Source organism: Oenanthe melanoleuca, chromosome 5 (genome assembly GCF_029582105.1).
Source record: "Oenanthe melanoleuca isolate GR-GAL-2019-014 chromosome 5, OMel1.0, whole genome shotgun sequence".
Lineage (NCBI taxonomy): Eukaryota > Metazoa > Chordata > Aves > Passeriformes > Muscicapidae > Oenanthe > Oenanthe melanoleuca.
In genome coordinates this window covers 17,835,595-18,094,128 of record NC_079339.1, presented here as the reverse complement: position 1 = coordinate 18,094,128, position 258,534 = coordinate 17,835,595, and the positions used below count along the sequence as shown (strand labels likewise).

The 258,534-nt window shown below is 45.4% G+C and overlaps 4 protein-coding genes and 1 non-coding gene across 13 annotated transcripts; 2 read left to right on the top strand and 3 right to left on the bottom strand.

Annotated features, from left to right (window-relative positions):
* Positions 1-19,969: 19,969 nt before the first annotated feature.
* On the bottom strand, positions 19,970-33,148 carry RNH1 (ribonuclease/angiogenin inhibitor 1). 3 transcript variants are annotated; one of them, XM_056493469.1, is made up of 10 exons: positions 32,947-33,148; positions 29,343-29,448; positions 27,527-27,697; positions 25,448-25,618; positions 24,641-24,811; positions 23,694-23,864; positions 23,038-23,208; positions 21,894-22,064; positions 20,980-21,150; positions 19,970-20,763 (listed from the first exon to the last, which is right to left on the bottom strand). In XM_056493469.1, the coding sequence occupies exons 2-10, from the start codon at positions 29,426-29,428 to the stop codon at positions 20,676-20,678; spliced, it is 1,371 nt and encodes a 456-aa protein (XP_056349444.1). In that variant the 5' UTR covers positions 29,429-29,448; positions 32,947-33,148; the 3' UTR covers positions 19,970-20,675. The 3 variants fall into 3 exon arrangements, with proteins under 3 accessions (XP_056349444.1, XP_056349445.1, XP_056349443.1); XM_056493470.1 differs by lacking the exon at positions 32,947-33,148 and adding an exon at positions 31,122-31,190; XM_056493468.1 differs by lacking the exon at positions 32,947-33,148 and adding an exon at positions 31,042-31,060.
* A 5,082-nt stretch (positions 33,149-38,230) lies between these two features.
* Positions 38,231-38,303, bottom strand: TRNAA-AGC (transfer RNA alanine (anticodon AGC)). The gene has a single exon. It is a non-coding gene; the product is annotated as a tRNA-Ala (tRNA).
* Positions 38,304-38,396: 93 nt separating this feature from the next.
* LOC130253411 (USP6 N-terminal-like protein) lies at positions 38,397-113,658 on the top strand. 3 transcript variants are annotated; one of them, XR_008840557.1, is made up of 17 exons: positions 38,416-38,480; positions 50,570-50,651; positions 82,255-82,528; positions 87,524-87,597; positions 88,111-88,196; positions 89,026-89,065; positions 89,798-89,878; positions 97,594-97,701; positions 100,735-100,844; positions 101,110-101,158; positions 102,219-102,339; positions 103,232-103,326; positions 104,825-104,890; positions 106,264-106,363; positions 107,538-107,690; positions 107,881-109,447; positions 113,579-113,658. XR_008840557.1 is itself a non-coding variant. In XM_056491974.1 (16 exons), exons 4-16 carry the CDS (start codon positions 87,532-87,534, stop codon positions 109,158-109,160), a joined length of 2,355 nt encoding a protein of 784 aa, XP_056347949.1. In that variant the 5' UTR covers positions 38,397-38,480; positions 50,570-50,651; positions 82,255-82,528; positions 87,524-87,531; the 3' UTR covers positions 109,161-112,314. The 3 variants fall into 3 exon arrangements, 2 of the variants coding, with proteins under 2 accessions (XP_056347949.1, XP_056347950.1); XM_056491974.1 differs by lacking the exon at positions 113,579-113,658 and having other exon boundaries at positions 38,397-38,480; positions 107,881-112,314; XM_056491975.1 differs by lacking the exons at positions 38,416-38,480; positions 50,570-50,651; positions 113,579-113,658 and adding an exon at positions 72,400-72,482 and having other exon boundaries at positions 107,881-112,314.
* On the bottom strand, positions 113,322-159,345 carry HRAS (HRas proto-oncogene, GTPase). 2 transcript variants are annotated; one of them, XM_056491981.1, is made up of 7 exons: positions 158,968-159,345; positions 138,683-138,750; positions 129,854-130,007; positions 125,149-125,327; positions 122,788-122,947; positions 121,945-122,069; positions 113,322-119,900 (listed from the first exon to the last, which is right to left on the bottom strand). In XM_056491981.1, exons 3-6 carry the CDS (start codon positions 129,962-129,964, stop codon positions 121,950-121,952), a joined length of 570 nt encoding a protein of 189 aa, XP_056347956.1. In that variant the 5' UTR covers positions 129,965-130,007; positions 138,683-138,750; positions 158,968-159,345; the 3' UTR covers positions 113,322-119,900; positions 121,945-121,949. The 2 variants fall into 2 exon arrangements, with proteins under 2 accessions (XP_056347956.1, XP_056347955.1); XM_056491980.1 differs by lacking the exon at positions 138,683-138,750.
* A 170-nt stretch (positions 159,346-159,515) lies between these two features.
* Positions 159,516-237,283, top strand: LRRC56 (leucine rich repeat containing 56). Of its 4 annotated transcripts, XM_056491978.1 has the most exons (17): positions 159,516-160,112; positions 161,143-161,221; positions 162,674-162,875; positions 177,158-177,563; positions 178,798-178,936; positions 187,917-188,032; positions 197,515-197,602; positions 204,283-204,343; positions 220,679-220,775; positions 221,166-221,363; positions 225,177-225,354; positions 227,590-227,649; positions 228,992-229,056; positions 230,161-230,291; positions 230,983-231,104; positions 233,437-233,797; positions 234,522-237,283. In XM_056491978.1, the coding sequence occupies exons 5-17, from the start codon at positions 178,903-178,905 to the stop codon at positions 234,712-234,714; spliced, it is 1,704 nt and encodes a 567-aa protein (XP_056347953.1). In that variant the 5' UTR covers positions 159,516-160,112; positions 161,143-161,221; positions 162,674-162,875; positions 177,158-177,563; positions 178,798-178,902; the 3' UTR covers positions 234,715-237,283. The 4 variants fall into 4 exon arrangements, with proteins under 4 accessions (XP_056347953.1, XP_056347952.1, XP_056347951.1 ...); XM_056491977.1 differs by lacking the exons at positions 159,516-160,112; positions 161,143-161,221; positions 162,674-162,875 and having other exon boundaries at positions 177,555-177,602; positions 227,446-227,649; positions 234,522-236,928; XM_056491976.1 differs by lacking the exons at positions 159,516-160,112; positions 161,143-161,221; positions 162,674-162,875 and having other exon boundaries at positions 177,555-177,602; positions 178,795-178,936; positions 227,446-227,649; positions 234,522-236,928.
* Positions 237,284-258,534: the final 21,251 nt, after the last annotated feature.

Below are 258,534 nucleotides of genomic sequence, written 5' to 3'. Positions count from 1 at the left end.
TCTACTGTTCCATTTAATAAAAAGAAGATAAAGTAAGAACTAGAAAGTCATACTTAAGCAGAGGTTTCCATGGCTGAATGCTCCAGCTGTGTTGTATGTGAAACCATACTTTGTGTCACAATTTGCATTCTCACTTCCCAAGAAAGTAAAGACAAAAAAAACAGGAAGGAATGGAAAAGAAAGACAAAACTGAAGAGGCTGTAAATAGCAATTTTGAAATGCCCTTGTTGCACAAGTCACTAGTTTTCACTGGGCATCCTCAGGGCCTTGCTCTGCCAAGGCCCCTCCAGGGCACTGTGAGTTGATGCTCTGCACCAGAGCAAGGTGCCAGCACGGAAGTGTGCATCTTCCAGGGAAAGGGCTTCCCAGTCTGGAGATGCTGCTTCTGCTTTTGCCTGGCTGCTTCATGGCTTGCAGCCTCCCAGGCTGTGAGCTTGACACTGTGCCAAGAGCTGCCAACAGAGGAGAGTGGCTTCAAATGAACCTGGAATGCTGGAGTGGGGATGTCCATCCAGCAAAGGTCCTCCAGGCAGGAATGACCTGAGGCAGGGGATGCCAGCATCCTCACTGTCTTCAGACACCCAAACTAGGCCTCTTGCTTCCACTTACTGCTTGACGTAAGAATGCAGCATTCCAGAGCACTAACAAAACTGCAGACTGCCACTGAAATATTTATGTACTGCAAAGCATTTCTGTCTCAGATGTCGACTTCCTGGTAATGTTTCACTTTTATCTTCACCTGTGGGAGAGACGCAGGCTTTCAGAATTCAGCTGTAAATCAAGTCTCTGGATACAGCTTTTTCAGTTGGACTCTTCCAGTATGGGTTTGCATCAGACACAATTTAGCACTCCTGCCTTTGGCATAACAAGCAGGTTCACAGTACCTTGAGGACCTTATGTTCTTTTCCTGTCAAGTCTTGGACTCCTCATGTCAAGTCTAAGTCATCACTGCAGTGGACTAGAAATCTTGGCAGGGATCTGACCAAATCTCTAAGGTCCTGTTCTCATAGAATATTTTGCTCCAAGACTAACCTTACCTCCAGTACTTGTGTGTCACAGGTTGCTTCAGTGATAGTGTAAGGCTGGCATTGTGCATCTACTGAACAAGCTTTGTTTTGGAAAGCTGCTGGTATTGCATCACTGTGTGGGCTCTGGCATAACTGGACACTCTGTGAGAGTACAAGCTTGCTGACCTCTGAGAAGTGTAACAGGACAATGTGTTTGGCTCGAGAAACGTGTAAAATTGCAAAGACACTGGGCAGGAGATGCAGGAAATTTGGCTTCAAAAGCTCATCCCCACTGGGTCAAACAGGAGATGATCCTGTGGATCTTGGTATGCTGCCAGATGAAGCAGCAGTAGGTGATAATTCTTAAAGAAGCTACTTTAAAAGCTCTAAGGATGTTCACCAGAACCTGACAACCTGACCTGAGGGAGCAGGACTCAGGGTCTAGTGGAGCTCAGTGGATCTTCCTACTTGGTTAATCCTCTTCTTGTAACTGCAGTTCAGTGTGTCAACAGCTTATTTATGCATTTTTTTTCCCAGAAATTGCAACATAACTTTGCCTCTTCTGACTCTGATCCTTCCCTAGGGGAAGCTTTAGTCATAAGCCTCTCCTACAGTTCCCAGTGGCTTTCAGGTCACTGGCGGTGAATTCACTGGTCTTCCCTGCATCCTTCCTGAAGAAACAGGACCAGGCAGTTGATGTAAAGGCCAACTGCCCTTTGTGTAGGATTTCTAAAATGATAATACAGAAGATGAGGATGTCACTCAGAAAGGGAAAGGTTATTTTAACAGTGCTTGCTCCTCAAATCCTAGCTAAATTACAGATTTCTCGGCTTAACTGTCACCTGCCATCAATAAAGAGCAGAAGACTGGTCATTGCCCTTGCCATCAATGCATCCATATTTTAATTACATCAAGATTTCTGTGAACAGTGCAAGCACTGATGAGTTACTGAAAAGCCATTCAGCCCTGTCTCCTCTTTCTAGGACAAAGTTATTTGGATGCTGCATTAAAGTATAGGGAAAAGCACAAACTCTGTCAACATATGATAAAAGAGAACATTTTTGGCCCAGTAACCCAAATCTGTTTTTCCTTCAGCTCTCATGTGCCTGGTGATGGCTGCAAACTTTGCTTTTTCTTTTACCGTGCCAGTTTTCCCCTCCAGCTGCTGGAAACCCTGGGAACTTTCAGTTGATGGGACCACTTTGTTTACAGAGCTGGCTTGACATGTCCTGTGTACACACAGACATTAAAAAAACCCGACTCTCTCTTTCCAGGCCATTCAGTACCTGGATGTTTTTTACAGCAACTGATTTGGCTTCAGTGTTTGAAAGCAAATACTGTGTTTGTGGAGCGAGTGTGACTGACTGGAGTCAGAGCGTTTGTGGGGCAGCTGACAAAGATGCTGGGCTGACAAAGGGAGGCCATTAGCCCCTGGGGCAGCTTCCTTGCAAGGGAAACCACCAGCAGACTTCTGCGCCTCCAGCTCTCACTGGCTCCCCTGTCCTCAGCCTTAAGAAAGTCAAAGCAAACTCTGCCTTCCAAGGTCACACCTTGGGTTTCACTTGTTTCACACAGAGCAGCTTCCCTGCACTCACGCAAGGCTATCGGAATGTATGACTACATTACAAAAACAAACACTAAAACAAAAGCCCCCACCAACAAATTAGCTAAGGGATGCCTTGATTAAAAACTTTGTGAGTTTTTGTGAGCCTAGTTGCTCCTTTTGGAATTGACCTAAACTCTCCCCCCTGCATGCTAGAGGGCAGATCTGAAAACCACTGAACTCGAGAAGAGCTCAGCAATATCTGGATGCCTTTGATTAAAACGGATGATAAGAGGAATCCAGGGGAGAGACCTCTTTTTAAGCTGTAAAGAGACCAAACTAAAGTCCTCCTGGGATGTATATCAGAGTTCAGTCCTGTGCTTGCTGCAGATCAGTAACTGGAGGGAACATCTTCAGTCGATGTAAGCAATAATGCACCATGGGCCCTGCTCAGTGCCCTCCCAGGCACTGCAGCTGGGATGTTTCCTGATGGCCCTTAACGAGATCTCCAGCTAAACCCCTGCTCTGTAAATTGTGCGGTTTATGGTTAATGATTAAGATGTTCTTCTGGGAGCCGTGACTCTGCTTGGAGGCACTGGTTTGTTCATTAACACACATTTAGAAACACGTGTCAAGGACATTCCCCAGAAGGCACACGTTTAGTGTGGTTTTGACCCAAAAACACAAGTCTCTACTTCTCTTAGGGAAGGAATTGTTTCACTTCCAGTGAGTGAGAATAACAAGTTTTCAGATTGCATGCTGAGAGTATTTTCCCAAATTCCCACAATGTATCACTTAGGAAAACAGCTCAGTACAACATAGATCTATGGAAGAGATGAGGCTGGGGAGAGGGACATCTCCAAAATGTCATCCCTGAACACTTCTGATTCCCCATGCAGAAAGCCTTTTAAAAAAGGCAGAAAGGTACCATTTCCCTATAAAACAACCTGGAGACTGGGATGATAGGGCCTAATCTTAAGTAAACAAACCATTGCATGAATCAGGAAACAGTCTGGGGCACCAGCACTGTAGTTATTTCTAAAAATTTCTGTTTCTAAACCCTGTGTGCACACAGGAAGTGCTGCAGTCTCTACCACCTGAATTCATTCCAGGACTCCTCTTATTTATAGTTTTCAGTGCTCATTGAAAAGCGAGCATTTCCAACTGTCAGTCTTGCTTTACTAAAATTAAAAAAAAAAAAAAAAAAAAAAAAAACAACAACTGTTTAATTACTGCCCTTGAAAATAAGGATGCAAGAAAAATCTGCAGGTTTTTTTTTGAGTGAGAGTAAGGAAAATTCAACATACAGTCAGATGCCCAAACATGCTACTCTTGTGAGGCTTGAGTTTTCTAGGATGTACTCAAATTTCATGAGAAATTAGGCGCCCTTATGATGTTAGATGCGGTCTTTAACTTCTGGGGCACCAAAAAACACTCAACAGATTTAATTTTTTTCTCTCACCCTTGCCCAGCTGTCTTTGGATGGCAAACCTTCCCTGTAGGAGCAGAGCTGGCTCCAGGAGAGGGTAACAGGAGGTTTACTCCCAAAGCTCTTTGGGCCATGGTCTGAGTGAAACAGTGTTTTTATCTCTCTTCAAAAAGTAACAGTGCTTGGCCAGATCCCTGGCACATGAAGAAGACTTCTCTCTGCAGTCTCAGCTGGCTCACCATAGCATTTCCTCCTTTTGCTTACATTGCTTCTTCCTCTCCCCACCTCAGCCCCCACACATGTCTTTTTTCCAGTCTAGTTTTTTCCTGCCACGTTGTTGTCCCCATCGGGACCACAGCAAGATATTGCTTGAGCCAGAAGCTAAATGGTGTGTGCATTCCATCCAGGAATTCCTTCCCTTTGGGCAGAGGATGTGTTGCACTTGTTGTCCCAGCTCCACCGTGCTTGCTGCAGCCAGGCAGTGCCAGCAGGGGTGTCTGGAGGGGTGGGTGCTGGACTTTCCCTGCATCAGCAGAGAGAGGAAGCAGCCGGGAGTGAGTGTGAGATCTTTGCATCTGCTGGGGCAGAAAGCCAGGCTCAGCTCACTGGGGATGCTCACAGTGGGGCACTCGTGGGTTCTCAGCAAGGAAAAGCTGAGCCTTGGCTCTCCACAGTTTTGACACGGGCAGGTGTGCAGGGAGACAGGGCTACAGACAACGTGGGCCAAACACACTGCCTTTGATCCCTGTGCCAAATCCCAGAGGCATAAGGAACTCAGACTTCTGTTTCTCCAACCTTTTATCTTCCCGCCACTTTCCCAACCTCCTGAGTTTTTTAAAAAAACCCTTACTTTAACCCAAGATTGGAAACATTATGCTACTACCAGGTAGCACCTTTCATCTTCTCCTTTCTGCTCCAGCCACAGGGTGGTTGGATAAAATGGTTTCCTAGCAGGATCTTTGGTGAGAAATTGTTTGTAGGGAGATCAGCTGCACTCCCACATGGCGTAAAGCCTCTGCCCACAGCTAATGAGCAATACCAGGGCTCTACAGGTTTAAATTATCTTCCTTCTTTTTAACAAGCTTTCTAGGTGAGTTCAATCAATGTGCCCTTATCTCTAGCATGAAGTAATACTCACCTCCCAGCTAATTTGTAGGAAAAGGTAAATCAGTCATGAAGCCTCCTAGCTTCAGTGATGAGAGCCCTGGAAAAGGAGGTAAGTGCTGTGTGGGGAAGCAGATGCTTATCTAGAGCAAAGCAGACCTTGGAGGCTGCTGGGTCAGGCTGCTGCTCTGTTCTCCAGGGGAACCGACTGCTCCTCCTTTGAAAGGTTGTTGTCTTGGTGATGCTGCCGTAGGCCCTGCAAGAGCTGACACAGTGACACAGACCTGACACCTGGCCCCCTGCCAGTTCCCTGCAGTTTGTTTTTTTAAACACTTATTTGCATTTTGTTTCTGTGAGGTAAAGACAGGGAGAAGGAAGCACAAATTCTGCCTGCTGGCTGGTACAACGCCCTGCTTTGCTTGTCTGGGTGAGGCCGTGGGCTGCCAGCACCTGATGGGTCTGATGGGACTGGGTGAGGACCATATGGCAGTGGTGTGACATCACATGAGGGAGCAGACACAGAGCTGTCCCAAGCACACACTACTTCTGTCCTGGCAAGCACAGAAAGAATCTTAAAACACACAGAGAAGCTCCCAGAGGGGTCATATCCTCATGAACAGTGTGTGAGTGGTGAATGAGGGGACACAGCTGCACGGGGGCAGGCACAGCTAGGGGTGTTTCCTGACTCCCTGTTTTTGACCTCTCACTGCATGTGATGGCTTACTCTTGTCTGGGACTCCAGTTTGAGTGGGAGATGTGACCCAGCATCAGGCCCTGTGTGTTAAAGGCAAAGTTTGGCATTTCTGGAGGAGTAGAGTGGTGTATTCATAGGAAATATTTCTGAAGGAATATTGGTGCAGCTGGGAACGGTTGGCATGGACAGCAGCTTCTGTCCAAGGTCATCAGGAACACTCCTGATGAGAGATTGTTCTTATCAGGACTGCTTTGGCTAGGTTGGATTAGGAACAATCACATGCTTGTTATTTCCAGAGACGATGCATTGCTGGTTTTCCCAGCAGCAGCCACTAGAAGGCAGGGATGGTGGGGGAAGGCTGGGAACAGGCAAGCGGGCTGTTTCACCTCACCAGCAAACACCACTATACCATCACTGTCATGATGCTCATCCAGGAGGGTTAGAATCATCCTGGATTTGATTTTTCAAGACAACAGCAAGGGAGAAACAGCATCCAGACCTGGTTTGGTCCTCAGGAGGTTTTACATGCTCCTGAAGATGCCCACCCCTGCCAGGGAGTATAGCTGAGGGTACACAGGCAGGCAAGCAGGGAAAGTCTCAGCATTTTCAACTCCTTTCCATGACAGCCCATCAGAAACTGGGATTTTGAAAGATCCCCACTCCCACTCCAGCAGCTGCCACTATCCCCAAGACAGCTGCACAGGCCAGGAGGAGAGGACCCCAGCAGGGCACAAGGCAGGGAGCTGCCAGCCTGGCTGCTGCAGGCAGGGGAGAGAGGACTCACATTTGGGAGAGATTTTGGGTGGCTTTTGTTTACCCAAAGGGCCCATGTGGGGCATGAGAAGCACAGTCAGGAATGATTTTAGGGTCACGGTGGAAGAGCTGCCAAAGGCCCAGCAGTACATAGAGCATGGGGATGGTGGGGAGATGCCTGGGCTTGATGCACTACTCAAGATTCTGGGAGGTCCCTTTTGTCTCTCCCTTTCAGCCAAGTAGACACGTCTGGAGAGCAGAACTTGCACTGCACAATGGCTGGGCTGGCAGGGATGGGGAGAGCCAGGGCTCCACTCCCTCCCTTGCCATGGAAAGCAGGTGCTTAGGGAGGAGGAGGGAGGGAAGGGTGGATATGGGAGGTTTGCCAGGCACCAAAGCAGCTGGGAGATCCTGGGGAGGAGACATGTGGCACGTGTGGGCAGATTAACAAGCTGAGCCGATCAAAGGCTGCTCAATCCTACATCCATGTGCCAGGGCTGGCTGCCAGCACCTCTGAAATGATTTTTCCTGGCCAGCAGCTGAAGGAAGGTGCTGTTCAATGCAGCAAATCCATAATTTTGTTTCTACCAGCCAAGCCTTGTCTGAAGACTCTCCTGGCTGGGACCAAGTCTTGGATGCCAGAGCTCTCAAAGTGTTCAGTGACACATCCTGGCTACCTTCAGAGTTCCCTGGATGGCAGCATAGCACAGGACACTGTGGCTTAGGGAACTTGCTGAACTGCTTTGATCCCAAAATTTGTCTCCAGAGATGAATCTCAGATTTGCCATGGTCTGAGGAAATCTAACATGAATGTAGAACAAAAGGGATCTAAGAACTTTGGTGTTCAGGTGTGCTTGAACTGGACATATTGCTTTAAGTCCACTTACATGGTGTTTTGCCAGGGTTACATAAACATTAAATAGAGAAGGTCCCTTCAGGCCTGTTTTTAACAGAAAAGGAAAGTGTGTGACACTTTTGCCCCTCAGGTAACTACAGGAGCTCAAGGTGAGAAATCCCCCTTCCCCAGCCCCTCCCTCCCAGCCATTTGTAGAGGAGAGCTTGTTTTCATTGCAATGCATGAAGTCTGTGGAGAGAAACCCTGGTGATGCTGGGGGCTTCTGCTGTACTTGCACTGGGCTCTCAGGGCCAGACCCTGGCAGCTGTGCATTGAGTTCATGCAGATCTGCTGCTACCTGCATGAAAGCCTGGCACTACAAAGCCAAGCTTGGACAATGAAGCACAAACCCTGGAAAACACAAGGAAATCCCAGGTAATTAGGGCCTCTTGCTGAAGCCACCCAGACCAAAGGGAAAAGCCTTCACATCTCTATTCTGTGCTGCTTTCAGACAGTTCCCAGACCCTGTGTGTTTCCTGGGACTCTCCAGTGAATCACCAAAACTTTTTTGCTTCTTCAGTAGGGCATTCTGCTTTATAATCCCAAGAACACCATTGCCTGTAGTTACTACAGATAGGCAGGAGAAGCTGTGTAAGGACTTGAGCCTGCAGCTCACTGTCAGAGCCACCGCAGGCACCCCCAAACCAGCTAAACATGGCTAACAGCCAGGACAGGCAATTGTACAGGAATGAACCTCCAATTCATGTTAATAGCTCCAAACCTAAAATTGCCAGAGGCTAATTATGGAAGCTTTGAGACCTTGAGGAGTAAAATTATCTTAATAGGTTAACTGTATAAACACACTGACTCATTATATGGAGGGTGGAACAAGTGTCCTGAGCAGTGTGCTCACTTGTATGCCAGAAGCTGGCTTCTTCTCCACATCTTTGCCTTGAGATAGGGAAATCTGCATAAGGAACAAAGTTATGGCTCTGCAGTTTGATAGTACTTCGCTCCACTGATATTTTCCTGGTAGATTTTGCAGAGCTATTTGCCTATCTGTCTGTACTTCTGCCCAAATTTATTTAAATATTTTTTATAGACACATAATAATATATATTTATATAGAAAAACTATGTATTTAGTTATAAGTCTCTTATTTCTTCCTCAACTCAGCATCCCCTGGCTGCATGTGGAATCATACCTGTTGTCCACTCATGTGAAGGCAGCACAGCACCAGACCTGGTGTACTTCAAGTGAAATCTAACATAATGTATTTGGGAGAGAAAAATTCTCCACTGGAAGTGAGCAAGTGGTTATCCTGGGGTGATTCATGATGATAATCTCTTCCATGATGCTCCGCTTTGTGCCCCAACCTGGCTGTCGTATCTTTAAGGCCGAGGGCAGCCTTCGGCACTTTGCCGGGCTTTTCCTAAACCTCATCCCCAGACAGGTGCGGTGCAGTCTGCTTTTGCTTGGCTACCTTAGTTTTGTTAGCCCAGGCAAGAAGTTTTTCCCTTCCGTGGCCTTGGAGAAGCTGCAGCGGAAACCCTTCAGCTATCCTTGAGGTGAACAGCGCGGCTTGTTAGTCCGACACTAGAGAAACGGGACGTGTGGGAGCGGGGCCGCTCCGCTCCGGCCCCACACCTCGGGAAGCCGAGCCGGGGGGAGAAAGGAAACCAAGAGGCTCCAGCCCAGCTGCTTCCTCTGCCGTGGAGAGGAGGGTGACGCCAGAGGGTCACCAGGCTTTCATTTATTGCCCGAAGTGCTGCCTGAAGCTCCTGTTTGTTTGGGGTCTTCTCCTGAGGGAGGCGCCGCCGCCATCTTGTACCGCGCGTCACATCGCGGGTGAGGTTTTCCCTGCTTTTTAGGGTTTTGTTCCAGTGTGTGTGTGGGGGAAGATCTGACAGTTCAATATCTAGTATTTATTTACTTTTTTTCCCCCTTACTTTGTGGGCATTCTTATTGTTAATAAAGTGTTGCGGTTTTTTTTCCCCCACTGTCATCCATTAGTATTAATTTCCTATTGGTGGAAAGGGATTGTTGGAACCTTTTAGAGAGACGACTCATTCCAGAGTGACTTCTCCTAAACTTGTCTCTAAATTGAGACAGTGACACATCCTCAAAGAGGCAGAGAAAGCCTCTGCCCCAGAGTGGCAGTCAGGGTGACAGGAATCAGTGCTGCTGCTGCTGTGTGTGGACAGCTTTGGACTTTGAAAATGGTCATGGATGAAAGGAGGAAGACCCCAAAGGCAACCAAATTGTGTTTGGCTTCTGCAGGAAGGGGTGGACAGAGGATGACAAAAAGAGTTCTTACTTTCTCTTTTCTCCGTGCAGCTCTAAAATCCTGTTTACCTGGAGAGCATCCACTGCCCAGAAGCCAACCTCCTGCAAGCAGCCCTGAGCTGTCACCCACTGCCATGGCCCTGCCTGGGCTTTGCACCTTGGACAGCTGGACACTGGGCCCTGGGGACACCTCAGCTCAACTCAATTCCAGAGAGCTGGGCACTGGGCTCTGGGGACACCTCAGCTCAATTCCAGAGAGCTGGACACTCTGGGGACACTTTATCCAAGCTCACTCACCTCCTCCAGCCTGCAGCCTTCCTCTGCTCTTCCTCCTCCAAGCCTCCTTCTTCCTGCCTGCACAGGACCCAGGAGCCAGGCCTGTGCTGCCACCCAAAGACATTCTGTAGAGCATGCAAATAAGGAACTGTGCAAAGATGGGGATGGCTCTAGGGTCACCTATTTCAGCTCAGCACCTCTCACTCCCTCCCCTTTTCTGCTGGCCTCCTTTCACTTGGTTTCCACACCAACTATCACCTTACTCTTTTATTTTTGTGGTACTCTATGCAAAACCCATCCATGCATTTAACAGATTTCTTGAGAGGTGAAACCTCACATGCCTTGTGACTAGGGCATAGTGGCAGGGTTTTTAAGCAGCACCACTAAGAAAAAATACTAAACAAAGGAAGACTGGCATTTCAACCTACACCTGCCTGCAGGCAAGTCAGAGGATGGTTCTTTTATGAGGGAATCTGCCACTTTGAAAGCCTGGGAAATCAGTCACAAGACAGGCTGGGAGTATAGGAAATGATAAATTGGTCTCTCTTATCACATCATGACAGTGAAACAGGTGAAAGGAAATTTTAAGCTCTGAAAATCTATTTTTCTTTAATTTATTTCCCTCTGTGACATGCAATGAGCATGCCCCAGAAACTCCCAAGGGCAAAAAATACATCAAGATTCAGAGAAAGGCTAAATAGATGTGGACAGCAAGAATATCAGGATTCATTAGAATTAATGGCAGTAAAAATGTCATCAGGTATATTAAACTCCTTGCTTCAGGGTGCAGAAAACATTTGAGCCATTAGATCCAGCCTGTGAAGAAGGGTGGGGAGGCAGATCCAGGTTCAGCCCTCCCTGAGGATCCATCACAGGTTCCTGCAGCAGGAGGATGATATGAGGTAGGCAGATGCCTGGTGTGTCTCAACTGGTGTTCCCTTGGACATGGAGACAGGGCAGGGTCCCACAGCTGTGATCACCTTGGTGCTGCCAGGTTCTTGCCCTGCTGGTGCTGGGTGCTGGGAGCAGCATCTTTCCCTGGAGAAATTGCTTCTGCATGGAGGTCAGAGATGAGATATGGCCCTTGTGCCTGCAGCACAGAGAGGTGCTCAGTTTGGGGATGGCTGTACTGCCATGGAAATCCTCTGGTATCTCAGAGTGGAGAGGTGGAGCATACATTCCCATTACCAACCTGTTCTGTACAAGCACAGTAGGGCTCACACGAAGACAGTTTCACTTCAATATCCCCAAGTCTCTTTCATTCTTTCTGTAACAAATTCAGAAGTCCTAATGAGCCTGGCAGGCTACTAGGAAAAAAAATAGTGACGGCTTTCTTAGGTGCCAGAGAGGATCTCAATACAAATTCAAGCTCACAGCTACACTTCTTCTATGTGATTAGACAAATCAATCAATCTATCTTTTAGTGTCTTTTTATCTTCTAATTGTGCATTTATATGGTACACAGCTGAGCTCATTCAAGGAATGCTACTTGCCTTTAGGGCCTGTGTTCATGTGTTTCCATTTACAGTCATAGGCTTTTGGGGAAGTCAGGATTGGGCTCTTATGCTAGCAAAGGGGCCCATGTCAAGAAGGGAAATTCAGGTGCTTTCTTTCAGTGGTATCACTCTAAAACCCCTTCTGCTATGGTTCCACCCAGCTAATGACCTAGTGCTCTTGTACATCAAGCAGCATTAAATCACCTTTCTCAGACTGCCTTGAGCAGGCAGTGTGGAGGCCATGACCTTCTGACCTTGCTGAGTCCTGCCCTTCCTCCGTGTAAGGTGGAGGACTGGGAATGATGGAATCCCCTTTCACAAGGGCACATCCTCTGCCAGCTGCCCACACTTGCTCCATGGTGGCTTGGGACTGTCACTGCATGTGCTCACACATGGCTTCAGCCCTCAGTCCCCTCTTTGTATCCCCCTCCACAGCTGTTTCTGCAGCATGCAGCCCTTTCCCAAATCCAGACCAAGCTCCCTGGGTTTCTGCTTGGTACCCCAGGAAAACTTAGTAGCCAAATCAAAGGGGCTTTGAAATAATGTGCGACTGAACACTTGTCAAGGAACATGATACCCGTAGGAACAAGTGGGAACTGCCATTTAGTTTCAGAGCTTCAAGCCATCTAGTCCAGCAGGGCTTTTAGGAACAGCAATTGCTCCAAAATTGCCAGCAATTGCTGGCTGCTTCTGCAAGGAGCAAACATGCCTAAGACCAGAGAAGGATTTTGTGGCCCCAGGAAAGCCATCAATCCTTGGCTGGTTACACCCCTAGCTAACAGCTGGAGAGCTGGTACAGCTCTGCAGTACCAGTTGTCTTTATCCTGCTGGGGTGCAACTCCAGATTTCTGGGTGACCCCCTTCCCTCTACCTTCAGCTGAGCTCCTGGGCGTTATGGACTAATGTGGAAAGGGGTTCAAAGTACAAAGCCTTCAGTTGCATGCACTTTCTTACTGCCAGCCCATGGTGTCTGCACATTGTGTACAAGGAGTAGTTGGTTGAAAAATGAAACACACATTTTAGGGAGATCAGTTCCCCTGCACTACATCAATAATGCAGAGCCCTCTGATTGCTGATGGCAGTTTTGGGGTTTGTGTTGCAAAGGGCCAGCCCCTCATCTGGCTGTACCATGAGACCTGGTGACTGCCTCACTCTGTTCCTCAGAGGCATAAGGGGAGTCATCTCCAGAAGCCACTACACATTTCTTCTCTGTGCAAGGCACCCTTCTTTATGGCTACTGAGCTCATACCCTGTCTCACTTCCCACTTCAGGGTGCTTTTCTCTATCTTAGCATCCTGCAGGGAGCAGAGTGATCCCAAAGGTCTGCTGTAGTTCTTCACCACCCATTTTTGCCCTCCTGGTTGAGGTCCTTGATCCTGTTGAAGGAGGAGATGAAGCAGGAGCGTGGCTTGTTCAGCTCAGTTTGCAACAACTCCAACTAAGGAAAATGAAGACAAGAGGAAAGGAGAGGTATGTATCTTTTATAGTCTGGTCGTGTTGAACTTCTCTCCTGTTCCTACAGTGGTACTAAGGAAAAAAGGTATGTTTAGACCTGGTGCCTTTGCAGTAGAGCCAGGGGGCCCATGAGGGGTTGTGTGGTATGGTCAGGACCCCTGGCATAACATGAGCATCTAGTCCTGGTTCAGGCAGTGAGAAGAAAGAGCTGGAAAGAGCATGGCCTTGCTCCAGAGCTGTGTGTTAGGCTGGACAGTGAATGAAATGCACAGCCCAGCCTGTGCTGTAAGAGGGAGAGCAAGCATAGGCTGCTTCCCTCAGCCCTGGTCATGCAGGACAGGCTTTTTCAGATTTTAACCCCCCTCTTGCCATGCTTTTCTTTCTGTCCTTGTCTCTTAATCAGAGGAGCAGCTGCAAGCCTCTAATAGCTTCTAATAGTTTGTTCTGAGCAGCTGTTTGTGGTATTTTGGTGCTGCCTCCTCTCTCCTGTTGCTGAGCTGGCTATTTCCCCTCTGCAGAGCTGCCTGAGCTTTCTCCTCCCCAGTGAGCTGTGGGCAGCTGCAGGAAGGTCACTGGGAACTTGAGGAATTAGTTTTACTGGAAACCATATCCAGTAACCAAGACATGGGCTGGAGTGGAGAAAGAAACTGGATCCATTTTGGTCATAGGGGAAGAAAAAAGTGTGGGAAAGGTTTGCAATTGCTTTTTATCAGTGAAAATTTAAGAGATGGATAAAGGAAAAGGAAGTAAATTAAAACTACTCATCAGGTGAGAGGAAAGATTTTGCAACAGTTTGCCCAGGAACTCATCTGCCGGTGTTTTCACTTCTCTTAGTCTCTTCAAAAGCTCTGAAGCTCCCCTAAATGCACAAGGAAACAAACCAAGGTCCTGTCCCACACTGTGGTACCTCTCCACCATGTTTTGCTTAAATCCCAAAGAGCTCATCTCCCCACTTCCCTGTTGTGCATCTCTGTGACTGGTCTAGTCCTGACCCTGGTGCACACATGGGAATAGCTGGAGTGAAAAACCAAGATTTTCTGTTACTTGGATATAAATGGGCTTGCAATGTTGCATTTAAAATATCTTGTGTTGTGTGTTGCTCCATTCTGTTCTAGGTTATTCTATTCTATTTTTCATCTCTAGTATTTTTGAACTCAGTTGCACATGTGGTGCACACCTGGGAAGAACTTCTGCTGGAGTGAAAAAGGAATATTTTCTATTTCTGTGTTATAAATGGAATGTAGGAAGGGCTTATGTTTGAGGGAAAGAGCATGATTTGATATTACTTGGATAGAAATGGAAGTGAAATGTTGTGTAGAAAGTATATTGTCTTGTGTTCTTCTCTCTTGAGAATGTATTCCAAAAAAGGCCTGACATTTGACTGTGTGCCAAATAAAATGGGAACTTTTGGGTTGTGATAGGGCAGTTTAGTAAAGGAAAAAAAAGGAAACAAAAGTTTTCTTGTACATAAGTAAAGGGAAACATTCATCTCTAATTCCCATCAGTGAGGATGCTCTGGAAGGCAAACACTGTAGAATAACAAATGCCCCCCCATTCCTTCTCCTTTCCTTAGCTTTTATATCTGAGCTGATGTCATATATAGTATGGAATATCCCTTTGGTTGCTTTGGGTCAGCTGGCCTGGATGTGTGCCCTTCCGGAACCTTGCTCACTCCCAGTCCCACCATGGGGGAGAAGGAATGTCACAGGGACAGCGCTGCTCCACAGTAGCCAAAATACAGCTGTGTTATCAACACTCTCCCAGCCCCCATAGCCTCTTTCATCTTCTGGTAGCTCATATGGTGGTGCTTCTCGGGCACAAGTCTCCTTTTCAGGCACTGTTCCAAAATCTCTGCCTTCTGGCAGTTTATGATCTCTTCTAGGACTCCTAGGAAATAGGGTTTTCCCATTCGGGCTCGTTGTGTAACCAATGCTACCCACTTACTCCATCTAGCGCTGGTTATGGGATGTGTTGGGGATGTTTCCTTGGAACATCCAGTGTAGGACAGGCAGCTGTGGTGCCAAAAGGAGAAGATTCTGTCCCAGCAACTCCCGAGGTGGCTTGAACTCCCTCATAGGCTGCTAGTTTCTCTTTTCCAGTGGGAGTATAGTGGGCTTCTTGTCCGGATAACTCCAGCTCCAAAACCCTACTGGTTGACCTTGGGTTTCTGCCGAGGTCCTTTGCCAGAGGCTCCAGGTGAGCCCCTGTTCCCCAGCTGCAGTGTAGGGTGTATTTTGCCCATCTCCACAGCAGACATTCATTCCAAGCAAACTCATTAACTCACTGCCATTCACCAAAGAGAAATCACTCAGCAAAGCAGGAGCCAATATTGGTGAAGCCAGGTCAGAGCAGGGCATACATGGGAAAGGAGCAAGATGGAGAGGCTGCTGCTTCATTAACTCCAGCAAAACTCCGGAGGGCTGGTGTTTTGGGTGCCTGCTTGGAAAATCCAGCTGTCAGAGTCACGATGAGAGCTGCTCCATACCTGCTCCCTTGCAGGTCCTGGGAGAGGCCCAGCAGGCACCAGGTAGGTCATGAAGGAAAAGGCTGGGGAGGAGACTCTTGAGGAGGTTGCAGAATAGTAATTCTAACCCCTTGCTGGACTTGGTGACACCAATCCATATTGACTTGTGAAGTCCTTCCATCGCTGCAAGCCCTTCATGGGCACAGCATAAATGAATGGGCCAGGAGTATGTGTTTGCCACCTGCTTTTGCTATGCAGTTTTAAATCTACTTTCTCTGTCCAAAGGAGTAGGATTTTTTTTTTTTTTTAACAAACATATCCTGTAGGAGCTTGAATACTCTTTAATCTTTGCACACACCTCTGGAGCTGGATGCATAGTCTCAGATGTGCCAAAGCCATCCCATACCCTTTCAGTTCTGCCAGGCCTAAAATCCAAGAACCTAGAAAGGCTTGAAATACTTAGCAGCAACAAGCCATCTGAAGAGCAGGAGTGATTCTCTCTTTCAGAAGATGGTGCTAAATTACATGAAGATTATAGGACCAAGAACTCTGAAGGGAGATGGGAAAGGATGTAGAACACCATCCTCCAATGCTTTCCTTCCTCCCTCACCTGGTTTTCACTCCTTATCCCACCCAGCTTTTGATGAACTTCTCTGAGAAGTCTCAGATCTGTCCCATTTTCTCTCTCCAGCCTGGGAAGCTCTGCTTGCTTTCTCTCCAGTGATCCAAATCCAGCCAGATTTCCTCCCCAGAGCATTCATTAGGTGACTCTAAGCCATGTTGGTGGGATTACAGCTATCTTTGATCCTGCTGTAGTTAGGAGACAGGGTTGTATGCTGTGTAGTGTGTCTAATTTAGATTTGCTTTGCATCCTGTGGCGCAGAGCAGGGAATGGATCCCCTGGGAGTCTGATGTGTAGAAAGCAACAAGTCCCCACTGGAGTCAGGGATGAGCAAAACAGTCTTCCCTTTTCGTGGGAAGTGCAAATTCTTTGGTTCTTTATATTCCGATTATCTCTGAGTGCAGTCTCATGCCCTGGTTTGCAGTTATAGCATGTCAGAGATGAGCTGACACCTCTAACCTGGCTATGAGGAGCTGGTTCCACTGAGCTGCACCCAGAAGTTATGGAGGCAGGCAGCACTTCCCAGAAAATCCCAATTTGGGCTGCAGAGCACTTCTGTACCCAGGAGCAAAGAGGTGCTTTAATCATCTGCCAAGCGTAATCGGGGTCTGAAATAAGTGTTTCTGTGACGGGTAGACAAGGCAGAAGCAAAACAGAGGGGATGTAAAGAAGGTGGGGTGGGCAGTGCTAGGTCTGTGTGTGCTGTCCCGATGGCACCAGGCTGTTCCTGGCATGTGCTAATCACCGGTGAAGCAGGAAACAGGGAGCAGCAGAGGAGGATTTGCATGAGCTGCATGTAGGGTGCCTGTGCAAGTGACAGCTGTGCTGGTACTTTATTTCCCTCTGCAGATATTATGGGCTGCTGTGCACCACCCTGAGGGCAGCACAGCCTGGCTTAGGACTTTTTCTGAGTGTTTGCTCTGGAACATCTTCAAGGGCTTGAGGAAGTGCCAACAATTCACCTCTCCCACTGCATACCTGCCTCTAATTGCAAACTAGATAGGCTCTGACACGATATTGGCCAATTAAAGTTTCCATCCCCCCCAGCCACAGCCACACGGTCCTGCATCCCACATGCCACCGATTTGCCCTCTAGCTTGGAAAGGCTTATGATCTGTGCAGTCATCTGACCCAGCACACTTTCTTCCTCCGGCTGGGGGCTGCGTTTCCTCTGATAGTGGATGCTTTAGCTGAGAGAGGCCAGACTAACCTCACATATTCATCAACCTGCCAATTTGCAAGTCCTTGCCAAGCTGGGAGTTCACTGGACTGGCTGGCATTTCTGGTGTGAGTGCCAGAGGAGTGGGCATCACTCAGTAAGGAGGGGGCTGTGATGCTGTTCCCCAGGAGGAGAAATGTCCATGGTTCATTTGCAGCTGTGAGGAGGGGAATGGGTAAATTAGATCAAAATTCTTCTTACGTTATGGGGAGAGGGACTTTCCTGCCTAGTGGTTATTTAGGTTTTTTTCCCATGTTTTTTCCCCTTTAGTAGAAGATGAAATAGAGGTGTGGTGGAGGAAGGGGTGACTGATGAAATCAGCACACAAAAAGGAGGAAAATATTGTAAATGATAGTTGAAAATCACAATGATCTGTGTGAAAGAGGAATTCAGGCAAGAAATAAGTCCCTTTTAGACTGTTTCAGTAGAGGTTTGGGAGTGACTCAGATGGCAAGCAGTTTTCAAAGCAGGGAGCTGTGTGTGGTTAACTTTTCCAACACAGTGGGCTTGATTTCCCCTTTCAGATTTAACTGGAGCACTGTAATTGCTGATAACATCACTATCATTTGAAGCTGGGGCCTTGTTGTGCTGGGACTCCTTTCCAAAAAGCCCAGGCACCAAGACAGCAGTCAGGAATACCAGGGCAGCCATGACTTGATATTCCAAAGCAAGTAGGAGATTTGGTTGTGGTATAAACTGTGAGGACAGTAGTATTTGTTTAACTGCTTCTGGCAATGTTAACTGAAACACTGTGACCTCCCAACTCAAGATCATATGCTGTGATGAATAAAAAATTAGATTTATTGTAGAATCTGAAACTACTAGCAGAAACCTGCAGTTTTACTGCACCCTAAACCACTGTTGCTGTTACTGCAGTTCAAAATACAGACCTGTTTTCTCTGAATTGAAGACCTCTGAGGCATGTCTTTTAAAGTTCTAGTATTTGCTTAAAGTGAAAGTCATACTTGTATTTCTTAATCTTCTGTTTTGGCTGCATAATTTTGTCCTTAAGCTTCATTATATGAGGTGAAACTCAGCCCTTGCTGGTAGAAAGTCAGTGCTTGCAAACCACTGTATCAAGGGGGTCCAGGCATTTGCCCTGAGAACCAGGATGTGACTGCAATGTCCCAGGAACTGCTGAGTTCTCCAGCTGTGATCTTGGTATGAGTAAGGCTTTGCTTGCCAGCCCACTACCTAGTCCACATGAAAGGTTTGTGACTCAGTTCCTGACTACTTTAGCTTAAAATGCCGCCTACCCACACATCTAAAATGCAGAAGCAAATTCCTATCTTTGAGATCTCTCAAGTTCATGGTTGTGATAAGCTTTGTCGGGGGAGTGAGCTGGACCAACAAACAGATGAATAAAAACAAATGAGGTTTTAGGAATAGAAATCCTTGCTTAAGTCTTGTTCATGAATACAATTGTCTCTTGTTAAAGTTGCTTGCTTCTGGATCCTGGGATTTCTACCTGCATTTTAGAGCCAAGCACAGGACTTGTTGTCCTAAAGTCTGAGTGCACAGATTCATCCTCATCCTAGGGGAACTGAAGAGCTTTGCCAGGCTGGCCTGGCCTGAGATGCCCTGAACTCATGAGGAGGCAAAATATGGCTCTTGTGGTTTTCCTTGCTGTGGCTGGCAGCTGGACACATGGCATTTGCTGGGGAGACTTTTCCAAATTCTGTCTGCGTTCTTGGAGGAAATACAAAGCCACTCTGGGATCAAAGGCAAGCATGGACTTCACCCCTGGTGGGAGCAGACTGTCCCAGGCTGAATGCCCCCAGTGGAGGCAGACCCTTCCCAATCTGCCTGTGGGGGAGGAAGAGCAGGCTTTTTCCAGGCATTGCAAGCTGCAGTGTGAGAGAAGAGTGCCCCCCCTCGGGTAGCCAGGATGGGAAAATCTACTTCTAATACTGTTTGCTGTTTTCAGAGGGCTGTTTTTACACCCTCCCAGATGCCTGATTTTTCTGGCCCTCTAAACATCTCTTTACCCTCTGAAGCCCTGTCTTCTCCCCCAGCATGAAATTAATCTGGGCATCTGTGCATGCCAAATTTAGGAGAGACCATGAACTGAAAAGCCTGTTTACCGAGTCCCTTAGAATGGGTAAGTTTTTATTGATGGAGAAGACCAAAGCAAAAAGGAGTGGGTTTTTAGCATTCTGGGCAGCTATGAGAGACATGCCTTGAGGAAAGAACCAAATCCTATCCTTCACACCCACCTGAAGACACAACTAAGCTATTTCTCAGGCCCCTTTTTAGGTTTGTGAAGGCTAAGTAGGAACTCCTTAGGTCAAGTCTTCTAGGACAAAGAAAAGCCATTTGTGGCCTCTATGGGATGAGTGTGAGCAGCAAAAAGCAAAGCCTGGAGAACACCTTTACCTTGGGTGCCACACAGAATTTGCCAGTGAAGGAAATACAAAGTGACCACTCCAGGAAGACATGTTGGGGAATGGGATTTTTTTTGGCATTCATCCTGCAAAGCCAGCCAAGGACAATGATAGGCTTGTCTTCTATATTTTTAAAGCTATATGCATTCTTTTGTGGTTTAGGTGTGCAGAAGCTGCATTTTCTGTTGGAAAAATGGTTTGTTACAACTCTGGCCTTGAAACACCAGCGTCCCCTAAAAATTAAAATTTCTTCTAGGCTTGTTTGTTACCTAAATCCTTGACTAAAATCTTCTCCTGGCATGTTTCAGCTAGGGACTTACCAAAATCAAACAAGTAAAACAAGGTGTTATTAGTATTTCAGTTAGATATTAGTATTTCAGTTCACAAATAACTAGATTGCTCTTAAAGGAGAAATATACAGATATATTTTATTTTTATAAGTAGAAAAATTAAGTATAAAGTTCCTGTAGAACTACTCTTTGCCAGATCAAACATATCAATCATTTAATCATTTCCCATACTAGCAGAAATGCACATAGAATCTTTTGTTTGTATGAAAATCGCTTTTCAAAGGACATGAATTTTGACATTACACAGATGAACAGCTGCTCATTTCTTTTTTCTCTAGTGCCTTGGCCACCACTGCTTTTCCAATAACTCTTTTAGGGAAAGACAGGGGAGAGCTCAGTTTAAAATTAAAAACATTTAGGTTTCTTTGAAAGCCTTCCCCAGAGACCTATCAAAAGCACCACCCAGTAACAATACAGTGGGTAGTTCTCTTGCCTTGGGAAAGGAGCTCTCTTTAAAGCCCAACTAATTCATTAGAAGGGATTATAGGATTAAAGAGCTCCTAAAGGCTAGAGACCCACTTCTACAAGACAGTAATTGTTTATTTCAAGGATAGTGATGCTGCAGCTTTCATGAGTCTCAGAGTTAGTACATCCAGAGACGCAGAAAAGGTCGATCAGCTCCCCAGACACCCACTCAGGGAATCCACAAATGGTTTTGGTACAAGAATATTCCCTATTAAGTTAATTAGTTTTACGTATGAAAAGTTCAGATTAAGAAGAGGACGCTGCTTTGACGTTGTTCTGCAGGCAGTCACCACTCATGAAATGATCTTCACTTCAGGCTTAGACTCTTCCAGGGCTCTCAGTTCATCATCCACTTCAGAACTCCACAAAATGTCATACAAACTACACCAAAACAAAAAGGCAAATGAGATTTAGTGAGCATCCTCCTGTTAAGGGAAGAGAAAGGTGCACAACTGGCCAGCATGGGAAGGTCATGTGCCAGGAAGGGCCTCATCTGGCTTTGAGAGCAGCCAGAAATTGGCTTTACAGCCCAGTATCCCCTTACTCCCTCACCAGCACCAGCCTCCCATCCCTGCCAGGGCTACCACCATCTCTCACATTAACTGCTGCATGTTGCAGCTGGGCTTCCTCAAGGCTTCACAGATCTTCCTGATGCCTTCGTCATCCAGAGGGTTGTAGCTCAGGTCCAGCTCGGTGAGGCACTGCTTGGTGGCCATGACGGTGGCAAGGGTGGCACAGCAGCCTGCTGTCAGATCACAGTTACCCAGCCTGCAGGGAGAGGAGGGAGAGGCCAGTGCAGTGAGCCCTGGCTCCAGGAAACACTGCCCACACCTAGGCAGCAGCTGTGGACATCCCCAGCATGGACCAGAGATCCCTGCGAAAATGGCAACTCCGAGACATCAGCAGGGGCTGGCCTGTGGTCTTGGCACAGAGATGGCTGCCCTCATGGTGACTGCTGAACACCTCAGAGGCCTCCCTAAAGTATTACAGTGTGTGGCTATGGGCACAGAAGGAACCCAGTGAAGTTATTCCAAATTTCACCATCATGCATCATCTTCTCTTATTACTACACTTGAGACTTGCAACCACCTCTCTAAAGAAGACAACTGAGGCCTCTCAGTTGATGACCAAGTAGTTTTAAGTGCTCAAAAGACATATCTTTCTGGGACAGACTTGCAAGTCTTACTGATGTCTCCTGTGACCTATCTGCTCCACTCGCTCACTGTGAATTTGGGCATCAGAGCACAGCTCTAGCTTCTGTCCAACAGCATGGAGAGAACAAGCACAGGGCCCTGAGCATCACACAGCCCACAGCTGAGCCCATCTGGGAAAGGAACAGGCTCATGGGGAAGGCAAATCCCACCCAGGGCTGGAGGTGACGCTCTAGCTGGCTCCACTCCAGTGAGGCTGGACCCCTACTTGTGCTGGCACCCAAAAGGACCATGGAAGTAGAAGACAAAGGGTGAATTCAGACAGCAAGAGAGAAGTTGACTACTGAGAGTGCACCTTACCATAGGGACTGGATGTTGCAGTTGGGGTGCATCAGCCCTTCACACAGGAGCTCCACACCTGTGTCTCCCAGCTTGTTCTCACCTATGTGCAGTACTTTCAGGTGCTTGTTGGTGCTGAGAGCAGAGCTGACAGCCTTGCAGCAAGCAGTGGTGAGCCCACACTCCCTAACCCTGCAAGGCAAAAGTGACATGAGATCTATGTGGGACATCTAGAGACTATCAGGCACCATTCACTTCTTTACATTTACTTAACAGGAGCCCAGACAGTGGGAATAGAGAAACCAGAGCTTTCCTGCAATCACTGTACTGCTCTCAATGCCTGTCTGCTTAGTCCTTTCTGGGCAGTACCTCTCCCACTCTTTATGTGGGATGTCTGTCTTGGAATGTGCACCTAGGAAAGGCACCTGCCCAAAAAGCACAGGAACAAAGAAGGATGAAGTGTGCTGCTCTAACAGTCACTGTTGGCTCCACTGTGCACTCCTGAGGCACCCCATTAACTTCCAGGCCACCAGGGCAGGGGAAGAACCCAGCTAGGGGCAGGAGCTGAATCTGCAGTGTATGAAAATTCAAGTTTTAAGTGAAAGAACAAATTTCTTCTCCCAGCCACCAGAACAGCCCAACCTAAAATGTAATACAGTCAACAGGACAGGATGCTGAGAAATGTTTAATGTCACTAGTGCTTTCTTTTGTCTCATCAGTGAGAGAGTTTAGCTCCAGTGGAGAACCTGAGATATCTGATCACAGCACTCATTTTGCTATTCCATCAGGCCTTTCAAACTTTAAAAGTCTCCTAATTGCCACTGTGTTGCAGTTCCATTATGTTGTTGATAAAACAATTAATTAGAAGCTCTGCAAGTGATGCTTGGTCTCCCTTTGCTTATAACAGGATAACTGTGATAACTGTGACTGATGGGGCACATCCTCAAAGTGTCTACGAGTTTAGAAATACAAATCCTTTTAAAGTCTTTAAGTCTAGAAAAGCCCTTTTTAACTCTACAAATCCTTTCAGTAACAACCAGCAGGAGTTGCTTATAGAACCATTGCAACTGAGAATCTATCTGGGTGGGCATTATTTCACTTACATCTTTCTTCACTGAGGCCTCCAAAGAAGGCAGTGGGTATGTGAAACTTGACAGCAGCTCACCATAGCTCCTGAAGTTTAGATCTGGGATCCTTGAGTGCCTGACACAGCATTTCCATCCCTGAATCTCTCAGGTTATTGTCTATCAGACTGATCTCTGTGAGGGTCTCCTTTGTACTGATGAGTCTGGAGAGATCTTTACAGCTAGCACTTGTGAGATCACAGTCCCATAACCTGCAGGGAAGAACAAAATGTTGTTTTCTCCCAAGAATGACTTAGATTAGAAAACAGAGTCCTGTGTTAGTATTCTGAATTTCTGGTTACATTGTCTCATTTTCTTATATAGTTTCATACATCATACCACACAGCATCCTCCTTTCCTTACTTTCCACTTTCTGCACCAAAAGCTCTGCTTTGTAACACACAAAAAAAGAAACAGAAATATGCAATTCTAGTAGACAGATAACTCAACTGGAAATCAAGGTAATGCCATTTGAAACTTCCATTTGCCCTCTCCCCAGAATTTGATCTAAGCAATTTCAGCGTGGCCCTACTTCTTCATGGTGTTCTCCACCCAGTTTTTGGGAAATTACTGATTTGCAGCTGAGACACTTTTTTGACTGTAAAGGTAAATGAGAAACTTTCCACTTAGGAGCAAACCAGCAGCACAACCTAAACAGCTCAGAAAGAGTATATAAGAAACCTCTGCCCACTCTTACCACAGCTTCTGGATTTTGCAGCTAGGATGCATCATTCCCTGGCACAGCAGAGCCAAACCGGAGTCCCCAATCTTGTTGTCCCCCACAGAAAGATCCATCAGAGATGACTTGTTCCTGAGAACAGCACTAATCTCCATACAGCTATCACTGGTTATGCCACAGTTCTCCAGGCTGCAGGAAAAAGCACAGTTGGAGTTGCTGCTGCAGACCCACTGTGTTAGATTCACCCCAGTACCCCAGTTTAGACTGAGAAGGGTCTGTGGGCTGGTTCCTTGCTGCAAACCAGTGCAGCTCAGCCAGGGACTGCTACATCCTACAGGGTTAAGAGAAGATACAGGTGTTCAAGGCGGGTCTCTGGGTAAGGCACTGCTCCTGCGTTTCATGAGGCTGCAGGGCACTTTGAACCAGCCATTCATATGCATTAATGCAAGGATTGTTCTTGCCAAACTTCCCCTTTTTATCAGTCATCCTTTTTAAGGGGAACTTTTGGCAGCATCAGACAGTGAGTCCCTGCTGAGCCAACCCCTGCTGAACCTCAGGGGCAAGATAAAATGAATTGTGTATTCCCAGAAAGCCCTTCATGGGCTCTCCCAGAAATGAGGCCAAACCCAGCACCTTTGTTTTGTAGCAAAAAAAGGGCTCTGAATAAGTATACTCAACAGGCTGGTAATTCCAGTTTAAGAACTGGAGCCACTGAGGGTGATTGCTCCTCGGCTCTGAGACACAGGTAAGCAGTCTCCCTCAGTAAGTAGTGGCTTAACCTGGAGTGCCAGAAACTCCAAAACTGAAAGCCCCAGATATTTGTGTGCAGTTTCCAGTTACATAAATCTGAGCCAGCAAAAAATCTGGCCTGCATTTTAAGCATTCCTGACGACAATTTTTCCTGTCCTGTGGATGGTGTGACTAGCAGCAGCACTAGCTGCCATTGGAGACCAGCTCTTCCTTACTGTAGTAGCTCTAGGTTGCAGCTTGCCTCCACCAGGCCCCGGCACAGCTGCTTTACAGCTGTATCTCCCAGCGTGTTGTTGCTCAGGCTGAGCTCCTTCAGGGTGGGCTTGCTTTGCAGAGCAGCATTGAGAGCTTCCACAATATCAGCTGTGAGTTCACAGTACTCTAGCCTGCAAGAAGAAAAGAAATCCAGGCAAAAAGACAGCCCTCCTCACACATCCTGCTACCACAAGAATCAGCTGAGCCTGGTGCATGTTAGCCAGGGCAGAAGACATGCCAATGTGAGTTGAGATCAGGCAATGCATAAAACCAAAGATTACTGTAAGAGTTTTTAACAGCATCTCTCTGTTCATTTCAGGAAGCATTAATTCTTAAACTAGATCCCAGGGGGCCTCCATTAACCCAGTGCACAGGCAGCTTGGAGCCCAGAGCTGAGCTCTGCACTGCAACACCATCATGAGCCTCAACTCTGCGCTTGCCTGGGGGGAGCTGTGGGCTGCAAATACACCCAGGTCCTGCTCAGTCATGAAACAAAGACCAAGGGCAGCAAACCTGATGTTTCCTGGGCATCTGAGAAGTCCTGCATTTACAGCCACCATGGCCAGGAGGGCTAACTCCTGGCCTATAAAGCCTATGGGAACAGACACCTGACTCTTCCAAACCCATAAGACCAACCAGCATGAACAAGCATGACGATTTCAGGTAAACAAGAACAAATCCACACCTGGCAACAAAACTCCTGCTTGTCTCAAGGGAAAGGCAAGCATGGCCTGTCTGATGATCAAAAAAGCCCAGTGACTACTTACTGCAGCTTCTGCAGCTTACAGCTGGGGTTCATAATCCCTTGGCACAGCACCTTCACTCCAGCAGTTCCCAGTTTGTTATCCCCTACGTGCAGCTCTGTCAGGGTCGGCTGGGCACTGAGGACAGAGCGCAGGGTCTCACAGCTGGCACTTGTCAGATTGCAGTTTTGCAGCCTGCAGGAGAGAGGCAACAGGGGTGAGGGAAATGCACTCCTAGAATTACAGAGGCTCTTCTCAGAGAGGTTTATCTGCCAAGGTTGGAATATGGAAAGGACACCACAGGTCTGATTGTGCATTACCCTCTAGGAAGTGGTTTGTCCAAGTTAGTACCATTATTTTACAGGTGTGCCATATTTTATCAATTACACCTGTGCCACAAACAATAGCTCCCATGCTTCCTTCAGTGTAATCACTCATACAGTATCTCCACCAGAATAAGGATTCACCCTACAACTGTTTTATAGAAGTGGTTTAAATATCAAGAGGCTGACCTCAGGGATAAAGCAAAGGCATCTTACAATTTCTTGCCCCTTCTAGAAAAGTGATCCAGAGTAGGCAGAAGTTAAAATCTCATAGAACCATGGATATAATTTAGTTTAATGGTATAGTACAAGAAGGATCTATGATGTTGATCCTTCAGCACTCAGGCTTGGAGAAGTAGCATAGGAACTGTGCTAGTATTGCTATGGGGTGTTTATAGAGTTATTGGATAAGACTTTAGAGCAATGGAGAGATGATGTGCAGGGAAGTTTGACTTGGGTTTGGTTGCTCTTTTATTTCCTCTTATTCCTCTTATTTATTCCTCTTTATATTCCTCTTCCTTTTATTTCCTTTTTATTTGGCTTCTCTTTTATTTAAGGCAACTTGCCAGAACCCCAAAAAACCCCAATTTTATTTTTACAGAATGAAAAAACACTAATCTAGGCTGTTACTTGAGCATGTGGAGAAGTCTGAAGCCTAGGGCAAACTCTCTGAAAATTACTTAAGTCTTCCAGTAGAGAGTACCACAGTTACTCCTTGAAGGCCCATCAGAGAGCTGCAGTTTCATCAGCTTCACAGTCAACCTTCTTCCTATTTGCCTGAGTCCTCATTGCAGGGGGCACAGGAACTTTAATATCTTATCTAAATGGCAAATGATTTTTACCAGGTAGTGTCCTGAGGATCCCAGATTCCCCTTAGGAGCTGGAGGACTCCTGCACCTGCAGAAGAGATGCTGGACAGAGAAGACATCTCTTTGAGGGCTTCTGAGGAACAGAGGCAGCAGCCACTGGCTCTGACTAAAGCTCCTGCACCAGGGTTGCTGAGGGAAGCCCACTAATGCTATAATGTGGTGGGTGCCTCTATACAATGCCTCTCAGAGCCAGGAACTCTCCAGTTTGCTGCGTGCCAAGGATTGCTGAATAATCATGGATCCTGGGCTGGCACCCCTGCTCCACAAGGCTCAACCCCAAAGGCTTCTGATGTGAGTCCTTCACTGAATTTGAGGGGAATTTTCCACAGGTGAGCACCTTGTACATACTCCTTTAGGTTTGTGTGCTTGTGAGTGGGAATCTGCTATTGCAAATGGACTGTGACTGTTGCTGTCCTAGATTATTAAGTACTTTAGATATGTAAGTAAGTTAGGCCTGTGAATTACTGTTGCATTATAGTAAATTCTATTTGAATCTTTGTTAAATTGTTTAACTCAAGCTATTAACCATGTGCTGTTAAGTTTAAGTGCTGTTAAAACTTTTAAGCCTAAAGTGTTGGTGTAGTCCAGGACTCAGTTTAGCAAGGATTCCAAACCTTAGAATTCAAAAGGACTGTCTTCTTTATTCACCCTTTCCTGTCCTGACCCTTCCCCCTTCTTGCAGCCTCCATGTAAATAATTCTTCAGTTGACACTGCTTATTGACTTTAGATTTTTGTTTGCTTTTTCTGTATGTGCTTTAACCATCTAGTAAGTAGTAGAGTGAACCTTGTCAACAAACTCTTGTACTTTCACTTTTATATTAAACCTGCCTTTGCTAGTGGTTCTTTAAGAGACCTCAAAACACTCATTTGTGACTGCATTCCAAGAGCAAGACAATCAGAGGTGCTTTACCATAACTTCTGCAGGCTACAGCTTGGTGTCAGCAACCCTTTACAAAGGTATTCAACACCTGCATCTCCTAGCTCATTGTTGTTCAGTTTCAGCTCTGTGAGGGATGGATTTGTATTGATGATGGAAGAGAGATCCTCGCAGTTACTGCTGGAGAGATTGCAATCATCCAACCTGAAAGACAAGGAGAAAAGGAGCACTTTAGTCCACAGAGTTTCTCAGTTCTCCCTGGCAGGAAGACTGTTCATGAAAGCAGAGTGGGCAATGTCCCTGCAGCTCCTGGGATGCCTCCATAAGTATGTGCAGGACCTGCTGGGTGTTGCATGGCCAAACCAAGGTGTGCTCTGGGCTGCACCACAGGATGGGCTGGATGGCAGCTTCCCAAGACTTGCTCCTTCTCTATGCCACACAGAAGAGAGCACAAGTCATCCCCCTACAGCTGGAGGAAGCAGGAAGCACCTTCATTTAAACAGTGACAGTGACACACGACCTGCCAGCTTACAGGCTGTCAGACTGGTTCTGCACTGAGAACAGCCCAGCTGGGTTTGTAGCTGGCCCCAGAGACACTCATCAGCAGGTTGGTGTCCTGCAGATGAGTCATGCGGGTTTGTTATCTCCTTTCAGCAGAAATCTCAGCACACAAACCCTGAGTTTGCAGTTTGGCAGCAGCTTCTCCCACTGGACATGGGCATTCTTCTAGGTGCTACTAAATTGATGGGGATGAATTGGATTGAAAGGAGAGCCAAGGAAAGGATCAGGAGCTCATGACAGCCAGGAAGGTATAGACACAGAGCAAAAGGAAGGTGTCACAAAGAACCATACAGCCTCAGGCACAGTCACAGCCAGGAGTGCCAAGAGTTGCCTGGTCATTTCTCCTTAGACAACAGTATGGAAACTGAGGCTCTGTGAGGGTTCTCCTTCCCTCCCACAGCAAAAGACATGACTTCCAATGTCATGAAATGTCATGTTCAACATTGATGGAACAATCCCTGCAGCAGTCACCCTCATCCATTGCCTCTGGAGCAGCCCAGTCAGCAGCCCAGGAGACAACCATCCCACTGCCTTCTGCCACCCAAGGCAGGCCTTGGGAAGTCAAGTCCAAGCCCATGAAGCTTTGCCTGCAGAAGGCTCCTTTGCAAAACAAAAGCAAGTTGCCCTCACCGGGTCCGATGCCCTCTGAGGCACTGCTGGCATGAAGTGGCCCATCCTCTCCAGCCCCAGCCGGATGATGCCATCCCATGAAGTGTGAATTCCCGACCAGAGGGGAAAGATTGCAAGAGCAACTCCTCTGGGCCCTGTCCTACACCTTACACCCCAGGAGATGGTTCCCTCCTAGTATTTGCTCAACAAACAAGGCTGGTACTTCTGAAGGTCAAGTGAAGAATTAAAAGCTGATGGCACACAGCTTGTACCTGACTACTGAAGCCAAAATCACTTGACACCATCAAGCCTGCAACCCAAAGAGTGTGCAACCTAATAAGCACAGCAAGGTATCTTCCTCCTCTTGAGAGATAAAGGCAGAATAACCAAAACAGTGATCAAATATTTAAATCACATTACTTAGCTGAGCCCTATGGCACACCAAGAAACAGGGCAACATTACTTCATACCAAGAATATTTATCTGTAGTTGAAAATGCTTTGCAAGAGGTGGGGGTTTATCCCCCTTTTAAATTAACTTTCTGGATGAAAAAAGGCAGACTCATTCATGTTGCCATGCAATTTGTAAGTCCCAGGTCAAACAGTTCTGAAGATGAAAAGCACAGGAGAGAAATGCAACAGTTCTTAGTCAAAAGAGATGATACACAACTAGTTACTACCTGATGGATTTGCAGGATTTCATTGTAGTTAGAAGTTCAGCCCATCTAGATGGGCTCATCTCTTCACACTGGATGTCAAGTTCCATTTTGACAGTTGAGATAAGATCTGAAAATTAAAACAAAATAAAACCACATTTTAAAAAAAAATTGATTGAGAAGCAATGATGTTCTTCAATCCCCCCAGCTCTCAGCCATGAGTCATACTGTGCAAACAGGACAGATTGTAATTTTCCAAAACCTGCAAACACCAGTATAAGGCCAGGAGAGTTGGAATGGTTTTGTCTGGGACTTGGGAAGGCCTTCCTCTGAGAGGAAAAAAGCACAGGAATCCTGAAGAGATATGGCAAAAGTCTGTTATCTGAAGGCTGCTTGTGTGAGAAAAAGACATTCTCCTTCCACCTCCAAGGGAGCTGTATGGGGCACTGGTGCTACTCACGATTGCACTGCTGAGCCACACAGACACCAAGTTCCACCAGCGTGGCACACCTGAGCCACTGTGGAACCTGCATTTAAAATTGTGGTATTTTTGAGATAACTTGGGTGAATGAGGAAGATGAGCACGAGAACTGCCTGGGCTCAAATTAAAAATCCTGGTGGACATGTGTCTGCATGTGAGAAGTGGAACTTGCGTGCATGGGAGAAGCGTTCCTCCACAATTCGATATCCAAGCAAATCCAAGTACAGAGAACCTGGTAAGCAGGAATTTTTTTTGCATGTTTGTTTTTTGGGGTGGTTTGTTTTTTGTTTTTCGGGGTGTTTTTTTTTTTGTTCTGCAGTCAAACTGCATTTCTGAAGTGATGTAAACACAACACTGTGCAGAACAGCTCCAGATAAACGTGCACAAAACCATGCCAAAGCCAGCAGTTGAGCTACTGAGCAGGTTTAGTCTACAAGGAATGGGGTTAAAGGCAGCGCTGTAGTAGGTGACAAAACGCAGCCCTGGTCTCCTGGTTTGGCCAGCATGACTCAGGCTACGGAGCATTTATAAAAGAAATAATCCCTGAGCTATCCTATCGGAACGTGAGCTGCAGGCAGCCACCGTCTCCCCTCATCCCAACCCCTTGTGCCGCCGTAGCATCACGGGGACCCCGAAGTCGCTATCTTCGCGGTCCCAGCTCGGAGCCGGCGCTCCCGTGCGGTCGCACCCACAACAGACGGCGGCGCCCACGCGGGAGTGGCCGCGCCCAGCGTGGGGCGGGCTCGGGGAGCGCGGCGGAACCGGGACACGGCGGCACCGGGACGCGGCGGCAATCGGGACACGGCGGCACTCGGGAACGCGGCGGCACCGGGACACGGCGGCACTCGGGGAGCGAGGCGCCAGAGGCACCGTCAGCTCCCCGACGCGCTCGGCCTCTGCCCTGCCCTTCCCGACGCCAGCGCTGCCGGGAATCCCGGCCCACGCCTCCGTGGGACGGCACCACATCCCCACGTGTCGCGGGGTGATGCGGATCGGAGCCAGCGGCGACACGCCAGGGGACAGCGGCAGCCGGACTGTCACAGCCCTCCCCGCGGCGCTCGGCACTCTCCCGTTCTACCCCCGCCCGGATGGAGAAAGCGTTCTCCCCCCAGCCCCGAGTTCTGCGCTCTCCCGCCCGGGTCCCGCGCAGCGGCCCGCTCCTGTCCCGGGGCACAGCCGCCACCGCTGCCGCCCTGCCCGGTCCCCCCGCCCCGGCGCTCACCGCCCCGCTGCCTCCCGCACCGCAGGCAGCGCTTTTCCCTCCCGGGCTTTCCTCCTTCCCCGCTCCCCCGGCCCGGCCCGGCTCGGCTCCCCGCTCCTACCGCCGCGCCGCCACCGCGCAGCTGCCGCCGGCTCCGGCCCGGCTCCGCCTCGTATCGCGGCGGGGAGGAGCAGGATCTGTCCCTCCTCCCCTTTTTCCCTTTCTTCCCCCTTTTCCTCTTTCGCTCCCTTTTTCTTCCTCTTTTCCTTCCGTTTTTCCCCCTCTCCCTTTTTTCCGGTCCTCTCTGACACTTAACGCCCTTTCCCCCTCTCTTTCATGTCTTTCCTGACTTCTCCCTGCTTCTCTCTCTTCTGACCTTCTTTCCCCTTTCCCCACTTTTCCTTTCTTTCTTTCCCCGTCCACTCTCCTTTATGTTTTCTTAATATCTCCTTCCTTTTTCCTCACTTCCTTCTTTTTTCTTTTTCCCTTTTCACTTTCTACTTTCCTCTATTTCATGTGCTTCCCCCTTCTCTTTCTTCCCTTTTTTCCTCCTCTTTCCCCCCATTTTCTCCTTCCTTCCTTCCTTCCTTCCTTCCTTCCTTCCTTCCTTCCTTCCTTCCTTCCTTCCTTCCTTCCTTCCTTCCTTCCTTCCTTCCTTCCTTCCTTCCTTCCTTCCTTCCTTCCTTCCTTCCTTCCTTCCTTCCTTCCTTCCTTCCTTCTCTTTTGTTCCTTTTTTCTGCCTTATTTTTTTTTCTATCTCTCCTCTTACTCTATGTCTTCCCTCTTTTTCATCTTCTCACCAACTTCTCTATTTTCATCCTCTTTTTCTCCCTTTCCTTTTATTCCTATCTCCCGTTGCCCTTTTTTTTCCCCATCCACCCTGATCTCCCTGCTGTTCTCTTCCCCTGAGCAGAAGCCCTGAGATACGCAGGAAGCAAGACAGGAGAAGGAGAAATCCCTATAATGAAGGGATGTGCAAAGGGTGGGAGTATCAAATGTAAAATGAAGTGGTGTCCCAACCGGCTGGGAGGGCAACCTCTGCTGTGTGCCGGGATCTGGAGCAAGCTGGGAATGCATGCAGATGACCCAGGCCAGAGGCACCATGGCAAGGTCTCGGCCAGGGGAGACAGGACTTCCCCAGAGAGCTCCGAACTAGGAATTGTTTGAACTGGAAACAACAAAAATATCCTCAGTGCTCTCCCTGACTTCCAGCTCCCAGACAACTGGGCACAGGGGCCAGCTTGGAGGGCCTGGGATGTCCCTGCTCCCCATCCCTGTCACCACAACGCGTCTTCTCTCATATCTGTGTCCCTCGCTAGCTCAACACGTTGAGCAGAGCTGCCCCTCGCTGGCACAAAGGCCTCTCTCTGAGCTCTTTGGAACGGAGCTGTGACAGCAGTGGAGGATGGGCGCCTCGGGCTGTGCTGCTGCCAGGCCTGTGGCCCTCCCGGGCTCTCCGCGGGTGCCACTGCCCCACCCGACCCCAGTGGCCAGTGCCTGTCCCGCACATCCCTCCCGAGGCGGGGCGAGGGTGGCAGCGCTTGGTCAGGGCTGGAAGGCATTCGTCATCCCTTGGCTCGCTTCCCCCTCCGCCTGCCGGCTACTCCCTGTCTCCCTCCCTATTGTTTCCCGGTAGTTTTAGCCCCGGTAAAAGCTCATTCAGATTTTCACAAGACAGAACGAAGAAAGGGTTTGAAGTGCCAAGAGGCACTAGGCAGCACTCCGACTTGCCTTTCTCCCTCCGCCCTCAACATCTCAGCATCTCCCCCAGTTTTATCTTCCTACAAACACCCTCTTCCTATAACCCTGGCTCACACAACAGCTCAGCTAAGCACAACCATCTACTCCCTACAAAGCACGGCTTTAAAATGGTTCCGTGCTCCTCCCCGGACAGCAGAGGGAAAGTTTCGGGAGTTTCAGAGGCTGCTTTTGCCGCTGGTACGTACCTCGCTGCTGTCGGTGCCGTGCGGGAGCGAGGGGGCAGAGCCGGCGCCTTCCTGCCGCCGTTACCACGCAACCTCTGCTGTCGTACACATGGTGCCGGCCAGAGGGAGGGAAACGCTTTTGGGCTCTGACGGCTTTTTTCCTCCCGTGGCAGCTCTTCAGGGCCTTGCGGAGCAAGCACTGCGCACACGGTTGTGTCTGGCTTGTGACGAGGCAAATGTTATAAAAAGCCCCTGATGACGACAGAGGCAGCTTTAACTTCTCACAGCGGATCATGTGGCCACTTGCAGTGGTTTAGCCCAGAGCAAGGGAGTAGTTGCCACTGAAGGATCCGTCCAAAAATTAGGCCACCACAGTGTTACAGTGTGAATAGAGATGATGGAGTTTGCGTAGTTTCTTTGTTTTCTGGGCAAGCCTGTCCTGCCGGGCTTAGGAACAATGCTGAGCACTTTACTGCCTACCTGTCACCTCACCTGGGGGTTCTGCATCCCACCTCCCAGCAGGGCTAGAGCACAGGCAGCCCCCTGCTTCTGCACAAGCTGAATGCTCACACTGCCTGGAAAGGTCCCTTGGGCACAGCCCTGGTCGTCTCTCCCTAAAACTGCCCCTCAGCAGCAAGCACTTCCTTCTCCCAAATTCTCAGTGGCTCTTCTCCTTCTCAAGGAAAACCCTGCCGTCACTCAAGCTGCATTGCACAATAGTTGTGGGTTGAAGTAACCTGCTTTCTTCCCCCATTCTTAATGGTGTGAAGATGAATTAATGTTTCAATACCCTGCAAATGATCCAGTAGCAGAAGGACAGATCTGTTTTTCCCCCCTGTGGCTGCAGATGCTGACAGAGATGATGGTGGAATGATGGCCTGGGAAACAGAGCCTTTGTTGAGCCACAGGACAAATACTAGAAGTTCCCTCCAGCTGCTTTTATTATCCTTCTCCTGGAGGAGATGGGAGCCAATCACCAGGAGAGCTCAATGAGCTAAAACCCACTTTCCTCAGTGCCCATAAGAGAGTTGAAAGCCAGAGAATTCACGTCTTCCCTATTCCCTCTCAGGAAAACAAGGTCATCCACACAAAGAATTTGCTAGAACAGTCCTTGTGCTTCTGGGACTGACCTGAAACCTCCTAAAGCAGAGGCAAGAGCTTGGGGATGGCCCAAGCTTCTGGCTTTGGGGTTTGTTAGGATGCTCCCTGACAGGCAAATGGAGGAGAATGCAGTGTCTGGTGAAGGATATCTCTGCCCTTCTTGCTTGGCATGGTGCTTTCAGGAAGACCGCTAGTGTTAGGAAGAAAGTTAATGCTGGCAAGAGATGCCTGTCATTCAGCAACAGCAAAGGTGTCATTTCCTATCCAGCCAATGCTGGCATCTCTCAGCTCTTGGTTCCCACTTCGCTGCACTTATCAGGAGTCTCTAAAGGACAAAGTCTAGTGTTTGTTAGAGTTTCAGAGAGGTTTATGTCACGTGGACCTTCTGTAGACCTCCTGCCCTGGGAAAGCACCCAATACACTCTGGTCTGTGTTGGTGAAATATTAGATATACAGGGCAAATAGCCATGCCAAAAGGTTATGTTCTTCTGTCTTCCTGTCAACCCTTTGGCTGCCCTCACTGTGGGGAAAACAAAAGGCATCTCTGAAAAAATCTATTGCCCTTTCCCCAGCAAGCAGGACTCTGCTCATTGAGATACCCACAAGACCCGAGGAAATAATACAAAATGGGGCTGAGAAAACCAATAGCAAACACTAGTGAGAAATACCTGTGTATGTCTTGCCACAGAAACAGTGGAAGACTCTTGACATGCAAGGCATGTCCATTTGGTTATTTCTACAGACTCAGGCTGATTCTTTGAGGATCCTTAAAGTTTGGCAGTGACATCTGCCCTGTGTTCCCTTCTTTATCACAGTTTTCCATTATCCTTTCTGAGTTTGTTCAAATTTATCTCCTTCTTTTGTAGTTCCTCTCCCTCTTTTGGTCTTTGTAGCTGGGAGGGAGAGCATGGTGATGCCCATCTGCTGTCTTTGTGCGCAGCTGGCAAGAAGGCATGAAGTGCAGGTCTTGTATCCTGGGATATGAGGAAGTTGAGATATGTATCTGCATGTAAGATTACTTTATTTTAAAGCTAAATTTATGCACATAACCCTAGAACAAACTTACAAAAGAATACTTAAAGCCATTAGTGCAAACTGAAAACAATAGACTTCTAAGAGTAGTAACAGATCTTTTTCTAATTTGACTGATACCTACCAGAAAATTCATTCCATAAATTCAGCTGTGGAGATCAAAACAGCAAGTTGTAAGCATGTTCCCAGCTCCATTTGTTGCAGTGAGGGATTTGTTTATATCCTACTTGATCCATTGCTGGAAGCCATTTGTTCCTTGAACTTGTGTGCGAACTTGAAGTGAGGCTTTGTAGGGCGAGGAAATGCAAAACGTGGGTCATTCCTGAAGAGTCAGTGGGCTGGTTAAGCACTGGGGAGCAAAGTATCTGTGGAGCTCGAGTGGCTTAACTGGTGCCTCAGCAGCTAAAAAAAAAATTAAAAGAAAAACAAAAGGAGGTCCATAAACAGATGCTGGCAGCAAGCTGGTGGTGAGGTGGCTGAGCAAGGTTTGGGTTTTCAGCAAATACAGGCAATTGCTTACCCTGACTTGCATGCATGTGTACACACATATGGATATATTCCATACTGTGGCAGCTCATTATAGATTCCCACAAGAAAACCATTAGGGAGGAAATTCTTGTTGTTCTGATGTGGTTGCCTTGTTCTTGTAAAAGAAAATCTTTTGTTTCCATTTTGCTCTGGTTTTGTGTTTGGGTGGAGTGGAAAGCATTATAATGAAATAGTGCTGTGAGTGTATGTGTAATACTTTATCCCTATGGATAAAGACTTTCACAGTGGGTCCAGTGAAAATGGAGCCAGCCCCAAGAAAACGGAGCCTTCCAGATAAGTTCATCAACCAACACACCTGCAGAAAAAGCACGGTCGGAGGAATTTTTCTCACATCTCTGCTTTTTTGTCATCTTCTGCCTCAGCCTGCAGCAGTGTTTGCCTGCCCATCTGCAGAGGGCGATGCAGCATCAGTTTGACCAGACTCACGGTCCTCTGGTTTTCTCTCATCCTGAAGTTGCTCTTGGTCTCCAAATCATTGCAGGGTTTGAGGGCTGAGATAGGGCCACAGCTAGAGGGGAAAATGAGAGGACCAGACCAGAAACACAGGTGTACTTCACAACACAGTCTCTTCATGCCAGCTGTGTAGCAGCTGATGAAATAGGAGACTGCAGTGGATTTCACTTTCCTGTTAAATCCTGCTGCACAGGAAGACGTGAATAATTTGCTGAAACTTTGAAGGCCACTGTAGGGACAACTGGTTATTTCATGAGTTTGTACAGGACTCAGAAGTGTGAGTTTAAATGAGCTTTAAAAGGCAAGAATGAAATCTTGAAGCTAAGAGAACCCCAACAACCATACATTCATCTGTTTTTCAGACTTCAATTTGCATGTTACCATTGCCTTTTTGGAGAAAGGAATAGTAGATGTCCTCTGCCAGTAGAGGCATCTCCCTCTAGTCTCCATGAGAGTACCCATGAGAATTCGTGGGTGTTTGTGCCCAGAAAAATCACTTTGTATCTTAGAGTCGTGAAGGTTGGAAAAGACTTCCAAATGATCATGTCCACCCGTTAGCCCAGCATCACTGTGTTCATCACTAAGCCATGGCCCAGGCTGTCACATCCACATGCCTTTTGAACATTTCCAGGGGTGGTGATTCCAACACTTACTTGGGCAGCCCATTCCAATGCCTGACTATCCCGTCAGAGAATTTTTTCTTACTATCCAATCTAAATCTCATGTGACACAACTTGAGGCCATTTCCACTCATCCTGTAACTTGTCACCTGTGTCTTCTGTGAGAAGAGACCCCCTCACCTCACTAAAACCCCTTTTAGGTAGTTGTACACAGGGATGGGGTCTCTCCTGAGCTTCCTTTTCTCCAGGCTAAAGAACTCCAGTTCCCTCAGCTGCTCCCCATAAGGCTTGTACCATAAAAAATCCACTGCATCCTCTCTTTAATCCAGTTCTTCCTTCGACTATCAGAATTAATTTGCTGCAAAGGTTGGGGGTTGAGATATTTTGCAGTTTACTCAGGTATGGGCTGGGACCTGTGAGCAGTTTGAAATTTCCTTCTTTGTCATTGAAATTTGCCAGAAAGGTCATTTCCTAGTGCATGTAACTGAGGAAAGTGCTAACAATTATTTTCCTCCATTGATTCCCAGTTTAGTTTGCGGCAGGGATGGAAATGCCAGCTGAGTGTAATCCTGTGAGGTTGTTTTTTTTTTCCATAATACACCACCAGTTTTTTAAAACTGTTTCTATTTTTTAAAAAGCTCTTGGTTATTCCTTGTGGCTTGTTGCAATAGAATAGGACCAGAATGTGAAGTACTTGCTTGAACTTTGCACCTGAATAAATTCTGGGAGCAAAGTCTTGACCTTTTTTTTAATAAATGGCACCTACATGAATGACTCCTTGAGGTGTTTTGATTCCTTCTTAAATTTACAGAAGGCAAACAAGTGTTTTGGCTCTACCAGAGGCCTCCAGGTGAAGGGATCTGTAAATGCGTTCCTGCTCTTGGGTGGGATGAGAAAAGGAGGCTGTGGCCAGAGCTGTGTGGGAAGAACTGGATGCAGTGGGTGCTGCTCTCTGCTGTGGCCTTGGCCAGTGTTCAATATGGAAACAAAAGACCCTCTTGCATTGGCAGGAATACCCAGACACTGTTCTGCCTTTAGCACATAGGGAAACATGTCTATGTAGCTGTACTGGGAGCAGCTGAGGTCGCTCGCTCTGCTGAGCCTGGAGGAGACTGAGGGGAGATGTCTGCAGTTACAGCTTCCTTGTGAGGGGAAGGGGCAGGCACTGATCTCTCTCTCTGGGGAGCAGTGACAGGACCCAAGGGAATGGCCTGAAGTTGTGACAGGGCATGTTTAGGTTAGTTATTTGAAAAAGGTTCTTCACCCAAAGGGTGGCTGGGCACTGGAACAGGCTCCCCAGGGAAGGGTCACAGCCTGACAGAGTGAAAGTGCTCAGACAATGCTCTTGGGCACGCTGTGGACTCTTAGGGCGTCCTGTGCAGGGCCGAGAGTTGGACTCGATGAGCCTGGTAGGCCCCTTCCAACTCGGCACGTTCTGTGGTCTTTCCAAATGCCAAAGAAGTAAATAAAAACGTAAGGAATTTTAAAACGTAGAGCCAGTAACGAGGGGAGCAGGCTGCAGGCTGACAGCAGAGAGCAGGAAAAGTAGCTGGAGAATGCGGGCATCGATCCCGCTACCTCTCGCATGCTAAGCGAGCGCTCTACCATTTGAGCTAATTCCCCGCCTTACTTTTTGGTCTTCCCAGAGCCACCATATTCACTTCTCGCGAGACGCCGTGCGCTGCCGGCCGTTACACGTCCTGTTCGGTGCTCCCAGTGCGCCTGCGCGGCAGCGCGACGGCCGGGGCTCGGCAGCGGGCCGGGCTGGGCGCGCGCCGGGAGAGGAGGATGCGCCCCGCGGTGAGACCTGGAGCGGGAACGGGGCGGGAATGGGAACTGGAGCGGGGATGGGGCGGGAATGGGGATGAGATGGGAATGGGAATGGTGGGGGCTGCGAAGGGCTGTGTGCTTGGGGGGCAGGATGCATGCGGCTCTGTGTGTGTGTGTGTGTGTGTGTGGGGCGGCGGTGCGTGTGGCGGTCGGAGCAGGGGCTGGAGCACCGGCACAGGCTCTGCCAGCGGCCTGGGCTGCGCCTTGGAGTCCTGCTGGGACTGCATTGAGGTCAAAACAGAACGAAACAACCGAACAAAAAAACCCCTCACAAAATCTCGAGCCCCTCCCCAGCTGATGAAGGGCGCGGAGCTGCCCGGATGACCCCGGTTACCGTTCGGGGCGGCTTCGCCCGGCCGGAGCCCCTCACGGCCCTGGGGGCACAGAGCCCGCAGCACCCCCTGCGCCCCGCGGGATCGCGGTGGCACTCGGCCTGGCTGGGCAGCTCCCGGTACCTGCTGCCATCCGGGCTGGCACATCCGGGCTGGGTCCCTGCGCCTGGCTGGGGCAGCTGGGATGCCCAAGCGCCTGGATGAGCAAACCTGCTGCGGGCAGTCGGTTCTCTCCGCCTTGCCTTGCAATGTCTCCTTTGAAAACAACAACCACAGAAGTGAAATCTGGCACCGTGGTGAATCGCGAGGTCTTTTTCTTCAAGAAATGGTTCCGTTTGCTCTTGTGCTCCAGCTGGAGTAGAGTTAAAGGCAACAATTTCCCTGCTGGACAAGGAAGGCGGTGCTGGCTCTGGAGCAGGGAACTTCAGGTGCCTGTCGCAATGGCAGATGGGGTCAGTGCTGGAGTCTTCTGGGGAACTGCGTTGACCAGATGGGATTTTGGTGCCTGTTTTAGATGAGGGAAAAGGGGATGCCCTCAATGAAGGGGTGCATAGCAAAGCAGATGAGAGCATTGGGTCATTTCTCTGTGAGCTGTTGAAGAAGACGAAAGTATTAGTGGGCTAATGTTTAATTAAAGTTGTGTTCAGCAGTTGTGATATCCAGGACTCAGTTAAAAACCTGTCATTCTGGTAAATATCTTGCCTTGTGCTCAGTCACTTTTCTTCCCCTCTGATGTCCTTGAGTGAGACAAGACAAAACCCAAAATGTATTGATGGCCAGTGTAAAATACTTTCTGAACCAAGGCGATTACAAAATAACCTTGTTGTATAACCTCGGTGGTGGCTGCTTAACACCTAGCTGTGGGGAGAGCAGCAGAGTCCTGGGCTGAGCTGGCCAGGCTGCAGGCAGTGATCCAAGTCACTGCAATTCACTGAGCCAGCAGGGAATCTGGTGAGAGTGATGGAGCCTGCTGTGGCTTTTGCTCCGTCCAGTTCCTGGGTGCTTTGCACTTTGCTTTCCTGCAGTACTTTTCTACTTCTACCTTGGCTGTGTTCAAGCCGTCGTTCTGTTGGATTCAAAACCATTCTCTGCTCAATTTTACACCCTCTTGAGGGATTTGCCTTAGTTCTGCCTGTGATATACAAGTTACTTTTTTTGGATGCATTTGCTGAGCTATCCTCCTCCAGACTATGAATTTCTGATTAAATACTCCTATATATCTACAGCATTGCAAGTGAAATAGGTGCAAAACATTATTTATTTATTTTACTTGACAGGTTTTGGGCTCTGTGAGTGGGGTCTGCTTCTTGCAGAGTTTGCTTAATAGGTTCTCTGATTAAATTTTATTGCAATACATGGAATTTTAAATTTACTCCTCTTTTGTTCTTTTTGATGTGTTTCATCTTACTTTAAAGGGCCTGTTAAGCATGACCTCAGAGCTCTTCAGAAGCTCTCCTGTCTCTCGTTGATCGTTTTCATGGTTGTGAGCTTCCTTCTATGTGTTTTTCTTTTTCTTTTTTTTTTTTTTTTTTTTTTTTTTTTTTGTCAGAGAGAAGATTGGCCAACAAGCATGTTCTGAAAGACATGTTTATCTTTAAGAAAAAGCCTAACAGCGACCAAACAAGCAGACAGCCGCACCCATCCAGCAGTATGATTTCTTATCTTGGAGCTTGACTCATAATTTTGATGGCTCCTTACCCTTTTTGGTTTTTTAAAAAGAAAGTAGTTTTTGTAGCTATACCCCTGGGTGCCACACTGCAGAGCATTGCACTTGTGTTATTGTTTTTCTTCTCATGTCCTCCTGTCTCTTTTACATTACCCTGAGCTGCAGAACCCCTCAATCTTACCCCAGGCTTCTTTTCCTTTTTTTCTTTACTTTTTTTTTTCTTTTTTCTGTATGGAGAAAACTAGGAGATGCTTGAGAGTCTCTCCAGCTGAGGAATCTCACCTTCAATTCACGGGACAGCATTTCACCAGCGTGGCTTTGCTAAGTATCAAGCTGACTGTGGAGTTGGAAAATATGTTTCAGGCTGTGTTTTGCATAGATGCTGTCAGATGTGAGGTTTCACCGCCTGGGTGTTATGTGTGTTTTTCCTGTCACGGGGCAGTCTGCCTCTGAATCGTGTTGCTGGGAGCTCCTGGCAGAGCAGATACAGGGGGAAGAGAAGCCTGTCTTCAGCCTTGCTTCGTCAACCTCAGCCACAGCCCTCCCTCATTTGTGCCTTGTTTGGCTTAATAACAGGGTTGTACAGCAGCTTTTCCCACAGCAAAACCGCTTTTCTTCTTTTCTTTAGAATTAAAATCGCAGCAAAGAATCTGTGTTAAGGTGGATTTTGAAACTCAAAACTTGTCAGTCCTTCACAGTTATGCTGGAGTAATTCCTGTGCGTTCCTCTCCTTCATTTTAATTACAGGAGAGAGTAATTCAGCTCCCACAGCTCAAGCTGTTGGAAGGACATGTCTGTGCTCTGCAAATAAACTTTGTGCTTACTTTCTCCTTTCTATCTTCCACTTGCCCTGGCAGAGCTGTACTCCTGAACAGTGGTAGGCAAGTATTGTTCAGGTTTTGGTGGATCTCTGTTTTCTCCTTGTGCTCCATTCATGCTGAGATTAAAGAAGTTGCCTTGCAGGTGACTGGGAATATACTAAAGAAGCCTACAGCTGCTCTGTGTAAAGAACAGCCCCCACAGATGCTGAAGTTGCAGAGCTATCCGTGCAGCTTTGTGGAATGGTTGCTTTCTGCATCCCCTTTGGCTTTCGGCAGCCTGGGACATCCCCGTTGTCCATTTCACTGGGTAGTGCAGGGGTTCTTTAAGGGGCTGGTTCATGCCACTCTGCAGATTGCTCAGCATGGCACTGCAAGAGCTGCTGTGTGGTGGAAGGCAGATTTCTAGAATATGCAAGATATTCCTGAGTGCCAAGGGTAGCAATCTCGGTTGGTTTGGTACCATACACCTCCCCGTTTGAAGTAGCAGTGGGTATTTCTGAAGCAAGTATTCAGACTGGAGTGCTTGCTCTGATTTTCAAGGTGGCTGGTGCTCTCCCTAGCTGTGGGTTTGCTGAAGGTATTTGTACCCTCAGCTTAAGGTATTTGTAGAGGGACCGGTGAAGATTGTTCGCCCTAAGTGTTTGCTTGAGTGCCAGCCACGCTTGCCGGCTCCGCGTCCTGCCAGGTTGCTGCTGCGCGTGCCATCCCCCTCTGCACTGCAGAAGAGCTAAATCGGGGTTGGGAGAAAGCTGGCAAGAAGCCTGGATGTTCCTAGAAAGATATTGATTGCCCTGGACAGTTCGGGGTTGTTCCTTTTGTTTCCCTGGCTCTCGTCATGGGGTCGGGCTCGTTCGGGCGGCAGCTCGCTGGAGGATGGAGGAACAGTGCCGGCTTTGCGGGCTGAGGCTGGAGTGGAGCCATCCCAGACCGCCTCTCTCAAGTGTTAAGTCTGAAGCAGCCTGCCTGGTAATTCCATTAATGAGAGCCTAGTGCCAGAGAGATAAATGTAATTCCATGGTAAAGCTAACGCTCAGGCTCAAACGGAGAGGATTTGCTGGTTCTCCTGGGTGCACTGCTCTGAGTAATATACTCCAGTATTACCCACAGATGATGTTTAAAGTCTACATGTCACTGCAAAGACTGGGCAGTGATAAAAAAATCTGTTGCTAAATCTTCATGTGAGGAAATCCTTAGCTCCAGAGCTAAGCTGTCTCTTTGCATTGAGTTTTACAGGGAATAAAAGTTTCCTGCTTAACTTCTGACATGAAGGATGGCACCATGCTAAGCAGCCAGCTGATCCAGGAGACAGCTTGCATAGGCTATGGCCAGAAAGAGCTCTCTGTGTATAATCAATGCAGATCAGAAATTACACACCCTGTGTGTGTCACACCACAAAGCTTGCAAGCACCTCAGAGCCAGTCTCCACAATTGCAAGTAGCACAAGCTTTTCTACATTTTTGGTGATGAGGTCCATGCTTTAATTCAGATCTTATGGTTCTGGCTAGCTGTTTTCTCAGTTTGTTTTCTTTTTGAAATATTTTTTTTCTGATTTCTCACTTTTCTTAGTTTGATTTGCAGTTGTATAATACCTTTGTGGCACCATCACCAAGTCTTGTGTTGGAAAGGAATGGTTAATTGGGATATTTTTAGCTCTCCTGGTGGCTTGGATCCTGGAAATCAAATGCAGGGGCCAGCACCTTTCAAGTTTCTGCAGAAGAGCTTCCTGTGCCACAAGCAGCAGCTGGGCAGTTGTGTCAGGCAGGGTGAGAGATCACAGTGCCAGTGAGATCCAGTGCTGTGGTACCCCAAAGTTCAAGCAAACAAATCACTTGCCTCATCTTTTGGAGCTCAGTGAAGGATTTTCCTTGTCATCAGTCCAAGGTGGGGGAGAAAAAGTTCAATGAAGAAGAAGCAGGGGCTGGGGATGCTCAGCCCTTTGTGTGTCCTCATCACTCCAGCTTTGCCTAAGTGTCCATCAATATACATCTGATCTCCTTAGTTAGGACTCAGGTCCCTGCTGGTGTCCTGGCAGCAGAGCTAAAGCTAAAGGTGGCTTGCTCAAAATGCTGGTTTGTTGGTGCATTCAGCAGCTTGCGAGTGCCTCCAGCTGTAAGAGGTGTGGGGGAGAGTGGATCGTTGAGCAAAGTGAGGTGCATGCTTTGCTGGTAACCTAGCAGCAGCTGGGACAGCCAGCCTGAGTCTGCAACCTGCTCCTGCATCTCTTATTCTCTTTGCAGCAGACATGCCTGCCTTCTTCATGCACATACTGTGGGCCAATGCACTCACCAGAAATCAGGATCAAAAACAGATTGTCTTGATTTAAATCTTCTGCCTCCTCTTGCCTTCAGTTTTGTTCATTAATCAGTGAGGGTCATGCTTGTGAGAGCCACATCTGCCACTCACCACCACGGTGGCAGGATGTTGGGGTGATACAGTATCAGTCAGAGCTACTGCAATTGCTTTTTTAAAAAAAATTCTCCTGTTTGCATCATAGCTGACTACAGAATTTTTAGCTTAGTAGTGTGGTTTTCTCACCCCAAGTTAAAATTTTTGAGTGTCTCCTTTCCTTCTTTTAAAGCTCTGACATCTGATTTGGGCTTGAGTGGAGCAAGGGTGCACTGATAGTGAGCTATGTGTCTTGTCAAAATTTTCTATATAGAATAGATGAAAGAACAGTTAGGAAAATGATCTGTATATTTAGAAATTCAGTTTATTGAAAAGCTGTGGTGCCTTGTTCTTACAGTATCTCTTCTCCCTCCCCCTTCAGTTCCATGAGTCAAAAGTGACCATGTGAGTATTGATATAAGGTTGTGGGGGGTTTATGAGGAAGGATGTAATGTGTTTGTTCCTCTGGTGGTAACAAAGTGGGTCAGAAGTGTTCCCTGTGCTGCATATGATGCTAACCAGATAAAATTACTGAAACTAGTTCAAAGTCTCACTATTTGCTGTGTTGGACTTGCTGTATAAGTGTCACTGGGAAACCTCTGTCTGACCTGCAAGGCATTGATTTGTTTGATGGCTCTTGTGGCTGAGGTGCACAGTTAAGCCAACTTGATGCTGCCACAGTCTAAGTGGCCTGGCAGTGAATTTTCTTCTTTGCCAATGTATTTTTGAGCCACAGCTGTGTTTCCATCAGGTTTGCTGCAGAGCTGACCAGGCTGAGGGTAGCTGTGGGGGACAGATATCCACCACTTGGGTCCCGTGGATAAAGGGCTGGTAGGGCCATCACTTGACCTCCCAGAGATGCTCTAAATGTCTGGAGTCTGAGCAGAGCCTGGTACATTGTTCTTCTGCCTGCCTTGAGCTCATGGTGTAAATCCCACAGCAGGTTTGGCACGGGTGACCTGATGGCTGTGCTTTGATACCTCTGTATGTTGAAGAGATCTGGCTGGAGTTTGCTCAGGGTCTCCCATGCTGTCAGAGAAAGATGCCATGAGGTGCAGCAGTTGGAACTTGAAGTTGAATTTGGAGTGAGAAGGGGGCATATGTAACATATAGCTGAGAAAACCAATAAGATCTTAACCACTGAAGGGGCTGAACTTGTTTCCAGCTACGTGATTAGTCACCTCCTGAAGTAGGGTGCTGTAATCCTGCTTCTGTGGAAAAAATTGCACCATACATGTGTCAATACAAGGGGTGGACTCAGCTCAGCAAGTGTGTGTGTGCTTTCAGGCTTGGTCTATAAATCCCTTCAGCTATTCTGGCCCTCTACAGACATGTGAGAACTCAGAGAGCCTTCTTTCCTGCAGTGTTGCCCTTGCCATGCTTTTAACATCCAAAGGTCTGGATGGAAATTGTTGTCATCTTCCCCTCTTACGTTCCAGCACTCAGTCTGATGGCAGGCAGAGATTCCATGGCAGCCAGAGCTTTTCCCTCCAGCAGACTGAAGGGAGCAGGAAGGAGAAGGGACAGGGGGTACCTCTGCCCCTCTTTGGCAGTGGGCTGTCAGCCTCCTGTGTGTCCAAGGAAACAGTTTTTCAAGATTGTTGTCTGGATTTTGCAGGGATCTCTTCCCTTACTGCTTTCCTGCCTTGGGCATGGATGCCAGCTGGTATCTCCACTGACCTCATCCTCTGGCATATCCAAGCAGATCAGTACTTGGGAGACTGCACATCACCTACAGCAGGGTGCTGGATCTGGCATGGGGACAGCTGAATGGACAGAGGCTGGGCAGGAGAGGTATTTGCTCCTGGGAAATGCATCCCTGGTCTTTAGTTTGTGCCTCAATGTTTCTACTCCATATTCTCTGACTGCTGGAAGTGGCAGACTGAAATGAAAAGATTGAGTTTGCCACTATCCTGCTGGAGCTCAGAGAATGAATTTAGCTGTTCTAGTTTGATTTCAAGAATTGCATTAAGATGAGCAAAGAGGCTGTGCACCAGAGGCTGCTTCCGCTGCAGGCGTCTGCTTACAAAACTGTTACAGAGCAATTCCTGCTGGTGCTGCAAAGCTGGTGGGGAAAGCAGAGCTGTGGCATGGGCCAGGAGACCTCTCTGGAGACGCAGCTGAAGGGTTTTGGCTCACTTGGTTGCTTTGGCAGCTCGTCTGTACTTAGAAACAGGTGTGGGCATTGCTTCCATCTGTTACCAGTGGTCACTGGTGTCTTGGTGAGTGCAATGAGCTGCTTTTCTCTGCAAGCTGAGGAGCTGTGCACTGCCCCAAGTCCCTGCTGCTAGGAGGTGGCATGCAGGCAACTGGAGGGTCTCCAGCATGAATTTTGGATGTGTGACGTGATGGCTCTTGTGTCCTGCCTCACATGAGCTCTGTGGTTACACTAGGCTACTGCTGACTTCTGAAGCTCTTCTTGGTAAAAACTGACCCGAATTGATCGGCTGTGGTTTATTCCTTTTTTTAAACTAAGATGCATTTCTGCAGAGGTGAAAGCCTGAACTTTATTGCAAAGTCCATGATTTTCTTAAGAATGCTGTAGGATATTTTGGGGATGTGCATGTGGTCTGCATGGTAATAGTTATCAGAAAAACTGGAAATGGGTCAGTTGGAGATGTGTAGCTGGTTAATTGATTTTAATGCCATGGAAACTCAGTTTGACTAACTTGGTGCTGTTTCTGGTGGGGAAAAAAAAAAAAAAGAGCTGTGTGAAGTGGAGGGGCAGCTGTGGGTATTTCTGTGAAAGGTGTATAAAGGAGGCTCAAATGTGAGTTTTTGAACTATGCTTGTCTGTTCCTGTTGAGAGTTGGTGGTTTCAGTGGGAGCATGCAGCAACCATCGAAGGCAAGGCTTGCATGGGGGCCCTGGGGCAGAAGCCTGTGTGACTAATGTTGTGTAACTCAGAAAAACAAGGCAGGATTAGCTCTGCCTCCTTCCCCTCTGTAAGGAGCTAGTGGTGGGGAGCTCTGTCAGACTGCTGCTGGGATACTTGGAAGGGACCTCTGGTCAAGCTGATGGATTGGATCCCTCTGCTCACTGCAGCTTTGTGGCATGTACTTTTTGGATGGGGACTGTGCCTCTTGCAGGTTTCGGAGGTGAGGTGACTGGCTGGCGTGTGAAGACTTGTGCTGGCAGCTGCTCTGAGCTGCACCTGTGTCTGCTGCAACCCCTCCATCCACACCCGTGCCAGAGGAGAAGCAGGGTGGGGGTGAAGGGGGTTCAGGCTTCCCAGTGCTGGTGACAAGTCAGCCTGTGGGGACCAGGCAGAGCTGTCTTGTGCTCCTCCCTCACATTCCTGGTGCTGTTGAAGTTGGTCATGTGTTGGAATGAAGGTCTGGCTTAGAGTTTGAGCCTGTACTTCTACTTTTCCATCATTATTTTCCAGGGTTTCCCTGCAAGGAATTGGAAAATCCCCTCTATGGGCTGCCGTGACAGCCTTAGAAATATCCAGATGGATTTGAACTTTGGTGCTGCAAAGGGCTTTGCATATTTGTTTTCAGCTTCCTGCTGTCTGCTTTGCTTAAGAGCTTTTGCTAGATCCTTTGCATATGCTTGTTCTTGCTCCTCTGCTCCTGGAAACCATTTGAGAATGCCCTTCAGCTATGACAAAATAACCCCCCCACCTCCAAAAAGAAAAAAAAGAAAATCCCTAAACCTCTTGGAGGAATTAGTAATTTTGTTTTACCGCTGTTCCTTGGTAAGCTGCAAGGCTTGCATAGCTGTGGTGTGTTGCTGTTTGAGTGCATCAGCTTAGTTTGGAGAGAGAGCAGATCACCAGGCTGTTTTGGATGGGTCTTTACAAAAGTGACTGAGCACGCTCAGGAGTGAATGGATCTGTTAAACTGATTTTACATGACTTACTCCTGTGCAAAGGCAAATATATGATGGGTTGAAGCCTCATCTAGATTTCCACATGTAGCACTGTACCATCTTTCTGAGGTCATGCTTCTCATCAGCTTTAGCTGATCTCAGGCTGTTCTCCTGCCAGAAACTCTTCCCCTTTATTTTCTTATTTCTGGGATGACTTCCAGTTGGATCAAGCAAATGATGGTTGCTACCTCTAGTGTAGAGATGACTAGGATGTGTAGAAGTGGGGAGAGGGAAAAGGCAGGACTATCTGTTGTGGCAGCAGAGGGTAGTTTTGGATCAATTGAGCTGGTGAGCCTGTGGGAGTGGGCATGGCTTGCTGAAGAGCGGCTGTGTAGCCCCTGGTAGAACATGTCCTGCTTCTACTCCAGTTTCCTTCTATGTAAAAGGGTGGTAAGGATTGCCAAGTGCATTAATATTTCTGGGAGGCTACAGTGTTAGAAGAGTCCTTTGTGGGGCACTGCTGACTCATGGCTTTGTGTACAAGCTGCCAGAGTTTGGCTTCCCAGTTAACCCGGGGGTTTTCCCTCTGGGAGGACTTTGAGCACAGCTTTTAAATAAAGCTTCCTGCTGAATGTATCAAGGAGAATATTAGATTGAATATAAGGGAGAATTTTTCTGTGATGAGCATGGTGAGGCACTGCAACAGGTTGCCTCCAGAAGTTGTGGATGCCCCTTCTTTGTAGTCATCCAGTATAGCTCAGTCCTCTGCTGCCTTGCTTCGTAAAAAACTGGTCAATCTTTGTTTGCTGCATTAGATGAAACAGAAGGTTATCATGTTTCTGCAGCACTACTTCAGTCTGCAACAAGAAAGGAGTCATCATAGCCAAGGACAGAGAGGGTCTGCTGGGGTGGTGGAACTGAGAAATATGTATTTTGATGGACAAGTTGGAGCTGCAGGAAGTGGCAGAGGAGCTTAGCTGTCATGAGTGTGTTATCCATGCTCTGCATTGCCTGGAGCCTGATTGTGTCTTGGGGAAGAGCAGCCTTGGGATGAGTGACTCTGCTGGGCACTGTGAGGAGGAAGTTTGGGAACTAAGGTGGGGGCTGAGAAGTGTGATTCCCTGGCACTCCGCTGTGTTTCCAGTATATTTCTCTTCTGTGGGACAAAATGCTTTGTCTGAGAGCTGCAGTTGCTTTGGGAAGGCAAGCCAGGCCACCTTCATATGGCTTTGATTAAATCCAGCAGCACTTAAGAAAGCTGCAGGCATCTCTTTTTGCCTTGCTTGGCAATACTGGGAAGCGAGGACTTAGGATTTTGCCAGTGATGTTTCTGCAGTGTTGTCTAGGAGTAGGAGTCGCATTGAGAAAATTGTTAAATGGAAAAGGAGCTGGAGGAGGAAGAGAGAAAAGGTTTTCTGTATGGCAGCTGTGTTGATACTCCCTATGTGCTGAGCCCTGGGGCAGGCATGGGTCAATACCAGTGCAGTTGAAGTCCTACAAAGCTAAAGCAGCTCCCTTCACATTTAAGCCATGTGAGTTTAAGGTATGAATTTCCTTGCTTTCCATATCGTTATACATAAGCTACCACTGACCATTACTACTTGGCCAAGTTGGATTTGTCCTGTTATTTCTGTCCTTGTAGAGCTGCTGAATAGTGTTCATTTACTGGCTTCAAAAGAACAACAGAAGACCCTCCTGGAGGTACATAACAGGAGTAAATAAGTCTTGTGTTTCAGTTAATGTAGAGCAACAGGGTGATGGAAAATTCCTTTTTTGATTGATTTGATTGAGGCTGGAGTCCAAGGTCTGTGCTGTGGTTCAGCATTTTTTTCATCCTTAGAAGTGCCTTTAGCCCTTCCATAATGGGAAAGGAAAAACGGGAAAATGAGTGAGGGGGAACCATGGACAGGTTAGACTTTTTCTCGGTTCTTTAAATACCAGCTGGCAATGACAGGTCTCTGAATCACCTGCAGAGACTGGGGAAAGCAAGCAAGTCTCTTTTTCTCAGTCCAAGGTAAACTGATGTGCTGCATGAGTGAATTTTCTCACAGTACATAATGAGGTCCAGTTGGCAGGAAGTACATGAGACATTGTCAGGCTGATTCTGTACCTTCCTCTTGCTGGTTTGGTGTTTTGACTAGAGAAGTTTTCTCACTGTTTTCTTACCTCCCTCAGCTTCCAGATCCTCTCTATGTTACAGTGTGTTTGAGAATGGTCCCTCATCCACTGTGTTCCTTGCTATTCCCGAACAATTGCATGAACAAGATGGGGAAAGTAAAATTACATTAGGTGTGATGACCTTTGCTTCAGTTGTATCATCAGAAAAACTCCTTGTGACAGCTTAGAGTTGTTTCCAGTGAAACATTTCTACTATCTTTTCTCTGGCATTCAGCAGGCACTTCATATGCCTGAAGTGAGGTGTTTTTGTAGCCTGCAGAGGTGACTTCTGTCACAGCTCTTGCTCAGTGCTGGTTAAATATCTTCTGTGTGAGTAAGGTACTATGGCTTTATACAGCCATCAGTGGAAAATAGAAAGCCATTTTTATTATGAAACTGTAATGATGAATCAATTATGATGATGAGAAAATGGAAGCAGCCTGGCTTTGGCGCCATGTGTGATTTCCTCCTCTGCAAACTAGAAGAAGTTGCACAGATGCTGTGGAGCAGATCTTCAGCAGTATCTCAAGGAGCACAGTAGGGGCATTGTAGGTGATCCCTTCCATCCCATTTTCCAACCTCTTTTCTGCCCCTGCACATAGATGTTATCTTCTGTGCCTCTTAAGGAGGCTTTACTGGATGAACAGCCTTGGTTTGGGACTCATCATCTTGCTTTTTACTTTGGTTTCCTTCTGTGATTTTGGAGAAGTCCCCTGACAGCTTCATGCCACATGCCTCTGCTATGATGCCAGGGCAAAACAGGAGTGTGTTCAGGGCAGGGATCTAACACCCTCCTGATTCTCGCGAGGTTGCTTTGGTATCCTTCCTTTTCACCAGCCAGCTCTCATTAATGTCACTAATTACAATTCTCTCTAATGCTTACAGGATTTGCCAGTTCCTGTGTGCCAATGGGAATCGTGTTCTGGCTCATGGTCAGTACTATAGGAGAAGCTGATGCTCTGAACAGGTATGTTTGTTGTGAGGGGAGGAGGGACTGCATGAGGCCAGGGATGAAATGTGTGCAGGGTTTTTCTGATGGGTGTGGAATAGATCCTGTGGTGCAGACTGCTCTGCAGTGAATAGTAATTTTTTTCCATCCAGAGGTTTTGGGAAAACACCCAGGCAGGAGATTAGGTTTGCATTTAGCCTTGCTGACAGCCCTGTGAGGAGAGGGCTGGAAAACAGCGCTGCTGCAGAGCAGCTCCTGGGAGGCCATGCTCCTTGCTAACACAGGCACTGCCTTTTCCTTCCCGGAGCAGCAGCTGGGGAATCCGGCTGAGCTGGCGGCTGCGCAGGCGGCTGCTGGGCCCTCCTGCTCAGCTGGCCTTTGCAGCTCCCCCGTGGTGAGCATCTGCCTGGGTCCCCAGCAGGGTGGGAGGGAGCTGTGTGTGTGTTGGTATCCAACCATGAACAAATCTGCTGTTGTTTTCTTAATGTATGGCAAGAACAGCCTGTAGCAGCTTATTCCTCCCTGGATAATTACTGCACTGCTCTGCCACTGATTGCTCTCGGGAGCAGAGGAGTAGTGCCTCCCCTGCGCTGCCCTGTGCATCCTTCTGCCTGAGTTATTTGGTTTGTTATTGCTTTAAGGCATCAGTGCTCAAATGAAAAATCTAATCTGTGCTCTTTGCAACTGTTTGACATTCTAAGTGCATTGCCTAAGTCGGTTGAAGTCCCTGAGATGCCAAACATGCTTTCAGTGATGCCCCTTGCTATGCCACCAGCAGGTCTGCTTTGCACCTCACTTTCAATTTCTGGATTACTTTGAGGAGGCGAAAATAAAGGGCTGGGTTGCAGTCTGCCATTGTATTATCTGGAATTCTGTTCCAAAGTGATCAGAAGTGTGTGTGCAACTGGAATTGGAGTGGAATATTTTGCCGTCTGTGATTGCTCGGGGGGAGGTCTGAAAAGTGGGTGGACGATCCTGCTGTGGGAGTATTAATGGACAAGGAGGGTTGGCCTGGCACACTGAGCTCGAACCTTCAGCTTGCCCTAGGAGCAAAAGAAGCTCCTCCTGCAAACATCCATCCTTCATGGATCTCATCAAAATGGCATTGCCTTGCACTTAGCTTGCCTGAATGGCCTATTTGATTGTATGAGGATATAACCATAACTTGCTGCATAAAGCGTTCTTGATCCCTAAAAAAGTGAAATGGATTCGTTACGGAAAGAGATCTTTCTTGAAAACCTGGTTCATCCAGGATTGTCTGGGTGGTGCCACAGATGTGCTGGAGGAGTAGGAGTTAGGGTGGAGCTGTTTCCACCTAATTCTCCTGTATTTTCTGGGGTTTATCACGGCATGCAAGCAAATGTGCTCTCCACTTTGGAGCTGAAAGCAGAGCTGGTTAGTTGAGCACTGCCTGTGCTTCCCATGCCAGCCTTCTCCTTATGCTTTCCTTTTCTTCGGTTAGTTTTCTGCTGTAAAAGGCCTCTTCTTAAAGGGAAAATCACAGTAAGAAGGGGAACAACAAAAGTAGGAGTGCCTCCATTAGCTAGCAAGCTGTTGCAGATATGTCTGCGTCGGGGAAGCCAGCACTGAGTCAGTGTCCCAGACTCCTGGTGACTCAGGTGGCAAAATCCCAGGTCATTCCCTTCTCATGCCTGAATTGCAGTGAATTTCCTGTAACAAACTCTCGCCTTCTGTAGTGACTGTGCAGGGAATGCCATCCTTTCCCTCCCATGTGGGTTATTACCAGCTTGGTTCACTGGGGATGCAGGCAAGTGGTGGTGGCACTTTCCTTCCTGCTACTACAGGTGGAAGCTTGATTTATCTCAACACTCTCAACTTTACCTCTCTCCTTTCTCCCCCCACCCTTGTTTTTTTTGTTAAGATAGGTACGTCGCAGGAGTTTCAGCTGTCTATTGAGCTTGAGGAGATTCTTATGCAAATCTGGAGGCTGTGTTCTCCTGGCAGATCTGCTACTTCATTGTACTGGAAGGAGAGCTATTTTCTGAAACATGGTTTATTTTTAGTCAAGACTTTCCCTGTCTAACTGGCAAAAGTTCAGCATTTGCAGCAGGATTTGCAAAAGAAGCAATTTTGCCAAATCCTCGGACTGGGGGAAGGGAGAGGAAATGTTATATTAGCTAGCAAAAAAACTAAATGCTGACTTGAAAAACAGCTTAGGACACTGTTGTGAGAGCATAAGGGGTGGGTAATGCAAGTTGAGGAGAGTGTTGTTTTGCTGAAGTGGATAACTCAGTCTGGGTTGCTCTTGCTTTTCCTTTTGACAGCTGCCACTGAGGTTAGCCAGTAATGGGTGGGAAGTGCTGCTCAGGGGCAGATGATCAATGAGCCAACCTTTTGGCCTGACCCTGAGCAGTGAATTAGCAAAGCCACCTTAACTGCAGTGTCCCTGGGAAAAGTTCTGTCCCTGCAGTGCATTGCACTGTCCTATTGTACCCGTGTTTGGGGCCACTGGGGGCTCACTAAGGGTTGAGCTTTTTGATGATATGGAATGTATTATGCCCATGTTTGAGTACCCTTGTCAAATACCCTGAAATTAATAGGATGGCACATGGGATCTCCTAGGGCAGTGCTGCAGCTGTCTTCTTCCTCTCTTCCCCAGCTGCTGCTCCAGGGACAAACTGTGTTCACATGCCTCATTGCTCTCACCAACTGCTTCTAACCAATCTGAGTCTAACCACTCACATAAGTAGCAACTTTTCAGGGGTGCAGGGATATTTTCCTCTTGGTTTTGCATCTCCTCAGATATTTCCACCACTTGTTTTACAGAGTCATCTTTGTTGTCATTAGCTGGTAGTGCTGCAAGCACCAGACATCTGAGAATGACACATCAGAGTGTGGATGACTGTGTTCAAAGCCTTTGGTACTTACTCCTCTGAAAAAAATGAGAGTTGATTCCACATGTGGACATGTAAATTATTTGTTTCCCGCTGCAGGTTAGCTCCAACAGTTTGCTTGATCTTTTTTTTTTCTGCCTGCTCCAACCCCCCAAGAGACAATTGCACAGCAACTTTGTCATGGTTCCCTTAAGAAAACAAGGAAAATCCTTCAGTTCCAGGTTTGTTTTTTTGGTTTTTTTTTTCTGAATGTTTGGAAACCAGAAAAAAGAGGAATTTAGGTGTATTCTGCATTTGGTCCAAGTAGGTATATGTTGCCTGCAGGTAACAGACCTGCATCTTTGTGAAAGGATGGGGGATGAAACAAAATTTTAAGTGCTGTTTCAGTCATTGGGCTAGAAGCACCACGAGAATCAAGGTAGGAGCACTCATCAACTGCCTAGAGCAGTAATCTTCCTGAAGGAATTAATCTAATTTAACCTGATAAAAGAATTTATGCAGTGGAGGGAGTCTCTACCATTTCCTGCCAAGCTTCCTGAGAAGACTAGGAAAAAATAAGTGCTGAAATGACACTCTTCTCTCCATGGGGGAGGAAGCTTATGTCTTCCTAAGGCCTGTTATTATCTTTCTGTTAAGAACCATCTGTATTAGCTGGCAAATCAGGATTGTTTTAGCTATTCAATTTTCCACAGTTCCCTGGAGACTTCCTATTTGCAAATACCCTGTCTGTATGGGATGCAGATGATCTTGTGTGCCCCAGCATTGATGCAGCAGTCACCTTATGCTTGCTGTACACCTGGTGGCCTGTGGATGTAGAGACTTTATAGGTTTGAAGCTTTTCCTTAGGGATAGTTTGTGGGTGGTTGGGTGTTGTGATTTTTCCTTACATTGCTAATTATTTCAGGGAAATTCCTGTCTTATTAATGCTTTCTCCCCAAAAGCAGTTCTCTTCCTCTTTGTCTCTTGCCCTCAGAGGCTGGAAGAACACTGATATGTTAGGAAAGCCAGTCTCTGCTTCAAATGGTCTTAAGCATGTCAGTACTCAGCTCAATTTCCTCTTATAGTGGCTAGCTACAAAATGAGCAGGAATCTCAGGGCATCCCTGGGTCAGCTTTTTTTCTGATGCTCAGGAGGGTTTTGTTTCAGACGGGTGAGTTTATGGAGGAGATGTCCACTTTGAGTTTTGAGTACTCTGATAGGAAAATATTTTTTCTATCAGTGAATTTTTGCTGATATCTTTGAACTATGCTTAAAGTATGTGGGCATATGTTGTAATCTGCTGGCAAAGACACTGAAAATCACTGTTGTGGGTTTACCCAAAGGTGCATGTAAACTGCTAATGTCTGAATCAATACCCTGTCTCCAGTGTAACAGGAGCTGCTCTGGAAGGAGTTGGGTGGAGGCTGAGCATCCTAATTCAGCATTCCATCTGCTCTAGCTTGACCCTGTGCCTTGCAAATGTGCTAGGTTTTAAGCAGGCTGAGAGCTGAACTTGGCTGGCAGCCTCCAGTCCCAGGTACTGGGGCAGGTGAGGAGCTGCTGTGTCTGTGGCTGAATGCTGGAACCCACGTCTGCATGGGAGGGTGCAGAAGTGGGAATTCCAGCAGTTTCTGGGTTGCCTGCAACAAGGAACAGAGCTGACTTCAGATTGTTGTTTTTAAAACCTTTGTTTAGTGTATGTGAGCAATTCGGTGGGCATTCCATAGTTTCTGTTTACCCAGCCCTCTCAGCACAACTGTGACAGTTCCCTTAGCTTGGTTTCACAGGCAGAGACCTCATGCAGCCCTCGTGGAGGGTCAGCATTTGGTGACTGCCTGAATTGCTGCTTATCCCCAAAGATGCTTCTGCTCTGCTTTGCTCTGTAATTACTTGCCATGCGTTGTGTCCTCCCCAGCAGCATTCACTGCGGTTTTTAAAAGGCAAAATAAGGAGCAGTGGACAGATGGACATCTGGGAGGACTGCTGGTAGTGGGCAGGGGGAGTGGTTTTAGCCCTGGTACTTGCATGCAGCATACTCTCCAGGCAGATCCCACTGTGATTCTTGATGAAGTTTCCCTTTTCTTGGCTGGCTCATTGGAAAACCCTTTCCGCTCCAAGGTTTGTTTGGAAAGAGAGACGCCCACACAGATGGCTGCTCTTCAGTTGTCATTCATGTTGGGATTTTTTATGTTCCTTTTTGCATTACCCTCAGGTGAAATCCAGGCTTGCCAAAAAAACATATCCCAGATTTATAAAGAAATTAAGCAGTAAGAATATTCTCCTTCTTCTCTCTAAGCTGGGAATGCAGTGGGCTATCTCACATTTTATCAGTTCACAAGGGATTGTGTTACTTTTTATTTCTGGCTGAGTTTCCATGTAATTCACTTGTTTGTTTTCCTCAGAGAAAAGGTGCAGTTTTCATTAAGGGTGGTTTTGGCTATGTTTTGCTCCTTCCTTGAGACTGTCTAAGTGGCTCCACTTTTTGCAGACAAGTGCCAGTGCTCTGCTTTGGAGTCCTGCTGGTCTCATCTGATAAGGGTTGGGGTATTTTTTCCCCTAAGTAGCTCTCAGAATTGCTGGATTGATAAATAATAAGTGTTTTTAGGTCTTTGAGATATTGTGGTAGAGGGGAAGGAGAACAATAGCATTGCTGGAAAACATGGGTTTGGTATGCTGGTGATTTATGAAACTGAAGTTACAGCCTCTAGTTTGGACCCCTTGCTGGGTTCCAGGATGCTGTGGACGGTGCAGTCCATAAAGCCTGAGTGGTTTTGCATTGCTCCTGGCCTTTTAGCTGCAGAGAAGAAGCAGAGATAAGTCACAGCTGGCCGTTGTGCAGCTGTGGTTGGACTTCACTCTCTTAAGTGCCCTGGAGAGGATGCTGGAGGGTCCCACACCAGGGTGCCAGGGTGCAAGAAGATGAGGCTGAAAAAAAAGATGAAAATGGCAACCTGAAATGGCAGATGTTTCAGGTAGGTTTCTAGAATTGTGGCTTGCTGTTCATTTCCTTCTTTATTTATCTAACCCTGCAAAATTGCTGTGGCAGAGCTGGTGGTAGGCTGGAAAGGTGCCAGTACGAGGAGGTGGCTAATGCTTCCTTCCAAATGTGTTAACTCATTCCTGAAATATGCATTTCTTCTTTAAAAAAACAATTTCTAGGGTAGCTGTTTTTGGGGCCTCAGTGGTTGTGCTTTGAGTGGAAATGAGACTGTCAAAGGGTTCTTCAGGCTGGCAGGGCCAGGCATATGCATAGCCTTGGATGGTGACAGCCCCATGTTTTTCCAGACCTCCATGTTGCATGGTGAGGAGCACACCAAGGAGAAGTGTAGACCCCCAGGGATTTAGCAGGTTGCATCTATATGAAAAAGGCTTTTTTAAGGGATTGACATTCAATCCTCCATGCTTTGTTTTTGCCCTGGCATGGTGCTGGCAGCCCAGGTGTGGTTGATGGGCTTGTCCCATATCCAGGTGGAAGCTGTGGGAGCATTGGAGTGGAGAGGATCAGAGGGTGGAACTCTGCATGGTGTGAGTACCAACAGCTGCCAAAACCCCTGTGCCAGTTTTCTACTAAATGCAGTCCTGGATTAAACTGAGTAAAAACCAGGTTTATGGGAGCCGGGATAAATGGCTCAGCCATGGTGATTTTCTTTTTGGTCTTTATTTACTAGCATGCAATTGCTGCAATTCTTCTGTGTCACTTTTATCATTCTTGACTTCTGAAAGTATGTTTTGCTTTTTTTATTATTTTCCTGAGGGTTTTGGCCAGTGTTTTCTAAAGCTATTGTGGTGTGTATTTCCCCTTCTCTCTCAGAAGCAGCTTTCATTTTGGAATGAATAGCTCAGCATTGTTCACATTGTATTCCAGTTTTATGGGATTTTTTCCCTTTTGACTTTGACAAAATGGGAAAGCAGTCTCCTAAATACTTCTGTAGTCTTTTGGGTCACTTTGCAGAAAATATTTCTTTCCTGTTATAGAAGGCCTCATATTCAAAGCTCCAGGCAGGAAAACTCTTTGCAGCATTCACATAGGAGTTTCTGAAAGCATGGTTCTTGCATAAACTTTGTTTGATTTTGGCCAGTTGCAGTTAAGATTGTGCTGAATTCACGTTTGAGTAGGACTTCATAACCTTGTCAGAGTTAACTTTCACTGAAACGTTTCTAGCGACATAACCTCTTGCAACCAGCTTCTACAGAGCATCCCACATGTTAAACCTGTTCCACTCTTCCAGACCAATGCCTATTTTCAAACTCTCCCAATTCCCTGCAGAAATAACAGGTTATTAATAGGATATTTGTGCATATGTGTGTACCAGGCTTGACATAGCTTTGCACCAAAGCGTCTCTCTACCTATGTTGCACTAAAAAACTGAACCCTGTGGTCAGCATGACACATATCTGCAAACCTCCCTTGGTTTGTTCAGAGCATAATGATCTGACTGGGCAAACACTTAAATTTGCTTCCCTAATATAAAATTAGTTGCAATAAAGAATTTATCCACTCAGGCTCTTAAAGAACTAAATATTGTTTATTTGGGATGGGGGTTGATTTGCATTTTTGGGTTTTCCCCCTTCCATTGCAACAGTAGTGAACAGCTGTGGGTTACATCAGTCTAGGTATATGGTACTTGTAACATAGCAGTGATGTTTCCTAGGATGTGTCTGACTTCTTCGCCTCTCTTCTAATGATCATTGGTCTTGTTGAGTGGGCACAAGGTCTCCTGGCCTGTTGGGTCCCGGGATTCTGCTGATCCAGCAGTGAGAGGGCTGTGGTGAGCCAACTGCAGGGACAGGATGTGAGGCAGCAACCACAGCAAGTTGCTACGCTCTTCTCAGCTGCCACTCGTTACCATGACCTTGCAGCGTTTGCAGTGTGTGATCTGATGCTCAGGAGATAGGTTTCCTGAGTGTAACTGTCTGACTTGTTGCAGCTGACCAGCCAAGTTGGACATGCTCTGACAAACAGTGTGCTCCTTTGGCTGCAGTTTGGTTTAAGATAGCGGGTGGAGGGAGAGAATGGGGCACATGTAGCGATTAATAACCTCTTCTCAAGTCTTTGTTCTCTTTCATCCTTTGAATTAGTTTTTTTTTTTTCCCCTAATGTAACAACAGAATTTTGTAATAAAATCCACATGAGAGAAGCCAGTGGTGTGTTTCTAGTCAAAGCAGCCTCCATGTCATCTGACTATTCAAATGGCTGTAGAGAAGTGTTTGGATCAAGAGACTAGAGGCTGAATGCATGTTGAATGAATTAGTTTCTCCCCTTTAATGATGTAAGGATGATGCTATTAGAAAAACCACAAAAGAAGAACATTTCTTAGAGCATCTCTTATGAGTTCATGTATATAAACTGCAAATCCAAGTCCTTTTAAGCTGAGTTAAAACCATTGGGTTTTTGTGTGAGATGCTTTTTCTTGGTTGAGTTTTGTGGTGGGACAGCAGTATGTGCTTGCTGCTGGCAGTGGGTTGGTTTCAGAGCAGAGGAGCTTGTCCTCCTTTTTCAGCCCTTGTCCTCTTTTCAAGTCATGCCATGCTGTATCAGCCCCTCTGAGGAGATAGGTGATCGGTGTAGAGGGTTAATATTTCCCTTCAAAACAATGACGAAATATGAAAAGAAAAACATTTTCTTCAAAACTGTTTTCTTGTATTCACCTGGAGTAATACTCCAAGCATGGTGATGACTTTTATTTCCATAGGAAAAGATGGATTTTCTTTTCAATTTAATTCAGTTTCACTTAAGGTTACTTGAAGCAGCTGTTCCTTTGGCTGTTTTCACATACCAGCCAAAAACACTGGTATTCAGCCATCAGAAGGCTTTATGTCTAAATGAAGGGGTAATTTACTAAAGGACTTAACTTTGGCACTACAGCATCCCTTAAGTAGGTGTAGTCATCATTACCTAAAAATACCTAAGGTATAATAAGAACTTGATGATGCCCCTCCTTGAAAAATCTGGTTAGAATCAGAGGTCAATTAAAAAAATGTAATTTTTAGAAGGACTCATATTTGACATTTTGAATATTGTTTCTGGGTGAAAATGCTGTTTCCTTCTCTTTCTGCCACTGAAAGGGAGATCCACTTCAGGCATCCAAGGCAAGAGGACCAGAAGATATCTCTGTGCTGCAATAGTTTCTCTCTTTTTGCCTTGTGCATTTAAATCCCTCCAGGTAGGCTGGGTTGTGTTTAAATTAGCTTATCGTCTACCTTAACTACAAAGCTGTCTTGAATATTTTTTACTGTTAGTGCTGAGAGAGAACACTTCTGTAAGTAGCCTGATGCCAAGGCTGTCGGCATGTTAATTGTGGGTAAAATGAAAAAGGAAAAAAAAATCTCTATGGATTTTATGCTTGAGCTTTCTAGCCTTGGAGGTTTGGCAGGCATGTCGTGAAAGAGACTCCTGCTTTCCTGATGAAAACCCTTTGAATTAAACTTTCTTGGAGTCAAGGGACTTTTTATGTCTGTCTACGTATGGAAAAGCCTGCAAGCGTACTCATCTCGGCGTCTGTGGAAAATCCAGCTGCTGTGTCTGCTTGTGAGTGTTTGTCCTGGGGATCTGCCCGAAAAGCTGTTTTTTCCATTGCTTGAGCAGAATATCAGGCTTGGCACACTTTGTCATGCAAAGTGATACGGATAGGGTTGGCAGCTGGCACACTTTTTAAAGAGCCTGTTATTATAATCTTGCCATAACTCATTAATTATGCTGTTGAGGTAATGACAGTGGTATACTAGTCTAGCTAAAGCAACTCCTATAAAAAGCAAGGTTCACTTTGGTTCTGTCCTTCCAGTTTGGCATGCCGCAAAGGTACGAGACGGTTCTCTTCTGTACTTCCTCCCTCATGTATGTATTGGTATCTGTGATAAAATAATCCCCTGCTGTTCCTAACCAGGTTTCAAAGGCTGCAAGGACAATGCGTGGGAAAACAGACTTGGTGTTTACAATTAAATAATCGAATCAGAGTGGTTTGGGCTGGAAAAGACCTTAAAGATCATCTCATTCAACTCCCCTGCCATAAGCAGAACACCTTCCACTAGACCAGGTATAAGATGCCTAATGCTTTCATAATAGTTGCAGTTGTACACATGAAAATATGATTCATGTATTGATAACAACACCCTGCAAAAGGTATATAGTGTGAATTTTTACCTATGTAAAGCCTCACTTGTAGATATAACTGTTCGTGTTTATAGCTAACTAAATATATCTAATGAAGGATTAGATATTGGACTGCACTTGAAAAGTCACAGTGGTTGTGCTTACTGAGAACTCTGTAGAGCTGCATTGATCTGTAAACTGGGCAGTCACATCCTTTTTTGTGGAAATGTGACTAACAAAGAAGTCTTAAATTAATTTCAGTTACATATTGTTTTCCTTTCAAATCTAGAATTTCAATTTATGAAAGTAGCAGGGGAACAGAGGCTTATTGGGTGTTCTTGAGAGGATTTTTGGGATACCCTTTACAGCAAAGAGGCAAGGAGCTGTCAGCTTTCCCCATTTGCTGAGCTTGTCCCCTGTTGTGCTCTTGTATACAGAGCAGATGCTCGAGGGCACCAGCTCAGTGCAAGCTCTGTACTAAAAGGCTCTGCTGGTCTGGGGTAAGTGTAATTGCTTTGTTTCTTTCCTGGGGGCTGAGCTATTTACCTTCCCTGGAAATGAAGAGGAAAAAAATCAGCTGTATTAGCAGATCAAAAAAAGAGCAATCTGCTGGCCTTCCTAATGCACAGGTCACACCATGCCCGGAGCTGGGCTTTTTGTTAAGTGCAGCTCAAATAAGAAAAGCAAGCAAACCTCCGAACAAAACAGAAACCAAAACTAACAAAGGAAGCATCTGCTATTCAGATTAACTGATATAGGTGAGGGAGGAACAAACAAGTCATCAGAGACTTCCAAAGGCTTGCTGCTTTGGCCAGGAATCTGCAGCACGGAATGACAGGCACTTTATGGTGTGATGGTGATGCAGATGGTTCTGTGGTGCTATCCTAGGCAAAAGCAGGCTGGGTGATGAGAAGTGGCTGATGATGCTGAGATGGGATGCAGGAAGGCCAAGACTCTGGTCTTGCTCTATTTAGAAGAGTTGAGATGTGCCTCTCCAGGGCAGCTCTGGGTTCTGTTCACTGTGTTTTTCATGGAATGAGAAGTATTGTGGGAAGGAAGGAAGGAAACTCTGTCCCAACAATGGCTGGGACACTTCGCATAGTAAAGCAGAGTGTGGCACCGGTTTGTGGCAGTGCTGAGGAACTTTTTTGGCCACTCTGAGCATCTCTCCATGGCAACAGGAGAGGAGCCCTGGTTCACAGGGCAGTTCAGGCTGGGGTGGGTTGGTTCATTTGAAAGTTTGGCACAAGGAAACGATGCTTAGGTTACTGTTTTTGTTATCATAGCATTTTGTTACCAGCAATACTGGGTTAAGGATGCATCCCTGCAAGCACATGAGCAGGAGGACTGTTTGTTCTGGTTACTCTCCTAGTTGCCAGAAGCCCAACTGATTCAAGGTGAGAGAAGAAAGAAGAGAAAGGCTTGTTTTAGCTGGATGCCAAATAAAAAGAGGTGGTATTATGTGCCCACAGGCTGCATCGTCGGCACATAAACCTAGTGAATAAGAGAGAGGACAGACTGCTTGTATTGGCACTGCTGTCAGTTCTCATTTTCTCACAGCTGGGGGACCATGAATGCACAGACCCCGTTGATGGGATGTCCTGGTTTTAACCTTCTCAGTTGAGGGATTTGTCAGCCCCAAAGCGTAACATATTTCTGTGTGCACCTTTCCAGTAGCAAAGCATTTCACACCCTTTGCTGAGTAGTCCCTGCCAGCCCCAGAGCTGGTTAGTACCATATTGCTTTTCTGTACCTCTCTGTGGAGGAAGAGATGTCTGTCCCACAGTTTCTAATTGTGGTCATCACTCTCATTTTTACTGTCTGTAATGTCCATGGAGCTCAGTTTTTTATTTAACCAGCAACTGACGAGAGAATCCTTAAGAAATTTTCATAATTTGTCAGTTTAGTTCCTTAAAATTCTTGGCCTCTTCTAGTCAGAAATGAGTAACTTGGTGTGAGAGTACTTCAGTGCTCTTAGTGTGCATGAACACTTGAAGCAGCTGCCTAGGATGGGAAGCATAAGAGGAGCACAAAGAATCAGAAGTATTTAGTTAGCCTGATTGGAAAGTAGCTACAACAGTGAGCAAATGCTTCCTTTTATGTACACATACAGTGTCTGACATCCAGGCAGAATGCTGACAAGCTGCTGTGGCTTGGAGGACAAGTTGAATGAACTGCATTAAAGTCTGTATGATTCCCTCTCTCAAAGCAGAAGTGGCTAAAAAACCTTCAGAAGAAGAGGCCTGTCAGTTTTTGTTGTTAATTTATTCTGGAGGGTTGGTTGCCACAAGGAGAAGGATCTCTGCTCTGTGTTACTGTTTTTGGATCTGCTCCTGGTTCAAGGAGATAGAGGTGTCCTCTGTCTGAGCCATTAACCTGTTTCCTAGACCTTGCCTTCATGCATCTTCTGACAGACAGAGCAGCCTTAGAGTCGAGTGGATCAGCTTCCTCCCTGCTGTGAATGTTTCCACTGTTAATGAAAGATATTTTTGTTTTGGAGGCAAAAAAACACCCAAAGACACCCTGGCAGGTTTCTTTGTGCCAGGTTTTGACTCAGATACTTAGTGAAACAGAGGAACAGCTTAAAAAAAGTGCCCTGGTCCTTCAGCTGCCTGAGAAGAAGTGCAGGAGTGAAGTGGCTTAAAGCTCCTTCAGTTCAGCAGTGTGCCCAGCACCTGTTCCTTGTGAGTGCACTGATTTTCACAGCCTTTGAGCATAAGCTACCAGTGAATGTCTTTGGGAGGCTTTGCCGTGCATGGGAAAGCTGTGGGGCAGAGAGATGATCTTGTGTCTTCCTGAAAGTTTGTTGTGTCTGGTGGCGCAAGAGGTTTGTAAGCATGATCTGCTTGTTGCAGCAAGATTGCAGTGGTCTGTGTGACAGGGATGTCCAAGCAGATGGAGATGCCTCTTGCCCTCAGATTTCCTCTACCAAGTTTGTGGCCTATTAATAATGAGGGTGTGTCTTTTCTAATGGGCTGATGGTTGTAGATGCTGGATACATACTGTGCCACGCGTTGGGGATCTCTGTCCTGGAGTTTGAGCTGCCTTTTGATAGATGAAGGGTTGCACTTGTTCTTGTCTCTGAATACTTGCAGCTTCTGTTTCATAGTGTCACACTGTGGAGAAAACAGGACATACTGTGTCTTACTCCTTGGGGCTCTGCCCCAGAGAAAATATTTCCCCTCTGAATCCTCTGTCCAGGAAAGATGTTCCCTGCAAGAACAGCTGGAATTATTGTGATCTCCTCTTGGTCTGCTTATATTTCAGAGTCCTATCATAGAGAGTCTCTTGAGATGCCAGGTCAAAGGGTTTAAATAGTGGAGCCCAAATCTCTTCCAGTTTTGCTGTAATGCCTGTGTGTGGTAGCTTGAGAGTCGAAGACCTGCTACACTGGCTCCAGCCGAGGTTCACATTGGCCAGTATCCCCTCCCCTGGTGACAACCAGAGTGCATCCTCAGGGAAGGAGGAGTCTCAAGGTCTAACAGTTGCACCAGTGTTGTCCTCCTGCAGTTTCCATGATACTCTGCAGACACCTTGTATAACTTCCTCTGAGTAGCACAACATGCCACAACACAATTGTGGGTCACTTGGAAGAAGTATTTCCTCCTTCTGGTTAAGGTTTTTTATCTGCTGTCTCACGGTCTTTCACAATGAAGAGTTGTTTTTTGCTCCTAACATGGCTTGCATGACACCAGTGCATCCTGCAGATTGTTTTCTTTCTTGCCTTTGTACATAGGTACCTTTTTTGTGGTGCCCACAGCTTAATATTTCATGATGATCTGCTGTCTGCTTTGACTATGCTGCTCTGGAGTCTGAATTCAGGCAAATGTTTTGTGGATGCTTTGAAGGGGATTAGGACTGACCTCTAATTGAAGGGAAAATGAAGTAATGTCAGACTTAGTTGCAAAAGCATTCTGTGCTTCTAGCTGGAAGAGTTGTTGAACATACTGGAGAGAAGGAATTTAGAAATATGTCCACATGATCCCACATCTATTACTCAGCAAGCATTTTTGTTGCACATCTTACATTTATTTTCTTGCTAAAACTTCAGGCAATTTATCAGTGTTGCCATTCTGTAACTGGACACCCTTTTGCACTGTGCCTCTCCAGCCAAAAACGAAGTGAGAGTGATGTTAGCTAGCGGCATGATCTCAGCAATTCATCTAGATGAAGGCAGAAGTTGGCTGCTCTCTCCATTTATTCACTTAGCTTGAAGTACCGAAGGCCACAAATGGACTCGTTTCAGTTTTCCAAATGCTGTGATAAGAAAATAACCAGCCCCATTTCCTAAAATTTTCCAGAGCTGATGTCCATGCACATAGGAAAATCCAACACATTCAAAGCCCAACTCACAGGTTCCTATACTAGAGCACCACTGCTTGAAATAGCTTGATGGAAATAATGGTGCATCCAGCAAATTGATCATCATGTTCCACAATAGATAGTACAATTAACAGCAGCTTAACTTCCTGTGTTGTCTGTAGGTTTTTCTGATCTCCCCTCAGCAAGCATTTATATTTGAATGTCTGTAGATTTTTGTGTTGTGCATATTGCTTGGTACGGACTTTGGAGGCAAAGGGAAAGCTTTGCCAGCCCTTGCTCCAGGCGAGGTGAGGAAAGAAGCAGGCCAGAAGTTAAGCCTATAGATTTCTAGTTCTCTGCTAAGCCTTGTGTTTTTTCTGTGCTGGTCCATGTTGGAGGATTGGAGATCCATCAAAAACAGTAGAGTAAAAAACTGTGCGATAACTCATTCTGGTGAAACTTTCCTGTGTGTCTTGGTTTCTCTTTCCAGTGGAATTTCCTTGAAGCTCTCTCCCCATCTTCTAGTACCTGTTTCTGTGTCAGTTTGAGAGGGGCTTTTGTCCATGACAAGGGCTCCCAAGCACTAAGGTGACTAATTGATGAGTCTGAGCAGAGGAAGTAGCTGCCGTGCTGATGGCTTGATGAGACATTTCCTATCCTCCTGCTTTTTGGGTACAGTACCTGTTGTAGTTTCCTGTGAGATTTGTATTCACTGTGCATGCAGGATTTGTTCTTCTTCTGTGACCCGAACATGACTGGTGTTTCCTTAGGAATAACAGCAGCAGAACCAGATAGCTGTCATCTGCTCTCTGGAAAGCATTTGGTTGCTGTTTTCTCTTATGCTATACAAAGCACAACAGATTTCTCCATCTTTTGCCCCAAATGCAAGTAGCTTTCTTTGGTCTTGTGTTCCTGAAGAACCTTGTGGCAACACTACATCCAAAATTCTGCTGTTCAAGTCAAGTTGTGCCATGGACATATCCTTCCCCTGACGGGAAGAGCAGAGTCTGGACCAAAGCTGACAGATATTATGCATTGAACAAAGTGACTTGCCACAATGCAGCTGGCATCAGTGACCCTGAGAGCTAAACTTGTATGGGGCTTGGTGTGCCTGTGTCTCCTTTCCACTGTGAGATGGAACCTGGCACACTCTGGCTTTGCAAAGCAGAGTAAAATGCTGTTGGAGAACTTATTCCTGACCCTCTGCCTTCTGGCTGGAGCAGAGCCTGCAGAATGCCAGCCTTTGTCAATCTGAATCAGGGGGCTGCTGTCCCCCAAGGTGCAGGGGATGGAGAGACCTTGCAGCAGGTTGGGAGCAGGGAGCATCTTGGCTGTGTAGCACTCTGTGCCCACGTGGCAGAGAGTGTCTGTTCAAGGCGTGGGTTTACAAACAGAGGAGCTCATTAGTTAGAGCAGCCGGATGGTGTGGCAGAAGGCCCAGGCTTGGGTAAGCTTCTGGGCAGCTACTCGAAGGAGGAGGCAATTGCTGAAACATTCATAAACTTGACTGTGAGCAAACTTCCCTCATCCTCATAGAGACAAGGCAGTGCAGCCAGGAGCTGTTGTACTCATCCCAGGAGGGATGGCAGGGAGCAGCAGGCTCCAGAGTTAATTCTCTTCATTAATTCTTGTAACAAATTTCCACCTTCAAAAGCCTAAATGAGCAGAGGCCTGCCAGAGCAATACCCGCAGTGGTAGCTTTTCCTATTTTTTTTCTTATCTTGTATGGATGAGGATTCATATGGAAGAGAATGCTCTTGGAGTCTCAAGAAAAATAGCAACAAAACAATACTAAATTTTGCATATTAAAGAAACTACTTACTTGTTGCACATGTTGAAATGTGACAATGGGGGCATCTCATGCAAGCCCTTTGTTATTTTAGCTTTTACTCTTTGCCTCATATGAAAGTTGTAATACTTTTTAAAATATTATTCCCTTATATTTGGAAATAAGGGTAGAGTGGTTTAGCTTGCAAACACTTTCATTCTTTGCATGTCTCTCAAGGCAGCCAGGTGTGCTGTACCTGGTTTTATGACTCTGTATCTCACACAAGCTAGGCTGACCTATCTGGTTGAAAGTATTTTCCCACACTGTTGTCTTGTTTTCCTTTTTAAGTTTTCTCCTGTTTTTCTTCTGAAAAGTAATAGTGCATGGTGTGAGGAGCAGAGTCAGGAATTCAATTTGTCCTTAGTTCACCCTCTCACATCTCTCTCTACGACAGCCTGTGTTAGCCAGAAGAAAGACATTTTTTGCTGTTTGAGGGATTGGCTAATCATAACATGCCTCAGTTTCTCCATTTAAGAATGTGTTTTTAAAACTGCCTGCCTTCTCCCAAGTTTGTGTATCTTTCAAACAGGCATTAATTTTGTTATGAGGTCCTCTGCATCAATGCTGTCATGAATCTGATGCTGCTTCCTCCAGAGAGGCTCAAAATGCATCAGTTAAGGAATGGCCTCCATAACAGGATAGAACTTGAAAGGAGTCCTTTTTTGTTTAGTTTTTTTTTTTAAAGGCATTTTTGCAGATGTTGTGGTTCAAGGCTTCTATTTTTAAAGCTCTAAATCTTGGAATGTGGCTCCATAATAGTACGTAGTGGGATTTGGAAAAAGTCTGCTAAAATTGTATGTAAGGAATAGTGAAACAGTTAGGTCATGTTAAAGTTGTTAGACTTTCTGGTGCTAGTGCATGTCTTTTGGGTTTTTTTTTAAATGAATGTTTTTCTTTTTAAAAATACAAATAATGGACGTTCCATTTTAGACAAATGTCCACTTTTTAGGGTGGTGGCTTTTTTTCTAGTAAATGGCTTTTTAGTGGGAGCTGCTGTGCTCTTTCCATCTGATCTCTGTGCCCACATCTCTGAATGTTTCCATTTCAGAAGGGAGGAGGACTCTGGTGCCAGCAGCCAAACTTCAAAGGCTGCCATGCAGGGAAGTTCACAGTTCTGAGGCATTTTGAATGACCAAGAAATAAAACAACACCAAAACCTCTTAAACTTTTACTGCAATGCAAAAATAACAGAAGAACTTGCTTCTTGGTTCCTGTAGTCCTTTCATTCTTGAAGTACTGAAACTGAACAATCCTATCATCCCATTAAAAGAACCTGAGATATTTAGGAGCATCCAATAGCTGTTAGAGAAAATATGATGTTTTACCTGTTGAATGCTGCAGTTGTGCTGCCGCACTTAATGCCTTAAAATGGGACTTTTGGGTGCTGTTTAGATAGATGCAGGACGCAGGTAATGGCTCTCTTTCCCCACGTGCAGTTCTATTACTGGTGTTTGTCACACCACAGACCCAAGTGGTAACTGGTAGCTGTGCTCACCCCTATTCCCAGCACCCAACTCCAGCCATCCTGGTGGAGCTGAGTTTGGATTAGGCAATTTTTTTCTGTCCAAGTCTCCTAAGAGCCTATTGAGAGGGAAGAGGAATGGCTTTTCTTTCCAAGAGCAGATGAATGCAGTGCCCTAGTTACCATGGTTTTTTAAATGGAGTACTTCAGAGGATGTACAAAAGCATCTTTAGTACTTGCAGTACAAGGAGAGTGAAAGGACCTAGATTATGTCAGCAGTGTAGTGGAGGCTTAAGTGAGTATCATTCATTGATTGTCAGGAGATGACCCAATTTGGATTGTATTTATGGAGTTGGAGGGGAGAATGGACCTGTTTCAGATTACTTTTGAGCTTTAAATGTACTTACAGGCTTTGTGTAGGAATTGCATTGGCTCCTGCTGGGTAAACAGAGCCTTTTGGGGGGTGTTCCCCATGTAGTGGAGCAGTGATGCATCCTGACTTTTCTTGTGCTGCCAAAATGGGTTGATTCATACCATGTCTCTCCATATGGCAATGTACTGGATGAGGAAAAAGTGAGCTGTCAGACAGAACTTTCCCAGCTGATTTTTATTTATTTTATTGCATTTTCCTGCAAGGATTTTAAAGCCTCCAGTTACTATGTAATTTGCCGACTAGTTCCAGCTAAGCAGATCCTTGGCTGAAGGCTGTGGCCCTGCAAAGGACTGGTGAAGGTAATAGGTCATGAAGTCTGCACACAGTGGGATGCTTCTTTTGGTTGGCTTCCCCACCCCCCACTTCCTTCCTGTAAAGGTGGGTTTTAAACACCACCTTTGTCATGATCCATTGCCTCCTCCTTTTTACCTGGCTGTGTTGGCAGTATCTGCATCTCCTTATGAAAGTCTTCTACTATCCTTTAAATGATTTTGGTACTGCTGAGAAGAACATGCCATCTGCAGATCCTGTGAAGGATGTAGTCTTTTTTTCTCCTGCTAAGGGCTCCTTTAGTCATTACATTAAGCTCAACCCTGATGATACAAACTGCTTTGAGAAGAGACCAGAGCAGAAGCTGCTGTGCTTAAACCCATCTGCAAATTTGAGAGGGGAAATGAGAAGATGAGCATGGAAAACTCATAAGGAACTGAAGCTTGGTAAAGCTCAGCTTTTTCAGTGAACACTACATGTTAGTTCAGATGGGTCTTGTGTGAAGAGCAGAGTAAGTTTGAGTTGTATTGTGAATTCATTAGCAGCATTCACATTCATTTCAGTGGAGCCAGGGTTGTAATCTTTCACTTTGCTTTAACAAATGCTTTAAGTCTGTACTTCTTCCCCTGGAGAGGCACATCTGCCTCACATCCTGCCTTTAAAGGGAGCCCTTTCCCCATGAAGAGGGGGAGAAATTCATCCATCCCTTCCTATAGCTGTCCCAGCAAGCCATGGTCTGATCTGCTCTAAAGGGGGGCTGCATTCCAGCTCTGGAGGTGTATGGCAGGATGGTCACTGAGGGACACAGTGGAGGAAGAGAGGTCTGCAAGCGCTTAGAGACTGGACTTGTTCCTTTGAAGATGACAAGCTGCAAAGTCTGGATGCATCCAAGCACCAGTGCATCCACGTCCAGGCTGTGCTGGCACCACTTGGCTTCTGCAGTAAGGGAAGTTGTTGCTCTGTAAGAATCAACATCCAATGCTTTTAGGTTTACAGAGAACCTGCTTGCTGGAAAAGTTTTTTTGTTTGTGGGCCAAGGTACCAAAAGTATGTTAAATGGAGGTATACTGCACAGCTGGAGGTAGGGGCGGGCAGGGTGCTTGGGGTCTGCCAGCACACGGAGGTCAGAGCAGCGCCAGGTTGCCTGCAGCAACTGCAGAATTGAGCATGTAGGGGCAAACTGGCATTTCTTCCTTTTCCTGGCTTTCTCAGGAGTGCAGATGGCAGGTTTAGATAACTGAAGGCTTAGTACAGAGAGGTCTGTCTGGTGTTGGATATGTAAACCTCAGTTCAGGCTTGGAAATGTTCCTTTTCCGTCTGTAGGAGGTTTAGGCTGATTATTCTGTTCCGTTCCTTTTTTCCTTCCTGGGTTGTTTTTTTAAAATTTTTTACTCCAATTTCATAGTATTGGTGCAAGTAAAGGATAATGAAAATTAAGTAACTTGGCTTGCCTCTTATACAGTTACTGCCGTGTGTAGTTAGCCGTTTAATGAGAAATGAGGCAAGGCAGAGCTCATTTTGCTCTCATATAGCCAAACTGGCTGTGCAGGGCTTAGGAGTAAGATGGGATAGTAATCGAGTGTGATGTTGTGGTATTTAGGGCAAGATCACAGGAAAAGCATTGTATTCCTTTGAACAGGATGAAGCCTTTCACATGATTTTTTTTTTAAACTTTAATTCTGTAATCTTGATCTGTTATCTGAGAGCAGGAAGGTGTCCTAAATTTGGAAATGTATTTCATCTGCTCGAGGAGCAAAAGATTCCATCTTGGTCTGTCTAGGGAGCCCTGGTGTCCCCCTGGTGTGGAGCATCTTGTTTGGCAGATGCTGGGGGTTACTGTGCCTAGGGCAATGCATTGAGTGACCTTTAAACTTTAAACTGGAGGGTTTTTTGTCTATTGCTGTTGGCTCACCTCCAAGGTATGTTGTGGGCTGTGCAGTACTTGCCCACACAAACATCCCCCAGACTTCCCCTTTGCTGTGTCTCATACCTGAGAAGTCACTCCAGAGCAGCTCTTCGCTGGTGCTTCCCACTTGGTGAAATCTGGCTGTATGGGCAGTCTGTCATTGATCTGGCCCAACTGGTAGGCTGACTCCTTCCAGAGCTCACTGGAGTTTTAGAAGAAATTAAAAAAATAGCTTTAGTGTCAGTGGCCTTGCGTCAGGAGGTTTGATTAGTTTTTTTGTTCATCCTGCTAACTTTTCTCCTGGACTTCTTAGACATGTGCAGATTATAATTTAATTTCATCTTGAATTCAGTAACTTTGAAGGGACTAAAATCAGTAGCTGTTTGGAGTTGTGATTGGGGATGCAGAAACTTTCATGCCTTTCTATTCTACAGCAGATAATTCTTCAGGTGTAAGGGGGAACGGGAGGCTATCCTGTAAAGCAATCCACTGCATGTCTGTAGCCAGAGTCCTGTTTCAAGCCCTATGGGGTAATGTTGGGATACTCTTTTAATCTCATGTGTGGCTCTCAGCTTTTAAAGAGCACTGCTGAGCCTGCTTTTTTAGCTTGGCAAGTTTGAGTCCCATGTGCTGTGGTCCTCAAACTTGGGGTCCAGAGAGTGGCTTTACTGCCACTGCTCTTCTTGATGCTTTTAACCTGGTTTCAATGTAGCATCCCTGTCTGCTTTCTCCTAGTAACCTCCTGCTCCATTTCACCTATATTTATTTGGAGTAAAAACACTACAGAATTTATTTTCTACTTTCTGGGGAAGATGTAGTCTTAAATTAATTGAGGGAAGACAGATGGGACCTGCCAGCTTTCCATATGCCAGCAGCCCATCAAGGGTAGAAACTGTATATCTGATGGTTTGCCAGGATGAGCTTGTTAGTATATTGCCACAGGGTGGTTAGGACTCGGGGGACACAGGGAATGAATCCTTACCAAGTTGGGCTGCAGTCGTTAAAGTGTCCACAGAACAAGTGACACGCATGCCCCACTCTTTGGAGGTTGCAGGGTGGTGCAGCCACCCAAGGACCTGGAAGGGAGAGCCTGCGGATTGGCCGTGCTGTGACATCCTTGAGCATCCCTACCGTTGCTGGATGTGGAAGTTCCAGGGTTGGCTTGCTCATCATCTGCCTGGGCGCTCCACTCTTGCATCCTTGAAGCCCTGGGGGAAACTGTGAGCTCTTTGCTTGGAAGACAAAAGGCAAAGTGCTACAAAACCACAACAGCTTCCACGCTAAAAATACCATAAAAGGCTGTGTCCTTAGGAGCTGGGCATGGGAGCATTCCCACCCACATTACTGCAGCATGAGTCACCAGGCTATTGCAACTGCTCTCCATGTGGATGCCCGGCTGAAGATACACGGCAGAACAGAGGGAGGAAGGGGAACTTGCTCCGTAGCGCCGTGGAAGTGATGAAGAGTTACAAAGAAGAGGATGACGTGCAGGCATATGTGAACACTTTCCTTTCCTTTGGTTAGATTTTTTTTTTTGTTTGGTAGGTTTTTTGTTTTGTTTTGTTTTTTGGAACTTCCAGCAAATGGCATTTGCTGATGATTTGAGCTTAAGACATTTGCAGCCAAGAGTCTTCTGAATATGCAGAACCCTCCAGTCTGCTTTTAAGAAGCACAGTAATTGCCACATGATTAATATGAAGCTGGGAAACCCCTCTGACATGGAAGTACGTTTTATTTACTCTCTTTGGGCAAAGTTTTTTTTCTCTCACTATTCTCTCTCATCTTCCTTTTCCCCCCACCCTGATGCCAAAATAGGCTCTGTGTCCTTGTGACAAATGGTGTAAAAGCACATCTCCCTTACATTGTGCCCTGCTCTTCCCTGTGTTTTTTATCCAACAAGCAGGTATTAGAGAGTAAATTTGTTTAGTTTGTTTAGGTTTCTTTCCTGAGGCACCACCCACCTGTCCAGGCCCCAGCAAGGCTCTGGGTATTGTTTTCCCTTTTCCTTCCCTTCCTCTTGACGTCTTGGCTATCGGGGTTTACCGGAATAAGTTTGTCATTGAGAAATTCTATAAAAAGCTTCCTTTATTTAGACACCAACCCACTAATGACATCATGTGGGCACATCTTCCAAGTTCCTTCAGGCTGAGCAGACAGAGGGAGGTGGTGGCTGTGAATCTGAGCCCTGCCCCTTTCCCCTGTGGTTTCGTTTAGTGGCTGTCCTTCAAAATAACCCCAACCTTCCTCCTGCTCATCCTTTGGGAAGAGAGCAGGGAGGCCCCCCCAGCCCACTGATGCATCTTTAGCAAATGTCTTAGCAGTAGAATGTAGCTGTGGTGGTCTGTTTGTCTTCCTACTCATCACTTCCAGGTTAGTCGTTTGCACTGCTCCTTGGTGGGTATTCATCTTGACTTCTCAGGGGAACAGGAGGCTGGCACACTCCATCTCTTCGATGCTACCAAATATTCTATCAGGCCAGTTTCAAATAACTTTAACAGGGAAACAGGTGAAGTAAAGTTAAAAATGCCTTCATGGACAGGCAGAAAGCAGTGGGAATGGGCACATATGAGATGGACTGCTTGTTTTATGGTGGTGGGAAGGAGGCATTGGGCAGGGGACAGCAGAGCAAGAGTTGGCCACCAAAGAAATGCACTGCCAAAATTATTTTGTGAGTGATTTCTTTAAAAAGTATTGGTTTGAGTATTTCTGAGTGGGGGAAAGGTGTATATTTGTTTAGGGTTAAAAAGTAGTGAATGGACAAGGTTTGTGGACCTTCAGGAGAAATTATTCCTGGGTTTCATATATGTCTTTTGAGAAGAAAGCATGCTATAGTGTGCTAACTTTCCCTTGTATGTGCTCAGTTTGTTAAAATATTATCACAGGTGTTTCCTTAAGTAACTCCTGGGTGGTTTTTTTTTTTTTTTTTTTTTTTTTTTTTGGTGATCAGAGCTTATTTAATCAATGGAAAGGTATAAAAGTTTCTGCTGAGGGAGTTTGACTTCCTTGATTCTGCTCATCCTGCTGTTGAAGTAATCCCTAAGGTTGACATACATCATAGCTATTGCTCTTTAGATCTGGGAGACTTTGACCAGCAAAACTTACTAATAAAAACTTACTAATTCAGTGTGTCCATAAAGCAGATTTTCCCAGTCCTGTCTAGAATTTGGGTCAGATGAGCAGCAGCTTCCAGCCCTGTGCTGATACCTGCTCTGTGCTGCTACTCCACTTGTCCTTCCGATACTGACCTCCTTGATACTCTGAAGTAATAAAATATCAAAATAAATCCCCGTTGTGCCAACACTCTGCAACATTGTATGAGTTGACAAAATACTTTGTTCTCTTTAGAAAGTATTTTGTTGTGTTCTTCTAAGACTACCTAACTTTATGAAGGTGTTGGAGAAAATACAAATTTGCAGGTGCCAGTTTCCAAGAGTCTTTCAATCAGTGCAGAAGAGTGGGATCTTTGAGGGGACAAACAAGGTCTTTTCCTAGGGTCTCTTGAGGTCTCTGCAAAAAAAAAAAAAAAAAAAAAAAAAAAAAAAAAAAAAGAGAGAGAAAAGATACAGTGTCCACAATGCAGCTTTTATTAAAAAACAGATATGTTTTTGCCACTTGGAAGTGACATCTGATAATGTTTTCTCTGTAGATGGGGTGTGGGGATAGGGTATTTTTAGCTGCAGCTATTCTCAAGTTGTTGTTTTATAACCTTCTAATAATAAATGTCTTCAATGCTCTCTTTAGAGTTTTTGTAGTTCTAGAAGCTTTTCAGACGAAGATGGAGGAAGAAGAAAAGGAAGCAGCAGCCCACTGGCAGGAGAACTCGGGAAATCTGTATTCTGATGAATATTGGTGCCTAAGAGAGTGCAGTGCTAGCGTTGGGTGTACCTTGTGAAGGACCTTTCCCAGTCAGAAAGATGGCTTGTGCTTCAGCTTTTCCTCTGGCTGTAGCAACTGTCTGGTTGACAGTGCTAGCTTCTTAAAAACAGTTGAAAACAGGATCAAGGTTTAAATAGCTGAAAGAGGAAATCTTGGGCAGAGGAATGATGTGCAGGTAGAGATGCTGTAGTGCAGGAATCCCATGGAAGGGAAGGTGTAAGAAATGGCAGCTTAAATTACAGGTGTTTATGGTTTGGGGTGTAGCTGACTGTCTGGAGTCTCTTGGGATCTACCTGCAAATGTTGTCTCTAAGATAAGAGAGCCAATGAATTTCCATGGGAAACCTGAAATTCTTCATCATCCAACAGCTGCTGGGCTTCTCTTCACCTCTTGCTGACAGACTGAAAAGCGAGCATAGATCTTGAAGGACCAGTGTGCTGATCCTGGGTTTTTGTGAACATCAAAAGTGTTGTGAAAAAGTTTCTCAAAGAGAGGTGATACAAAAGATAGGAGAGAAGAAGCATTTTCAGGTTGAGTTGCTGATGTTGTCTGTGTCTCAGTAGCTACCCATGGAAATGGTCTGGCTCCAAATGGAACAGCAGTTGTGTGTTTCCCCAGGCTTGCCTCTGGTGGTATTGTGGAAGGAAAGCAATTACACTGATGGTAAATAATAAACACACATGAAAGCAAGCAAGCTGAAGGAAGGGCAGGCAGGAGTGGTCTGACTGTGCTGCATTTGTGGTGTGCTGCTCCATTGCAGAGGGCATCAGGAAAGTTCTCCAGGAAGAACATGATGGTGGGGCTGGAGAGGTGTCTGGTTAAAAGGACAAGGAATATGTTTAAGTGGTTGTTTACTTGTTTATATAATTTTTTTCCCAGAACCCAGATCAGTGATCAGTGGTTTCTGCTAATTGCTAATAAATTAAATGAGCTGAGGCCGTTTTGCTTTGCAGGAAATCCTTTTATGCTATGGTGTCTTTTTAATGACCAGAGGCACAGTCAGAAATGGCAGCCTAGTTTACTGAAGGTGTTAAAACCACATGTCCAGCCTTTAGTCAGGAAAAAGAAAAAGGTTGCTGCTCCCCAAAATACCGAGCCCACATCCTGTGGCCTCTGGTTGGGGAGAGAGGGCTATGTGGTGTGGGATGCTTGCAAATCCCACGCTGCTCCAGGGCTGGGCAGGGCTTGCCACAGTAAGGGAAATCTTGCTTGAAAGAGGTTATGGATCATTCAACATCAGAAACTTGCCAAAGTGGTCCTTTCTGCACCGTCCTCCCTGCCTCCATATTCTTGGACCGATAAATTACTTATTTTGAAGCTATATTTTCGAAACCTGTCTTTGGCAGAGCCTTGTGCTAAAATGAGGGCCAGAGTTAAGGCTTTCATCAGGAGATGGTGCAGGGCTGGTGCTGAGCTCCTGCAGGTGCTAGTTGTGCATTTTTCCTTACACCAAATTTGGGACACAAAGTGGTTATCTGGGTAATCCTTTCATTGCAGGGAACCCCACCTGTGGATGAAAGCTGTTTGGGCTTGGCATGGGCAGTCGTGGGCAGGTTTCAGTCATGAGTCTGCAACGTCAGCTTGGGTGGCCATGGTGGAGCATTTCATATCCTGAATAATACTTGGACTTTTGGCGCCCTTCTTAGGTTTAGCACCTGACATTTGATACTCCGGTTCCTAAAAAAATATTAAATCAAAAATAAAGAGTGACTGAGTAGTGCTTTTTTTGGGAACTGTAACTTTGGTGCCCTGTTTTCATGTCACACTTGGGTTTAGTTCTTTATCATAACACATTAGCAGAAGTGCCACAGGCTTAGTGCCTTGTGTGAGAATGTTTCCTTTGGTTACTGAATAAAGGAGCAGCACCAGCAAGAGTGGAAGCTTCATCTGTGTCATTTGGGCATGAAACATGGTGATAAGGGATCTGGCAGGAAGGAAGTGCAGTGTGTGGTGAGAAGAGCAGGTTCTCAAAGGCACATATTTAGAGTCCAGCAGATACTCAGGGTGGGCACAGTGTCTTCTGGGGATGGTTTGCAGCTGGAAAACAGGAGCAGCCGCTTGAAGCCAGGTCAGTGGTGCTAAAGTGGCCCTGTCTCTTCAAGCCGTGCTGCCGGAACATGGTCTTCTCCACGGGGCCTGTGTGGGGATGGAGGAGGTGCTGGAGACTGCAGGCTGGGAAGGAAGGGCAGGATTGGGCTGTGCCCAGTCTGGGCTGATTTACTGGGTGGGCTCCAAAGGACCTCTGTCTCAAATCACCCCCTGCTGCTTATTGTTGGAGTGAGCTGTTACTTTACTAAAAACCCTTCCGAAACAAGGGGGGCAGAAACAATCTGGGAAAGCAAATATTTTCTGATAACAGTGAGCAACAAGCTTTTGTTTGCTGTCAATGGAAGGAAGTGGGAGAAACATGTAATAGCTATAATGCAGCACAGGCTTTACTGCTGGAAAAGAGATTTAGTGCACATATTTCTCTAGCAGGGGAGATATCCATGAGGAAGGGCTGCTTACAGTGGGTGGGAAGGGCACAGCGTTTGTTTTGCTGCAGCAGTGCGTCTGTGTGAAGCAGATGCTAAAGGAAGGTCTGTGGCCAAGGTGGAAATAGAGATCCAAGCTTACATGGGAAGTGGGAAACAGGGAGATGAAGTCCATAATTTGTATTTAGCCAGGACAAAATTGAAGCAACTGCACTTTAAATTAAAGGGAGGCCCCTCTCTACTCAACTGACAGTGATAATAAATTGTGAACTAGCTCTGATCTCTGTCCTCTGGAAAGATCCTTCCTGCTGAAGAACTTGATACTTTGTTTAAAAAAAAAAAAAAAAAGGCAAAAAGCTTCCATGCAATATTAGATTTGAAGTCTTATGTGAAGGCCCGCAGGTATGTTCTAACTCAAGTAGGGATCTTATTCTTTGTGTTGGACCCATTTTTTACATTAGGGAAAAAAGTTTATTTCTTATCAAAAGGCGCTCCACTGCCCTTAGATGCTTATTTATTTGCAACTTCCCTTTTCCAAGCTTTCTTGCACAGAGCAGAGTCTAGCTGCCCTTCAGTAGGATGCATTGTGGTCTCCCAGGTTTTGATCTTGGAACAGGAAGATTCATTTCCCAAGCTGCTGAGGAAATCATCATCCTGCTTGCAAATGCCTTTTGTAGCAGTTAACTGAAATTTGTGTTTATAAGTGAACTTTTTATAGTGAACTGTCTGGTTGTTGCTTTGTTGGGTAAATGTTAAAGCATTTTTAAGGTAAATGCACCTTTCAAGTTCAAAGTACCTTTTTTTTTGGCTTCAGCTGAGCATGTTTTCAGCTAAGTAGGACTGCATCTTGAAACGCCGGTGATACTTGAGTTGTGTTTGTTTCCTGGAGAGAGCAGCATCTGCGGCTGCTTTTCTGGACAGCCTTGCATGGGTCTCCATCATACCAAATGCTTGTCTTTATCTCATGGCCGCAAGCTCTCATTTACTTAAACTTCTCCCTCTGCTTTTTAAAACTTCCCCCTCTGCTTTTTATCTCATCTAAGAAAAAGTTCTGTGAGTTTTTCAGTTCTTCCGTTCATACTGTCTCTTCCTTCATGCAAGCTCCAGCTTTCATGGGAAAAACCTTTCTCAGGTATTTCTGTCAATAGATGCAAGCCTGCTCTGGTCCCCTTTGACTTGCTTTTATCCCACTTCCATTGCTGTCCATTATTCACATCAGAAATGCTGAGGACATGCAAAACAGTAAATGCTGGTAATAGACCCAGTGGTTCTGAGATACCAATGTGGTTCTGAGCTCGGGCTTTTCTGAAGTTCCTTGTGTTTCTTCCTCAAGCATGTTTGAGCAAAGGTGCTGAATGCCTCTGAAAACCTAGAAATGGAAAGGTGGTATCTTGGTTTGGTGTCTGTCCATGTCACCTGGCTCCCCCTGATTGTGGGGTTGTGTATCCCCATGGATCCTGTGCTCTGTGGTGGCAGGCATCTAGCACCGACTCACCAACTGTGTCCAGGTGGAGGCCAGTGACAAGTGGTGTCCCTCAGGGCTTTGTCTTGAAGCCAGCTCTTCATGAGTCAGCAGTGTATACTCATAGACCAGAAAGCCAAAGCATCCTGGGCTGCATCCAAAGCAGGATGAAGGAGGGGATTCTCTGCTCTACTCTGCTCTCTTGAGACCCCACGTGGAGTGCTGTGTCCACCTCTGGAGTCTTCAGCATGAAAAAGTCATGGACCTGTTAGAATAGGTCCAGAGAAGGGCCACGAAGATGATCAGAGGGCTTTAGTACCTTTCCTATGAGAACAGGTAGAAAGAACTGGGGTGTTCAACCCAGAAAAGAGAAGGTTTCAGGGATACCTTAGCGGACCTTCCAATACTGAAAGGTAGCATAGAAAAAAAAGAGGAAGAGGGACTTTTTGCACTGGCACATGTGGATAGGACAAGGGTGAATGATTTCAAACTAAAAGAAGAGAGATAAAATATTAGGAATAAATTCTTTACTCAGGGGATGGTGAGGCACTGGAACAGTTTGCTCAGAAAGTTTGTGGATGTCCTATCCCTGGAAGTGTTCAATGCCAGGGCAGGTGGGGCCCTGAGCAATCTGGTCTAGTGCATGGCATCCCTGTCCTTAGCATGGGGGTTGGAATTAAATGATCTCCAAGGTCCATTCCAACCCACACCATTTTATGTTTCTATGATTTTAATAAAACGTTGTGTTTGCACACACACACACACACACACACACACACACAATTCCTTCATTTCTTAAGCTGGGGTGAATTTAGGAGTTAACAAGCAAAAAGAAAAAGCTACATTGTAATTAAAAATATTCTTTTCATACTACTTAAAAAAATTATATATCCTAGTGCTGTGCTGCATATAGTTCCAAGGCTGTTAAAAAAGCTTTGGGAGATGTTTTCTCAGTACTTTCCGGTGTTGGATCAAATACTTCTTGTTTCCCTCAAGTTTTCTATTACTGGATATGCTTGCATGGGGCTTTGATAGAAGAAAACAAGTTAACAAAAGCTCATGCATTAGCATCTGGAGATGCTCTTTGAAGGTAATGCAAGTCCAGGATATTGCCAGTAAAATGGTCAAGGGAGTGTCTTCTGCAGAGGCTGCCAAAGACAAATAATTTCCTGCAAGAGTTCTGTATTTGGAGGCAGAGTGAGCTGATTAAACTCATTAAAGTGATTGAAGGAATGAGGGTGGTTCCTAGGGGCTGGGCATTAATTGGGGTCAGGCTAATGGCTAAAGATCCCTCCCTCCAAAAAAAAGAGGTGAAGCCAAAGGCTCTGGAAAGCAGTGTAAGACACACAGAGTCAGCATAGGCTCACTTCAACTCAGCTTACATATCTGCAGCATACAAGTTGTTCTCAATAATTATTTTCGACAAGTTTTTAATAAGCTACATATTGTTAGTGGATTTTTAACTTCCTACTCTTTTATTTCATTAGCTGTACCAGCAACTTTATATAATGGCACATTTGTTATTTCCTTGTATGTGTTTTAAAAAAGATGCTGCCTGTCTGAGCCAGAGAGAGCACAGGATGCTGGCAGCATGATGACTTGTGTTTACATCCTTGTTCCTTTGGTTCTGGCTAGGGAGCATCGCTAGCTCCACAGTGCCCAGGGTGACATCGTGGGTATCAGCCAGGACACGTGTCCTCACCCTGCTGCTTCGGGCACGTGTTGGGGGTGGGTGGCCTCTAGCTGACAGTGCCAAAACCAGGGAAGGTTTTAAATAGCAAAAGGAGCCTTTAGCTTACCCAAAATTGCCAAGTATAGCTAGAGACAAGAATGACAAGGGAAGAGTAGTGTGTCCTGTAGTGTTGCTACATGTACCATAAAGGATAAAATACAGTGTTTTAGGAGGAATGCATGTCCAAGTGGAAAATGACCATCATTGTAGCTTCCTTTAGTTTATGGTTAAAGAAATGCAAACTGCTTTTCCAGTCTTAAGCAAACAGAAGAAGCCAGTTACTAAGCTTTGTGTTGATATGTTCCCTTCCAGGTCAGTGCATCACCTGAAAAAAGAGGATTTTTTTTCACCTCGGGCTTTTATTTTTTCCCCTTTTTATAGACACTGGAATAGAAAAAGGAGGAATGCAGTTAGAAAATTAATCTTCAATTCCCAAAAGAAGCATGTAGACCTTTGCATTGTTCAGTTTACTTATTTTTTCAAAATAAAAATAATTTAAATAATGATACTTTAAAAAATAACTCATGCATCTTTGATTCTTGTGCAGTCCTTTGTCTGGATTTTTCTTTTTGGCTACTGCTGTCCCTAGAAGATGAGTTCACATTAAAAAGAGTTTCAAAAATGTTTGGATGCTCTTTTATTCCCTGTGAGGTCTAAAAATAGAAACTAACAAAGTTGCTTATAGAACCACTGCTCTGCTCAGAGGGTTTAGCTTATGTCTAAAGCTGCATCTTCTGACTTTGTAACAGCTGAGCTGTGCAGATGCACCAAGGCTGGGCTTACTGAGCGAAAGCAGGGAGGAGACTAAATATCTTCATCAGCCCTCCTGTTCATCTCCTCCCATCTCCATTCTCTGGAGAGGAGTGCTAAGGCACAGCACCAAAAACCGTGAGAATGAGAGCAAGGTGTAAGTACTGGGAAGAGGGAGGTGGGGAGAGGGTTGAGAGAGGTTTTATTTATTGGTAGTGCTGCTGATGTTGAGGGGGGGTGGATAGCATATAGTTGCAGTCTTACATGGCTTTTTAATTTTTTCTATAGCTAGAAGACTTGGTCAATGTATTTGGGTTTCTTGATATTGCTGTAGTCTAGCAGCAAAGTGTTGTCATTGTTGTCACCACAGCTTGCTGTGTAATTGTGTTGTAAAAGCTTGGTGCAAATTGTGAGAATAGAGGCAAGTATGTGTAATCTGCATTTAATGTGTGTAAGACACGTTATAACCTACTAGGTGATAACATATGTAAAATACAATTTGTTTTATGGGGTTGCTTGATTATAATGGTGGCCACCTCTGAAAGGGTGAGAGGTCTTCCGCACTTTAGGGCCTCCAAGTTGTTGTTTCTGGGTGCTGGAGAGGTGACAACAGGGAAATTTGGTACAGAACAGCTCAGGATCATGTGGAAAAGTCCATTTGCTGGTGTTTGTGAGGGGGATTGGAAAAGAGGTGATGTTATTAAAGTGGTAGCTTGTGATGGAAGTGAGCTGTGCTTCTTCTGCCCAGTGCTTGTTGACTTAAAGCATCATGCTTTGGGATGCTGTCTTAATCTCACACTTGTGGAATTAGTGTGTTGCTTCTCTGAGTTGTTGAAAGTGAGAACTAAAAGTTGGTTTTTGGAAGTGATAGTTCTTTGTTGGGCTCCACTGTCCTTTGAACTGTGGAGCTGTTTGGATGTATCAGGGAGAATTGCAAGTGCTGGAAGGTGGCACAGGTGGTGCCAGCTCTTCTGCCATGCAAGTTGGTGATGTGTCTTGGTCTTCACCTCACCCAAGTCCTGAACGAATGGCCTGAACCCTCCATTGCCATTGTGTGCCCTGCAGTTACAGCCTGTTCCTTTCCCACCTTCTCCAGTGGGACCTGCCTTTCCTCTGTGTTCAAAGACTCCTGTTCTAGTAAAGGATGGTGCTTTTGCTGTGCCAGAACTGGAAAACTGACCAACTTCTTATTTCCTTTGCAGTGAGCCTGGGGCACAAGAGAGTGTGGATTGCCTCCTGCCTTGCCTCTTTTCCCAGCTGCCTGTGGTGAGCTCTCAAGTGCCAGAGGACGAGGGTGGAGGAGAGCAGCCACGTGGAGCTGGGGTGGTGTGCGTGAGCCAAAGGACATTTGATCGGTGGGCTTTGGCAGCTTTCACCCTGCAGCAGAGACAGCTGGCTCCTGCCAGGTAGATGCCTTCAGGGGAGTGGACAACTCCAGCTGAACTGATGAATCTTGGCACCTGATAAAAGGCTCAGGTAAGGGCACATTGCTTGGAGCAGGTTTTTGTTTTCATCCGGTCTTCTCCAGACTCACAGACTGGCTCTGGAGCAGATGACAGTCACACTGAGATCTGTCATATACAGTGGCTACACATACTAGTAAATCAGCAGGATCTCATCTATGATGATGCTGGGATGCTCTGGCTTGTTGGGGTATTGCTGGTGGTATCAAAGTGAGTTGCAGTGGAGGTTCTCCCTTGGTGTTCGCACTACCTCTGCTGAGGGAGGTGACTGTGGTTTCATGCAGTGTAGTTTCAGGTACGATGCAAGTTTACTAGGACAGGAAATCATTTGGATTTTCTGTAGCACATCTGTGATTCATCTAAAGTGATCTATGGCAGTCATTTTCAAAGATCCCAAGACAGTTAAAACAAACCTTCCTGCAGTTCAGCTGGCTTAGTGCTCCTTACGCTCTTAAAACAAACAAACAAAAAAGCTTGCTTGTGTGCTCCTGGGTTGTAGTCAAGGAAATAAATATGTAAACAGGATCTCCTGCATCTTGGTTCATCCTGCTTGATAGTAATTTAATTTCTGAAGCCGTAATTCACTTTGTGAGTGCAGGTCTTGATTTCCTTTCTCATAGCAGGGATGTAATCGTGTGCTGGATTTGAGCTAAGGTTGGGGATGCACAGTCCACTGATGTGTTTTGAAGCTGTTGCTGGCCTGGGTGTTTGCAGACAGGGTTTGTTAAAGAGAGAGAATCTGCACATGGGGATCAGCAGAAGTCCTTGATGCAAGTGCACTGAGTGTGTTGCCCATTTTGGGGTAGAAATTTGGGGGTCTAGTAAAAAAAGCGCTGCCACAGCTGCAACACCGGACATGGGAATGCTGGCCAGTCTTGTACCGCGGCCTCAGGAGCAGGTTGACTTTGCATGGGGCTGGAGCAGAAGTTCTGCCTGCAGTCAGCAGCACGTGGCCACCACTTCCTCCTTGGCTTGTCACCTCACAGGCACACAGCCAGGCGTGCCCGTGCCCACCTGTAACAGCCCACAGCTCCTCCAGGGTGCCTTGGGGGGCTTTGAGGTTTCCTCAGGCTGTGGCGATGCAGTTGGAGCAGTCCTAAAGCCATGCTCACTTTGGCTGTGCCTGGTAGGTATGTGCAGTGGTGTAATGCTGTGGCTTTGCTTCTGAAAAGCTTTGAGCATGTGGGAAAAGAGCCTCTGATGACAGCTGCTCTTGGCTTGCAGCTGCTGACTGTCCCCCAGATTCTACCAGGCTTCCAGCATGGGCAAGTTTCTTAACCTGTGTGGTTTAATGTATGTCAAGGTACCTGTTTCATGCACTTAAAAAGCCCTGATGGGGCTTACTCCTCATAGCTTGCTTTAGTTGCTTTCACTGCTCTGCATGGCCAGGTTTATTACAGGGCATGCAAGTGCATGAGTCGCTGTTGCAGCTAGTAGTAGCTTTACAAGTGAGTAGCTTTAAAGTGCTTTGCTGGGAAGTGGTGCAGACTGCAGGTGTACCTCTTAGCAGATGTATAAGCATTTTCACTTGCACAGATGTATATCCTTTTCCTTTAAAACTGTTCCCCTAAAGCAAAAAGTGCAGGTTGGTACCATAGATGCCTAAAGACATAAAATGCTGTGTTTAAACGTGCTTTTAAAATAGAACTTGAAACAGGAACAGTGACTTGTGTTTCAGCAGTGGTGGGTGTGGCTGTAGTAAGTATGTACCTTTTTTACTTTATTCCACAGCAGCAGTTTCACTCTGATAGAGGCCAGAGCGGTAGTGAAGTACGGTGTGTCAAAACTTGCCTTTTTTTCTTCTCCTAGCAGCAGTCTCTATTTAAAGTTAAGTGGACATATTCAGAATGAGAACACACATTCACCTAAACTCATTTCTGCTTTTTCAGTGACCTTCAGCCAAATAGAAACCAACTATAAACATGTAGTCTTAATCTCAAATGGCTTGAATAAGTACTGTTCTACAGTACAAAATATTTAAAAACTGGGTTCCTCAAATATCCTCAAATCCAGCCTGAGACTGAGAACATGTTGCTATGCTGTTTCCCAAGAAGAGATTTCACTGATATTTTCATTTTCAAAAGCCCATCTGCTAAGTACCAGCAGGGTGATTGCTGATGAATTGATAAGTGTGAGACATCGTATCGTGGCTGGGGTGACAGGGGACATGTGTGTGTCACAAGAAGCACTGCTGCTGGGCCATGGGAAACACTCAGTTCTCCTGGCCACCGAGCAGGGCTGCAGCAGTGGGCTGGTGACTGGTGGACAGAGGTTCCCCTCTCCCAGCCAGGCTGCTCCTGGCAGGTGCTAGCCCATGTGGGGCCATGGGAGCTTGGCACATCTGACTAGAAAAATATGGGACTCGTGGAAAGGGTATAACAGTAAATCTGATTTATGGAGAACAATTTTGGCATGAAGTCTTGGATTTTTGATGAGATACTTCCTTGTCCCTGCCAATATTTGAGAGCCCAGCTGGTGAATTAATTTAAGGAAAGTTGCTTTCATTCAAAAATTGGATATTTTATTTCAGGTTTGCTGATGGCTAGATAATGTTCAATGTGGGTGGGCAGTAATGTGCATTTTCATTAAACATTGTTAGGCTTGTTGTCATTGGTATTAATTTTTACTTCCTTAAATTGTAAGCTGGAAACTGCAGGTGTTAGTGTGAGATGACAGATTGTGAGTGTTTTCAATTCATTCTTTTTACAAGGAGCTAGTTCATAACTTTGTTTTGGGGTTGAATTTAAATGTGCATGGTTCAGGGCTTTTGTTTCATATATCCTAGTAAATTATCTTATACCATTGTTGCATAGTTCACATTTTCTTACTACTCCTGTTCATAGCAGCTTCATCTTGTGTGTTTGTCATGGAAAAAAAATCTCTTTGTTAGGAAAATACAGTACTCTCAGGAGAAAACTGGGTAGCAGGCTTGAGAAAGTAATTTGAGTGGTGTATTAAAGAAAAGAAAGTATGCAGTCATACATAGGTATATGGAGAAGCATGGCAGGTACAACCCATTCCTATTTATAGGAATCTGTTTATATCAAGTAAAAAAAAAAGTGCCTCGTCAAATCCTTCAGAAAGTAAATCCCAGTAGTTTCCATGTACACAAGGTGTCATTTACCTCAAGCAAAAGCTATATAATATCATGATGTCAAAACTACTCTGGAGTTTGAGCATGTGCAGAATTAAATAATAAAAATACCACTATTCAATACATGCTGTTACAGAGCTAAGCTATGTTCTGTTCCCTCTCCAGACTACTTGACAACCACCTCTTTGAGCACAGAGTTATATTCTCCCAAACTGCAGCACTGTGGTCACACCCCAAGGCCAGTGAAGCCACTTGCCATCTCCATCCTTCCCACTGCCATCACTCATTTTCTCTGCTTTCAAGTTTTTTCCTAAATTTGGACTTTTGCACTGTTATAGAAAGAGAAAACAAATGTGCATATTCCAGGCATGAGAAGAAAAACTGGCTCCTTTGCACAAGTCTGGTGTTTCTGGCTGCAGAGAGGCTTTTGCAGAGGTCACTGCCAAAATATATGTGTTCTTGCTGTGTAAATCCTCCCATGGTACCAAGTTGCTCTTCCTTTGTTATTCTCTTAGAGTGTGGTCAGAGATGTTCAGAATAGCTTTCACTTAGTAAGTGTCTTGAAAAATTGCCCATTTAATCTGACATGCAGTTTATTTTTCCCCTGTAGCCTGCAGAATATTTGTATTTTTAGCAGCATGTAAAAGACATCATTGGAATTTTTTGGCCCCATAACAACAACAACAAAAAAGTCAGAATTGGGGGAGTGAAATTGTCTGTAAGTTTCACAGAAGATGTGAGAAGGAGGAGATGCAGAAGGTAACATGGTGAGACAGTTACTCAGACCTTGCTACATTGGAAAATTAAGCTGTGATTAAAATGTACTTATCAAAGTTCACATTTGAAGTAGGAGCTGCAGCTTGGAAAAATAAAAGAACAAAATGCACTTTAACATTTCTGTCCTTGCTCTGTTTTGATTGTGGAGTAAAAAACAGGAGAAAATACACCCATTCCTAGCATGAATTTGAAGAATTTGCATTTTTTCCAGTGTCTGAATGGATGAGTGTAAGATGGTGCCATGCCTGTGCTGCTGCCTGATAACAGGTCATGGAAGAGCCCTTATTATATAATCCTCCTTCCCTGGGTTTTTTTTCTGCCTATGTTTTGTACTTGGTGTGTTAGATCTACCTTTGGTGAATGAGGAACTAGTTGTGGCTGGACAGGGAGAATGCTTCTTTGGGCTTGTACAGGACAACACTCAAGTTGTGTTTGGTGTGGGAAGTTACCTTACTCGTACGCATGTGTACGTAGGCACAGACCTCGAGGACCTAGACTGGGTCTTTCTTAGACCAAGACTGCTCCTTCTCAGCATAGGTGGGGACATCTTGCTGCTCTATTGTTTTCTTTTGGAGTTCTAAATAGAAGATAATCACCTAGAGGCCAATTCACTTGTCTCATGCACACTTCAGTAGGCAAAAACTTCTTTTGGTTTCTTCTTTGATGTTAAATCTGCTTCTGGGTGCCCCTACAGAGCATCTACTGGCTTCCCATCCACAGGTGGGGCAGGAGAGTGGTGGTTTACTGTCATCCACATGGATGCTGTGCCAAGCAGTGCCTGAGTGGTGCCTGTCCTGTGCTGGGCCAGTGCTGTGGCTGATTTGTGTGTCTCCATTTAAAAGCCGTGTCTTTCATACTGTCGTGTGTGTGCCTGAGAACAAAGACAAGACCCCCCCACCTTGCTTGGGTTAGGCTGGATCCTGGTGCAGGGAGCAGGGAGCTGGTGGTCCTGCTGCATGCAGGGAAGCTCCACGAACACTCTGCAACCTCAGCCTAATTTTAGCTGCGGGATATGGCTGGAAGCTAAAATAGTCAGCAAACGTTTTTTGTATCAGCACTTTCCTAAAATATTTCACATGCTGTGTACACATTTACTAATCTCCTTTCCTCTCCCTCCTGCTTTTTTTCCCCTTACAGCTTCTGATATGAAGAAGGATATAGAGTCTTTAATAGCCCAAGAAAAAGCAGAAATCGTCGCCAAGTATGAGAAGGTACCAGCCTTGTGCCTCTCCCCAGCATGCTGGCTGGGGCTGGAGCTGTGTAATCAATTAGGAATGCATCAAACAAGAACTTTTGCCTCTATGCAGGCATCGCCCCAGTAACACTCATGCCCTTAGGCTTCATGCCAGCTCTGTCTTCCTATACATCCCCTCTCACTGCATCCCTGGAGTTTATTGAGGGTCCCATGTATGTTCAGCATAGATACTGAAAGGTGCTGAGCTTCTGGTGCTTCAGTGTTCCTTTAACACCAGGATGGCTTATGCCCAACAGCACCATTTTTTTGTGATGTACAGCTTTTCCCAGCCTCTAGCAGAGGCATGCATGGAATGCTGGCATTTTTCTCTTGCCTGCCTTGTATTTCGCTCTTTAGTGTGGATTTTGTTCTCCTGGTTCTGTGCCTTTTATCATTTGGGAGAGAGAGACGTGGGCTTTGCATGTAGGATGCAAGCACTGGGGTATTCCTGATGCTGGGACCAGCTCACAGCTGTCCTTTCTGCTTTTAGGGCAGACAGGAAGGAGCTCAGATTGACCAGTGGGAAGATGCTGATTTCACGCTCTACAAAGTTACAGACCGGTTTGGATTCCTGCAGTAAGTCCTCCTGGCCTCTCCTTTCCTCTCTGACCTGTGTGTGTGTGTGTGGACCATCCCTCTGCACTGAGCATGACTGGCCCAGCAGCTCTCCCATAAGCTGCTCTGTGACTTGGCTTGATCGATCCCAATGCAGGAGGAATGACTAAATGGGCCTCCTTCCTCAACTGTGCATGTCCAGACACTGATGCTTTGAATCTGCTGCAAGGCAAGGCTCAGAAATGGTTTCCCACCACAAGCCTGGTGTTACAAGGTGCAGTCTGGTGCTTCTGTGCCTCTGTGGTGTGTCACAGAGGGAGAGGCCCTTGTGTTTGCAGCTGATGTTTCAGGGAGGTATAGGAAGAGACCAGACAAAATACCTGATGGTCTTTGGTTCCCTTAGGAAATCTCCATCCTAATCAAAGTGCCTGTGAATTAAATGCACACTCTGTGCCTGGGAAGAATGTCTAAAAAGACCTATTTTTATTGTGATTCTGAACAAAAGTTATAATGGTAGGTGTTCTGTGTGCAGGAGGGTGTTTTTAAGCAATTGCTGTCTAGAAATTCTGCTTCCCCACCCTTTAAATTGCTGACCATATGTGTATTGACGAGGAGATATATGCCCAGGATTTCCAATTATGTCCAGTGTTTGATTACTCCCCAAAGGTTCTGTTGGGTGGTGGGATTTTGGATGGCACTTCCACTGCCTCTTTCATACTGGAACAGCTGTAGGAAGGGAACAAAGTCCCCAGGACATACCCCCTAAGATGTCTGAGGTGGTCCATGAGCTCTGTGCTCTTCCACACCCTTTCTTGCTCATGGAGTAACCACTGACCCCTTGCTTTTCCAGCGAGCAGGAGCTGCCAACCCGCACCGCCTTGGAGGAGAAGGTGAGAGCTGCCAGCTCTGTCATCATGGATGTGGCATCCTTTTCACACCAGCTGGGGAGGGAATGTTTTTTGAGGAAATGAGTGAGCAAGTAAGAGCAAAGCAGGCAGCCAGCATGCACTGGTCACTGCTGCTCACCCAGAGATGGGGACTCTGCATGATGCCCAGCTGTTGGAGCTTTTATTTTGCTGGGTCAGGCAACTTTCCTCCTCCACGCACTGAAAAAACACCTCTTAAAGCAATATTGGGCTTTTCCCTCTGCTTTGGCACAGTGCTCAGCAACTGTGGCTTGTAAAGGGGACTGCATGTGCAAGGGAATATGGTGAAAGTTATAGGTAACCATTACCTCCATCCTCATCTCTCCTGAGATGAAAGCATGTCCTCTGTTAGGACCCTGCTAAATGGGACTGAATCACATTTCTGCTGATCTGATGCAGTGATAGGATTTGAATCTAGCTGGACCTGCAGAGATTTTTATTGTCAGGGAATGCTCTTGGGAATGCTTTCTCTATGTTAAGCCTGTGTGTCTTGTTTTTTTTAACAGTGCTGCTTTTAATTACCAAGTGCTGAAATTACCCATTTCTGCACACACCTGTGGATTATTCCCATCCCTGACATGTGGTCTTTGCATAGAAGTTTAAACCTAAGAGAATGAAGTTTTGTGCTTCCAGGAGGCATCTCCTGGGGCTTTTTTTCCTTAAATTTGTCTTGTCTTTTCTTCTCCCTTGCACCAGCAAAAACAGCAGGAAATAGAACGTGTGGACAAGTGGCTTAAGATGCTGAAGAAATGGGGCAAATACAGAAACAGTGACAAGGTAAGGAGGAAAAGAGTGTATGTCTGGAAGGGTGAGTGTGATGGATCTTTTTGATGAGTCAGGCTTTTGAAAAGTCAATAGAAAAACCAGAGATCTTTGGAATATTGCCTGGTTCTACTTGTTAGTCTTTAATATTTTAAAGCTTTCCTAGAAATTTCTGGGTTATGAGTTGAGGTGAAAGTCCTGTTCTGACTTACATAGCTTTAAAAAAGGTTTCCTAAATGCTGCTGCCATGCTTGCACTTCTGCTTCCCTCTGCAAGCAGGAGGACAAGCAGGGATGTTTGTGTGCCCAGCTGACTCCCTGCCCTGTGAGAGCTGAGAGCAGTGCATACCACAAGTCGCTTCTGTGTCTCCACCTCCTGGAAATGATGTGGGAGATGTGACTGATACGGCTCAGTTGATGTTCCTTGTAATTCCCCCTGGGGGAAGATTTCTCTAGAACAATACTTGGATTTTGTATTTTACTCCTAGCTGTGCCTGTGAGAAGGTATTATACTGTGTACACCTGTCTGTGGAAATCAAGGATGGGGACACCAACATTATATCTTGGCTTTGGTGTAAAATGAACTCTGCACTGAACACCACTTCAAAACTGAGCTGTTTTTAATAAATAGTATCTGTTACATGTTTCTCTTACAAACCTCTTGAAACAAACAAAGCCTTTAGTACCTAATGACAAGATCCTTCTGGGTAAGGAGAGGAGTCTGAGCTGCTCTGCTTGCAGCACTCTGCACAGGAGAGGGCTGAAGCCTGGCATTACCTTGTTGCCATGGCCTCTGCAGCCTTCGTGTTTAGCAGGAGTGAGGTGTTTGGCTGGACTGTTTCTAGCTCCTGCTGGGAGTCTTTGGGAGAAATTTGAGCTTGGTTAAAAGGGCTATGTAGACAGAAATATCTGAAGAATATCTGCATAGCTGTAGGGACAACATAAAGCATATCATCCTTCTTGCCCAGCTATCAGGAGTCATGTCCAGTTCAGGCAGCCAAAGACCAGCTGTAGTCTCACTCTTTAAAAAAAAAAACTAAAACAAAAACAAAGTCATCTTACTGACAGCAGGGATGGGGTTTTATAATCCTTCTCCTTGCTTCTGGGTGATTCTAATTACTTTGTTAATCAGTGCTGCTCCACAGGCAAAATTGGAGGCTCTCCTGTGACTTGGTTCTTTCTAATTAGAAGTTAGCACTAATTGGTTAGTGACCTTGTGGGTAAACCACCAAATTCCAGCAGGACACAGGGAATTCCTTCAGGTACTGGAGGGTGTTTGGGGTGGGTAATGATGAGTGGTTTTAGCACACCTTGGCTTTCCTGGGTCAGACGGTGAGGACAGGCAAGATCCAGCATGAGTGCTGTGGAGCAGTAGCAGTCTCTGATTCCTCTCTGTTTTGGATTTCCCTTGATGATCAGTGGGGGTGTTAAGCATGCTGTAGCTGATGTCACTCAGATCTGCTGGATGGTGAGGGGTCAGACTGGCAAGTGGGTTTTGAGGATCTTTGGGTCAGAAAATCAGAAAGCTCTTGTAGTAGAATAAAAGATGTTATAAATAACAGCCTGTAAATAGTCAATGATTCTTGGACACAGAGATGGCATTGTCCCATGCTGGGAGAAAGGAAATGGTCATCCCCTCTCCCAGCAAACAGAGAAGCAGTGCTTGGCCCCAAGTAGGGAAGGAGCAGTCTGGTGACCCTGGGGAATAGAAAGGAGCTTTGGTTTCAGTCCTGTCCAGCCTATCACCCGTTGCCCTGCACCAAGGCAAGTGCAGGCTGTAAGGTCTGTAGCAGCTATGCACCGTTAAATGCAAAGATGCTGAGAGACACAAAAGAAGTGTGGCTTCTTTTAATAAAAAAATAGTGAAATTTGGTTGTATCCTACACCTAGATGTGAAACCCCCTTGCTCTGTCAGGAGCATGGAAGCTACTCAGATACTCCTGCTGACATTGCTGGATGCAGTTTAACTGTGGCATTTCAAGGACCTTATGCTAGGATCACAGTCATGTCAGAGGCCTATGTGTTTTGTTCTAGTTAAAGTAAACGTGACAAGCCCTTGATCTGATTTTTCTAAAGCAGAGTGGGTTGGTTTTTTTCCTTCTCTGAGCGCTCAGGCTGCCACATCTGCATTGTTCCTTAAGGTTTGTTTTATCACTTGGCTGACATGGTAGAAACTCAAATGTCACAAGGCAGCCGCTCTGTGTTATTTTAACAATGACTAAGGTGTCATCTTTGAAAAAATCCTATTATTGAAAACAAGAACCTTCCCTTTGATGTTAATTTTGATATGCTGTGCTTTATTAGAGGGGAAAAAAATATCTTGTTGCAGGAACCCCAAGCAGTTTCACAGGGAAGTTGCCCTGACTTTGATTCTGCTTGAATGATGTAGAAACCCATCTTATTTTCCAGACTGGGACTTCCTGGAATTCAGGGCCAACCTTTTCAGTCTGTTTTCATGTGCTGGAGCTGGCAGACATCTGATCATATCTAGTGCTTGAGGAAGAGGGACTTAGCAAGCAAGCCTTTGTGTTTTGCAGCATCTTAGTATCTGATCGAGGCTTAGGTTGTTGTCTTATCTTCTGCGTTGGGAAATGTGAGCAGGAGGAGCAAGGTTGTGTACCCATCCAGGGCATTGACCCCAAATCAGCCACCTGTCAGTGGGCAAGAAAGCAGCTTTTTGAGACCCTTGGCATGAGCCATTGCCAGAGAACAGCAGGTTTGGCTTTTTGTTCCCCCACCTGCAGCCTGTGTGCATCCTTGCGTGCTGCTGATTGCAGTCTGGATCTTGTGACTGTCACAGATTATAGGAAATAAGGCTGAAAAAAAAGAGGAGAACCTTTTACAGTTCCTTGCCTGGAACGGCCTGGCTAGGAACTGAAATAATTTCTGGCATAACCTGTTTCAGGATGAGCAACAAATAGGATTATCTTAATTGAAGTAATGCCCTGGGGCTCCCTGTGCTCATCACTGCCTTAGATCTGTCTCCATCCCTGTTCTAGGCATATTTTGTAACAATCTGATTTAATTTCAGTTGCAAGATCATCAAAAAGTGACACCCAACACAATTCCTCATGTGGGTGGGGTTAGAATGATGCAATGGTGCCTTTTTCTGGCTGAACTTCTACAAGGGAAAGAGTACAAAAATAGGGGAGCCCATGAAAGGATTACATTGTTTTGCAGAGTTAAGGTATGTCAAACCTGCAAAGAAGTGCTAAACTGTGTTTTTCAGGATTCAGCACAGGGAGGCTCACGTGGTCAATCTCTTCTTCTTCCTCTGCTGATTTGAATCCAAGTTTAAACACCAGCCTGACTCTGCTTGGAAAGCTTAGGAAATGGCTGGTGCCATATGAGAATCTACACAGTTCAGGCAGCAAAGTTTTGCAGATAAAAAAGGCTGTGCTGTGTGCACTGCAACAGCGGGATAATTTATTCATCATAGCCCTAAAATGGATTTCAGCCAGAAGCATCAGTCATAGGGGGAGGATATGACCTCTACATCATTTGCAAGCTGTGTCTTGCTGCTGGCCATGTGGGATGGGACCTTTAAAAAGAGATGTCTTTGGTCATAGATGTCTGGTTTTTAGGCAAAGCCTGCCTTTGTGCAGGAGGGAAGCCTTGTCTCTGCAAAGGTCACGGGAGTGCAGGGCACTTAATCCAGTGCCTGCCAGCAAAGCGGTTTAGGATGAATTGGGGATCTGTATGGACTGACACAGACCCCCAAGAGTGAGCAGTCTGCTAATGCCAGGAAGAGCCAGCAAACATTTGTCGTGCCAGGGCTGGCTGAAGTCAGATCTCCTGCCTCAAATGCCATGGAACGGAAAGGGGGCTGTGTCTGGGAGCTGCAGGGTGGCTTCACCTGCTTTTTATTTTTTTCTGTTTTTGAAAGGCAGGTAGCATTTTCCTCTCCTCCAAAGGTAGCCTGGGCAATAACTCTAAATGCCTGTCCATTGCCCACCAGTTTTAGGATTTAAATTTGCCCCTGCTTTGCTGGCACCCCATCAGCTATGGAGCTGCATAGGCTCCAGCTGCAGGCACAACAGTTGAGTTGGAAGCAATCATTAACTGTATGGAAAGCAAGCCATATGTCTGCCAAGTATCCTGCATTGCCACATCATCAGTCAGCAGGCTTCATGGTCCTAAAAGGAAATCCTCCACTCCAGGTGAAGATTTGCACAGCTCAGTTCCCCTAGTGTATCACTGGTAGAGGATGTGAAGAAGTCCTTTCTCTCCAGAAGGATTACTCTTTGAGCCCTAAAGGAATTGAGAAAGGAGGGTTGCCCCCACTTTAGGGTGTTGGAGACATGTGCTGGGTATATGGAAAGGCTTAAAAGGGATATTGCCATGCATACCCATAATTTGGCCATTGCTCCTGCAGTCTCTTCCTGGTGATATATGCACATGGCTGAGAAGTTAATGGTGACAGACTCCAAAGTGTGAAGGTGAACTGCAGTGTGTATATTCTGCTTCAAAAACCAATCCACCTCTCCCAAATTCTCTTTAATTTCACTGTATTTATTACTGCAAAAAGATGTCTTTAAAGGCAGCGGTTCCACTCCTCTTATTCAAAACCTGGAACAATTGTTTGGGTACTTCTCAGAGGAGATTGCTGGTGCAGGAAGATGGAGCTCAAGTCTTCCCCATCCCATCTACTGCAAAGAAAATATATGGGCAGGGGAGAGAGGAGGGATGGGGTGATGATGGCCTTCTCTGTGCCATGAGCTTTGTGTGTTTAAGCCTGGAGAGGGAAGATGATCCTATGGCAAAACTTGCAGCAAGTTTTAGACACTGTGGTTTCAGTCCTTGACTGACACAGCCTTTCTACAGTATCTTGAACCATTGCTTTGACCAGCAACATCTCCCTTTGTGAAGCAGAATGGTGTCTGTTCTTCTTGCCTGTGCATTGGTCTGTCAATCTGCATGGGACATAATCTAGGTGCTCTCTTCCCATCTGTAAGGGCTGAGCAGTCTATAAGAGACAAAAGAGAGTGACCTTTAGGGTTCTTTTTGACTGTCATGTGGTACAGGAGTTATCATCACGTGCTGCCTTACCTCTGTCTTTTCATCCCATCATAAATACCACTTGTATGGTAGCTTCCCTGTTTTCCTTCAGGTTTCACCATGAAGAAAAGTTGCTCATTTTTTTCTGGGTGACTCACAGCTCTGAGGTTTTATCACTTTCGTGTCTGGAGGTGGTGGGAGGAGGAAAGCCCTTGGATAAATAACAGGAAGGCGTTTCATTTCAGTTCCATCTCAGCATGTTTTGTATCTCCCCTGTTCCTTTAGCACTTGTGCAAAGAAAATAATTAGGGACATTTACTATTATGCCACTGAGGGTTGCACTCATTAAAGCACCAAAATACCAACTCTGGAAACTCAAAATTATTTCTTTCCCATGGACCTGAGTATCATCATATGCCTTGGCAGCTGTCAGTTAGTCTCTCATAATACATTGGAAACAAGTAATCTTTTCTGGATTGGTGTTCTTGTCAGACTTGGTACATATTCTAGTTTCTTGATTCCACCTTAGCTTTTGCTTCAGAAAGGTATGAATGCTTGCAGGAGCCAGGCTTTTGTGGGCACTTAGTACTTTTGGGATGTGGTTCATCTAATTCTGTTGCTTTGTGTGTCTCGATGCATTGCCCTTCTTTCATACTGATTTAATGACTCTTGGGAAATGGGTCTTTCATCTGTGGGGATGAATCTGTCCCACATGGTGTGAAGGTTTGCTGCCCTTAGAAGCACCTCCTTAGGTGAGCCTTTGGGTGTGCAGATGGTGAGTTAGTGATGTCCCACTTAAAATGCAGGATGCTGTTGAACAGGATAGTGGCCTTCCATGGGTGTGTATTATTGGTGAGGTTGCTTTTAGGGGGCAGCTTTTATTTGGTGCATACAGAGGCAGGATTTAGTAAAGGATTTCTGCAGGATTTGGTCCTGGCTATGCATTGGACCTTCACAGCTGGTGCTAAGCAATGCCTGGAACAGAGCAGGCATTTGGGAAGTTCTGAGGATGGCTTTTTAAATGTTGAATGTCCATTACATTTTCAGGATCAGGATACGTTACAGACACTTTCTCTGTCAGCAGAAATACTGAAATATTTATTGTAATGGAGTGGAAAAGCATTCTCATAAACATCTGGTTCTCCTGCTCTTACAGAGTGATCTTGGCATTTACTACAGAATTATTTTACATACTTTCTTTGACTGGGATAGTGGTTAGTTCTTCGCTGTCCCCTAGCCTGTCTGCTTGAAGCCCACCTCCTGTCTTACCTCCTGGTCTTGTAACTCTTTGGGTTTTGCCCTCGGTAGACACAATGCTGCCATGAAGACAGTAAGAAAATGAGGAGCATCACTTTGTGCTCATGGAGGCCGTGAGCCAGCACAGTGCCATGCTTTAGGTCTTTATGTCCTTGTGAGAGGCTGACCTTAAAAAGTCAGGTTGGAAATAAAAGAGCTGGTGGTGCGAGGTGGGTCTGAAAGGAAAGGCAAGAGATGCAGGTGTTCAGCTGGGTTTGGTAGTGGCAGAGTGGCAGGCCCACATCCAGAAAACCTACTAGGATCTTGTGCTTCCCTGGGCATTGCAGTGCTGCTCTTACATCAGCCTGAATTGCATGAAGCAGAACACCCTGTGGAAAAAGAAGAGGGATTTTGAAGGTGGTTGGATGCATTTGTTCCAGACAGTGACAGTAGCTCCAGTTGATTGCCTGGTCAGGCACTACCCTTCTCAGCTCCAAGCTCATTCCCATGACTGGAAATCTGGCACCTCTATCCCCTCCCAAGGAATTGCCTGGTTCCGAGGGAGCACCATGAGGCAACATAAATGCCCTCAATGGCTGGAGCTTGGGCATGTGCCACAGGTCCTTCAGTGTACCCAAAAGGGTCCTCAGTAATCTGGACGAGTGCTACAGTGGGTTTTGTAGTGCAGCTGCAAGGCATTTCACAGGTGGGATGAATGAAAGGAAGAAAAGTATTCAGAAAAGGCTATTTTTCTTTCTTTTGAAGCTTTTTCTTTTAATAGAAGTAGTCAGCAATGGGAAAAAAGCTCTTTTTTTCTGTTTTCCATTGAAATTTAGTGGGGGCTTTATGACAAGAAAAAGGGGAGAAGCATCTGTGAGATGAAGTGAACGAAGACCTCCCTCCTATGAAGACAGGTTGAGTTGTTCAGCCTGAAGAAGAGAAAGCTCTGAGATCTCAATGTGGTCTTCCAGTACTTAAAGGGAGCATATATAAACAAAGGAAAATAGCTTTTTACACAGGCAGATAGTGATAGGACAAGAGGCTATGGTTTTAAACTAAAAGAGGGCAGATTTAGATTGCATGCAAGAAGAAATTCTTTACTGTGAGGGTGGTGAGGCACTGGCACAGGTTGTCTAGAGAAATTGTAGAGGCCTCATCCCTGTTCAAGGCCAGGTTGAGATGGGGTAGGATTATGAGCAGTCTGGTGTAGTGAAAGGTGTCCCTGTGCATGGCAAGGGTGTTGGAACTAGATGATCTGTAATGTCCCTTTCCATTCTATGATTCTGTGATTCTATGATTTTGACTGAGTAGTTGTCATCAATGGATACAGGTACTCAGCTCATCCATCAGGTTGGAGATGCCCTCTCTGTGCCTGCAGAGGGAGAGGAAGTGACTGTCTGGGGTGTCTGCTCAGGTGGCTGATTATCTGCAGCAGCAAACCATGTGTTTGCCACCAGCAGGACCCAGCTAACATTGCTTGTGTTTTCCTCCTTGCAGATGTGCCGGCGTGTGTACAAAGGGATCCCGCTGCAGGTGCGAGGCCAGGTCTGGTCACTTCTGCTGGATGTTGAGAAGATGAAGAAGGAGAATGAAGGAAAATATGAGGTATGGGCTCTACCTGGCAAAGATGGAAGGAGCAAGGTGATAGGGAGGTTAGATTGGTTGGTGAAGCTGTTTTGGTGAGGACTGAAAATGCGAAGGATATCAACTGTTTTTCCATCTTATATTAAGCTGGGGTCTTTTAGCATGTTAGCTGGCTGCTTTCTATATTATGCTGCTTCCATTTATTCTGCTGGAAGTTGGGAGCAAAGCTGCTGTCAGTGTTACTGCATCTTTAGAGAAAAATGGAGGGAAGAATGAGGGGAAGCTTTCCATAGGCAGCATGTGGAAGCCCTTGGTGGATAATTAACTTATTTTCCAAGTCTGTGTTATGATTTATTTTGCATCATGTACCAGGGTGAGGATCAGGGTGTTGTGGAGACAATTATTTTTCAGAGGCAGGAGTTTGAGTGCTGCATCTAACAGGTGTCTCTAAAAATCCCTGCCTATTAAGTGGGATGATGCTAACACTCATTATAGTTAGTCAAGCGTGGATGCTACTGGTGAGGTGCCATGGGGATGGAGGCACGTGCAGGGGATGTGGGAAGGCTGGGCTCACCACAGTAAGCACAGATAAGGAAGCTCTCCAGCATGCAGATTAAAATTGTGCTCCCTCCCTCAAAGCTGTGCTGTGCAGGCAGGAAAGCAATCCAAACAAATGAAAGTCACCAGGAGTTTATCTGTGCTCCAGAGGGGTCTGTGATAAACAGGAGCTTCAGGGCTAATAGGCTTTGCTGGATGCAAACCCTCTACAAGACCATCTTAATCTACCTCTTCTTTGGTGCTGCCTGCTGCCAGTAATTAGCTCTCCCCTAATTTCCTCCAGGAGAGGCTCAGTGCAGGTCCTGCATGAGGGGTTTTGCTTTCAAGAACAGACTAACCCTCAGCCTCAGACTTGTGTCCTGGAGGGATTGGTTCTAAGGCCACCCCATTTCTCCCAGTGGCCTAACTCATGGCACAAAAGCCTGAAGACTACCATGGGACATTCCACACTTGCTTTTGATGTAGCTATGATCCTCTGCCTCCCTGGGGTTTGTTAGCTGCAGCCAGAGGGCTTGAGGGAAGCTTGAGAAGGCAGCAGGAGAAACATATTGGCCATGGGGCAGAGCAGAGGCATCCTGGCTTTTACCCACTGCTTTGCACAAGGTCTTTGGGATGGGACTTCCAGCTTTCTAGCCTCTGCTCTGCCACCAGCTTGCAGGACTCACAGCACTAATGAGCTTGACACAGAGCATCTGTGGAGCCCTCAGGTTATTTACACTAGGGAAAAAAGGAGAATAACCCATTCTGTGTTTCTTTTTTAATGTCTGCACAATTAATAAAGCCTCCTGGGTGCATGGAGGTAACAAAGTTCTGTGTGACCTACCTGCTATTCATGTGCAATGATTTAAAAATACCCAGAGTAGGGTATTTACAGTCTTTGGGAGATTTCTGTGTTGTTCTGGCAGGGAAAACAAGAGGGCCTTTAGAAGGAGCATTTGAACTGAAGTGACCCGGTGCACATGAATGGTCATATTCTCTCAGGTAGTCTGCCTGACTTTATAGAGGGAAAGGAGCCATAGGATACAGACACCATAGTATTTACAGCTGGGAAAGGAGCCATAGGATACAGACACCACAGTATTTACAGCTGGGAAATTATGTTGTTCATCAGATCTTCATTCCGTCATCGCTTTTATCCTCACTTGTCCTGTGCAGGCAATAATTGAAAATAGCCCCTGCACTGTTGTTCCTCCATACAGCTGCTTTCAGTTTTGGAGTTAATATTCCCAAGATGCCGTGATCATCCTAAGTGTGGGCTGTGCTGGACATATGGGTGCTAATGACCTTCTGATGTTCCCCAGAGCTGATGTGGCCTCCTTGGGAGGTCAGCAGCAGCCTGGAGGTGCCTGGTGTCAGGCTGACAAGCATTCATAGGATGGCAGCTGCTGGAGCAGATGATAAGTATCTGTGCAGATGTTCTATTTTCTGTCTCCTCTGTGAGCCAGGACAAGTTGTGACCCTAGGCTCAAGGCAAGTTGGGCTTGCTGCTCATCTCTGCTGCCTCCAGCCTGCTGGTGAATCTCAGTGTGCCTGAAGGCAGTCATCAAATGTATTTTCTTCATGCAATTAACCCTGGAGACATTAAAGAACGAGGGCATGATCACTGGTGGTATCTAAAGGCTGTGAGGTGAGATGCTTAGCTATAGCATAGTGGTCCTGGCCTGAAGTCTGAGCAGTGGGCAGCACATGGGATTGCAGTGAGATTTATCCATTGAGCATTTTCATCTTGGGGCTCCAAGGGCACAATTGGTTGAGGTGGTCTTAAACTTTCATTTGAATTTATTTGAATTTCCTTTTTTTTTTTTTTTTGCAGTGGACTTCAGTCCTTTTCCTATGTGATGCTGCCTTAAATGATTAGCCAGCCTAGGGGGAACCATGGAGACTCTTGGCTTTGAGTTTAGCTTCTGTTCTGGACTCTGCCAGTAAGGGAATATTCCAGGACTGCTTTTCTAGTGGAAACTCCTTAAACTGAAGATGATTCTCTTTTGCAGGGAAAGTAGTAGTTGGAGATCACAGAGTCTGTTATAACAGTTTGGACTTCATTATGATTGAGCCTCTGAAAAGCTGAGAGTGCTGCATACATTTGTGTATTAGTTCCTTAAGGATCAACAGAGCTCTCAGTGCTCTATGACAGCCAGCCAGGCAAAGAAATCAAAATCAGTGAGAGTGGAATTGAATTGTAATGGTTTTAGATTCTGAAACTCAGTATCTGCATTGGAAGATGGGTGAGGGCTGGGTTGGCAGCTGTCTTAGTGTGTGAGTGTGGGTCATCCCCTCCTCCCTGGGCCAGCAGCACAGACAAGGGGTTGGGGCTCACCTCCAGGCTGCAGTTCATTGCTCCCTGCAGGACACCAATGTCCCCTGCTCTGGATAGCTCTGTGCAGCTCTCAAGCTGCCACTCCTGCTGCAGGAATCCTGCCTTCTCACTGTGTGGAGAGAGGTACAGGCTGAGATGGTGTCTGATTCCTGCCTCTTGTCTGCCCCTCTCCCTTGCAGCAAATGAAAGAACAAGCAAAGAGTTTTTCATCGGAAATCAAGCAGATAGATTTGGATGTTAACCGCACCTTCCGAAACCACATCATGTTTCGGGATCGCTATGGAGTGAAGTGAGTATGGGAAGCTTCTGTGGCTTATATGGGTTGTGCCAGTGCATATGTGAGGGATGAGCTGGATGGGGTGACCAGCAGTCCCTGGCTCAGAGCAAAGCCATCTTTGCCTTCTCCTCAAACCATCACCACACAGTGAGACCCACAGGTGCTGGGCTGCTGACTCTCTCTGAAGAGAGTCCACACTGGAGCAGGCTGTGCTGTGTGTGCTCATGAAAGTGGAGACCTCATGCTCAGGTGTTTTAATATCCTTCTTTCTCCCCAGGCAGCAGGCACTCTTCCACGTCCTGTCAGCATACTCAGTTTATAACACTGTAAGTAGTAAGTCCAGTTATGCTTTATATATTTTTATCTGTATGTCTATATATATAAAGATTTAAAGAAAAGCTTTATATATGTGTGTGTGTAGACATATATATTTTCATGTGTATATATATGTAATAAACACACTTATTTAGCCAGCGGTAATTCCAATTTTAAGTCCTGTTAGTGGGTTGTACGGAGAGTGGCAAGACCCTCAGGCAGCACAAGAATCTTTCCACAGTTGTTTCATTCCCTTGTTCATTTTGTCAACTGGTAAATGACACATCTGGCTGATTTAGTTTGGGCAAGTGTCAGCAAAGAACAAGAGATAGCCCTTTGGCTTTTCAGCAACACTAGTCTTCTGGCAGTCTGTCATGTTTCTGACTTCTTGTCTTACACCAAATGGTGTCCTTGTTGAAAACACTTATTTACTACAGCAAACCAGTCATTTTTAGCTGAAGGACACAGGTAGAATAAGCTGAAATTAGCAGCTGAACCTACTGTCTCCACCTCCAGGAGGGGACAGTTATCCTAGAAGATGCTCAGGGGTTTAGTTAAGGAGCTTCACACATGCCAGATAAAATGCTTACCAGATTTATTTACTGTTAAATTACTTCAGTGCTCATATAGCTGAAGGAATCTAAAACAGCATTGGACCCACATGCTGTTTGTCATCCCAAAGATAGATTGGACATAAGGAGGACATTTTTTATAATGAGTGTGGTGAGGCATGGAAATAATTGCTCAGAGAAGTTGTGGATGCCCTATCCTGGAAGTGTTCAAAGTCTGGATGAGGCTTTGAGCAACCTGGTCTGTTGGAATCTGTCCCTACCCATGGCAGGAGGGTTGGATGAGATGACCTTCAAAGGTCCTTTTCCAACCCAGACTACTCCATGAGTCAGTGACATGGTAGATGATGTAGACGTATGGGAGCTGTGAATTTGGACATAAACAGTAAAGGCTTTGAAATAGGACAGACCTTGGAAGAGGAGGGGGAAGTACAGGCAGCTTTTAGCATTATGGTAGGCTCTGCCACCATGGCAGCACATGTGCACCTCTTGCATGTTGCAGGAAGTGAGCTACTGCCAAGGGATGAGCCAGATTGCAGCCATCCTCCTGATGTACTTGAACGAAGAGGATGCGTTCTGGGCGCTGGCACAGCTGCTCACCAACCAGCGCCACGCCATGCACGGTAAGGCTGGGCTGGGAGCGGGGGGTGCTGGCAAAGGAAGGGAAGATTGTTCAGGGCGCTCTGTAGAGCCTTGTTTCTCCTCACATATTTGTTTAATTAAAGTGGGTGAGGCTTAACTACTTGAGCCCTTGCCTGGCTTCAGTGAAGCTGAACTTCACTCTTGGAGGCAGACAAGTTCTTATCAAAAAAACTGAGTTTTATCCACCTGAGCTTTAGTGCTCAGTAATTAACACTTTCACAGAAGTGCTGTCCTCCCTCCAGGGTACCTTGCCCTTGGCAATCAATTAACTCAAGGTTATGTGTTTATAAGAAGTCTCAGAGAAGTACATCTGAGAGTATCCACACTAAATGTGGATGTAATTTCATTGAATGTGTGATGTATTATTTTACTTCAAACACATTAAAGATCCTTTCATCTTACTTGTGGCTAGCAGTAATCTATGCACAGAGGGTTATTTCATGGGTAGAGAGCTAAACCTTACGGCTTGATAACTTTGGACAGTCTTAAATATGTGTCCTGCTAGATTACAGGGCACTGCACAAGCTTGTGGTGTTCAAACATCTTCAGCTCTTCTCTGAACCTTGGTAAGCACTGAGGTGTGTTTAGAGAGCTCTTGGCCAAGCCAAGTCACAGGAGGCAGGCAGTGGGAGCTTTGTGGGCCTGCTCCATGGGGAAGGACCAGCTGGACTTGGTCTGAGGGTCCTGTTGTCCAGATGGGGTGAGGGGTGACCACTGGAAAGGAAGGTAAAAAGGAGGTACGTGGGCACCCTGTGGTTCAGCCAACTTCAACAGGAGATGCAAGAGATGAGTTTATAGAAAATCAGGCTATCCCTGTCACTGCTGCAGAGCTTTCCTGATTTTTTCTTATTTCTCTTGTCTTTTCTTGTTAAGGTTTTTTCATTCCTGGATTCCCGAAGCTGCAGAGGTTTCAAGCCCACCACGAGCAAATTTTAAACAAACTGTTTCCGAAACTGAAGAAGCACATGGTATCTCTTTACTATCAGTATTCCTATAATAATGCTACATTTCAGTGATAAAGCAGTTAATAAAGTGTTCTGCCAAACAGATGCACAGCTGAACGTATTTCTAACCATACAAGACTGCTTCAGCTGCAGAGGCAGGCATTTATTAAATGGGTAGCTTAGGTCTTGGTGAGGTGAATGGTAATCATTTGCTTGCTGGTCATCATCGGTGGAGGGACTGCTAAAATTTAAAGGCTTCCTTAGGAGAGTAAGGCAGGAAGGCTTACAGAGCCTGCAGCAGGAGGAACAGCAATGAGGCTGGGCTGTATTCTTATACCAACTGCAAGACCCAAAGGCTGATGCTGGTCTGTCTGGAGTGTTATTTCAGTAATTATTAGCTCCAAGTGCTTTGCTGTTGTTTTAAATCAGGAGGCACATAAGATTTTCTGGGTGTTTTGTTGCTTGGGCATGTCCAGTTGCTTCTCTCTGTAGCAGATGGTATACAGGCCCATTTGGTGGCTGCAGGAGCATCTGCAGGGCACACTGACTCCAGTCTAATGTCCAAGCCACTGTTTTGCAGCACCTGCTCCCCCCTGCCTTTTTTTTTTTTTTTTTTTTTTTTTTTTTTTTTTTTTTTTTTTTTGCCTTGCCTCTCTTTGCATTTGGTGTAGACATTTGGTGTTCAGTGGCCAGACTTCTAAAGTTTTCTTATGCTCCCAAGAGACTTGGTGGCACCCATCTCTAGAAAAAAGTGTTTGTATTACCATCATCTGCAATAGCTCTTGCTTCATGCTGCAAATGGTTGTAAAAGAGAAACAAAGCCATGTTAGGTTTTCACTTAATTTTAGTCATGGGCAGGGGAGGGGATGGGAATAATTCAGAAAGCTGCTTATTCCTCCTGCTCCTGAAGGCTCTCCAGGGTTACAGGTGCACAGCACCAGCCAAAAGCAAAGGCTGGAGCTGACCATTCATCCCATGGGCTTCTTTCTCTTTCTATTTGCCACTGCTTTGCAGCAGAGGTCATGTCAGCTCTGCACACATCCCAGCACTGGGCACTAGATGAAGAAGTGTTAGACTGAGGTGGTCACGGTGAGGTTTTTAAGAGTTTTCCTTAGCCTGCCAGGCTGTCCTGCTCCTGCAGTAGCCATGCTGTGGAAACAAAAATGGTAGTCTGCAAGGAGTGAGTGGTTTGGGTTCCTGGAAGGTTCTTATAAGTCCCTGGGGTGGGTATAAGCTGAGAAAAGCTTCTCCCAGAAATCCCTCTCCAATGCTATGGCTGAAGTCTGGCCACATTGAAGGTCAGGTTCAATGGATGTCTTGGGCAAAGACCAAAGTCGGGCTTCAAAACTGGTGTTTAAAGCAGGGGCTTTCTTGGAAAATGGGAAATTGACCACAGCCACATCCTACACCCAGACCCCAGAATAAGTCAACCAACCAACCTCCCCCAAAGCCTTGTGAGCTGCTTGAACCTCCAGTAACCAGCCTGGTGAAATGCCTGTCTCTCTTTGCTGTCTTCCCCCAGGACAAGGAGCAGATGACTACTGGGATTTACACAACCAAGTGGTTCCTGCAGTGTTTCATTGACCGGGTGAGGATGCTCTGGGGGTTTTTTGCTGCTCTGCTGTTTGCATGCATGGTTATCTGCCTGTGTTTTTTGTAAATATCATACTTTGAAGAAGATGTTAATATTTTATAAGGTGGGATATTATGCACACTCTCATAAGGCAAAAAAATTAATAAGGGAGAAGTTAAAAACAACTGCATGTCACTGACAAGCCAGTTCCTGCTGCCTCATCACAAGCAGTCGTGGGGAGATGGCTCAGCATCAGCAGTATAAACTTCAGAGTCGGGAGAGATCTTTCTCTTGCCCGCTGGCACTGCTGCAAAAGCAATTAACCTCACTTTGGCTCTGCAAGCAACATAGAAAGAAGTAGAGCTGGGGGCACAAGCCTCAACAAATAGCAGTGCAGCAGCTGCAGGCAAAGGAACAGATTGGGACTGGAAACATGTGAAAGCGTGAGACAATTGCCCTGATTTGTGCAGAGCTAATTTGCTAGTCCTGAGCCAAGACTACTTTATTTTTAGGGTCAGCATTGTGCTTACTGGACTTGAATGCAATGTCCAGACTTGCCAATATTTGAGACATCTACGTGCTCCAGTCCCAATTTTCTGCTGCCCTGTCTTGTATAAAACAGTGGATGGTCTCTTCCCCTCAAGAGGAAACTCACTGCTTTTGCCACTAAAAGCTGTATAAAATGCAAAATCCCTTTAATTGCACTAGCATATGGTAAAAGAGCTGCAAAGGTCAGTTGTGCCAAACTCTGGAGAGTCAGTGCAGTATCCTAAATTTGAACCTAAACATCTCAGTAGGATTAATACTAATTTCTGTGTTGGAGAGGTGTTTTAGATCTTTTCTGAGAGGTGTGAGCTGCTCCATCACTTTGGGTATCAGTTCAATCCTATTTGTGGTGCAAATGAAAACCCCTTGCAGAGGTGTTTTAGCAGGCTTAAATAAGCCTGTATATAAGAAAGATCTCTTCTTTGGACACCAGATGAATGATTTTTTTAATGCTTAGTGATGTATCATTGAGCTTTCAGACCTATCCCTTAAATAGCCCTTCTGGGAAATCTGGATGGATACAGGAGTTGTTTCTTGCACTCACAAAGCTGAAAGATGATGGTACTCCCTCCAGGGTAGAGGAATCCACATGCTAGCGTGCTTGTAAGAGAAGTGTAATTTTTTTCTGCATTCATGGATGGGTTTTAAATATTTTCCTGGCCACCCAATTTCATTAGCTTTAAGGCAAAACCATAGATGATAAAAGACATTTTTGTGTTTTAGACGAACTCCTGACTTGCAATGCCTAGCAGTGTTGTGTGTTTTGGTGCAAGGTGATGCAGTGATGGCAGCAGCCTCTGTTTCATCATCCCATTTGTGATTTGGTTGTGTGTTTGAAACAGACCCCATTCACTCTGACCTTGCGGCTGTGGGATATCTACATCCTGGAAGGGGAGCGGGTGCTGACGGCCATGGCTTACACCATCCTCAAACTGCACAAAAGTAAGGTCCCACCTGATTGCATCCCCTATGGCTGTGGAGGCACTGTGCTGGGCCACCCTTGCGCTGCTGACCTGAAAGGCTTTGCTGGCCACTGTCAGCCTCTTGGTGCCCTGCACTGGCCACAAAAGGCACAGTCCAGGCGAGGGAATGAGATGCCACAAGGGTTGATTTTCTGTGCTCAGTACATAGAAACCATCTGAAATGCCCCCAGCTACCTCTTCCTATGTACTATACCCCACAAATTGCTTTTAGGGGCAATACAGATAGCAGCCCATCTGTCTGCAGAATTTTTTGTGGTGGCTCAACTGAAAAGTCTGTAGAGGGACAAGTAAATCCATTAATACACTTCTAAAATGATCAAAACCTGGTTTTCTTGCATAACATCAAGGCAGTGATGTTTCTACCTCGAGATTTTTGTAACTTTTAATCCTTTCATTCCCATAAGTTGATAGCCTTACTGTGTCACTCTTGGCCTTCATCTGGGGCAGGATGAGAACCTTTGGGCCAGCAAATTTATGGGACTGCATGTGCTGCCATGTTCTTCCTTCAGTTAAATGAAAAACCAGCTATCCAGAAATAAATCTTGAAGTATCCTATTTGTCTGCAAAAAGTGGGAAACTGGCAGGCAGGCAGATATTTCAGTCTGGCTGTGAAATCTCGCCTCCCTGAGGAATGTGTAGTGTGAGTTGGCATCTTTTCCTACAACCCTGCCTGTTTCCCACTCCTGTCTGCAGCCTTTGTAAGGGCCAGCATCTCTTCTTATATCCCTGCCTGCTGGCTGGTGAAGGTTGGGATCCCTGACTGATGGTGGCAGCTGCCGGCAGTGGCTGTTCACCCTGGTGCTCAGGGCCTGTCTCACGGAGCTTTTCCTCCTCCTAGAGGCATTGGTGAGAACTTCCAGAAACGGCCCAAAACCTGCATCCTCATCAGCACAACTCCCAGCCCTGCCATTGTCCTGCCACTGAGAAGCTACTGCTCAGATGGCATGGATATACACGTGTTGATGATCCTGAGCAAGTGTGGGAAGATGGGAGAGAGGCAAAAGCATTCAGGCTGTCTCACTGTGGAGTGGGAACAGCCACAGAATCCCAGATAAAACCAAAGTATGGTGTAACCCACGCTACCATGAAATTTGTCTGTACTACTGCCATTACTCCTTTCTCCCATCCCCCAGAACGCTTGCTGAAGATGACACTGGAAGATTTACGTGAATTTCTGCAGGAGAAAATTGCTGCTTCCCTGCAGTACGAGGACGATGCTGTCATCGAGCAGCTGCAGGTGTCGATGACTGAACTGCGCAAGATGAAATTTGACCTGCCCCCACCAGGTGGGTAGAGGAGAAGGTGGGCAGCCCAGCAGGGACCAGAGCATCCTGCTGCTGTGGTTGGGAGCCGGGGCAGCCCAGAAGGGCTGGCACCTGCTGTATGGAAGCATCTGTCTTCCTCACATTCAGGGTGTGCAAAAACAGACTGATACACAGTTTGGGTTTTATTTTGTTTTCTCTGCTTCCAATGCAGCAAAGCCTGAGGAGTTTCCAAGGAAACCCCTGGGCCTGGAGCTCTCCCTCAACCCAGTAGCCATAAAGGAAAACGCAGCAGCCAATGGCCAGAATGGCCGGGTGAGTGAGCACACTCCAGACAGGGAGCCCCATCCCCAGAGAGTTCCTGATGCACCAGGAGGAACGACAGTGGTGGAAGCCAGGACTCCCACTTTCCATGGTAGTGAAGCAGCTGAAGAAACAAATGTGCCTGTTTCAGATGGGCAGCCACTGGATGAGGAGGGTCATGTGGAGCCCATCACGGACAGGCAGCCATCATCTCTTCTGAAGGCAAGCGAGACACAGGCCCGGCAACACCTCCTGCCCACGGTCCTGCCTCCAGAGCAGCCTCTTCTTGCTCCTGGCTGTGCTGTGGTGGATCATGGAGTGTCCCTCCCTGCCCCATTTGAGCACAGCTCCTCAGACTCCTCTCTCCAAAACAGGCTGGCTCCTCCTGACTCCAGCACCGCTGAGCTTTCCACCATGGACCAGGCAGCATGGCAGCCAAATCCCACTGCCCTGCCAGCAGGAGAACAGGCATCTTCCCTGAGCAGAGAGGAAGTGCTCGAAGCAGCCCCCCATCCTCTGCCAGCCGGCTGCACGGCACAGAGCGATGGCTCCCCCAAGACCGAGGGCAGGGAGGAGGTGGCGGATGACAGGCACTGCAGGGCAGTGCTGCCGGACAAAACGGGCCTGAAGCGCTCGGCATCCAAAGCTGCATCCACAGGAGAGCTCCTCAGCCTGCAGCACAACGGGCCGGGCAGTGCCGGCCGCACCAGGCGCTGGCCCGAGGCCGTGGGCGCGCTGCCTGCGCACAGGCAGGCGGGGGGCAGCGTGCCCGTCTTGGCCAGCAGAGAGCCGGAGGCAGCAGGGCTGGCCGAGGGCTGCCCCACCCCGCAGGCACCGTCCCCCGTGGTGGAAGGGAACAGCCCCTACGTGGTTATCAAAACCACCACTCCCCTCCACCTGGCCCATGCCACGGAACAGGACTTCTTGAACAGAAAGCAGGTGGCATTGCCTCTGTCAGAGACTGGACATTCCCTGCCTACCACCTCCATGCCACCACCTTTTACGCCAGACCCAGAGGAGGTGGAGATCCAGAAAAGCCTCCAGAAGCCATTGAATGCACTGAAAGCCCCACGACCCCCGCTGAGCCCCAAACCAAAATTACCGCTGCAGGTTGCCAAATCCCGCTCAGAGAACAGCTTCCTTTCAGGCTCTCCTTCCCTGGCAAAGCTGCCCAAATCGGTGACGTTCTAGTGGGGATGGAGAAGGGGAAGCTAAGGGAGAAGAAGTGGGTTCTGGAGAAGCATCCTTGCCCCATTTACAGGATCCCCTTCTGTTAGCAGGGTGACAGCACAGCACCATCACACATCAATGTGCTTTGGTACGAACGGCCAGCGAGGAGATGAAGTGGTGGCCACCAGCGCTAGGAGATACCAGCAGATTGGATTTGCATGTTTCCTTTGGACAAATTGGAAAATGCTTTCATTTTTTGTTCCTCAAAGCTCCCCAAGCCTCATCACTTGGGGAAAGAGGCAGGGCTGGTGTTTTCTCCTGCTGCTGTCTGCTGTGGGAACCCACAACCAAGCAAGCAGGCACAAGGTGTCGGAGTCCGAAATGCTTTCTTTAAAATGCCCCATCGGTGCAGCCACAGCATTGCTTTCAAAGGCCTTTGTAGCAATAGATCTTTATTTCATTTCCCAGACCTGCGGTTGTAGGCAGCAGAATTTCCAGGCGGTGCAATGCATCCTGGCAGGACACAGGCAGCCTGCTGCCCCCTCTATGCAATTCCACAAGGGAGTGCCTGGCTGTATCTGGCTCCTGCTGCTGTGGTGGATGGTGTTCAGGAGGACAAATTTAACAGCTGCTGAGTCCCTGGGACATCTTGGTTTCACCCCAGTGGGGGGCTGCCAGCAGGGTGGTTCTTTCCCAGATTCTCAAGGTGACAAGGACAGTGATGAAGGTGGAGCCTGGTCTCTTGGGCTGAGTGTCCTTTCTGCTGGCCTTTCCTTTGCAGGGCTAGCGCGGCGAGCAGGCTCGCTGCCTTTCTATTCCCAAACAAGAAAAGGGGCTGCTGGCTCGGGAAACCTGCCTGCATTACCAAGCTGCTGGAGGTGTGATGGAGTCTAATCAAAGTGCCCCAGATAAGTTCACTTTTGCTTTGAGTAGGTTAAGTGTCAGAGTGGAGATGGCGTAGGAATTGGGGGAGCACATTGTCCAGAACCTGATCTTGGCCCTTCTGAGCCCACACAGAATTAAGAAAAGGAAGACATGATGCCTGCTTGCCTTTCATGCACCAAGTCCTAGAGGCCTGGCCATCTCCTCCCCATCCCAGGGTGCTGCTGCTGCACAGACTAGGCCATTGGTTGGAGCTGTGCAGGGATCTGGGGAGATACCCCATAAAAAGATCTGGTTCAAAATTCTGGTTCCAGCATCGACTTCACCCCTAGCGGTGAAGAGATTTCATCAGGAAGGCAGATCAGTGAAAAAGGAGGAAGTAGTCCAGATATGCTGGATATGACTTTGATGTCCAGAAGGGATAGCTGCAAGTGCCACCTTAGGTGGGACTGCAAGTGGGATTCCCATTCCTTCAACAGAGATTCTGGGCAAAAGCACCTTTAAGTTCTAAAAAGACTTTGAAAACTACTTTTTTTTTATCTCACAGGCTGCTTCAATTGCATAACCTGATTTAAAGCCGACCTGAAAGCCCAGCAGAAAACTTCTACTAAATTACTTTGTGGGTTCCAGGAGCTGGACTTGATGATCCTGGTGGATCCCTTCCAGCTCAGCACATTCTATGGTTCTATGATTTATCAGGATTTATTTTGCCTTGTGTACATGTGGTGGTTTGTTTGCAGCAGGGCATGTTGAAGGGAGCACTGGATCTTTGTTTGGATGTAGCCAGCCAGACCACAGCACCCTCAGCATTCATTGGAACCCCAGCTCTGTCCCAGGCCCCATCTTCCACTGAGCCTCCAACCTTGCCCATCCTCTCCCTCTGCAGAGCAGGGATAACTCTATTAGCTACCTCGCAGGGGTGTTGTGAGGAGTCAAGTGTTGCTGTTTGAGGAAAAGTGCTCTTCGAATGTTCAGTATTTGTGTTTTGAGACACCACAGGTCCTTTCTAGGACAATGGTGCTTGACTTGTTTTTAATTTAGGGTATGTTTTTCTGTAACTGTGCATAGTTAAACGTATTTGTGTGTTAAAATACCTGTGCAGTATTTCAGGACAGATATCCACTGCCTTTTGCTAGCAGCCCACTGGCCACAGGAGCTCACTGGGGAGCAACAAGAAGCATCTGAGAGCTGTTGGTCACATCTTGGCTTGGCTTCTGTAACTTGGGGCTCTGTCCTCTCCTTGAAGCCCACATATGACTTCTAATGCATTTGAGCATCACGTGTGCAAGAGCTGAGACCTCTTTCCCCTTGTTTTAACACATTTTCCCTCATTTCAGGCACACAGCCTTTGCACATCATGTTTCTTGTGCACCTGGACTCCTTATACAGTGTGTGTCTGGGATGTTTTGCAGTATTAACATTTGAAAAGGTGGTTTGCTCTGATTTTGGAGAGCTGTCAAATGCATAGTACTCATTGCATGGCATTTGGTGCATGATGTTCAACGTCAATTTTGACAGGGCAAGGGGTGAGCGTTGTCCTTCCCTCCAAGCTCTAATGGGAATGAGCAGCAAGGTCCTCAGTCATCTTCAGGCCTGGGGGAACCACCAGCAATGCGCATTGTTGTCCTTGATGTAATGCTCTCACTTAAACACATCAATGCGTGATCCCCCAGGAGCTGCCTGCTCCTGTCTCCTCTGCCTCTTACTGCAGACAACGCTGCAGCCATGGTGGATCTGTGGCAGCAAGGCCTGATCCAGCCTCAGCTCTTTCGTTGGGAATAGGAAGGGAAGGAGAAGGATGAGGATGGTGGCTCAGCAGGACAAATTAGCTAACCCAAGCCACTTGCAGCCCTGTCAAGCCCCCTGCAACAGTCACAAACTTGCCTCAGCAAAACCTACTCTTACTGTGAGCAAATGGGGGAAAGCAGCTTCCCCCATCCTTGCCCTTGCAGCCCTGATAGAATGCTGGCCTTGCTGCCTTCCATGTAGAGGTAAAGACCAATGCTGTGGGTTTGGGTTTTTTAGGTTTAGTTTGTTTTTCTTTGTGTTGTTTGTTTGTGATAGAGCACTTTGAGTGGCTGCAGCACTGGCAGGCAGCAGGAGCCATGGGACTCAGCTCCAGCAAGGGCCAGAGGTTGAGGTTAGGGTTTCTCAGCCATGCACTTTGAGAGCCTGGCTACCATCTGCTTTCCTTTTTATTTGCTATTCTTGTTTACAGCGTGGAACGCTTCTTCCATGACTCTTTCTAATGTATTATAATTATTACTTTTAAGAAAAAAAAGTTTTTATGTTGGCTTTTTTGTTTGTTCGTTTTTTTTAAAGTGGTTTTTTGGGAAAAAAAAAAAAAGTCAATAATTACTTTTTACGCTGATCCAAACTGTCAGGATTGTTTGATGCTGTTTTACATGGTTGTAATAATAATGGTTAAAGAAATTTAGCATAAATTCAGACTACACGAGGTTTCTTACAGGAACAGAAGCTGCACCAAGACTGGTTGCCTTCTCCTGATGACTTTTAGCTTGGTTACTAGGTATGCTTCAGCTGCAACAGGTCCATCCTGCTCCATCTCTGCTTTCTTCCCTGATTTTCTACTGTAATTAAATCCAGGCATCCCCAGCAGCAAAGAAAAATGCTCCTTTCTACTTACCATTGTCCTATCCCAGCTGAACAAAGGGCAGCATCCCTTCTGACACACAGCTACTGATCAGCAGCACTGCTGAAGCTTGTTTTTTGGCCAAGATTTTGGAGTTTGTTTTCTTGCCTGTAGGCAGTGTAGGGAGGGCTGGACCGGACCAGGAGCAGGTGAACACAGCTCCTTGCACAGCAGGTGGGTGGGTGCGACTCTCACTTGTGAGTCAGGGCTGAGTCACGTTTACAGCAGTCACTGGGAGTGTAAGGTGGTGCTGCTGACAGCTGAAGGTGCATTTTAAAAACCTGTGAGTGAGCAGTACCTCTGACACACCCCGGATTTCATGGCCAGGGTTTCCTGGGCTTAGATGACCACGGTGCTGTTGCCTTTGAGGTGTTAAATGTGAGAGAAAGCTGCCACTCAGTGTTAAGCAGCATGTTTATGGTAAACAGGGTGTCTGTCTCTGCCAGAGTAGCACAGAGGGTACAAAGACTGACAGCAGATGGAGGGGCCAGAATTAGCTAAATGGCAGCCTAGGATTTAAGAGCAGTGCCTGAAATTGGCATCCCCATGTGTCTCTCACCCACTGAGTGATGTAGGCTGCTTTTCCTGCTTCTGTCATGGCCCTGTCTCACCTAAGAGGTCAAACAGGAAAAAAAATTGCTCTCCAGTGCCCTTAAGTTAGCTCATTTATATTTACTGGTTAAAACTTGGTCTGAAACACACAGAAAAACAAAAAGAAAGCCCCAGCACCACTGAACACCACAGTGTGTACAGTACAGAAGCAGTACAGAAGCACCCTGAGGATGCAGCACTTGGCACATCTGTGTCATTTCACACTGGATGCCAGCACAAGGATGCAGCACTGTGAACAAGGGTGAGATCCCCAGGCTGGAGTGAAGCAAACCTCATCCCTTCTGTGTTCCAGGTACTCACAAGCAGTCTCATTGCACAAGCTGCTTCGTGTCACCTCCCAGCCACCAGCTCTTGTGAACCTGTTGGCTCTCAGGTAGTACCAGGTGGGATCAGATTTGAACGTCTGCTGTGGTTACCTACGTGACAGGCAGTGCAGGGTTTAGATATAGCATTTATCCAACTGCCAAAACAGCATCCCTGTCAAGGAGAGAGCAGAAGTGTCCAGAAGGGCAGCTTCCCCAAGGGAAGGTGAGTTGTGCTAGGTTTGAGGGTTGTGTTCCTCCATTAAACAGCCTTGGTTCACTTGGTTGTTGAGAAAAAAATGGAGTAAGATACTGCTTATTGGTATCCTTGATCCCCAGACTCTCTGCACATGCCCAGCTGTGGATGTGGTACTCTCACCCTGTCCCTGCAGGGACCAGGGACAGGCATGGCTCCACCACCTCCTACGACAGCATCCCTCCAGCTAATGCAGCAGCCTCAGAGGTACCCAGCTTTGAACTGGTGCTTGATGGGGCTCTCAGGTATGGTTGTGGGGTGCCAAGCACCCGGAGGAGATCACCCCTGGGACTTGCCCACAGGTAAGCCTAAGCCCTTCTCTCTCTTACCAGAGTAGTGTAAAACTCGGGATGAACATAAGCCATGCCTGGTGTCCAGCCTGGACTGAATGCCAGGCCCAGCTCCAGCTGCTGCCAGGAGCACCAGGTCATGGCATGCTCCCTGCAGCAGGGAGGTGTCAGCACAGGAAGTGCTTGTGTCCCTGAGGGTATGGGAGGGTAGACAGCCCCAGTGTCATTCCAGCAGTCCCCCTTGCCCTATGCCTATGCCCCCCAGGGCCTGGGTGCTGCTTGAAGGGGACAAAGAGCAGGACAATCCCAAAGCCCAAGGTTACAGATACCCCCTTGCTAGACAGCATTGTGACCAGCAGCAAATCAATGCCATAGATGGTATTGAGGCAGCTGGTATTTGCCATATTATCCATCCCCCTTTTCCTGGTTGAGCCACTGCTGTCATCACAGCAGCTCTCCAGCTCCCAGGGCTGGTCCCCAAGGCAGAACTGCAAACTCTCCAAGCTGTGCTCAGCTCTGGTGACCTGGCAGCCCCCCTGTGGCTCCTGTCCTTCCTGGCTCAGGAGCTGGGTCAGGCAGGAGACCACATTTGTCCTTGCTGCTCTCTGGCTGTCTGCCAGGCCCCGGCTGTGCTCATCACCATCCCTGCCCACCTCCCACGACATGGAAAGCTCATCAACCCCTGCGTGCCTCCGCAGGGCTTCAGCCAGTCGGCACTGAATAATTGATGCTAAGTGGAGCCTGGAGCAGAGCCAAACTGAAGGAGGGAGCAAGGCTTTGTGCTGGTTTAGGCTCTGCTCCCAGGATACAGCAGGGGGAGAGAGATGGGTGTGCTGTGTCTGGCAGGTTTGTGCCCCAGCCAGTTTGGCAGGGAAGTTGGAGTTTGGCTGGGCCTGGGAGCGTTCCTCCTATTGGGCTTGCTGTGCTGCTCACGTGCTGCTGTGTCCTGCTGCCATGGCAGTGCTGCTGTGCTGTCATCCATCACCTGCTGCTGTGGGAGCAGCATGCTTCTCTCATGCTTCTCCTGTGGCAGTGGTGGATGGGACTTGGGGAGCAGAGCAAGGGCACCCCCAGTCCCAGCAGCCCCTGCTGGGGATGATACCTTGGCTCTCCTAAGCTTCAGACCTTGGCCTCAACCCATAGCAAGAGCAAAGGAGTTGCACATGGGGCCAGGCCTATCTGCCTTTTCCCCTTCCCACCAATTGCTGGTGGCCAGGATGGTGACTGTCACACCATCCTCTGAGCAATGTCATCTCCTTCCTGCAGCACATGGAGAAAATAACAGCCTGGCAATTAGTTTAAAGAGGCACATCTGACTGTTTCCCAAACCATCTCCCAAATCCTACTGCCTCAGCATCTGCGGAGGCTCACAGGGCATACATCAGCATCCTCTTCACCTACAAGGATGGGGCACCAGGACAGTGCAGGAGACAACAAAACCACAGCTGAAATGTCTCACCAGGAGACAGCAGGTGGACCCATCCCACAAGCAACAGTTACAAAAGAACCCAAGATGGGAATGGAGAAGACTTCGAAGGCACACACAAAGACACGAGTCCAAGGGATTTGAGTCACATAGCCTGGCTATTCTTCCACACAGTGAAACAGTCTCCTCCTTAAGACACAGAGAAAGATAAACAAAGAAACTTCTGATTTTGTTCAAAACTGGTATGTGCTCCCTTAGAGGTACCTGTGGCTACATGGGATGCAATATCACAAGCCCCTCTTCCAGTTAAGAGCTTGGGCCACTCTGGTGCCCTGAAGACCACTCAGCCTGGCCTCACATCAGAGCCCTGCTCCTGGCACATCTAAGTCTACAGACTCAGATAACCTCAGGCTTGGGGAAGCTGGTTCTCAAGTGGCTTTGCTTACCTTTATGGTGAAGGCAAGAAGTGATACAGAAGTACTTAGGCTGGAAAGGTTTGCAGCAGTGGCTGTAGTCCAGAAGGGAAACCTGGTCTGCTCCTCTACCCAACCACACTGCACATGAGGGGGATGAGGCCAGCATGTAGCCAATGCTGCTCTGTAAAACTCAGCCTTTCATTCAGCTGCCCCTACCACCACCCTCACATCTCAGGTTTCACTCCAGCACTGAGTCCTTGCTGCCAGCTCCTGCACAACCCAGGTCTTTGCCAAAGCCCTCAGCAAGCACCATGCACTCACCTGCTTTGGAGTCACCCTCTCTGCTGGCTTAGGAGAATGAGGGTGGAAGCCCTCATAGACCAAAAGGCATGAGATCTGTTCACGCACTGGATCAGCATCTTTTAAGGACTTGTAAGCAATTCTGGCAGATGACTCAGCTGTGATGTCTCTGGTGCCCCAACCCCTCTGTAACAGGGTGTGGGGCACTTGAATGATGTGAGAGAAGAACATGTATTATATGTCTGTCCTGAGACATCTGGACCTGACCAGACTAGAACAGACCTTGTCAGCTATTCTGTCATTTAAGTACAGGTTCAAAGGTGGCACTTCTCCATCAAGGCATATGCAGTCTCAACATAATCAGTAGGATGCTGACTGAAGCCTTCTCAGAGCTGGTTTTCACACTGGCTGGAGATCCACAGCACAGCACAAGTTTAGTTCAGCTTTGCATGGCCAGCTGAAGAGATCACAATAGCCAGAGATGAGCTGATATACACAAATATAGCAAAAAACTCACCTCTGTGGATTCTTTTCCAGCTTTGGCTATGCAGTAATCAACATAACTATACATTCTGCTCACCTGAGCTCGTGCCTCTGAAGCAGTACTGAGGTACACAACAAGCTCCTTATCATAAGGGAAACAACTGCAGTGTCTGAAAATTTCATCTTCCAGTCCCAGTACTTCTAGAACAAATGTGCCTTGAATAACTATGGGGAAAATCAACTCCAAACCCCTCAATTTATTTCCCAAACCTACATTCACTCCAGTGAAACTGTAATCCTGGTATTACTTTCAGACTTGAGAAGTTCAGCTAGCATTGTGAGCTCGTGTACCAGCCTCCTTCCTGTTAGCGGCTAGCAAGATGATGTCCTGTCCCCAAATCATCAGCACCAAGGCAGCAAGTGAAAAAGCCAAGTCAACAGTAACAACTCCACCCGAGAGAAATTATACAATCTGGTTTTTGCCAACAGCAAAGATCAGACCAGATCACAGCTGATGCATCTTGATCTGTTGTGATTTTCCTCCTGGAACAAAGATTCAGTACAGCATTAATACACAATTAAAACTTAGCTTTTGGAGAAGAGCTGTGGTGTCAAGCTTTTAGCACCTCCTTTTGCTCCTAACCTACCTCCAACTTTTAGCATGGACTTGAACAATGACCTGTGTCTGGATTTCTTGTGATCTTCTAATTACAGCAAAAAGCTAACCAGCTCCTGTGATGGTCTGTCACTGACCAGGACTGTTTGACAAGCTTGAAAACCTTACCCTGAGTGCAGAAACCTCTCTGAAAGGGAGATGCTCTTACTTCAGCTTCCTGCTCCTCACCAAACTCTTGTAAGTAATTTGTATTCTGGCCAGTGCTGTTCTAGCATACCCTCACGATGATGTACCAGTTTCTAGGAACTTCAGCTATTGCCTGCCCTGCAAACACACCTTGGCCCTGGTGCTCCTCAGCTTCTTGAACACAGCTCCCAGTGCTTGACTGTGGCATTTGGCTCCCAGCCAGAAATGAGAGGAGATTCTCAGTGGTTAGAACCATCCAGTTCTTGAGAGAGCACCAGTGTGTTACGTCTCTGAAGGCCTCCAGCTACTACTATCCCATCCTTCTGAAGAAGGGGATAAGTTCTACTGCAGATGAAGACCACAAGGTTCCTAGTGCAGTAACAACACCAAGCAAGGGCCCCCAAGTCATCTTCTAGAAGGACAAAGTACCCTGTCCTGTGGCCAGTTGTGCACAAGATGCCAACTTTAGGAACAAACCTCAGGCTTCACAATTGAAACAACTCAGAGTGGGAGGTTTTCTGGGCGTTTCTGGTCCAGTCGCACCACGTGACATCAGGTTCAGCATCTTCAGCAATCCTCCAGCACAGGGACAGATGCTGCTGAAAACAGCACACCCAGCTACAGGCAGGGCACTCTCCCCTTGGGCAACTTCTCCCACTCCAGCTGGTATCAGCCCTTCTGCAGGAACAGGGTGCCAGGCAGCTGCAGCCAGGGCGAGGGTTGTGCCCTACAGCAGTTCAGAACAGGCATTTACAGAAAGCAAGCCATTAGCACATGTCCCCTCTTGCCCAGGCCAAAAGCAAAGGCAGCACCCTCAAGGAGCATGGGAACTGAATTCTGCTGCTTTAATTCTGCTGCTGCCTGATGGGCAGCATGGAGGATGGGGAGTGGGATGGGAGGTTGCTTGGATGGATGCTAGGAAGCCCGGGTGGGCTGTGGCTTTGTGCTGGGGGTGACCGGGGTTTCTGTACTGGTTTTCCATATGAGGCATGTGACTCACACCACCCTCGCCACTCCAAACCCAGACCAACCTTGGCTGCCAAATCCAGCCCCTCTTCAGGCCTGGGCTAGCCCATGCAGAACAGCTCCCTGCCACACTCTGCTGATTACCTTCCACCTCTGATGCTCCTAATTCTAGATGCCAGCTAAATTAGCCTGTGCAATAGCTTGGAAGGGGGAAAGACAGTGAATACCAAGCCACCCACTGCACTGAGTGCAATGCCTTATCTTGGGGCTGCAAGTGAAAGGCACATAGGTCAGACCTCAGGCAAAAACCCCAAAGGAGCAGAGCTAAGCAAAGAGAGGGTTCCAAACAGATTAGCCCTTATCCAAAACACTCTAACCCACTCTAAACCCAAGGACTAGAAGCCTGAATGCTTTAGTCTTAGTTACAGAGCAGCCAGACAGCTCCTGCAGCTTCTCGATATGCTCTCCAGTAAGGAAGCCATGCACAGGGCAGATAAGGTTTTGCTTACCTGTACATACAAGTGCAGCCCAAGGTGTATATGCTATACAGGCGTTAGCATAGCTGGAAGGTACCACAAAGTCCTAATTCTACCTCTAGAGCACAACACGTGATGGAGGTCTTGTGCCAGAAAGAGCTGACAGGAAGGGAGTCAGGGAAGCAACAAACTGCTGAGGTAAACCCAGCTCTCGAATCTCCTCCCTGAAACTTCTTCCCTTCCAGGCATTGCATCTGAGGCCATAGATCCCACAAGGACCAGGCTGAAAGCAAAGCACTCAAGGGGTGCCAAGGACAGGCCTGGACTGGTTGCACTCTTCCACTTTCCCAAAACTTGGGGCCTGCAGAGTTTCAGGTGGGCTGGGGAGGACATAACAAAGACTTGCTGGAGACAGAGACAAGCTGTCTTGCCCTGAGAGCTTGTCTCTCCCACCCCAATCACCTCCATGATCTACAGCATGACTGGTCTGTGGAGAGCAAATCTCAGCACCCTTTCCTCCCTGCCATCCCACCAGCGATCCTTCTGGAGCACCAGCAGCAGCAGCCTCTGGAAGGAGGACACAGCCATCAAGGTGATTTGTTGAGACGATCAAATAATAATTTACTGTGATTCAATCTGTGGCTTTGTACAGTTGCCGGGGTGGGACGAGGCCAAAGGATGAGGGGATGGGGTTAAAAAAAAAAAAAAGTTGTTTGCCGCAGGCTTGGATGAAGTGTGAGATAGTCCTTGGAGGGCCTCATGCTCCCTGTCCTCTTCCTCCTCCTCCTCCTCTCCCCCCCCATACTCCTCCTCCAAATCCATTTGCTTCTTCCTTTGCTTCACCTCTTTCCTTGCGCACTGCACAGTGGAAACCTCGCCAAGACACGGTCCAGACAGCTGAAACAGAAGAGGACGCTCATGAGCACCCATTCTCTATCAGAACAAGCAGGGCTGTTCCCAGTACTCACCCCTCCTGTTTTGGGATGACCCTGTTAGTGCCCACAGAGCAAAAGCAAAAAGCTACACAGGTCTTAAGAGGTGTGAGCCTGGCTCAGCAAAGCATCTGCACATCTGAAGGGAACAAGTCTTGGAGTCGGTGGAGTGACAGGTGAGCTTTGGGCACCTCACCAGACCTTTGGCCTCCTTCTGAACCTCCTTGTGGGAAGGGACACTGTTTGGCAAGATCTTTCCACCTCCTCCAGGGATGATGGGAACCACAAAATGAGTCCAGGGCAAATGCAGTCAAATTTTGTTGGCCACACACCCACCCCTCTTCTCCCCAGATCCCAGCATGTCTTTGCCTCACTTCTCCTTTCATGCCTTGATGTTCCTCCCTCTCTGCTCTTGGGCACTGCAGCTAGATTAAGCCAGGATGTCTGGTTTCCAGTTTCTGCCTAAGCAGAAAAAGACATAGGCAACTCACAGGGATTGTTCTCTTAACAGAGAGGAATGTTTCCAAGTGACCCTTTCCCAGCCCTTTCTTGCCCAAGCTGGTGCTGCCACCAGGCTGTGACAAGGATTGAGCTCCTGGCAGTCAGTGTAAGGGAGCAGCAGTGCCTGCCAAGCCCATGCTGTCAACTGTGAGCCAGAGCAGGAAACAAGCCTTGAGCTCATATCCCCATCCGGAGGAAATACTCCTGAACATCTGGAGGACACAAACATCTGGAAAATCTCCCTTAACAGTGATAAGTGTGCTGGGCACAGCATTCAGCTCAGCCCCCAGCCGACCTCACACGCCTCAGCTGGGAGCGGAGGGGTGGAGTTCTGGGGTGGGTGTTTGCTCATAGGAAGCAAACGTTGCCAGCACTGTTTTGTTGGGTTTTTTCCTTTGGGAGTGGGGGACAGGAGGAAGAGCTCTGCTGTGCTCATGGCCTCTAGCTCAAAAAGCATCAGAGGAAACCTGCTGCCCATCTTCACCTTCACAAGACCCTCTTAACACCATCTCTGGGTACAGTGCACTTCTCTTTAAGACTCCAGCAGTTATTTAAAGGGGTGATAAGCCAGTCCAGGTGCTTGGGAGACTCCCCAAAAGACATTAAGGACATTTGTCCCACTCCCACATGTCCTTAGAGATAGATCTCCTTGGTGGACTCATCCCTAGTTACCCCTCTCTAAATTTCTGCCATGGAAGGAGTTGGTTATGCAGACAGATATTCCCAGGTCTTTCACATAAGGCCAGCCAGCACATGCAGGGACAATAATAGGAACTCTCCCTGACTGCTATCCAGCAGTGTTTTAAATAAGCTCATAATTTAAAAAAAAAAAAAAAAAAAAAAAAAGAAAAAAGGAAAACAGGCAACTGAACATAAACAATCGGAAAAACACCGTTTCTGGCTCCAGCACACACAATTTATAAAAGCAAACAGCCCCCTTATGGCTAATTCTCAACATTGCATCAGTTCCAAATATCCCAGGGGATTTATCTAATGGGGAAAACTCTTCTGAGGAACACAGGACTTTTCACAGTGAGACAGATCTTCTGTAAAGCTTTAGGATGAGGCAATCTATCTGAGTGCATTAGGAGGCAATGAACCCAGCCAGCTCTTCCTCTGAACCCTTCTAGAGCCAGTCTGCTGAGCATGCCATGATCTGAACCTTCAACATAAGCTTAACTCTTCTTTCAGAGCAGCAGCATGGGAAGAAGCATAACAAAACATGCTTTTTTAAAAAATTCAGTTGTATAGAACTTTGTTGCACAAAATGAGGGGGGAAAATAAACAACCCTTTCCTGCCACACATTTCCTCAGAAAGTGGGGATTTTGACTTAACTATGTTTTGAGAAAAAAATGCTATTTCAATCCTAAAGAAGTTTAATGAAGAAATACCTGCTGCTGAAATTGATCCTGCTACATTTGTTTGCAGGCTAGTGCATCTGCAGTCACCTACTGCCCTGCTTCCAGCGTTCCCCCACTGCATCCCAAGTCCTGCTTCCACCACTTACCATAGTCACGATACCACACATTTACAGTTCATGCAGCCGGGGCCGCTCTCATCCGGGGGATTCAGCTTGCGCAGCTTATGCTGCCGGATCTCCCGCACCAAGGTGTAGAAGGCATCCTCAACGCCCTGGGGAAAGAGCAGGGCTTGAAGCAGACTCTGAGAAGGGACAGTGGAGAGAGGAGAGGGCTCTGCTCCCCAGCAAGGTGTCCCCAGTGCTGGGGACACTGTCCAGCAGTGCAGTTTGCAGAGTTAAAGGTACAGAACAAAGCTGGGAAGACTAACAAGGACCTGAGTGTGGCCCTCAAATGGAAAGCAAGATTGAATGGGCAACCATGAGCATAAGGAGCTCTGAAGTCCCTGAGATTCATCAGCTCTCAGCAGTCTGAATGAGGCCTAGCGCCCAAGAAAAAAGCCACCACTAGACCACTGAAGGTGTCAGTTCCATTTCCACCTCTGTGCTCTGGGAGCTCCACATGGTCCTTCCAGCACCGGTATATTCTGGCTGTAGGTCGGCCAAAATAGACCATGGATGAGGTTAGCCAAGTGACCTGAGCTTAGCTGACCTGCAGTGACTATGGAGGTTATTCCAGAACCTTGGAGAAAACTTTGAGAAGCCATCTTCTCTTCACTGCTGCCACAGCATGATCATGCACGTCTGGTGATGGCAGGCTCAAGCCTGGACTGGGGAAGGAACACCCTGAGGGAGATTTCGCCTAGAGGAAGCAACTAAGTCCAGCCCTAACACCCATCTGTCTGCAAGGTGGTGCTTGCCCGTTCCTGCCCCTCCAGGGCAGCAATGGAAGAAAGAAAGGAAAAAGCATTTTGTTTAAAAGTCTCCTCCTACCTGTCTGGTTTTGGCAGATGTTTCTATGTAGGGGATCCCGTAGCTCCGGGCCAGGTCCTGTGCTTGCCGGGTCTCCACTGTCCGCGCAGGGAGGTCACATTTATTCCCCACCAGCACCATAGGAACATCATCTGAGTCTTTCACCCTCTTGATCTGCTCCCTGCAAGAGGAGGAGGTGTGATGGGGCAGAACACTCCACACCAGTTTCTTTGTTAAGATTTGACAGTTACCCCATTCCTGTTGAGTGCCTTGTGTGCAGCTTTCAGGAAAATGTAAATTACTGTGGCACACAAGTGAGTAAACACAAAACAATTAGGGCAGTTCTGAAAATGAAAACTAAACATACTTCTGCTCTTTAAATGCAGCTATTTACAAAACAACTTGAATTATGACCATCTATATTTAGACAAGAGCTTAAGATAATTTAAGTTAAATAAAAACGAATTCTCAAGCAGTTACCTGTGCTATTTCCAACGTTTTCGTCAAGTATTCCCCTTCCAAATAGGGGGAAAAAAAAAAAAAAATACCTGCAACCAGAATTTGCTGAGCTGATAAAGCAGCTTTTGGCAGCTGTAACCTTTTCTGCAGATGCACAGGCAGTATTTGCTCCCTTTCAGTTTAGTTCAGGTCACTCAAAGTTGAGAAACCAACTGGGAACTAAAAAAGCTGTAATGCTCACTTCTTCATTCCAACATTGGATCTAAAACTAGGTGGGCGAGGATTAGATCTACCACTTCTAAAAATCTTGAAGGCCATTATGACCACAAACAATCCATTCAATTCCCTTCTGACAGATAATAACTTCCTTTGCTTAATAAATCATTTAACTTTAGATGCAAAACAGCTTTTTTTTTTTTTTTTGCTCATGAGTCCAGAACATTTAACATGGTTTTAATTTAACAAATAAAAGATTTAAGATGCCAATTTCTGCATTTAGCTAAATACAAATCTCCATCCAAAGGCAGCTAGACGTTTATCACACACAAAAGAATCAATCATCTTTTTCTAATGTAGTAGAACATAGAAGTGAAGTCTGACTATATGCATGATATGCCATAAAGCCATTTAAATGTTCTGTGTAACATCCTGATCAGCAAATGCAAGTACTAAATTTAGTGCAGGCTACACTTAGCTGAAAAGAGATACCTCCAAATGGTTACTAACCAGGGAGAGCCATTTCTCTGGGGAATATTCTTTTAAAAGTGCAAACACAAAGAGCACAGGCTAAAGGAGATGAAAGCCAGTGATTTACATCATGATGGCTTGAAATTGAGCCATCCTACAAACAATTCACAGGCACCAGCCCCAACACAAGGATGAATGCTGCTCAATCCCTCAGGTGCTTTAGGAAAATCCCATCCTTTCTCCTTTGGATCAGCTAAGAGAAGCCAAATTAGTGCACCTGTGCAGCTATTACAATGAACAGCCTTTTGGATGAGACTGAAACATCTCAGCAGCTCCAGCAGCACTTCTAAACATAGAGCAAGGAAGGGATGTGCCTGTCCTCGGAACAACAGGATTACTGGGACCTGGTCTACGATGAGGGACTGGGATACAGCCCCTTGTGGGCAGTGGACAGAGCAGAGACAGGCAGAGCCATCTCCTGCATCCTCTGCAAATGCCTCCCATTGCAGCCAAGCCTCAGAAAAAGGCCCAAGCAGAGCAATCCCTCCCTAGGTAGCATCAGGGTAAACAAGGAAGATCCCTGCTGTGTTTACATCATCCTTGACTCTTCAGCTTTGCAGGGGAGACATCAACAGAGAGGAGAATTCAGACAGATACTGGGACAGGGACCCCACTTTGTCACTGCTTCCCCATACATCTTCTTGGGCAGATCACCTCACTGGAGTCCTGTTCCCCTTCTGCCCTGGTTGAAACCAAGCTCCAGTGGGGCAGGACTGTCTCTCCAGACAGCTGGCAGACCACAGCCTGGTCGTGAGAGTGGACAGCAGGGCAAGCAGCTCTCCCTGTCCTTCCCAGCCTCCTCTCCCAGCTCCGAGGCCAGCAGAAGTCGCTGAGATCGATTGCGCTAACAAAGCAATTCCACTAATTAGGGAGGGAAGGGAGGGGGGTCATACAGGATCAGCTCTCTCTTTAGTCACCATAAACACTTAAACATTACATTACCAGGTCCCCAAAGGCCACAAGCAATCCCTTTGGAAGGGTTTTATTGGAGTCACTGACATTAGCCGTCTGCTCTGTCTCTTCCCTGGGGGATGGCCACTTGAGCTAATTGTCTTTGCTGGCACTCTGGGCTTCCACCATGGGGCCTGATCTAAAAGGGTGGGCAGGAGAGTACAGCAGCAAGGCCTCCCCTTTGCACAAGGCAAGAGAGAAAAGGGCCCTTCCCAGGATACTGACCTGTACTGGTGAATATCTTCAAAGGACTTGGTGTTGTTGATGGCGAAGACACACAGGAATCCTTCCCCCGTTCTCATGTACTGGTCTCTCATGGCACTGTACTCCTCCTGCCCTGCAGTGTCCAAGATGTCTAACAAACAGGTCTCTCCATCGATGACTACTTGCTTTCTGTAGGAATCCTGCAGGCCAGGAGAGGGAAAGGAAGGAGGATTAAGGGAGGGCTTGGATCTGGCTAAACAAAGGGATGCAGCGAGTGCATCCCTGGGATGATGCCAGGTCATGCTCTGCCTATGTTCAGCTTCCATTAGAGAGACGACTCAATCTGTTTCAAAAATGGGAGGGAAAGGAAAAATAATAAAAAAAACAAAGGAAAAAGGGAGCAGCTAAGGCAAGTTTCTCCTTGTCAGAACCACAGAGAAGACAGCTCCCAGCTTGCTCTCCCCATTCCCAGCCCTGCCTCTGGCAGACCAGGTGCAGCTTCTTCTCTACCACACTGCATAGCCAAGTATTTCCTAAGCATTGTTTAGTCTCAGCTCTAACTACTTCTGCTGGAAGAGGAAGGACACTCAGGAAAGGAGCTCTGGCCAGCCAGGGCTTCCAGTCACTATCTGTGGTCTGCAGGGCTGGAAAGTGTTTAAGATAACCTGGAAATCTAGTGCCTCCAATGCATCTCGAATCAGGCACCAGAGGCAGTATTGCCATTGGTAAGGTTTCAGACTGAGTTTCATGGTAAACCTCTTCTTTAAACATGAGAGAAAAAAAATAAAATAAAATCACACTGTGAACAGGGTGTTTCCCACAACCAGTCTGTGCCCAGAGGGCTCCAGGAGAGGTAAGAACTATCCAAGCAGGTCCTTTGAAGTTGGGGGTTTTCCCTGCAGCAAAGGCAATCACAACTTATCATAGATATGAGAAGGTCTGGAAATCACCCAGAGCATCCCCCAAAAAGTTTCATTTTCACGACAGGCTCCTCAAAGCACTGTTCCTCCCCATTATGCTTCTCCTTGTACTCAGTCTCATCAGCAGGGATGCTGTGGGGCAGACCCTGCACGGAGGATATCCCTCTTCAACAGCCATCCCCTGTGGAGAGTGCAGCCTCCTCAATCCTCAGCAGGAGAAGGAAGCCAAAATGAAAGGTATGAAAAAGGTACAAGTCAGCAGTACAACCACACAGTGCTTTGCAGCCACTCCAGAGGCTATGGCTGCAGTTTAAAATTAATTCAAATGTCGGCTGCTCTTCCAACGACCACAACAATGTTATCAGATGAGCTTTGCAGGTCTGCAGACAAACAGCTGACACAGCAAAGGTCACCAATAGGACCAGCAGCAGCACAGAAAGGGAATGGGGCCAACATGGCAGGCAAGCACAGCCTCTATCCTTTGGTTTGCTGGGGCTAATTAAAGTCTTTCCTCACCTTGCAGAGAGAGCTGTGAAATCAGATATGAGATCTGCTTTGCCACGACCTTCTCAGCTGTGCCTTCCCAAAAACTGGACTGCTGACCCATTGAGAATAAGCATGGAGTGAAAGGCTGGCTTTCAGCCAACTGCTCTGAAGGCAACTGGCAGGCTGCCTTGCAGAAATGTGCTCCCATTTCTAATCAATAATGTATCTGGAGCCTCCTTTGTGCAAGGGGACCCGAGTGCCTCCTCTGCCCCATAAAGCATCCTCCCACCTCTGGACCCTGGCTTGGGACAGTGGACCAGCCTCTCAGCACACATGTTCAACAGTTAATTGCCAAGTTCCCAGTTCCAGGATGTTTCACCAGCACCCAGTATGCTGACAGAAGAAATCCCCCACCTCAGCTCAGGTCATCAACAGGCCCATAAGGCCAGCCAGCTGGCTTACAAGGCAGAGACATAAAATAATCTTGCAGAGGATGCTTTGCAAAGGAAGGAGACAAGCTCTCCCCATCAGTGCTTTGTGTACAGCTTCATTCAACCTCCCCCTCCCCAGGAAGCTCAGGATGGCAGCTGAGCTGTCCCTGCCCCACGACCAGGTGACATGGCTGGCAGTGCAGGGCCAGCTGCCACCAGCCCACACCAGCACCCTGCAGACTCAGCACTCCTCTGCAGCCCTGCATGTCCCACCCCACCCTGAGCAGAGGGGAATGCAGCCAGACCCAGCTATAAAGTGCCAGGCAGCAGAAACAACATCTGTTTGGGGTTGAGACTCAAGATCCCAGGCGGATGCTGGGAGCATCCCAGCTGTGCTGGGGGACCAGGCCAAGAGGCCCATTTGCTAAGCACTACAGTCAGGAGATGACCAAAGGGTTGGAAAGCCCATTACTAGCTAGCTGCTAAGAACTGGAAGATGAACCAAAGAATTTCCCAACACAGTGATACTCTTTATTCCATCCCTGCTTATCCACCATGGGACAATGCCAGTGGCATACCTTTCCTCGCTGCCTTGGCCCTCCTGTTCCCAAAACAAAGGTCCTAAGGTTCCTTGGTAGCCCTAGAGCTGGCCTGTGAGAGTGTGCTGTAGTGGGGTAGACAGTGCTGAATTACACAGCCAAATGCTTGCACTGGTGTATCAGAAGAGTAGGGGGGGAGCAGATACCCCATCAGGGTCTCTGCCCCAAACAGGGGACAAACCTCCACCCCTCCTGCTCTGGGGAGCACCTTCTCAGTGCACCCCAATCTGCTTGCATCCCCCTTTGCAGCACAGCCTGTGCTCAATCCACGTGGGTGACTGGAAACGCCTTTGCTCCGTGCACGTTCCTCTTTTCCCCCCTTTTATCCTGCTCATTTCAGCATTGCTGTGCTGCTTGTTAGCTGGCTGAACAGTCATAGTCAGCTCCTGGGCATGATCCAAAGCTGCTTAGTCACAGGAAGGTGGTTTGTTGGTCACATTTGGATGGCTGGCAGGTAGCTCTCTGTCTCTTAAGTCCCCATAAAATGAAGCATAATTAAAAGGAATCACCCTGCAATGAATCAGTAGTTGGCCAGGGTAGCAGGGGAAGCAGGGTACAACCAAGGGAGCTGCAAAGGCATCAATGCTGGTGGTACCCGCAGGTGGAAAAGTACCAAGGGTGAGAGGGCAGAACAACTTGTGGCAGCTTTTGGAAGAGGAGAACAGAATGGGGCTGGAGTGAACAGTGGAGGAGAGAGCAGGCATCTCCCAGAGCACTGTGGATAGGGTGAGGAGGGTGTGCTGGGAAATGCCATGCAAGGTTTACATTCCCTGCTGCCTGTTTACATGGAGAAAATTCCCTGCAGGGTACATGCAGGGAGCAGCCAGAGACAAAAACCACAGGATGCCAAAACCCAACACTTCACTGGGTAAGAGTTGCCTCTGCCCACCTAAGCTCCAAGAGAGGATGCACCCATGCAGATGCTTCCTCAAGGAGGTTGCTCTCCATGAGCAGCTCTTCTGCCAAATACAACCTGGAATGGGTTTCTGAGAAAAGTATACAATACTACTGGGGAAAGCCACATGAGGGGAAAGGAGCTGGGGACAAAGCAATTGCATCCATAAGCAAGGAGACTCAGGAGCCTTAAATTAAATTCCAGTCTCTGCCATGGACTTCCTAGGTGACCTTGGCCAAATGATGTAATAGCACGTGCTTTTAAAGTGCTTTCTCTCCTTCCCATCTGTAGGATTTTAAGACTATTTCTGCCTTTCTACCAAGCCTTGTCCTGCTTGTTTATGTAAGCTGTAAGCTCTTCAGGGTGGGGACTACACATACAACACCTACCAGAACAGATTTCTCATCCCAGCTGGGATCTTTAGCCATTTTAATAATAATAACTGCAGCAACCACAGCTGCATTTATACACATCTGGTAGACACTCCTTCAGGACTGCAGACAGGGAGGTTATTGTCCAAGAGGCATGACAGAGCTGCAATTTGCATTCCCAGGGTGGACTTGACTCTTCATGCAGAACAGTGGCTGCAGTCTAAATCTCACCCTACAAAGGTGTAAGTCATGCAGAGGCTAATTAGTACATCGCTAACTATGGTGAAAACAGATGGAGAATGGAATATATTTTTGAAAAACTAAAGAAAATAATGGATATTGAAGACTGGATCCCCATCCACCCCCATACAGCCTGTAAGGACCACAGGGTGCCTGACTGCTGCTTCAGGCAGGGTGCTGAGCTAGACAGGCCAGTGCTGCCATCCACACCGAGACACACACATCACCCTTCAACTCCTTGTAAAGAAGCAGAGGCAGCACTCTGGGATCCACAGCAGTTCAGCTGCTCAGCATGTCTTGCTAAAACTGCAAGACATACATAATAGAACCAAACTCTGATAAAACCCATTTCATCAGTAAAGCTCAAAACATCCTGAGAAAAAGTCAATACATTTACTCTGATTTCACGGGAGGAGAAATGGAAGCACAGGCACAAAATGGCTCTTCAATTCTAAACCTTTAATCCCTCCCTAGGTTGTCATCTCATCAGAAAGGAAGACTTTTGTGCTGCCTCTCAGCCCCTGCCCTGCTCTGCCTATCTCTGCTGCCTCCCATGTCACCTCTCTTCAGCAGACACCACTATCCTTCTGCAGGAGATGTTAAGTCGGTCACTGCGACCTCTGAACACACACACAGTGACTCAGAACAGCTCTGCAAAGCAGAGGAATATCCCTGCTCAAGTTCAGACTTAAGACCAAACTGAGCATGCCCTGGGTTGGAGACAAGGTGGAAAAGCAAGAGGAAAACATGCAGACAGACTGACCCCATGCCCAGAGCCACTTACCTCTATCGTGGGGTCATATTCATCAACAAAATGGTTCTGAATGAGCTGTATCGTCAAAGCACTCTTCCCAACACCACCTGCACCCACCACCACCAGCTTGTATTCAGTCATCTTCCAGCTGACCCCAGCTCAGGACTTCCAGGAGCACCACCACCTGCAAGGACAAACATGGTCACTAAGCTAAGAGAGGTTACTTTAAGATGGGTAAAACAAAAACTCTGTTTATCCTGTGGTCTGTTGCAATCCTTCAGCCTGACCATCTGGATGCAAACTTCACAGGTTCCTTGAGCAAACTTCAAGAGGTAGGAGAGTGTTACTGATGAGAAAACAAGAGGTACAGGCTGTGTATATCAACCCCTAAACTAAGCAGTTTAAGAACTTTGGTTTTGCAGAAATGCTCAGCACTGTCTCCGATTTACCTTATCTCCAGCTGATGATCTTAAATCTTTAGAGAGATTTGAAACACTTGGCCAACAGGGTTGGGATGTCAATTCCCTTGAGAACAGGGAAAAAGGTCCAGCCCTGCCCAAATATGCTGTTACCTCCATGTCTTCACCCTCAAGGCTGCGTTAAACCTCAAACCACACAGTAGGGTTGAGATGGTGGCACATCCACATCCTGTGCCTGTCCTCCAGCTAACAGTGCTGCTATCATGAGAGGGAGGACTGCAGAAGGGGCATCCCTGCTCCCTGAGCTGAATTTGGCACATTCAACAGGGGGGAAAGAGATGCTGTCAAAAAAGGTGCTGACTGACAATGCTGATTAGGGTCAGGATGAGCAAGCCACACTTCTGCAGTTCTGTGTACCTCCCATGGCCCTGCAGCAGCAGAAGATTCACATCCCCCTAGCTCCTCCCTTAAATTTCTGCTCCAAGTCTGTTGAGAAAGAGGAACTAACTCAGGAAGATTACAAAACCCCAAAGGTTTAAATAGAAATCCACCCTCATTGGACTGCAGGCCCTGCCCACTGAAAGTCACTCCAGGGTCAGATACTCGTTCTCAGCCACCATCTGCAAGCTCTGGGGAAGCCACCCAAAATGCAGCAGGTAGCAGGAAGACAAGCTCACAGTTCCCCTTGTCAGACACCCATCAGTGTTCACAGGGATTAGAACCCCCTCCTCCACCCTCCCACCCCAGACAGTTAAATCACTCCACCCTCCTCCCCAGGCTTGCCAGCCCTGCTCTTAAACTCTGGAAGCTGCTACAAAACTGTGCCAGCAAAGGCTGCACTAGACCCAGACCACAGCTGATGCATTTCCTAGCAGAGCAAAGATCTAAGGGCAAGGAAGCCAGAACTTTCTGCCTTCAATCCCCACACCTGACTGCAACCCTAAACCACCCAGACAGTTCCATCTCCCTCTCGAGCAAGGAGCAATCAGACACACCACTTCTTGCTGAAGCCCGTTTCTGAGCTGCTGTATTGATAGCAGAAAGGCAAACAAAGCTCATGCCCTTCTCAGCATCCAGAATCCTAAAGAAGGGCAAAGAAGGAAGGCAACAAGTATGATGCCAAGCAGGACCTCTGGTTTGCTGTGCTGGAGAAGCAGTTAAATACAATGGAAAAGTGGTGATGGTGGGGGGAAATGAAGTGCAAATAATGTCATACTCTAGGTGCCTACCTATAAGTGACACTGCTTCCCCTGAAAGTCCAATGTGCCTCTGTTCTGGCAGCCAGATAAGAGCTGTAAATTGAAAGGAACGCTACAGAAGAGAATCTAAGTGATCGCACTAATTGACTGTGCACACACTTTACTCTGCTCCATTAATGCATGCCCTCATGTGTATGATGTTCTCACATGCACTGCTTCTCAGGGACAAGGAGATCTGCACCTCAGGCTTCTGATCTCTCTGGGAAGGGACAGGATGAAAAGGGGACTGAGGAGCAAATGCTGACTGACCAACACGGCTGTCCTGGGGAGATTGCTCCTTCAGCAAACAGCTTCACAGCTGAACACAGAGAGGTCCTGGGGGTCTGAAGAAACACTGTGACCAGCTCCCACCTTTCATTACAGAGCAGGGAGATCTGCAACCCCCAGCAAAACACATGGACCTTGCTCTGCATCTGATGCTGCTGACGAAGCAGTTGCCACAAAGGAAAACTGCACAATTGCCCAGGCCGGTAGGACTTGCTAAGGCAGTGAGAAAAGCTTTGACTCAATATGGGAGAAGACATAAGTTCTCTAGGAGGGGGTTCTCCCTCAAGACCACCCCAGTGGAAGGCACTGCCTACTGCTCTGGAAGACCCCCAGCCCACACAGCCATAGCAGCTTTATGATGCACACTGCAGCAGGAGGGGGACAAGGTGGTCACCCACGTCAGCTTGAGTGTCTTCCCCTCTGAGCTCCACTGCACAATAGAGGGGCAGCCACACACCAGCAAGCTCTTCACATCACCACCTTAGCACACAGTTTTAAGATCTGGCTCCTCCACAGAAACACAAACCCACATCTTCTTGCCTCCCCCACACCCAGGAGGCAGGGAAAATGAGGGGGGCGAAGGAACTATTGCTACTCCCCACTTGTGGCCCACACATGGACAATTTACATACAAGAGCTCTGCAATATTGGTGCTAACTCACTGACACCACCCCTCGAAGGTGCTGTTACCTCAGCTAACTCCACTGCTCTGCCATCCTCACCCCTGCCAGTGGCAGGAGAGATTCTGCAGCTTGCAAAGGAGGGCAGGTCCAGACTACCTGCTCCCTACCATTGCTGCAAACCATGTCCTAATGCAGACAGAGCATGGGGAATGATGGACAGCTCTGGACGTGAGAGTTGCCCAAATTAACGTGGGCTAAAATCAATGTTCAGGGGAGCTCTCTTCCTTTCCCCAGTGCAAGCTCCTCACAGGCAGTGTACAGACCCAACTGCACACCAGAGCATGGGCAAATCCCACAGAAGAAGCAGCCTAGCCAAAGGCTGCAGGGAAAGCAGGGATTATCACATGGCCAAACTTTGCCACAGAGTTGGGTAACTGGTCCTATCCTCAAGCTTACCAACACCTTCTCGTAATTCCCACATCACACTTTTTGCTCCTGAACATAGGAAGAGCAAGGCTGCTCTTTGGTGCACCCATAGTTTCAATGTGGGTGAATGTTCCTCAGTGCCACAGGAGCATCACCATCACCACCACCATAGGGACTGGTTCAAGGAAAAAGCATCCCAAAAGCAATGTTTCTGGCTTCCTATAACAGACTCAGGGAAGAGAGAGTGGGGTTCCTGTCACAGAGTTGGCAACAGACTCCCCAGTTTTCATGCTGGTGACACACCGGATGGAGGTTTGCAGCCTGTTAGTGGTTGTGAAAGCCACTCCTGATGCAAGGATTTCCAGTTTCTATTGCTCAGCAGCCAACACAGAGCCCACACAGAGCTGACCACAGAATAACAAAGGGAAACAAAAGCACAGCCTCCCAGTCCCACACAGAGCAGGAACAATGCTTCTACCATCAAGCTCTTCAAGATCTGAAAGTCTCATCCAGGTCACCATCTAGTGTTTCCCTATCCAAATTTATCACCTCTGCAGCACTCCACTACTACACTCCCCAAAAGCCACACACATGACTGTCAAGCAACAGCTGAGAGAGACACAAAGGAGAAGTTCCAGGAGCACAGTCTGGAAAGAGGAGGGCTGGGATCTGTGTGCCAAGCCAACAGCCCCAGTGTGGAGCCGGAGCTGCTGCTGCCGTATTTCCTGACCTGGTGGATTCTCTCCTGTAGCAGAGGGCTCCTGGCTCCCGTTCAAAGCTGTCTAGGAAAGCCTCGCCGAGCGCTTCCGCCTGGCAGCAGCAGCTGCTCCCAGCCCAGTAGCCAGAGCCACACAGCTCCAGCAAACAGGAGCCATCTGCCAGCCTTGTGCAGGAAGCAAGGAGAGCGAGCACCCAGCCCTGGTGGACACCAACATCCTACCTTTGTCTCACAGGGAGGGGATGGAGGCGTGGCTGAGGGCAGAGGGCACACCAGCTCCCCTGCCTGCACATGCTGGGTGGCAGCAGGGAGGCCCTGTCTGCAGAAACAAGAACCAAGATGCTTGGCAGAAGATGTCACGGGACTAAGACCTAAAGTAGATCTGAGCATCAAGGCTACAGGTTACCCAGAGATCCAGCTGTGTCCTGCAAAAAACAACCTGATCTTCATGGTCCCTATTCTCTACCCTGGAGAGGTGGCTGGGGAGATCTGACTGTGAAGCCTCTAGAAACTCACTCAGCAGAGGTAAGGAACTCAAGGGTCTTGGCCCCATCAGTACATCCCAGCTCACCACCACAGTTTCAACAAGAACTCATCCTTCAAGCAGAAGGGATACACAGTGGATTTCCAACATATTCACAACAAGGGAGCCTCCTTCCAACAGAATAACTGAAGGAGCTTTGCCGTGTCTCCTGTTTCCTCCCATCACTTTGTTTCTCTCCCACGACAGACACCAAGCCAACTAAACAAGTCAAGAGACAGATTTTTGCACAACGCTACTAAGGCCAGCCATGCCAGAAGTTTTACAACTGTTCATTATTAAGCATTCACTGCACCTGCCCACTGGGAGTTTCTCCATTTAAAGGCATCAGAAGTTCAGTTCTGCAGATCTCTTTGGGCTCATCTCACACCATGCACCCTTTCCTCCAAAGCCGTGTGACCACAGGAGCCATATGACCACAAATGCCACTGTGTTTGATTCCATTTCCCTTCAGCAGAGATCTCCTGCAGGCAGACACTGTCTGCAGTCCTCTAGAACAACACACATCCCAGTCTTTCACCAGCAGCCATCCACACCCACACATCAGGAATCCCACTCAGTGATTTTCGAGCACTGATAAAGCAAACCCTGTTGGCTTACCCCAGTGACTGTCCAGTCTCCTCTCCTCCATTTGCTCATGCACAAGACTGTCATCAACATCTCAAAGATGCCTGTGGAGGGACTGAAGGAGCCTCTCCAGTGGTGTGAAATGCCACCTTTTGTTTTCACTCAAGGACCAAAATGCTGATGTTCTCTGTGGCCTGTCCAGCCGCAAAGAGATTAAGGGAACTGAGGCTGGTAAACTGATGCTCTGTTATGAAGCCTATCCAATGCTTCATTTAAATTTACTTGTTGCTTTTTAAATCAACAAGTGAGCTACAAATCTAACCAATTGTCTCTGTTGTTGGCTTGCTGGCTGTTTACCTGCAAACTCAGACAGTGTATCTCACAGATGAAAACAGAGAAAGGGATGACAAAGAGATAATAAAAGTTGCAAATACTGGCCCTGCTTTGGAGAGATAACTTGGAGATAATAAATGTCTTCTATTAGAAGGGAAAAAAGAAAAAAAAGCAAAAAAGGAGCATTCTCTGCTAGTTCTTCAAGATCTGAAGGAAAAGGCAGCCTATCTCAAAGGACTGAGCACAAAAATATTGCTGCAGAGGAAAGGAAGAAAAGGCATAAAGAATGACAATGTAGGAGGCTCAAAATACAGATGCACATTCAAGGAGAAACCTGTGATGAAGAACAGCAGAAAGCTGCAGGCAGGGCAGGTCTGGAAGAGAAGGACTGCCTCTCCACAGCACTCATAAACATGTCCCAGCAGCAATGTGCAAGCCTCAGCTTTGCACAAGGTCTTGAACAGACACGGACTGGTCACTGCACCAGGCCCAGCCCTCACAGTTTCCACTCAAAGCACCTCTGGCAACACAACCCCTCTGCCAAAGACTATCCAACCACAAAGGGCTTGGGAAAATATGGAAGGGCAAAGGAAAACAAGACAGGATCATTCTCTGCAAAGCTGCTACCTGTTCTTTGCTCCCTGGCTCCTGCTTCAGCTGTCAGATATTTAAGTAAAAGGCAAAGCTGTGCAATCACCTGCTGTTGGCAGTAAGGGAGTGCGACTACACTGTTCTTGCTTTCTCTCTCAAAAAGTAAATATTCTTAATAAAGTTCTTTGTTGGCAGCTTATTCCAAGAAAAACAACTTGTAGTTTTGGGTAGCTGTAACTACCCAAAATAGCAAACAACCTAAATAAGTGAGTAATACAATAAACCCAGAGAACAAACCAGCTACCCAAGAGCTTCCCCCTGGATGAAGGAACTGCCCATGCACCCCACTCTCCACACCCAATACAGGCCACCAAAATCACTATTTTCTGGAGAAAGATGAGCAGGCCCATTATCTCAGAAACTTTTAACTCAGGACTGCTCATACCCATGTCTCCAGCATCATGAATGTGGCAGGAGGAGTGGGGCACAGTCAGGAAACTCTGGAAGGTGCTGGGATATGCTTGAGAATCACGGTGGGACTTCATCTCCCACACCACCACTATATTTATCTCCCTGAAACCAAGTCACTTATGCCACCACAACCTCTGCAGAAGAACCAAGCTAACTTCCACAGAAAGAAAGCACACTGCTCTGTGGGTTAATTGCTGCCAGCCCACAGAAAGAGTGAGAGAAACAGGCAAGAAAATTATATATCCCACACCACTGCTGAACATAGACCCTCAAAAAAAAAAAAATAAAAATCACATGCAAATGGGAGGGACCACTTGTGCCAGCACCCAAGTCACTGTTCTCTGTATCTGGCAAGGGCAGTGATATGAAAAAACTGAAGACAGTTTAAAATTACACTTGTGATTTATGATCCAACACTTCAGTGCTCTTTGAGACTCTACATGAGCAAAAGTAACCTGCATAAGGAAAGATGAGACTGGAGTTGTGTCTCAAAGTTGGTAAAGATGGATAACAAAGGCATGAAGAAGCCACACTGCAGGTCAGGACAATGTGAGACACTTAAATAAAACCTGAACTCCTATCTTGCAGTCAGGACTTAGGAGCTAGTTGAAGGTACCAGCATGTGTGGGAAAGCAGTGTGAAGGAGGAAAAGCTTTCACTGTGGAGATGCAGAAGGCTGCAAACTGCCAGGACTCCTCCACTTTCATCTCCTCTCCAGCCTCCCAGGGCTGAGCAGGTGGTTCAGAGGCAGACATTTCCCTGCCTGGGCTGGCAAGCCTCCACCTCACCCCAGAAAAGAGACTTCTCTCAGGCCTCCCAGCTGTTTTCAGAAAAAAAAAAGGTACTTTGTACAACAGAGCTCAAAAGAAAATGCAACTTTTAACTTTCCTTTACATTAAAATCCCACCTATAAGCATTAATGGGATGCATGAAAGGCAATGTGATGTATCTTGAGTATATAAAAAGATAGACAGGTACCCAGGAAACTTTAAAACAAGACCCACATTATAGATAACAGTAAATGTTAAGTGTTAAAGCACGTGGTACACAACCATCTCTTGGCTTGCCAGTCTCTGTACCAAACGGTATTGATTTTCCCACAAGATATAAGGTGCAATGAAGTAGAAACTTGGAGCAGATGAGTATGCAGCGCCAGTGCGAGTGGATGTCTGTAATTACAGCTATTAGAGAATATCAAGCTTTGGGGGAAACTGTCCAGTAATGGTGTGGAATTACAAGAGATGCTGTCTCCAGGCTGGGTTCTGAAGGTACCTGGTATGTTCTGCCTGCCCCTCTTAGTGATCAAAGGAGCAGCTGCAGGCAAGCTGCCTGTCCCATGCCCAGCAGTCCTGTCATCATGCTAGGGCAGGCTGCAGCTGTCTGCCTCTGCTGCAACAGCACAAGAAGGGACAAATTCAGATCTCATTACCAAGCTGCAAGCGATGGAGCACCCAGTGCTAGAGCTGGAGGCTGTGGCCATGCATGAACAGAAACACCATCCTGCCCACTGCAGAGACAGGCAAGGGGATGCAAACAAGGCAAGGGACTGGCCCAAAGCCAGCAATGGTGGTAAAGCTGGAACTAAATTCAGGCAATGTGATTTCCCATCTGGGGTTTTCACCTGAGACAAAAAGCTCCCAGCAGAAGTTTTGGATGGGAAAGCTGTTGGTCTCCTGCTGAGTCTTTGTGTTGGGCTGTCAGAGCTGGCAGCTCATCCCCAGCCCAGCTTCCCAAGACAGAGACAATTGGGGAGGCAGAGTACATCAAGTGGGAAAGCACAGAGTGCTGTAAGAGAGGCCCTGCTCTCCAATTATCCTGATGAAATCACAACTGGGTCATGGGCACAGGCAGCCTGCAGAGAAGCAGATGCTCTCATCCACAGATAAGCACCCAGAGATGCAGGTAGGGCTGGGAGCAGAGGGGCAGCTTCTGCTGTTTTCCTCACTTGAAGCCCAGCTACAAGAAAGGGAGAAGTCACTGGTATAAGGTGGTCACCAACATCACTGAAGAAAAGGGCTAATCCCAACATGAGCAGCACTGATGCACAGCAAAAAAAGTACCCCAGAGTCAAGAAACACACTCTCCCTATGAGCTTTCTGTTCTCCTCCCCTTCCCTATCCTTCCTTATTCCTCCCAAACAACTGTTGACAAAGAAAAATTAGGAAACTGGTTTCAGGAAATGCATACAAGCACTTTTCACTGAGAAGAATTTGCAGTGAAAATAGGTATGGTTGTTCAACTTCCTGCTTGCTTTAAATCCTAACACATGTATTTTACCAGCAAACACATGGATAAGAAAACAGTAGTTGCATCTGGGAAGTTTCAAGAATTGTTTTGATAATGCTTTTAGGGGCTTTTTTTGTTGGTTTTTTTAGCATTTAATGGTAAGAGATTTTTTTTAAATGTCAAGTTTAGGAGCAAAATAGGATTTATAAGAATTTTGGTGAACTCTAGTCTCCAGGAATGGAATGGTTCACACAGCACATGTCCTACTGCACTACAGCTCCTGCAGCAGAAAGTTCCAGACAGCCAGTGGCCTTGGGTCTGGGTGATAAAAGGTGGAAGCTGTTGGCCAGAAGCATAAAAGCAGACAAATGAGTATCCTGGGACAGCAGGAGCCTGCTCCTGCCCATGTGGCACTCACCCTCTGGATGGCTAACGAGCTTCCACAGAGAAATAGGGTCCTCTCCTCTGGGAATGCTTCAAGTCCCCCTAGAAGAAGGAATACAGAGCAGGAATGAGAGGGATCCCTCTCTGCAGGGACAGACAGTCCTGGTTGTGTTGGACTCAGGCCAATTTGGGATAAACTTTGTTAGTACCCAAGCTGGCTTCTCCAGCTTCCCTGGGCAGCACTTAACATCTTGCACTGAAAGAGAAAAAGCAGTGTCAATCCCCATCCATGCTCTCTCACATGTGGTATTTCACAGGCTGCTAATCATATCTTACAAAATTTCATCTTTTTCAGGGAAAGGTGGTACAGCACTTTTCTTCCTCCTTTTTTTCAAGACAGAGGGTAAAGCAGCACAGGTACAACAGCATCTTCTCCACAGGTGAGTTGTGGGTGAGGGAGAATCCATTTTGAGATAAGGGATTCCTTCTCACCCTTCCATTCCCAATGGGACACCAATTAAAGCTCGCTCAGAAACAGAGCTCAAGGAAACAGCCAAGACCAGATACTTCCAGAGTGTCTTTTTATTAGTAAGCCTTTTAATTTACATGCTCAAACATAATGATCATCCTCCCATGTTCATTTAGTCCTTGCAGGGCCCTTTGCAGGCACACACCTTGATTTATTAGCAGAGCAGGGATGGAGGGAAAGGAGGCACCACAGCAAAAAGCAAACCTGCAGGGCTTGCTTTAGTACATCTGGGAGAAGCAGCTAGGGAAAATACATTAGAAAAGCAAGAGAGGCTGTATCTTAGGGAGCCAAAGACAAGGTGACAGCAAAAAGAGGAGACAGAATGAAGCAAGGAGGCACCAGTAACTGGGATCCTGTCCCTGCTCTCCTTCTCACCAATACACATTATTAGAAGGGTGACACAATGTTGTAGCAAACATGAATATGCATCAGTCATTATGCAGCAGATATTCAGGGGCACACTGCTGATTTATGGACCTGGCAGCTGCAGCACCAGCCAGCTGCAACCTAGAGGGATGGGGACAGTGAGCAGTGCTACCAGAGAGGTCCACAGAATACCTCCAAACCCAGCCCTTCAACAGCCATGGCAAATGAATTCATCACAACCAAGTCTGTAGCCATGCAGAGCCAACCAATGCATTGTGTGTGCAATGCTGGGAAATCATCACACAGCCCAACAGAAACAGAAACACCCAAATGTTGCAGTACGAGATTTCAGTTTGGATCAGCAGAACTTTATTAAGGTCTTGAATTACCCAAACCTCACTCTGCTGCTCGTGGTAAATCTCAGCCACATCAGACTTGTTAAAGTGATGCTCATATCCCCTCCATCTGCAGAAGCCTGGATTTAAAAAAAAATCCCAGCAATGTTGCTGTGGGTGAGCGAAGTGCGCCACTATCACATCACAGACCTGTTACAAAAAAGACTGAAGATGTATGCATTGCAGCTCTCCACACTGAAAAGGAAGGCATTTCCCCTTTGGCTCTGGAGCAACAAAGGGACACTGTCCAAGGACTCATCCTGCCTGTCTTGCAAGCATCACAGAATGGACACAGGAGACATGCTCCTTCAACTCTGAGTGGCCTCCACACAGCTTCATATATCCCACTGCTCAGCAACACACAACTGGCACAGCAATTCAAGGAACAAGGAACTCCACCCTGCCATGAAGAGCCCACAACAATTAAGTGACTTCCTGACGGTCACACAGGAAACTTATGGTAAAGCTGGGGATTTCTGTTCCCCCACATTTGAGCTTTTGTCGTAAAACATGTGCTCATCAGTGGCTGTGGTTGAATGTGCAAGGGACAGGAGCACAAAGCCTGCTCCACCACCTCTGTCACAGCCTCCAGCATCTGCTGGCAGACCTGCACAATCAGCAAAAGTCGGGGGGGGGGGGGGTGGGTTTCCTTCCAGAGCTTCCTTGGGAGTCCACAGCAACGACAAGCAGGATTTGGGTGGGCTCGCAGCCAACATCTGCAGGCCAAGTAAGGCTGAAAAGAAACCACAGAAATGCAAGACACCAAGTCTGTGTCAGATGTGGTTCCTCAATACTGGAGCCCAACAAGCTGACTGACAAATAAGCAAAGCCCCTGATATCAGAAGAGTGGTTGAAATCCCTCTGATAATGCCTAAAGGTTAGGTGTACCTACATCTTTGCAGAAACCCTCAACTTAACTCCAGTCCCTTGGACAGCCCTGGTAGAGGCAATGAGTAGAGCCAGATCTGGCTTTGGCATTGCCCTTGACATGGCCATAAAGCTCCAAAGACCCCGCTCAATTTAGGTGTTCCTCTACACACAATAACAACTGATGGAGAAAAGAGCAACACTGGGCTCTGCTCCTCACTAGCACCAGGCACAACAGTGGGCAAACACTCACTCCAGTCACATGAACCAGATTTGCTTGATTGAAAGAGGTACAGATCGGAGGCAAACCATGTCCTGACCTTCAGGGATGACATCTTGCTGTGGAAAAAGAGTTCAGAAAGTCCATGAACTGAATAGACAAAGATGCAAGGGAGCTGACACAATCCCCTAACTGCAATCAGAAAGAAGAAAACCTTAAAGACTTTAGATGAAGCATGTCTTCAGTAGGAGGAGATGTCAGCCAGAGACCAACACCTGCATGCAGTTGGTACTACCCTGGCAAGCTCCTGGTGACCAGACACAGCTGACACTTATAACACCCTGTCCTTAGCAACTGATTTATCCTGAGACCACAGAAAGAGACTATGCAAAGTACAACCCAAAACATCTGCAACATGAGCTGGAGGAGTCACAGCTTGGGAAAAGTAAAACAGGGTAACATGATCCTGCAGGTGCCCTTCTGAGCTGAAGCATCCTTTTGTCAGGTGTGACAACACAACCTCCATCACAGATCAACCTCTGCTTGGCAAAGTCCCCAGGCAAATCCCATGCAGCAGCAGGAAATGCTCCTGCGCATTTGGAAAAAAACCAAATCAAACTAAAAACAAAAACCGAAACACCTCCCAAAACCAAAACAAACAATAACCAAACAAAACAATGAACAACAACAAGAAAAACAAAAAAAAAAAAAAACAAAAAAAAAAAAAGAAAAAAGGGACTTCTGAACTTAGAATGCACTGTAATTACTGAGATGTAACTTCATTAGGGCAGTGTAAGCAATGGCTTACATTGTTGGGGATTCTCCACTGCCCAAAACTTTCTTCTATTCTTTTAAATGGAAACCCTCTCTGGTCCCAGAGCAGGGTCTCATCCTGCCAGATTATCTGAAAAGCAAAAAAGGAGGCCTCTAGACCAGTTTTCTCTTTGAAAAATATCTAGCTCTGGTTGTCCCTGCTGTCCATACAACACTCAAATCTTTATCTTCTGAAGCCATTGATTTTCCTAACACCTTGCAGCAATGAGATGCTAGAACTATACACGTCACTTATTTTTATATGCATATACATGGCTTCCCATCTTCTTTCCTGGTGTCCAGCCATATCCCCTCAGCCTCTCAGATTTTCTGGTCTTGTTGCTCAAGCACAGCTCTGCAACACTGGGGAAGTATAGATTGCAGAGACATTTAAAAACACAGCAGCATTCATTGCATTTATTCTTGGACTTTATAAGGCTCACGCAAACAGTTCTGTGTTTGACCTAAAAAAAATAACCACAGAAGGCAAATTTAGAACTTCAAAGATTATTTCTCCTGACAGCCTTAAGCCATTATCTGTGTGTAGTATGGACTAGGTGCAAGTTTTTATAGGTTCCCGAGGGAAGGGAGAGGACAGCCCAATCCAAGGAGTAAGAACCAGACAAGTGAGTCCCACAACTGAGATCTCACCTTGAAGGTTCACCCTAAGGGAAGGGCAAAAAATAGAGTCCTTGCACTGATGCCACTAAAGCCAAGACAATCAACACTGGTTGAGGATCTCAGTCTATTTTAATTTTCAACCTTGGCCCATATGGAGCACTTATCCCTCTCTGCATCTTGAGACAGCAGCAAGGCAGACTGACATTACCTTTGGAAGCACAAATACACCTTTGTTCAGCCAGGGAGGCACACACAGTGCCTACAGAGCAACTATAAAACTCAGCCATCATTAAGAAGAAAGAAGGAGGTGGCAGAGTTGTTTCCTCCTCCCTGGAGATCTGGCTATGATGAGGAATTGCATATGATGCTGGCACAGAGAACTTTATCCTGCAATCAGCAGCTCAGTGTTTTCCCAGGACCCTCTGCTAAGAGGCTTTCCCATACCACTGGCTTTTAAGCATACACAGAGCCATTCTAAGGAGTTTCTGCAACAGGGTGACAACAATAAGTCTGCAGTCACTGGGTTCATCCAGCCTTGTGTGGGTACAGGCATCTGTCAGACAATGTCTGGGGACCATAGCACAGGAACTGTATCAGTGAAGATGAAGCTGACTCACAGATCTTTGGCTTTGGCTTAACATATAAATAATAAATAAATAAACCAAAATCTGATCCTCCCTTCAACCCACTGGGAAAAATCCAAGCACCTGCCTTCAATTCCCCAAAGCATAATAATACAACTTTATTATTACAAGCAAAATCACTGTATTTTTTATATGCTGTGTGTGTGAAGATCTGTTACACGACCTACATCACTCTGACTCCCACAGACTGCTGGGAGTATTTCATGCTATCACCCTTTGGCATCAGCCCCTAGTGAATGAGTCCTGACCTTTTATTGAATTGGTCTTCCCTGCCCTTATAAGCACCAGCAATAACTCAAGAAACAAAACTCTGAAACTTAAGCCATGATCTCTGTAAAGAGGGTTGAAAACTGAACCTCAGAGCACCTAAAATCTCATACAACTACCTCCTAGGCTACAGCAAATACCACTAAAAACAGCTCTAGGTAGGGCTGGGGGGACATAGAGATGGGATGTGCACCAAAAGACCTAAGTTTGCTCATACTGGTGGCTGCATCATCCCTTTTCACACCTTCATGCATTTTTGGTCTGCTACTATAAATACAGACTGTAACAGCTAAGAAGACACTGGTCAAGTAGTAGGAGCCTGGTCCTATGGGTGATCTGAGGTTCCTCTCCAATTCTTTCACCCACAAAATCTGCCCTTTGCTGGCCATCGAGACTTCAAGAGTGCCTGAGTAATGCTAAATGTCACAAGGCTGCTAGGGGTTTTATTTCTTTCCTCAGTGGTTTGGGAAAAGCAAGAAATGGACAGGTGATGTGAACTGGCACTGTTAAAGATAATCCAGTCTAATAAGATCATGCAAACTTCCTGGCTCTTGTCATGACCCCATCTGTCTTGTGGGCTTCGAGCTGGATTAAAAAATTGCACACAAGCTATGAAAATGATCCCCCTGAGGAAACAGTCATTTGGAACAACTACAAAAAATCTTCACTTTTGGACGTGAACCTCTTTCAGAGTTCTGGTGGTTTGGGGTTTGGCTCTTTTTTTCCTTAAGGGAGCAGAGAACCACAACAGTATCTGCAGTCAGAGGCTCTACTCTGTGGATATGTATCTCCCTCAGATCCTTGGTATGACAAAATTATCTTTCCTTAGAAGAATAACTTCAGAGCTTAAACTTGAACTCTGAATTTTTACAGTCTTGCCAATATTGTGAGATCTCAAACATGATCATGTACCTTCACAGGAGCCTGGCAGAGACAAGCCACCAGTTAGATTTTGAACAGGGGTGATGTGCTGATAAAGCTCCCTTTTTACTTAAGGGTAGTGGAGCTCACCATGTGCTGTTTTTCAGGGCTCCTAAAGAACATCTAGCAACATCTCACTCTTGTACATCATTCACACCTAGCTAGAAATAAAATTGCTGCTTGGTTTCTCCCTTAAAATCCTCTTATTTTCAGAAAGCAACACCCTGAGGGCCATGTGTGTCCCTACAATGTACCTTCAAGGCCACAGCATGGTGTAGTGGGTACAGTTTCTACATGGCTCTCTTTGTTCCCATACAGGAACTTCAACTAAAGAAATAAAATTAAATTAAAGAAATGAATCAACTGTTTGCAAAAAGCTTTTTTCTAAGAAATGGAAAAATCCTGCAGAAAACCACCATCTCACAGGTCAAACCAGCCAACTTTAACCTGAAGGACCACTCAAGTAAAAAGACAAGCTGCAGTGTTTTGCAATTGAGTATATTAACACAAGATAAAAATTCTTATTCCAATAACAAGGTAAAAATAGAGCTCAGAAGACTAAAAGTTTGTCAGCTTAGCCTCACAATCCATCCTTAAAAACTTACAGTAAAGCTTGTCTTGCTCTTAATCAATTCCCTCCATCAAAGACTGATTAGGCTCTAGGATCTGCCATTATTGCCTTTTACCTGTAGACTTAAGATAAGGGCAGAGGATGAAGACCTGCATTCAAGGAAAATATATTTGAGGTGAGTATTTCTTGCCCAAATGGAGAGCTTCTATAAAGAAGCTGTTCCAAGTGGTGGCTGCCATTCCACAGGCTTCATTTTCCCTTACTTCCTCAGTTTTGATCAAACTCATATCAACTTCAACAAGAAATCTCAATTAAGCTAACAGTCAAAATCCTGATCAGATACAAAAGTCCATGTAGTTGGCCTTTTTTCCCTCCCTTTCAAGTAGTTGCACAGTCAAAAGACAAGACCATTGTGATTGGCCAAAGTCATTGTGAAACACAGCTGATGGCCCAGACTGAGTTTTATAGGGTGACAACTCCTCCACAGCACTTTAAGCAAGTGTTTTATTCTTTATTCTACAGCCCCAGAGGAATTGTTGCTTTTGCAGAGCACAAAAGAAAAATGCAAGTTCAGAGAGTATTCTGAAAAACACAATGAACACAGAATTCATCAAGTTCACTCAAAGGTTTTCCACTGCACCTAAAAATGAAGTGTGCTCTCTAGGTCTAAACTAGATACCTTTTTATAAGCCCGTGGAGGCAATTTACCCTCTAAAGTAGCCACTGTTCATGCAGTAGCTCAGAAGAGAGCACACAAGATATCTCTGTGAGCTGTGTGGGTGCCTGACAGCTGTGACAAGCACACTTCATACACCCCTCTTAAGATAAGGCTGCCATAGCTAAACGAGGCAGAGAAAAGGTATTTACTTGAAACGGGTTCTCATTCCTTTGACAACATCCCATGGTGTGAACTTTCCTCCTCTTGCATGGTTTGGAGCAAGGCAAGGACTGGCATCTCCCAGCCACCAAGTGAGTGTGGGAATGCAGTGGGAAAGAAGGATCCTGCCACTCAGCTGGGCTGGCATCCCCTCCAGGCAGACCAGGCTGGCAGGCTGGGTGCCCACAGCACGCATACTGTCTGTGCCTTGCCTGCAGCAGCTGCAGAGCCAGCAGACAAAAGCTCCCACAACCTCTCTGAAGCTGAATTTGTAGCAACACGTTGCTCCTTAAGGAAAAAAAACCACAACGTGCTCAAAGTAGCCAGCTGGTGAGGAACAACACCAGAGAGAGAGAGAGAGAAAAAACAACATATAAACCACTTAGCACCACTTCCCTTTCTTTCTCTCACACGGAGTTGAGAAGATTATATTAATTGCAAAGCATGAGAATCTGAACAAACACCCTCCTTGGGCAACCAGGGCCAACCCCAGGAAAATATTTGCATCTATGGGATGTGCAAGTTGTGCAACCAGCAAAATATCAAGACAGATAAGGCAAGGACCTTTCATTTAGGATCTACAGAAACTCACAACTCTGTCGTGCTGACTTAGGCTAAAACAAGCTACTTTAGTTTTCTCTCCCTTGTTCTAGCCTTCACAGGGGAAATAATACCAGCCAAATTCATATCCAGTCTGAAGCCACTAGACAGTATTTGCAGAGCTGAATCAGAAACCAAAGCAGTCTTTGGTGGTCTACCAGAGGGAACTGGGTTTCCTGCAATTGGAGTTCTCTTCCCACCTAAAGCTAAAATCTTAAGGAAGTTCTTGGTGCAATAAGGTTGGGTCTACCATGGACACAAAAGGTAACTTGATGGTATTACACAATTTCCCATGCCCAAGGCTTGATATGGCCCTGTCTGTCTAGATTTAATTACACATATATGTCATTAGGGAGTTAGGAAAATTAGTTAGAAGGTCATATAGTCACAAAACCTTTGTGAAAGGGATGGATGGATCCTGGTTTCTCCTACCAGCTTTCAAAGACCCATATGTGTGCCTGTTCAACCAGGAGAACAAACAGCTGAGTGACACTGCTGCAAATCTTCCAGAGACCTATAAACCATCTCCTGTTGACAAGGCAACCAGCATGCTGTCAGTGGCAAAAATTAACAAGTAAAAACGCACTGTTTTGTCACAGTGCATCCAGCCAGCAGCAGGTTGATGCCAGCTAAAGGCCAGTCCTAAGCACTTACCTAGGAATGCACGGGAACTGCAAGGACCTGATGCTGTGCCAGGTGCTCCCCTGTTGGGAAGCTCTTCAAACACTGTCGCCGTTTACTGTACCAAAGGTCAGAGGGAAAGGACAACAAGGAAAGTACCAGAGAAAAAACATATGGTAAGTGCAAGCCCTGATATACCTCCCTTACTGAATTAAAAACCTCCTGAGGGTTTTCATACTTGCTCTCTCTGTTCCCTAGAAGCATGAGATGAGAAGTACCAAAGTTTGTGGTGGACACATGTAGCCAGGAAAGACAGCAGGGAAAGATCAGATGCATTGTGAAGTGGGGAAAATACACCATATAATGGAATATAAGGTAATTTTTTTGCCTTTTTCTGTAGCACAGTATGTGTGTTTCCCACCTAGGGCCAGCCAAAAATTTCACCTCTAACATACTTCCTGCTACTGTAAAGTTTGAAAAAACTGCAGTGCACACACTAGACAGACTCTCCAGAGCACTATTTAATGGTTGTCCGGAGCAATGGGAATTACAGCAGGAGTATCAACAACAAACAGAATTGGGGTATCAAACTGACTCTTTTCCTTCAGGGTTGTAGCACTGAATCATGCTGACAACACAGGCATGAGATGGAGGGTAAAGACTCTGGCACAGCACCTTCCCCTACTGAGCAGGCCTGCAAACAGCTGTCAGCACACAGACTCAGAGGCTGAGTTCAAGCTCTGTGGGCTCTTGCTGCAGACAGGTTTCTCACTCCCAAAACACCCAGTATACTGCATTTCTGCCACTGGGCTAATTCTTCCCCAGCAAAAGGCATGATGGAACAAGTGCTCCAAATCAAAGGGGAAACTCAGCCAGTCAAGAAAATCCTCCCCGGGCTATCAGACTTTATTCCTTTCAGTTGGCTCAACTTCATTTTTCTAGCTCCTTCAAGAACAGCTCTAGGTCTCTTCCATCCAACCTGCTCCCTGCAGACCATGCCAGGGTCTTCAGAGAAACCATGAAGGTTCAGGTAAAATGGGATACAATCCACAGAAACTCAGTCCATCACTCTCAAAGCCACAATATGGCATGTAGCAGCGCTTCAGTGTTAGGAAAAAGGCTCTTTTTCCCCTAAGAGAAAGAATTTTACCCACCAAGCCTGGAACATCCAGATGTGCAGCCCTTTTTGAGGCACTGGAGGGCTCCTGCTGCTATCACATGGTGGTTTGCAACCTGAAGTCCCCATGCCATTGTTTCAGTTCTAGATATAGAGGTCCCATGTCCTTCCCCACTCCAATATTTGGGCACATACAGGAGGTCAGGAGCTCCTGAGAAGTATCCAAGTAACCCCTGACCTATGCTGGCAGCTACTTAGCCTCAGTATAAAAGGATAAACCAAGGACAAAACATTCATACCTACACTTTCTGCCTTCACTTGGTTAAAATATCCCTTGTCCAGCTGGGACAGGATTGGAGCTCTGTCCTAGAAGCATCCCTGAAAGGTGTTTAACTCTTCCAGTTGCTGTCTGGATGACATCCCTCTCCTCCACTCTTGGCCAGCAAGGAATCAAAGCAATGAGTAGCTTCTTGACCAATGGAAGACGAACATGCTTACCAGATCAGACAGCCAAGGACAGACAAAATCAACAGTCTTGTCTCCTTTATGTGCCATCCCAGCATGCTCAGTGCAAGGTGGGGCTCATCTCACCTACAGCACATATATGTCCAAAAGAGCCCATGATCCAGAGCCTCTCTATCATCAGTGAGCAGAGACAGGCACAGTCTGTCTGATCTGTTTCACGTATCCACCTGCATTACAATGAGGTGGAAGTGCTTTTCCTCTGCTGCCTATGTAGGGGGACTGAAGGGCTGGGATGTGAGCTGCCAACATCTGGACAGGGGAACTGCACCCTGACGTTCCCTATCTTGCACTTTACTGTAAGCTCTTCAGAGAGAGACTATCTCACCCTGCACCTAACACGAAAGCACTTCAGCCCCTAAGGCCCAAGGGTAACACTACACTTCAAGTGGGAGATGAGAGGCCCATGCCCTTAAGTGTTTACCATTAAGAAAACTTCACAACATCTTCCCTGTAATGATGTTCCAAGTGGATCCAAATAACTTTGGGGGATGGCTGAAGAGAAGGCAGAGCTGCAGGTCTCAGCCTGCCTCTGTGTTAGCAGGTGAAGAAAGGAGAACATCCCAGGCACCAAACACTTCATGCCATGAGAACCCAGAAAGCCAGCAAGGCTGACTTTGTGCCCGTCAAGAGATGCACCCTGACAGGCAGGGGAGGATGAATACATACAGCAGGGCTGGGTCAAGGACATGGGAGAGCACTGCAATTTCTTCAAGTAGAGAGACTTGGGATTTACAGGCCAGCCTTGAGGACTCTTCTCTCTCCTCTTTTTGACTTGTGATATACAATCCTTTGTGGCAGGCAACACAGGAGCTTGATGCAGACAATTGCAAAACAGTGAGTCTAGGGGCAGGAAGCCAAAGCAGATGGTGCATGTTAAATGGAGCTGTCATGCTGCTGGGCTGGCCAGGGGAGAGATGGAGGAGGTACTCTGAGATTTGTGAAGCCATCAGCCCTCATGCTAGAGAAAACAACAACATTAAGCTCAGACAGGGATTGCAGGCAGAATAACTTCCCTGATAACAGGATGCATGGAGCATAAGTTGCTACAAAGGGTCCTCACATAAAATAGGGGGGAAAAAGCAAGCATGGAAGAGACTTATTAATTCAGCTCCCTGAAAGGGTGACCTACTGTTGGCAGAGCTTTTTCTTCCAGCCCTGCATTCAGTTGTCACCAAGCTCACAGGCTCCTACCTAAGATTTTAAACATTATCTCTTTGCATTCTAATCCCAACAGTACTTGCTCCCAATGCCCCAGCAAAGCAAGCCCTGCTGAGAAAGTGTGACTGCTGGTTGTCCACCTCCACATAGCAGCTGCCAGTCACATCCCAGTTCCACAACACAATCCATTTGATTATTTTGATCTGTTCAGGTGGTAGTGTTCTTTTTCTTTTCCTCCTCCTCTGGGAGTTCTTCTGAAATTGCTCTAAGCTGCAAATTGAATAAGCTAATTCCAGGTGCAGAGACTTTGAAACAAAGGAGATTAAAACCTCCTGACCTGAGAGATGCTGCACTGCCCACCAGCCCAGCCACTGCAGTCAATAGAGTTCAACCAACTTCAGTTGAATCTGAACAAGACCTCACAACCCTGCTGCAATGCAATTGCAGGGCTTGTCACAAAAAAACACGTGCTTAGTAGCATGCTTTGAGAAAGCCAGCCCTCTCCTAGGCACTCAGCTTCCCACCTCTTCACAAGGAGCACACTTCAGATAAGCAACTCTATACTTTTTTTTTTTTAAACTGTACATCTTCCACTAAAACTCGGGAGGGCCATCCTTAAGCCTTCTCAAGAGCATCCTTGTTTTCCCATTCCAAGGCAATTGCCTTGTTTTTGCTTTAAAACAGCAGAAATTTCAAGCCAGCTTTCACAGCTCAGTTAGCATCCATGGATTGGTGACTACAAAATCCAACTAGCTGCCCTGGGCTTTTACAAATCCCCAGACAAGGACCTGTACCTTATGGGCTGTAGGCCTCCCCCATTTTATCTCTAAAGATGGCTAGAGACTTTCCTACCACCTTCCTCAGAGAATCACCACCAAAACCTCCCTTGTGGCCACAGCAAGGACTCAGCAACAACTGCCCTTTTTAGAACATCTGAACAGGCTACAGCCCCACTAGAATTAAAGGAGGAAAACAAACCTAAGTCCCAGGAATTACACCTCTGCATGGGTGGTTTCATCTCAGCAGCCTCCCTTTGCTCACCTCTCATCCTGAACAGGTTTATCATCCACTCCATGGTTGCTCTGAATTATCCCAGAGGTGAGCATATTTCAGTAATAAATTAAACTGTCACAATACATTCCTTTCTACACTGTTTTTAAAAACATGTGAGCCCTGACTGCCAGCGAATTGTTTTGGAAAGATTAGATTAGGTGCCTCGGAAACTGCTTTGGAAAAAAAATTAAAGGGTTTTCTAAAGGGTTTTCACTTTTTGAAGAAATCCACTTTCCCCCCCGCCCTCCCCACCTTGGGAAATTTGTTTTATTTTTTAACCTTAAAAATTTGGTTGATTAACTGCATCTTGTTTTTTAGATCTTTCCACAAAAAGTGCCTCAGTGCAGATGATCAATAGGGAGATTGGTCCTTTAGCAATCATCGGCCACCAACACTAATTAAGATCCTAAAGCCCTTTGATTTTTAAAAGGATCGCCATCCAAAGACCTCCAACATTTCTATTCAACTGACCAAATCTTCTAACTGTTTTTCCAACTCATAACAAGACACTCAGTTTTACCAAGGGATGTCTATCCATTTCTCTGGACACAAACCCCACTAACAGCCTGGAAGAATGACATGCAAAGGACTGCCATCCCAGCCCTCCACTTACATAATTTCTAAGACCAGACACCTAAAATATTAAAATAACAGTCAAAGACAGCCTTGCTTGAAATGATAAAAGGAAACAAACCCCCACCTTCACAGGGTTCATTGTGATAAAAAAGCATTTCTCTCATCAGAAAATCAGATTAGCAACACATCAACCACTGGGTGCTGAGTCTTTTGATGCTCATCAGTTACCAAAGGAAATGGGAAGCTGACCTCGCAGTCAAAGCGCCAGACTAGGACAACAACTTCTGTTCTCAGCTCTGCTCTAAACTCCTCCTGCTAATGTGAATTTTCATTCCCCAGCTCCCAGCTGTAAAACAACAGGTTGTAATAATGTCTCTCCTCTCCCTGCCCGGTGTCTGCCCCAGCTATAGGCACTGGTAGATACTTGGCAATTTTCCACTTTCTAGCAGATATGAGGGGCATCCAAGCCTGGATACTTTGTAGATTGGAAAAGGGTGGCTGCTTGAGATATACACCACAGGGGAAGAGGAACAGCAGAAGTATAAACTGATGTCTACTGAACACAGATTAATGTGTTCATAGAAGGAATGTGAAGCAGAGGACATCTTGTCAGCCCCCTGATAATCAGGTGCAGTAATTGTGGGATCAGATGACTATAATTTGCTCATGAATCAGAGATTTCCACCCTCATCCATCTATCTCCCTGCTTTGTCACAGACCTGGTGAGACCCTGCACATGTCCCTGTGATTATAAGCCACACCAGTACATAGCCTTGTTTCTGTGGAAAAGCAGGGGCTGAAGCACTTTTCCAGGTCTAAATCTCTCTCACACCTCTGTTTCCTACCTCCACCATGGTCATGGTAGTAATTTCTTTCCAGTGCATATATTCTGAGAATCAATGCCTTGATATTTGTAAATTATAGGGGCCACCAGAATAGCTACAGAGCCATCAGCTGCAACTGAGTACTGCAGAATGGAGGACATGCAGCTGTACTCTTAGGAGGAGAGAAGGCAGATCTGACACCCTAAGACTTCAGTATAGCCACCACACACCCCAGGAGAACAACGAGGCAAAAAGTGAGGCAGGGATTTGTGTGCACCTCCTCATCCATCAGCAGCTATGCTGACGGCCAGATGGGAGGTGACACCCGCAACCAGCACAGCAATGTCATCCCCCTGCCTAGCCCCCAGCACTTATCCTCACCCTGCCTCCCACATCAGCAGAGCAAGAAGCCAGCACATGCTTGTTGAAGCAGGTCAGGGAGCAGACCACTCGCCCAAGGCTGCCTGTGTGGAAAGTGGGACAAGCCCTCCAGAAAAAGCCAACTGGCCTCTTACAATATCATGCAAATCAGGAAAAGGCCGGGAGAAATCTTGCATGACCAAGGTTATATTGTAAGGTTATGTATTCATCCTCTGCACACAAGGAGGGGGGTAGAAATAAGGGCTGTGCAAGGTACCTCCTGCTTTCATCAGCATTTGCTAGGTTTGCATTCTACAAAGCAAAGTTGTGCTGCTCACAGCAGGAGTCTAACAAAGTGGGACCCAAAAGGAGCCATTGCATCTACAGAGATCCAAGGGGAAACAATGAAAAAAAATTAAACACAGAATCAGCCTACACACAAGCAAGGATCAGTCCCATACAACAAACCGTGATGTTTTATTTACTTAACGTAATCAACTACTCTTTTATCTATTTATCATACCAACCAAAAGCCTGGTTTCTCAAGCCCAGCCTCTTCCTGGAGAATGAATTTCAGTCCCTCACATAACATTAAGCCCTGACATCCAATGCAAAGCCATCAGCAGGGAAGGAGCACTGTTGCTACAATCACTACAGAAACAGAGGACCTAGTGCCACACCAGGAATACTGCTGTGGCTGCTGCAGTGGCTATCTGGGATGAGATGGAATCCATCATTTTCAGGCTCCAAATTTATATATTCAAGGTTATTCTATACACATAGTTTGAAGCAGGCTGAATAGAGCTGGATGTAAGCCACAGAATTGCTGAAGATAGCACAGAGTGTCAGAGCGCTCAACATGATCCTGGAGCAGGCCGACACAATGGCTGCCTGTTGCCTCAAAAAACTGCTGATGGACCAGAGCTCACTTCTCAGCAAGCCTCTAAACAACATCCTAGCTTGCCTCAGGCACAAGCACTTGCTGGCCAGACTCTGGAGATTTTTCACTGGTTTGCCTTTCTCAGGGAATAAGGCCCCACGCACTTCTACTGCCAGCCAGCCATGCCTCAGTTCAGCCTTGACCAGCAGGAGAGCCAACACACCACTCTGCAAAACAGCAGCCTCCACAATGCCTTCTTCCACTGATCTCCTTGCTTCTCTCTCTGCAGAGCCTTACCCAGGGAGAACAGGGCAGCCTGGAGCAGCCCCCACTGCACACACCTGCATCCCTCATTTCACTCCTACTCCCTGGCTTTTTAGATCTTGCTCCTCTTCTTCTCCCAATAAGAGCACGACATCCTCTTCATTTCACAGGCCACAGCTTCTCCCTCACGTCTGCTGTTCTCTCAAGGATGCTAAACAAGCAGAAGACATACAGGCATCTTCCCAGAGACATTGCAGCAATGTCTCTTTTTTGTATTTGTCAAGTTATTGCTCCCACACACACACATTTAAACTCAGCTCCACCAGCTCTTGAATTTAACTTGCATACGAGCACTCTGATCTATAATGGATTTAGCTATGCAAAAGGAAAAATCCTCTTAAAAGTTTGGCCCACAGCACAGCAGTATATAATACCTGGGCTGCCACTGCCTCTGCATTATAAGAGTGCCTCACCCAGGGCATCCTACCCCTTTAGCAGATAGGCTAGATATCTGCTGGTTATCTGCTAAGTCAGTATCCCTCCTAAAGAAAAGTCCAGTGAGATAAGCAACCAGCTTAGCCAAGGCCAGATGGGGGTCAGGACTCCCCAGTTCACAATCCTGTGGCTTTAACCACAAAGTCATCTTTCAGCACAGAGTTCAGCTGTTCCAAGAGCCCACATTACTGTCAGATGGGCACCACAAGCAGGTCATGCATTAAGAAAGTGAGCATGGAAAGACTCTTTCCTCTGCAGGCATTCAGGTCAGTTAACACCACATACAGGAAGCTATAGAACCATATCCCACTGGTGAGAAGTTGATAACGAGGTTTTGGTTTTACTGAGCTGGTTATTAAACAGTGCTTGGTCCCACATTATAGAGAAATAGGTAGCAACGCACAGAATAAACCAGATCATCCTGAAGTATTTACCTCTGGATATCTGTAATTATAAACCAAACATCATCAGCTTCTCTCTCTCCCTGCAGTAAATAATTAACTGCAAAAGAATATTCCTCTTGGCTCCATCCTCCCCAGTCAATTCTGCTTTGCAACAACGTGCCGCCTGGATTGCTCGCTGTATCAGTGCACCCGCGTGTTACCCAAACCCCCTCAGAAGCCAGAGGAGAGGTGGAACTGCTCACTTCAGTTCAGCACAGACCTCTCCTTCAGGGTACAAGGGGGCATCGTGGCACAACTCCCAGTACTTCAAGCAGACAGCTATGACATACACAGCTTAGCTCATGCACTGCTGCAACATCACTGCAACCATCAGCGGAGGCGAATCACGCACTCTGAGCACTCCCATCACACCCCTCTGGACTGCCTGAGCTTTATTGCCAAGGCAGAGCAAATCTCCTCCCCTGAAAGACAAGGTTTTCTATTGCTTTCATTGTTTCTGAATTATCCTCCCCACCCCTAGATTTCATCCAGGGTAAAAAAAAACAAACAAAAACCAAAATCAAACCCCAAAACAAACCAAGTCTTCTTTATAACAGAAACATCATTTTTAAAGAGACTTTCATTTTTGAATACTAGATTAAAGTTAAATATTGTAACTGCTCGGTCATGCACTATAACCTGCACAATGACCTGTTCACTCCTTACCACCTACCCTCATCAACCTGAATTTCATACAGACTCTGCAAGTAATAGGTAAACCAGAAAATGTCCAGAGCACTCATTCCTTTTGCCCTACTGAAAGGCACCTCCTGGCTGTAAACCCAGTGGGGAGGAAGGATGATGCCAGGAGGAAAGCAAAACTGCCTGGCAGGAACACTGAGTTTGGTCAGACAGCAGATGGAAGCAGGTTGCATGCAGATACACAACCAGGGAACAACACAAGGGCTGCCATTTGATCCTGGTTGCCTTCTTAAGGTACAAAGTCAAATTTGCTTTTGAAAGAGGCATAAGGAGAACACAAGCAAAAACGAGATGTGGGGAAAACCTCCAGAACTGCAGGAATACCCTTCCTGCAACAGCCAGAAAACAATGGGAGGAGAGAAGCATTACCACCAAGCAAACATCTTCATACATACAGTCTGGGTACAGTCTTACATTTTTATCGGTTTAAATACATACCAGATTTAGTTGAGCTGTCTATGAAATGCTTGATAAAAAACTCCACCAGGAAGGTAGAGGAAAAGAGGAAAAAAGCCTAATTTAGACTCAAAAAGCATGGAAAGGGTACCTCTTCCTCAAGAAAGAGGCAGAAGAATGGAAGGAAAACCATGACACAAAAGAGATAAATGAAACAGATACCCAGGAAAGTTCAGGAAAAGATAAACCATGCAAAGATGGAATGAAAACTGGAAGGGAAAGATAAGAAAATGAGGAACATGCCACAGCAGATCAGTTGTACAGTAGTTGGCAAATAGATCATTTATTTAATCTCATCCGTATTTGTCAAATAATTTGTTTGATTAACACTCTTTTGTGGTCTTCAGCCAGGTATAGAGCTGATCCAGTATCATGTCATAAATATATTATTAGATTAATACAAGTAAAATTCAAATACATTCAACATTTTTATCTACTGATTAATAAGCTCTGGTTCTAAGTTTACAGTTCAAAAATGTTAAAATAGAAAGCTGGAAGTAAATTACAATTAAAGACTACTTGAAGCACAACCATTTTGCTTTTCCTAGACTGACAAAAATGCAGTATACTGTATAACTCATCTTGAGAGACAGAAGAGAATCACCACCCTCCCACAAGGGTACTCTCTATAGGCAGTATTTTTTGTCTCGATTTTATTTTGTTGAATGTTTTCCCAATATGCAACTTTTCTACTCCATAAAGGTTTTTCACCCCAAGAAAACCTGGTGAGCTCCAAGGACAGCCTAATAGAAAAGAAAATTTGAGGTGCACTGACAGCAGGAGGGAAGGCAGTGGGAGCCATATTCAGCCTGGAAGCAAATGTTTATTTTTGAACAGAGCTTTGCTCCTCTTAAAGGGAAGGGAAGTCAGATGAAAGATGGACAAGGATACCTCAGGATCTCTACTCTCACAGGGAAAAGTTTCCCACATTATCAGCAGCCTTCTCCAAACCTCCTTGGGAGAACCAGGGGGAAAAAAAAAAAAAAAAAAAAAAAAAAGGACGGTTGGCAGTTTTTCAGCCTGTTTTTATCCCCCATCTCCCAAGACAATAGCAAGGTCCCCTTGAGAATCCTCAGACCATGGGGTGAAAGCCATCAAAGGCAAAGCATCTCCACACACGTGGTGGCAGGGCTGCCAGGGAGCCCTGGGAAGCAGAACCAAGCTCAATAAGGAAGCTGTGGCCATGGCTTTCTAGGCCGACATCACAGGAACACGAGGCTACTCCCACTGCTGTTCTACCTTTACCACTGGCAGCAGCCAAGAATCAAACTCGCCAAAGGAGAGAACCACAACAAGGACAACTCCCTGGGGCCGGAAAAGTGTCCCTCAGGTCATAAGTCCTGTTAAAATATCTCAGCAATATCCCAAACTGAGATAATTATTGCTCATTACAAGATCATTTTTATGTAAACATGAAGGGTATTACCACGCATACTTCATCTCCTTTTAATTAAAAGAAGTAAGAGGTTCGCTGAGATAAAAAAAAGACATGCTGACAGCTCCCACCCAAAAGCAGACTTTTCTGCAGTGATAACACCCATCAGCTTCCAGACCCACTGAGAAGACTGAACAGGGAAATCAATCAGCATCAGCTTCCCCAGTGCTGAAACGAAGCAGTTGGCACATTATTAATCACACAGGAAAAACGTTTTACAAGGAGAAGGAAAGGACCAGACACACAGAGGGGGAATGCACATGGATTCAGTCATGGCCATCTTAAAAACACTTGGGAAAATCACACAAATCACCAGCTGTAGAATTAAAATACTTCAGAGCTGTGAAGGATAAACACATCAGCAATTCTGACTACAGCAACTCTTCAGCTGAGCCCACACCAAACCTCATGTGCTTTCCTCCATTCAAATCCAGTTCCTGCTCCAAGCTGCACATCCTACCCATGCCAACCAGACTCAAATACATCATTATACAGCCTCACCAGGAGTTCCTACCCTTTCTGTATTTCAAAGACCTACCCAGGAGCAACTTGCACATCACAGGCTACAAGAGATATGACCATCCAACTCAGGACACTGAAATAATCAGTGGCTTGACTTGCCATGCAATGGCTTAACAAGCCATTCCTGCTGCACAGTCCTGTTTCCAGGTGTCCTAAGCATTTCTCCAGCAGCTCCAGAGTTCGCCAGTCCACTCTGACTTCTCATAGCCTCTTTTGTCTCCAGGTACGCTCCACTGCTCGAGGCAATTTAAAACACATCCCCAGTCAGGACCTCTGTGGGCCAAGCGAGCCATCAGATGCGCCTTCAGTTGGGGCGAAGTCGCTGCAGCCGCGGCCCCCTTCGCAGGGCAGCAGGGCGCAGGCAGCCTCGGCACGCCGCAGAGCCCCGGCGGCGAGCGTCCCTACGAGCGAGGGAGGTGTCACCAGCTCCGCAGAACCGCATGCTCGCAGAACGGCGGACCTCGCTCACTTGCTCACAGATGCACACAAATACCTGCGCCTCCGCCACCTGCCTGCCCCCTCCGCGCCTGGCGACGCCTGGCACCGCCATGGAGCTGCTCTGCCCTGGGGGGTGCCAGCGCCCAGCAGGTACCTGCTTTGGCAATGAGTTGAGAGCCTGGTGCTCCCTCTTTGCATCACACGAGTAGTGTGAGGCATGCACGGGGATGGGGGAAGACGGGTGCAGTGGGCGGCAAACTGGGGGTGCGAGGAAGAGGAGGTGAACACGGCTGCAGCTAAGGGATATGGAGGGGAGCGGGACAGCAAGGCGGGGGGAAGGAAAAAGGGCTGCAGCTTGGGAGGAGGAGGACAGGAGGAGTGCACAGCGAGCGCAGAAGGAGGGCAGGGGATGGAGGGCAGAGAGGGTACCCGTCACACCCCCACCCCGGCGGCCTGCCGGGGCTCGGGTGGGCAGGCAGCGCCCAGGCAGCAGAGTCATGGCGCGGCCAGGCGAGCAGGTGGGTGGCCGCCACCGCCCCCAACGCCCCGCCGCCGCCCACCGGGCCGAGGGTCCGTCCCTTTCACCGCCGCCCCGGGCACGGCGGGGGTACGAACTTGGCGGAGGGGGGAACAGCCCCGCTAACAGGTGGCGCCGGCGCTGCCGCCCCGTCCCCGCCGAGCCGGTGGGCGCTGCCCCTGCGCGACGGCGCGTCCCACCCACCGCGACCCAGCGCCAGCCCGCTCCCGGCGGTCACTCACCGGCTCGTCCGCCCCGCCGGGCGGGATGCGCGTCCTGGAGAGCGGGGCGCGGAAGTTTAAAGCCGGGTAATAGTATTATTCGCTTCTGCCCTTCCAACGTAGGAAAAAACCAAACTAGACGAGGCGCCCCCCCAGGCGGGCGAAACCCCGCTCCGCTCCTCCCCGCCGGGGGCTTCAGCCGCGCGTCGGCCCGGCGGCGAGGGGAAGTTTCCACCGCGGTGGTGGAGGCGCCCCCGGCGTGCCGCGCCCGCCCCGCATTGGCACGGGGCGCCGGGGCGCTGTGCCGCCGCCGCGCCCGGACAATGTGCGTGCGGGGAGAGCGGGAGCGGAGCGGGAGCGCGCCCCGCCGGCGGCCGCGGCACACGCCCAGCCCGCGCCCCGCCCTCCCGCCGCTCCGCGCCGCCCGCCGCCCCCGATTGGCGGCCCCCGCCGCCTCCGCCCTCCGGGTGGGCGCGCCGCCCGTCAGTCACCGCGCCGCCCGCCCGCCCGACCGCGGGGCGGTCCCTGGGGCGGCGGCGGCGGCGGCGCGGGGGGGCCGGGCCGGGCCGGGCCGGGCGCTGCCTCGCCCCGGCGGGTGACCCCTGCCGCCTCCGCTCCCCGCGGCCCGGGGGCCGCCGCCATCGCGCCCTTTCCTCTCGGGGACCCGTGTGCTTCTCCCGGCCCGCGGCGGCCGCTCCGCAGCAGCGCCCCGCAGCCCAGGGCAGGGGAAGGCCTGGCGGCCGCCGCTCCGCAGCCCGCCCTTCCCCGCGGGACTGCCCGGGGCTGCGCTGCCTTTGTCGGCGCCCCGGGGAGCCGTTCTGGGAAGGAGGACCAGAGACCCCTGGAATGCAGCCTTGATTGCCAGTCACGGTCCTGCCTGATAGCGCGGTGCGCTAAACTCGGCTCACAGGGTGTATCTATTTGGCCCCTGAAAACGCCTAGAAAAATAGATGACTCCAAATTATTCAAGTGCAATTAAGGCCACAAAAGAAAAGACACCTGAATTGACTCTGTATAAGGCAGATGGGGTTCAGTTAGGCTCAGCGGCAGAGATATGCACTGTCTGAGTAGAATTACTGCAATTTCAGATGAAAGTCCAAGCGTGTCGAAAGGCTCTTGTCTGATCCTATTTGGGTCCCACAAGCAGCACCGCTGAAGCAGAGCTGGTAAGTATTGATGGATTCAAGCTTCATGTCCTGACATCGGGTCTGTCAATGCAGTGCCTCCTATTCTGTCACAATACACCAGACATTTTCTACTCTTGGGCACTGTGATTCCCCTATTACTGTTTGAAAACTACGTAGTGGATTGCATAGTCACTGTATTATCCAGCAGCTTGCAGAAATAATCAAGCTTTGATGCAGAATATGATGTCGAATAAAGTACGTGATTCTGGTACTGGAAAAGCACTGTTCTCTCCGACATATGTTTCAAGCACACTTTCACAGTTTGTTTCCATTAGAAAAGTATCTACTAATCTGAAAATCGATCTAAAAACCATTGTTCTAGATACTATGCTTGACACATAATAAAAAGAAAGCTTGTAGCAAGAACAGATTAAACATGTTCTAAGGATACCCGTTGAGAGAGTTGTGCAGGTTTTCCCAGGTCTCACAAACGTGTTGCACCAGCACAAACAAACCTGCCGGAGCACTTTTCCAAAAACCAGCACGCAAACAGACAGGTCCGAACAAAAAGGCTGAAGCTTTAACCTACCTCGAAACTCTTCCCTTGCTTCTAACAAGCCCTCCTGACTCTGAGCGAGCTCTCGGTTCTCCGCAGGAGCGAGGGCCGCAGCTCGCGGGGAGCCAGCATCTCTGCCGAGCGCGCCGAGGGCAGAGCAGCAGCGCGCACAAAGGTGATGGGTTTCTCCACAGGCAGACACACGCACGCACCGCGCACCGCCTCTCCGGGCTACCTGTCTCGTCTTGTTTTAGCCGTTTCTAACGAGCAGGCAGGCTACTGGAGCATGCAGGAATCTTCCTTTTCCAAGCACCCTGAAAAAAGGCTTGTGTTTTTTGGTACCTAGGTGGCCCAGAAGAACTTGTCAGGAAAGAAGCACCAAATAGGTAGTAAAATAGGCACAGCTATGGGGGAACCTCAGCTTCATGCTTCTTGGGCTTCTCAGTGACCTACGAGAACCAAGAAACACCACAAGAGGAGACTGAAACTGCCTCTGTCTTGCTCATTCTTCAGTGCCAGATCACATCACATAAGATACCTGAGGACTGTTTGTTTGCAGACTGCTGGAAGACAGAGATGGAATCACCTATTGGTGAGTCATAACCACACAGTCTCAGAGGGGTGATGGCACAGACTTGCAAAGACACAGAGAGTGATAATAGCTTAAAATTGTCTTCTTTCCCCTTCTACTTCTTGATAAAAAAGCAAAATACTAGGACCAGATGCTCAACTGTGGCAAAGCAAAGTAACTCCATTGCTTTTGTCAGTTCACAGATTTAAACTTTGTGAGGTCATAGCCCATTCTGTTTGTAAAAAATTGTCCTTCCTGAGCAGATTATTCTTTCCTTTCTCTAAGGTTGAGTTTTATTCTTGGAAAATGTCTGGCTTGCAGTGCTCTAACTGTTGTAAGCTTTGCTTGACAGGAAAGGAAGGCTAGTCAAATACTGGGTCCACTGGCATACAGAGCAATAAAAATGAGAGTGAGAGTATATTAGGTCCTTACTGCTATAGTAAAAATCCAAAACCAAAATGCAGTGGAGTTGAAATACCTCCAATTCCCATACCTTTGATTTTTCATGATTGTTTTCACCAAACTCTATGTAGCTTGCTGTTGGAAGGCCCTAACTCACAGACATGCTTATCCTGTCATGGCTTTTTGTACTAACACTCTAAATTCAGTCTGCAAAGTTACAGTACTGAGTTTTGTAGGTGCTGTGACCCAAAACCGACTCCTTGATATTTTTACTCCCTTTTTAACTTCTGTAAGAGGGGAATTATAAGAGTAATTAAACAAATCAAAATCATCAGCAAAGTAGGTAACAGTAGCTTTTTAGCTCCACAAGGATACATACTTCTTTTTGATATACTGGAGGGTTTATCAGCTCTCAGCAGACATGGAGAGTAGATTAGCAGTGTCAGATGCTATTGTTGTTCTGGGTCTCCTGTTGTCACCATATCTACAAGTTCACCTGACTTTTAATCATGCGGATTGTTTTCTGGTTCTTTTCATGGCTTTTGAGCTCACCCTAGTCCATTTTCCTGGATGCACACTTTTTCTATGTAACCAAAACTTTCTTGGAAAGTGTTTGCAAGGAAGGTTCTGTCACTCTGCTCCCTTTAACAATGTCTCTGAGAGCATTCTGTGAAAAGCAGAGATCTCTGTGAGTTTTGCTTCCCCATTGCACCATATTCTTCATGATTTTTAAATTTAGTCCTCCTGCAGATACACTAGACTCAAGAAACCTGCAAGTCCTTTTCTCATATTGGGATGTTTTCTTGCTCATCTCTCCATGAGCTTAGAGGATGAATAGTGTCATGGTAGAAAGCAAACTGATAAGCAACCAACTTTTACAAAATTTTATCTTTCTAGGGAAAGCAAATTGTTTCCTTGTAGTATCTGACAGAGTAACACAAGTAACTTGCCATGGCAACCAGCTTATGGAACAGGAAAAAAAATATCATTACAAAGTGCATTGTTACTGTAACAGGGAAAGAAGCTGAGACTTTATCAGTTTTGTTCACTTGTGTGTCATGCATCATCTAGGTAGCAGAACCTGTCAGTAGAAGTTTGTGTTCGATTCAATGCAAGTCATCTGCCTTGTGGGCCTATCTGATATTTGGATCAAAGCTGAAGTGCAGTCAGAAGGAAAGAAGGAAGTGTTCAGAAGAATTGAAACAAGGCTGGATTCTCAGAAACACAAAGACAAATCCATTTCCTCAGCAAGCTGATGCAACTGAAGATGCCAGTAAGGGATGAACCAATTCTGAAATTAATTTGGCTTGCATTCTCTGACAGTCTCCATTATTTTACTGTCTTTTTTTTTTTTTTTTTTTTTTTTTTTTTTTTTTTTTTTTTTTTTTTTTAAGTGAGGTAAGTCTGCAGATCTGTAAGTATTTTGGATTTACCTGGGACAAAGGATGGAATAGGCTTGCAAAGTCTGTATTTAAATTCATTCTCTTTCAGGTTGCTTCTGGGAAGGACAGAGTCATTGTCCTCAGCTTGCTTGAGTTAGTGTGTGGGTTTAGAAATGGCAAAGGGAATCAGTTGAGGACAGAGAGGGGAAACCCTCATAGTTTCCACTTTGGGAGGAAATAAAAACTGAGTTTTGTTAGCTTAGAGGAGGACAATTTTGAAAACTGCTGTTTGTGCACAGAGGCCAGTAGAACTACCCTGTGCTGAGCATAGGCTCATTTACAGATCTGGGGTAGGTCTAGGCTGTTTTGCTCTTGAGCTGGAAAGGGACAGATTTGAAAAGTGAAGTAAAACCTGAAAGTTTCTTAATCCCTTGACTACTGATTTGAATCACAAGTAACACAGCTCTTCTGTGTGATGGACTGAAGTATATGCTCCCCCTTCTATTTTAAAAACATTCTCTCCCAGTTAAAATTTATGCTGTTCATGCACTGGTGCTAATGCTTGAGAAACAGTGGTCAGCTTTCTGAGCTGCCTGGGGCCTAGCTGAATTCACAGGTAAAATTCTCATGAGTCATGGGCAATTCTTGTCTAGCTTCCTAGTGAGGTTGTAGAGAAAATACTGCTAGATTACAAACCCTGACAATAGCATGACTTGGAAAGAAGCTTTTGAAAAGAAACTCTTAATGTATCAGATAAATCTATGTGAGATGCAAAGCTAGAGTTCACTCTTGACAATGAATTATACTGTGAGTGACTGACTATAAAAAGACTTGGGAAAAATCTGAGTCTCCTGCAACACAAAGAAACCATGAGATAAATAAAAGTCATCTCAAAGGAACCATGCTAACACTGTTCAACACTATAATTTAACAGAGTCTCCTGGAGACTGGGAAAAGTCAGCAAGCTTATGCTTACTGCAGGTTGCACCAAGAGAGATACAGCCACAAGAGACATCACAAGTGTTAAATGCCCCAAGTGTGTACTGTCATCTCAAGGGCCTGGGAATCTTGGAGATACCTAATACTTGAAGCAGCAGCCCAACTGCTGAAAAAAAGACCAGTTAGTCCTGGCTACAAAGGGTTTTTAAGACTGACACTGAATTGGAAAGATCTCCTGGAATAATCAATTAACAAAAGAAAACACTGAATTAATTAATCAATCAACCAATCCTCAATAAATCAACAAAATCTTCCTCTATATATCACCTCCAAAGACATGATATCATCATTCAGGTGACCCAAGGAGTGAATGGGACCACTTTGTTTTTAATCCCCAAAATAATGGCATGAACAGTGGTTTAAGTTCTGCTAACTAAGTGTGCTCAAACTTCTTTCAACCACTTGAAATGTTGCAGAAGATTCTTGGTGGACAGAGCAAAGTTGTTACTTCTGGAGGGTTTTCTGATCCAGGACAAGATCTTTCTGATGATGGATTTTCTCTTTTGAAATAAGCAAGGCAGCATCTTGCTAGGTGCCTGGTCCAAGCTCCACCAAAACTAGAGAGAGAAAAGATTTCTGTTGACTGAAATAAATTTTGCTAACAGTTGGATTTGGTCAATTTTGAACTGAGAATAGAAACTTGCAGAGATGATGCTCTGGAATCACAGAAATGAAAGGCTTTGTAATCACAGAAATGAAAGGCTTTGTAATCAAAGCTTGGAAATGGAAAGAGATTCATGTTCCATAGTTTAAAAATATAGACAGCTGCTAATTTCTTTTTTTTGCTATTAGAAACTCTGCAACCCAAACACACACACACACACACACACACACACACACACACAACAAAACACACACACACACACACACATAAACACATACACACAGACATGCACATAAAAGACATAATCCAAAAACTGGTCATTTCCCAGTCAGCTTCCTTGTAGAGAGACTGTGGGAATGAACAACTATCACATCTCCCTAGATGTGGTATGCAATTGTTGGTAATATGAGGCTCTGCCCTGAGTGGATGATGGGATCTTGGACTTCAGATTTTGCTGTGTGGTGTAAGCAGGGGGAGATGAGATACAGGTTTGATCTCTGGGTATTTACAAACAGTGTGGCTTTCTACAATTGCCTGCTAGTTTCAGTCTGATCTGAAGCACACTGACCTCTGCAGTGTCCCATTTGTTCCTGTGGGTGTTTGCTACAGCCCCCAACAAATGCTCTTTCTGGCTATTTGTGCTTTTTCTAGGGAGTTGTAGCTGATCATGCGGTGAATCTGGAGCCTGAGTTACTTAGAAATGACACTGATTCTTTCATGAAATGCCCCCACCTCATCAGAAGTTGCCAGGGTTGGTGAGGTCCTGTGTCTCTTTCCACCCTCTGCTGAGCCTACCAGCATAGATCAGCAAGGGTCAACAATGGTAGGAGGCCTGGTAATGCAGAAATCTGCAAGTTGGGAGCCATGCTGATTTTCCTGGCAGTGGCTCACTGGCATATGTACAGGAGCTTTTGTTAGCTGACAGCCTGAATAGAATGTCAATCATTCCCTTGGAGCCTGATCTTCAGATCACTGTCCACTGAGAGAGGGCTTTTGCCTTCATCTTCATATAGCAATAACTCAGGTCTTTGGAAGCTGGAAGCCCTAATTTTTGTTAAGTAGACCTTGTGATATTTAGTCCCCATGTGATTTTCTGTTTCAAACTCTACGGAAAAATTCGAACCTTTTGCAACTGATACGCTACCAGGGTTTTTTATGCAACAGTTTGGATCACTTACCATGCTCTGGGTCATCTGTCACTTTTGCTGGCAGGAGCCAGATTTCCAGAGTGGAAGCAGGATGAGTTGCTAAGGGATGTCTTGTGCTCTATATCATTTCTGCATTCACTGATGTGCAACAGATTTATCTGTGTAGTTCAAGGCCTCTCTGTACCAGATGAGTTTGTACTGAAATCTCAGTCCATCCCACATGTTCTCCTGGAGAAGACACTGTTACTGTTGGTATCCTTTTTAAAATAGTCTTCTTCATCAGCTAATGCTGATTTTCTTCCCCTCAGTACCAAAGAACAATTGCTAACTACATCTCTTTCTTGCAGAAATTTCAAAGCAGCTTTGCACAGCATGATTCAGGCATGCACACATGGTAGAACTAGATAGAATTAAAGACATTTTTGTTGATCCAGTTAAACTACTGGGTTTTTTTCCTTTGACTGTTTTTTAATATACTGGCCACACATTGTCCCTAACCCTGCCATGCAGCCCTCCTTCTCATCATTATGCTCGAGCTCCTAAGCCTTTTCTTCTCTTCTGTTATGCCCCTCACTAAATTCTGGTTTTCCTTCTACTGTAAGAAGATGTCCTGAGCCTTGGTTCCTATCTATGCAAGCAAGTAAAGCTGGAAAAAAAAAAGAAATAAATCACCCTGTAGACTGGAGAGGAGGATAGAATCCAGCCTTCTCAGCATCTCTCTGCTTCTTAGTGCACTTGGCTCTCCAGTGTCTGCTCTATTCCTTAGTAAAGTTTGCTTATCTGGTCCCTTTCTGTTACAGGCAGCTGTTTTCCTCTGTGGCAGCCTCTTCCTGATGCTCTTGTGCAGTGTTTCCAGCTCCCCCTTCATCCCTTTCTGTGATTACCTCAAATACATGCTGCTGCAGTAACTAAGTCCATGGGTGACCTCAGCCTTGACGTTATTTATAGCAAAGGTAGACTCTGTCCTTCGGTGCAGCTGTTCATTGTCAGAGCTAAAGATCCTGAGTTATAGAGCTCCCTGGGAGTTTATGGTGGTAGCAGTATTCCCACATCAAGTGAGATCCAGGTTACATATTGGAAGGTTTCCTTGGCAGTTAGGCTCTGCTCTTGTGTCACTATCCTGGTTAGGGTGTCCTAAGAGATCCCTAGTAAAGGTGAGAGCACAGTCCTCCCATACAAATGGCTTCAAGAGCAGCACAGGGCTAGAAATCATCCCTTCAGTTAGAGACAGGACACAGCTGATCTCTCCAGGGTATATCTACACCTATTTCATACAGATTGTCTTCTTGCTGGCAGTTACCCCTTTCCTTATTACAGAACTTTCCCACACTGAAGCCATAAAGACCACAGCAACTTGGCGGTTTTGTCTATAGTTTGGTCATCCCCTTTCTTCTGCTGCTTCTCCATCAGGGAAGGTGAAAAGCAGAACAGGACCTGCAGTCACTTGCATCCTTCAGGTCTGAGGCAGGTCCATTGCATGTTTCTAGATAACTTTTCAGGCAGATGTTTTCAGACAGAGCTCGGCATTGGTGTGTCTGTGTGTGTGTGTGTGTGTATTTGTGTGTGTGTGCAAATCACCCAGATACTCTCTAAGGGCTTTCAGGGAGCCAACACTAAACATTTCAGAAATCAGACCTCCTGCAAGATTCCTAAGCTGAGATGCCCGAAGCAACATATTGCAAATTTCTTCTCTGGTTTCAGACTCATGACTTTATGTTTCCCACTTTCAGTCAGCAGCCTTCAGTTGGGGAAATACTGAGGTTAACGTACAAAAACACTAATCACAAATGTTACATGAATCCTAGTGATTGATGGAATTTCAGCCAGTGACTATCATAGCTTGTGTTAATCTACAGATGTTGTATTAATGCTGAGTGATTTCCCAGTTCTCATTAGCAATATGCTTTGATGGGGGTAGAAGGTATTAGCTGTATTTTCCCTTCAGTGAGCTGTTTAATCACTGGAGCTTACTGGCAGTGGGATTTGGGGAACTTACGTGATCACAAAGTGAATTAAGAGTAAAACAATACGCTCCCTCTGGCTTCTCTGGGACAGTGAAAAGGGGAGGGAATGGGTTTAGAGCTGATTTCAGAGCTGGGGTTCTGTTTCCCCATTTAAGCAGCACTGGTGTGCTCCAGTGAGCACTAAGCAGGAAGCTGCTGCCTCCTTAGTCAAGATCTTCCTGGTTTTCAGAAGCACACTCAGACTGGCTCTCCTGCAGATCAGCACACGCCAGTGAACTTGTTGTAGCATGTTTAGCTGCACGTTCTTGTTGGCTTGCTGAGGTTTGATCCAAAGCCTACTGCAGATACCGGGAATATTCATGTACTTCTTCAGTGGCCTTTGGTCTACTCTGTGGAGGCAAAAATACAACTGTGATAGATACATGGGTGAGTGAACCCTACATTACCACCACATTTCACTCTGAGGAGATGGCAAAAGGGATTCTGCAGCCCAACCTTGTGCATCCCAGAGCAGTAAAAGCAACATGAATCCTACCTAATAAGTAATTCAAAAGCACTTTCTGGTTAGTGAATCATCTGCATCCCAGACTTTCTGAGGCTCTTGGGTAATGAGACAAGTGCAGCTTCTGTAGTAATTTCTACCTGCTCACTGGGCTGCCAGCCTGCTCTGGTCCTAATTTTGAGCTGTTCTTTTAACTGCTCTCTTCCACTAAGCAATTCTCATCTAGAGATCTCAGACATGAAGTAATCCTCCCAGCTTTTCTATAAAAAAGCCAACTACCATTAAACCTGTTTTACAGGTGGGTAGGCTGGGCTCCAGTCTGCCTGAGATCACAAAGTGTTATTTAGGGCCAAACTGCCTGGGCTGACACGTTCCTGCAGCAGGGATGACCGCTTTTCTTAGAGGAAAAGAGTGCAGAGGGAGGGCTGGCCTCTGTTTATGTACATGCTTTGCACGTGACTGTGAAGCACAAAAGCCTCACTGGCTGCACGGCTGGAATCCAGGTGTCCCTCGGATGAAGCTGCAAGTGTAGGCTAAACTAAAACACCGTGCTCGGCTCTTTGTGCTGAGCCATCCGGCAGGTGGGAATGCACAACTCTGCCTGATTGCTTATGCCTGAGTCACCTCTTTCAGCATTTGCCATTGCCTAGCATGTTAGCATGCTGCCTGCTGGATAATAAACGACTTCATCTGCTGCAGCAGTGAGGATACTATTAAAAATTAACCCTGGGAAATGGTCCTGCATATTTTTTTTCTGTCAGACCCAGACAAGGGAGGAGAGGAATGCTGTTGAAATGGGATTTGCAGAAAATGCAAGGCGTGAGTTTTTAGCAATGGAGATGGTTCAGGCTTCAGTTTAATCACTGCAGTTGTTGGCAATTGATGATCAAAATTCAGAGGGCTTAAGGCACTTGATAAAGTTAAAATGAGTGCAGGTAGAAAAGACTCAATAGGCATATTGCAGTGGAGGTCAAAGGATGGGATAAATGGAGATTACTGTGCTGACGTGTAATTTATGACCCGTTTGCAGAAATAAATGAATTTATCACGTGGATGTTATTACCACGTGTAAGGAATGCTGCCTGTAGATGAAACGCTCTCCAGTTTTGGTTTATGTATTGCCCGCTTTTCTCATAGTATCACACTTAGAGCCGCACCCTACCTACAGAGGCATGCAGAGTGCATTTACAGAAGTGAAGGATTTGTATTAAATATCTCAGGAAACAGAGCAACTGACAGACAGATATTTCATTTTCTTGGCTTCTCTTGCCTCCAGCACCCACACAGTATCCATCAAATTGTCTGGAGTCAAATCCTCACAGGCTGCATTTGAAGCTTGGGCAAGGAGCCAGCCTGGTTTAGAGAGCAAAGTCCTGTCTGTCCGCACGCACTTACCACTGTCTGTGTGCTGCAGTCTGGAGCAGGGGACCTCAGCTTAGGCTCAACAAAAAATACCCCTTTAACTCCCTTTGCATTGTTCCAAGAAAGGGATTTGGTCTGAAGCCTGCAGACACATTCAGTAATGATTCCATTGTTGATACAAAAATTGCACCTTGTTCTGAGGCGTCATTCAGCTGGCTTTGGTACAGCAGCAAGCAGCACGTCCCATCCTGAGCCCATCCTGAGGGATGTCCCAGCTCCTTGAGCTGCTCTGTTCATGGATGGGTGGTACCTATAGATGGTCTGGATAGCTGTAATGCCAGGTGCACTGACTGTGCAAGCAGATCTGCCCTCTGCCTGGCATGCTTTCTTCCGGAAGCATATTGTGGCTGTTGATTTCACAAATGTACTGTGATATGACAGCACCTATCCAAGGGCCAAGCTGAGGTCTGCATGCTTGTCCTGAGTCACCTGCTTATCTCCACATGGCAGAGGTATTTTAAAATGTTGGGCTGAAGCAACATTTCCTGCTGCAGCAGGAGAAATCATATAAAGTTCCTTCATAAACAGTGTTACAAATTTGCTGGATGAAAGGTACTCAGGTATTGCTATGTCCAAATTGGAGACAATTCCTACTCTCTTTTCTTACTTGTGATATTTACGGAACCATGGTGGAAATATTCTTCAAACTAATTCCTGCATTTTATTTATTGTCTCTCCTTTCTCTCTCCATCTAGGTTGAGCTTTGTCATTAGCCCTAGTCCCTGTACCTATGTACAGCCCTTGCTGCAGCCAAGCACGCTGCTGGAACAAGGATTTAATTTTAATGATTACTGGCCAGGAGTTATCACAATGGTTGTCATCAACACAACACCAGTTTATAAGCATGGTCTTTGTGGAGGCTTTGGAAAGCACAATAGCTTAGAGTTAGTTTGGCAGCTCTTTGCAAAGTAGATGGTGCATGTTGAAATCACTTCCTTTAACTTCAATATATTTGAGATCACACCCATGGCGGGGTTATTTGTTTCCCTCCTCTTCACCCCCACGCCCCAGGTCTCTGTATTTCACTCTCCAGGTTGCCAAGGGCTGTGTGTGTTGCTCCTGTGTTGTGAGGCAAGTATCTTGAAGAAGAAAGAAGAGGCCTTTGTGAACATCTGTAGGCATACATCCAGTCACCCAATTCTCTAGAAAAGGAAATTGTGATCTATGCCTGGAAATTCTGCTTCCACAAACCAGAAGTTAACCAGTAAACAATGAATATACGGTTGTGTCCTAGACACTTGTGTTCCCACTGGGGTTTAAGGAGAATAAGAAGGAAATGTGTTTTTAACACCAGCTCAACTTGCAACTTGATCTGCTACTTCAGGGAGCAATCAACTGATAACTTAGATATTAGCCAGGTGCCAGTGTTTGGCACAAGATTACTTGGAATGACCTGTGTTGGTACATCCACAGCATGGCATAGGAAGTGACCATTGTAGGGCAGGACAGGGGAAGCTTGTGTGTATTCCAAGGAAGACAGGTTCTGTCAGTGGTGATGTGCCAGGAGTTGTTGGAGGGATACACACTTCACTTTGTCAAAAGTCCATCTTCATTTCTCACTTTGTCAAAAGTCCATCTTCATTTCTAACAGTGGGGAAGTCTAGGAATGAAAGGTCTTTGCTCAGATTGTGAAGGGAGTGAATGAAGGGGAGTCACAGTACTACAGGAGCCTCCTGGCTCCTACAGATGACAGTAGTTTGTGGACATGGGAGGATTCCCACTGTGAATTTCTGTCTTCTTCTGCAGGGATTTGCTCAGCCATATGCCCACCACCCAGCTCAGGCACTAGGAGTTTCTGTTCAACCAATGTAAGGGTTAACCCAGGGTCTCTTCTAAGGTGCTTCAAGAAAAGAAGATGGAGTGCTTAGCCAAAAGTGCAGGCATTCAGGCCAAAGAGCAGTGACAAAGTGCAGGTTTTCATGGCCAAAGAGCTGGCCTACAAACATGACTGGAGTCCCCTGTGGAAGACAATGTGCCATGTTCACTGCTGTGTACTGTCACCAGTACAGACAGTGGGGCTGCTGACAGATCCAGCCTTGAAAACTGTCAAGCAAGGCTTTTGAGGTGGGTGTGAGATTTGTGTGGACTGGGATGTGTTTTATGGTTTTCGACACTTGGAAACACTACCTGAGCATCTGTCTGGGTCTCAGCCAGCATGCTGAGTTAGGTAATGAAGCTGAATTTTTACTGAAACTTCTAGATAGTGCATAAAACATACAGAAGCATACCAATAACACATCTTTTCTCATCACTAATCTAACTTAGCTGCTGAGATTTAAGTACACAATCCTTTTTCTACACACACATTATGCCGAATTGGAGCCAAGGCTGTAAAGAGAGTGCCTGGAAATCAGGTCTGTCCTGTCATTTTGGGGACAAGGAAACATTCTTCATTCTCTATAAGGATGTAGAAGGGGTTCCTTCTAGTAGTCTAGAGGAAGTTACACATGGCAGTGATCCAAATATAGATGAATCCCAAGCCGTTCCAAAGAGGTTATCCATGGAAAAGGCAACCCTAGCTGCTTAAATTCTAGGGAAAATCCCAGTATGGTATGATGGTGTGTTGCACCACCTTTCATTGCTGTATAGTATTTGCTGAACTCAATTCCAGGCTGCCTGCAGCAGAAGCAGTGTAGTAGGGTCAAGGTTCCCCTGACAGAGCAGAGAGGACCATTTTTGCCTTTGCTCAGTTCATTCACTGATGCTGAGCCAGAAGGAAGCACAAATCACCTCGTAGACTGTGGAGCTGAAACAACTCTGGGGATGGGCAGGGTTCTTGATGCAAAAGGAGGATTTTGGCTTTTAGGATGTTAGGACAGGGAGCTGTGTCCTCCAGGCTACAGTTGCTGGCCCTAGGATAACACAGGTGAGCACAGGGATGCACGGGGTATACAGTGTTCCAGTCTGCAGAACTGCTGGCCCCATTTATCTACCTGCTGATCTCCTCCCTCCACATCTGCAGACTGCACTCCAGCCACCTTATTTCCTGCCCTGCAGGACAGGGATTTGTTGAGGACTTTTGCCTGAGCTGTTGTCTGTACATGGCTCACAGTGGTGCTGTTGCTGTGATGGCTGAAAGCCCCGGTGTACATGAGTTGCATTCAGAATAAGCTTTGAACTGTGCAAAGTGCATGCAAACTAGTGGTGTAATGGCATGCAAACTGGTGCTTTGACCTGATTAATTTTTTTTAAGCCCCAATTTCTTCACTGCTTCACATCATAGGTTGTCATATTGATGGGAAGTGAAAATAACAATCCCTTTATGATTTGGTAACATTTTATGGTGACTTTCCATTGGCACAAAAAGCAAGTACATATTGGAAAGCTGCTGTTTCCTCTGTCTGAAGACAACTAGATGAATTTCACAGCTAAATCCTGCTTGGAAAAACAAACCTAAAAAGCACAGTGAGGCCACAAGTTCCTTTACACTGCAGCAAGTGATGAAAAAACAAATGTTGCTCCTGAAAATCTGTGGAGAAAGAGTCACTGACCGTAACTCCTTTCCAACATCAATTCATTTTCCCCTTAGTTTGATGTTGAAAACAAAGTTGTAACTCAATCATTGACCATGGAATTCATCCCAGAAGAAATGCAAGGACCACCAACAATGTGGTCCAGGTGTGGATTATAAATATCATAATTTTGTGTCCCAGGAGCATTAATCCTTCAGCCAGTGCTCTTCCTTTTATATTTTGATTTTAAGCCTGCCATTTTTAAGGTTTCTCAGCAAGACTTTCTCTTGCAGAGGATTCCTGCCACAACAAGCACAGTGATACACCTAAAGTGGATGAAGCCCTGTAGGGGTACTAGAGTTGTAAGAATGTTGGGGTTTGTATCTACCAGTTCTTTGTTAAAAATTACCATCTGGCAGCTGCAGAGAAGCTTTGGACCTGTCTCATATTGTGGGACAGGATACCATACACTGGAAAAGCACATGTGTGCAGGCAGCATCCTTGAGCTTTCTAAAACCAGGAAATAGTTTGACCCAAAAGAAACTAAGAAAGGTAGAGGGCCTTGAACAGAGGCACAAAACAATAATAATTTATACACAGGCATTTCAAGTTACCATTGATTCATCTTGAGTCAGGAATTTTATAAACAAGGGTGTATAACCATACTTTTCTGGCTCTCAGTATTTTTTCAGATAAAAAGCTTTTGTTTCCTTTTTCCTGTAAAAATGTAAAGGGAGAAAAATATTACATTTACTGATCTTTTTATTTACAATTTTTCATTATAATTAAGGCAGAAATAGGAAAAAAGCCCTTCCGGAATTAGGCAGTCCTGGCTCAGTGGCTCAAATATTAATACAGTGCCCTATCTCACCGTTGCTGCCCCCTGTCTTTTATCCCAATCAATCATCTTGACTGTACAGTAATGCAACTACTTCTGAGCAGAATCTTTTGGTCATTCTAAAGCAATAGTACAAAGGAAGGAAAGATCCCTCTGGTGTGGCATCTGCACCAGATATGGCTTGAAAGTAAGTGGAATTCCACCTGAGTTCTTCCCTCCCAGCAGATCTGAGTCAGTGTTCAAGCTAAAAGAGATATCCCAACACAACTGAAGCCTGTCTTAAGCTTACCATTTCCCTACGAGACCCTACACCTACCATCTGTGTTTTTATTGCCCTCTAGTACCCCAAAAATGTACCAAGAAGGGTGTTTACTTTCCTTGAGTGAGCATGCAGCAGTGAGAAGAGACAGGTTCTGTCCCTCAGCACTGGCTCAGGGCCTCGGAAGTGTGTGGTCACCTTCAAAGTTTCTGTGCAACTTTGGTGATATCAGTAGTTTGGTTTGCTTGTTTATATAAGCAAGGGCAACATAACTATGAATGCCCTTCTTTCAGCATGAGTTAAAATACTCTATGAAAACTGTTATCAAAAATTTTTCCAGGTCTAGTTCAGTTTGAAAAGATACAGCTTTGTACAAAATGTTTCCTGACGAAGCTTTCCTTTCTGATTGCGGTTTATGAATTCACATAAGCCTGTGAAAAGGAGCAAAAACAAATGCCCAGATTCATTGAATCAGAGAATTAACCGGATTCTCTCATTGCCCTTTCTTTTCATGCCAGGTGCAGTAAAGAAAAATAAATTCAATTGGCAGACTCCTGTCATCCTTCAGATCTTTGGATCAGTTGTTTTTCCCTCTCAGCCTCATTCATTGCTCCTGAGGATGAACTTCTAAACACCTGCTGTGGTCGAAACTGTTCTTACATCATCTCCTGATCACAGTGACTTCAATTACATGAAATGATGAAGTTAATGCCACAGTCGAGACTTCAAAGCTGTTTCTGCAGACCTGAGCTGATTTTTTTGGAAAATGCTACAGTAGCTGCTAGTTCTTTACCAATAGAAGAATTACCAAAGTTGTCAGTGTTCTGCTTATCATGCAGTACAAGAAGATGGGAAAATTTTCTAGCAGAACTGCAGTCTGGGTGGGGGTGGAATGAGTTCTCTTAGAATGAGTTCTCAACTTAATCTCAGATTAGTTTCGATTTTTGTCTTTTTGTATAAAATGGAGATGAATATTCTTGGTCTGTACTACCTACTTGAGCCACATGACCTTTAAAAGGTGCCTTCCAACTCAAACTATTCTATGATTCTATGAACTTGTTAGCTGTGCTAGAAAAGGGATTCTCACAAAAAGGTGATTACTGGGCTTACTAATGAGGGTAAGAGATCAGGCTGCAAGGGGAACTGTTTTCAGAGACACTTTGAACAGTCTTTCAGAAGGGGGGAGACACTGATATGGATCTAAATGACTCTGATGGGTTATGTGCAATAGCAGAAAACTTTCCTCTGACCCAAAAGTCCCCTCTGGTTCTGTCTTTCTGAGTTGTAGGACAATGAAATTCTTAAATGTTAATTATGCAAGCTATTGTAACAGCAATTATCTATTGATCAATAATATTAATTACAGACTGGATTGATTGGATATTGCTTGTGACTGAGTAAAACCAGAAGAACTGGCAAATGTCTTCTTGTAAAATAAGACTCCCAAAGGAAAAGCATGTTTATCTAGGCTTGGCTTTCAGAGTAGGCTTCACCAATTCCTGTTCATTTGGGTAGCACCAACGGAATTAATCCAGAGTAATGAATTTTGTGGAGTTCCTGTGAAGGTGAGATCAGAATCAGGTCCACTGTCTCCAAGTAGGTCCAAGGTATGCTAATTGATAATATTAAGATTCTGAAACTTTCTTGGATAAACTGAAACATAACTTTTCTTTCCTATAAAGCTTCATGAATGTAAAACATGGTTCCTGGATAGAGATCACATCAGCTCCACAGTTATTAATTTACAGATTTCTCACTGACCTTAGCTCAGCTCTGGGAATGGTGCCAGCACAATTACAGTAACTCTGAATAAGGAGACATAAAGCTTCTGTATCTACCCTGAAATTGTGCCAGAATTTTCTCTTCCTCAGTGATGGAAAGATGCATTTCTTCGATTGGTTTCAAGTAATTCAGACTGCGTTGGCCATAAGTGGATTATTTCCAGCAAAACAAGAAAAAGAGGAAAACTACCATGCAGGTGTGTGCATACACAATACAGATACTCCACAGATAATCTTTGGGAAGTGTCTCCCAAGAAGGTGTATGTTGGGAAACTGAGTCAAGGTGATTTGATCTAGTTACCTGGAAAAAACATGGCAGAATTGGGAATAAAATTCCAGGGGCAGATGCTTGATTCAGTGTTGTTTTCACTGAATCACACTACCTTCCTGGAGCACGTCAAGGCCCATTGCCTTCCTTCCTGTGAAGATGGGCAGCTGGATTGCAATGACACCAGGTGGAGCTGAGTGTGCTCATTACCTTGGAAAATCAGGCCCCTGGTGATTCTCTCTGATGTTAATTGACCGTCAGACCCTGCAAGAGGGGAGTCAACACATTTCCTGACCTGTGGTCTAAGTGTTTTCCAAACCCTAGAGTAAATTGAATGTAGTTATAGAGGAAATGCTGATGCAATCCACCAGCAGCTGCTGCTCTCCCACATCCTCACAGAGAAGGTGAGGGGGTGAGTTGCACACAAGTAGTGCAGTCAAAACCCCAGCCTCTTCTACATCGCAGGCAGGACTCTGTGCCTTCCTGCCTCTGAGAGAAACACTGCTAAGGGCTGCTCCCAAGAAAATCCTGAATGCAAACCCCTGAAAAAGAAGGCTTTTCATGTGGGACCTCTGAGCATCCAATCACATCTTCCTAGGTGCCTGATTTATGAATCACATTATTGGAATGTGGAAATGTAGATACCTTCTAAGTGTGAGTAAGAATGGTAAGAGCTGCACTAGGGTTTCACTCTTGCACTGATGATGTCACCAAAAAAAAGTTGAACCACATCTGTTGGATCCAGATTATGATAAACTTCATTCTTACGTGCCTAATCTTTTGTCAACTCTCGTCTGGAAATTTAATCTTTTAATCTGTTTGGGTTTTAGTTGGTTGTTTTCTTGTTTTGGGGGGTTTTTTAAATGCAAAATCATTTGGTGAAACCAGCCTTGCTATCTGCCACAAGCTGCATTTTTTTTCTTTAACACACTGCAGGCATGCGGGGTCACTTTTGTGATGATGTTGTCATTAATTTTTCGTCGGCCGGCAAAGGTTTTGGAAGTGTGGAACAGAGATGTCCCCCTGTCACCCAAATCCCACACAGGGTCCTGCTGTCTTTCCCGTCCTCAGCACCGTGCCCACCCCGTTTTGCTCCCGCTGTTTTCCCGCTGCAAGCGCGCTCCTCTGCTATTCCCAGCCTTGTCTGGAGCCTCTCCTCCTGCTGCTGGCGGCGCGGGCAGCGGGCGGGGCGGAGGATGGGTGGCTGGATGAACGGATGGAAGATGGATGGGCGGGCCCGGGCCCGCTCCAGGTGCCGCGGCGTTGCCGGGCGACGAGCGGCCGCTGCCGCTGCCTGCCCGCCGCTCTCCCGTTGTCCCCGCGGCCCCGGCACGGCCCGCAGGTAGGAACCGGCCCGTGGGACACCGGAGGGAGCCCCGAGGTGTCTGTGTGGGGGGGGCTGGGTTCCCGTCCTGTCCCAGGGCGTGTGCGCCCGGTTTAAGGGGCGGTGAGAAAGGGCCGGTGTGGGACGCGCTGGCCTGGTGCGGGACACAGGGACTGGTGCGGGACACGCTGTCCTGATGTGGGACACATTGCCTGGTGTGGGACACCCCCAGTGCTTCCCAGGGTTTGAAGACCCCAGCAAAGCATGTGCAGGATGGTAGCAATCCAGCCCATGTGCAGGTGGAAAGCAGCTGAGGTCTGAGACCAAAAGTCTCTGTTTGTGTTCTGGTAGATGTAACAGGGTGTTTAAATTTTATGTTTTGGTGGAGCTCTGAGGAGAACAAAGTTGATGAATAAATAATCCTGGGCAGGTGTATTTTGTAGAAGTATCCCCAGGTATTTCACACAGAGAGAAATGCTCCTCCATGGGCCCTCCTCAGCTTCTCTTGAAGAGCTGAAGAGATTTGCTAGTGCCAAACTTAGGGGCTTTAAGTTTCGTTCAGCTTCTTGCAGAAAGGTGTGCTCCCTGTCCTGCTCCTGACCCCTCTGTGCTATGGAAAATGGTTTCTGTCAGCAAGAAACTCGTTTTACCCCCTCATAGTTTCTAGCAGTCAGTAATTAGTTAATTGGGTACCTTCATCTCTCTTTTGTCTTGTCTGTGAGGCCTGTGCTATCCTGGCTGTGCACCTGTCTTCTGTAGCTATTGATTCCTCATACAAATGTTCCTGCTCACCTATTAGTTTCCATTTCGACTGCTTTTACATGGCAACATTTTCTGACAACTGATACAGTGAAAGTATGCTAAATATTGACATTAACCTTTTATCCTGTGCTACCTCAATGGCGATGTTTTCTTTAACACAGGATCAACTTACTCCTACCAGAAAATCAGTGCTCTTTTTGTTCAGTAAAAAACTTCTTTTCGCCCGACTATGTAGATTCTTCTCTATCAAGTCCTTCACCTTCTCATGGTCTCTTTGGGAACTCTAATATTAGAGTTATACTTTCATTAAGCTGTTCCAGGCTTCACTGCTTCGTGTCCTGTTCCACTTTTAAGCCCTATTGAGCATGGACTTCTGGTGCTACAGTGAATAAAGTACTTCTCTTTATTAATTGCTAAGTGCTCAGAATCTCTTGGATTTGTTTTGTTTTTTGTTCTCTTGAAGACTGTGTTCTTACTGTTGTTTTAGCAGGACATGGAACAATTAAATAACACTATGAGCACCTGTCAGTCAAGATAAATGAAGATAAACAGTTGTGACTACTGAATTAAAATCTCTGTAGGAGAGGAATGGGAAATGATGCAGAACAGCAGTGGCATTGGAAGAAAAGGTAAGATAATTTCTAATGTGCAAATTACTGAAAATGTTTCAGAACTTTTTAAAATTACTCTCCCATTTAATGGTATTATTTTTATTCATGTTATTTTGTCTGGTTTCAGTTTGCCCAAAATCTTGAATTAAAAGTACAGTGTTCAGGCATGTCAGATCTCAGAGTTGCTGGCATTAACAGGTTTTGTTTTGGAGGTTGTGGTGATTTGTTTTTTTCTGGACTTTGTGTTCTCTCTCTTGGCTTTAACACTGAGAAGGACTGTGCTCTTGTAGGTCTGACCTCTCAATGACAATCACTAAAATTGACATTTTAGTTTACTATTGTAATGGTTAGTGTTTTTATACCTTCTATGGAGTCACATGTGGGCTTGAAAAAAATTAGAAGCAAAAGCTATTTTATATCAGTAAGGTCACAAGTACTTGCTATAATACAAATCAGAAGACGAGATTTGCCATGGCAGATGCAATAAATATTAACATGTGTGTATTAAAATGAAAAGATTGTGGATTCTGGCTAGTTCAAAGAAACATTATCTGATATTAAAAAAAATTAGAAAACACACATTTCTTTGACTATAGCTTCTCACATCTGGAAGCAGTATTCAAAGTATAGTAAGCTCATTCTTTATCTTGCATATTTTGCATCTTTAGTTTTTTAGAATGAAGTTCTAAAACTACCTTGGTTTTCTTTTTTTCTTTCTTTTTTTTAGTGTTCTTACATATGTGGTGATTGGTCATGGTTTTGCTTTATTTTAATGGAGTAGCCACCCAAGTTCAAAGTGGGGAATAGAAACATATATAGAATGAAGGGGCTTGAGTAAATTATTGATACTTGGGAAAGAGCATTCAGCTATTGTGTTTGTTATCTGAAAATATAATCTTGCAGCTGGTCAAACAGACAGTGTTAAAACTTCTGAGAATAAGGGTTGAAAACCATGTACTGTCTCTTTGGCCATATCTTGAATTTTGGCCAACTCTTGTGCAAAGCTGATCATCCTAGAGGGTAAATGGTAGAACTGAAATTCTTTCCATGAAATGCTTCAGAGAGAAGAGGAGATGAAGTGAGATGATGCAAAAGAAGGCTATAATTTAATGAATGGGCAGTTGGATGTATCCTCCATAATTCTAACTGCTGTTGACCTCATTTATAAATTTAGCCTCCAAGCAACCTATGCCTATCTTCCACAATTAATACAATGCAAAAACACACTTTCTCAGTTTTGAAAACTACTTCCTGATGAAATTTCTGTGTCTTCTTTAGTCACTGGATGAGTATTTGTCATGTCCTGAGACATGACAAATTACTGCTTCCCCGTACACCTCCCCAGCTGTTGAATACAATTCACCTTTTGGACTGGGAAGATACTGATTGCCAGAAATTACAGCAGCATGCCAGGGAGAGGATCACTATCTCTGCTTCTGGTAGTGTTTTTAAAGGATCTGTTTCTGAATACAGCAGTTGCCTTGGCCCAGCAGGACAGTTATAATGCCACCTCATCAGTAGGCCAAACTGATTTCCCAAAGGTCACTTTTCACTGTGAATCTTCTGCTCTTGCTAAAATTTTGGCAATGTCTGTTACTAAATAAGCTCCTGTGGCATCACCCACTGTTCAGTGTTTTTCTACAAGTTCATCTAGAATCTATCTCTTTTTGTACAATCTGTCCCATGTGAGCAACACGTTGAAAATCAGAAACTTCCCAGCCACTCTGCAAATGGCTTTGCAGGCCGGGAGGGAATCTCTTGCTGCAAATAGTTTAATTACCAAACAAAATTGACTGAAAATTGTTTGAGGACAGCCAGAGTATGTTTAAACTCAGAAATGCCATATATGATGCATTTTCATCCTGCACAAAAGTTTGCATTTCAAAAGGCTCATAAATGCAGTGCAATAGTAGCCAGGGGGCAAAAAAAGGGTCAATTTTTACTGTCCTTTGTTCAAGTGGAATCTGGAAAATCTTCTAAGTGGTGGATACTTAGAACTCCTGTGAAAACCAAAACCATAGTTTTTCTTCTCTGCACCTTTGGACTGTCACTCAGTTCTGAGTCCATGGGTTGGAATATATTTGTTCATCTTGAAAAAATACAGATTCTGCAAAACCTTTCTTTGCTTGTGTCCTTTTTTGGTATGTCTAACAACATGCCTGGCATCTGAATTTTTAAGTAATTGCTGAATTATGCCTTTTAAATGCAAAGAAGGTAAATTCATCTTCCAGTGACATCTACATCTAAGGAAGGGTCTGTGTGTGTGACAAGCACAGATATGTTGATTCCTGTATACCTTGTCATTAGCTATCCATGATAGGACCCCTTCATAAGGGAAAAAGGGATTTTAACTAGACCAGCCTCATTTCTCCCTTATTTAACATCTGGACACTGTTGGATAAAACCTTGTGGCAGCTTGTGGCCATGAAGAGCCAAATGTGATTTTCTGATCCCAGGCTACCTTGATGAAATGGTTTAGGGACTTATTATCTAGTGCATTGAAACAATTGAAAGTGCATTTGGCAACCCTCTGAGAGTGAAGGCGTTGGTACCTTGGAGTTCTGTTTTTCCATAACCCCTGTTCAACAGTTATCTCCACATCCTGCTCTCTTCTTTGCTTTTCTAGTGCTCATTGTGGGGACAGATAGCAGAAGAGTGTCTTGAGACTTTTTCTTACAGCAGGAAGTTCACCTTTATATGATAAAAACCCCTCAATCTCTAGCAGTTTCATCCAAGGATTTAGTTAATCCATAGCCACTGTCTGGAGACTTGTAGTACAGAGAGAATCAATGAACATTTGTAGCCAGACAGAAATTATCACTGACCACCTTCCACGACAGGACTCAAAACTAAAACCAATTGATTGAGCTTTGGTTTGTTTTTTCTTTGGCATGTAATAGAACATATAATAGAGAATGATCTGCTTTTATATCCTGCTATGAGGACATTTGTTGAGGAATTTACTTAGAGCAGGTACTGGGTGTGCAGCTGCAGTGAGAGCTGCAGGTTGTGCCTGGGTGGGAGCCCCAGGCAAGGGGCTGTGAGCTGGTGCTGACTCTGTGCACAGCAGAGGGCACAGGGACCTGTGGCACTGGCCTGGTGACCGGACACTGGGACACAACAGGAGCCAAGGGCTCAGCAGAAAGACCCCAGACTATTGCAGGTATGGAGGGTACAAAACCTGGGGATTCCTTTGTTGAGGGTGCCTCCTCAGATGCACCAGCTTGAGCTGTTTTTGTGTTACTGCACAGTGATTAAATTATTTTAAGGATCCAGACATCTGGGACTCTGCTGGGGGAAACTCAGGGCTGAGCCAAACCCTGTCTGACCATGTGAGTGGGGAACCCATGAGCTCTCTGGAGCCACCCACTGTGAAGGGGCTTTGGTCCCAGCAGTGAAAGTCTGGGGTGCTGGGAATGTGACTGCCAGAATGGCTCCTGGATGGTCAGACAGGGAAGTTTCCTTAAAAATTTTGCAAGTTAGCTCCAGAATTATGTAATATAGGGACATTGCCAGCTCATATGATAAAACATTTCTCATCACCCTGCTTAGCAGGGTCTCAGGGGGAAAGTATTATATATGCAGCTGTAATTATGAAATTATTATTTTATGTATCTACATTGAATCTGTAGATATACAAAGGAGAAATAGGTGATATTTGAAGGCATTGCCTTTTTATTATTACTCTTATGTTTTAAAAGAATATTAGACATTTTTTATCTCAACTGTGTCTGTGTTTGTAGCATGCATTTTCTTCTCTGGGATCACTGCTGCTTTGAGTGACAGCACAGTTTGAGCTCAGTTCCAAGCATGGGGGTATTACAAGGTCCACAAAACTCCCAAGAGCTTTCCCTGAGGAGTCTGTGGGACAGATCCCAAGGCTAACCTGCCATGGTTGTGCTAATTGTAGAGCAGGATTTATATTTAATAGCAAAGAACTGTCAGAACACTCTTGCAGCTTTTAAAACCATAAATAAGGAAGGTAAACAATGAGATAAATCAGTACACTTGCTTTGTGTGCACATTTGGATGCTTGAACCATGGCCTCAAATTGACTGAACAGTTACATGAAAATATCGTTGTAAGCATTCGAGTCATTCAGTCTCATTAAAGTCAGTGAAATTTTAATTATATTAGATGGGATATTGTTTTCTTAATATTTCATCTTTCCACTAAAAGCTTTTTTTCTGTAGTGGGGCACAGAAGTAGAATATTTATGAATGCTCTTTATAGTGTTTGTATGATCCCTTGATATTAATGTAGCATTACTGAAGTGGTTATCTTGTTCTGCTTAAAAAAACCAGAAGATTAAAATCAGATTGTTTAGTCATACACACACACACACAAAGGTCATATTAATAACAGGACTGGTGTTTTATTTTTCAGCTTTTTAGAAGCTGCACCTGCTAAAATAGACTGATGTGTTGCAGGATGCTTTATATTACATGAATGTTGCAGGAACTGTTTTTGCCATTATGGGTGGATTATTGTAACAGTAGTTTCCTGATGACATCATAGTAAATTCCAGCTGCCCAAACAGTTATTTTCCAGAAGAGGTTATCTGCAGTGCACTTGTGCAAAATTACACTTAGAAAGGGCACTCATAGTTCCCTTGAGACTTGTAAACCAAATGTTTTGTCAAATCTATAGTAAATACAGAATTCTTTGTTTTCATTCTCTGTCAGTGGTAACAGTATGGGCACTACTGTAATTTGTGATTCTGAATTAAACAGACAAAAATTATATTATGCAAGGCAAGAGAAATGGAAGTCTGCAGTGCAAGCTTCCTGTCATGAAGGGATAGATAGCACAATGGTTCTTAAGTGGGTCTTTTTCCTAGAGAATGTTTTGGCTGATGACCCAAAAATATAGATAAGGGCTCAGAGACTGCAGTACCCCCACTGGAATGGCACCCTTGGTGTCCAGTGAAGGCATGAGTAGCCACAGAGCAGGAGAGGATGCTGGTTGAGAAGCTGGCCTGAGGCAGTAGAGTTTCCTTTTTGTATGGGATGTTAACAGGTAGAGGTATATGCCTTTCCTAGAGTGAATTTTGATTAATGACTGTTGTTTGGGATTTTTGTTTTGTTTTTAAACAGTAACTGCTTGGACAAGCTATTCATGTAATGTCATGAAGGCTGCATTGGAAATTATCGTGCCCAGTCACGATTCAGAGGTTCTTTCCCAGTCTTAAGAAGCCGTAATTAATATTGAGTCAAACATTTCTGGCAATTGCTGAATTTAAAATGTGTATTAATATATATTTAATGAAGAATACACAATTCTATCACTGAGTCTTCGATAAATCTCGTAGCAGCAAAATAAAATCTTGGAGTCTTACCAGATTGTCATACCCTAAGAACATCAAATAACTGTTCTCTGCCAATTTCTTTCCAGCAAATTACTGTATTCTGAGGGGATTTTAAATAGCATGTTGTTCCAAGGATCATTTAATTTTAATAATGGTTTTTATTACTGGTATTTATATATGTTGAAAATGTCCTGCAGTTTTTAATGAACTGTCACAACATGTCTGTGAATTGAATAACTTATCATGATTACACACACTCACTTGGGTAAGGAGAGTAGCAGTAGTGGAGAATGTTGACAGATTAACTCTTTGTAGAATTCAAAATCTTCCATCTCACTGCTCTGGTCATTGATTTCTCCTGCACTCAATGATTATTTGCTTCTATTTATCCACACAAGTAAAAGACTGCCAAGTTAAGATTTTTGATGCAAATCCTACAAAAACAAATTTATTGGTTTCTTTCAATCTCTTATTCTTCTCAGTGTTCACTGCAGTATAAAGCTCCATTATTTTCCATCCCTCTTCTCTTCCCTGACACCCTCATGTGCTTACCAGTATTGCTGTCCCACTGGATTCACTGCAGGTTTGTGCTAGGTGCAGTTAGCTTCCACCCTTGTGTGTCCCTCTGGGAATGGTTCTATTCAGCACACCGATCCAACATACATCCAGTGCCACCACCTTCTCTGTGGAGGAAATCTTCAGCCTCATGACTCTTCAGACTTCTTTAGTGACAACAAAAGTCTTTGCAGTCCCTGTAAACTGTCCCACTGAGGCTAATGCTAGTTTGGGTCAGCATTGGCTTGTCCTGTGCCTTTGGCAGAGCTGTAGGTTCATCAGATGGGCCTGATGAAAATAAGCAATGTGTCTCTAGGAGGACAAATGTTCCAGGCCCCCTTCTTGCTCCTTCACAATGCTGGAGATTTCAGAGGTTCATGCATTTTACAAAATATTAACACCTTACAACTAGGATTCCTGCACTCTTAGTTTTTTGTTTTACAATCCCATTTTGAGGATGTTATTTTGATCCATGCTCAGGAGGAGATTGATTCTTCTCTGGAGCAATCTTTGAAGTGATAGAAACATGTAAGAAAATAGTTTTGCTTGCTGACAATAATTCAACTTGATCCCAAACAATTTGTAATGAAAATACTTTTCTCCTCACTAATCCAATGTTACAATAATTACAAGAACAGATCAATAGCAGGAAGTATAAAACAAAGTATTACTTCAGATATTAAGCCACAAATTGATCTCCTTGTCAAGCCTTAAGTAAATGCTGTATCAACATGTTTCAAAGATTTGAGGATGTTCTGAAATGTGATGGTGATGGCCCAACAGAGGGAGAACAGGAATTTGTTTTATGCAAGTGTGTTAACTCCTTGCAGCCTGTATTTACCAAATCCTGCTGCTATCTCATTTCGCACTCACACATTACATCAGTGTTCTCTGACTATTGCTCCACCTGGCTCTGATAACATACAAGATTATCTCTGGATAATGACAATCCTCACTTGACTTAGAAAGAACCACCAGTACTTGCACACAATCCAACACAAGTCTTGTGCAATTGGCAAAGGATTCCAGAATTTATATGACAAGAATATTCTACTCCAAATCAGTTACTGATCAAAATAATTCCTTCTTAGGAAAATAATGACACCAGAAGGTCTTCATATCACAGAAGATTCTTTAATTTTCTTGGACAACTGATGACTCTTACAAATCTGCAAAACTGACTAAATCATACTGACCTGTTCTAAAATAAGTAGAGGGAAAAAAGTCTGAGAAATTCTAGAATTCTTTAGAAAAATAAACAGGTAGTAGACATTTATGTATTGTAATTTTTCTTCTAAAATGCAAGACACTCTTTTTGAGGTTTCTTTTCCTTCCTAATGGGCTGAAGTGTGAAAGTTGTCCTTACACTACTGTGGGCACACTGAGGTTTTAGAAGCTACTCAATTCACTTTATGGTGGTTCTTTTATAAGCCAATAAGAAAGATTGAAAGGGGTTGTGTGACTCTGAAGAATTTGCTCCTGAATATGTTTATTTCTAGTCATTGAATATTGCTGTGGCTTAGGTGTAGCACATTTAAGCAGTCAGCTTCTCCTGTAGGAGTACTTGCCAGGTAGGTGCAGTGATCTGGAAAAAATAGGGTTTACTTTCTGTGGGCTTCTTCTGCTCTGATGAGTGTACAGAAGGAGCACTCAGGAATCTGAGGGTTTGGTTCCTTCCTTCCTAGTGCAGGAGATTCTGCAGGGAGAGGTTTGGTGTATCATCAGATTTTTTGTTGCTGTTTTTGTTTTGATAAAGGCTGCTGGTTTTTCTGACAGTACAGAGTCTTCCAAATTTCTTATTTTTTGTGCAAGTAAAGAATTTTGATTGAACTTGAGTAGTCAGAGGAAGAAATCTTTTTGATCCAAACCTCTTTCACCTTCTACTGAGTCAGTCCTCTCAAGTAGAGATGACCAGCTGAGCAGTCAGAACTCCTATTTTTCCTAGCAGAAATTACTCCTGTGTTTAACTGTGTATTAGTATGAGGAGGAAGGAAAGTAGTAATTCTCAGGTCTTGGCCACCACTGAGGCTTTGTCAGCCAGTTATGATTAGCTTGATCATTTAATTACTTTTCCAGCACTCAGAATAAATATTGCTTCACAGTGAAGAACAGAACAAAACTGCAGGTGTCCCTTCAGTAGAGCAAGACAGCTTTTCTCTAGTCTAGCCTTTTGTTGTTACAGCAGTGTTTCCAGCTGTGATACTTCCTTGTTGCCAAGTAGTAGTAAATAGCTGTATAAATCACAGTAATGCTTGTACCATTTGGGTACAGCCGATTGCTTTCTGACTCTAACGGGTGTACATATGCTTACTCTCATATTTCAAAGTTAATTGTTAATATTTCTGTGAAAGTGATATCTTTGGGAATTGAAGAATGACCTCACTTGAAGTGCTTAATCTTCAAACTGTCTTTGACTCCTCACTTGAAGCATACACAATTTTATTTAAATTGTATTTTAAATTTATTTTTTCCAAGACTGTCTTCAGATCTAGAAGTCAGTAGCCATTGCCTGCCTAACCTAAAGTCAGTAGCAGTGCTGGGATGTTTGGTTTAGGACAGCAAATACAGACAGGTTCTGTCCATGCTACCTGCAGTGAGAGTTCAAAATGCTTGAGAGAGGTAGTGCTGTGCCTCGGTACTGGCACTTGCAGTCTGGAGTCCAGCAGAGTTTTGTTGAGTGGTGTTCATGTTCTCAAGAGGAAATGGGTAGGTGGGGAGCCTGTGTGGGTGGGAAGGTCACTGGCACTGGAGAAGGATGAGTAGTGAGAAAGGACTAGAGTCTCAAGTTGATTGTTCTCAGCTTTCTTTGTGCAGAGCTATAGGCACACCTGGCTTCTTATATACCTGCAAACAATAGTTTACACTCAAAACTGAGTGAGGTGTGGGACTTGTGTAGCTCTTGTGGGTGAAAAACAGGAAGATCATCTGTTACATAATGTATAGCTTTGGGTTCATGCTGATTAAAGAAACCTGTATCTCCATAGGCATTTTCTGTCTTGCAATAGGAGTCAAAATAGATTTTGCTGACAGGAAAATAATAAATACGGGTAGAAAAATCAGAGTGCTTGTTATCCTTTTGTTGAAAACATGTTGAGATGGACCTGAAGTGGAACCCTGACAGAGTTTCTCATTCAGGCTCATCTGAAGACCAGGAGACTGATTTGAATTGGCAAGGCAACCCAAATCCCAGTCCATTGATTAAAGATGATGGAGAGCTGCTTATGGATGAACATCTTTCCCCCAGGAAACTGGTGAGTAGGCATCCAACTTTTTAATGAAGTGGAAGAGGCAAACTGGCATATACAGAGCTGTATTAACCGTCCAACTGCTATTGTACTGATTGTGGATTGTTGCCTCTCTGACATTTAGCTTTCTGTGTAAAGTAGATTCTGTCTTATGAAAGTATATCAAATGTTTGTCCTCCTTTCACCTTGTTTCATATCAAAAGTACTCCCAGCATGTATGTGGCTGTGTTTATTGCCAGAATTCTTGAAGCAGAGTGAAGAAAAGTACAGGTAGCATAATTATAGTCTACACAGATCTCATTAATGCCATCTGGAGTACCTTGAATCTTACCATTAGAAAAAGAATTTACATCAATCTTTTTCTAGAGATTGGAAATGTAACTTTAAAAGCACAGGTTTTTTTCCTCTGAGTTAGTGAAATCCTCTGTCCTGCTAAAAAGCCAATTAAAATATTCTGCAAATGATAGAAGTACTTTCTATACAAGTCAAAGTGGGAGGAATTTCAAAGCATATTTGAAAGCCAGTTTCTTTTAGACTAGGGGAAATTATTTTGGTATGCAGCCTGTTGAAAGAGAGTAACATGCTGAAATCTTCATGAAGGAATTTACTTTGTGGAAGAATACTTGGTTGCACACTGTATTGTACTTGCTCAGGACTAATTAAGGGTGAAATCCTGTGGGACGTGTAGGAGCTGACCAAACCACGTCACTTTCCTGTGCTAAAGGAAGGGAGAACTGAGAGCAGAACTTGAGGAGAGAGGCTTTCTATATTACAGACCTACAGAAGAACCTCTCTTCTGCTGGGGAGCATTTGTGAAAGACAGAGGAGGCTGCCAAGGCTGTGGTTCAGGTGCTCCCAGCAGCCAGGGTGGTGATGGCAAGCATCCATAATCCCTGTGTATCCACAGCACCAGTGGGGAGACAGGAGCTTCCACAGGGAGCAGATTCCAGCTGTGGGCCCACACTACTCCCCTGCCACTCCCAGCTACATTCCAGTCACCATTTTGACCATGTGCTGTAGATTAGGCAGAACTATTGTTCCCTAATTAGCCAAGTCTATTAGTGTTTATAAAATGGTTGGAGATGCAAAAGCCCCTTTCTGCAGAGTGGGTATTTTGAGCATTCTGGAGATAAATTGCTGCATGCTTGTGTGGTCTATGCCATTCACTTGGGCTTGTGAGAACCTCTGACCACTTCTTGGTCTTTTTTTAAACCTGGCATAGAATTGGACCAGCCTAATGTGTTTGTGGCCTACAATAGCCTGTATAAATCTGATGGGAACACCTCAGATTAGTCTGTACTTTTAGGGCACGAACCAAAGCCTATTAGAGTAACCAAAACAGCTGCCCTCTGATTCAATCAACTGAATGAAACCCTTAGGAAGTCCTTTCATTGGCATGAAGTTCTCTTTCTGAACCTCTGCTGCTGTGAACGAAAGTTCACAGCAAACTGTAAGCAGAAAAGTCTGTGTAAGACAATGTTACCTACATCCCATGAAGTTCCTGTTTATTATTTTGTAACTTTTTAAAAAGTGCAGATAAGAAGTTAAATAATTGAGTCTTGCCTTTTTTTGAGATTGTGGGTTTTAACATTTGTAAAGAATCTAACTTCAAAGATTCTTTTAAATGAAGTACACTGTCCTGCTAATTTTTCTGGACACAGTTATTTCCTGCCCTGGAACCCAACATTTGTGTTGGCATAGCTGGGATACTTCCTGCTCAGAGGAAAAACTACATGACACTGTCAAGGAAATATTTACAGTGCTTATAGCTTGTTTTAATAACATACCCCATCTACCTATTCTCTGACCTTTATGTTGATCAAATGGAAATCACTGCTACCATAAGTTTACTTCCTCTGGATTTGCAAATGTTCAAAATGTTCAAATATTTAATACAAAGCAAGTTTTCATGTGCATAATTCTTTAAGAACCCACATGTCATTGACAGTCAAATGGTTTGAAAGGTTTTCTTGCTTGAATCAATACAATTGCAGTATCTTTTAGATTGTGTTATTGTTGTGAATATTTTAGGAATTATTGATTGTATCTGTTGAAGTGCTCTGAGAAGGAAATGAATAGACTTCTAAATACAGGCTCATTAAAGTAGAATTATTTTATATTCAAATGAGGGCATGGGCCACACTTCAGTGTTGTGTAGGCAAATTTTTGGACACCTTATGGATGTTCCTGAGTACTCCTTGTCCTCAAAATGGTCTGCTTGCACCAGTTTGGTTTGAGTTTAGGGAAGCTACACAGTCTAGATGTGCAGACTGTGGACACTGGGCATCTTGAACTGTAGCCTGCAGCCTCATTTCTACCTGCACATTTGACTCATTTTGCCCCTTTTCCAGGGGAATGGCTAATTTGTAGTGAAACCATTAGCAGTCTCCATTAGCAGTCTGCATTATTAAGAACTCTCTAAAACTTGTGACACTTGTTCGTTTACTTTTTATCTGCTTGCTGCATTGTTTTCCTCCAAAGAGAGGAAAGTTTGCTTTGACTGTTTTTTTTATGTTTTTTCTTTCCTTTTTGCCTTCTTGGACTGTGCAGAACAAAAGACAACTTCTATAAAACCATTGGACCATTGCCTATTTTTTTCCCTCTCCATTGTGGATCCCCTCACCTAGACTTTATGCTCATTCACCACAGGGTTTGTAGCCTTCTGGAGCCTTGTTTCAGCATAATGTTCACCTCAAATCCTGTATGATTTCATATTTCCATTATGTTAACCACATCTTCTAGTTTATTCTTGCAGCACTGTTGTGTTAACATCTTTTTATATTTGAATGTCCTTCATCCAGACTACAGGTCAAAAGCTTTTGATGCAAGTGTTGGTATCGTTACATGTCATTTTTATTCTTTCTGCTAGTATCAATATCAATTTTCTGTTGCACTCTTTAATCTTCCTCTATATGAATAGGTGTTCTTGCTTTTCCATTTATACCTGTTCTGTTAATATTTTCAGCTCTATATTTTCCTAGTTATTTTCCTATTAATATTTCCCTGCTCTGCCCATCCTTATGGGTGGCTGTCAGATATTGTAGAATACCAGGGTGAGCAAATTCTCACTTTGTTCTGAAAACTGGCTAACAATGGGCAATTAATTTTTAACTCTATTAGGGCTGTGACACAGAATTTTCATTAAATGTGGAGAAACTGAAATTAAGGGCGCCACCTGTCTTTAATCACATTTTTATTTTGTTCTATCAACCCCCGTCCTCTCCCTGCTGTTTGCAAAGGATCTTTTCCTGACTTCCACTAAAAGCATTCCATTTCTCAGAAGAAACTCATTTTACAAGGTCAAATGATCTTCCAGACATTGTCACATTGTAAAACCCAATCACGTTTGTGTGTGATCTTTAGAGAAGAAAGGAAGTATTCTCTAATTCTGCTTTTTATTGATCCTGCTCCAACTAATCATGTTTTCCAAACTTAGGAACACGTGTTCGGATGTGGTGTTTAATTTTGTTGCTCAGGAGATTAGGGTGTATTTCATATGGTATGCATTCATCCTCATGGGAAAAAGAAAATGCTGGAGGGTCCTGGAACAACAGATTGGATTCTTGCTGAAATGGCTCAATTGTTTCCTTTTTCCTCACTGTTGTAAGATAAATGGATTTGAAGGAAAAACTGGGCATCAAAGAAGTGCAGAATCTTGATAAATTATGTTGAATAAGAGAATTGAAGTAACTGAATTTGATTGAATTTGGATCTGCTGAATCCTTCAATAGAAATGTATAACTTTTTTTTTAAAGTTTGAGAGGTCCTCCAAGGATAGGTTGTTTCAAAGTTAGATCAGATTCCTCAAGACAGCAGATAGTAGAGGTAATAATTTGAACTAGGGAAAAAAATTACAAACCCTCCTTTAGTTTCAGAGCTTTCGTTTTATAAGTTCCTCTCCTAACACTTATACTTTAACATTGTAGTTGCTATTTGGGCATCTGATGTTTTGCTTTCAAATTTTCATGCCAGGAGTCTCTATAAGTGTGCACAAACAAATATATGCTTTAATATGATAAAACTCAGATATTTATTTACTTACAGCTACCAGTGCTTAGCTAATTACAGTCTTGACTTTTCCATGTTCAGTGACACAATCTTGAACAATGATTGTAGCTACTGTCTGTATACCTGATTCCTAGATAGGAAAAAGAATTCATGTTGGGGTAAAACTTTTTTTTGTATCTCTGTGAAGGAAAGTAAATCCTTAAAACAAATCTAGCAAAATCTGATGTAAGAATGTCTACTATCCTGTCTACTCCTGACCTGCCTGTTAATCCAGCACATAGTTGAAACTGAGGGTTTTTTCCCACCTACAGAAGTGGCACGGGGTATTTCTGGGAGATCAGTGACCCTCCCATCTGTGGTGCCCTACATGCCTGCTGCAGTTTGCAATTGTTAGATTTCCCAGCAACTTGCCACATCAGATCCTTAATACTGGTTTAAAGAAAGGTTTCAGAACTGTGAATCCCCAGCATGAGTCAGTGAGGAGCTGAATTGTAGATAGCAAGACTAGGCAAGGACCTATTCATATGGATCTGCTGGCATGACATGGGGGCTTCAGCACAAGAATAAAGACATCTTTACTAATGCATCCACCACTACTTAAATGTCATATTTACTGTCCTCATCTACACTTCACATATAAGCCAAGAAAATATCTTTTTTGTAGCACCTACCTAATTTCTTCATCTGAGCTGAGAGAAAAATGTATTTATATGTATATGAAGAAGGTAGTGAAATACAGCTAAATATTTTGGTTAGGGGCATCTGCAGCATTTAGCCCTTTTGAAAGGAAGTTTGCCTGTGAGGCCATAGAAGTTCTGTTCCCTTTCTTGAATCACTTAAGACCTTAGCTAATATTTTTCCTCTTAGAAGAAATATTTTGTTATACTTTTAGCAATTTTTTTTTTTTTTTTGTGAAGGAAAGATTATACTTCAATTGGGAATTTGAAAAAAAAATGTGATAAACACATGAATGGACATGAATCTAGAATTTGCATACAGGTGCAGTATTCAAAGAGAGCAAGCTCACCACTCAGGAATTCCTGTCTTAGCCAAATTAACCAGGATCAGCAAAATAAATGCACAGCTGGAAATATTTCTCTGACAGCTGCATGCAACTTGTTCTTCAGCAACATGCCTACTTTTCTTAGAGTATGTGAAAAATCTAGGGAAGAGAGAAGACATCAATTGTGTATGCCAGTTTTGACTGAACAGTTATTATTTGCCAATTAAGGGATTTACAGATGGCTGCAAGTGGGACTTGAACTGGATTTCCCAGCATCCCCAGGTGACTGCTCCACCAGTTGGGAAGCTCTGCAAGCACAGAATTATTTCTCACTTGCAATTTTTTACAGAATACTTACTGGCTTTTCTTGTCAGTCAGAGGAGAAGCTTTCCAAACCAGTGGGCAGTCCCTGTTGGCCAGACATTTGGCCAGACGTTTTGCATGGTGGGAATCATTTGTGAAACATAATGGACTTGCTTCTTAAAATACTGGCTAAATTATTTACCAATAGCTTCTTCATGAAAAATAGTTCTACTCCTAATTTGAAGAAGGTGAAAAAAAGGTAAAGTGAACTTTATTTGCCTTTGTGTTACTTATGCATATTCAAAATATCTTCAAAGACTTGTGCTTTACCATGGAAAGGTGTCCTTTCAAATAAATAAATTTACAGTGGAGTGTAAAACTGCTGCTTAGAATCAGCCTTTCAGGCCACCTACTTGAGCATGATGTGCCAGAAGGATTTTGATGTTTGTTTCTTCAGAAAACATCTCTAACTGATACCTACCTTGCAGGGCTGCAGATGGGTGACAAGCAGAGTCCTCTCATAACACCAACACTCAGCTTAGAATTATATTGGTTTTTTCAAGGTATCTTTTTGATCTAAAATAACTGTGAATATATCCCACTATTTGCCTAGTTGGTCCCTTTCTGTTTGCTGTACTTGGAGGCTGAGCAGCTGGAAACAGCCAAAGAAACACTTAGATGGTACAGCACCTTTATGTCTGTAAGCATTCCTGGGGCACAGGCAGAGACATTCTGTCCCTGGCTGTCAGAACAGCCCATTAAGCTATGGGCAGGCAGTCATTGCCTGAAACCACAGTGAGACACCTCTGAATTAGGGCAGGAGCCTGTCCTAGACCTGGGATGGCCCCGGGAATGAAGAGAGACAGAGCACTGTAGCATCACTTCTATCCACATGGTGCCAGACATCTCTCCGTCCAAGTTGATGACCCCTTCAATGTGTTGGTGATTTTTTTTTTTTTCTCTTGGAGCAAAATTCATCCAAAATATCCCTCCTTTCAAATGTTGATGAAGATTCCCATGTTTTGACATTAAAGAACAGCATAAATAGAAGATCCTGCTGAATAGGTTTCATCTTTGCTTAAATGTTTCCATGTCCTTCCCTAAGTGTCCCCCATTTCTGGTGTCAGAATTTTCGCTGTGACATAAGAAGTATCACACTTGCAGGTGCACCAGCATGCCAAGAATGGTGGCTGGAGAGTAGTAATGTCCTAACTGTCTTCCACAGGAACCATTCCCCATGTATCCTTCTCTCCAAGTGCCACCCTGGCCTTTGCTTACTGACTTCCTTGCGATCAACACCTGGGGTCTCAGTGCTTTAGTAGCTTTAAATGAGCTCATATCCCCCCACTCAAGAGCATTTCTCATTTCCTTCATGTACTACACTAACTTGTGCATCCCACAGCAAATTGGTTTCAAGCTGTCCCAGCATCTCCTCACCATCAGCAGATGGAAGGACAGAGATTGTCACAGAGATTGTCTTGGAAATGTGGAGCAGGGAGGTGGGCACCAAGAATATATCTGGAGTTTGTCGCATCTGGTTAGCACATGCTTCAAGGCAGCTATCTATAGTTCAAAGAGCTGGTGATGACAGCCAATAACCCTTTCCAGCACTGGAGTCATAGTTCTGCCTGTTGCAGTACAAAAATACGAGTGCACTAACCAGTTCACCTCTCAGACAGTGGAAAAGGTATGAGTGGTGGATCAGGAAGAGGAAAAGAGGGCAAGGAATGACACTGGTAATCCCTGGTATGAGAAAAAGGATTAGGGAACCCTAGATAAGGAGTGAATATAACTTTGTGCAGATTTTATACTTGGATTTTGAAAAAAAAGATCAGGAAGCAGAACTGTGAAGGGAGGCTGTGTGGAATATGGCAGGGGAAGGACGGCACGCAGGGAACTTGCAGACAGCAGAGGAGAAAAGGACAAAATAAGGAGTAAAGTCTCCATGGGCTATCAGGACCTTTTGCTACTCAGCAGACAAAGTGTGCAACCCTAAGCTTATAACTTGTTCTGAGACTTCTTCCTGTTCTGATGTAGACTCTTAAAACTAATTTGATGGCAAGCAGGGAGGTATTTTCAGAAGCTCCTTCCTTTAATGACAGTGAACTTGCATCCGAATCCAGCAATCTGAGCGCATGGTTTTATGCCAGGACATCGGCTAGCTCTCGTTTCACACATAATCTCATGCTATGTGACAGACAGTGTCATCTGCTGAAAAGGGTACTGCAAAATGTGTCTTGCCATGAGGACCTTGGGCTCACTTGGAGGGAGAAAACAGTCTGTAGCTGTTAAGTTTGCTGCCTTTGCAAGAGCAAAACACATTTTACGGTGGCTGCACATGGGAATAGAGTCTTAGAAGCTTTCTTATGTTCAGCCTGCTTAAAATCAGTTTGAAAAAATAAAAACAAGATTAAAAAATAATTTTAAATGTAATGTTTTAAAAGTAGTTCAAAAGCAGTTGAAGGTATTGGATAATGCTGTTTCTTAGGACTACAAGTCAAAACCTTATAAAGTTTTCAAGAGGGAATGCTCAATTGTTTCTGGAGACTATGTTCTTTTGAACTGCCATTTCAGTTACACTCAGACTAGTTTTGGTCCTTTGTAAGAGGATGTAGAGCCATCAGAGGAAGTTGCAGCCACTTGTGCACAATAAAAATGTTACCTAGTGAGCAGGAATGTTGCAACCACCATTTTTTCCTTGCAAAATTAACTGGATATTCTCGTGGTTATTTTTTCTTCCCAAAACTCATAAACAGAGGTCATCCTACACATTCCCTTCTAATGAATAAGTTCTCCCTTATTAAAAAAACCCTAAAGAATGTTGTAGCATTTAAATAGTAGAAAATTTGTCTCCTGTACATGTTGGTTACTGGATTACATTCTGCCTTCACTTTAAGTAAAGTGAAGTAAAGGCCCAAAAGATTGGTGACAATAATTTCAATCCCTGCTCTTGGTTGCATCATTGAGGAAAAAACTCTGGTCCCAGGGTCAGACATTTCTTTGAAGTGGATATGCTCAGCCCCACATTCTAACTCTTTTGACACAGAAAGGTGAAAATTTAGAAGTTTCATCACTATGTATAGCATCAACAATTTCAGGCAGTTAGCATGACAGATAAACCTTGCTTTTAATTTCTCAAGGATTATTTCAGGCCCTTCCATGAACCACTAAGCCATGAGGAAGAAAGGATACAGTTCTTCTGGTCTGCTTTCTTGAATTAATGCAACTGAGCTGATGCAAAGGAGGTGGTGGGATATGCACCCTGAGTGAGGGAAATGGGGAGAGAGAAACTGGATCGCAGCAGGAAGAAATAAGGGAGGAGAGCAGTGGTAATGTGAGATTGCTTCAGTTCCTTGTGGAGCTGCAGCCTGGCATCTTAGGAGTTCACAGCCTTGCTGTAGTTTTCACTGACAGTCTTAAAGCTTCCCTCTCTCCTCTGTCTATAGCTTCTGTTTGTTTTGTTCCTCTTGCTTACCCCTGGCAAGGCAAAATGTACATGTATGTATCAACACAGACTTTAGGATATTAGGAAGGAGTCTGCATTCACAACACATCCTTGCTTAATGCAGCGGTTCATCCAATTACTACAATTTTGTAAAAATAATGAAGGATTTTGAAGGCCTCCATTTGCATTGCCTAGATACTTTCAAAGAAATTCATAATTCTTGTAATTAGTGTAGTCTTCTGCCAGAAAAGTGAGCTGCTTGAACTAAAATCATGTTTCTTGTTATTATTTTTGGGTTAAAAGGTAAACAGTGTGTTTTGCTGGGTTTTACTGCCAGCACTTTTTGAATTACAGGTGATGTTTAAGGTTAACACTTTCTATCTACTGAGGATTAGTGCAAGACTTGTGCAAATCTTAAAGCATGGACATACTGTATAAGTGGAGCTAGCTGGCATGTAGGTCTCTTGTTGATTTGCAGCTTGAATGCAACCCTGAGCTTTGACTCTTTAAGCAATGTATAAGTTTTGGGAAAGTAGAGTATTTTGGGGCTATAAGGAAAGAAAGGTCTTTGAATACTACATTCATTTCAATGTGATTGCACACCTAGCCATGTTAACCTGAAATATATGTTGACAAAACACTGGTTGAAAATCTTTCCATGCCTTTTTGCTGCTGTGACATCTGGTTTATTGCATGAGAGTACACATATATTTTTGCTTATCTTTACAGAAAGTTTTGGCAGGGGTAGATGATCTGAAGCAAGTGAAGGCCCTGGAGATGCGAGTAGACACCAGAGAGATCAGCTTGGGGAACTTTGGTAAGAAAACACTTTATTTTCTGCTCATCGTCTTGAATTTTCCTTTATAGTCTCTTAACTGGGGATTCACGAATCAACAGCCAGTGAAAAGTACAGTCCTTCTCAAGAGTTCTTGAAACAGGATCTCCTTGTACCTCACATTATTAGAGCTCTGTCTTCTTGTGTGAGGCTCTGAATAGCACTGGAAACTCTGGCAATGGGATGAGTGACATGATTTCTGTCTAAAGCAAATTAGTTTGGACAAATTTCTCTTGTATGCTATGCTAGGCCCTAAATGAGCATTTACTCTTGTCTCTAGTGAACAGGAGCCAAAGATCAGCTTCTCTGAGGTTTCCCTGTGACAGAGGAATTGCCAGTGGTATCAGGTGGCTTATGCTTGCAGCAGCCTGTCTGCACCTGGCACCACCTCACTGAGCTGTGATGGGAAATGAGCTGGGGTCAGCTCCTGTAGGTACATCATTTTGATGAGCCCCAAACAGCCCTAACACTTGTCACTCATTTTTACATCTCATCATCACTGAACCAGGGAAGTGAGAGGTACCAAAGGAATTCCCTCTGTAGCAGAGTTAACACTGAGAATATAAAGCCTTCCATTTTTTCTCCAGTACTATCAGTCATTTTCTGTCATGTGGATTCCTACCACACCCAAGTCCACCTTCTGCTGCGCTGAAGCTGGGTAACTACTGCAGGGTAATATTTTCTGTGCTAGAAAGGAGCCGTGGCCCCAAAACTGTGTACTGGTGCTTTAGACAAGCAGTTAATTTTTCATATGCAAATGACTAATGCAACAGCTGACTAGCTTTAATGGGTCTTTTGATGTCTATTTGTCAAGAATGGTTGAGCAATAACAGTGAAGGGGGCTTTTGTTTTGCATATATAGCCCCTTTGTATTGGTTATTCTGTCTATTGGTTATAAGTCTTTCTCATAGGCACTTGATAATTTAAGGTAAATTACATCTGTTTCTTTCAGAGATCATAATCTATTCAATCATGTTTCCTCCAGTTGATAAGGAAATCTCATTATGCCATTTCTATAATGCTCAAAAGTGGTGCTCCCATTCCTATGCCATTTCACATTAGCTGACAGGCTGGCAAAATGTTTCACCTTCATCACTCTCTACTTCCTTTTCCATTACTGGAATAAATCCCTCCTCCTCCCCATGGTTAGGCTTTTGCAACCTTTATAGAATATGAAATACAGAACACTATGTCCATGATGCAAATAATTTCCATCTTGTTTATCTCCCACTGTTCACACCTACAGCTGGCCCTTGAGGGCCATAAAAACCAGCACCTGCAGGTTCCCACTGCTTTTGAGAATAACAGAACATCAAGACCATTCTGAATTTCCTTCTGGTTGTTTTTTAAGGTGCATTTCTAAGTTTTCTTCCTGTGAAAATCTCTTTGCAAATGTCAGCAGGTGGCTAGGGCAGAAAGTTTACTTCAGTTTCTTTCCATTTTTTTCACATGGCAGATGATTTTTAGGTACATGGAGTTTTAGGGGTTTTGCAGAGCAGTTTGCACCTCCACTGTGAGTGCTGCAAGCAAGACTGCTTGAAGATATTGGGCTCCTTGCTTGCTCCCTGCTGGCTGCCTGCCCCTGGAACTGTGCTGCTGACCTGGTCTGTGGTCACAGGGGTCTGGAGAAATAGCCTAAGGAAAAGAGTAGGGTAAGAACCGGACCAGCTGGAATGACAGATGTCCCAGCATGACAGGATGTAAAGTTTTCCCCCTGTTAGGACAGTCAAGCAATAGGAGTATCCAGAGAGGTTTGGAGACTTCATTGTGGTAGGTTTTCAAATGGGTGAAGAGCTGAGCACCCTGATGTCACAGACAACCTGGCTCTGAGCAGGATGCTGGGCTTGAGACCTTCAACTGTTCCCTCCAGCTGGGACTGCTCTGTAATTTGGTGTTTCTTTTGCATTTCAAACCTGGCTAATAAGCTTTCTTTATACACATACTAAACCATTTCACTTTGCTCTCACTATATTACTTAGTTGTGGAAGGTGGGTAGGAGCATCTTTATCATCAGCAAAATTTTTGGATGATCAGCCCACACTCAGTAAACAATGTTGTTTTGACTGGTTTTATGTGTAAAGATAAAATAGGCCACAGAAGGTCCTAAATGGCCAGGTGAAAGTGTTAAAAGCTACAAGACTGCACATAATTCTGAGTCATCTAGAACCTTACAGCACTCAAATCCCAAATTTACACCACAGTTTTCACTTGAGAAACATTTCAAGGTTCATAGCCTGTTTTACAGATTGTAACACAAACACTCAGGGCCTAAAGCTTTCCAGAGTGATTTAAAACTTGTTGCTTAATGGTTTTTTTGGTACCATTCCTTCGGGATGTGCTAGACTTTAAAGCACCATCCTGTTAACCTTGTCCAGTTTGTCAGGTCTGCCTGTACAAAATGGCATGACAAATGGTGGGGAGGAAGAGATATTTTTCGTAGGGACAAGGTGTGGGCTAAAACATGAAAATACTCATATTGAAATATTTTCATGTGATCAATTTTAAAATTAAGGAAAGGCTCCATGCCTGACCTTAAATCTGAATCTTTGCAGGGCTTGGGGTAATTGCTGAATTCTCTAGCTGTTTTCAGTGCACCTTGCTGAGTGACAGATGAAACACTGAACGCCCTGGCAAGTCTTGTATCCAGCTTGCATATCTTGGGGTTGATTTCTGTGTTCCTCAACTGCATGTAGACCTCAGTTCATATTCAAACAGAGGGACTATTTCCTTTTCATTAGCTTATCCCTTCAGTTTTGATTGCTGACAGGTATGGAATTGCATTCATGACCGGCTCATAGAAATTCCTGTTGAAAATGATGGTGGGATAGAGTCATTTAAGACACTACATAGTTCTCTTATTTCTAAGTAATTTTAATAGCTCCAAATCAAGTTACCCACAGTGCTGTTCGCTGGTCCTTATTGAATTGTTGCCTGCTGGTGGCCAGACTAAGTAGATTACGTGTCTGGAGATTGCCACTTCCCTTGCAGGCTCTGCCAAGGGTTCAGGAGTGGCCATGTGCTATTTCTCATGCAGGGACAGCATCTCTCTTTCCCCTTGCCCTGTTTGTTGGCACTCCTGGTGCAGGGCTGGGACACTCTGCTGGCAGCCAGTGTGGCAGAAGCAGGTGCTTGCATGGCCAGGGAGCAGCACAGGGGCTGGAGGAGCAAGTCTGGCACAGTGTTACTGTGGATGGTCTTGGCTTAGCTCGTACTGACAAACTCGCTGAGCAGGGCTTGGGCAGGGTCTCCAGGAGTCACAAGTATGTACTGGGGCAGTGTGATTATGTGAAACCCTGCACTGATGTTTTTCTGTGAGATCTCCATCTCAGGTAGCTCGACTGCTGCTGCCTTGGGTGTGCCTGAAAGAGCTGTGGTCTCACCCCCAGCTGTATTGCCCAAAATAATGTGTATGTAGAAATAGCATTGAAGTGATGTATCTTGCTTGATCAAACACAGCTCAAGTGAACTAAATAGACTGTTTAATTTGCATATCAGGTTGCTCTTGCTAGAAGAGTACAGCCTGTTTTCATATGCCTGTTTTGTGTTGTAGGATCAACAAAGCACGATGGTTGGCTAATGCCAATGCAAGCATTTGTCAGTAATTTCTTCTGCTTGTTTTTCATTAGTCTATATTCCAAAAGACACAACAAGTCAAGCCTCCATGATTTCTTGTTAACAGCAGAAAAAAAAAGATCTAAGATGCTACCTAAAGAATACTTCATAATGTAAACAAGTGTTAGAAGTGTTGTAACTTGTAGAATATAATAAAACCAGCATTTTGGCTGCTTTCTCTTTACTCCTGGGCTGTTTTCTAAATGTCACCTGCTGTACCAAGGCAGCTTGGAAAGACATCCATATTGTGAAGTGCAGCACTTCAGGCAGTGTTGGTGAGTGTGTGTGTGTCACTTTTATTCACCTAACTTACACTTTTTTCTTTTATTTCTTTCTGCTCTTCATTTGGTTTTGTTCCACTGGTACAGTAGAATAGTTTAACACTAGTACATTGCTGGTGGTTAGTAATTTCAGAGCCATGTAACAAAACCAGTCTTTAGTGAAAGGGAATCGCAGACAGATGAGATAACACTGCTCGTCATTCTGAATTCTCAGCCTTGTCCTGCAATCATCAGCAATTCTGTGGACCAGTCTTGTTTTTAAAATCAAAATTATACAAAGGAAGGCAATTTGTGGATAAGAAATATACTGCCTGTACTTCTAAAATTAATATTAGAAGTTAATACTGTTGTATTTTAGAGTACTTTTATGTGTTAGTATCATGTGTCCTTGCTCTGAGTAAAGATGCCATGAGGGTTAAAATTAAGAAAATTAGAAATGTACTGTTACATTACGATAAGTATCTTGTCACCTTCATTTTACAATTTTCTTTTCCTAATTTAATCTTCGGGCCTCTAATCGATTTATAAGGATTTGGGACTCTAAAAACCAGAGGAAATCAATGGAATAATGAATTCTTAGCACCAAAGAACAATTACATATCAATATGAAAGTTAAAGGAGGGAAGAACCTGCAGACTTGCAGAAATACATTGCAGAATATTGCTGGCAGAATTTTGCACCACCACGCATTGTATACTTCTATTTCAAGCTTGTAAACCACACATTAAAGGGTAACACTTTACGAGTTCCCAGGGGTAGATTGTGCCAAAGTGCAAAAAAAAATCTGAGATGGAGGATCAAGTTACAATAATGAACTAACCAGATGTGCAAATTGTATTATCAGCCTGTCACTTGGCCTCTTTGGGTCCTTTAATAGCTGCTTCTTTCCTGAGCCAGCCCTAAATGCATTCAGTGAAAAGCTTTTTCTTGGGCAAGTCTCTCCATTTCTCTTGACTCCTCATTCAAATCTTCTGCCTAACACTAGTCCTTAAAACTCCTTTGCCTTGTAATGCTTTGCAGCAGCCTTTGCTTTAAGGCTTGGTTTAAGGTTTTACCTCTCTGACTGAATTCATGGCACTACTGCTCAGTTTTGAGCTGGAACTGGGGAGGCTACTTCACCCCTCTCACTTTTTCCTTTAACACTTCAGGGGATGGCATTTAATCTCTCTATCCTTGTCAGAAACAGCATAGAAATTTTTTAGTGTCTAGATTTTTTTGGGGGGGGGATGGGGGTAGATTCCTTAGGGCATGTTTTATATTTGGGGGAGTCTTTGCTCTCTAGCTAGTATGACTGCTGTTAGTAATTAACAGAGATCCTAATATTTCCTATGCCAGGACTCCAAATTATTTTGTTGCCGTATGTATATGTAAACGTATGAAACTTGTTTGACATGAGAAAGCATACCCTGCAGGATGAGGATTGTGTGTTCTAATCTGTTCTTCAATTTTTGTGGATTGTGGAAAATTATTGAAAAACAAGGCTAAAAGAATTTCCCAGTATGTTTTTAATTTTTTGTATCTTCAAAAGTGCTTTGCTAAGACATGAACTTAAATACTTGCAGTACAGCATGATCAATATATGCATTATGATCACTCCAAAATAACATGAGACGGAGATAATGCCTCTATTAAAACATGATTTATTAAAATGTTTTTGCCATAAATGCTCTTGTTCTGTTTAGGGAATGAACAACATGACCTCCTTTCTTTGATTTTGAGATCCCACTCGCCTTCCTGTTTTTTTATCCTTTGCAAAGCACTCAACTGGTGACCTTCTGGACATTGGTAAATCACCCTTGCCAGACAGTGATTACTCAGAGAACTCATAAAAATATTTGCTGAGAATACATTTTAATGTTTCAGCAATGATCCAGTTTGTCTAAAATTGGTATTACTTCTACATGGTTGCATGTTATACTGGAGGATGCTCATTAGCCTTGAGTAAACTGTGCCAGTGGGAATGGGTAAACATTTGCTACTGTCCATAAGAAATGTTTTCTGAGACTTATGTCTAAATTATTCTGTACCTCAGGGAGATTTGGTGTATGATTTTGGTTCAGATATACATTTAGAGTGAACCAAAAAGGCAAAAGTCTCAGGGATATGAAAAAAAACCCATAACAACAGAATACTGAGGGGTTTATAGATATGAAACTTGTACAATTCAATGGTAAACAATTGTATCCGGAAAATTAAAAGAAGAAAGCAATGCTTTGCGAAATGTAGCATTTGGGGGACCTGTGAACTATGAAAGATGATGTTGTGACATGGAACATTATGTGTTTGCTGTTTGACTCGAAGTTATATTTTGAAGAAATATTACTTGGCTGTGTATCCAGTAAGTCCATCACTACTTGCCATTAAATAGGTCATGGAATGCTGTGCTCTAAAGTATCCCTTAGTTCTGCAGAATATCACTCAGTTAAAAGTCAATCAGGATGGGGAATCAGACCAAAGAAAACAGACACCCATCAAGCCAGTTTCTTTTGTTGTCTGTCTGGCAAGGTGCCATATCAGAATTTCTAGTGAGGGGTTCAAAAAGTGTAATTGGGTAGTCATGCAGACAATACGTATATGTTTCAAAAATGCGAAGGATGAAATAGTTTTTGAGTGAAATAATCTCACTGATTTTCTTAGAAGTCCAGCATTGGCCTGGCAGAAATGGCTAAGGTATGCTTGTAAAAGTAGATGCTTCAACTTGTAATTGTCATAAATTTCCTTTACTCTAATTCCAGGCCCTCAAAGTGATTCTTTATTCTGTTCCCATAGGTGTGCATCTGCCTAATCTGAGAGAACTGAAGTTGAACAATAGCTTGCTTGCATCTGTGAGGTAAGAAAGGAATGATTCTGTGAAATAAATATAAAGAATAGCAGCCCTGTATTTTATTTAAGTGATAAAATCTTCATTTGTGCTGCTTTCATTCCTTCCATTTCTCCATGCTGTGATAATGGATTAGGTCATGAATATATGCTCCACTACCACAGATGTTTAAGGACGGGACCCTGATCTGGAATAAATCAGTGTAGCTGAAACTGTGCAAATGAATTAGCCCTAATTTGCCACCAGGGTAGCTCCTTCTGTGCTGAAGTCCATGGAAATTTGTTGCACATTTGAAAGGAGCTAAAAATTCCCCTCTTATCTATGTCTAGGTGCTTGGATTTCAGTGTTTCAGCCTTTGGGCTTTTACTGTGCACAGTAGCCTGTTCTGTACAGGTCAGACCAGTTCTTCAGCTGATGGGAATCACTTTGGCTTTTCTGAAGTCAATGGAATCAGGTTTGTGAGAACTGCTCTGAAGCCTGCATGTCCCTAGCTTGCTGAGCTGCATGAAAACACCATGTTTTCTCCCAGACAGCTGGGGGAGTTGGTTTGTTGGAAAGGTAGAAGTGAAAACCATCACAATGAGGAAGCAGAGCTGTCTTCTCTCTCCTGTGCTGATATCTGTATTACCCTTGCCAATTAATGCAAAGTGGAAAAATACAGTTCATATCAGAAAAGAGCTGTGTAAAAGGCCTTGTTTTAAACAGGACTGCTCTCTGGCTTTGTATGGGTATCTGCTGAACTCATGGGGGAAAATGAAGTGGGTTTGCCAATTCTTTTTAAGAGAACATGTTCCATTATAAGAAATGGCAATAAATTCTTCTTGGTCTCTCTAAAGTATCTAATGGACTTCAGTTACTATACCTTGATCTTATTTTCCCTTGTTCTGGTGTTGAGACGAAGTATCTGCAATCTAAATTTTGTTTTTCTTGGCTTCTAATCCATAACAAGTAAAAGTAGTGATTCTACATTGCTGCAATTACTTTAATAGCAACCGACCATTGTCATAGGCATGAAATCGCTCCATGATTGCAATAGAGGAGTAAGCAGTGTGTAAAAAAAATTAAATTTGGACAATATTAAGAGATATTTGACAATATTAAAAAATACTATATTAAAAAGAAAAAATATAAAAAGTGGGTTTTAGTTTGATCAAAACTCCATTTTCTCTTAAAATGTATCAGCAGAAAATCTTTTGATCAGTTCTGTTGGTACTGAATATAAGAATGCAGTTCAGGAAAACCAAACTGCTTGACTCATGGTTTTAGCAGGATTTTACACCTCTGTATTCTGAGACTCTAATTTCTGTCATGAAAAATTCTGGCAAAACATTTTCTTTGACCTGACACCCTTGTGGACCAGGGAATGCTTGGTCTCAAGTTGAATTTTGATTTGGTCTACTCTAATGCAAATAGGTTTGGGCTTGGATATCAAGTCTAATATTGTGATGTTTCCCAGGCACTCCAGCTCCAGGAGAAGCTATCTGCTCCTCCTCCTGTGTGCCAGTTAAATGCAATTCCCAGGGAATAGGTAAAGGAAGAAGATGATTTTGTTAGCTTTCCTAGGCATGAACTCAGTCTGTATAGTTACAGCAGTAGCTTTGCTTTATTAATTCATATCTTTGACAATCTGTCATTGATAAACACAGATTTTTTTAAGGGCACATCCCATGCAAGCACAGCCTTGTACTTGAACTTTATTTTTGGATGTCTGCATCATGTCAATTTAATGCCCATTAGAGCAACATTGCTGCCACAGCAGTAGTGATGCCTGCTATACCTAATGCAACATAGCTGCTGCCATTTACTCCACAATTCAGAATCTTATTTCTGAATGAATCTTGTTGATATTTGGATTCTGTCCAAAAAGAGATGATTTTGTTTTATTCAACCAAACCCTTGCAAATGAGGCTTTTGAGGATGACAGAAAAAGTGTTCTTCCTTCTTACTGAAAGTAATTCCCACAGATTTTACCAGCTATAAGGTCAGAATCATTGTGGTCGTAGTTTGAAAATGGGCAGCATATAATAGGAAATGTCTTGTAAGGACCAACTGGAAGACTTGTTTTATTTACTGAAGAGAAGGCAAGGACAGAAAAGCAGAAAAAAGATACAAGTACAATTTTGTACATACTTGGGATGCTAAAAGCAGACATTCTTTTTAATGTTATTTATTTTATGTTATAAAAACATATTCTGGTGAATCATTATGAAGAAAAGGCTGTCACTGTGCATGCATAAGTGGGTAATAAGAGGGGAGACTTTATGTTTTGTTACTTTATTTTCATTTCATCTTGCCTTGCAGAGAAGGATTGTCTAATTATTTTTGGATGAAATGGAATTAGAACATTTTAATTTTTTTTTCATTTTGAAAATGGAAAATTAATTGACTTGGTAGATGACAAAATAAAGGTTTATCATCCTGACTTCAGTTACTGATTTTTTTTTTGAGGCATTTATTCCTGTCAACCTCACTTAGGAACTTCAGTTGTGAGGATGCTGAGGTGTGCATTGCCATGCACTGTTCCATTGAAATCAAAGGAGTCATGTTCTGGCAGTGAGGAATCAAAGTGTTCTTGTATTACAATTTTCTATGAGACATTAAGACTTGATAGGTCAGTGAGTTTGGATATTGGCTTCTCCTGGTAGTTCCTCAAGAAGTTGTGATTCCTGTGTTTGAGCTACCTTACTTGTAAATTCATGGTCCTTCCCCAGTCCTCCTAAAACTTGCATTACTTTTCAATATTTGAAACTTTAAAAGGATACCACTATCAACTATTTAATTTAGTTCAATAGGAAAATATATGCAAGTTTATTTGCAGATAATTGATCTTGGTGGTTGAAAGGGAATTTCTTTCTTGGCTGCTTCTGGGTTTTGCTTTTCTACTGGCCCTTTACTAAAGGGAATGGCTCTGGAAAATCCATTGTACTCTGAAAAGAAAAAAGTTCATATTGTTGTTAATTTTCTAAATCACAATAATTTCATTGTGTCCTTTGGTGACCTTCACCCATTTGCTAGCAATTGAGAAATTCTATATTTATGAACTGATAATTGAGGATGAAAAGTCAAGCCTATTCTGAAGAGTGCCTGCTAAAATCTGCCTTGTTTTTTTTTGGTTTTTTGTTTTTTTTTTTTGTGTCATGGCCATGGTCCTCATTTTTGAAACACTTCCAGTAGAAGAACTATATTCCAAGGCCAATGAATTACTACTTCTTTGGCATGTAGCCTGTGTATTTTTTTATCAGATTGCTTTTATTCTCAATTCAGGGATGAATGAAAAGATCTGTTTAAAAATGTTTAGATAGATATCTTTACAAAAGAGCTTTTAAATCAGATAGGGGAATCTTGGGACCTGGTTCCCATAAGTTTCCAGAAGAAGCTGTTTCAGCAGCTGAAGTTCATTTCCTCCCATTCAGCACTTCACATTGTAGCCAGCAGAAGAGTGATCTGCTCTCAGGGCTTCTCAAGAAACTGCTTCTAAGAGAGAGGCCGTCATATTTTAAGTGATATGAAATGCAGAGACTGCAAACTGTGGGGACAAAAGTGAGTATGGAGGATATAGGGAAAGGAAAGCAGATTTTCTACATCCAGACTGAGTTAACATTTCATTGCTGCAGTTCTCTAACTCGTCTGGCACTATTGCAGAAGCATCCCTCAGAGCAAGAGGGAAGTAATCCTGGTCTGTTTCAGTTGTTAAAATTGTCTGGAGGTTCAAATTAACAAGGTGAAGACTACATTCAAAATCAACAATTCTTATGCTTTTATGAGCCTTAGGTTTTTGTTTTGTTTTTTTTAACACCAGCTCCTGGAGACAAGGCTAGCAACACAGAAGTCTCTGTATTCACATTTTGAAATGTTTTGAGCCCTCTTGGCTGTGAAAAGAAATAACTGCAAATATGAGCCAAGTGATTTAAGTAAAGATTTTCCTGATCAATTTTATGACTTTAAGAAGCCAGAGCCAAACAAATTATTTCTTAATTCAGGGTATGGACTCTAAAGTAATGTTTGAAAGTATTTTGGGACTTGAATCAGGATCTTCAGGTATTTTAACTTAGCAACAAACCTCCTTTTTACCCAAAAAAGAGTTTAAGGAAATATAATTGTGTTTTCAAAGCCACGAGAAGTTTGCCTTCAGTGGCATTGTTCACAAGCTGAAAATAATACATTGGTATAATTGCTTTGCTGGGTCTGGATCAATTTACAACATCTTTTACGAGACTGAGCCATGACACTGATCACCCCAAAATTTGATACTGCTGATAGTGTGTCTAGGCACCAACTATTTTCTGGATAGTTTTCCCTCAAACAGGAGGAACGTGGGGGCATCATTCCCCTAGATTTCCTTTTTTTCTTGTTATTTTTACTTACTCCTTTCCTGTCTCTTTTTTTTTTTTTTTCCTCTAGTTTTTTTCCTCCTTTTTCTTCTGCTTATCATTCCTAATCTTTTGCAATTACTGGATTACTATGTTTGATGTGTACTTACATGTACATAGGTACATGGATATAACGTGGTTGTTCTTACACATGCAGTCAGAGAACCACTGCTCTGGTTTGGTTGGGGTCAATCCCTTCAAACACTTATTTCAGCACCCAGACCATCACTGTTTACTTTCATATTCACATTTCAGGATGGGGAAAGCATTTAATTTCAAATGCAGGCTAGTTTCTGTAGAAAGTGTTCCTGTTAATTCTTTTGTGTAGCTGGACTGAAAGTCCTTCAGCAGTGAAAGTTGCTATGAAGTCTGTCTTGAGGGCTTTGAGTGCTTTGCAGGAGCTAGGAAAGCATTTAAATTGAATCTTAATCTCTGTATTAATGAGTCTTCTCTGTATTAGTGCCTGCAGAACCCCAAGAGTATTACAAACCGGGGAAAAATTGCTGTGACCTCAAGTTTTATTTAGCATTGATGGTTTTAAGGATATTCATATTATTGATAAAAAGTAATGATTTTGTGATAGAAATACAGCTTCTTTTAGTTGAGTGGATTATTTTCAGAAAAGCACAATCAGCCTGTCTGCCTTTGGCTCTAGGGAAATCTGATTGCTTTGACCACTTATCTGTCCTGGGTAGACCTCTGGTTTAATTTCACCAGGTCAGGTGCCCAAAGTAGAAAATGTGTCTTTGTGACCTTAGATATCAGGGACCTGACAGGCTGATTCCCAGCAAAGGAACTTTTTCTGTACAAATGCACAGATGGAGCTCGGGCTCCATTCTGCAGCAAACACAGCAGACACCAAAACAAATTTGTGGCCTTGCAGTGTCTTCCCATGGTTCTCACCACCAGCAGCTCATTTTCTGAAGCCTTCCCCAGCTGAAACTCCCCTGCCTTCTATTTCAGACAGTCAGGTACAGGATGTGCCTGTGAGGAAGGGGATGATGAGGCAGGGTCTGCCCTTGCAGCTCCAGGTTTCAGTCTCCTGGCCATGGCAGGGCTGCTGAGGAGTGTATAGTGCGTCTCTCTCCTCACAGAGCAGAGAGGATCTGCAGGTTTCTTCCCCCAGGACACCACTATCATGTTTCTATTTTGTGACTGCCATACAATGCGGGACATAAAAACCATCAGAGGATCCTCACAGACCACAGCAACACTTTTTGCATTGTGAACACAGCTAGTGAAAAAGCAAAGTGAGTAAGTAATAGCTAATGTGGGCAGGAAGGCTGCCAGTAAAGTCCTGCAAGGTAAGACAAAATATTTAAAAAATTGTACCTCTTCTCTGCCCACTATCTGAGTAGGCACTCTACTTTGAGTTTATTTGGTAAAAAGCATTGTTTCCTTTCAGGATATTTTCTCATGCTTTACACCTATCCAGCTGTATCAGGTATTCAAAAAAAATACAACTCAGCTCCTGGGTTAGCTGCTGTTTCTACAGCGTCCTGGGTTAGCTGTATAAATATGCCATATTTTCCATCTCAGTTGCTTATTTTATCCAGGGCAGACACAGTGTTCTGAATGAGTTGTGTACAAGGCTTTGCCTGATGGTAACATGATCTTGCTTATATACCCTGGATGGATATGATAGATCAAAATGTCAATAGCAACTAGTGGATTTCTGCCAGCAAAGAAGTACTTACGTGCCTGGTTATTAGGCAGTTTGCAGCTGCTCTGTTTCAGCTGTCAGTGTCAGGGTTCACTTAAGAAAATTTACACCTAAATATTCATTTTAGCCAGTGATGAGGAAAAAAATGGTTATAATCATGGTGTGAGAAGCACCAAAGAACAGGGTTGGGAAGCAACAGTAATTAGCCTATTGCCAGCGGAACTGTTAAGGAAGCTGACCATCCAGGAGCCACTCTGGCAGAAACACACCTCCTGAGATTTTCACTGCTGGGACTAAAGCCCCTTCAGAGTGGGTGGCTCCAGTGACTCCTGGGTGCCCCTCTTGGCTCCCTGCACACCCCACACTCACACTCAGACAGTGTTTCCTTTCTGGTTCAACCTGGGTTTGCCACAGCAGAGTCCCAGATGTCTGGATCCTTAGAAGAATTTAATTGTGACACAATAACACAAAAACACCTCAAGCTGGGTGCCTCCTTCCTGAGTGGTATCCAGCTGTGAAAAGATTGTCTTCATGGAAATAAGAAAATAATCAGCATTAGTTTAATGTGTTTGTAGGTTGTTTTGATTCTCTCCTACAAGGGAATTGCTTCTCCGAAGCTTGTTTGATTTTTTTTTTTTATTGAAAATAATTATGTTCAGTGGGAAAATACATTCTTGGAATGCAAGGTAAATGCTGATTTTAAAAAAGGGAAGGAATCAGGGTGGAGGGGAAATTATGCTAATGCTTGTATTTGTCAATTGTAACTGCCAAGTGAGAGGAATAAAAATGAATAAAAAGGTAGAGTTTTGTTGTGCAATCAGTTTCATTACTTAATTTCTATAGAATATTCTCCACACAGGAGTTGATTTAGTTGTTCTTATTTTCTGCAGACATATTGCTGCACACAAAGGGCCTGTTGCTTTTTTCCCCTAAAATACATGCACACTTCTTTTTCTCTAGCTTTGTTCCTTGTTTGTTGTGTGGCAAAATTTTATCCTTCTATCATGAGATCTTTAAAGGATGCATCAGATCTGGCAGATGCATCAAGAGCTGCTAGAAATAAATACTGAAATGCCTTTGTGTTTTAGGAGGTGAAGTTGTGATTTCATCAGATGTGAGCACATTCTTCACCCTTTGCCATAAGCTGCACTGTGTGTTCTTGTGAGGGTAAGAACCTGAACACAAAGGTCTGATAATGAAACCTACCACTACACTTTTGGTAACAGAAGTTTTATGAAGGACTCTGTTTGAAAGACCACTTATGGCATCTCCTGGTTTGAGCTTCATCAACCTCACAATCCTACCACTTGAAGCTGTTGTTTAAGGAAGAAGTCTTGACTCGGGACATATGGAGACAAGTCTGTCATGCAGATCTGTAATGAACATTAGAGGCTGAGGGAGGAAAGAAATTTGGAGGAAATGAACTGTCATTCACAGGTCCAAGTTGCACCTGTATCTGTTTCTTGCAAGCTTCTTTATTTTTTGTTTTCTTATTAGATGTATACACTGATAAAAAAGAAAGAAAGGAAAAATTACAAAGAAGAAAAGGCCATCAGCCTCAGAAGGAAATGATTAGTGTCTTACAAATGTGCCTGATCTAAAGAATCTCAAGAACCTGCATTTCTACCATTGTATATTCAGACTGAATCACTTTAAATTACATTTTCTCTCTAGGTTTTCATATCAACCCTCTTCTGCAATATTTCAAGTATTATTTTTCAGTGGAAACTCTATAGCCATTACCATGACAAAAATTGAACAGCTACTCCAAGCTGGTCCAACTCTGTAACTGTGTGTGGTCAATTAATCAAGAATTCAAGGTTTTTTTGATACACACAAAAAGACTTTTTTAGGTACTTTTTTTCCTTTTTTTTTTTTTTTTTTTTGTGGTAAGTGTCTTAACACCACTGAATCTCTCAGATGATTTGGATCTTTTACAGAATATTCCTTCTGTTTACCCTGAAGCATTAGAAGTTTTAAATGTTGATTTTGAAGGATGAAATCTATATTAAAGCAAAGATGGAATATATCTGTCTTACTCTGCCAAAGCTCAGTCCTGGAACATACTGTGAAACAGGCACACAACATGTGGGAGACTGAAAAGTTATTTATGCAGGAAATTTCAAAGCACTGTGAGATTCAATTCTTCAATGTAAGTAACTCATTCTGTAACCACAGTTTCATTATCCCTTATTTTTTTATATGTAAGCTTTCAACAGTGAGAACGAACAATTGCCAAAGCTGTAGGAACTGTCAGTAGCTCTGGGGTTAAACTGAGGGGCAATGGATCTGTGGGTGTGAGAGTTTTATTTACTGTGTGTCTCAACTTTTTCCTGTTTGGAAATCCATTTGGCCTTGTGGAAGGTGTACTGCACCCAGCAGGATGCAGCCATGGTGTGTCAGGTTTCTACAGTTTCTCTGGGGTGCAGCTTTATGCCAAGGGTGGGAGCTGAAGTACAATGGAAAAAATGTAGTCAAGGGCAAGTCTTGTTCAACAGGACCACACTTTGGCAATCTCTACTCCTTTCCAGTTGTAGGAGCTGAGTTACAGAGACTTTCACTGTGAGAATGCTATAGCAGTAACTAAGCTGACAAGAAATTTTAATGATCAAAAGGAAATTAACACAAAATTACACTGTCCTTCCCACACATGGTGTATATTCCCGTGTTAAGGAATTGCTGTTCCTGTCTCCACCAGCATTGATCAAGCCTATTATTCTGCTCTGAGGGTTTTTTTTTGACAGCAACTAAAAATGAGAGCACTTGAAATTAAAGCTACATTTCATGTGTATTAACTTAAACGGGAGTAAGCATCTCAGTTACCTTAGGCGCAAGTATGACAAGTTATAGAAGTGTATGTATCAGCACTCCCTCTTACAAATATCTCTCTCTTGTTGGTCTCACAAAGCACTTTTTGTTTAAATGAGGTATAATCTGACATGAAAAATAAAGTTCTTGAAGGTAATATAGCACTTGATGTAATATTGCAGTTGCTACAGCAGTTTCAATGAGGTAATGAGAAGCAAAAATGACAAGTGAAAAAGGTATAAAGCAGGAATAGCCCAGAGATGTATCTCACTGGGTTTGGGTTTTTCATCTGTTGTCATCTCCTGTATCCAGATGCCATTCTTGCCTGCCAGCTCTGGAGGGGGGTGCAGGGGGCAGTGGGCACTGATGTTAGTGCAACAAGGATTTTTATGCAGTGTCTCTGGTTGAAGCATGGCCACACATGTGTTCATGGCAGAGCTCAAATACTCTTATCAGGACCAGAGTGGTCCTTGGCTCCTATCCTGGAAAACAGCCAGACTGCCTTGGATAGTTTGTGGTTTTGGCTGCCGTAGCCAGGCCCTGTCCTTGTATTCAGGCTTTTGCTTTAGTGAAAGTGCTGGCCAAAAGCACGTGACTCCTTGAGAATTGTAATTTGCCTTAGTAGCCCACAAAAGCTGTGGCAGATGTCTCTCCCTTTGAAAAGGCAGAGTCACAGGCTGCATGAACTTGAATGTTCTCCCTGATCTATACACCCATTTTTCTGCCAATGAAGTGTTCAGTTGAGATCCACATCTAAAACAGCAATATACGAGATCTTTGCTCCTTTCCAAACTTGGAACTTAACACACAAGCAACCAACAAAAAAAAAAAAAAAAAAAACCCACAACCCTAGAATAAAATAGTGAAATTTGTTTATTGGGAGAAATATTGCCAGGGATATTAGCACTATAGCCCATTTTGGAAACAGTTTCTTTTTCATGGTAAGATTGCCTCAAAAATTTGGGACAACAGAAACATGCTACTGCAAAGACCTTTGGCAACAATAACTTTTTGTTCACACAGAAATTCTTCATTTGCATGTAAAAGGGAATTATGAAAACAGAATTTCATAGACACAATTTTTATTCAAGAAGACATTTGGTAAATGCATGCTTTCTGTTCAGCCTGAAACAAGCTAGCCTTCCTCTGATGTATTTAAGAATTGCCTAGCAAACTTGCTTTTTTGTTTAGTTTTTGAAGTCTCCAACAGCATGTCTCAACAGGATTAGGTACACTTTCTGTTGCAAAATTGCACAGTTCAGAAGGCAGAATGAGACCAGATTATTAGGTGCTACATTTCCATGGTATTTCAGCCTAAAAGTGGCCTTCTAGCAGCAAAAGATGAGACATGACCCTTGTTATCTTGCACCTTGGGGCGTGGTTCGCCCTGGCACAAGGGAGCACAAGATGCTAAAGGCAGCCTGTGTGTCATGGTGATGTAAGATGTGAGACAGAGAGAACCAAGCCAACAGTTCTCAGCATATTGCTACTTGAATTTCGAAGGGTGAATGCTAAACCAGCAGGCTGCAGTGCTGCAAAGCAAGGCAGGTCATCACATTCACATGACATTTGTTCAACTGGGAAAGGACATTGCAGGGACAGTAAGGACGTGGCCCCAGCACTGCTTGCAGATTTGGGGGCTGTGTTGTGGATTTGATCAAGGAACACATGCAGACAATCAATTTTACAATTTTGAATACAGCTATTTGAGAACACAATGAAACTTTTATGTAAGCTTCCTATTAGAGCATATGTTACTGATTTAAATAACATCCAGGCTTTAAAAGTTTTTGTTTCAGATGTCAGAATTATCTGTACAACCAAGCCAGTGTGTGCTGACATCAACTATATCAATATTATGACAGTGAGGTTTGATAAATTCCACTTGATTTCTGTAGATCAGAGATGGGATTCTTTTATTCCTTTATTTTGTAAGACTGTAGTTTGGCTACTCTCTAACAATCTTTATTTCAGAGCAATCTTTAAAATAAATAAAATCTGCATCAATGGCTATTTTAGATGTATTGCTTCTGAAGATTACTCAACAGATGCAGGTGTGGAACTGCTTGCAAGTTCCATGGATTTAGTGCTTTATTTCTAGGTAAATGATTCAAAACTGATTCCAAGAAGAAAAGATGGGGTTTAAACTGTCAAACGTGTTCAGGGTTTTGCTGTTGTGTTTACTGGGTAGCTTGAGCTCAGTGGAGTTATTCAAGATTTATTGTCGTGAAACCAAGAGTAGGATTTGGCTCTCTAAGTCTGATATTCATCCAGTAAAAATTTGGCTGGATCAAATCAGTCCCTGAAGAACAAGGATGTTGGATTCATGGAAGAACACATTATTTCTCAAACTTCTTATTAGATGCTGTGAGCCAAACTGTTCCTTGCCCCTCTGCTCTCTCCTCAGCCTGGGGGAGTGATGACAAGATGGGAGCATCAGATTTCATGGGAAAAATTACTAAATGGTTGTGCACAAGTGGGGAGGGTGTTGCCAAGACCCTCACAGAAGCACTGGGCTGTTCGATGAGTTCCCATCCCTGCAGCAGTTATTTTGAGACATTTGAAACCCAGGCTTTGAACCTTCAGTTTATTAATATTATTTTCTCAAAATCAATTATAAATGCAAATTTTTGGGTTAAAAGTGAAACTAGGAGAGTCTATGTTGATTTCTTGGCACTTTGGGATACTAAAAGCATGATCTGATATTCGCTGTGTGCTTTGCAGGCAAGTGTGTGTGTAGGAGCACATGTGGAGTAATTACTCAGGAGGACTCTGGTTTGGCAGCTTCAGGGGCTGTAATCCTCTGTTTATCACCATCAAAGGTTATGATATACACATCCCCACCCCATGCTCCATCTCTCTGCCTCAGACCTGTCTGGAATGAACCATAGCAGGGGTGAGCAGGATATATAATGGCTTTGTTTCTTAATTCCTGTAAAGTTCCCAGTTTCCATGTCACTTGGGACAGGACACTTTTCCACTAGATTTGGATTATTCTTTGTATTAATGGGAGCTATGTTTCCTCTATAGTGTCTTCTCTTTCTTTCTATAAGGTCTTTGTAGGTTGCACATCACTAGAACACGCCTGTGCTGCATCATATGACCAACTGCCACCAGCCTTGTACAGTGTCACAGCTTTTTTCTTTCAGCCATCAAACTTTTCAATCCTACTTTCTGCTTTTGGAATAGGTTCTGTAATTTTCTGTATGTATGTATCATGCCCAACATGGGAGAATCCTCATCTCTGACGTGTCTCATTAATTTCAGCCTTGGTCAATGATTATTTTGGAGGGAGTGTTTTATTACACTGCATGTAAAATTATAGAGGATTTTCTGTGTTACTACCCTGATAAATTGTTATTAAGAGTTTATTATTACCTTAAAATAGTCTACCCACGTAAATCATTATCAGAGTGCAGATTCCCTTTGACTCTATTATTTAAATAAAAGTCAGTAAATGTATCTCCCCAGTTTGGGCTGATCTCACCCTCTGCACTTAACATAAATGAAAACATGCCTGTGTGTACACTTGCACACCCATGGTGGTCATGTATGCTCAAACAATTCCTCACTTTGCTCTCACCCCCCCCAAGGTGGATGTGCCAGATGCTCTAGAGCTGGTCCCAGAGGAGACACTCCCATCTCCTGCAAGCTCTTAAGTTCTTGTCCCACCAGCCAAAATATTTCAGAAGAATTTTCAGAAATGCAGGTGCGTGCAGTTGTGAGCAGCTTGCTTTGAGCTACATGGCTGTTTCACCTTCCAGCAGCCATGCTCTTAAGGGCAATTATCTCTATTGTAATTAACAAGGGAATTTTCTCTGATGCTGCAGCACGAATCATGCAGTTTCCAAAAGATTAGTTTGTTAGTTACTGAATAAAATGTTTGCAGATGTACTTTGCTGAGATAACATCTCTGACTGGGGATGACTCATTTCAGATGCAGGAGTAAAAATCTGCAGGGCCAAAATGTGACTGCATGATCCAGAATTTTAGGCTCCTCTAGCAGCTAGCATGACCCTAGTGTCAGCAAGAGGAATTTGATTCTGCAGTAGGGCCCAAAGGGGAAGAAGTCCTTTTGCCTCTTCTCCTCATTGCCTTTAAATTAGCAAGGAAAGAGGGGTGGCAGTCATTTGCTCTTCATAAGAGCTAGAGTCCCCTTCTTGAGGGGCAGGAGGAGAGATACCATGAGCTGCTAAGTCTCTTCCCTGAAACAAGAGAGCAAAACTGAGCCAAGTCATGCCAAACACTGCAACAAAGTTGATGCTTTCTTAGTGTTTTGTTTCTTGAGTTAAAGATGAGCCTTGGGACAGCCAACTTCAGCCTATAAGAAACCACTTCCCATTAGCTTCCATAATTTTTTCTATTCTGAAGTGTCAATTTAAGCATTTTTTTAATAACAAGACCCTGTTATCAAACACTGGGATGCATTGCAAACATGCAGTGTTTGGTTCTGCCAAAGGTTCTGCCTTCTGCAAGTATCCAAGACATGGCATGTGCAACCTAATTCCTTTGTTAGAAATACAAATCCTCATCAACTTTGATTACTATTAGCCTGGAAAGTGCTACTCCTGACTTATGCCAGTTATCTGTAGGAGAGTCAGGGCTGCAACCCATGGATGAAACTGGAATGGATTTGAGATTAAACTTAGTAGCACAAATTGTGATGAGTAAGGTAAGTAGGCTTTAGAAGGCATTTCAGTTAGGGTTTTCTTCTGATGCTGTGCACAGCCAGAGAATGCTTTAAGGACTTGTTAGCTAATAATTCCAAGTGAGTGTGCCATGCATGAGCTAGCACACAGTGTGAGTAGGGACTGGCACTGTCTGTGTGCGCTGGGTTTAGCCATAGTCAGTTCTGGAACAGAAAACTGTCAGAGAAAAATAGGATTTAACTCTCAAGTCTTAGACTTCTGAGTATGAGTAGGAAACTGCTTCCACAAATGCATGAAGTGATCAAGGACTAGAGGGAATAACTGTTTGTTCTTGGGAACCTGTGTAAAAATTGCTTGGGAATTAATCCTCTGTTTTGCTTTGGCATTCTTTATATTGACAGAGAAACATTAGGAAAAGCATATTACTGCAATCTCATTCTGTAGCAAAAACTCTTCAGTTAAAAATTCAAGACAAATTAAAAATGGAAATAAAGTCCATTCACCATATCTTCCTCTACATCAGAAACAGTATTTCAATGGCACAAAAATGAGACTGACTACTTCCCTTTATCTCTGTTCAGTGGTTTGCAGAAGAGAAATTTCCCCCAAAATTTAAAAATCTCATCAGTGCTTGAAGAGGGTCATGAAATGAGCAGGCAATCCCTTCATGTTATTCCTAATGCCATATTTGTGTTTATGGGTGTGTTGGCCTTGCTTGATGGTAGGTTCTGTTTTTGTAATTTAATTTAATTTCTTTCTTATTATAGGCATGCAGCTTGCAAATCTAATAATAAATTTTCTGTAAATATTACTTTGGGAGGCATCTGTTCCTTAAGGAAGCCTTAGAATCAGTTTTTGTTTTATTTAGAAAATATACACAATGTAAATAGACCCTGGAAGATCTTGTGCCAGGCCAAGGATGTGGTGATATGAATTTGGCTTTTCTTAACCTTGTCTCACTAGAGACAAGCTTTCTGGATACACAAAATTCACTGCAGGTGTTGTGGTTCATATCATTTGAGGTTTTCTCCTCAAGGGAAGACTACCCTTGGATGGAAAGAGATGTTCAATGACACTGAGATTTTTCTTTTTTGCTTTAGTTTTGGCCATTGAATCAACTGCACTGTTTGTACCTCAAAAGCTATAAAATGTTACATAAGCTCATTGTGTGGTGTATCCATTGTGGGCTTGTTTAAGTGGGCAGCATCCAGGGAAGGGGTAATTAGAGACACCCACTGCATACAGCCCCTGCAGTGGTAGAGGATGGATGAAATCAGATAGGTCTGAATGATGCCCATGGACATACCAGTCCCTGGGAGGCAGAGAGGTGAAAACCCCCAGTTTTGCCTAGAAACTCCCATTCAACCTTGCATTTGGCCCACCACAGAAGAGAGGCACCTGGGGATACTTTTTCTTGCACTCATCCTTTATTCAGGCTTACACAGGCTCCTTTCCTGACAAGGCCCTTCCCAAGTATTCAGGTGGTAGAGAAACAACAAAAAGATAGAGGTAAGAACATGTCTATCCCACTCATAAAAGCCCTCCTTCCTGACCTCTGGGACTGGCTGGATGCCCAGTATCCCTGGAACATGCAGCTTGACTACAGGGGTTTGCTGCAAAGCTGCATCAAAGCTGCATGAGGCTCTCAGAGGGCAATGCAAAGCTGGTCTTGTTCCCTGTCATCCACAAAGAGAAGACATGAGTACAACAACTTTACCTTGATATTTCAAAACTACAAGAGCCCCCATGATTTCTATCTTCAGCAATTTTCTGTAGATAACTTCCTATTCTCTGTGTTATAAGAATGAATATTATAAGATATAGCAAATCCAAAATTCTGAGGTCCGATTATCTCTATTTAAGAACTATTTTAGTCACTTCTGAGAAACTGGCCCAGCTTGAGTATGGGTGTTGGACAAGATCCTTCCAACTCAGCCATTACTGTGTTTCTGTGAACTCCATGCTAGTTTCTACTTCCTCTGATAAACTGTCTTTGAATTTAGTTACCCAGTGTTTAGCTCCTTATTATTCAGATACTCTGATATCATGGCTACAGTTGAGAATTCTAAGCTTTTGGTTGGTTTGGGATTTGATAAAGTGTTGTATTTTGTTTATTTTTGACCAGTGGCTTTATTCAACTTAATGTTACCAAAGATGGCAGGTGATTAAGGCCCCAGTTTGATTTGCCACCCTTATTTGTGTTATGTTTGTACTGTGCAGCACTGTAATGTCAGTGGGACATTACATTTGCATGGACTCAAGCAGGTCTCTGTGTGATTTTCTGGGTTATGACCAGAAAGTTTAAAGTTCATAAAAATTATCCCTTATTGATATTTTGCTACACCCAAAGGGTGGGAAAATAGGATGGAAAGGATTATAATTTTATGCTGATTCAAAAAATGTTATTTGGCAAAAGTGTTACTCCTTTCAACTGCAAAATCAGAACAGAGGTAACTCTGTAAGAGGGACAGAGTGAGGCTGACTGTGCAGTCAGCTCAGATATGTTAATTTGGGTTATATGAGTACAGCCAATGATGCCAGCATGAGAAAACTCCACTTAATTCTTGGCAATTGCCTGTGATTTATGGCAGAACTAGCATGATGTAGCTCTTGGAATAAACTTAATCAAACAGAACTGGGATGACATGCTGTCATACAAGAACAAATATGGCAGTGGGATAAGTAAAGAGGGGTATAATTTTATTCCTCACTTTCAAGGGTGAACATTTTAATGGAATTTCTTGTAAACAATATGAGATTTGAAGGAAGTAGCAATGGCCTAGTCTTAGGGAAAAAAAAGCAAGTCTTGAATTTTTTCACTCATTCAAATTGAGCTTGAATTGTTTTTTATAAGGGATCTTGGAACCTCACTGTCTCATCTCCATGTCCTGTGGATGGCTCGGTGTGGGCTCTCAGATTTAGATGGGATCTCTTCCTGCAGCTCTCTAAAAGTAAGTATAGATGCATCCTGCCAAATTACAGTCTCAGGATTATCTTCAGTTGATATTTTTTACTTTTAGTCTTCATTCTCCTCACCGTTTCTGGCTGGCTTTGGCTTTATGCCTTGAATTGCATGAGTTAGTTTAAAAGATGCTACAATATAGCTTTTTAAAATGAAGTGTAACATTCAGGTCTGATCTTGAGTATACCTAAAGCAGTATATGGCTAAATTTGCACTTGTTTAAGGCTGCAACAACTACACTTTATAAAATGTTCACTACCTTGCACAGTTTCATCCTGTGACATTTAGTATTTCAAATATTAGAAAACATTTTGCAAAGCTTTGGTGTTACTTGTGCAAGCCCATGGTTTACATGTTTATTCTGTTTACTTCTGCTGAGGAACTCTACATTGCTTATAACAATATCTCTGACCTGAGCCAGCTGACCTGGCTGGATCACCTTGAGGTTTTGGACCTGGAAGGGAACAATATTGAGGACATCAACCAGCTGCAGTTCCTACGACTTTGTTGCAAACTAAGCCACCTGACAGTGGAGGGCAACCTTATTTGCCTGAAGCCAACTGCAGACTCTGCAGAGGTGAGGACTTGGTTTGTACCAAACCAATATGGTTGGAAACCATATTGTGTTTTTTGTCAGTGCTTTTTAACCATGAGTTGGAAATGAGAAATGTTTCTGCATCTTCCTATTGCATCATTCTAAATGATGACATGGGATGCATTTCCCATTTTTGACTTCTGTTGATTTTGTGGTCTCATCAGTATGGTCTCCAAGAATACCACAAGTGAAATATGAGACTGCTAGTAAAGACTCGGGCCTGTTTCCCAGCAATAGGAGAAAAACTTCTCTTGGAGTCTGAGCACTGGAGCAGGTATCCCAGAGAGGCTGTGGAGTCTCCTCCCCTGGAGAGTCTCAAAGCCCATCTGGATGTGACCCTATTCAACCTGCTCCAGGTGAACCTGCTTTAGCAGAGGGGCTGGACTAGGTGATCTTAAGAAGTCATTTCCAACCTGAACCATTTTGTGATTCTGTGGTGAGATACCTGTTTTTGAGGGTTTTGCATTTCTTTTGGAGGCTCCCCAGTCCAAAGCAAGCCTTCCAACACCACCATGCTCAGAAGTTAAGCCCTCAGAAAAAGAGTGCTTGAAGTAACTAGGAAAAGCTATAATGTTGGAACTACTTGCTACCCTTTCCCAGAAAGGTTAAAATCAAAAGACCAAAAAGACTTTCAGAAAAAGCTGAAGGTACAAAATACAGTGATTCACTTCTTGCATACTAAAATTATATAATAATTTCTGCTGAGGTATTTTGTTGAAGGCATGAAAAAGCCTCTGTGTCACAAAGATGAGAACACAGTAATACACGATCTGATTCGGGTTTCAGGGCACTCAACAAGCAAAGCAAGGGAGACCTAATTCTATGTGAACTGCCTCAGAGCTGTATTACTCTCTTTCACTTTCTCCTGCTTCATGAAAAAGCATTGTTGGGATATTAAAACACCAACATATTGTCATCTAGGTCTTTTGGAAGGCCTGTGGACACGCCCAGAGTTATGTAAAACACAGGTGTCACTAAGGATGGTGCAAATCCCAACAGCTGATAATGGAGGTCCAAAATCAGAGCTGATGCTGTTATCCCACAGTGACATATTCCATAGCTTTCCTGTGTATTCTAAAGAAGTCATGCTGATGCTGTTAATGTGTCTAAAAGGTTGGGTTTCATATTTTTCCTGGACTTAGACTTGAAAACAGGTGCTAACACTAAAACTTAATCATGCAATAGGCATATATTTTAAATCTTGGCACTTCTTAAATAAAATGAGTTAATAGCATTTTTCATATGCAATTGTTGGCTTGATCTTATTGTTCAGTAAAAGGGGCCATGGAAGGTAGCTCTCTAGCTATCATAATTTTCCTCCCTGGAATTGAAAAGAAAATATTATATACTTGCCTTTCTAGTTTGAACTGGTGGAATTATCCATAAGGGACCACATTGTAACTGCTTGTAACCAAAATTATTTCTCCATTTTGGAACATTTCTCCCTTATGGAAGATGCAATCATGAGAGGAAAAACATATTCCTGCAGTAAGGAAACACTGCCTGCTTATGATGGACAAGGCATGCCTGCTTACTCTTTCTACTCCCATGGAGATAAATACAGCTACTGACACTTCCTATCATAGCTTCCTACTGTGGAAATGCTGCAGTGTATCCTAACTACACAGAAGGTCTGATTCCATTTCCTTGTTGTTTCTGCTCACTGAAAGTGGGATTTTTGGAGGATTTGGCACCTTCAGTCCTTAAGTGTACTTGTAATGGAGAAATGTCAGATTTCCCTTGGCTTGTTCAGGTGAGGAAATGAGTCCTGTGTTGTCCCACAATGGAAGTACAAAGAGCAGTAGTATGTGGTGGTGTACCCTCCTGCTCTTCTCCATGCAGAATGGTTGTCTCTACTCCTGTGCAAGTAGGTGCTAAGATCTGATTAGTGAGAGATGCCTCTGCCCCAGTTATGGTGCAAACCTTATGCCAAAGTCAGTGATACAGATTTTGTTTAACAGCAAATGTGAGGTAGAGAAATAAAAAGAAATAGAAAAGAGAGGAGAGAGAAGAATATTGTTACCACCCAGTGGCATCCCTGCTGATCATTCTTCATTCTGGACTTCTTGGTGATAGGGTCCCAAAGTCTTTGAAAACTTTTCATGCTTTATATATTTTAGCAAACAAAGGAATTAATGCTCATTGGCTACAAAGTTCTTTTATGCTATAAGTTAAATTATTATCTCTTGCCTCTAATGCTAATTAGTCCACATGCTCAGTCTTTTCTTTTGAGCTAGTGATCACGGTCTTTCTCTGTCAAAATTGTCTCTTACCCAGTGGAAACTGATTTCAGCAGAGTTGCTGATTTGTCTTTCCTTGTGACCTGTAAATTCTGCATTTTTTTATTTCCATTATCAGTGATACATTCTTTTTCCCGGCTTTGTTAACCTCCCCTTAAGTCTGAAATAACACCTGGACAATAGTGCCACCTTTATCTTATCTACAGTCCAGGCTCCAGGTATCCACAGAGAAATATCTGGGGAGGTTTCAGTGGTCACAGATGTGAATTTGTCTGGGAGTCACTCAGTGGTGTATTTTACACTGAGTTGTATCAGAGGCAGACTGTGAGTTCCCTGTGGTCTCCACCCAGTGTCTGTGTTTGCTCTCACGTGGTTACAAAGTGGGGCCTGCCCTTGGCTGCTGAGAGCTTCTCTGTGGACTTTGTTGCTTTCTTGATTTCAATGGATGTTTGCATTTTTTTGGTGTATAGAAAAGCCATATAGAAAAGAGTAGATGTGGGCTTACTTTGGTGTGCTCTAATTCCTCAAGCTCCTTCTTGTAGTCTGGCCCTTGCCAAAGGTCTGTAAAAGCTCTCCTATTTATTTGCTTTTAATCTACAGAATGGTCCAGCTAAATTTACTGCTCTTTCTTCAGATGGCCTGTTTGCTCCCTGTAATTTGATTTTCAGATGAGCTCATCTTCCCCTGTTATCTAAACCAAGAGCAACAACTTGATGATAAATTCTGCAGCCTCTCATGCTGTAATGTAACATGAGTATAACATGATTCTTCTCTCCAACAGAGAAGAATATAGCTGAGAATTGGCTGTAGCTGAGAATGGTTGACTCATTTTTCTAAATTAAGATTAAAGAGTTTGAGAAAAGTAGTGTCTGCCTCTTAACAGCAACTAACACATTTTGTTTGGTGAGTTCCCTCTTCCAACGTCATTACTGCATTGTGCAGAGGGAGGGAGCATCCAGCCAGCCAGACCCCACAAAAAGATTTCTGTTTGTGACCATTCTATATTGAATGAGGACTTGGCTTTGTGAGAGTTTCTAATATTTCATGTGATATCCTGAAAAGCAAAATATTTGCTTTTTGTATTCTGTATTCTGTATTCTGCCACTATCAGTGCACTCTTGCTTTATGCATTTTTTTAAAAACACAATCCATGGAAGTGCTCTTTCTTTCTCCATCAGCAGGTGTAGCAACACTCATAACATTTTTCAAGTCTATCACCTGAGTATTGATGCAAACACCAGAGAATCACAAAAGCAGGGAGACAGATTGACTGAATGCTTAGGGTACCTAGGCTTTCCATGGGCATCAGTGGCCTTCTATGCTTTTGCACATCATGCATAATATAACAAAGGGCAAAGTCATCAGTGGGTAAACAACAAAGGAACCTTTGGGTGAAGGCTATGTCTTTGCAGTCCTCAGGATATTTTCATGATCAATTCAAGTAGAGCTTATATGAGGAGCATTTGAAATTATATGGAATTCATACAAATTGAACAGTACTGTGCCAGAGTCCACAGACTGTTAAATAAACTGACCACTTTCTCAATTTCTCCAGGACCCAGATTATAATTACAGAGCAGAAGTAAAAAAACTCATTCCCCACTTGAAGTATTTGGACAGAATACGAGCAAGCCAGACTGCTCTCCCTCCTTCCAAGAAGATGCATGAGGATTCTCTAATCATCAAGGAATCCATCAAGGATGGTGGTTTAGCCAAAGACATTTCATGGTTAGGTATGACAGGTTTCCTGTTGGGGTTCATTTTTCAAATTATGATGTGTAATAAAAGAAAGATGAAGTGCAAGCTGACCTCTTTAAAGTTAATATTCACTCATAGTGAAGGGACAAAGGATGTTGTCGTCTTCGCCTGGGAAGTAAGAAAGCTGGAGTTCAGCAGATAACAGTACAGATTTAAATGAAAGTTGTCCTAAGCTGTGCATCAAGATCAAAAAATGCAGACAACTTCTAGAGCATCAAGCAAATACAGCAGTAGCTGGGAGCCTGTACTTAGGGCTTGTATTGCATGATGGGAAGAAGCAAAGCTTGGAAAGGAATGTTTCAACAACAGCTGTTCACAGCTCTTTCCATGGTAACAGTTGTGTAGCATGGATGTAGTAGGATTTCCTATTCCAGTTTAATAACAGGAAAGGCTATCTGGTTACAACCCTTCAGTGGTAGCAACATCCCAGGAAAATTGCATGGTCTTATAAGAAACCTGTTCCACTTTCTTTGTTATTATGATTAAGTTCATTGCAGTCATTTGTAGAGAAGAAATGGTTTGAAAGTAAATCTGTTGTCCCCTTCCTGCAGCCTTGATAATAGTTCAGATGTCCATGCTTTTATGTGTCATGCTACATGCACTTTACCACATACTATTAAATATTGCAAAGTATTTCCTATAACTGCTCATGTTGCTTCCCATTAATGTGGGCAATGCAGTTAGCTTCCCAGCCCCCTCCCCAGGTTGTGGTTTGCCTGCCAACTGTAGCCCATTAAAAATTTAGTCTGTTTTGGAATAAGTACATACATTTGTCATTTATTGAATCCCTATGGGTCCAAATCATTAGTTGTAATAGTAGTCATGGTAGGGAAAAAATCCATTAAAATCTGATCCTTCAGTGATCGTGCTTTGGCATTGTTACCTGAGGTTCAGAAAACTAGTTAACAAAGTTTGCTGACAAAAGCAGTAGGGGCAGAGCACAAAATTGTGAATTCATGTAATTTCCTGGTGTAACCACACTTTTATTCTTGCTGGCAGCTCTAAACCAGTAAGTTCATATGGTCACATTCAGGCATCCCAGTACTTTTTTCTTCCCAGTAGCAGTGTTGGTTTGGGTACTTTTCACATGGTGTGTATTTCATGGGTTCATATTAACAGCTGTGCCCAAGATATATTAAAGGCCCCTATCACTCAACTCTTAAGGAAATGGTCATATTTTCACAGAGGTGATGCCTCACTTTGGAGCCCGTAGATGCTCAACACTTCAAAAAGGACATTATTCATCTGGGCACTGAAATGAAATTCTCTCTCCCATGGGCTGTTGGCTGCCTATGCTGCTCTTTGTGCTCCCAGGACAGCCAGCAGTTGAGCAGATAAGAGGACAAGGCTCTGTCTGCCTTTGCTAGCTTTTGTATAAACCTTAGTGTCCTGTATCATTACAAAAACGGTTTTCACCTTTCCTTCTGTGGTAGACAACTATCTGTCTCTGAGGCAATACTGGAGAAATCTATCACTTCCATTTCCAGATTTCTGTAACCCCTGGTACAGTTTGCCCTGATTGACTGGTAGCTCTGGTAAGGTGTCCATCACCATATGCATTGTGCCAGGGCATTTAAGCAATGCATTTAAAGACTGAGACCTCGGCTGTGCCTGTCACAAGTCTGGAATTGTTCCCCTGTGGGCAGTTGGCAGCAAATGAGAGGCAGCTTACAGTTATCCTGGGCATGCAGGCAGGGAAAGTAGCAGAGTCCTGGATGCATCTAGGCTCACCTATGGGGCAACCAGAGGTAGGTGGTGAGCACAGAGCAGTTCCTAATCCATAACACCAGCAGTCTGTCTCTGGTGCCCAGCAGCAGCAGAAGGATAGGAAGGAATATCAGTTTAGTTAGGGATCCCCAGATTCTGACACGACTGTGCAGCACTGGAAGACCTCTGTCTCTAGGCTGGACCCATTCCAGCATGTTTCTTGTAGCTGCAGTTACGTATTTTTTTGTCCCCTATATCTCCAGATATGCAGCAGTACTCACCATATTGGCAAGGTACAGTGATGGTGTGGTTTGATGCCTTGCACAACTGTGCTTACACTAATGAAATCTCTCTTCTAGATTCGTATCTTGGGGAAGTAGCAAAGCAGTCTGGAGGCAGCCCAAAACCCCCAACAACTTCCAGACCTGGAAATGCACAGTGTTCTGCTAATGTAGGGACACGTAGTGATGCCAGCCTGTTGTCCGGTAACTGTTCTCTTCCAGATCCCACTGTTTTTCCTGATAAGCTGGTCACAGAAGATGACTCCAGTGATTTGACACATGGTAATGTATGCTTTTTAATCCTGTTCTTTCCCACACCTCCACCTCCTTCTGAATGTTATTACTGATGAGAGTCAGGGTGCTTTGAATACCACCCACCCATGCCACTGCTAATCAGATTCAGCATATGTTGTGTTCCACGAGACCCACCTGCTCTAGCATAGGCTTTCCTTTATTTCCCCTTGCAGCAGGAGGTGTGAGTCACCTGGGCTGCCCACCCCTCAACCCCCATCGTCATGCACCAAGTGCTGCTGTCCCTTTTCACAGCCCAATGCTGCAATGCTGCTGCCCGGCTGGTACTGCCTTTCAGACCTCATCAGAGCTGTCTGCTTGAGTAGCATCAGGCCACAGCCTGTTCAGCCATGGGACATGTCCAAGGTAGTCCTCTGGAGAGGTGTGGTGGTGCACATTGACTCCCCACTGGATCATGTGCTCAGACTGTGTGTACTGCAGTCTCATACTGCTGCAGCATCGCTGCTCTCAATGAGCACTTTGGTTTGGGTTTCCAGAGGCTGGTCCCTCAGCAGGAGGAGTCAGTTCCTTGACTTCACATCCTGATCTACAGGCTAGCCCAAAACATAGGTCTGCCACTGCCCTTCTTGCCCTAGTCACTTGGAAATACCACTCATCCTTCCCTGACTTCTGGGAACACCTTAACAGTGTAACTCCACCAGTCCACAAACTGCAGATTAGATAGGAAGATGGCATTTGTTTCCAGGCATTGTGGGCTGCTTTTCTCAGATGCCAGTCTCTCCTCAGTTCCCTGCCTATAGGCAGGACTCAGGGTGATAGATTAGATGAAGCAATGCAGAGTCAACAGCTGAGTGCACGTTTGGAAATGTACATGGAAACCAAGTACAGCTTGCCAGGGAATAAGGCCATAATTTTACATGCACTTTTAGGCAGCTAACACTACTGATACACTACAGTTTCACCCAATGTTCACTGCTTCTTCTGATCCTTTGCTGACTTATCTCTTGTTAACCTGATTTTGATCAAGATCCAGCTGAAAAATAATCCAGCAGAACAAACAATAAAAACCCCCAAAAATCATATTTTTTTAAATCTGAATTTGTTCCCTGATCTGACTGACCATGTGTCCACACAAATATTTGCACCAGCACAACTAAGCAGGCAGGGCAGGAGCAAAAGAAGACAGATTCTGGTGGAAGCAGAGAAATTGCCTCTTAGCAGCAGTGTCAGGCTATACCAGCTAATACTGTGAACCTACACCATGAAATATTACAACTTCCTGTCTATGGGAAATTATATTGACTGACTTCAAGGACTGCACTGTTTGTAAAATGCTGGAGTAAAACATTTTCTTTTTTCCTGTTTTTCTTAGGACTCCGTCAAGTTATATGTGGGAACCCTGCCAAGGCCCTCCACGAGAGGAGGCAAAAGCTAGGTGTATGTTTTTCTTGTGTACTTCATATTCCTGCATGGTGACCCCCATAACTCCTGGCATAAACTGAACTCCCAGTGTGGTTTGTAGCAGTTCACTCTCTTCTGTCACCCAAGAACCCCCAACATGTATTTGAGGGAGGACAGAGAGTCTCCTGCCATGATGTTGCATGTGCCCGTGTGTTAGCAGCAGTGGCCCATTAGCTGCAAGGGAACACATGAAAATCATGTATCAGCTGCTGGGGGCAGACTGCCTAACATCCTGCAATGAGCAAAGTACAAGGCAGGATTGCAAAATTTGGTAGTATTGCTACAACAGCTATTAAGAAAAATACTTTTTTCAGCAGTGTTTCTTTGATGTTGTTGTAAACAGCTTGCTAATACTGCAAGGTCATTCCTATTGACTAAACAAACACAAAGCCAAAGTTTGTTCCTCTTGGCAGTGGGGTGGTGACTCTGCCCTTGGGTCAGCCTGCTCATTTTGGCAGTAATACAGTGAGATGATACCCATGGGTGTAAAGGGGAGCAGCCTGGCTTGCCATGGTCAGCTTTTGTTGACCCTGAGGTTCAACAAGGAACAGCAGCACGCAAGTAGATTTAAACAGGCTGGGGTAAATCAGGGAGATGCACAGGACATGGACTTAATGCTGACAGCAGAGGTTAAAGAACTGCAGGGAAAAAATATGTACTGCCCTTTTCTTTCTGCTGCCACTGCCTCAGCATGGGAAGCTTTTCTGAAACAAATTTGAACATTTTAGTGAATTACTGTGTGCTAAAAACTGGGATGTGGAATCGAACTGTGGTCATAGACTGAGTGACACAGTTTCTGTGGCACTGGCCTTAATATGCATTTTGGTATAGGTGCTATAGGCTTATATCCAGTGAAATATAAATCAAGAATTTTTTAACTGCTGCTCTGGATTCCTCAGGCTGTAGCAGTAAATGACTGGGGAGTGGGACTTCTTAAAACTGAGGACTTAGAAAATTATGAGGGATGATCTCAAAACTCAGAAACAACAGTGGGCTTTGATGCATTCTAAAATCCACATCTAGAAATGGAGCTGGAAAGAGTTCCCAGGGATATCTAGGTAACTCCTGCTATTTCCACAGTCACCTGCTGTGAGCCCTTTGAAACCATCTGGTTTGAAGACAGAAAACCCTTGTGGCTCTGGAGGAGGAAGAGATCTACATCAGGAGAAGGTGTCCCCTGACCTGGGAGCACAGACAGAGCAGCACAAGGGGTGAGACCGCCGGGGAAATCTTGCCGTGCAATAAACTCTGCATTCATTTTCGCTGCAAAAATAGAACCAGTGTCTTGGCCACCTGGTGGTGGTTTCAAGGGATAGTCTGTGCCTTCCTGTGCCTGCTTTGGGCGGCAGTCACCTGGAGTGAGTCCGGGATGGCAAGGAAGAAGAATCCTCTTCCTTCTTTCTGGAGCACAGGCAGGATGGTCAAAGAAATGACTTTTCATAACTGGTGAGCCATTCTTGGCCCTGACAGTGTCTACCCTCAGACAGTAAAAGAGCTGAAAGGAGATGAGCTTTTCTGCAAGCAGCACATTGGCCTAAGCAAGCAAAAGGCCAAAAGACAAATGCCACCCTGCTGAGATCTCATAGATCTCACAGACAGGTAATGGTTATTTTGGAAGTAAAAATGGTTTTATTTCTCTGAGCTTACTTCACTGGGTAGTATTTTAAATCTGTCCCACTTCACCTGATTAACTTTAAAATGCTTGAGATAATCAGACACAGGCATCTTAGATGGCTGACCCAATTAAAATGATTTTTCATATCTCCTGGAAGGTGTGAATTAACAGTGGGTAACTAAATCCACTGCCTGGGTGTTGTCTGAGTGGCCATGCCAAGCTGCACTTGACCAGCTGCATAAACACACTCAAAAGCTAATTAAAGTGTGATACTTGATGTTGTCTAGGTGCCTGCAAACAGGTCAGCAAGAACAAACCAGCCAAGCACTGAAGGTGAATGAGGGTGAAGATAAGGATAAGGACCTCGTTGAAAGGATTTCACTTGACCCTTCTTCCCACTCCTCCTCAGGTACTGGACCTAAACCCCTGGGGAAGGGTTGGCATTGGGCAGTAACATGTGCTGTTTGTAGACAGATGCATTGGTAACCCCAGTGTTTCAGGAGATCTGGGTTCTGTGTTCCAGAGCAGCAATTGGAAAAAGCCACTGCAGAGCCAGACCCTAAGCAATCCATCCCAGTTTTTAAGCAGGACATTGTGGCCTGCTGTGTTGACCATCAGCTGATATATTTCAGTATGAGTATGTAGAATTAAGAGGAGCAAGGTGATCTTAGACTAGCTTAGCAACAAGTCTAGTATAAGGACATGTCTCTGTCTTTTACCTTGTGTCATTAATTTATGACAGTGCCAGGTGAGTCTAAAATACTGTGATTCCTACTGAGCTGTATTTGAACCCAGTTGATGTAAATAATGACTGAGCTAATGATTAAGGTTTAACTGAGCACCTGGGAATTCTGGAAAGATATGCAACCAAGAGGATGCATTCAATAAAAGGTTTAAAAATGGAACATGCTCTTCTACTCAGGAATAAAGCCAAAGTCTTCTCTGAAATTGCATTTACATGAATGAAAGCAGAATTCCCACTCTCCACTACTTTTTGAATATTGTCTTTAAAAATATTAAAAACATTAATAATGGTTATTCCAAACACATATTAAATAGAGCACCGTATATAATTACAACTTCAGTCTTTTTTCTGTTGTTAATAAAAACAACTCTTTTTTTTTCTCCATAAGTAAAAGCATGTGAGTTTTCATTTTATGTTTCTTTCAAGGGTAAAAATGGATCTACTAAAATTTAGAAAAATATACTATATTTTGAACAAAAAAAACCTGGAAAGATCATTAAGTTATTCAAAGCCTCTACATGTATTAACAGTACTAAAACCACTATCTCCCTAACAAGAATGAAAGCTGTTTGGGAAAATCTAAAGGAATGGCCTATTGTCCAGTGACCACAGAAGTCTTAGATTATGATCTCATGGTCTCTTTAGATTTAATCTGATCCTGTTCAGATTTTATATGATTTCTTTACATTGAGTATGATGGTCTCATCATCTCTGTAGATTGACAAGACAAACATCTCACAGTGTGTGGGTATCATGCCCTATAGCACTGTGAATGGTTGGATATGGATCTGTCCATTTTCTAACTAAATCTGCTGGATGATGATGGAGTAATTTGAAATCTAGAATTGTCTAAGGTGGCAGGCAGGACTGACCAGGATTCTAATTACATGCAGAAGTGTGCCCAATCCAATCTGAATTTCTCACAGAAGAACTTGTTGCTGGAAGCAATCCTTCTGACCAGAAAAGGACAAGTCGTCTGAGCAAAGCCACTCTTACATAAAAATGTTTGCAGCATCAGATCCATATAAACTGCATTTTTTGGAAGGCGTTGAATGTTATTTCAGGCTCTTGAGTCAGACATACCAGTCTCTCAGAGTGGCTGTACTTAAAAACAAATATGAAGTTTAGACATTTTAAAAGTATGTAGTATGATACATACTGTTCCATGAAAACTTTTTATCAGCTTTACCTAGGCAGTGAAATACATTCCCATTGGGATGTATTGGGAGCCACAGAGATGAACTTTCTGGGCCTAAGTTTTGGTGGCACATTCTTTAGATTATGTTCCTGCCCTGGACCCTGTACACCAGGCACTTAGGTACAGTTGGTTCTTTTCACAGACAAGAGCAATTGGATCCCTGCTATTTATAGAATGGTTGGTTCTTTCAATAGACAAGAGCAATCAGATCTCTGCTATATTTAGAATGGTTCTAAGCATGTGTGCATGCTGGTTATATTTTTAAGTCAGCAACAAGTTTTTCTTCTCTGTGCTTGGACATATTAGATGGAGAGAATTACATGGCTGAAACACAAGCAGCCAGAAAGTAGCCCTGCATGAAGTGCAGTATTTTCACCAGAAGTCAGGCACTTTCGAGATTCCATGATCTCTGCCTCTGATTTAAAAAGTGGATCCTCTCATCTGTGATTACTCCTATGCCTTGCACTTCAGATCACTGGGAGGAGTCCTGAGTATTTAGAACAAGCCAGTGCAAACACTGGTGGGGAATGATGCAGGTGTGATCCTGCCTGAGAACAGGACGGCAGGTGAGCTTGTGTGTGCCCCGTGAGCTCTGCCTATGAGCTGTTCCATGCTTGGCACAGCACCAGCAGTGCTGGCAGGGAGGCTGACAGTGAGCCCAAACCAACTGTCAGAGGAACATCAAGACACATCTGCCCACCCAGCTCCATCACACAGCATCTCCAGAGCCTTTCCCTCCCTGGGTTAGTCATTTAGCAGATGAACTAGTAAATCACTGTGCTTTCCACTCTGTTTCAGGTTTGTCACAGGCTCAGGAGGGTGCAGTGTTCTCCAACACAAAACCTTGTCTAATTCCAACCCCTCCAAAAAATCGTTCACCTGCCTCTGCAGTGGATGTTGCAGCAAGACCTTGGAAAACAAGGAACCACAGGAGCCTAAAAATACCCAGCCAAGAGGAGGATAGGCAGTGTACACAGCAATCCCGGGCAAAGGCTCATCAAGAGAATTCAGCCCAGCCTCTGGACAAAGAACCTGCTCTCCTGGGCCTGCACAGCACGCTGGCTGCCTCTGGATCCCAAGAGCAGCACCAGTCTGTGGGCAGCACCAGCCAACAAAGGCCCATTCCAGGACCAGCAGCTGTTGGGTCATCAAGGACCAGGCATGTGCATGGGAATGCATCTGGGGAAAATGGAAGGAACTTCACAACAGGGAAAAGCAGATTTCACTGTTGTCTCTGGGGTCTCCTGCTTCTTCTGTAGAAAGGATTCCTTTTATTGCTGACATTTACCTTTGGCTGTCAAAAGCTAGCAAAACATTTTCCCATGTTCCTTATAGCTTGAGTATTGTAGATTTTGTATTTTCTTGAATAATAGCCCAGAGTTCTGCTGTGTTCTTACTGCTCCATTCTCTTATTCCCCACTCAGAGCCAATGCTGTGTCTGTTGCAAAGATCTTGTGGCACTTGTTCAAAATTCTCCTCCAGTACACTCCAGGAAGGGCTCCTGACATCCCACTTGGGTTTTTTCCCTGACACAAATTCATGTTAAAATGAGCTCTGGAAAATAAAGTAGGCATTAGAGAAGTGTCACATGCACTAAAACGTGTTCATTTTGGAACCTGTTTGCTGTAAATTTAGCATCATGTTGTTGCTTCTTTGAAGAAGTACAACTGAGGACTTGTGGCATGACAGTTTGGGTTTGAATTATTGTAGTCACTCTGGAGTCAGCATAGGCAGAGAGCATGTGCCTTGTGTGGGAAGCTCCTGTGCCTGGGGCTTCTCCCAGGCCTGGCAGCTTTTGGTTCAGTTTTCAGAGCTGGTGAGGAGAATGCAGATTGTCAAATCTGGAGTGCAGTCTCACCACAGAGTTTTCCTCTTTTCTTCAGGACCATCATGGATGAGAGCCCTTCTAAAGAGATCAACCACCAGCATCCAGCTGCCTCCTCATCCACAAAAGCCTCACAGAGGTTTAGGCCAATGAATTCTGCTTGGCCCCTGACTGCCAAGTCCATTCTGCAGCCATTGGCAGGCACATCCACTGCCACAAAAACATCTCAGAACAGAAGTCTTCAGTCCTAGAAGATACCCAGCTGCCAGCATGTGTTGGAGCCATGTACACAATGCAGCCATGAAGGATCAATGCTATCTTGCAGCTTCTTCTGCAAGCTAAACAGAGCAGTTCAAACAAATAACGTGATTTGCCTCAATTCAGAATACAGCTGGACCAGAAATATTTTAAGAGCAACCACTGAACAACCAATGAGCGAACGAAATTATTAGAGAAAAATGTGGTTATTTTTGTAACCTATACACACTAAAACAGAACAAATCCTGTCATACTTCCTCTCATCCACACCATGCCCATCTGTGAGTCAGGCAGGGACACCAAACAAAGCAGAGCATGGAGCCTGCTGTCTGTGGAGTGGGCTGGAGGAGGTGACCTACTAGCAGCCAGCAGTGTGTCTTTTGCAGTCTTGGATGTTAAACATGTGAGGGCCAAAACCAAGGGCTTGAGAGGAAGTGTTGACCAGAGCAGGTTCTAATGGAGGGGTGTGTTGCCTGAGGAAGAGCCTGGGAAGGCTGGATGGTTTCAGAGTTTATGCCCCCACAGGAGCTCACCCTCTTCACAGGCATTGCAGGTTCTTGGGATGCATTGCTATGGGAGCAAATGCTGAACAAGTGGCTTATCCCAATATTAACGTTTGTTTGCTCCATAGCTACTTGGAAGGATTTGTCTCACTTCCTCTGAATAGAATTTCTCTAGCAGAGCTGATTTCTGTCACCAGGTGTCAGAGCAACCTCTGCATGTGCCTTTCATCTCCATCCCATTTCTAGCATTTTCAGATGAAATAAACTTTCCAGTTTGTTATAATTGGATAATATTAAGTGATGGAGCAAACCAGGAAAGTAAGGGAACAATACCTTTTTTTTTTCAATAGGGCATTTGCTTCATGGCTAAGATCCAAAACATCTCCTTTAGTGACTGCAGTCTGTGAGATGCTGTTCCAAATGACTGTGTCTTACAACTTTATTGATGTTGCAGTCTGAAACCAAGAGTCATCACATTTTTTTTCCAATTTAAATTACTATGTTAGATTACATTTTTTAAATCAGTTTATAAAACAGTAATTACACGATGAGTTAATGAATTGGTTTATGCTTCCTTTCTGCCAGCCATCTTAACTTAGAGAAGCAGAATAATAGACAAAGCCCTAAAACTTCCTTTTGTTGTGATGCTCCTTGCACCACTTTATCTTAGAAAACAGTCTGGAGCTTGGAGCAAGTTTGCCCAGTTTTGGTGTGACCTTGCAGAAATCTAACAAAACTCATTTAAAACTATGTGATATATGATTTTATGCAGTGCTATGGATGCAGTCAGGATTTCACCCAGCAACAGTGCCTGTGTCCTTAAACAGGCTCCTAAATTTGACATTTTGCCAGTGTCATTGACTATACCATCACACACACAAAAAAACCTGGCCCTGTAAAAGAAAGAAGACACTGACAGCACTGACCCTTCTCTGTATCCAGGGTCATACCAGGGGGTGATGTCTTCTCCAGATATTCAGAGCCTCCTTCTCAGTTGACAGCTTTCATTTCAAAGGGGTGGAGGGGAAGAAAAAAAGGTCAGTGGGTGTGTGAACTGGTCTGGACATGAGCATCTGAAGAGACAAAACTCTTGGTACAGATCTGGAAAGTCTCTCCAAAATGTGGTGTCATCTCTCAGCAAACTCCACTTGGCTCTTTATGTGCACAGAGCAAGAAGCTTTGAGCTGGCAGAGAGGATGTGGAGAAATGGTCAGAAAAAAACAGCTCTGCCCTGGTGTGTGGGGAATCAGTGCCTGAGGGCTTCAACAAAATCATTTAACTCAGGGTTTCCTGCTGTACCTTGCCATCAGGAACCCCAGTGGTAACTCTCAGGGCTGCAGGCTGTGTGTGACCTTCAGAACAGCCTCCCCACCCCTCATTAAGCAGCCCTGCCCCACTGGTGGCCTAACCAAGAGAGCCACATGCTGCTGTGGTGTGTTCACAGGGGCAGGAGCACATGTCCAGTCTGCCTACTGACCACTGCAGCAGCTGGTGGCCCTTCACCTCCTCAGGTGTGTACCATAGGGATGGACAGGCTGGGTGCCATCTGCTCTTGTGTCTGTGGGGATCTGAGTGGCCAGCCTGTCATGCATGGAACAGCAGAGAGGCTTGCTTAGAGAGCAAGTTTGTAATCACAGCCCAGTCTGATGGGGAAGAAGGATTGGTAGACTCTTTTTTCTCTGCCAGCAGTGAGTGCACCAGGTTTCCCTGCTGCCGTGCTGTTGTCTGTTAAGAGTTTCCAGGACAAGGAAATTAAACAAAGCCACTGCTATCTGGGCAGCTATAACAGATCCACAGGGAAAATTATTGCCCTGGCTTAGCCGCTGCTTGTTCATCTTCCACCTTTTACATCTAGAAAATGGAAAAGCCAGCCAGGTTTTTAATAGGCTAATTAGGAAATGTAAGGCATGATGGGCTGTTTGTGAATTCAGTTCTCTTGGCCCAAAAGGGAAAATGGGTAGTTTCATTCTATGGGCTTTTTGTCACTGTTTCCTCTGTTAAAATCTTGCATTGGTCCCTTGAATATAGACAAAGTCCTTTAATGAATGAGCTTATTCCCATCCCTGCCTCTGCAGACTCTTAATATTTGTCTTAGTAGGATCCTTGCTTCCAGTTGGATGTGACCAGTTTCAGATGTACATTACCAGAGCCCATCCCCTCATTCTTGTAATGGGCCAGGAGCTGCTGATGCCTTTAAGTATCTCACTGCCTTAATGGGATTTGCTGCTGGCTGCCAAATTGATATCTAGTGTGTAAGCTGGAGAGAGGGACAAGAACTGCTCCCCTCACCTATTAATAAATCAGCACTGCAGGGAAGAGTTTTCTGCTGGGAGCCAAGTCTCACCACTACATGCTGCTAAGGGAGGGGGTGGTTAGCTGGGAACTGCTACCCTGCAGGAAGCTGGGCTCAGAACAAAGGGATTTGGCTGAAAGTGACAATGCTACAGCATTAGCAGAAGCATGATCCATCCAGGAGGCCTCTCAGCATCAATTAGCTGGTGCCCCCTGAACAGCCCTGCTGGAGTGACTGGTGGTGCCCTGCATACTGAAAGGCTCCACTCAGCTGGAACTTGAAAAAACACATGGGGGAAAGAAGTAGGGAGCTGTGTGTCTGCCAGTTATTTCAGTGACTAAGAATCATCCCTGCCCCTGCAGGGAAGCGTGTCTGGGATAGCATCCCATTTAGACAAATGGGCCCTGACAAGCAAAGGTGGCTCCTGCTCAGACTTGGATTGGGTTCTGCACCTCCCAGCCCCACAGAGCCCAGCCCATTGTGAACACCTTAGCATCCCATTTAGGAGCAGGCCAAAGGGGATGCTCACCCTGTCCTGTGTCCCCATGGCAGCTGTGTGCACAGCCCCAGGGCTCATGGCTGTTGTGCTTGTTTCCAAGGCCATTACTCTCATTGAAGGCCTGGGATTGCTTTGCACTTGGAACAAATTAATCTTCATTAAAGGATGAATAGAAGGTGTTTTCTTTGGCTGTCAAGGAGGAGAAAACACAGGAGATGTTCAGGAAGGAAAGCATCATATATGTCCTTCCTCAAATACACACATATGACAAGCCAACTGGGGATCATTTCCTAAACAGTTCCTTGGCTTGTTCAGGGCCCAGCAGGCTTGGGCTCCTTGCCATGGGCGGTATCTGCACTCACAGTAGAGCTCAGGTGCTTCTAGGGTATGAAGAGTCAGGTGGCTCGTGCTCCAGTAGTGCCAGTCTTTCCACTGATAAAATAGGATTTGTGATGGCTTAGATGTCTGCTTGGTACCATTTGTTGCCAGGTGAGATGAATCCTGCCCTGCAATGGCTTTCTCATTACACCAGAAAATCCTGGCTGTGTTTTTATTGTGTTTTGTTCCTTTTGCTCCTCTAAAATTACCCCAGGACATACTGGAAATGTCCTGGCTGAGACAAAGGATCAACCCTGGAGGGTGGAGACAGGAGTGTGAGCACGGGGGCAGCATATCTCAGTGCATGTGGCTCTTTGAGCCAGTCTGGGGAGGTTCTGAATCTTCCAGAGAGGCACAGGTAGGGCACGACAGCTGCAGGAGACCAAGGAGGGCTTGTCCTGGACAGAATTCAAGGTGCCAGAGCAGACCCTGAGCTGGTGGAGAGCTGGCCTAGTGCAGGTGCATTTGGGAGGGCAGATCCCCATCCCTAGAAGAGGGGGATGTCTGTCCTCAAAGAGGAGGATTATGGCTGTGCTTTTGGAAACCAGTTCAGCCAGCTGGGAGGTGACCCAGCTGATGGAGATCCTACCCTGGAGGTCTCTTGCTGTCACCAGAAATAAAACAGCCTTTCAGTGACAGCCTTCATCCAGCCTTAAGGGCACTGCAGTAATTTCTAATTTCTGTCCTGGTTTCCTACAGCCCAAGGAGAAATTATGTGATCTGAGAGGAGGCATAGCATGGTCTTACACAGGCAACAAGTGCAGGGGCTCACTCTGACCCATCCCTCAACAAGGCATAAACCTCATGGCTGTGCATCCCCAGCTGGAATTCAGAGTGATCATGCTAAAATTAAGGTACTAATTGAGATAATTTTTTAAGCTGCCAAGAGACAATGGCCTTGCAACAGGATCCTCCTGCATGGCACTGTGTTAACCAGAAAAAGAAAATGTCAGGTTACTGGGTAGAGAGTTGTAGTGTCATTTATAGATATAAAACCTGTGCCTGAGGAGCAGAGGGAGTGCAAATGCAACCAGGCAAGCGCCGCCTTTGCTGGGTTTGGAGAGCAAGAGGAATGCCTCGGAATGGACACTAGAGGGAAGAAGAGAATCTCACAAGTGCAACTTTCAAAAGCCAAAAGACTCAGAAACCAAACTCAAGCAGCTCCAGGGTGTTCAGGAGGCGTTTGGCACTCAGTGGGCTCAACATTTTCTTTTTACCTACCCAGCATCCAGTGTGCTGGCCTCGTGTGGTGCCCCAAATGCATTATGCTGGTAGTGGCTTGCTATATCACACCACTTTGATGTATTTGGAAATATTTTCTTAGGAAACCTGCAATGCCCACGAAGAGTAGTGGAGAACATCCCAGATCCCCTTTGGCACTGGAAAGCTAAGGTGCTTTTAGGGTGTTGTAGGGCATATCTATATGATAATGCTGTGTGCAACCCCAGCATGTCTTAAAGACGTGTTCTTTGTCACAGCCTATAGCTACAAGCTGCAAACAGGCTCAGTACCCTGCATGGCTTGTGTTCCAGGTTCTCCTCCCTTGGTGACCAGGGACCTCTCATCTCTGTAACCCAGCAGAGCCGGCAGAGCTTCCTTGGGGATGATGCTCCCCAGTGAAATTGGGCAAGTCCCTGCTGCCAGGCCTTCCAGTGTGAAACCAGCTCTCTCCCAGCCCAGCTGTGTGAAAGCTCTCTGCCACTTCTCTCCCCTTTATCCCCACCTTGTCTCTTCTGTCCTTCCCTTGCTGTGCTCCTGGCTCTTGCCCAGCTCAGCCACCACCTGCAAGCACTTGCTGGCACACCAGTGCCTCCCTGGCAGGACCTCTCTGGAGAAGTGGTGTAAGGTAGGCACTGTTTGCATTTTTTACTTTTATTGTCTCTTCTGTGGCTCCATCTGCAGGAATCTTGGCCCTCTTCCTGATGTCAGGATAGCACTGGAAGACCCTGGCAGGTCACAGGGGTGGTTCCAAGGCCTCACCATCTGCCACCACCCAGCCCATGACAGCCATTTCTGTCCCAGCCCTTTCCCCATGTGGAAGCTGGCAAAAATCAACGCCCACATTCTTACTGCTGCCTTGTGGGCAGGGTCAGACCCTTCTTCCCCAAAAGGGAGCACCAGCCCAGTCCTTTCTCCATCCCTGGGCCACTTGGCTGCTGCAGGCTCCTGCCACTTTCATCAGCCACACCCCAGGGGACACTTAGAGCCATGATGGGGACCTGAAGGTGAGTACCACAGCACCTGCTCTCCTCTCCAGCCAAAACACATCAGCCCTGGCCATGCTGCCTGTAGGGACAGTGCTGAGCATGTGCTGCCATGCTGGTTGTGCTCTGGACCCATCAAAGCTGCCCTGAGCAGGGCTGTGCTGGGCACATGCTGACCGAGGGCACGGGCAAATGTGGCTGTACCGTCTGACACACAGAGATGTCAGGTTCAGGGGAGAAGGAAGAGGTGAAACTGCTGTGGGAGGAAGCAGTGGGAGCCTTTGGGAGGCCTGTCCCAGCAGGAAGGCACTTGGCTAGCAGAGGAGGAACCACACTCTAGCGGGCAGCACAGGGGAGATGGACACACCAGCAGCTGGATCAGGCTGGGAGCACCAGCAGTCCTGCCACTGGAGGAGAGCCTTGTGCTGCTGGATCAGAGGTAGAGGCAGCAACCAGCCAGGGGTGATGGATCTCCTTCCAGCCCCCTTGGGAGTGGAGGGGTTGGAGCAGATCATGGTGTGCCCAGACCACCCAAACCACTGCTACATCTTACCAGGGCAAGCACCTTCCAGGGTCTGGGTAAATGAAAAATGCTGCACACCAGGAACAACAGTCAGCATCAGGACAGGTCGCCTTGCCCAGGAGAAGGGGATTTCCTGGGATTAGTCACCAAATCTTCCCTCTTCAGAAGCTCAGCCCCAAAACCTGCTAGGATCCTCCAAGGAATGTTTCCTGTCACCTCCCCAGGTGGGGCTTCACAACAATAGCAAGGAATTAAAAATATTTAGAGGTCTTTTAGAGTCAAAGCAACAAATACTTTTCTTCCCTGGATGATCACTAACAAAATTAATTTTTAAATAGGAAAAAAAACATCTGAAACCCTATATTTTCCCTGATTTTTCCTATCCCTTTTATCTAGTGTCAATTTTGGTGGTTTTGAAGAAGAAAAAGAGAGGTATTACTTTTCCCTTTCAATTGTTATTGCCCAATCCTGATTTTTTTTTTATTATGTACAGTCCAGAGGAAGCAGGAATCCAAACACAAACCTGTGGATTGGATTAGTGGCACGTAAAAACAAATGAGAGGCCCTTGCTGCTGTGGGAAAAGCAATTACCTTAAGATCAAGCAACTTTGCAAGTGATGTACAGAAGAAATGGAAGAGATGGACAGGGCTGCCATGTCGTGCTGGCATTTGGGAAAGTGGCCAGAAACGCAAAAGGGAGATTGTGTGTGTTCACCTGTGTGTATGTGCTCCCTGCCAGGTGCCAAACCCTGGCAGGGATGGCTCTGGCATCACTGTCACCCTGCCCTGAGACAAGGGCAGAGGGCATGCGAGGTCGAATGAGAGCTGCAGGGTTACTTTGGGATGCAGGAGTGTTGCAGGCAGAATGGGAGTTTCAGACAAGGTCTGTCATGGAGAGCCTCCCATTGCGTCACGAGGGTCAGAAGGGATCCCCTTGATTTCTAAACTCCTCAGAGAGGAGTCTGGATCAAATCCTTGGCCAATGGTTAATGTCTAATGAATTACATAGGTGTGATTGGGCCTTTATACAACTATGTGCTACAGAATTAAGGATGGCTAACCAAATATATTTATATGAATTAAATAAGTGATTTATTTTGATTGATGATGATAATGATTAGACTAAGAAAACTTTAATCAGAATTGTTTACTACACAATACAGGTAGTTTTAACTACTAGTATAGTGGACCATTTTTATAAATATTGAAGCAATTATACTAAAATGGGAAAATAATTAAGTAGAGATTGATATTACTCATTTCAATGACCATGGGCAAATCTCTCTTGCTCAGCCTCGAGGAGTGTCTCTGCTCAAGAGAGGAATCTCCACACAGACCGAGGAAGGGAGGTGTTAGAGGACCCTGCCATGAAAAAGTGGGACTGGGTTTGTATAGTATGAAGTGATTGACTGTCAGCCATATGTTTGCAGGCCACCTGTGTTAGCTCTGCAGCCTTTAGCTCAGCACCATTAGAGAAGTCATCAGTACTAGCACTTGTTGGTTTCTTTATCAGGAGCTTTGTCTGCCACCTCCTCGCCAGTGCCAGCTTCTGTCAGGAAACATTGTTCTTCACATCCTCAGAATGTTTAACTTTGGGCTTGATGAGTCAGCCTCCTCTCAGCATTCTTCAGCACCAGAAGCAGCCTGACCCCTCCTACTCCATTTGCCACTGATAACCTGATAACCTGATAACTTCTGCAAATCGGGTAAAGTCTGAGCTGTTTTACCCCCACCTAGGCAGAGCATCCTGCTACAAGGAGGGCTTAGCCCCCAAGACCCTGATGGGGTCTGTAGATCAGCCACTGCCAATGCAGGGCCAGCGTGGAGATAGCAAAGAACTGCAAACACACTCCTCCTCCATCTGCAGCACTTGGCAGGCTTTTTGTCTCCTCCTGGATGCTTGAACCAGCACAGTCTCCCAGTGAGTCTCTGGCACAAAGACTGAGAATCCTTTCATTCTAGATCATAGAATGGTTTGTGTTGGAAGGGACTTTAAGGATCACCTAATTCCAACCCCATGCCGTGGGCAGGGATGCCCCAAGCTGTGTCCTACCCCAAGGCACATTCCCCATCTGCCCTGTCACAGCCCTTCCATGCTCTGGGTCACTGCAGACAGAGGACACCAGGCTCTGCAAATCTCAGCATTTCTGTTTCCCTCTGTCCTGAGGTGTTGGTGCAATGGGGAGCACCTCCAGGTTCAGTTGTGTGGTGGGGTCACCCCACACATGTGCAGTCAGGCAGCATTTCAGCCTCATGACGAAGGCAGCAGAAGTCATTTTCTGCTGCCCATGGAGGTGTCACCCAGGCAAGCCTTTGAGCAGCAACTCGGGTGCATGGGGCAGGGTCAGCCCTTCTGGCAGGGCCAGTGGTTTATAAAGCATCAGGCCAGATTCCTGTCTGGTGCAGAAGGGTGTTGCCTCCCTGATTTTCACCCAGGCTAGCTTATATCTGCTAGCTGCAGAGCTGGTCCTTCCATCTCCAAGCACAGTGCCTGTCTTGGCAAGGATCCTGGGGTGCTGGCAGGGTTTGGCTGGTTTATTTAACGGGTGCTGGGGCTGTTGGCTGCCACATGCAATTCACTCCTGTTCTGGATCACAGAATTTGAACCATCTCCTGTTTCCAAAGCTTCTGTCACAGCTTTGTCTGCAGTTCATTGCCATTCAGCAGCTGCCTGTGCTGCATGTCCAAGTGGGCTACCAGAGCTTAAGAGCATCTCCCAGGCTCCCATGAGACCAGCAGGTGCTCAGCACCTATCTGTATCCGTGTCCTGCTGACCTCTGCTCCAAGCTCATGGCTTAAGTCTGGGAGTGGTGTGCTTTGGTCCTGACACACCTGCCCAGTGTGTCCAGGGCTCCCCATCTCCTGCTTGAATGTATATATTGGTGCTTTTCACTGGAGCCACAAGCTCTTCACAATGGGATCAGGCTGGCTTGGGATGAGAGACCCAGGGATGAGCTAGAGTTCACCTTGGTGAGCAGGCAGGTGCCAATTCACCTGCTCTGTGGAAGGGAGAAGACAGTAGTAGACAAATGAATATAGCTGAAAACTAGGAGAGAGGTGAGTATAAAAGAATATTAAAACCTCTCTGCTAGAGTATATTCTAACCCCATAACCCTTTGTTCCTGGTCCTACATAATTTTCAATTGTAGCAGATGCCTGGGAAAAAGCCATCAGAGCATAGGGACAAACAGGGCAAGTAATCTCTTTTCCTCATCTTGCCTCACCTCTGTGGCTATATGTCTGTTGCATAGGACAAGTAAACATCAAAATGGACCCAAAATGCTCTCTGGCTCTCAAGAAAATCTGTAGCTCAATGGCTGTGAATGTCATCAGTGAACTTAAATCTTTGCATTTAATACACAGCAGTTATGGTTAGATTTTTCTCCATTAAGTCTCCCAAGCTTTTTCCAGGGGTGTGAGCAGGGGTGGCATCCCCTCAACATTCCTTGTCCCCATACTGGGGGTGCAGCTGGTGCAAGTGCCAATGGCTCCACATTTCTAAGGTCTTATTGTCATTTTTCTTTCTAATATTGAAAGCCCAGAATAACAACTGCTATGAGGGGATACAATGTTTGTTTTGTGAGTGGAGTAGAATTTAGGAGAGACTGTCGGTACTACTCATTCACAGACTGTTATTAGAATTCCTCTACTCTCCCTCATGCTGCTGCATGCTTCCTTGCTCCATGTATTTCCAGGAGCAGGCTCTCCCACGCAGGGCTTGTCCCTGAGGCTTTCCCCTTTGGTTTAAAGGGTCACTTTGTGCTCCAGCATTATCACTTGCTGTGCATGGCCCTGCATCCTTCAAATTACAGAGCAAGGAGTAGGATTGTGCATGGAGAAGGGAGCGGGGGGAGCATGCCAGGCTCCATCCCTCTGCAACAGCCCAGCCACTGCCATCCTCTCCCCAGCATTCCTGAGTGGGCACTGGGCACCCTGGGAGATGGGTGAGCAAATATTTGCACCCAAACTCCTGCTGGGGCTGTGGAGAGGAAGAGCTGTCCCCCAGTGCCCTTGCCCACCTGGTGGGGACCCGCCGCAGTGCAGTGTCACTCTTCTCTTGGCTGAGCCCTGCAGCAGCCCGCCTTTTCCTTATTTGTTTTTCTCCCTTTGAGAGCTATTCTTTCCCTCCCATATGCTGTAATAATTACAAGTGATAACTTAACAGCTGCTCTGCTATTCCGGGCTCAGCAGAGCCACGCGCCTCCGCCTTCCCTCCCTCCCACTGCTCTGGGTCAACGTCTTGGCTCCAGCAGTCAGGGATTCCTGCAATTTTTGCCACTCAGGAGGATCTGGACTCTTTTCCCCTCCATTGCCATCTGTCTCCCACCCGCCCGCCCCAGCATCGTGAGGGGGGATGGGACTGCGACATCCATCTGTTACCATGGAAAAGCTGAGCCAGCCAAGGGATGCACCCTGCATCCTGGGTGAAGGCCAGTGAGAGGGGCTGAAAGGGATTTTCTTGTGTGTTTGTTCTGTTAGCATGTGTCTGTTGTCACTCATGGGGTCTGCTGCAGGTGGCAACCACCCCCCTTGGTCACAACGGACCTTAGGAACCCCCTAAGCCCTCTTGCTGGAGAAGGTGGTGGTCTTAGGCCTGGTGTGACACATGCCACCATCCCAGATGATGGACCAAGTCCACATCACTACAATAAACCATTTGCCATCCTTCCTTCTGTGCAAGAGTTGTGGTGGCTCCCAAGGAGATGATAGACTCCCAACAGCAGCCCCGGGACCCAGGGCAGCACCCAGGCTTCCCATTTTGGGTGTGAAACGGTTTTTTCACCTTTTACAAGAGAATTTTGCCTCCAGTTTATCTGATTGCTGAAAGCCCAGCATGAAAAAAAAGTCGGGATTGGGTGTTTCTGTCTGCTCCCCGCAAAGGAAATGCTGCTTCCTTGAGCATTCCAGTCCTTTCCTGCTTAGCAAGGCTACCAAAGCTGGAAGTGCCTCTCCAGCATAGATGAAGATTCCCAGGAATGTGTGAAGACAGCCTGACCCCTGTCGATGGCAGCGAGAGACACACAGGTCTGTGTTGGGTGGTCTCATCTGCCTACAAAGGGCTGCATTCTGCTTCCCAAGCACTGGAAATCTGACACCTGCCTGCTTGCTCCTGTGCAGTCCCAAATTGGTCACTTCCCATAATCCAAAGGCAGCAGTCCCAGCACCTCTGCTTGCAGCAGGCTGGAAACTGTGATAAAGCCCCACACAACAACCTGAGGTAAGGGTTTGCAGCATGGCCAGCACCTGAATTCATTTTTGGCAATCTGCAGTGCAGGCAAGGGTGCCTGTGCTTCCTCCCTTATGTGTGCTGGCCTTTGCTGACATATTAAAATGCTGAGAATTAAGGACAGGATTTTACCTAAGGATGGGATTTGCTGGAGCCATCAGCCCACAGTGGTCTTGGCTCTTCTCATCCTGCACAAACATGTCATCTGCACATCTGATACGTATTACAGCAGGTGACATCTTCCCCTGCCACCTGTCACCTTCCTTGCAGGCAGCAGATCCCACAGGATACCTAGGGCAAATCTTTCTAAGGGGCAGTGGGGGATAATCTTCTCTATGGGCTTCCCAAATATGTAAGTGGGAATAAAAATTGGGAGTGTGCAAGAAGATGAACCTTCCCAGGTATTTCAGTTTCTAGGCTGGGAGTTCTGCTGCTGGCATCACTTCAAAGCAATGGTGGGCAAGATCAGGGTCCATGGACAGGGGTTTTGTGCATGCAGACACTTTTCACACATCAGGGTGACCACAGAAATTGCAACCCTTGGCTTTTGGGTCACCAGCTTCAATGCTATACCTTGAATTGTGCCTCACCCAGAGGGCCTCTGGAAGAGTTGATGTGGTGCTTATCTGAGCTGGCTCTGATGCTTGGCAGCTGTGCAGGACCACCAACAAAGGCTTCAGTGCTGGCACTGGTGGCACTGGGACATGCTGGAGGAAAGCTCACCAGGGGAAGCTCCACGTGCCTCGCTTGCACCTCCCACACAGGAGTAGGCAGCCCAGGAAGAGGCGGCTTGGAAAGCCTGTGCCATCCGAGTGAGAGCTGGCAGCTCCATCTGGCTCTGCTTCAGAGGAGCTCTCCCAGGAGCTGCCGAGGGTGGCCAGAGCAGGAGAGGAGGAGGAGGAGGAGTGGGTGGGGTACACGTGCCCCACACTGCCAAGCTTCCCTCGCAGGGAGGCAATCCTTCCTTAAACCGACTGCTCTGTCCCAGGACAAGGCTAGTGTGTTTAGGGGCTCTTGTGTGGTGTGATGCTGGTGCTCAGGTGCAGTGAAGGTGCTGCTGCACAGTGACCCCACAGTGACCTGGGAACACGTAGGGCTTTGTGTGCAGGGGCTTCAGCCCACAAGTGCTCAAAACCACCACGTGCATCTGCCGCATGGCAGTCTCTGTGCAGCTCTGCTCATTTTCACGGGTCTCACACCTTGCTTTTACTCTCCAGAAAGGCAGTAATTTTTTCTGGAAGCTAGCAATGTGCTAACAGAGTTCTCATTGAAACAGGGCAGCCAGGGTGTTTGTTAGGATAAAAACACATGGGGTTAGCACTGTGCTCCTCAATTCTCTGAGGCCAGGCTATTGCACAGCAAAATTACAGTCCTTATCTGCACCCAAGTTTTGCAGCAGTGTAACTGCAGCCATTTGGTTTTTAGTTTCTTCATTTCAATCTCTTTGATCATGTGCCATGATTAATCTGATCTCTACAAGGCGGGATGAGTAGGAGTCAGAAGAAAAATTGTAATCGTCTGTGCCTTTGGCATGCAGGAACGGAATAATTTCATAGTCTCATCTCCACGCTGGTAGCACTAGGAAAAGTCTCCATCCCTTCATCAGCTAGCAACACTGTGCAAGGCTAAGGGATACTGATCTAAATGGAAATATTCAGGGCTGGGTACCATCACTGTTCCTTGTTCCCTAATTTTTCAGGCTGCAGCATCTCCATGACACAAGCCACATGGTCAGTGACTGAAACCCAGCCGGCAACAATGAGCTCCAAACACAAAGATAAGTTCATTATAAGCTCCTTGCTGTTGCTTGCTCTCACCTGCCTTGTCATGATACCAGGCAGCTAATCCTCTGTGTTGTTTTCTTCCCTGACTCAAATGAAACATGAGGTTTTGTTGGGCTGGGAGGAAGGCAGCAAGGGGAAAGGGCATGGGGAGGTGACATCATGCTGCCCAGCCCTGTCCTGGCTCTCCTGAGAGTTTTTCCTTGCCAGTTCCCACCACTGCAGCACCAGCATTGCTTTCTGCTGTACTGACAGCTACACAGAAGAGTTTTCCCCCTCCTAGCCCAGAGTGCTCTTGCCCCCACTGCAGAGCATTGCTTCAATAATGTCGGCAACAACCCTGGTGTTCACCACAGCCCTTTCTGTTTTGAAAGCCCTCCCTTTGCTAGGTAAAATGATCCAAATTCCTTTACTAGCACACCTGATCACTTTACTCCCCATTTGATTGTGTAGCTCTCTTTGAGCATTGCTTACTTTTATTGAAAACGTTATCAGCACAGAGCAGAGATAACCATGTAAGGGACCTGCTTTAAACTGTCCAGCAAGGCATTATTATCCCGTATCACAGATTATGATCAAAAGCACCTTTTCTATAGAAATTCTTCTTCTTGTCCAATGGACTATTCCAGCAAAACAACTGTCTCTATCCTCCATTTGCCCAAATGATTATCCCATGTTATGTCACCTGTACTTCTGCTGAATTATGATTTGCACTGGGCTTTTTTCCCCTCCCCACACACCCTTAGGAAGTGAGTGATTCCTTTCCTAAGCTCCATCCGAGGTTATCAGGTGCTGGGGAGGTGGGAAGATGCTGAGACTGGAGGACAGAGAGCCCAGAAGGGCCATTTTTCTGCTCTAGTGGTTGTGTGTCTGCCAACACCACCAGGTTTAAAGAAAATGCCTGGATGGGTTATCACTGTCCTCAAGTCCCCTCACAGACCCTGAGGGCTTCTTGGCTGCCCAAAGAAGAGAGAAACTCTCAGGTGCTTCTGTTCTGGTGTAATTATGACAGGCAATTTAAAATCAGCCAAGAACTGTATTGATGGTGTCATTTGAAACATAATAGAATAATGGTCCCTTCAATTTAATTAAGGATTTTTTCAAAGAATTACAAATTAACCTAAATTAAGATGAGAGTGTATACAGAAAGACTTAATGTGGTTCCAGTAATTTAGATTTGCAGTCTTAATTATTTTGGATTAATTTTCCAAGAGGGCACATGATACTTTTAGTGGTGTAAAGACCAATAAGAAACGTAGCAGGTGCTTTGCCTTTCCAGGGGTGCAGCTCCTGGTAACACATCTTTTAAGAATCTGTACTAGTGCCTTCTTCCCAGGCAGGAATAAGAAATGGCAATATAAAGGATCATGCTTCAATTTTACAGGTGTGTGTCTGCATACATATATATATATATAGGGAGGGGGGGTAGAGGGAGTTGTGTGTGTCTACCTGTGTCTATGTGAAAAAATAATGACTGGGAAATTTGTACCACTTTCATTGCTCCAACAGCTTTAAATCAATGTAACATCTGAATGCTAGCAAGGCTTGAAGCAGTGGCAGGAAGGTGATGACAGGATCATCTGAGGTGGTTTGTGACTTGTTTTTCCTCCTGTTTCTTCCCCTCTTCTCCAAGCTGCTCAGTACTCTCTGGCTGCTCAGGATTGATGTGTCCACAGCAGAGGCAGCAGGAAGCATTGGGAAACCTCTTCTCACCCCTATAGCACACTTGACTGGGTTTAGCTTGGACAGCCATGATTCTGAAGCTCCCTCACTGCCCAACTGGATTCCCTTAGGAAAAAAATACCTGTCAGTTCTCTTTGCAGGAGAAGCTGCCCTGGAGCCCCCCACCCAGTGCAGCTGTTGGAACACTGCTTCAAAAGTGTGTAGTAACTGAGTCATCAAACTATGCCTTGCAAGAAGATCCTTAAGGTACCATGTTTCGCTGTGCTGTCCTTAATGCCATTTATGAGAATGGGTGATTTTGGGAGCAGGCCAGGGCAGCCTCCAGCCCTCTGCACAGCAGGATGGGGGGAAAAGAAGCCACTTGTGGTGTTTGAGTTGTGGTACCACCCAGATGATCAAATAGAAACCACCACTCCTCTGGGAATGTCACTATCTCAGCACACACCAGAGGATGATCAGGGGAGGGTGAAGACCTTTGCTTTGGAGAAGAGACACCAGAGCCAGGACCTCAGTTATGTTTCTGCAATACAAGGAAATGCAAGGGTGGCTGAGTCAGGCTGTGAGCAACACGCCTGCCATCTCCCAGGAGATCAGCTGCAGAGTCAGGAGCTGAAGCTTTCTTTCCTGCACACAGCTCAGGTGCCTGCAGACACTTGCAGGTGCGTAGGAGTGAGCTCATCCTGGGAAAGGGAGACCAGTGGGCTTCAGATGAGAGAAGAGCTGTGGCTTGCCACTGGCTCACAAATCCTGGCTTTCCAATCTGACTTTCAAACCCAGGGCAGCATCCTTGCAAGAAAGGGAAAGAGATAGGGAAGAAAGGACAACTGTCTTTGTTAAAATGTTTGCTTTAGGTAACCCTCCCACCTCAGGGTCTCAGGACTGAAAGGCAGGAAGAAAGGGCTTGTTGACCTGATGTTAACCTTCAGCTGTCAGCCATTCAGCTCCATGATCCTCACATGCCGCTGCTTAATCCAGGAGGAAAAAAGCACAAAGCCTGCCCAGAGCCTGTGCCATCTCATTAACATTTGGCTTAGGCAAGATTTCTATCCTGCACAGGGAGTGCAGCGGCTCCAGTTCAAACAGCTCTCTTCTGCTGTATCCAGGGACAGAGCTTTGTCACAGCTTCTGCAGTGCTTTGCTTGGGGTTGGGGTCCTTGAGCTGGCAAAATACAGTTCAGGTAGAGACACTGGCATTTTTTGGTTTATTGAGAATCTGAAAAGACCTCTCTGTGAGGTCCTATGTGCCAGAATGAGGTGGCTCCCAACAGGCAAGGCACAGACCCAGCATGGGTTTGGCTGGTGCCTGGCACCCCTTATTGGCATTGGGGATCCCACAAGACCATAAAAGCCAGACTGCAGTTTCTGGTTTGACATCACAACCCACATCCACATCATGAGTACTCAGAGGAAGGTCATAGGGATGGTTGAGGAAAAAATAGTATGGGAGGGACAAGGAGCACATGGGCATCTTGACCTAGAGCCAGACATCTACTGCCCCCAGGCCCTTGCAGCTTTCAATTGATTAAACTTGAAAGCTCTGTGGTTGCCTGAGCTGGCAAATATGGTTCAGCACACCTGAAGCTGGCAGGGAGACCTGCTGCCCTGGGGTTGGCATGGAGCTGGCAAAGGTTTCCTGTTCCCATCTGGGAGCTGGCAAGAATGTGTTCCCATCTGACAAGCAGGTGGGAGGAGGAAGGTGGGTGGCTTCATGCTGACTGATGTGAGCAGTGTGCTTTTGGTGGTGGAGGAACACGGCCATGACCATGGGCTGATCATGGGATCACATGAGCTTGGAGATGGAGCTTGAACCGTGTGAGAGAGAGATGATTCTTTGAAGGCGTAGTGGGATTCTTCAGTGGGAGGACCTCTGTTCTAAGTATATACAACAAGTCACACTTTAGAAATAAGTTAGTTCAGGCTGTGGCTGAGTTTCTTTGATGTAGGCTGAGGACTCATAGTACAGGGAGAAATCACTCAGTGTTCTGTTCTCCTGTTGATAAACTGTAGGACAGCTCTGATCCTGGGACAAGGCTGCAATCCACAGGGCTGTTTAGACATGAGGAAGCAGAAACTCCTGCACTAAGCCAGATCGAGGGTCTGAATTGCTGAGCATCCTGAGGCTTCAGGGAGCAATAGATGCTCCCAAGGGCATGTTGATCAGCACTCCCTTGATTCTCACCTTTTGTCACTGCCTCCAGGAGTGAGGTCTACACGGGCAGAGTGTGGCCCATATGGCCCCATGCCATTTGCTACTAATACAGGTCAAGAGCACAGTCCCACAGGCTTCATAAACACCATTTGTCAGCATTTATTAATCCAGATTATGTTTTTTCCATCCACTGGTCTGGTGTTCTCTTGAACTCATGCAAATACTCACAGCTGGCAGCATCCTTGGGCAAGGAGTCCTCCAGGTCAGACCCCCACCACACAAGAACCTACATGCTCTAAATTAGCTCCAGTTTTTGCACTTGGAAGAGGCATCAAGGCCAATCCCTGTCAGCCTTCTTTGGGCCATGCCTGACTTTGTAGCCCTCTGCCATAACCTCTCCAGCCATGTCTTTTCCAGACTGAGCAGTCCTGGTGTGCACAAGTCCTTGCTTGCAGGAAGGCTCCTCCAGACCTTTGATCCTCTTTCATCCTCTTCTCTGTATTGCCCTATTACAGTTTGGATTTGAGGCTTCAAAGAGGTGCCTTTTGGGGCACAGGTCAGCACAGTGGCTTGGCAGGCATGCCTGCCCCACAGCCCTTGCTCCCTCCAGATGCTGCTGTTTCTTGGCCACAGGCTGTGCCAGCTCCTGTGATCCGTTTGCTAAAGTAATTGGCAGTGCATACCATGCATAACCAGCTCTGAGTTTGTGTTGGGGTTCTTTTGATCCAGGGCTCTTTCTCCTCTGGAAGGGTAGAGGTGTTGTCTGGGTGTTTTTATGGGTGTTGTGTCTTGTCTCTCTCCTGACTGCAAATCCATCCTCCCAGCATGAAATCTGCTTGGTTTTCCTGCAGAGACCCCATGATTTGTAAGGGAATGTAAGTGAGAGCCTGGCATGGTCTGAGACATGAAGGGAACTTTTTTGGAGCTGTTCCAGCTCCTTTCCTTTGCTTTTATCCCAGGCAACCTGATAACACAGAAAAGCAAAATAAGCAACCAAACCTTACTCGGTCAACTGACTCCCAGTCTATTTCATGCCAGTAAGACTGTGATGGACTCAAATTGGAACTTCAAACTTCTTTGCAGGCATTCAGCCAATTGCAAAGGTGAGAACCAGCTGCACAGTTTGTGTCCCAAGATGAACTTTGCTGTAGATGAGGCTGTAACATGAATTTGTCGTGCCACTCTGTCTTGAGGAATAATAACTCTTTGTATTTTTTTATTGTCCTTTTTTTTCTGCTACATTTTTTCCTTCCCCCTGGTCCCACCACAAATCTGCTCTCACTCTAATCTTTTCTTTGGCAGCTAAAACTATTATCTTTATTGTTTCAGGGCTTGGCTTCTTCCTGTTAGATCTCCTAATTGGATTTTTTCTCTCCAATCCATTTAGTCTCTCCTGTGCTTTCACTAAAACCCTTTAACCCTTTGGCACCAGCTTTGCTAACCTGTTACCCTGGAAGGTGTTCCTCTCCCTGATTTGCACGGGAACAGTTTTCCTAAGCCATGGGTGTCACCTCCAGTGTAATTGTCTGTACACTGTGTCATCATCATCACTCTGCAGACTGCAAAGGCTCATTGGGTTTTAACCAAGAATAACCAAAACAACACACATCACCCTTTAAAAGGAGGTCTGAAGTCACCAGAGAGCCAAAATCATCCAGAAATTATGACATTTCAGCTGTGGCTAGGAAAAGTCTGCTGCTTTGTCCAGATTCACCTCCCACCCAGACCAGGTGCCAGTCCTGTTTCTGGCTGTGTCTTAAACTCTATTAGCAGCTACAAGAGAGGTGAAACAGTGAGGCTGTGACCACTTCTGGCACTGGGGTCACTTAACCCTGGGATTTTTCAGGGAGCACTGGGATTTTTCAGGAAGCCAAAATCTTCACTGGTAACATTTCTTTATAATAACTCAAGGCACAAGGAAGGAAGCTCCCCTCCAGGTCAGCCAAGCCACTGTGGGCAGAGGTCATGGAATAAGGCTTCTACATAGCAAGATGTTAGGTACAAAAGGAGATGTAAATACAAAAGGAGGAAAAATGGGGAGAAGAGGTACTAACCCAACTGGCTGTTCAGCCCAGATCAGCTGCCTGGCCCTTAGCAGACCTCAATGGACCCAGTCCCTCTCCTCCTTTCACGCTTTTTTCCAGCCTTTTCACAACCTCAGTGCCTTTGTGTTTATGTTGCTGGAGCGTGTTGCCATGGTTAAAGCTGTTGTTCTCAGCAGGGTTTGCATCTTACCTGTGAGACAGGTAGGTATGGAGATGGAGACATGCATGAATATGTGTGTTTGCCTCCATTTCAATTCCCACTGGCCATGTGCAAAACAAATCTGATGGGAAAGGAGAACCCTTCAGGGGGAAAGAGAGCCCTTCAGGGGGAATGGGGAGAGAGGGGAAATACCAGTTTGGAAGAGTTTCTCCAAGTTATACATAGATTAAGGCAAAAGCATGGGATAAGAGAGATGATCACCTGAGAGCAGGGGAGGGCAGAGGTGGACATAGGTTTGTTGGAGCTGCTATTGGACTGAGAAAACACACAGCTTCAAGTCAAGTGTAAGGGTGCAGTGTACAAGTGGAAAGGTGGGGATCACAGTTCCCTCCCTGCACACTGCTCCCACACTGACAGTGCCCACACAAAATTCCTCCTTAGCCCTGTCATTTTCCTTGGCTCTGGTTGCACCAAGTGCTAAAAGGGGTTTGCATGTGTTATTTTTTAGTTATTATTATTTTTGAATGTGCTTCTCAGATATATATTTTCTAAATTTTGCTTTATTCTTATTCTTCTTTCATAATATTATTTATTCGAGGTACAAGGAATGTGGGGAACTGATTCTTTGGCACATTCCCATAGGTATTCTTGTCCAGAGGAAAACTATAATAAAACCTTTGGCTTTTAGACTTTTAGGATTTTTGGCTTTGGTGTATCAAGCCATGATAATGTTATTGTTGTTCCTCAGGGAATGATTCAGAATAATGTATCTGCTAGGAAAGATGGACCAAGTTCCTGCATTTTTTGGCTAATGCTATTATGCAGCTCTGGATTGATGGAACAGTTCTGAATTGCTTCACTCAAACATGCATTGAATGAGGAATTGAATCAATAGTTGCTGGACCCTCTTCCAGCCCCTCCAACTCACTTATACAATCCACCAGTGCTGCCCATGCCTGGACAAAATGTGTGGGGCTGGACAGGGGTGACTCCTAGCCAAGAAGTGAGGCCCAGGCCCTCTGGAGTATTTTGGTATCTCCCATCCTTTGATTCTGCCTGGAGGCAGGACTCCTCTCCCATCTAACATGAGGCACTACCTGGCTCCTGCCTAAGTGGAGGAGGAAGATGGCACCTCCAGGGGCTGAGTCAGTTGCCTGAGAGAGAAATCACACTCAAGTGGCATTTTTCCATTGACTGAAAAGCTCCCCAGGTTACTGGGGTCCAAGATTAGCTCCCTGCATTAAAACCTGAGATAAGAGATGATGAGCTGGGGGCTGGAAGTTCACTCCAGTCTCAGGTGAGGACCAAATGGGTTGGGGATAAAAAGAAACCCTTCTAAATCGTGTGCAAGAAGTGCAGAAATGTCTTTTTCTCCATGGGAGAAATGCTGTTAACAGCCCCAGCTCAGTATTTCTGACAGCCTTCTCCCCAAGCCCCACTGCTGGCCAGGGCTGCTATTTGCCTTTCTCATAGGTATTGGTACACCATGGCAGTGCCCAGACAGCCAGGTCTTACTGCCTTGTTCAGCCCTTGTGACCTGCAGTAAACAGCACTGACAGCACTGGTTGGGATGCCCTTTCACACACACCTGATCTCCTGCCATTTTGTCTGTTCCCTTTGGGAAAACTGTTAGAAATGTCAATGTTTCACCCTTCTGCTCTGTATGGCAGCAGAGCTGCATCCCTGTCTGACAGCTGACACCCTCCCCAGGCTTTGTAATTGGGGTGATGGAGCTAATGAGGGGGTGAAATCCATCCCATCACTTTCTGTGATTGGCAGTCACCTTCTCCTGCACTGAGTCATGGAGAAATCTGGTATCTGAGCCAAACAAGGGACAACTGTAACCATGGTCTAACCAGCACTGCTGGAGGCCTGGTCCTGAGGATGAGCAGAGCAACCTCAGAGCCACATGGACACCTCCCTGTGCACCTGTCTGCTCTGTAAAGTCACCACAAATTAACTGCAGGTATGTCTGAAAATTAATGAGTTCAAGACCTTTACAGCCTTACACGGGCCATCTTCTGCAGAAATAATGTCCTTAATTAAATCATACCTCTTTCACAAAGAGCTGTATTGGGCCCAAAGGTGAGGAAGGCAATCAGGCTGCCTGGAACGTACTGGCAAGATCTGAGTCCACTGAGAAAAGGCTGCTAAAGCTCATCCACATCCACCTGCAGGGTAGAGTGGGGTGAGGAGCCAGCCTGGATGCATTAATTGCTGGCATGGGGTAGCAAGGAAACAAGCCCAAGTGCTGGTCACAGGAGTGGATAAGTACCTCAGCAGCATAGCTAATAAATGGAGTGAAATGGGTGTTTGGGATGTGGTATAATGGAGAAGTGAGTTAGGCACAGCACCACGTGTAGCTGATCCAATGATCCCACCTTCCAGCATGCTCAGACGTCTCTTCAGGTCATCTTCTCTTGTGAGCTGGCAAAACCTCAGTGGTCTTCTGGGGAGAATAAATGACAGTGAGCAGGGTTAGGAGAAGCCAGGTACACTTATCCCAGAAGCTCAGCATGTGGTCTAGGTGTGGAGGATGTTGTCCTACAACTATTTCCCGAGCAGGAAGGAGATCCACATAGATGGAGGATCTAGGGATCTTGAGGCAAGAAGCTCTGCCAGAATCCCTGGGTTTCTGTTATCTATCTCTCTACCACCACCACCAAGGTACAGGCACCTGTACCTGCCTCACCTTGGGAAGGAGTCTGCTGGGTTGGGAAGATCCCTCTCTGGCTGTGGGGATTCAAGATGCACCGGCTCCCATCTCCAGCACGGCAGGAAACACGGTGGTGGCTGCATCTTTCACTCAGGGTGCACCTTGGCAGCAGCTGCACGTGTTTGAGCAGAGAAGCCAGCACCAGGGCGTTAAGGAAACTTTCCTGAAGGACCATGTGGGAGTGTGATGGCCAAAGTGCTCCCTGAATGGAACGACAGGAAAGTTTCTCTAACAAAGGATGGACTGTTTGCATTGTGCACCTGAGTCCCCTGTGCTCACGAAGGGCTTAAGGCTTCAGTTCTGGGCTCCCTAAAAAACATCTTGCAGGGGCAGGCTAGGAGAAAAAAAAAATGCCATCGGGACTGTAACCAAGGCAGAAAGCATCCCTGGAGCTGCGGGTCCAGGGGCAGAACCGGGCTGGTGGGAGCGGCACCGGGGCACAAGGAGCACACACTGCAGGTGCTGGGGGAGCTCCATCGCTCCTTCCCGGACAGAGGTGCCTGGGAGCAGGCTCTCCCTGGGGAGGTGAGCACCGGGATACGGGCTGGAGTCGGGAGGTGGAGAAAGAGGACATGCAGAAGAGCCCAGGCTTGCGAACGCAGTTCTGGAAGCTGGGGAGAAGTGCTCTTTTCCCTTCCCCACGCCTCTTTTGTTTTCCGCAGCCCGACAGAAGAGGCTTCCAGCGAGCGGCAGGGTGGGGGCAGAGCCCACCCGCACAAAGGCAGCTCCCCACGGGCTCTGTGACCGCTGTCACGCTTTTTCGCTCAAATCAGCGCCAGCAGCGGATGACGTGCGGCTGGTGCTCCCCAGCCCCGGGGCTGATTGGTCCCAGCTCACGTTTGAACGCCAAGGTGTCCTGGCAACGAGAAGCAGAGGAGCCAGACTTTCCCGTCCGCACCGGGCTCCGGGAGCGACCGGCATCGCGGGCGAGGAGCAGCGCCAGGGCCCCCGGCCCACCGCAGGTACCCTGTGCACCTCGGGCCGGCCCGGTCCAGCCCCAGCCCCATCCCCATCCTCATCCCCATCCTCATCCCCAGCCCAGCACCGGGGCAGTTCCACCCCTGTGGGTTTCTGCCCACAGGGACTGCAGGGCGCTCAGGAGACACCTGTGCTCCCGCACGGAGACAGCTGGCCTCAGCCGGGAGCAGGGGTGGGGAAATCACCGATGTTTGGAGGTCTTGAAAATGACCCTTCAGTGGGGTTTGGAGAGGGATGTCTGGGGAGAGCTGTGCAGGGAGCGGGGAGCCAAGGGCACAGTTGTGCGGTCAGCTCTCTTGCCCCAGGAGGATGGAGCAAGTGATTCCGGCGAGTTTTGGGTTCGCCTGATTAATTAAACTCATGAAAGCCCTGCAGAGCGCCCGGGGCTCTGAGATGTGCTAGAATAAGATGGCTTTACATTGAAATGAAACAGCTTTTCCTGCTGATAGAGAGCTGCTCTGCTTTTGCCTCTGCACAACCCAGCTGCATGTCCGTCCCTCTGGAGCTTGGGGGTGAGGAGGGAAGGGCGCCTCAGGGCTCAGCTGTGTGCAGGAAAGCAAAGGGCATTGCAGGAGCGAGCTGTAAAGAAAAGGCTTTTTACTCCTCCTGGAAGATGCGAGCAGAGATGCCAGGAGCTGGCTGGGGGGGGATGTTTGCCGGCACGGGGAGGCAGC

Excerpts from the sequence above, each read along its gene's own strand:
- RNH1 (XM_056493469.1), bottom strand. The coding sequence starts at position 29,428 with ATGGAACTTGACATCCAGTGTGAAGAGATGAGCCCATCTAGATGGGCT. Across the intron at positions 25,619-27,526 it reads TGTAGCCTGCAGAAGTTATG|GCTGCAAAACTGCAATCTGA; the intron begins GTAAAGCACCTC and ends TCTCTCCTGCAG. Across the intron at positions 21,151-21,893 it reads TGCAACATCCAGTCCCTATG|GCTGGGTAACTGTGATCTGA; the intron begins GTAAGGTGCACT and ends CTCTCCCTGCAG.
- LOC130253411 (XM_056491974.1), top strand. The coding sequence starts at position 87,532 with ATGAAGAAGGATATAGAGTCTTTAATAGCCCAAGAAAAAGCAGAAATC. Across the intron at positions 101,159-102,218 it reads CATACTCAGTTTATAACACT|GAAGTGAGCTACTGCCAAGG; the intron begins GTAAGTAGTAAG and ends TGCATGTTGCAG. Across the intron at positions 102,340-103,231 it reads CCAGCGCCACGCCATGCACG|GTTTTTTCATTCCTGGATTC; the intron begins GTAAGGCTGGGC and ends TTTCTTGTTAAG.
- HRAS (XM_056491981.1), bottom strand. The coding sequence starts at position 129,964 with ATGACTGAATACAAGCTGGTGGTGGTGGGTGCAGGTGGTGTTGGGAAG. Across the intron at positions 122,948-125,148 it reads GAAGATATTCACCAGTACAG|GGAGCAGATCAAGAGGGTGA; the intron begins GTCAGTATCCTG and ends CTCCTCTTGCAG. Across the intron at positions 122,070-122,787 it reads CATCTGCCAAAACCAGACAG|GGCGTTGAGGATGCCTTCTA; the intron begins GTAGGAGGAGAC and ends CTCTTTCCCCAG.
- LRRC56 (XM_056491977.1), top strand. The coding sequence starts at position 178,903 with ATGATGCAGAACAGCAGTGGCATTGGAAGAAAAG. Across the intron at positions 178,937-187,916 it reads CAGTGGCATTGGAAGAAAAG|GCTCATCTGAAGACCAGGAG; the intron begins GTAAGATAATTT and ends TTTCTCATTCAG. Across the intron at positions 225,355-227,445 it reads CAAAGACATTTCATGGTTAG|ATTCGTATCTTGGGGAAGTA; the intron begins GTATGACAGGTT and ends TCTCTCTTCTAG.